General features: G+C 37.8%; 1 pseudogene; it reads left to right on the top strand.

The window, feature by feature from the left end:
• The first annotated feature begins 120,490 nt into the window (after window positions 1-120,490).
• LOC149171394 (BTB/POZ domain-containing protein At5g48800-like) lies at window positions 120,491-284,623 on the top strand (annotated as a pseudogene).
• The last annotated feature ends 3,735 nt before the right edge of the window (window positions 284,624-288,358 follow it).

Below are 288,358 nucleotides of genomic sequence, written 5' to 3'. Positions count from 1 at the left end.
ATGGATAACATGAAGTTATTTATGTGTTCTTTGGCAAGAATACCATCATCGGGATTGAATTTTGGCAACCATTTGAATGGATGAGCAGGTAATGGATGCAATGGTCCTGCCATTTGAACATCTCTTGGATTTGTCCATGGTCTTTGAGCCATTATGGATATCTATGTGGAAGAAGATGTACCCGTGGGTGAAGGTGATTGGGTAGAGGAGGATTGTGTTCATGTGCCAGTGTAAATCATGATCTAAGATGGTGAAGTGGATGATTGAGTTTGTGATGAAGATGATGAAATGAATTAGGGTGTTTGTGGTGATGATGAAAGAATCTCATTATGAGTTTCAGAGTTTGATTTCTTAGTTTTCCTTCGAGGAGGAGGAAGAGGAAATTCAAATGGAGGAATTCCAAAATTTTCACTCTGTGATCTAGTTAATCTTCGAGAAGAAGGAAAATGTGAAGAAACACTGGCTTGAGATAATTCAGATTCTTCTTGATACAAAGAAATACCTTGTAATTTATGAATTAAAGACTAAACTTCGGGAGTTTCTGTAGAATAAGGTTGATTTGATTTCCTTGGAGAAACACTAGTGGATTGTAAATATTTCTTCACAACTTCACATTTAGGAGTTGGGATTTGGAATGTGACCGAGAAGTTGGAGGTGATGGTGAGGGAGTTTTACTCTTATAATGGCTTTTTGATTTAGATTTACTTTCCATTAACAATGGAGGCCCTCCTTCTAGCACCAAAATGTTGAAGCCTCGAAATTTGCTGCAACAACATGGGGGATAACCACCTGGTCCAGACCTTAAAAGTAGCTCCTTTTCCGTTTGGTATAGTGGCTTCGACTAAGGATAATGGGACAAGTTTCCCAAAGAGGATTGATTTGATAATGTTGTTGGGGTGATATAAGATATAACAAAGAATGATTCCACTAAGAATAATCTAATCTAAATAATAAACACATGCATATATCTTAATATAACATTATCTGACTATAAATATACCCGGGAATAAACTAAGATATGCGATCTACAGAGATGTCTCAAATCAATTGGTAATAAAGATCATTCAACTAAAAAAATAAATGAGATTGTTAATGATAATTGTTTTGGATAAATAGTTAGACAAAACAATTGAGAAAATTTTATCGCATATAGTAATTGTTCACGCATTCAATGCAGAATCAGAGCTGAAACATCATACAAAAGTGCAATAATGTAGAACTATAACTCAGATTTTCATACATAAGGCAATCAAAGAAAGAGTATTGCTAATGCATAAATAAAACACGATCATATGATAAAAGTACCATATATGAAAGGTCTTGCTCATGGGCTCAGCGATATTGATCCACTTTCATCCAATCAAATGCACTCTAAGAGTACATAAGTGAAATTTCAATAGAGCATGCTCGATATTCAAGAAATTAGATTCTGTTCCAATAATTTCATCAAAGCCTTCACAAAAATACAAAAGTGTAATATCTTGTAAAGTGTTTTTGATAAAATCCTGGACCCCTCTCTAAATGCATGAGAGGGGTTTAAATACTATAATACATGCCTCAAAAATAGATTATTACAAAAAAGGATAAGGAGGTTTCAAACAACCTTCCTTAGAGTAAGAAAAAATAAAACTAAAAGTAGAATTAAACTAATGACAATCTTCTTTCAACTTGAATTATCTTAGTTGGCTACTTGATCTTTGAGATTGCAAATATCGATCATTGGTTTGACTTGGGGTGGCTGGCCGATTGTGGATTTTAACTGTCCTACAAATATGGCATTTGATAGAGCTAGCACCATTTTTTGTGCAAAGGTAGTTAAGCATCACAGAGTCGTCCACTGGATATGTGGTTTTACCAAATATTGCCAGTATGTCTCCCAGTCTAGTTTGGTCAGCGGTTTGATTGCTTCATCTTTGGTCTGAGTTGTTTGTTTCCAATGTTGTTCTAGTTGTTTGATAGTTGGGAGAGCCCTTGGTATGCATTCTTTGACAAGGTTGACACTGTGGAGGTTTTCATTAATGGCTTCAATTATACTGTTTATTGCACTTGCTGTTGTCGCTGTCTCCCATTCTGCCTGCTTTAACTGTGTATCCCAATCCGCAAATAGAATGTCTTTGTGGGATTATTCTATTTTTGGTATATCATCCTTTCTTCCCTCATCAGATTCCTGCTAGGTAATAAATTCAAAAATCTTTTTATGGATTTCTTCATATTCAAACCTCAGATCAATCACTTGGTTTGTCAATTTATCACTTGTATCATAGTAAGGATTGATTTGCAAGATTTTCTAGCAAAACATCTCTTTTTGCTATATCAATAGGGAATTTAGCTTGATCTCTTCTTTGATGAACTCATCTGTTTGAGGGTTATCTTTAAATATGTCTACCATGGCCTGCATCTGGAAAATCTGTGAATCCTTTTCTGATATGCTTTCCTGGTGTTGTAACCTCATTTACTCGAATTCCCTCTGAAGCTAAACTACCTGTTGTTATTCTTTCTAATTGGTTTTCTCTTGTTCTAATTGTTGTTCAAGTAGAAGAATTCTATGTTCTTTTTCTTTTAGCAGTAGCCAAACTTCTGTTGCTTTATCAATTCTTTTTGTGGCATAGGCACCTAGAAACTGTGACAACTTCGTAAGGTTTTCTGATGGGTCAAGAGGAGTGTCTTTCCACACAACTTCAATTGATTCATTCTCTAGAGTTGCAACAGCCGTGCTGTCTAATTTCCTCTTATTTATTTGTCTTTTAGCCACATCCTTATGTGTGGGGCTGTAAAATATGTCGAGTGGAGGTATCTTTTCAGTTTTTAAGAAAATTTTAGAAGTGGGAAAATCTGGAATAACCTCAATATATTGAGTGTTTGTAGCCCCTTGCTCTGTTGTCTCTTGATTTGCTTTGTGCTGAGTCAATTTGGGGGTCTGAAATCCAGATGTTTCCTCAAGACTGGTGCATGTTTGGAGCTTCTGATTGAATTTCTCCCATTCCTTGTCTAGGTCAATGACTGGAATCTTCCTTGTTTGAGCTGAAGTGGAGCCGACCTCTATCTTTTTCTTGGCCAAGACCCGTTAGGCTATTTCCTTAGTATTTCCTTCTGTATCTTTCTTAGAATATTTATTAGGACTCCCTTCTCCATTATGATATTATTGCTCTGACTGTTCTGACTCGTGAGTTGATTTCTCTTGCGTTTCCTCATTAAAATTTTCCTTTGAACTTCCCTCCAGGCTCACGCTAGGAGTAGGTTCTCTTATTGGTTCAATTTGTAATAGGTCCAATGGGACCTTTAACAATATTTTATTCCTATATACATGAAAAGCATTAATATCATTTGGGCTTAACTGTAATGATGTTAAATGTAGGACCTGTGCAAATGATTCAGCTCCTTGAAAGAGGTCATCAAATGGATCCTCTTCATGAGTAAACTGTTTGACTTTAACCATGGTGGTGAAGTCTTTAGCAACTTGATTTGGGTCATACTGTTGCCCTAGAACTGTGGCCAATTTTAGAGATGTAATATTCTCTACTTCTTTTACTGCGTGCCCATAGTCATGTAGTGCGAAAGTGCCACATTATAATGGGAAGGTTGGCCAAATGGCTTTCTTATGCTCCTTCAAGGCTTTGGTTAAACCATCCTCTGTTGTCTGGTAAAATATCTCTCTTTCCAATAGCTTGTTCGAAACATAATATGGGAGGACATGTGGAGCTGCAATGCTCCAAAAAACTCTGATATAAGTGAATGTTTCTTCACCAAACCATCTTGCGACTGGAAAGATGTCTATCTTGGCTTCTTCGGAAAGCCTAGGGGCCGTTTTATCAAAAATGGTTTTATAAATAGGCAACATAATACCATGGTAGTTTGTAAAAATGGGAATTGAATTGGGATTCCCACAAGATTTTATGATACACATGGATGGGGAGAGGGTTCTGTACAGTCCACTTCCAACCCATGTTTGGAAATTGAGAGAAAAAACAAATGGCGTCCATTACATAAGCACTCATATAAAAAAGGGGAAAACTTATTGAGGAAATACTTCTCTTTTGCCTATATTCCCTAATAGCCATAACTAAATTGTCTGATAAAATCTGACTCCAATTCATAATCATTGCGTTAACCGCTGCATCAATTAATGGAAGCCACTCTATAGAAAATTTGGTACTATCATCTTTACCAAATAATATACACATCATCGCAGCTGCGAAATTATGTGGGGCCGAGAGGGATGCAATTGGGTACATATCGGATTTCTCCCATTTGAATTTTCCCGAACCTGACCTTGAGGTCTGTGTAACGTCCAATGGGTCCTCGTTCTCTTTGGAAAAATGCTCAAGGAAATATTTATCATAGAGATTTTGAGGCTCTGGTAGATGGTACATATGACGCAAGTTGTCTAGTGTGAAAGACCCCATGACCTCATGTCTTGCATTCCTGAAATTTTTGTTTGAGATATTCACATTATCAATCACCCATTTTACCATATTTGTGTATGGTAATATCTTAGGTCTTGCAGCTATTCTGTGTAAAAACGAACATGCTGCCTCAAAGTAGGAAGCGTCAGATGATTCTTTGGCATCAATTATTGCCTTCGTTTCCAGTGGCCTGGGTTTCTCTTCTTCCAGTAGGTTATACATGGCTTCCCATGATGTGGTTCCTCCGTCTTTGCTATAGGTGGTATCAGAGAAGAGTGGTGTCATGTCTGATTTCTCAGATGCAGTAGCTTTTCCCTTCTTCGCCATCTTTTCAAACGTTGTTTCCTTCAAAGGTTCCCTAAAATTGAGCAATGGAGATTATTAGATAAACACACAAAGCAAAAATGACAGTGAAAATGCAATGATATAGTTAATTCCGAAAGGTGACAAGGAAGAAGCTTTTATTCGAAAATGCAGATGAAAGATATCAAATCATTTCGAGTCATTTTAAATATAAATTCCATTAAAATTTATTAAATACACACTAAGATCTTTTATTATTTCCTTTATTATTCATTTAAGCCATCACATCACAAATGTGTAAGAAAAAATTCAAGTTGATGAGTTTAAAGTGTGCATTGCCAATTATGCGATTGCAATAAAGATTATCGCAATATTGCAACATCGCACTTTCGGTTATGCGTTATTTCGAAGTTATTTAGAATTTTGCGACATGCGATGTGATAAGCATACCTTTTATCGTTTTGAGCACATTTTGCTTGAATGAATAATTATTGAATAAAGTGACTTTTTACTATGTGCCGGACCTAACGTAAGTTATAACAATTTTCGTATATTTCCATCGCGTCTAGGGCATATCGCATTTCGTAACCTTTCATGGTTCACAAGATTTGCCTTTGTATAAGCGCCGCAATGCAATGAGTGTTCGGCTTGTTATGTCACAATATTGCAAGTCGCGTATTCTAAAGGTTTTGCTTGTTTATGCTTTTGTTGATGCCGCCATGTGATTGCGATAGTTACTTTATTTTGTAAGAAATAATTTAAGCCTTAGTTTTAATGAAAGGCTTAATGATACCATAAGTCTATTATGGTGGTCCCTCTTATCGCAATTCACGGATCCTGAATTAACCTTTGTCACACATGGTCCAGCGATATGCGACAAAGCAAGAATAGCTAGTCACAAAGGGATTTTGGCTTGATACCTTATGTTTATTTAGAAATTTATTTCTAATAATTCAAAAAAGAAGTGCTTAAGTGCTAAGTTTTTTTGGAGAATATTTATAAAAGGTCCCCATTTATCAATAGAATATTAACTATTAATCAATAAATGGGGGGGTTGTTGAACAATACAACACCTGGATAGATCATTATCTCACCTATATCACAAGAATATAGCTTGCATGAGATTAATCATAATAATTTAAATCAAATATTGTTCCTTTTTCTTTTCTTTTCCAAACTTGCTTCATAGAAGAATCATATTTCACAAATATGATATTATTCTCATGATGTTTGACTCTTGCATATGGTAGTAATCAACCTTAATTATCATAAACAAGGCCATTTAAACTACAACCTATACTCACAATAAGCCAAATAGTGGTAAGTGTTCATACATAAAATCTTTTCATGGAAAAATTTATAACATTTCGAAGTGATTTCAGAATTATTATACACATACTAATTCAATCACTTTCAATCCATTTTAAAATAAATTGAAATGAAGCTATCATTACATTATTTATTTGTACCACAATCATTCCATAATGCATTCAAACATTTATTCCAACAACCGAAGGGTTAAAACCAAAAGATACATATCTCTAAATTCATGAGTAAATAGCTTCCAATTTGCTTTGCAAGATGAGGGATTCATGCCACACATTATACTAGTTAATTCCTCAAAATCATTAGAATCTATTTATTTTCATGATTGTCTCATACAACCATGCACGCATTCCATCCACCAAACATATGTACCATCATGATTCATAATATGAGTGTCATGACCAAATCATGCAGTAGTAACTCATGGATGCATCACAAAGTTTCTAACAATCTTTACACACTAAAGTCTTATTGTCTTTGTCATAACCCACTAGGTATTAACAACATAATTTCTTTCAAATATCAACATTTCCATACAATTTTCACATTAACTGGGAAAATCTAGCCCTTCAATTACATGTTCCTTACCAACAAACTCAACATTATATGATAGGATCACTTGTCTCAAGCTTAGAAATTATTGGGCCAATACTTATGGACTCGTGAACACAATTGTAGTCCCTACATTTGCTTCATACATCCCACATTTTCATGCATTCTCTCAATGCATTGCTAAAAATCAGTTATCTTGTGAGTGTATTATTCATCATTTAATCTTTGTTCAACATGGCAACTCAACGCATACACACATTATTAAGATTTTACTTAAAAAAAATTGTTGACAATTTTTTTCCTTAACCATACCCCTTCTTCAACATCCAAGTAATACATACAATAATTTAATAACAAAATATAGCAAAATTAGTTGAAAGGATTCTTACTTACTTGACATTTTTATCTTTTCTTAATACTTTCCCTACATACTTGGCTACTATCACATGCATTCTTAGCTAAGATCTCTTCGAGGAGTTCAACTAGATTCTTAGCATACTTGATGTTGTAACATTTAGTAACCCCTGAAATGATCTCTGCCTCACATATTAGGCACAACTCTATAATTTCATTTACTTACGCACAAGTTTCAATGAAAATTCATAAATGACATTTGCACTATGCATCCAATTTACACATTCAAACAATTCCTTCAATCATGCACCCAAACAACTACATACACATATTGTCATGCATGTGCCATACTTGCACATATTCCATGCTATTCATACACATTTATTTTTAAATTTAATTTTCAGCCTCTCTTGTTTTCAATCATTCACATTACAAGTCTCATAAGCATAAGCATAGACACACTACTTTCTTTCATGTGATAGTTAACAATAAGAGATCACTCTTGCACATTTGCCATGTGAAAATTCCATGTGACATAGAATTCATTAGTTAACCTTATTGTATTACCTAATATATATAAAATACCCATTTCTATTTGCTTACCATTCACACATTCATATTATTTTCATAAATTAAATATGCCAACCAAGCACAATTTTAAATTAAGGGAAACTCCCTTAAGCCAGTCTCATGGTTTTGACTTCACCGTCCATCTGGTTCATATTCAGCTAGACAAGCCCTCCTTGATTGATCCTTTATCCACATCTGCCCTCTAATGTAACCAACCCAAATCTATTCCTTGTAATAACTATGGGGTCCCTCCCCCTTACATTCCTATGCATATCAGTTGTCTTAACACACATTATATCAATACATTTTCCTTACAACATGATCATTTGTTCATGCAATATTGCAAACATATAATCATATCATGCACTTAATCAGGTTCAAACAATTCTTTAAGTGGGCATAAAATTCAAGAGTCATAATGAATATTTCTTAGAACATTTATGTTGAGAAAACCACTAATTGACATAAAACCTCTTATTTTCTCTTAGCCATAGGCTTTGCTACTCCCCTACAGTCTCTAACCAAAAGTCTCACATTCCCCCCCCATCAACCTAGTTGACTCAAGGTAGTGCACCCCCTTGTTTGATCACAACAATCCCTTGGGCTATGCCACTATCCTTCTAGGGTATCCAACTTGGGTTGGCCAAGTATGTTCGGAGTCTTGTGGCTTATAGAAGTTTCATCCTCCTTCAAGGCTCCAAGTAATATCCAAACCCCACACACAAACATTTGTCCCTACACTTCTCCCTCCAGGGCTCCAACCTTCCACAAGGAAACCCAAGGAGAATTGCACTCACAACACTATCACAACATGCATAAGTGTCACTTGTACCATTCTTGATCAACACCTTATTTTCCATAGCTTTGATTCCATAAGACTACATGCAACACCTTCATTGGCTTCCTAATCATGTTGTCACCCTATTCGTAATTACATGTTCACCATTAACCACTATTAGTCATCTTAATCATTTTATGACAATGGACTACTCCGAGTCTTTATGCATGCACATCCATTATTATATACACCTAATATATCATTATTTAATATATATTCAATGGACATCCATCTTTAAACTATTTCATCTCTTGCATTTTTATCATTCCTATGATACTATTCATCAACACATGACAACTTCTCAAAACATTAAAGAAAATTATTAAAACTAGCAAGAGATACGTTAATATATTTCCCCTCATAGTTATGGTTGCATCACTCAACCATAGAGTTTTGTAATTTTGTTGGGTTGCTCTAGGAATCTAGATAGCATCTTGCATGTTTATCTTGCCACATCAAACTCAAGTCAATCTTCAAGTAACATCATTGCATTCATCTATACAACAAAAAATATCACATAAGTACACATGCATGCATACATATTAATTTAAAACTTAAATTCTTTCCTATACTTGAGCCCATCTAGTTTCAATGTTCAACCTTAGCTCTAATACCAATTTGAAATGTAGTATCGGAGCCCCCATTTAATTTTTTCTTGAGCCTATCTAGGTCCAATATTGAACCATGCTCTAATACCACTGCGTCACATACGTAGTTCCCTCAATGAATTACATAGATTACAAGGTGCCCAAAATTTTATCTCTTTTTACTAGCTTTGGAATAAGCTCTAATACCACTTTTTCACACACCCCTACTAAATTTTTACTAACCACACTTGCAAAAACTTGATTTTCACCTCTTATACATTTTATCAAACACTTTACATGTAAACATTTCTTCAAATACTTTGTATACAACCAATTAAGTAGTATTTTTCTTGTAGACAATTTTCTAAACATTTTGTTTGAATTCAAGTAAGAAACATTGATCTGATTCCATTTATAACATACTAACTGAAATATACCACTCAATCATGCAACTTTTGATTTTTGTCTTTGAGGTATTTTATCAAACAATTTGTGTGCAAATTGTAATAAAACACCTTTAATGCATTCCTTCAAATGATTTGCATGAAAATAGGCATATATCAACTACAACAGTATTATCATACAACAATGCTTACATACAATAATAATATCCCTATTCACAAAACAACATTTTCATTGGGGAATTTCATCAAACAATTTATATGTAATGAATCATTAAACCATTTAGGCTTTTCTTCAAACACTTTGCATGCAAACTAATATAACAACTTTGTCAAAGAATATCTCCTAAATTATAACAGTTCAAGTCATGAAAACTAAACAAGATGATGAGTGGGGGTTTCCCCCACTATGTTCCAAGATTCATCATCTAGAACCTCCTAGATGAAAAGTTATAGCAGAAATACCAACATGACCTATTTGATGCGTGATTTTAGGAGCATCCAAGAAGCTCAACTTCCTTTGATCATATCTCTTGAAATATTGTGACCCAATATCTAAAAGTCATAGTATATGATCAAAGGGGTTTTCCCTCACTATGGGCCAAGTTTTAGCTTTTGGAACCTCCCAGGAGAAAAGTAATAGCAGAAATGCCAACATGTCATATTTGATGCATGATTTTAGGAGCATTCCGGAAGCTTGACTACCTCTGATCATATCTCCTAAAATATCATGATCCAAGAACTAATAGTTGGACCAGATTATCATTGGGATTTCCCCTCACTATGGTCCAAGTTTTAGCTTCTAGCACCTCCAAAAAGAAAAGTTATAGTATAAATTCCAAAAATGCTTAAATATGTATTTAGGAAGCTCAACTTCCTGTAATCATATTTCCTAAAATTTCTAGACCAAATATCTAAAAATTGGACCAAAGGATCAACAAGATTTCCTATAACTATGGTCCAAGTTTCAGCTTCTGAAACCTCCTAGAAGAAAAGTTATAGCATAAATTCCAACATGGCATGTTTAAACAAGAATTTAGGAAGCCTATCTTCCTCAACCAGTGTTGTTCCAAATTTAATGCATATAAAAGGATATAGCCAAATAGTATATCAAATACAAATAATCATGCATGTCACTAAACCATATATTCCAAAAATGTCATTAACATATAAATAAATATTTATCTATTGTATCCAGGAAAAATACTAAAAATTGAAGTAGGTTTGAGCACATTCCACCCCATTATAGGCTTAGTTGTGCTGCATTTTTTCTCATAGTTGGCCATCCCTGTTGAAGAATGTAACTAGGTTCGGTCTTCATAAATTTACTTGAGTCATTATGTAATGTACTTGTCAAAAGAATGAAATTTTTTGTTGTTGTTATTATTACAACAACTAATTAAAGCATGGGTTTCATGCTTGGGTCATATTTTATTAGTCAAAGTACCCATTGTGGACTCCTAGGATTTGTATTGAGTCATTAGAGTCATTGTAAATTTTATGAGACCCTTCTTGGGATTTTGAATCATGTAAAAAGATTCTTTATTGAGTCAAATTAGGTATTTGACATCTCCACACCAAGTCGGCCTCAAGGAGATCATGTCATCCTCAAACATGGCAATTTGACCTCACCTCAAGCCTATATATACAAGGATATCAAATTCATTTGGAGCACTCTAACACTCACTCATAAGTTCGATATCTAGAAGAAAGAGCTGGAAAAGTGTGAAGAAGGAAAGGAGGCTAAAATAAGTGTGAATTTGGAGAAAGAGGAAGGAAAAGAGAAAAACAAAGTTTTGGGATATCTCTCTCTCTCTCTCTCTCTCTCATTTGGATTCCTATGAAAGATTGAATTTTTCTCGTCTAGTTGAAGTTGTTGTTGCTACCATTTGCTGGATCGAAGTATTGTTGCTTCAAGGTCGAAATTTTGGGTCGAAGTTGCTGGAAGAGGAGGCCAACTTTCTGGTTGGAGGAGGTTTATGTATAGGTTGAAGAGTCAAGAAAATTATTGAAGGAAGATACTTTGACTGGGTTTTTCCCTAGATAGGGGTTTTTCCCTGGTAGAGTGCCTACATCTTATGTCTTGTGTTTTTTTGATATTCACACACATAATTTGGTAATTGTTTGATGAAAGATAATATAACAAGTAAAACAATCCAACATAATTCACAAGTAATTATCAAGAAAGAGAAATCTAACCCTAATTCTACTAACATGGATTTCTTAATATGGTATCAAAGCTATGGTCAAGGAATATTGAAGATCACTTTGTTTTCTTAAAGGAAATGGGTACTCCCTCTATGGTAAGTTATTTGAGAATGGGATTCAAGACTGTAGGAAGCTAGATCAAGAAGATCTTCTACTACTTATTCAACAAGGTCAAAAGTCTAGGGTTCTTGGTTGCACTTACAAGTTCTTAGTAATGATGATAATGCATGGATTATTGATAGTGGAGCATCAAGGAATATGACGTGGAAAAGTAAACAAATTCACACTCTATCAAAGGAACCATCTTCTCATGCAGTGGAATTGGGAGACAACAAAAACTATGTTGTTAGAGGCCTGGGATCAACATCATTGAAGCTGGAGAATGGAGCTAAAGTGAAGAAGGAGGAAAAAGGCAGTTTAAGGATATATTTAAAGGAATCTAAAGAACCTCAAGAAGTTGATCAAAGGATCATATAAGGAGACCTTATAAGGAAAGAAGATTACTATCTTCAAGGACAACGTATAACACAATAAAGGGGGAGAACAAATTAGAAGGATCATCCAATTATAATGCTTGGAAGAAGAGGATATATCTCATCCTTGAAAAGAAAAAACTCTTGGATCTAGTAAAAGTAAAAGTGAAGAAGTCTACAGAGAAATCAAGAATTATAAAGGGCCAAGAAAGAAGGTAGAACTATTCAAGATAGAATGCTACCAATGTCATAAAATGGGTCACTATAAACGTGAATGTCCTGACAATACAAAGAACAAGAAAAGGAACAAGGACCAAGCTAATATTGCTAAAGAAGGATCTCCAAAGAAGACTAAAGCCGAAGAATTATATAAGTATCCCTTGAGCTTGGAGGGAGCCCTCACCAACTTCCAAAGATAAGTATCTTATTCCTTGTATTACCTGTTCATTTTTGGTTTTCCTTACTTATCTAAGTTTGTTTGCATTAAATACTAATCAAATTTATGTTCGTATTTTCCTTGTTTAGGAAGGAATGTTGAATACTCAAGGATTATGGAAGAAGGCCTCTTAAGACAAAGCACTGGAATTACAAGGTTTTCTAAACAAAATGTATTCCTTAGACTTTAAGTTTTTCTCCCTTCATGATAAAGGTATGTTCATTCTTTTCAAGACTCCAAGAATGTAATCAACTGTATAAACAACACATCAAACTGTTATGCATATTCTATAAGACCTATTTTGGAAGAGGCACATGGATTCATTGCACATTTTGATAAAAATTTTTGTCACCATATCTATAGGGAACACAATTAGATTGCCGATAAGCTATCCAAGGAAGCTGCAAACCGGCCTCATGATAAATGGATGATCCAGGAGCAGAGGGACGGTGAACAATATCAAAACTACCACCGCCCATATATGGATTACACAATGTAATTAGCTTTGAGGGGCCTGATTTACATGTTTATAGTTTTGCTTAACTTATCAATACAAATGTATATTTCGATTTACTAGATGTATATATAAGATAGATAACAATACTCCCTGCGAGGAGTTTTTTGACCTCTTTAAACAAAACAATATACAAGTTTCTCCCTGAGTGGAGAATCAAAGATATTTTTTGATACATTCTATTTTTGATAGGCGAACAACCTCACCATATAGCATATGAAACTGCATCTACAATATGTAATTTTCTTATATCAATGGAAATTACGTTTTTTCCGAGGGGAAAAAAGGTATGTTCATTCTTGATAAACTATTCTACACTACTAACATTATCGTGTCTAGCTCTCTTGAATCATAAATATTCTTGATTGGGTGATTCATCATTAGATAGGTCACGGGTTTGATTCCGTCGGACCCCAACAAATTTTGACATAACCATTCTAGGCCACATGGTAGCCTTCGAGCTTGCCATGTATTGGCACCTAATTGGTCCCCAAAAGGGAATATTCTAGGGACTATTCCTTGGAATTTTTTTTTAATATCTCCAAAACCAAATTAATTTTGGTCAAATGTCCAAAATTTCAATTTACTCGACTTTTCAAACTGCAATAACTCCTTCATACGGTGTCAGTTTTTTGAACCGTTCATGGCACCGAAATTAGGAAGATAAGATATATCCATTCGCTTAGGTTCGACACCCTTTCGAACAATTTGAAATTTGAGCTATCACTAAGGTCATTGATCAATATCTAATCACTCCTCCCCATTAGGAATCTTTTGGACCCCAAAAGATTGATATACTGATCTGTTCAGTAGATGAGAGTACAACACCCTCTTCTTTTAGCCTCCATACACTTGCCTTGCATGGCTAGTGCCTTTGAACCAAAACTTGAAGGTAGTGGACACTTCCCTTCCTGGATGCGATTATCCTCCTATTAAGAACTGTCTTCCTTGAACTCATTCATAATTTCTGTTGAGAAGTTTACATAAGGTGGCTGAACATCCTTCCTTGATCATAGACCCAAGGTGACTCAAACAAACGTGAGATTACATCATAAATATATGCATAATTAACTGAAATTTGCATATGTACCAATGAAAGTATGTTTTACTGGGTCAAAAAGTCGAACCACTTCTTACCAAGCCACTTCTATGGCAACTTTTGTTGCTGAAAATATTCTTTTGACATCTTGTCAAAAACAACATAATGCAAGAAACAACTTGACGACATAAATTCAAATCATGTGAATCATCATTATGTCTCTTACATCTTGTGTACAAATGTTCGACTAAATCACAAGCCGACAAAAACATACCTTTTTCAAACAACTGACTCTCCAAGTTAAGCATGTACAAAAAGAACTTGACGATTCTTTTTCAAAGTAGAAAGAATTCCACCTCTTGTGAAACACTTCATCATTATCTCCCTTTTTAAATTTTGGAGACAAAATCAACTTTTCCAAGTCAATATGACATTGCATACATGTTTAAACAAAGCAATCGACCATCAAGTCAATTACACATACATGTTCAATTACAATGAAATCATCAACATTCCTTTGTTCATACATACCATTCTCATGCATGTATTCCACTCTTCAACTTTCTCTCTAGCACAATTATAAGTGCAAGATCCTCAATCATATGTAAATGTACTTACAAAGCTGAAATGAACATAATTTTTCTGCAATAAAGCGAGTCTCATACTCAACTTTTTCATTCACGTGCTTGGTAAAACCCCACAACTTGCATTCCATTGGCAAAGAAATGTATCAAATCAAAATACATGCAACCTTTAATTGGATAAGAACTCTAACCATTTCTTACCAATCCACATCAAAGGCACTTCCTTTAACTACACATCGACATCAACATGTGAATCGTCCTAAAACACATCCATTATGGAAACTTCCTTTCCATTCTTGCCATTTTCTTTTCCCACCTTCTTCAAATTTCGTGGAAGCATTGTTGGATTCAAAATCCAACACTTTTCAGCAATATGTCCTTGCTTATGGCAATAAGTGCAACACATGTTCATCCTCTTTACAACATAATTTGCCTTGTCCAATGAACCTTTGGCTTCTTGCCTCCTTTTCTTCAAAAGTTTCATTTATGTGGCCATTTTCTTCCAACGTCTAGAAACACTATGGTTAACCAAACCACAAAAGGAACATGTAATTTTTTTCCAATGCTTATGTGGAAATTTACCATGCTTAACATAATCAAAAGAAATGTGATTGAAATCATATTTATACCTTTCCCTTTCACCTTTTTTACCTTCATGAGAAGGTGAATCGAATGAAGAAGTGGCTCCCTTCGGAAAACCATTAATCTCTTCAATGATTTTAGAGCTTTCACAACTCCCTTGTTCGAGTGCATGCTTATGAACACCTTCTTCTTGCAAAGTATGTTTCAAACAATTGCATTCCCCATGAATACAATATTTACAAACTTGAGGTAGAGAACCTAAAATGAAACTCCTTCTAGGAACTGTTTCAATTGCCTTCATGGCTGCTGTTGTAGCTTATATTGTGTTTTAAGCTTATTTATCAGTTTTATCACAATGCGCGCTCTAAAATCACTGCAGGGGTTCAACCTCAATGAAGCTCCCTTATTTTCTTTACATTCACAAAGTCTAAAAGGAATGAAGTATTTTGTTTATTGTATATCGAAATCACAAAGGAAATAATTGTTAAAGAATCGGCCCATGCGATCAAGTCAAATCGCAATGTAAATAGTCATGCAATGAGGGCCAGACCTGATATATATATATATATATATACGTTAGCATATGATCGAATCACAATCACAAATCATATTAATACAGTTATATGGAGTATCACTTCAGCTTACGCCGATTGCAATTCGCGATGGGCCAGACCCGAAAGTTATTACATTATGTTTAAAAGTCTCAGCAAGTCCGACGTATTGCAGAGTGCCTTATGCATATACGTTGGGTTCCGCCGATTGTGATTTGCGATGACGGATCTGACACACTATATGTGGCGTTTTATAATTCCGACGGGTCCGCAGTTATATATATGTATATGGTTCCGCCAATTGCGATTTACGATAGGCCAGACCCGATATTAATTATGTCATGATTTATAACTCCGGCGGGTCCGCAAAGTGTTTTATGCATATAGGTTGGTTCCTTTGCCGATTGCGATGAGTGATGGAGTTTTCGGACCTGATGTTACATATGTATTATGTTTAATTCTTTCGGTGCATCCGTCTTAGTGTGGATTGTAAAGGTTTATACTGATATAACAATTGAAAGCACCAATTGTGATTAGCGATGGGAAGTCAACGGAGCGCTGAAAAGGCTGAACCGATGGGTTTATGTAAGATATTTAATTCTTTTTGAGTTCCACGGTAAACCAAAGGTTTGCATTAATTCGTCGTATAAAGGGAAAATCAATGTTAAAGCCGAGTCCGAAGAAAAGGTGAATGGTTTGGTTTCTTTGTGTTTCCGCCAATCAGAACACTCCCGACATATATGTGGACCCCTTCCAAAGCTTTTGGCGCAGTTTTACATATGTTCCGAGTTTCAATATTTTATATGTAATAAAGTTGAATAATTTCAAATAGGAAATAGTTTTATAACTATTATAAAGCGGTTTATTAGCTTCTTCGAGAAATTAGTTTCCAAAACTAATTTGATAGTTAATCAGAGAGGGAAGAGATAAAAGCCCGAAAAGGGAATTGTAAAGTTGTTGGAATTTTGGAGAACCTAGAGACTAAGCCATTGTATTCCTGGTATAGCTATTGATTAATGAAAGAATCAGAAGTTTCCATGAATTGTTGGGTATAATTTTGTAACTTCTCCGTCATGTGTCATATTATGTTTTCTTCTTTCAAGTATAATAATGAAGCTGCAGGCCTTTATTTGCTTATGTAGATAAAGTTAAAATCCTTAAAAGAGCACTCCTATACTTGAAGTTTTCATCTTCCTTTCTAAGTTATAGATAATAGTTTCTGTGTAAGGCAACATATTATCTTTAACTTCTCCAAGGGTCGCAGATAATAGTTTCTGTGTCAAGCAGCATATTGTTTACGATTCAGTTCTCATTTTCATAATTCTTCTAAGTGATGGATAGTAGGTTCTGTGTTAAGCAACATATTATCTTAAACTTCTCCTTCAAGCTTTCTTCATTCATCATTTATATCTAGCAACAAATGGCATTTTGAGATTTTCCGGTCACATATGTATTAAGGGTTAAAGACCAAGTTTTCCAGGTGCTTCATTTGAGAATACACCAAAAAATAAAGTGTCAAATAAGTGACAGTAATTACAAACATTAATGCCTTGAGCACAATTTCTCCACAGCCAGGAAATTGGTTTTTTAAGGTACAACATTAATTGGTTCCATTGCCGAGGAGAGAAGACAAGAACACTTTTCCTTGGGTTTTTCACTATTTTCCTTTGGTTGTTCAGTGAGGAGGAAATACTTGGATGTTTTGAATAAAAGAAATAAAAGGTGACTCCATAATAACAAAGACCACAACCTACAAAATAATTGAATAAGAACACTTTTCCATAGGTTTATTAAGTTTGGCGCTGATCCTTGAGAATAACAAGTTTCAGCAATTGGTCGTACATTCACACCTATGATTTTCACTTACAACATTAATTGGCAACTCTACTGCACTTTGAAGTTTTCTTTTCTGGTTTTTAATGTCTCTCCTTGCATTCTTAGTCCATAAATTTGATCCATTTGATTTTACTGGGATTACCGGCTATCCTCTTGATATGCCTTCATTTTATGCGTGGAATGAGTATCTTCCAAAATTTAGTAGAAAGGAATATGAAGATCCGGCTCAGCACCTCCAAGAGTTTCATGAATGCATGGAGCAGCAGAACATCATTCATGAAGATGTGAAGATGAGTTTTTTTTTGTTTTTTTTGGACCTAGAAGCTAGGCTTTGGTTCAAGTCTCTGCCTCTTTCAAGCATTTCATCTTTGAAATATTTCCATTGAGTATTCAATTCTTCTTGTAGAATTTATTATCCACACAAGTTTCTTTTTGAAGGTTGTTTTGAATATTATGATGCTAAATAAACTTTAAAAGTTCATGATAAACCTGTTGAAGAAACTAATGATCTTGTTGATAATATATCAAGCATTTAAAGAGGTTATAACCAGACTAATTATGAGCAGGTTTCTGAAAGCAAAGAACTATCATTTTATCAAAATGATGTGGAGAATTTTTCAATAATTCCCCAAGCAGAGAATTGGTTGAGCTAGTTCCAAGCAAATCAAGAGAGTATTCAGATAGAGGAAAGTTCAAACATGCATCAACAATTTCTACTTAGCAGTCAAGAAGAGGAAGAAATAATTAAGTTGCAAATAAATCCCCAAAGATCTTATTTTGATAACTTTGATGGTCCTCCTATCTATAACGAAAATGGTTTAAATGGGGAGCAGGATGAAGCTCCTCAAGTTCATCAGTTGGGTGTTGAACATACAGGAAGAAACCAACAAGTGGGATATATTGGACAACAATATATTGAGCCATTTATCATAGCAAAAGAGGATGTCTCATGTAAAAAGAAAGCTGATAAAGAGATTGTATATCATTGGATTGAGGAACACAATGATGCCCATGGATCAGAGGTAAAAAATATATTTGAAGTTGATTATATGTCATATAGTGATGTGAAAGAATTTCTTTTTCCTCCTGAGGTTATTATTACAAATTATTTTCAATCAAAGCTTAGAGATGAAAAGTGGAAACATGAAAGTGACATAGATCATTTTCTTAAAGATGTTGCTGATTGCTCTGTTGAGCATATTATCCCAACAGAAGGTCTATTTGAGCAAGAACCTTCATACATAGAGAATTTCCTTTTTGGAGCTTATCAAGACCATATTTTTTCTTATACTTTTGAAGATCCCGTGGCAGATTACATGGAGGAATTTATCAAGAGTCTACACATCCTACCTTGTGGATATATTCCTAACTTTTGTTGTGAGCTACCCTTATGCATAGTTTATTTTTTGTTTAGGATGAATTGTATTTCCAAGATTAACTGGCAGAATGGTTCTAGATCAGGCACTCATATGCTAACCTGGTACCATTGGAAGATTGACTTCACCTGATGGAGATCAGTCATGCACATAGGTGGGAACCTATACATAAATATGCTCAAGTGTTGAGCATTTGGTTTTCAGTTACAGTTCTTTATTTCAATTTCAGTGGATAAATAAGGATGACTGTCCCAATTGGAAATGGTCTCAAACTTCAAGAATGTTAGTTTTCAGTTTATTAAATTTCAGGGTTTTCACAGTTTTGGATTCCATTCCCAATGGATAAGGCATTGATTTGCGGTTCTTAGTGCTTCTGTGGCAAAAGCAATATCCCTAGTTGGAGCTAGATATTGTAGCTTATATTGTGTTTTAAGCTTATTTATTAGTTTTATCACAATGCGCGGTCTAAAATCACTGCAGGGGTTCAACCTCAATGAAGCTCCCTTATTTTCTTTACATTTGCAAAGTCTAAAAGGAATGAAGTGTTTTGTTTATTGTATATCAAAATCACAAAGGAAATAATTGTTAAAGAATCGGCCCATTTGATCAAGTCAAATCACAATGTAAATAGTCATGCAATGAGGGCTAGACCCTATATATATATATATATATATATATATATATATATATATATATATATATATATATAGATATATATATATATATATACACGTTAACATATGATCGAATCGTAATCACAAATCATATTAATACAATTATATGGAGTATCACCTCAGCTTCTGCCGATTGCAATTCGCGATGGGCCGGACCCGAAAGTTATTACATTATGTTTAAAAGTCCCGACGGGTCCGACGTATCGCAGAGCGCCTTATGCATATACGTTGGGTTCTGCCGATTGCGATTTGCGATGACGGACCCGAAACACTATGTGTGGTGTTTTATCATTCCGGTGGGTCCGCAATTATATATATGTATATTGTTCTGCCAATTGTGATTTGCAATAGGCCGAACCCGATATTAATTATGTCATGATTTATAACTCTAGTGGGTCCGCAAAGCGTTTTATGCATATAGGTTGGTTCCTTTGCCGATTGCGATGAGCGATGGAGTTTCCGGACCCAATGTTACATATGTATTATGTTTAATTCTTTCGGCGCGTCCGTCTTAGCGTGGATTGTAAAGTTTTATATTGATATAACAATTGAAAGCGCTGATTGTGATTAGCGATGGGAAGTCAATGGAGCGCTAAAAAGGAAGAACCAATGGGTTTATGCAATAGATTTAATTCTTTTTGAGTTCCACGGTAAACCAAAGGTTTGTGTTAATTTTGTTGTATAAAGGGAAAATCAGTGTTAAAGCCGAGTCCGAAGAAAAGGTGATTGGTTGGGTTTCTTTGTGTTTCCGCCAATCAGAACACTCCTGACATATATGTGGACCCCTTCCAAAGATTTTGGCGCAGTTTTACATATGTTCCAAGTTTCAATATTTTTTAATTTTTTTTTAACATGGTCGGGTACTATTATATTATAAAACAACAGTGGAGGGACAAGGTCCCAGTACATATAGAGAGGGGAAGATCTGTGAGGGAGGTGCAAAAGGGGAGCACAGTCCCATCCTCCGTATCACTGGTCTTGATTCTTAGGAATTGAAATAGAAGATAACTATATTGACGAACAAACTGTCCTAACAGTAGACAAAATTTACAAAGCATAGAAAAATTGACAATGAGATCACCAAAACTGATTGACCGAGTCCTCGGGGGGCTTATCCTTCTTGTTGTTGAGTTTGGTCAAAGTTTCCCCTTGCTCACTTTGATTCAGAGTCTTTATGTAGCTCACAGCTTCTTCAAGATGTTGACATTTATCCTTGAGCCCTTCAATCTCAGTTTTCTGCTTCTCAAACTTTTTCTTCTTGGATTTGTTCTAGTTTTCCATCTCAGCCCGGAGTTCGTTGAGGGTTTTGATGAAATGCCCGATCATAAAGCAGTTTGCCTGACAGAGCACACAACTGTCATTGTTCTCAATCTGTTCCAGAGGGTTGCTAGACATTTTGGTGAGAGAAGAGGTGCTATCCTTATTGTTGTTTTGATGCTGAAGACTTCTGAACGTGACTGAGTGGGAGGAAACTATTCTCATATTCGTGATAGAATTGTCACCCTGCTTCGAGAGCCTGATGATGCCCGAGAGATTCTTGAAGATCAGGCCGTCACAAGAGATGCGCTGAGACTGTTGCCAACGAATGGAGGAACTGATGGGGGAAGGGACGAGTTTGCAGAGAAGGGCCAACCAATGGGAGTGGTCTCTGTGTCTATCCATAGTCCCAGCGAAAGAAGAGGAGGAGGAGTGATGGGGAGGCTAAGAGAAATACAACAGAGGGCTAGTAGAGGAACTGAGCAAAAGGAAGAAACGAAGCACAACTATGAAGACTTGAGACACCCTGAAAAAAAATCTGATTGAAAACACAGTAGCAAAAGGGAGATTAGTTGAAATAATGCAGAACCTTAAGTAAAACATAACCAAATTACCTCTGCCCACGCTTAGTGAAGAAAGGGTGCTTATGTTACTCCACAAAAATTGCCTGAGACATTCACTGAGACCTGGAAACCTTCTATATTTGCGCTGAGATGAATCTTCTGGTGTGGAAGCCTTATCCCGAAATGGTTCTTATAATCTATGGTGTATAACTCCTTGTGAACCATCCCAGCAGTGAAATCATGACAATTCATGGCAAGATGAGTACCCCTGCACATGAGGAGACATATACCGACTGTTGTCTTATCTTGAAGGAGGAAGTTATTCAGCAGAAAAATACAATGCCCGCAGTTCTGATTAGAGGAGATATTCGTCACAGCTCTAGTTGGATTTTCTATGTTTGTCATGTCAGGCATATGTGGGAGAATCTCCTTCTGAATCTGCGTAGTACTGTTTTCCCCTTTTTTAATTTGGCTGTTATAATTTACCAAGCCTTGTTTGATGAGCCAGACCGCCATCGAGGGCTGATTAAGGAATTGGTTTGTCATAGACATCCTGATTTTCCCTAGCTGTCCCTACCCCTCTGTCCACCGCCTTGTTGGCGAAAGCATCTGTAGCTTGATTATGGGCTCTTAACACATGCTTGTAGACAACTTTTCCTAGCAGATTAACACTATCATCGATTATTTGCTTAATTTTATTTAAGGCTTGATTTTTGAAAATCCCTTCATGCTTCCATTGCATCTATTATAATTGCAGAATCACCTATGATGATTGGATCTTTCGCCTGAAGCTTTGTGAGGATGCTGGTGCCCATAAGCAAACCATAAGCCTCTGCCTTGTTGTTTGAAAGAGTCCCCAGCTCCCATTCATACGTGGATACTGTTTCTCCTTGTTGATCTAGGATTAGCCCACTTGCCCCTGCTCTTCGGGGGTTGTTCTTTGAGGCTCCATCAAAGAAGAGAATGTAGCTTCTTTGATTTTTGATCCACCCCTCTATTTCTCTTTCATTGCCCCGAAGCTTCCAGTTTTTATGGTTGTTTCCAATCGTCTTTGGAATATGGTTCCTAGCTAGGCCATCCATGGGGACTTTGTTGTACCAATCCTTTTCTACTTGCTGCCAACTGGTTTGATCCGTGGGTGGCACTACTTGAGTGTTGACCGTTTCCGCAATTTGGGCCCAAGTTTTGGCTAGAATAGAACTTGAGCTAGGTTTTTTGCCCTTAAAGATGCATTTGTTTCTTGCCAACCATATGTGCTAGAAAAGGGTGGAGGGGAGACACTTCCAGACACTCATAATGGCAGCCTTATTTTTCTTGTCATAAGGGTAGCTATGAGTCCAGTTCTTATTTAAAGGAGACAACTGCTCAATTGAGTCAATATTCAAATCGAGGGGGTTGATAATTTTCTTCCAGCACTGTCTAGCTATAACACAGTTCAAGAAGAGGTGTTGGGTGCCCTCTTCTTCTTCTTGGCAAAGAACGCACATTAAAGGCCCATGGATTCCTTTTTTCCTCAAATTCTCAGCTGTAAGAATCCTGCCTTTCAGCAAAGTCCAAGCAAAAAACTTGATTTTAGGAAGGTAAGCATTCTTCCAAATAGCTGGCCAAAGGCTCCAATTATCATAGTTGCTATGGTTTCGGAGGAAATTGTATCTAGATTTGACGGTGTAAGTTCCTCCACTAGGATCCAAAATATAACTGTCCATATACTTTTTATTTATCGGAGCTGAACCATAGAGCAGAGCCTTCAACTCTTCCCACTGAGCAGAAAGACGGTTTGGTAGAGGAGGCTTTTTCCAAGCAGTCCATCTATTTTGATCCCACTCCGAGATGGAGAATAAGGAGGATATACCCTTCTCCTCCAACCAGTCTTGGAGGTCTCTCAAGTTGTGATTTCTTTTTAAGGGAGTTGTCCCCATAATTCTGTCGTTCCAAATGGAAGTGTTTTCTCCATTCCCAGGATTTTTTGAGATTTGATCTTTAATGTGAGGAATAGTTTTTTTAATAAGCTTCCAAATTTGGGTGCAAGAACGATCAGGAATCAACTCGTTGAGTAGCAGGGACCTCTGACTGTTGAGATATTTCCTAGCCAAGGCTTCTCTCCACCATTGATCTTGCCCATTCAACATGTGCCAAACTAGCTTGATGCCAAGTGCCTTATTTGTTAAGTTTGGGAGATGGATGGAGATGCCTCCATATTCAAAGGGAAGAGTCACTTGATCCCACTGAACCAAACTGAACTTTTTGGAGTCCTGCCTCCCACCCCGCTAAAGGAAGCCTCTAACAATAAGCTCCATTTGCTTGCGTATGTTAGCTGGAGCCAATGTTAAAGCATACTGGTAAATTGGCAAAGCTGAGAGAAGAGCTTTGATTAAGATGGTTCTGCCAGCCAAGTTTAAGCACATCATCCCCCAACTTTGAATTTTCCCCCTCACTTTCTTGATTTGTTTGTTCCATATCTCTATCTTAATCCCTTCTTTGGCCAACGGTAACCCCAAGTATATAAAATGACTTCATTTTTGCTAAACTAGAATTTCCATGATTTGGGTGATCCTTTGCATGATATTGTTTGGCACATTCCAGGTGTATATTCTACATTTTTTATTGTTCAAAAGACCTCCAGAGGTAGCTAGGAAGTCATCTAACACCTTTTTGAACCTTCTGGCTATAATAGTAGAGGCACCCCCAATCAAGAGAGTATCATCAACGAAGAGTGAGTGGTTAATTTCTTTAACCCCTCGAGCTATTCTGATAACAATGATTTCCCTTCTGATTCTCTGTTTTTCCAGTTGTATACTAAGAATTTCTGCCATAATGATGTAAATAAAAGGGGAGAGAAGGCATCCCTGTCTCAATCCTCTATTGTTGCGAAAGTATCTGTTGGGCCTTCCATTAATCATCATTGCAATCCATGGATTGGAGATGCACGCTTCAATGATTCCAATAAACTTGGGGGAGATGCCAAAATTTTGAAGAGTTTCAACAAGAAAGTGATGGAAAACACGATCAAAGGCATTAGCCATATCCAACTTTATGACAATACATCTTTCATTTTTTTGGATGCTGCTATGTATAGCTTCTTGTATGAGGATCGCATTGTCTGTTATTTGCCTTTTTGGGACAAAGCCCCCTTGGTTTTCTGAGATGATACAAGGCAAGATTTTTTTTAATCGGTTTTCCATAATCTTAGTTATGATTTTGTATGAGGAGTTGCAGAGGGAAATTTGTTTGAATCTATCGAAGGAGATAGGATTTGGCTCTTTGGGGATGAGAGCCAAATGAGAAGTTTTGGTGTTTTCTCCCACTTTGTGTTTTTTGAAGACATTCTTAATCATACGGACCATGTCTTTTTTAATTGTCTCCAAATGGCTCTTGTAGAAAGAAATGGTGAATTTGTCAAGGTTGGATCTCTTTCCAGGTGCATGCCCCAAAGAGCCTCCCTTATTTCCTCCGCTGTTACCTCCTTCTCAAGCTCATTGTTTTGTTGTTCACTAACTTTGCTGCTAATTTGTTGAAGAAAATCAACACTGTCCACTTGCTGCTCCCCAGATGTGAGGAGATTTTTAAAATGGTTATGAGCTATCTCTTTTATTTCTTCTCTTCCCTTTATTTCCCGTCCTTCCACTTGTATTTTTTCAATTTGATTGCCCACTCGTCGAATCTTGAGTTTATTGTGAAAAAAGCAGTGTTCTTGTCCTCCGCTTGAATCCATAGACATCTAGACTTTTGCCTGAGTTCCTCCTATTCATGTCTATTTTGCTTGTAGAGGGCCAAAAACATTTCTATTTCATGGGCTTTGTCTTGTTCAGTGTCTTGTTGACTTTCTTTTTCTTTGTTCCACTTTTCGAGTTTCTCTTGCAGCTCTGTTTTTTTTTTCTTGTCCCTGAGAGCTTCTTCTCTGGCCCACATTTTTATTTTTTCTCTCACATTTTTGAGCTTGGTTTCCCATACATACTGTGGGGAGCCCAACACCTCTGAATTTTCCCCCGCACTTTCTTGATTTGTTTGTTCCATATCTCTGTCTTAATCCCTTCTTTGGCCAACGGTAACCTCAAGTATATAAAATGACTCCATTTTTGCTAAACTAGAATTTCCATGATTTGGGTGATCCTTTGCATGATATTGTTTGGCACATTCCAAGTGTATATTCTACATTTTTTATTGTTCAAAAGACCTCTAGAGGTAGCTAGGAAGTCATCTAATGCCTTTTTGAACCTTCTAGATATAATAGTAGAGGCACCCCCAATCAAGAGAGTATCATCAACGAAGAGTGAGTGGTTAATTTCTTTAACCCCTCGAGCTATTCTGATACCAGTGATTTCCCTTCTGATTCTCTGTTTTTCCAGTTGTATACTAAGCATTTCTGCCATAATGATGTAAATAAAAGGGGAGAGAAGGCATCCCTGTCTCAATCCTCTATTGTTGCGAAAGTATCTGTTGGGCCTTCCATTAATCATCATTGCAATCCATGGATTGGAGATGCACACTTCAATGATTCCAATAAACTTGGGGGAGATGCCAAAATTTTGAAGAGTTGCAACAAGAAAGCGATGGAAAACACGATCAAAGGCATTAGCCATATCCAGCTTTATGACCATACATCTTTCATTTTTTTGGATGCTGCTATGTATAGCTTCTTGTATGAGGATCACATTGTCTGTTATTTGCCTTTTTGGGACAAAGCCCCCTTGGTTTTCTGAGATGATACAAGGCAAGATTTTTTTTAATCGGTTTGCCATAATCTTAGTGATGATTTTGTATGAGGAGTTGCAGAGGGAAATTGGTCTGAATCTATCGAAGGAGATAGGATTTGGCTCTTTGAGGATGAGAGCCAAATGAGAAGTTTTGGTGTTTTCTCCCACTTTGTGTTTTTTGAAGACGTTCTTAATCATACGGACCATGTCTTTTTTAATTGTCTCCAAATGGCTCTTGTAGAAAGAAATGGTGAATTTTTCAAGGTTGGAGCTTTTTCCGGGTGCATGCTGCAAAGAGCCTCCCTTATTTCCTCCATTGTTACCTCCTTCTCAAGCTCATTGTTTTGTTGTTCACTAACTTTGCTGCTAATTTGTTGAAGAAAATCAGCACTGTCCACTTGCTGCTCCCCAGATGTGAGGAGATTTTTAAAATGGTTATGAGCTGTCCCTTTTATTTCTTCTCTTCCCTTTATTTCCCATCCTTCCACTTGTATTTTTTCAATTTGATTGCCCACTCGTCGAATCTTGAGTTTATTGTGAAAAAAAGCAGTGTTCTTGTCCCCCGCTTGAATCCATAGACATCTAGACTTTTGCCTGAGTTCCTCCTATTCATGTCTATTTTGCTTGTAGAGGGCCAAAAACATTTCTATTTCATGGGCTTTGTCTTGTTCAGTGTCTTGTTGACTTTCTTTTTCTTTGTTCCACTTTTCGAGTTTCTCTTGCAGCTCTGTTTTTTTCCATGATTTGGGTGATCCTTTGCATGATATTGTTTGGCACATTCCAGGTGTATATTCTACATTTTTTATTGTTCAAAAGACCTCCAGAGGTAGCTAGGAAGTCATCTAACACCTTTTTGAACCTTCTGGATATAATAGTAGAGGCACCCCCAATCAAGAGAGTATCATCAACAAAGAGTGAGTGGTTAATTTCTTTAACCCCTCAAGCTATTCTGATACCAGTGATTTCCCTTCTGATTCTCTGTTTTTCCAGTTGTATACTAAGCGTTTCTGCCATAATGATGTAAATAAAAGGGGAGAGAAGGCATCCCTATCTCAATCCTCTATTGTTGCGAAAGTATCTGTTGGGCCTTCAATTAATCATCATTGCAATCCATGGATTGGAGATGCACGCTTCAATGATTCCAATAAACTTGGGGGAGATGCCAAAATTTTGAAGAGTTGCAACAAGAAAGCGATGGAAAACACGATCAAAGGCATTAGCCATATCCAGCTTTATGACCATACATCTTTCATTTTTTTGGATGCTGCTATGTATAGCTTCTTGTATGAGGATCACATTATCTGTTATTTGCCTTTTTGGGACAAAGCCCCCTTGGTTTTCTGAGATGATACAAGGCAAGATTTTTTTTAATCGGTTTGCCATAATCTTAGTGATGATTTTGTATGAGGAGTTGCAGAGGGAAATTGGTCTGAATCTAACGAAGGAGATAGGATTTGGCTCTTTGGGGATGAGAGCCAAATGAGAAGTTTTGGTGTTTTCTCCCACTTTGTGTTTTTTGAAGACATTCTTAATCATACGAACCATGTCTTTTTTAATTGTCTCCAAATGGCTCTTGTAGAAAGAAATGGTGAATTTGTCAAGGTTGGAGCTTTTTCGGGGTGCATGCTCCAAAGAGCCTCCCTTATTTCCTCCGTTGTTACCTCCTTCTCAAGCTCATTGTTTTGTTGTTCACTAACTTTTCTGCTAATTTGTTGAAAAAAATTAGCACTGTCCACTTGCTGCTCCCCAGCTGTGAGGAGATTTTTAAAATGGTTATGAGCTGTCTCTTTTATTTCTTCTCTTCCCTTTATTTCCCGTCCTTCCACTTGTATTTTTTCAATTTGATTGCCCACTCGTCGAATCTTGAGTTTATTGTGAAAAAAAGCAGTGTTCTTGTCCCCCGCTTGAATCCATAGACATCTAGACTTTTACCTGAGTTCCTCCTATTCATGTCTATTTTGCTTGTAGAGGGCCAAAAACATTTCTATTTCATGGGCTTTGTCTTGTTCAGTGTCTTGTTGACTTTCTTTTTCTTTGTTCCACTTTTCGAGTTTCTCTTGCAGCTCTGTTTTTTTTTTTCTTGTCCCTGAGAGCTTCTTCTCTGGCCAACATTTTTATTTTTTCTCTCACATTTTTGAGCTTGGTTTCCCATACATACTGTGGGGAGCCCAACACCTTTATTATATTCCCAAATCTTTCCTTGCTATCCCAAATTTTTCTATATTTAAATGGAATCAGGCCCTGATTCTCCCACTTGTCCAGAATGAGCACAACCGGCTTATGGTCAGAAGCTGAAGCGTGAACGATTTTGCTCTTGATGGACGAAAAAATTGCTACTATATCCTCTTGAATCAAAATTCTGTCAAGCCTTTCCTTTATGTTATGAGCACCTGTTATTTTGTTGCTCCATGTGAATTTCCCATTGCTAGGAGGGATATCAAGCAACTTATGCTCAGCAATAATATCCTCCAAGGTTGATCTTGACGGATCACCAAAGTATTTACCTCCCAGCTTCTCCTCTATATTTCGTATCAGATTTAGATCATCTCCCATGACTATATTATCTATCTGAACGTCTTGTACCTCTTCTTTTAATGACTCCCAGCATAAAGCTGTGTCTCTGTAATGGTTTGGTGAGTAGATGTTTATAACAGTTTATTTGACGTTTGTGTTCTTCTTTGTTAAATCTATCCTGACCCAACTGCTATTGAGTTTTTGGCTAACAAGTTCCCAATTCCATTTGTTCCACAGCGTGCCAATGCCTCCTGAGGCCCCGTTGGAGTCTATGGCTATTCCCTCATAATTTTTTTGTGTTGCTATCAGGTTTTGAATCTCTTGGTTGCTGATTTTGGTCTCTTGGATCATTAAGATATCCAATTGTTCTTGCTGTATTAGGTCTCTTATTGCGTTGAGTTTTAAAGCAGAACCCAACCCCTTGTTGTTCCAATAGACGAAAATCATTATTTACTTAATTTGTGGTGGTTCCCAACCTTTTCCTTCTCCTGCATTTTCTCCCCACTTCTTTTCTGTTTGCCGAGGAAGGAGTCCATTTGCTGTTGGGTGCTAATGGCCATATCCTTTGCTACAAATTCATCTCTGAGTTCCTTGTTGGATTTCCTCCCAGCTCTTTTGGGCTGTTCCAAAGCATTGTTTATTTATTTGACTTTATTTCTAGTGAGTATTCGATCAATGGAGGGGGGGGGAGGAGAGAAACTGAGGGGGTGGGGATGAGATATTGGCTATAGCATTAGGCTTGGGGGGGGGGGGAACGGGGGGATGGAGGATCTTCATCTAGGAGTTCGAAGGGATTAGGGGATGGATCGACTGAAGGGGTTGGGTTTATGGGGGGGTTAGAGGCAGTAGCAATATTTCCATGAGATTGAGTGGGGTTCTGGGTAGCTTGTTTATTACTAGGTTTCTTCCTTTTCACTTGTTCCCAAGTGTTTTCTTGGGCTTCTGCATTCTCAACCGTCTCCACATCCTTTAGTTTGCTACACCTATTTGCAAAATGACCATACTCATGACATACCTTGCATTTGAAGGGAATTTTCTCGTAGTCCAGCTGCTGGATGTGCGTCCATTGATCCACCTTGAGTTTTATTGCCTCCGGAAGCCCTTTTCCCAAATCTACTTCCACACAGATTCTGGAGTAGGCATGCATGTTATCTTTTGGTTCTCATCTATCAATATAATTGCCTACCGCGTTCCCTATAGCTTTGACCAACTCATCACTCCAACAGTGGAGAGGGAGGTGCGACAGTCTGACCCAGACCGGCACTGTGTTTGGAATGTCCATCTCGGGGTCAAAGTCTGGAGACCATCTATTCAAATATAGGCCTCTTGAGTCCATGAAGTATGGTCCATTCCTGAATATAAGGTTCTTGTCTTCTTTTGATTCGAAAAAAAAATGTATAGTATCCTCTTCAATAGAACCTAATGGCGATTTTCCCTTGAATGTTGGCGGTCCAGTTTCTCTCCACCCATTTTTGGACTGCTCTAGGGGAGGGCCACAGTTCTATAAACTGCCCAACCAATCCCCGTTCAGCCAAAGAAATGGCTGCTTTTCGAGGGAGAGTTGGAGGTAAGGATATCTCAGGAATGTCATCTAGTTTTTTGACAAATTTTCTTGAAGATGGCCTGGATTTTGGAGCTCCATGATCTGCTATTAGAGAGGAAAAATTTTCTTCTTGATTGGAATCTTCATTCGAAGAAGGGGAGCCATCCCCAGACAGGAGAGGCATGGAGCAGGGGGAAGCTCAACAACATGAGGATGCCAAGCCCGCTGGCGGAGAGCAGAGGGCAGCCCGATAAGAACGAGCTGAAAGTAAATAGCCAGAAGGAAAGGGGGAACCCAACAGCAATAGGCTGCCAGGCAGGGCAGCTTCAGGAGGCAGTGCAAGAGGCAGGGGCTAGGTCACGGGCGCACGCGCAAAGGGGGTTTTTCAATAAATGTTCCTCTCCGAGTTTCAATATTTTATATGTAATAAAGTTGAATAATTTCAAATAGGAAATAGTTTTATAACTATTATAAAGCGGTTTATTAGCTGCTTTGAGAAATCAGTTTCCAAAACTGATTTGATAGTTAATCAGAGAGGGAAGAGATAAAAGCCCGAAAAGGGAATTGTAAAGTTGTTGGAATTTTGGAGAACCTGGAGACTAAGCCACTGTATTCCTAGTATAGTTGTTGATTAATGAAAGAATCAGAAGTTTCCATGGATTGTTGGGTATAATATTGTAACTTCTCTGTCATGTGCTTATGTAGATAAAGTTAAAATCCCTTAAAAGAGCGCTCCTATACTTGAAGTTTTCATCTTCCTTTCGAAGTTATAGATAATAGTTTCTGTGTAAGGCAGCATATTATCTTTAACTTCTCCAAGGGTCGCATATAATAGTTTCTGTGTCAAGCATCATATTGTCTATGATTCAGTTCTCATTTTCATAATTCTTCTAAGTGACGGATAGTAGGTTCTGTGTTAAGCATCATATTATCTTAAACTTCTCCTTCAAGCTTTCTTCATTCATAATTTATATCTAGAAACAAATGGCATTATGAGATTTTCCGGTCACATATGTATTAAGGGTTAAAGACCAAGTTTTCCAGGTCCTTCATTTGAGAATACAACAAAAAAAAAGGTGACAAATAAGTGACAATAATTACAAACATTATGTCTTAAGCACAATTTCTCCACAGCCAGGAAATTGGTTTCTTAAGGTACAACAACTATTTTGGAAATTTATCCATAAGATTACCCATAGCCAAGACCCAAACTTAGGCCTTTCCTCAAACATTATTGGCTCAAAAATTCCTTGTGCATGTTTTCCCAATCCTTTTCCTTCATAGACCATTTTTTACATCAACTTGGACCCTATGCCTCTTGTATGTTTTTCAAAAGAACCAACATAAACATTCTTAGAGGAAATCGAAGACAAACTAGAATTGTTTACCTCTTCTTCAAACTAATGCTTGACTAAGGCTTCTTTGGCAGCAAGGAGCTATGTCTCCAACTCAAGCATCCTTTCTAGGTTCATATTTACAATATGAAGTTGGCTCTCCATTTCTTGCAATTTGTCAAAAAGCAACTGCTTCTCTTCCTTCATGGAATTCAACTGCTCTCGAAGTTTGGTGCTCTTCCTTTCATCTTCATACATTTGTTTCACCATATCCATCATGATGAACAAGTCTCGCTTCATTTCTTTATCAAAGAATCTTTTGAAAGAGGATTATTTTGAAAACTCGCTTGTAGAAGTTGTCATTATAGAAATGAACAAAATAACTTCAACAAAATTCACAAAGCTTTCAAAGAACTATTGACAAAATTTCTGAACTAAATGGCTGTAGAGTCGAACTCTTATTCAAGCAGCCTTTTGCAAATAGATCCTCTTGTGCTTCAAGGGTTGCCTTGAGGTCCTTTGGGTAAGGAGAATGCCTTCAACCCTTCTTCCTTCATAAACTCAAGAAGCAGTCAGTTTACAAACAATCAAACAGTCAAATCCTTTGTAATGTTTAAACACCTTTCAATTCAAACAAGGAACCTACTTCTTTTTCAATCAAGCAACTTGCTCCGATACCACCTGATCTGAAATGGGGGTTTTATAACTTGACATGCTTACAAGAACCTCCCATTCAGATTAACAAATAAATGATCTAGCTTATATATGACATTTGCGGAATGAAATACTTGAAACAGGTGTATGTATTTTGTTTTTAGCTGTTTAAGTGATTTAAGTACATTTGTTTATGTTAATATTAAACACATATAACAACCATATAATGCAGCAAATAAACAACCACACATAACAACAAATTTAATCTAGGAGTTCACCCGAATATCATGGGCTACGTCTCCTTGAGATTTTGTCATCTTGACTTGGCTCTTTGAGATTATGGAAAATTTTATTTTACAAGTTCCACACTTAACTCCAAAGGTTACTGAACTGAACCAATGGACTTATAATACCATCTATATCCCTGTCATGGCTGTCATCACTCTGCAAACAGATCTAAGCTCCCTTAGACTTGATTCCTTCAATCAATGCTCTGAGCTACCCTGAGCTTCTTGATGGCACTAACTCCTTTAGAATTATTTAACTGTCACTGAAACCTCATCTATTATCTCCAACACATATCAGACACTGAAAATAGACTGATCATTTGCTCAAAATGAGCATTGCATTCCCAAACTAGGCCTTCCTCCACGGTTGGCACTAGGCTGCCTGAAACTTCCCTGTAGAATCTCGACCTTTAGAAGTATTCAAATTGCTATGCAAATCCCTGCAATGGATTCAAAATTCTCATTACAGTCAGGAAGGATTATTGGTTCATTGAGAACAAGTACTGGTAACTCCTACAATTGCCTCTAACTCCTGGTGGCCCTGAGCTCCAAAATCTCCCTGGATGAAAATATCTATGAAGATGACTTCTTCAACTTCTCTGGATTATCCCATTGGCTTCAGAAGGCTCCAATTAGCCTAGCTAGCCTCTTGTTTCACTCTCTCTAGTCAAAAACTGCTCCTGGAGTGCATTTAGTCAATATCCCCTAGGGATACTCCACTAAATTTTGTGAACTGCACTTAACTCCAGTTAAATATGGCATATCCTCCTTTTTAGTCGCTCCGCCAAGCTAAACCGTCGAAGGTGACTGTTACAATTAATTTTGGGCGTGCATATGAGGTATAATCCCAACGGTTAGGGATAATCCTTCGTAGAGCTGGCGGTCATGAAACCGCGTGTCAACCGTTTGCAACTGGTGGTTAATCACATCGAGATTCATGTGAATAGTTTTATGGGACCGCTGGCGGGTAAGACCACTGGCGGTCCTAACCCCCAATCCTCCGACCGTCACAACACAAATATGCAATGTAATCGTAAGATGTTAAGAAACAAAGTTTGGTGGAGGTGGTAGAGCGCTATCTTGTCTTACCGAAGGTCATGGGTTCGATTCCATCGGACCCCAACAAATTTTACATAACCATTCCAAGGCCACGTGGAGGCCTCTAGGCTTGCCACGTGTTGGCACCTGATTGGTCCCCAAAAGGCAATATTCCTTGGAATAGACTTTTTTTTTTAATATTTCCAAAACCAAATTAATCTTGGTCAAATGTCCAAAATTGCAGTTTACTGGACTTTTCAAATTGCGATAATTCCTTCATACGGTATCGGTTTTTCAAACCATTCACGGCTCCAGAATTAGGAAGAAGAGATATATTCAGTTGCTTAGGTTCGACACTCTTTCGAGCACTTTAAAATTTGAGCTATCACTAAGGGCATGGATCAATATCTGATCACTCCTCCCCATTAGGAATCTTTTGGACCCAAAAAGACTGATATACTGATCTGTTCAGTAGATGAGAGTACAACACCCTCTTCTTTCAGCCTCGATACACTTGCCTTGCATGGTTAGTGCCTTTGAACCAAAACTCAAAGGTAGTTGAAATTTCCCTTCCTGGATGCGCTTGTCCTCCTGTTAAGAACTGTCTTCCTTGAACTCATTCAGAATTTTGGTTGAGAAGTTTACAGAAGGTAGTTGAACATCACTTCCTTGATCATCAACCCAAGGTGGCTCAAAAAAACATGAGATTACATAATAAATATATGCATACTTAACTGAAATTTGCATATGTACAATGGAAGTATGTTTTACTGGGTCAAGAAGTCAAACCACTTCTTACCAAGTCACTTCAATGGCGACTTTTGCTGATGCAAATCTTCTTCTGACATCTTGTCAAAAACAACATAATGCAAGAAACAACTTGACGCCATAAATTCACATCATGTGAATCATCATTATGTCTCTTACATCTTGTGTACAAATGTTCGACTAAATCACAAGCCAACAAAAACATACCTTTTTCAAACAACTGACTCTCCAAGTCAAGCATGTACAAAAAGAACTTGACGATTCTTTTTCAAAGTAGAAAGAATTCCACCTCTTGTGAAACACTTCATCATTATTTCCCTTTTCAATCTTGGAGACAAAATCAACTTTTCCAAGTCGATATGACATTGCATGCATGTTTAAACAAAGCAATCGACCATCAAGTCAATTACACATACATGTTCAATTACAATGAAATCATCAACATTCCTTTGTTCATACATACCATTATTATGCATGTATTACATTCTTCAACTTTTTCTCTAGCACAGTCATAAGTGCAAGATCCTCAATCATGAGTAATGTACTTACAAAGCTAAAATGAACGTAATTTTTCTGCAATAAAGCGAGTCTCATACTCAACTTTTTCATTCACCTGATTGGTAAAACCCTGCAACTTGCATTCCATTGGCAAAGAAATGTATCAAATCAAAAGACATGCAACCTTTAATTGGATAAGAACTCTAACCATTTCTTACCAATCCACGTCAAAGGTGCTTCCTTTAACTGCACATCGACATCAACATGTGAATTACCATGAAACCCATCCATTATGGAAACTTCCTTTCCATTCTTGCCATTTTCTTTTCCCACCTTCTTCAAATTTCGTGGAAGCATTGTTGGACTCAAAATCCAACACATTTCAGCAATATGTCCTTGCTTATGGAAATAAGTGTAACACATGTTCATCCTCTTTATAGGATAATTTTCCTTGTCCAATGAACCTTTGGCTTCTTTCCTCCTTTTCTTCAAAAGTTTCCTGTATGTGGCCATTTTCTTCCAACATCTAGAAACACTATGGTTAACCAAACCACAAAAGGAACATGCAATTTTTTTCCAATGCTTATGTGGAAATTTACCATGCTTAACATAATCAAAAGAAATGTGATTGAAATCAGATTTATACCTTTCCCTTTCACCTTTGTTACCTTCATGAGAAGGTGAATCAAATGAAGAAGTGGCTCCCTTCGGAACACCATCAATCTCTTTAATGATTTTAGAGCTTTCACAACTCCCTTGTTCGAGTGCATGATTATGAATACCTTCTTCTTGCAAAGTATGTTTCAAACAATTGCATTCCCCATGAATACAATCTTTACAAACTTGAGGTAGAGAATCTAAAATTAAACTCCTTCTAGGAACCGTTTCAATTGCCTTCATGGCTGCTTTGGAACTTTCTCCATAAGATTGTCCATAGCCAAGACCCAAATACTTAGGACTTTCCTCAACCATTATTGGCTCAACAATGCCTTGTGCATGTTTTCCCAATCCTTTTTCTTCATAGCCCATTTTTGACATCAACTTGGACCCTATGCCTCTTGTATGTTTTTCAAAAGAACCAACATAAACATTCTTAGAGGAAATTGAAGACAAACTAGAATTGTTTACCTCTTCTTCAAATTGACGCTTGACTAAGGCTTCTTTGGCAACAAGGAGTTGTTTCTCCAACTCATGCATCCTTTCTAGGTTCATATTTGCAATATGAAGTTGGCTCTCCATTTCCTACAATTTGTCAAAAAGAAACTGCTTCTCTTCCTTCATGGAATTCAACTGCTCTCGAAGTTTGGTGCTCTTCCTTTCATCTTCATACGTTTGTTTCACCATATCCATCAGGATGAACAAGTCTCACTTCATGTCTTCATCAAAGAATCTTGTGAAGGAGGAGGATTTTGAAAAATCGCTTGTAGAAGTTTTCATTATAAAAATGAACAAAAGAACTTCAACAAAATTCACAAAGATTTCAAAGAACTATTGACAAAATTTCTGAACTAAATGGCTGTAGATTCGAACTCTTATTCAAGCAGCCTTTTGCAAACAAACCCTCTTGTGCTTCACGGGTTGCCTTGAGGTCCTTTGGGTAAGGAGAATGCCTTTAGCCCTTCTTCCTTCATAAACTCAAGCAACAATCATTTTACAAACAATCAAACAGTCAAATCCTTTGTATTGTTTAAACACCTTTCAAGTCAAACAAGCAACCTACTACTCTGTCAATCAAGCAAATTGCTTCGATACCACCTGATCTAAAATGGGGGCTTTATAACTTGTTACGCTTACAAGAACCTCCCACTCAGCTTAACAAATAAATGATCTAGCTTATATATGACATTTGCGGAATGAAATACTTGAAACAAGTGTATGTCTTTTGTTTTTAACTATTTAAGTGCTTTAAATCCATTTGTTTCTACTGATATTAAACACATATAACAACCATATAATGTAGAAAATAAAAAACCACACATAACAACAAATTTAATCTAGGAGTTCACCCGAATATCATGGGCTATGTCTCCTTGAGATTTTGTCATCTTGACTTAGCTCTTTGGGATTATGGCAAAGTTTCATTTACAAGTTCCACACTTAACTCCAAAGGTTAATGAACTGAACCAATGGGCTTAGAATACCATCTATATTCCCTATCATGGCTGTCATCACTATGCAAACATATCTAAGCTCCCTTAGACATGATTCCTTCAATCAGTACTCTAAGCTACCCTGAGCTTCTTGATGGCACCAACTCCTTCAGAATTATTTAACTATCACTGAAACCTCATCTAATATCTCCAATACATATCAGACACCGAAAATATACTGATCATTTGCTCAAATGAGCACTGCATTCCCAAACTAGGTCTTCTTCCATGGTGGGATTGGGCTACTTGAAAATTCCTTGTAGCATATCAGCCTTTAAAAGTCTTCAAATGGATATGAAAATCCCTACAATGGATTCAGAATTCTCATTACAGTTAGGAATGACTGTTAATTCATTGAGAACGAGTCCTGGTAGATCCTACAACTGCCTCCAACCCCTGGTGGCCCTGAGCTCCAAAATCTCCCTGGATGAAAATCTCTATGAAGATTACTTCTTCATCTTCTCTGGACTGTCCCATTGGCTTCAGAAGGCTCCAATTTAGTTAATATCCCCTAGGGATACTCCACCAAATTTGGTGAACTGCACTTAACTCCAGCTAAATATGGCATATCCTCCTTTTTAGCCGCTCCGCCAAGCTAAATCGTCAGAGGTGACTGTTACAATTAATGTTGGGCACACATATGAGGTGGTATAATATCGGAGGTTAGGGATAACCCTCCATAGAGTTGGAAGTCATGCAACCGCGTGTCAACCGTTTGCAACCGACGGTTAATCGCATCGGGATTCATGTGAATAGTTTTATGGGACCGTTGGCGGGTAAGACCACTGGCGGTCCTAACTCTCAATCCTCCGACCGTCACAACCCAAATATGCAATGTAACCGTAATATGTTAAGAAACAATGTTTGGTGGAGGTGGTAGAGCGTTGTCCTGTCTTGCTGGAGGTCACGGGTTTGATTCCGTTAGACCCCAACAAATTTTACATAACCATTCCAGGGCCACGTAGCGGCCTCCAGACTTGCCACATGTCGGCACCTGATTGCTCCCCAAAATGGAATATTCTACAAAATATTCTAGGGAATATTCCTTGGAATATAATTTTTTTTAATATTTCCAAAACCAAATTAATCTTGGTCAAATGTCCAAAATTGCAGTTTACTGGAGTTTTCAAATTGCGATAACTCCTTCATACGGTGTCGGTTTTTCGAACCGATCATGGCGCCGGAATCGGGAAGATGAGATCTATCCGGTCACTCAGGTTTGACGCTATTTCAATCACTTTAAAATTTGAGTTATCACTAAGGTCATTGATCAATATCTGATCACCTCCCTAGTTAAGAGGGAGTGTTAAATAATGTAACTAAGTTTGGTCTTCATAAATGTATTTGAGTCATTATGTAATGTAATTGTCAAAAGAATGAAAAATATTTTATTATTATTATTATTATTACAATGACTTATTAAAGCATGAGTTTCATGCTTGGGTCATCTTTTATTAGTCAAGATACCCATTTTGGACTCCTAGGATTTATATTGAGTCATTAGAGTCATTGTACATTTTATGAGACCCTTCTTAGGCATTTGAATCATGTAAAAAGATTTATTATTAAGTCAAATTAGGTATTTGACACCTCCACACCAAGTTGTCCTCAAGGATATCTAGTTGGCCTCAAACAGGGAAATTCGACCTCACCTCAAGCCTATATATACAATGAGATCGAATTCATTTGGAGCATTCACTCACTTACTCATAAGTTCAATATCTAGAAGAAAGAGTTGAAAAAGTGTGAAGAAGGAAAGGAGGCTAAAAGAAGTGCGAAGTTGGAGAAAGAGGAAGGAAAAGAGAAAATTGAGGTTTTGGGCTATCTCTCTCTCTCTCTCTCTCTCGCGTTTGGATTCCTCTGGCGGATCGAAGTTTTTCTTGTCTAGTCGAAGTTGTTATTGCTGCTACTAGCATTTGCGGGGTTGAAGTGGTGCTACTTCAAGGTCGAAATTTTGGGTAGAAGTTGCTGGAAAAGGAGTCTAACTTGGTGTTTGGAGGAGGTCTGTGTATAGGCTGAAAAGTCTCAAGAAAACTATTGAAGGAAGAGATTTTTACTAGGTTTTCCCCTCGAATAGTGCCTACATATTGTGTCTTTTGTTTTTGTGATATTCATATACACATAATCTGGTAATTTCTTATTTAAAGATAATATAACAAATAAGTAAAAGAAGGCAACATAATTTACAAGTAATTATCAAGAAATAGAAACCTAACCCTAATTCTACTAGCGTTGATTTCTCAGCAACCCCCATGTCAGATCTTGATGCCTTGAGGGGAAATTAACTCAAGATATTTCATAGACTCAAATTCATACCAAAATTAACACTAGAAGTGAAGGCCATGCTCCTTCACACACACAAAGGAAAATTTAGTGTTCGTCCTTTCCATCTTTGACTAGACTCACATTCACAAAAATACCATGCTAGTTTGCACAACACAATGCAGTCCTTATATGATATCTATAGTCCCTCAACCATCCCCTCTCCAGTGCTTTATGTTCCAAAGAAAAAGCGTTGCAACACTTTCATTTCCTGTCATACAAGTTGTCACCAATTCTCATGCCAATTCAAATTTCTGAGTGAGAGAGGGAAAAAGTGAGGTGTATGGGAAGAATAATGGAGTAATGCTCATAAATAAAGGAAAAAATAAAAGCTCCTAAATGACTTTTCTCTTTAATTTTTATAAACACACCTTGATCCTTCATCTTCCCAACCATCACATTAAGGGAATTATTAATTCAAGGTGTGCATTTTCCTCTCAAGTAAAGATTTCCCCCTCCCCAAGGCATCATAATGTATTTTTTGTCCCCTTTATTTAGCTCTAGGATTTTTAGTAATAGAAATAAACATTACATCATATGATATTTTACCTTTTGTAATATCTTTGTAGGAGATCCAAAAAAGTGCAAAAAGGTTTTGGAATGCATATGAAGGCAACAAGAATAGAGTTAGCATAAACAAATCCTATATTTCATTTAATGGAAATCTAATCGGTCTTGAAAAGATTTTGAAGGGAAGTTCACCTTGCTCTAAAATTCCATTTAATAAGGGGATGAAGTACTTGGGTTTTATTTTAAAGGAAAATGATGTCGTTGTATACAAAGGTGGATAAGAGAATTTAACTTTGGTGTAATAACTGTATTTATCGAAGAGGTATACTCTATCATAAAATCTATTTTGGAAGCATTTCTAATCCCTTTGGAACTCATTTAAATATATTCCCATTGGCATTTAAAAGAAAACAAGGAACAAATTTTTTAAATTTGGAAAGATAAGATAAGTTTATTGATGTCCAACAAATAACCAAAAGTATGTTAATAGGATTGCTCAATACATAAATTCCAATACATGGTGGGCGTGGTAAGGCCAATCCTATTAAAAAATAACTATTTTATAAGAACTAAATTCAAACATCTCAACATTGAAGAGAAATAAAATTCTGTAGAATGTGGTACAAGGGAAAAAACCTCAAGGTTCCAAGTTTTTGTCATTAAAAGGAGTATGGAGGTTGTTCTCATCTAAATGTTTCTTTATTGGATTCCTAACTCTCCAACCATCCTAGGTCGAATGAGATAATATATGGATAGATGATTGGTTGGAAGAACTAGAATTGGCATAAGGGATGCCTTTCTAAAAGGATTTCCAAGCCAAAACCCCATGGTGGTTTGGGATTCAAAAACATTCAAATGTTTGGCTAGGGATCCAGGTTGATATTAATGGCCACCCACCGCTTCCACTGACCTAACAATTCTCCATCTTCTTAACAAATTTTCTGTGATTTTCCATGTCACAAACTTCTAGGGTTGTTTTGAGGCCCTAAGCAATGTTTTTTGCCACTAGGAGTGTGAGGGGTTGCCATAACATGTCCTGACCCTAACCAAAAATTGTAATCCTTAGATAGTTCTTTCCAATGGGTTATTGTGCTCCGCAAGTAGACATTATATGCAAACATTGTGCCCTTGGGAATTTGATTTATGAACTAACCACCTTGTTGCCCACGAACCTTTTGGAACTTCATTTTGTAGGGTTAGGATTTAGGGCCTCTAGGGTTATTTCTTTATGTTAAAAGGCCATTATTTAGACCTCTTGTAATACATTTTTGTAAATGCATGTAGCCACCATATCTCTTTATTTAGAGATAGTCACAACCATTCTAGTTAGTTTATTGTTATTTTTATTTGTCAATAAAATTTGACTTTTCACTTGTGCTCTCTTCTATATTTATCTATGTGTGTTCCATTTCCTTTCCTAGTTTTTATGATGTTCCTTGTGCAACCCATATCAATGGTATAAAAGCAACTTAATCCTTGTTGTTTCTCACTGCATGTTGCCAACGAGGTCAGTGTATAGAGAGTTTGGTCTTAATATAGTTTAAGTTGGGTGTGATCACTCCCTCCAATCCAAGCGACCTCCCATAGTGAAAGAAAAGAGAGATACCAAAGTAGTAGATCCTATCAATTTGTTGCTTGAGGAAGCACTTACACAATAAAGGAATGAGATGATGGGAAATTTTTTATGAGATCCTTTAACGATTTCCAACAATGTCTAAGTAAATTTCACCAAGCGACAAATTTTTAGGTGCGACACCTTTTGAGGTAACAATTAGCTTTGATATCCCCTTATTCGAAGGCAAAATAGATGCAAATTATTTTTAGAAATGGTTAAAATTTTTAGAGGGATATTACTTTGTCCAAGATTTTTCTAACAATGAGGAGATTACCTTTGCACTCTTGAAAGTCCTTCCCCATGTCGAATATTGGTGGGAAGGTTACTAGGAGAGACATAGTGAAGACAAGTCTATGATATTCAATGTAGGACCTTCTTGGGGTGCTTTCCTTCATGCCCCAAGGAAGAATTCTACCTTGTAGGTAACTATGATGACCAATACATGAGATGGAAAAATTTACGACAAGAGAGAGACTAAACGATGTCAAAACACACTAATATTTTCCTTACCTTTCACTCAAAACTGGGTTTTAGAGACTCCAAGTGGCACCTGATTTTGAAGTACCATAGTGGCCTATGTAGGTACATCCAATTAGAGATGGATTTCGTAGATATCTCCTCGCTAGGAGTCACTTATTGAAATGTTTTCAAAATTTGAGTAGAAATAAAAGAAAAGGAATAAGTAGGAGTTTGGGTTTGTAAATACACCATATCAAAAGCCTAGAAAATGCAGCCTTAACTCACAGATCAAGGAACAAATTGATGGGATTCAACCTGAAGAAAGCCATCCAAAGTCACCAAAAAACAAGGGTAATTGGAAGTCAAATAAGGACACTAGAAACTGGTGTGAGTTCCACAAAATCCCCTATCATTACATTGATGAATGTCGCTCGAAACAATCATTGTTGGCTAAACATATAGAAAAATAAGTGGAATATAGATTAGGTTCCTATCTAGAATAGGATAAAGGAAAGTGGATCATCAATGAAAAACCCATCGCGACCACAAAGATCCAACCAGAAGAGTTAGAGGACCATAAGGAGGGGGAGAACGTCTTCCAGTCACATATGTGAGTGAAGGGGATGAGACTACATTTCCTTGTTGATAGTGGGAGCCAGGAGGTCTAATCATAGTCAAGATTGTCAAGATATTGAAGTTTCCAATAATGTTACACCCCCAATCATACACCATTATTTGGTTAAGCCATGGATGAGACATCCATGTCATTATACAATGTCGCTCGCCTTACGTGTCCAAGCCCTTAGAAAATGAGATACTATATGATGTTTCCCCACTCGAAGTTTGTGAAGTTCCTTTAAGACAATCTTATGTGTGGAAACAACATGTTTTTTAAGAGTCCCACTCACGTATTTTCATTGTTAATGTAGGGGGCCAACTCTATAGGGTAGCAAATGTAGTTTCAACTATAACAATCTCATTGATCCCAACAAAACAATGTCAAAAGGTAATCTTTCATAGTACAAAGTTTGTTCTCTTCATGGTTCAATTAGAAGATGAAAGGAATATCATTGCAACCTCGGCATAAGGGCTCTCTAAAGAACATATGCATGTTGAAAAATTATTACAAATATACATAGATATCTTTTCTTAACCTATGATGATGTCTGTGCATTTCCAGGTTAAAAAGTCAATTGAATTGATACATGGTGCTCCTTTACCTAATTGTCATGCGGAAAGAGTCGATAATGCGGACAAAACTGACCTCCCTAGAAGCTAAGGCTTTCTAGTGACAAACAAGACAAATAAACACCACCTTTCTCTAAACATGCATTTAGAATACAAGTAATCAGGTGATTATAACATACCTTTAGTCCAACGCTTTGTAGTAGTCCAGCCTCGCCGATCCGGATGAGCTCCTCCTTCTCTTCGAAACCTGCATTCACTAACAAGCCAAAAGATTAAATAGCACCTGATAAACTTATAAAATAATACATATCCATCATACAGACCAAGGAGTATATGAAACAAATCATGAATAACAATCTGTTGAGAAAAATGAGTTCATTTGTATTAAGTGGAAACAAAAGAAACCATTACAACCTGAGCCTTGGTGTTGTGCAGGTCCCTCCTAGGGTCCAGCAAGAGTTTTCCTTTACTTTGATCAGCTCACCCACTTCCAAATAAGGCTAGGAAAGGATGGGAATCTCTCCTCTCAAGCTTTACAAGGGAGTCCTAATTCCAGCAACATCTACCCTTAGGAATGTTCAGCTTTCAACCTCCCCTCCCTCTGGCCCAATGCCTGTATTTATAGTGCTTTAGAGGAATTTATTCAAGTCCACCATCAATGGGATAAGCCCCTCTTTGGATGGGATAGCTCCCCTCTTGATGGGATAAGTTCCTCTTTCATAGGGATACATGAACCATCTGGAGGCGCTCCATACACGTCAAACAATCTTCTAGAATGCTCTTGAAATGACCACAAGTAACTTTTTTGGAGTGAAACTTGCGCCTTTTGACCTTTACAGGAGTACGCACCCTCCCCTTTACAGACTGAGCGTACACGTACGCAGGTATTGTGAACTTGGGGTGCGTACACGCAGGTAAGGCTAAGAGAAACTGCGTACCCAGAGATATATAGATTTTTAAAGACTTTCTCTCTTTCTTGGAGTTTGACATGTGTTAGCGCTTGAAATTTCACCTCAGGCTGAAAAAGGTAAACCTCAAGGCAACATCAAAACATTTAGCCTCGTAGCTAGCCGTACGGGGCAGGAGAAGGCTCTCTCCAGTCTATCTCGGTAAAATCTTCAATAGATGAGATGACCAATAAGGTAACACTGATATTAGGCTAGTAAACTGATCAAAAGGGTTGATTTGGGGTTTTTTGGGTTTTTGGTGGCAAATTGAGGAGAGGGCAATTTCGGGTGCGGGGATTGGACACAGTTTCTGCAGGGGGTTCCTTGGGGCGAGGTAGGAGACAGTGTTGATGCCTTTAACTGAGGTGGATGGTCAGGAACGAAAGATGAAGATCTAAAGAGAGCAAACAATAACTTTGAATTCTCTTTAGACAGAAGAAAACATTGAAATTAAACAAATTTAAAAGCAGAGCATGGCAAGCATGAATTCTTACTTTAACACTTCATTTGTTTAATGTGCAGAAGTAAAAGAAAGGAAATGAATCACATAAAAAGCTTACAAGAACATTGAGAAACACACCATAAACACATGAGTCCAGAAGAATCCCAAAGAGGACTGCAAAACCCTAGTCTTCCTTAGCCAAAAATTGCAGAGATACAGTGAATAATACAATGATAGCTTATCCCTCAAGAGTCCAACCTTCCAACCCCTGAAAATGATTAAGAAAATACATAATATAGGCAAGGCAACCTCTTCCCTTGCCTCTAGGGGTCGAGCTCATCCTTCTAGGAGCTGTTTCAACTAATTCTAAACTAAGCACTAAAATCTAGGCAGTCAAAACAACTTGCCTCTATAAGCTAGGAAACCAATTCATTCATTTAATTTTCACCTTTTTCATGAATGAATCTTCTAGAAGTGTTACATAAGAGTAAAAGTTTCATAAAAGTACAATAATTACATCAAAGAGCCTAATAATCCACCACAAAAAGTCAAACAGGGTCAAACTGGCATTTTCTGAGCTGTACAATGCATTTTGGAAAATTCTGCCTGACGGGTCGCGCGCCCCTGCCTGACGGGTCGTGCGCCTTTGGAGCCATCTTTGGGGCACTTTCAGGTGGCAAAATTGGGCAAGAGTAGGCTTTTTGGAAAGGTCTGTGAGTCTACTTTCCAACCCAACTTGAATTTTTGAATTTGGAGTTCATTTGCCCTATCAAAAATCAAATCTCCCAAGACTGCTTTCTGCAATTCAAAAAAGTGGCAGAAAGTCATTTTTTGCTAGTTTTTTGACTTTCTGGAGGCCCAAAACTTCACCAAATCTCAAGTCCATACATGAGCATATGTAACTTTGCATGAAAAATCTGTAAATGCTGAGTTTTTTCCAAATGGAGTTGCCGGGATGAAGGGTCGCGCGGGGGGTGAGACCCGTTAATGGAGAAAACCTGTAAATTGCACAACAAATTCACAAATGACAAAATTTTCTCCAAATTTCTTGAAATTTGGGCTGGGAGTCCCCAATCAAGTACCATGCTCAGTCAAAGAGGCTTTGACCAAAATTTGGAGTCGATCGGGCCTTTTTCTCCTTTTTTGTGCCTTGGCCAACCTCCTTGGATCCGGCGATTGTAATTTTGACATTTCTCTAAAACCATGACACCTGTGAAAAAAGTGAAGGAGGTTTTTCTTATTTGGCATGTTATGGACAAAAACCTCTCTCAGTTTTCCAAAATTCATCTTTGATTGCTCTGAAACAGCTTTTGAGTGCGACTTGTCCCGATGTGTGAAACAAGGAATTTTGTCGAAATGGAGCGAAATGAAGGGGATAGGGGGCTTCTAAATTCTTGGGGAAATTTTTGGGAGTGGGGAGGGATGTTAGGAAGTAGGGGAAAGTGGAATCTTAGAGATTGAGTGAGGGGAAGGGGTCAAAAAGGGCAAAACACAGGCCAAACCTAGAAAATTGCCAGGTTGTAGCTAGAAACTAGGGTTTGTGCAAAAATGAGGATTTTGGGGGATCTAAGGGATGGGAATTGTTTGATAAGGTACTTTAAGGATAGGGGAAGTTGTATGAACATCTGGATACAAGTTTTGCCGATGATTTGACCTTCCAAGAGAAATTAGCTTTCAAAACCCTAGGAGAGGGAGATGACCTTGCCTAGGTGTGACTGAAGCATGAACAAGATGTAACATGACCCAATGGAATCTAATATGATGATGACAACCCTCTGAATGATGATACACTCAGCTGAATTATGACATGGACTAACATTTGGACAACTTTAAGCCCAAAATCACAATGGAGACTTTTACTTGCAAATGAAGACCTTTAGAAATACAATCATGATCTTCTTGAACTGTAGCAAGCAATAATTTTTCATGATGGAGGGCCTACCTTGCAAAATTTGGCAATTTGTGGCTCCTTGGTGAATTTGCAGGCGGTTTTACAAAGAGGGCGCTGACGGGTCACGCGCCTCACCCAACGGGTCGCGTGCCTCTGACGGGTCGCGCGCCTCTGACGGGTCGTGCGCCTGGTTCAACGGGTCGCGCGCCTCTGACGGGTCGCGCGCCTGGTTCAACGGGTCGCGCGCCTGTCAAGCTCACAAATTTCACTCAAACTCTCTTGCAATCAGTTGCTCTATCACTTGGATGCATAATGAGGCTTGATAGAGGGAGATTAGGGCTTTTATAGCCTTGTTTGAATTAATTTCATGTCACAACCCACATGGTTTCCTTTTATCCTGAAATTGGTTGATTTGATGCTTCTCTTTGATAATTTTTGCAGGGACAGCATCTGAGGGATCTTGACAAGGGAGCCAGGGTTATATGCTGTCCTTTGAATCATCTTGAATTTTTACAATTTTTACAAAATTTTGAGAAATGACCTTGGCTTTAAAAAACAGGGTTTTTAAATCCAAGGTGAAAATTAGCTGCACAAGATAGAATCTTTCGAAGAAACACTTTGAAAATCATCCCTCTGGCTTGCTGGGCACTTATTGACCTTCAGAGACATGACCTTGAAGACAAATTTGACCAAAAACCCTAGACCTAAAAATTTGATCTCAAGACAATAAACAAGTAACCATGACAAAGTTTAATGACTGAAACAAGCTGATCCAGCAGTGCCAAGAGGGGGACAAAGACACCAACTCCTCCATCAGGGTTATGGCATGCCTAATGGAATGCAAGACACTGATGAGACACCTACTTATGCAAATGCAAAGAGCTTTGATCGCTGATGGAGGGCTACTAGACTGACTCTAACAACATGGAGAGCAGAGGTATGAGACTTGCCAAGGAGGATAGTATGACAGTTGATGGAGCCATACTAACTGCAAATAGTCATGGTGACAAATTTTAGTGTAACAGATTGCCCCCTAAAGTGCGAAGCCTGTAGTAGATTAGGGTTTCATATCATCTAGGAAGGGTGAAGTACTTTATCATTTCAAGGATTATCTTGTGGAGAGCCCAGTTAGAACCTGCAAGTATTCAACACAAAATACATATATAAGATCATATCATCGTTGAGGTAGGCATTCCCATACTCAGATTGAAAACTTTTAACTAACAAACTAACTACTGTTCTGATACAGGAATGATTTTGCAGTACACCATAATTATAGACTTTTGTAGACACAGTATGGACGCAGCCATCTGTTTATGATTAGTCTACTGTATAATGAATACAAAACTCCTCGCAGCCTAGATGGTGGAAACTAGATCCAGGGTCTTCATTTCTACTTCCCGAACAGGTACGATTCTATCCATGCGAATAAATGAGTTGATGTCGAACATGGTAGAAACCACTTGATTACCAGTCAATGATGTAAACTGTTAACAAGCATGAGAGAGACCACCAGTGATGTCAATGGTTCTCAAAGTACCCAGTAGAATCCATGAGATGTGAATGAATGAGTTGATGTCGAACATTTCATGGAATCCTTCGATCGAAAGTCGATGATGTAAACCGTCGTCAAAGGTGAGAAACCTGCCATTGATGCATGCAGATTTCAAGGTACTGACGATTTCTAGGTCATCTTTCTAGATAATGTGCTGATGTCGATAGAAAGTGACCCGTTGCCGGCAAGCCCACAACACGAAATCATAGATCAAGTTGAAGAAATGTAGCTGTAAGGACTGACTCAGGGATGGTCAAGATGGATGACGGGTATTTTGCAGATGAATGATTTATTTGTAGAGACCTCTTGAACACATAACGACACAACAGATGGCTTGGTGACTTTTGACCCAAAGTTAATTCCCGGCTGAAGACTTTTAATGTAGTTTGATCAACTGTAAGGCAAAGGATTTCCCAACCCAGGTGAATGAAAAGTGTCGTGTTCAAGAGTGGTAATAAGGCTTCTTCTGAGACAAAGGATAACAAATAGGCTCACTTTTCTCTCTTTTCCCCCCATTTCTAGCAAGTACCTCTTTATTTTTTACAAACTTGAGGAGGATAACATATGCTTGATAATAAGCTCATCCTTCGGATGAGTCCAACTTAGTTTTGATTCGAACCCTAAGAAGGAGTGGTCCGTTCCTATTTGTAATCGAACAGGTCCTTTACTGTGAAATTTTAACGAGTCCAGTATAGGAGAAACTCGGCGTTTTTCAATTTTAGAGAGTCTGAAAAAACTTAAGAAGACTCCAAGTTGAACTTTTTCGTAAATTTGTGTCTCCCAAGCCCGAAAAAGTATAAAATAATACTTGAGAGAACCGCTTGATCTTGCGACCAAGGAGTACTTTCATGATTAGTGTCTTTGACCTGAAAAGTAAAAAGCGATCAAGGACACGTCGTTTTATTTCCAGTATCGAATTTGAAACGACAAAAATCCGGCAATCTTTTCCTGTTTTTACGGTCAGAAAAAGGGCTATAAGGGGACCGTATTTTAATTCTGTTTTAACGAGTGTAAAAGAAACGCTCGGCAATCTTTTCATATTTTAGGAGTCAGAAAAGGGCTTAAAAGGTGACTCTGATATTTTTGTCTGTGAAAAAATGACATTTTCCTTGAAAATCCTTTCATCCTGCACAAAAACCAACACATTACTCATACTTGTTTAAAGATAGATAAAAATACTTGAAAAATACCTTTTCATGGTGGAAAATAAACAAATTTGACATTCATTTACTCAAAAAACCTATAAAAAGGGCTTTTACCATTTCATTTTTACCATTTTACTGTTGAGGAGAGAAAAAGGGCTTTTGGCAAGAAACTTCCCGTGGATACTGCAGAGAATCCGACCGTCGAAATCGAACGCCGTCTCATCAGGTATTCTACAACATCCTCCCTTGCATTTCCATCTGTTTAGAATTTGTTTTTAAGCTTTAGTTTTATTTTTTGGAGACCTTGGGGGTTTCAAGGTCCGCTTTTCGGGGTACGCAGGTGCCCCATGGGTGACCTACGTACCTCGACATTTTCTCCATTGGGAAAATGCTGGGTGTACGCAGCTTGCCTTAAGAGAAGCTGCATACATACACCCTGTCTCTAAAGGGCTGGCTGCGTACACCGCGGAGTGGATTTTTAAACTCCAATTTCTCCAAAATGAACCAAAAACTTTCAATTTTATGGACTCTAACAGATGTTTTATGGTGTGTAGATTGCCCACCATGCTTGATTGGCGCGAGAGAGAGCACGAAGATGTTGATTTGGCCGTGATTAATCATCAACCTTCCATTGATGCTTTGAAGGCATGCGGTCTTTACAAATACTGGGCCATACCTGGCATGAGGGCCCAGGTGCGCTTTCTAGAGTGGCTGGTCGAAAGGTGGAACGTTCAGGATCAGTGCTTTTACATTGGAGGGCACCAGCTCGAGATAGAGCCCTCTGATATTTACTTTCTCACTGGTTTTCCCAAGAGGGGCGAACAATTGACTCTGTCCGGGACTAGGCCGGGTGGCCAGTCCATTGCTAGTCTCTGACTAGAGTGTTGTAATAACCAAAACCAGGATAAGGGGATAGAAATCAAAAAAATATCCTGACCTGAAATTATGGTAATTTCCTTTACAGTTACCAGACTTTGCGGGGCTGCCGCTTTGCACATTGCCACTGGATCCCAGATGCGGATGGCGATTGATTGCTATCAGGGCACCATTTTCAACTGGTGCGATGCTGTGTTGGCCAAATTAAAGGGCCAACTGACTAGGACCAAAAACGGACAGCTGAAGACTTTTGGTTATGGGCCTTTAGTTATGAGTTTTTCCCTAGAGAGGGTTCCGATGTTGATCCCACAGCATCTCACTATTGAGATTGGGCCTCCCCGAGAGCCTAAGTTGATGCGATGGGTTGCGGTGATGGCCCGTGATCCTGACGAGGGCACGGAGGTTGTCCGATTTAGACCGGAATATTTTCACTAGTTAGAGAACCAGGTCTTCTCGATTCAGGATTTTCCGTATGCCAGAGTTGATTTTCGCGGAGATCCGGACATGATTCTTCCACCGGGAGAACAGTGGGACGACACAGGTACTTCATTTTCCACAAGTTTTTAAATTATTTACTTTTTTTTTGTTTTTATATCGTCTCAAAACTGACAGTGACAATTTTCAAAATGCAGATGTAGGCCCACAGCGCCCGGCCAATCTCCGACCTTTCGAGAGGAGAGTACCAGTTGCACCAGCACCGGCCCCACAGGATGCGGCCGCAGAGACCTTAGCTGAGTTGGAACAGGACCTAGAGCGTCTTACGGCAGACATACCAGAGACGACTATAGACGATATTCCTATCAGACTTCAGCGCTATGTGGTCGCAGTCCCAGGACCTTTCAGGAGGTTCTTGTGTAGGGTAGTGCGTGCAGTGGTGTCGATAGAGAACACCACCAGTGACTGGCTGGTCACTTTTGTGGACACATGTGACATTTTGGTTTTTGTACTTATCATTTTTGCCGATCATAAGGTGTTTTTCAACCTATGATCTAAGACGATGTATTTTTTGACACACTCCTATCTATATATATCATTATTACCGGCTTATCTTGTTAAACATGTGTGATGAAATGTTTTTTAAATTTACATGTATGATTATCGCAAATGTTTGTCTAACATTCGAGAAGCAATTGCATCTGCTAATGTATTTAATGACCTTGGAATATGCTGATATTCAATGTAATCAAATTCACGTTCCAAGAGGCGCACTCTCAAAAATAACCTTAATAACACTGGATTTCTAATGGCATGTACTCTATTAAGCTGTAATACAACAAGTTCAGAATCTAACCTCACTATCAAACTCCGAATCCCAAACGAAATAGATTCAGACAATAATTCAATCACTGCACTGTATTCTGCAATGTTGTTTGTTGTTTGACCGAGGCTCACCCCATGCATAGAAACTAACTTGCCAGAGGGCGAATTGATAACCCAGATGCGGAAGAGATATTCCGTGTACTACGACAAGCACCATCAGCAAATCCAATGTACGTTTGGAGAGGCGTCGACATCTGCAATATCAAGAGCAAAACCAAGATAAGCCAGAATAACGATGAAAAACACACTCTCTAAGCTAAGCACACTGTCTATACTAACAAACACACCAGCTAGAAAGAAAAATCTAACCTAACTAAATCTCCATATCCATCATACAGACCAAGGAGTATATGAAACAAATCATGAATAACAATCTGTTGAGAAAAATGAGTTCATTTGTATTAAGTGGAAACAAAAAAAACCATTACAACCTGAGCCTTGGTGTTGTGCAGGTCCCTCCTAGGGTCCAGCAAGAGTTTTCCTTTACTTTGATCAGCTCACCCACTTCCAAATAAGGCTAGGAAAGGATGGTAATCTCTCCTCTCAAGCTTTACAAGGGAGTCCTAATTCCAGCAGCATCTACCCTTAGGAATGTTCAACTTTCAACCTCATTCATTCACATCTCATGGATTGTACTGGGTACTTTGAGAACCATTGACATCACTGGTGGTCTCTCTCACGCTTGTTAACAGTTTACATCATTGACTGGTAATCAAGTGGTTTCTACCATGTTCGACATCAACTCATTTATTCGCATGGATAGAATCGTACCTGTTCGGGAAGTAGAAATGAAGACCCTGGATCTAGTTTCCACCATCCAGGCTGCGAGGAGTTTTGTATTCATTATACAATAGACTAATCATAAACAGATGGCTGCGTCCATACTGTGTCTAAAAAAGTCTATAATTATGGTGTATTGCAAAATCATTCCTGTATCATAACAGTAGTTAGTTTGTTAGTTAAAAGTTTTCAATCTAAGTATGGGAATGCCTACCTTAGCGATGATATGATATTATATATGTATTTTGTGTTGAATACTTGCAGGTTCTGACTAGGCTCTCCACAAGATAATCCTTGAAATGATAAAGTACTTCACCCTTCCTAGATGATATGAAACCCTAATCTACTACAGGCTTCACACTTTAGGGGGCAATCTGTTACACTAAAATTTTTCACCATGACTATTGGCAGTTAGTATGGCTCCATCAACTGTCATACTATCCTCCTTGGCAAGTCTCATACCTCTACTCTCCATGTCAAACTCCAAGAAAGAGAGAAAGTCTTTAAAAATCTATATATCTCTGGGTACGCAGTTTCTCTTAGCCTTACCTGCGTGTACGCACCCCAAGTTCACAATACCTGCGTACGTGTACGCTCTGTCTGTAAAGGGGAGGGTGCGTACTCCTGTAAAGGTCAAAAGGCGCAAGTTTCACTCCAAAAAGTTACTTGTGGTCATTTCTAGAGCATTCTAGAAGATTGTTTGACGTGTATGGAGCGCCTCCAGATGATTCATGTATCCCTATGAAAGAGGAAATTATCCCATCAAGAGGGGAGCTATCCCATCCAAAGAGGGGCTTATCCCATTGATGGTGGACTTGAATAACTTCCTCTAGAGCACTATAAATACAGGCATTGGGCCAGAGGGAGGGGAGGTTGAAAGCTGAACATTCCTAAGGGTAGATGCTGCTGGAATTAGGACTCCCTTGTAAAGCTTGAGAGGAGAGATTCCCATCCTTTCCTAGCCTTATTTGGAAGTGGGTGAGCTGATCAAAGTAAAGGAAAACTCTTGCTGGACCCTAGGAGGGACCTGCACAACACCAAGGCTCAGGTTGTAATGGTTTCTTTTGTTTCCACTTAATACAAATGAGCTCATTTTTCTCAACAGATTCTTATTCATGATTTGTTTCATATACTCCTTGGTCTGTATGATGGATATGTATTATTTTATAAGTTTATCAGGTGCTATTTAATCTTTTGGCTTGTTAGTGAATGCAGGTTTCGAAGAGAAGGAGGAGCTCATCCGGATCGGCGAGGCTGGACTACTACAAAGCGTTGGACTAAAGGTATGTTATAATCACCTGATTACTTGTATTCTAAATGCATGTTTAGAGAAAGGTAGTGTTTATTTGTCTTGTTTGTCACTAGAAAGCCTTAGCTTCTAGGGAGGTCGGTTTTGTCCGCATTATCGACTCTTTCCGCATTACAAAATGGCGACCATACTAGGGACTTTCTATCTAATTGAGCTAAGTATAATAGACGTTTCTCTTCTTCGGAAGTAGCTAGAAGTAATTCGACAGCCATTTGAAGTGACGGGATTTCGCATTCAATGGGCAACACTGCTTCCAAACCATAAACTAGTTGGAAAGGAGTGAACCTTGTTGATGTTTTCACTGAGGTTCGGTACGCCCAAAGCACGGAAAATAAAATGTTGTGCCAATTCGACTGATGAATACCAATGATTCGTCGGATCATGATAACTAAAACTTTGTTGATGGACTCAACCAGGCCATTGGCTTGTGGATAATAAGGAGTTGAGCTATCGTGACGCAAACCAAGCTGGCCTGTAAGTTCTGTCATCATATTATTTCGAAAATGGTGCCCATGGTCAGTGATTATCGCTTGTGGGACACCAAACCTAGCAATAATGTGATTGAATATGAAAATTGCAGCTGTCTTGCCGTCTGCCTCGAATGTAGGCATCGCCTCGGCCCACTTAGTAAAATAATCAACCGCAAGGATGATATACGCATGCCCCCCGCCGAGTGAGGGTTGCATGTAATAAAATCGATACCCCATTTGGCAAAAGGATCAATGGAAATTATAGGGTGGAGAGGAGCAGGTGGTGCGCACATCTTGCGATCAAACACTTGACAGTTGTGGCATTTCCGGACCGCAATAATACAGTCTGTAAACAAGGATAGCCAGAAGTAGCGAGCGCGCAATATCTTTTGGGCTGTGGCATACCCAGACACATGACCGCCACACGCTCCATAGTGACAGTCATTCAAAACCCTTTCAACTTCTTCATGAGTTAAGCAACGACGAAAAACCAAGTCCGCCCCACGGCGATAAAGAGTATCTCCAATAATTTTGTACTGTTGGGACTGGAATCGAATTTTCCGACGTTCTGACTTTGAAACTTCGGGCCGAAAGGATTGGGTCTGGAGATAGACAATTATATCTCCATACCACGGATCTAAAGTGCTGATAAGAAGAAAAGATTCGTCCGCAATGGGTTCCTCTGCCACAGTTTCTGTGTCAGCACGCGGGAAATCACACATCAACTCTGCAAAAACTAAAGATTTCTTAGACTTAGACTTTTCAAATTCCAAGTCAAACTCCTGCAGGATAACAATCCATTTAGAGTACTTGCCCCCTAGCAATTGTTTAGTCAAAATGTAGATCATAGGGTTGCAATCAGAAATGACCGTAGTTTTACGGAGAAGAATGTAGTGACGAAAACGTTGGACAGCTTGAACGGCTGCCAAGGCCAATTTCTCCACATGTGAATATTTGAGCTCAGTGGGATTTAACGTCCGACTAAGGTAATAGATCACATGTTCTGTTCCGAATTCATCTTCCTGTACTAAGACCATTCCAATGGTGGAATGAGCGGCGGCGAGGTACAAAAAGTAATCCCGGTTGTAGTTGGGAGGATGCAGCAACGGTGCATGGGTCAACGCGTGCTTCAGCGCATCAAAAGATTTCTGAGCTATCTCATCCCAAGAGAATTGAGCGTTCTGTTTCAACAACCGGGTAAAACCCTTGGTAATCTCGGCGTAGTTAGGAATGAATCGGTGTAAAAAGTTTGCTTTCCCCTGCAAACTTTGGAGTTGGCGAAGACTCGAAGGAGGAGGCAATTTGATGATAGCTTCTACCTTCGAGGGATCGACGCGAATGCCGGATTTTGAAACTACAAATCCCAGCAATCATCCCACTTCTATGCAGAAGACACATTTGTGTGGGTTAAACCCTATACGATAATGCCTACACCTCATAAAAATTGCTCGTAAATGGACAAGGTGATCAGCTCGATGTAAGGAGTGAGCGGGCAAATCATCGAGATACGGTTGCACAATGTGCTTGATGTCATGAAATGCATAAGACATTGCCCTTTGAAAAGTGGCTCCGACATTCTTAAGCCCAAAAGGTAATTTGCAATAAGCAAATGTCCCCCATGGACAAATGAAAGCCATTTTTGGTTGATCGGCAGGTAGAATATTGATTTGGTTGTAACCGGAAAAACCGTCAATAAAGGAAAATATTTCACTACCGGCACAATCATCAATTGATCGATATAGGGTGTTGGATAGTTGTCCTTGGGACAAGCACGATTGATATCCCTATAGTCGATACATATTCTTATTGCTCCCTGTTTTTTGTTAACCGGAACAATATTCGATACCCAATCCGTTAACGGGATTGGATAAATGAAACCTGCTTTCAACAGCTTCTCAACTTCTACTTTAATCGCAACCGCTTTTCGTGGGTGAATCTGACGCAGACATTGCCAGACGGGTTTAGCGTCCGGGTAAGTCTTGATTTCATGGACAACAATGGCGGGATCAATTCCTAGCATCTCCTCGTAAGACCAGGAAAACACGTCGCTAAATTCTTGAAATAGGGCCTTGTATGTTTGAATTTCATTTTCTGAACACGAGGCACCTATATGAATGTGCTCAACAATTCCGGGCTTGACTGAAATGTCAATGGGAATAGTACGAGAAATGTTTCCCAGATTCAGCTCTAAATCAGGATGTTTCATTGGACTCTGAGCGTCTTTGACATATTCAGCTGTAAAGATTGATGAGAAATCGTTTTCAAAACGATCATCCTCAGGTAAAAACGAAGATCTATGATGGGGATCTTCCCATGGTAAATCGTCTACGCACAAGACTTCACAAAGCTGTTCGTCATATGACACAACTTCGGGAAACGTTATTAACTCTGAGGTTGATGCGAAAAGGGATTCCTCACGGACCACATTCATTTGGTCGATTTTGGTTGAACTCGGGTCGGTAAAAGAATGCACGGCTTCATAGGCTATTTCATATGGACTCAAAGGCATTGTATCACCGAATGAGTCTATCTCAGGTTCAGAAGGAACCATCCAAAGATCGTCGTAAATAATGGTGTCTGAAGTAATCATATGAATAGTTGCAAATGAAGACACGACGTTGATTGGAGGAAAAGGAAAAGTTCCCAGTAAACCGGCATCTTTAACTAATCCTACGCCAACATCCTTGTAAGGGATAGTCGTTTTACCGACATGCTGGATACTCTCTGAAGAGGCTGGGTCGGATGAAAAATAAGCCAGCTGGTCTATGGTTACGATCTTGCCATTGTGTGGAAACTTTATTACTCTGAAGACTGATGAAACGACCACTGTCATAGCGTAAGACCAACTTCGACCCAAGAGAAGGTTGTAGTCTAGAGGGGCATCAACCACCTCCACATCTAGACTAACTGTTTTTCATTCAACCCCTATAGGCAAATCCTTTAGAATGCTAAACGGATGGAACCCACGGCCATCAAAGGCCTTAAGAATTGTCGGGGATTGATTTAGTGAAGGAGAACCAAGCGATCTCCAGCACTGTATCGACATAATACACGTGGAAGCTCCCTCATCAATTACAGTCCGATGAATAGGCCTGTTTTTTACTATCACTGGGATCTGGAAAGCCATCTGATGAGGCAAAGGCGGTGTACTATTTTCTAGATCAAAGATTATTAGGTTCGGGTCCTAAACATCAATAGCTCCTATAGCCGACAAAAGTAATTTTCGCTGTGCTGGGCATGATTGCAGCACTTCTAAAGCCGACATTGCTGAGGGTGAAACATCTAAATCCTCAACAATGTTGTAATTCTGGGCTGCTCTCACATGTGGATTGAAAGCAGACCTTCGAAGTACACCCTTGGCGGGCGGTTTGATTACTAAGTCAGGGTTAGGTTTCTCGATCTGTAGTGGATCAGAACCGGGATCTGAGGTTGATGGATTTGAATGAGAAGATTCTGCTTCTTTCGATCCATCAACAGGAGTTTTACTACCATATTCTTGCGATCGAGTCGCAATCCTTACATGAGACATCATCAATATGGGTTCTTCACTAGCACCTGAGGAAGAACCTATCATCTTACTCTCCTGCTTTGGAAATGGATCTTTCAAAACAGCAGGAGTTGGGGAACCCTTGACGATTTTCATAACCTCGGCCCGATGAGGGAAATCTCTTGTAAAATGATCCTCTTCACAAATAAGACAAGGATATCGAGGTTTGCGCTTTTCGTCATTGGTTTCCGACTTTTCTGTTTTCTCCTTTGGAGTCTTATCTGCTTTACTCTTCTTCTTACCTTTCTTCTTCTCACCATTTTTTGATTTAGCCATAGATGACTCTACAACGTGAATATCAGCGGAAATTTCAGGAGAAGATTCTCCTGTCGGGGAATCTGGTAAGGTTATAATAGGCGAAGAATTCTTTGAAGACTTCTTCTTTCTTTTAGTATTTACCGTACCAATCATGCCATCAGCAGCATGAGATCCCGAAGGAGCAGCAGCGATTTGATTTGACTTTGGGAGATCTGGGATCTTTTCGTGTAACGTACCTGACTGAGTGTAAACTAAGTCAAGGTATTGCGCTTGAGAAATTACTTGCTCCTCAGTAACTACTCCGGCCTTAGCTACGTCTTCAGTAATCTTCGGTAATGATTTAACAAACCATTCAGCTAAGATTTGGTCCGGCATAAAAAATTTCACTAATCGTCGTCGACGTCTCCATTCATGTATATCATCGGAAATATAAGTGGACGTCGACTGTTTTAATGAAGTTAGTAGCTCCGTGCCATTATCATATCTGACCGGCAACTGAAAATGAGTTAGGAACGAGGTAGCTAACTAACTAAAATTGTAAAAAGAGGCCCGTGGTAACTCAATGTACCACTTGGCCGCGAGACCAATGAGCGTACGTTGGAAAAGACGTAAGTGGATCGAATCATCCGAGATGGAATTTGAAGCACACCAGAGGTGGTAAGTCATCACATGATTTGACGGATCCTCTCCAGACTTACCTTCGAACTTGGGTATATCACTGGGCAACTTATTTGGCATTGGCGGCCAGAACGGAAGATAATTTATTGGATCGCTCGTTAGGCGCGACAAGTCTGGTAAATCCAAAGTTGCGATAAACGGTAATTGCCGATTAGGATCCCTAAAACTCTGGGTCACAAGACCAGTCCCAGGAGGAGGATATCCAGGATAAATTGGAATAGGAATCGCATTCGAGATATTATATCCTCCTGGAAAACCAGGATTAACCGGACCGTACTGGGGTTGCTGAGGTTCTTGATAAGTGTACCCAGGATACGGTTGATACTGGTAAACTGGCTGTTGGATAGCAGGCCCGTATTGGTACTGTCCCTGGTACGGTTGATATGCGAATTGTGGTTGACTAGTGACAACCGTACTTAAACCAGGTTGTCCTACAGGCATCTGAACCGTAGTTTGAATCGTAGATCCAGACAATGGTAAAGATGTCTGAGGAGTAGTTGCAGAGATAGTAGAAACCAGAGCTGTCGATACTCCAGAAGCAAGTGTGGTGGAAGGAACAGATGTTGCGGTAGTTGTAGCAGTCGTTTGAGATGGAGCACTAGGTGCAATTGGCGACTGAGTAACTACCGAAGGTACAAAAGTTTGAACATTAGACTGGACTGGTTGCTGGGGTGGACTAGCAACTAAGGGTTGTCCAGCTTGAGACGACAACTGTAAGCTTGGCTGCAATACCTGTTGAACTTGCGATGGATCCCACACTATGTTCATTCCGGGGTATTGACCCATGACAGGTTGAGGATATTGAGATCCATAACCGGATTGAGGATAGGATTGATATTTTGTTAGAGAAAGTTTTCGGCGAAAATCACATGGAATGTCATTTGTCGACGCGTTTCGAACCAACCAGTGTGGTTCATCGTCAGGACAAGTTGAAGAACAGATCTAGCGCAGCATGTTATATAGACCGAGCAGAGCCTCCAACGACTAGTTTGACCAGCCGCTAATATTGACCAAGGGACCAGGATCAAAAGTAAAAATTAGTTGCAACAGACTATTTCTAAGACTAAATTAAGGGAGAATGAAACAAATTAAATAAATAAATCGATATAAAAACTCACGAAATAAAAATAAAAACAAATGAGAACAGATAAAATAGAATAAAACGCATACCAATAGTAAAAAAATATAAAACAAATAAATAAATTAATTAATTAGAAATAATAATGAAGCCCCAGAAATAATAAGAGAATGAAATAAAATAATCAAATAAAACCCAATTGAATGACCAAAGGTAAAGAATAAAAACCTAAATAAATAATAAAAATAGAAGTAACAATAATAGTAATAATAAATTAATTAATTAAAACTAAAAACTAATAATAAAATAATAAGTGAAAAATAATAACCAAAATAGTACGAAAAATAATAAAAATAAAAAGAATAATAGTATCTGCATGCCAGTTCCCAGCATTTCCCAGCTCAGAAGATGGGGGTTCGTAGTACCCTTGCTACTCGGGCCCTGAGGATCTCGGACAAGAAGAGCTTTGAGAAAGAAAAATCCCATCTGCTGGATGTCTTTGTGGAGAATGGTTACAGTAGATACCTGGGTCATAGGGCTTTCCTTAAAGCTTCCAAGAGTTCTCTGGTGAAAAGAGAACCAAAAGAGCGTGTTCCTGGTGTCCTTCTTCCTTATGTTCAAGGGACCACGGATAGAATTGGTAGGATTCTCAGGAGACATAGTATCCCGGTATCCTTCAGGCCCCTGAACACCATCCGTTCGTCTCTCAGATCGGTGAAGGACCCCATCGACCCTAAGGATATGAAAGGTGTTTATTTGATCCCTTGCTCGTGCGGGACCCCCTATATTGGGGAGACTGGTCGTTCCATTAATCAGAGGATTAGTGAGCACGCAGCGGATCTAAGGCATAGGAGATTTAAGTCTTCCGCTTTGGCTGAACATGCGGAGAAAACCAATCATCATGTTTGTATCGAAGAAGCGAGTGTTATTGCTAGGATTCCGCATTTCCATCATCGTAAATTCAGGGAAGCGCTAGAGATTGAAAAGAGACCTAGTAATCTCAATAGGGATGATGGTTGGAAAGTCAGTAGGTGTTGGGTCCCTGCCCTCTCCTCCTAGTGTTTTCCGTCCTCGTTGGTTTTTATATTGTTCTCTTTTTTATGTTATCGTCATTATTTCGCCTCTCATTATTTTTATAGACCTCGGTGTAGCTTTTTTCTTCTTATATGGCTTTTCCTTATTACTATTTAACCCGCTATTTTTATTGTATTTAACTGTATACACTACTATATATACCTATTTTTCCCTTTTATTTTCTTACTTTATTTGTTTTTATTATTATTATTAGTAATTTTTATTAATTTAGTTGTTTTAATTTATTTTTATTATTATTTTTACTTTATTTATGTATTTATTTATTCGTTTATACTATTATTTTTATTTTTTCTTTCAGCTTTATCCTCATTTGGTTATTCAATTATTTCTAGTATTATTATTTTAATTCTCCTATTATTTTATTATTAATTTGTAGTTTTAATTAATTAATTTATTATTATTTTAATATTATTATTACTAATTAATTTATTTTTATTTCTATTCTTATTATTTATTTTCATTTAGGTATTTATTATTTACCTTTGGTCATTCAGTTAGGTTTTATTCCTTTATTTATTACTTATTTTATTATTATTTTTATTTTAGTTATTTTTATTATTATTTTTATTATTTATTTATTCATTTGTTTATACTATTATTTTTATTTTTATTCAATTTTATTTTATTCTTTTTATTTTTATTATTTTTCGTACTATTTTGGTTATTATTTTTCACTTATTATTTTATTATTAGTTTTTAGTTTTAATTAATTAATTTATTATTACTATTATTACTATTATTGTTACTTCTATTTTTATTATTTATTTTCATTTAGGTTTTTATTCTTTACCTTTGGTCATTCAATTGGGTTTTATTTGATTATTTTATTCTCTTATTATTTTTGGGGCTTCATTATTATTTCTAATTAATTAATTAATTTATTTGTTTTATATATATATATATTTTTTACTATTGGTATGCGTTTTACTCTATTTTATCTGTTCTCATTTGTTTTTATTTTTATTTCGTGAGTTTTTATATCGATTTATTTATTTAATTTGTTTCATTCTCCCTTAATTTAGTCTTAGAAGTAGTCTGTTGCAACTAATTTTTACTTTTGATCCTGGTCCCTGGGTCAATATTAGCGGCTGGTCAAACTAGCCGTTGGAGGCTCTGCTCGGTCTATATAACATGCTGCGCTAGATCTGTTCTTCAACTTGTCCTGACGATGAACCACACTGGTTGGTTCGAAACGCGTCGACAAATGACATTCCATGTGATTTTCGCCGAAAACTTTCTCTAACTTGATATGGATCACAGAAGCCTAAACTCTATGATAGGATTGATAATTGAAAGGTACATTTCCCGTACCTTGAACATAAGATTGACCTTGGGGTGGTTGATAACCTTGACTCGAGTACTGACCTTGAGGTAGATACCCTTGAGGTAACTACTGATACTGGGGTTGACCTTGAGCTATGAATTGATACTGAGGTTGACCTTGGGGTACATATTGAGGCTGGGGTTGACCTTGAGGAATGTATTGTACTATGGGTACATACTGTCCTTGAGGTTGCCCCCCAGACGCAATTTGTGTACCTTGAGATTGCCCCCCAGGCATTAATTGAGGCTGCCCCCCAGGCGGTAATTGGCCACCTTGAGGTTGAGAACCGGGAACTGAACCTGACATCATGTAAATGTCTCCTACACCTAACGGTTTATTACCATTGTTTCCAGATAATGACCCATGTTCAATGGGTTGAGGAGATGCTCCCGCAAAAGTACCAGAAAGTGACTGATACCCAGAGGAAACAGAAGGACCGCCGTACAAGAAAGATTCGGGAGATTGAGTGAACACGGACGACTGAATAGACATATTTACAGGAGTATAAATACCTCCAGGTGGATAAGGAGTACGAGGTGGAGAAAAACTTAACCCTGAGTTGTCTAAATAATTAGTTAATGAAAGATACCAAGTAGTACTTCTAGGAGGACTGTAAAATATGGATTCACGCTCCCTTAGATCAATAGTAGGTTGATCTTCAAGGATAGAAACGCCAAATTCTTCCTCTGGAGCAAGTTCTTCAATAGCTATCAAACCAGCCGGAATATTTTCAGTGATAACTCTTTCTACCCTAGGTGAATCAGGAGCACTAGAAGTTGGAGTAACAGGTTCAGATATTTCAGGTTCCTTGCCTATATCACTAGTAGATGAAAAACTACCAGCAAGCTTGGAAACTGCAACAACTTCGGGATTATAACCTGTTTCTAGACTTTGGTAATCTGGATGGACTACCAACGACGACTCTCCTTCTTCAGGTGAACCTACTTTACTGCCACTAGGAGTTACAAGGACTTTCAAACCTTCGTAATGACCTGGGACTTCTTTAGGAGGTTCGCCCCGAAGTCTACGAGACTTCCTCAACAAATCGGCCACGGTAACAGTCTCAGGAGACTTGCCCCGAAGTCTACGGGACTGTCTCGGTAATTCAGCCACAGTTGAAAACTTTTAACTACTGCATACACAAACAAAGAAAAAACTCAATGCAAACCACCTAAAGTCTCTAAAGAACCAAACAAATTCGAATCACACGCCTAAAGAATCTAGGGCGTCAAACCATACACAAACAGTAGCCTTCCAGACCGAAAACACTTGTTGGAGATGAAACCCAACATCGCCGAATTCAGTACAGAAGTGGTGGGTGGAACAGTTACCCCGGAAACCTGCTTAATGAATAGACCGACACAAGTTCCTCCACTTTAACCGTCTCGAGTGAAGTGAACCCCCCGGAAAATCCAAGTGAGTCTAGCCGACGTCTGCTCCAGGTACAGTGGGATCTTCCCTCCACCGTCACCTTGGTAGAATCCTAAAGATAATGGTCACTAAGGTTACCAACAACAACAAATATACTTGGGGGAACAGTCTACGACCCGATAGCACGCAAGGGCAGAGTAACAAGCTCAATCCCCTTGCCAGCTCCTTGACAATAATCCAAGGTTTACCGACAAGTGACCCCAGGCTCCTCGACAATAATCCAAGGTTTACCGTTTGTAGTACGTGCGTATCTGGCGTCTTTCCCAATGAAGGAGGATTGATCCCCTCACTAGTTCAGACACGGTCTCATGCTTCTCCTTTAAGAGGAGCTTTCCCAGAGTACAAATGAAACAGTTGGATTTATCCTACCACAAGATGAGCTACTTGTTTGGTTTTACTGTCTTGGAGAGTTAATTACTCTCCTACTCCAAGGCACTAGCCTCATCTATATTAGTGTTTCAGAGCCCTAGTAAATAAAAAGTTACTAAGTTGATTTTACTTTAAGCGTTAATTTTATGGCTTTTCTTTAAGACAAAAGGTAGTGGAGATGAAACTAATGGCGTGTAGACTCGACTCAAATCCACTAAAAAGATGCACTTAGGATGATTTATACTAATTTTCTTTTTCAATGAATTCCCTAGCTAAGAGAGTTGGAGAATGCAAAATTGATATAAAGACAACTTTCTTGGCAATGAAAATAAGAGAAACAAACTCTTTATCTTTTCAAAACATACAACACATGACCACTAATTACTTCACGAAAATTCATTTTCCTTTCAAAGACTCAAATGCTACCAAAGCAAACTTTCCTTCAAAAGATATTTTTTGTATTTTTTCCTAATTAACAAAGCATGTAAAACTTACTTTAACAAAAATCAAAGTTAAAAAATCTATGGCAATCAAGTCAACTCAATTTCACTCAAAAGCAAATCCAAGAGAAATGCACCTAAAAACTAAATCTAACGAGGCAAAAGCCTATAAAGTATGATTCCCGAATGTTTTACTCAGTCAAAATGTAACTAAGGACTAGTTAATGCAGAATAAAAAACCAGTAAAAAACAAAAATCAAAATCTTTTGTTCTTTTTCTCAAGAATAAATTTCAAAGTTCAATCAACAAACTTTTTCGAGATTCGGCAAAGAGAGGAAACAAAGGTAGGTTTCTCACAAGGGTGGATTCTATGAAAGGCCTGACTCCTAAGAAGACTGAACAAAACCAGGGAGATCCAAGGTTTTTCAACTCCTAAAGCCAAAGTCACTACAGGACCAGTGCAAAAATCAAACCCTAGGGCAAAATCTCTATGAATTTCACTAAAACTCTCGACACTGAAGAAACAAGCTTAGGTGAAGATTGATGGTAGATAACCAGTGGATCTGGGTAGAAAAAACAAATTAAAAACAAAATCTAAAAGGCAAAAAAGGAGAAAATTGGAATTTTCTCAATTTTGACAGGGTACGCAGGCAACCTGTTTGCACAGGTGCGTGTACGCTATGTGCACAAAGCTGCAGTGCGTACAAGTACGCACTGTGCTCAACGCAGAGGCTGCGTACTTCTAACAAAACAAAGAAAAATTAAAATCTAATTTAACCCTAAGCTAGCCCACCCAAATACACAGTCAGACAGCCAAAAACCAGAAAACAAACAACTTTTCTCAGATCAAAATTTCATACAAAGGAAAAAATCATTCACATCAATGGATTCCCCAACGGAGTCGCCATTTTGTCATGCGGAAAGAGTCGATAATGCGGACAAAACCGACCTCCCTAGAAGCTAAGGCTTTCTAGTGACAAACAAGACAAATAAACACCACCTTTCTCTAAACATGCATTTAGAATACAAGTAATCAGGTGATTATAACATACCTTTAGTCCAACGCTTTGTAGTAGTCCAGCCTCACCGATCCGGATGAGCTCCTTCTTCTCTTCGAAACCTGCATTCACTAACAAGCCAAAAGATTAAATAGCACCTGATAAACTTATAAAATAATACATATCCATCATACAGACCAAGGAGTATATGAAACAAATCATGAATAACAATCTGTTGAGAAAAATGAGTTCATTTGTATTAAGTGGAAACAAAAGAAACCATTACAACCTGAGCCTTGGTGTTGTGCAAGAAGAGTTTTCCTTTACTTTGATCAGCTCACCCACTTCCAAATAAGGCTAGGAAAGGATGGGAATCTCTCCTCTCAAGCTTTACAAGGGAGTCCTAATTCCAGCATCATCTACCCTTAGGAATGTTCAGCTTTCAACCTCCCCTCCCTCTGGCCCAATGCCTGTATTTATAGTGCTTTAGAGGAAGTTATTCAAGTCCACCATCAATGGTATAAGCCCCTCTTTGGATGGGATAACTCCCCTCTTGATGGGATAAGTTCCTCTTTCATAGGGATACATGAACCATCTGGAGGCGCTCCATACACGTCAAACAATCTTCTAGAATTCTCTAGAAATGACCACAAGTAACTTTTTTGGAGTGAAACTTGCACCTTTTGACCTTTACAGGAGTACGCACCCTCCCCTTTACAGACAGAGCGTACACGTACGCAGGTATTGTGAACTTGGGGTGCGTACACGCAGGTAAGGCTAAGAGAAACTGCGTACCCAGAGATATATAGATTTTTAAAGACTTTCTCTCTTTCTTGGAGTTTGACATGGAGAGCAGAGGTATGAGACTTGCCAAGGAGGATAGTATGACAGTTGATGGAGCCATACTAACTGCAAATAGTCATGGTGATAAATTTTAGTGTAACACTAATGTACCAATATATATACACTCTTTTTTTGGGAATGAGGAAATAAAATGTTAGATTCATGAGCTCATCCAAAAGGGCAACATTCTATAAATCCTCACCTTGTGGGAGCCCATTTGTGATGGTGCAAAAGAAGGATGGGACATGGAGACTCTGTATCGATTATAAATCCCTAAACAAAATCATTATTGAGAATAGATACCCGATTTCCTATATTAATGATCTTACTGATTAGCTTAACATTGTCAATTTCTTTAGTAAGATTGATCTGAATTCAAGCAACTACCAAGTTCCAATTAAACAAACCAATGTATGGAAGACAAGGTTCAAATATAAAGAATGCCTCTTTGAGTGGTTGGCCATGCCCTTTGGCTTGAATAATGCTCTATTAATGTTCACGAGGATTATGGATGATATCCTACAATCATTCACAAACTCTTTTTTGGTTGTATATTTAGATGGCATCCGCATGTTTAGTATAACTTGGGAACACCATTTGTAGAAAATTTAGTAGACCATAAGCACCCTAGAACAAATCAAGTTGTATAAAATATGGATAAATTCTCATTTGGAATGCAACAAATTCAATATTTAGGATATGTCGTTGATGAACATCGGTTTCATGTGAACCCAGTCAAGATCAAAGTCACTTTGGATTGGTCAGACTTGATGACCCTAATATAGCTCCATAACTTATTTAACCTTTCTAACTTATATTGAATGTTTTTATTGGGGATCTGTTATATCGCTTGGCCCTTAATTCAAGTGTCCAATGGTGGATAAAAAAATTTCCTAGTTTGAATCACATTAGAAAGCTTTCAAATATATAAAACACCAATTTACTTTGTACTAGTCCTCACCTTACCAGACTTGCATTAGCCATTTGAGATTGAAATAGATGTCTCTGACTATGTTATTTTTGTAGTTCTCACTTAGTAAAGACATATAATGGCCTATCATAGTGGAACACTCTTTGATATTGTCAAGATATAACCCACCTATGACAAGGAGATATACTCCAACATGCATGCATGCCGACAATGGAAGCATTATTTTCTAGGGAAGGAGATGATCATCCACACTAATCACAAGCCATTGAAATTCGTGCAAACACAAGGAAAGTTACAAGATGAACACCATTGTAAATGGTCCACATGCTTGCAACAATTCCAGTTAAACATCAAATATAAGAAAGTTAGCACCAACCATGTTGTAGACTACATCAGTTGGCCCTTGATTGTGGTGCTAACAATAATTCTCAACTCATATGGGCATGCGACCTTTAGGTAGTCACATTTATACAATAGTGGCTCTAACTTTGCTACTACATACCCAACATTGATCATAGGTAAACAAGTTCTGGATTTCCACCTCTAGGATGTTTTGTTGTGCTACATGAGCCACCTTTGTGTTTCTTCAAGATGACATGCCAAGCTAATTTGGGAAGCACATTACAATTGGGTGGTAGGGAACTTTTGTATGGAGAAGACAGTAGCAATACTTTATCAGTATTTTCGTTGGCCATTACTTTGATAAGATGCTCACTAGTATATCAAATCATGCATTTCTTGTGCCATTGCTAAACCAACCACCAAGAAGTAGGAGTTATATGCTCCTTTACCCACCCAAAACAAGCCTTGGGAGTGAGTCTCCATGGATTAAATGTCAAGTTTATCCACCACTAGGCACGGTAATGATTATGTGTTTGTGGTTGTCAATCAATTCTCTAAGATGGCCATTTTGGAATAATGCAAGAAGAGTATCATAATTGAAGAAACTACTAAACTCTTATTTAAGCATTTTTGGGTTTATTTTACACTACCTCAAACCATTATTTCAAACATGGATAGAAGGTTCCTCGATACCTTTTGGTCTAGTCTATGGTCTCTGATGGATACCACGCTGATCAAATCAACCACATTTCATCCTCAAACAAATGGAAAAATAGAACTGGTCAACAAGATGATTATGCATATGTCGCAGAAGTACAACTTCAAGTATCCATATAGATAATGTGAAATCCTTCCACATGTTTATCATAGTTATAGCAGATCCCTCCATAACTCTATTGGCCACAATTTTTTTTAAGTGTGCTCCGGGTTCCAACCATTGGCCCTAACTGATGTAGTGATTTCTATTGCATCTTCACTAATACAGTCCTCCCATGCTCAAGCCAAGTCAGATAGAGTGGCCAAATTTATGTAACGGATCCAACACATCCAACAATAGTCATAGAAAGGAAGTGCCAAGCACAAGTAGCGACACGACCAACATTGAGTTATGCACAAGTTTTAGGTTGGTGATAAGGTGTGGTTGCATTTACAAAAAGAGTGAATCATAGGTTCCTATAGAAAGGTTAAACCAATAAAAAATATTGTCATTGAAAACACTTTTGGATTGAGTATTCCCATTTTCCTTGGCTTGCACCCAATATTTAATGTGGAGCTACTTTGACCATATTTTCCACCTTTGTTTGACACCTTGAAGGCATATGAGAAATTGGCCCACATGAAGATCAATTATAAATATAATGAACAAGTTGTAGTAGATCAATCATGGACAATAATATGAAGGATACCAACCATTAGAACATACAACTCCAACAAGTTGTCAAAGTGGGGCAACTTCTTCACCAAGGCAAGTGGCTCACCAAGATACAAATTAAGCAAAAGTTTCCCAATTTAATGAGGTAAATTGACATAATAGACACCTTACTTCCTAAGGGGGGAGGACTGATCCAAGTAGATATTTCTTTCCACCCTCCTATTCCACTAACTTTATGGTTCTATATCTTCTTGGTAGTTTTTCTATGGACTTTCAGGTCCCAAACTTCTGGGGCCATTTCGAGGCCCTAAACAATGTTTTTTTGGCCATTCAGGGAGGCAAGGGTTTCCGTCGCATGCATTGGTGCCAACTAAAAGTTGAAATAGTCATATAATTATTTCCAATGGGCTACTTTGTGCCCCAAACATACAATTATGCAAAAGTTTGTGCCCGTGGGAAGTTGATGTACCAATTAACCACCTTGGGGTCCAAAAATATTTTGGTGCTTCATCTTCTAGGATTAGGGTTTTGAACCTCTATGATTCTTTCTTTATGTTAAAAGGTCATTCCTTTGGCCTCCTATAATAGCTTTTTCCAAATGTGTGTAGCTACCATCTCTTTTTCTTTAGAGATAACTACCACCATTCTAGCCAATTTGTATTCTACAATATTCTATTATTTTATTCATCAAATGAAGTTGGGTTTTCACTATATTAATATGATTTATACTATATTTCTTTGTGTGTGCATTACATTTCATATCCTGCATTTCATTTCATTCCTTGTATAACTTAGATAAGCATTAATGGCAAAAACATTTTAGAGGCTTACATTAGGAAAAGGCCCATGGGAATAAGTAACCTAGCAAAAATATATGGGTCCATTGTCTATTAAGGAATGATTAGAAGCTCTCCTAAAAATAATCAAAACTCTTAAACATCTAGAAAGAACTAGTATTATATTTCTTGTTTAAATTTCCTAGCTAGCATGGAAGATAGGAGATGGAAGCGGATTAATATTGGGCATGGAATCATGGATTGGGTGCAATAGAAGCTATAAATTCTCCAAGGAATTAATGCTTTTACTTGATTGTAAAAAAAAATTCTTTAGGAAATATATTATTTCTCTTTAGAGAATAACTTTTTAAAAGGAAGGATGGAAGACTATTGAAGGTTTTGGCCTTAGAGGGTAGTTAAAACATGAGCAAGAGGCATATAATCATCAACTCTTCATTAGAGAAATAAAACTCTATTTACATGGGGATGATATGGTATGTTCAAAAAGAGAATAATGGATGCTTCTTACATTGTGAAGTTAGGATATTCATCATTATTTGTTGTTGATGTACAAGCAATCCCAGAGAGGTTTGATAAACATTTGGAAACTGAAGGGACAACTAAACATAAAGCTCTTCTTTTGGATGGTTTTATCAAATAAAGTTTTAACCTAGGACACTTTCTAGAGAAGATCATGTTAAGGGTTGAGCATTGTTATGTTATGTAGGGAATACTAGGAGAGCATCTATACCATTGTAATTTCACATTGTAAGAATGGTCAACAATAAAAACCCTCCTTGAAGGCTCTAGATAGTGGAGTGGTATCTCCCTTTCAATTAGTTTCAAGGCATGGATGTGTTGACACTTACATCCGCATGATTCTCTAAAATTTGAAAAGTATTACAAATCCTCTCCTTTCACTATGCAAAATAGTGCTAATTAACGTAAGTAAGTGGGGTCCTCTAGAAAGAAAACCAGTTTAATCTCGAATCATCACTAGGATTATTCTTCACAACATACTTATATGCTATCGACCGAGTTGAAATTTCATTATTTTGAGTATATTGGTGGGAAACGTAGTTACCGATCAAACGAGAAAGTGAACTGATACCCTTTTTTTGAGGTGGAAAAAAATCACCGATTTTGAAAAGTGGTGATGCCAGAATACACCTTTTTTTTAAGCATATTTTTGGCACTTTAAATTTTCTTATGTATCAAGTATGAACATTTTTTTCAATGTTAGTGATGCACATTTTTTTAAATGTTAGTGATTTTCATGCTAATTTTGAAAAGTGTTGATGCAATATCAACACATTTTTTTTAGAGGGCTTATTTTTGACACTTTAATTTTTTTTTATGTATCAAGTGTGAACATTTTTTTTATTAGTGATTTTCATCTTGATTTTGAAAAGCGTTGATGAACATCAATACTTTTTGTTTAGAGGGATTAGTTTTTACACTTTAAATTTTCTAATGAATTAAGTGTAGATAATTTTTTTAAATGTTGGTGAATTTCATGTTAGTAATAGAACATAAAATAAAAAAATAAAAAAGACAAAAAATCCAAGATATATATATATATATATATATATATATATATATATATATATATATATATAACAAAAAAAACAAAACAAAAAACCAAAAACCTATAAAAATGTAAAAAAAAAAACCAAAATTAACTGGTAAAAATAAAAAATTTGAATAAAAAATTAACGGGGAAAAAAATAATAATAAAAAATAAAAAATGATTTTTTTTCCAAGAAAAACAAATTAAACTCAAAAAAAAATCTAAAAACATTTTTTTAAAGTTAAAAAACAAATAAAAAATAAAAACCTCATTAGAAAAAAAAACTTAAAATAATTAAAATAAAAAAAATTAAGAAAAATCAATTAAAATATATTTTTTAAATAAGTAAATTAAATAATTAAAAAAATAAAAATTTAAGAATTATTTTTTGAAATTAAAATTATAAAAATAAAGAAATAACATAAAATTAAATTAAAAGAAAATAACAAAAATTAAAAAATTAAATTATAAACATTTAAAAAAAACATATATATATATATATATATTAAAAAAACAATTAAAAAAATTATTAAAAAATATTAAAAAAATATTAATTTTTTTTTTTTTTAAATTGATCCCTTCCCCCTCGCTCCGCCCAACGCCAACCCCACCCCGCTACCGCAACCCTCCCCCACCTCAGCTTCCGTCCTCCCTTCTCCTCTCCCCCTCGTCCCCTCCCTATGCTACCCGCTCTCTCCCCCCAACCCTCCCCCTACCCTCCCTCCCCCCTCTGCCACCCCCACCTCCACCCCCCTCTCCCTCACCCCACAGCCCTCCTCACCCGCCCGGGTAGGCGAGGGGGTTGCGCTCAGGGGTGTGGGAGGGGGGAGGCAGGGGGAGGGAAGGGCTGGGGGGAGGGAGAAGGTAGGGTGGAGAGGGGAGGAGGGGGAGAGGAGACGGGAGGAGGGGGGCTTGGGTGGCGGAGAGGAGGGGGAGCGGGGTGGGGTTGGGGTTGGGTGGAGCGAGGGGGTGGGGTTGGGTGGAGCGAGGCGTTAGGGGTCAATTTTTAAATTTTTTTTTTAAACAACTTTTTTAATATTGTTTTTAATTTTTTAATTTTAATATTTTTTTTTAATTAATGTTTTTTGTTTTCTAATTGATTTGAATTTTTTTATTTTTTATTTTTATATATATATATATATATATTTTTTTTGGTTAATTATTTAACTTTTTTTTAAATGATTTTTTTTTTTCCTTTTTTAGCACACACACATATATAATTTATTATTTGTTCTATTTAATTATTTTTATTAAAAAATTATTTTTTCAAGTTAATTATTATTATTATTATTATTATTATTATTATTATTATTCTTTTAAATTTTATGATATTTAATTTATTTTTTGTCATGAATCGTCTCCTAGCCAGTTGGGCCTCGGGGTGAGCAGGGGAATTTTTTTTTTTTTTGATGTTGTATTTTCTTTTTCTAATTTTTTAATTTGTATTTTTTATTTGGTTTTTATTTTATTTTACTCTCTTTTTATTTTTCTTTTTTTCTTTTTTATTACATGGTATGGTTTAATTTTTTACATTTGATAGTTTTTTTGATGATGATGGTTAACGTCCAGTGAGACCAAACTTAAAGAAACGAATTATTTAGTTTGATTTAAGATTTTATTCCTATGCTCAAAAAGCTTGCAGAGAAGCCTCTCGAGCTCACTGTAATTTTGACAACATAAAAGGCTAGGAAGGTCAGTATTGCAACAAAGATTTTGAAACTGAGATCTAATGTGGTTGTACGCGGGGCATTCTAAAAGGAAGTGATTTTCATCCTCGATGTTCGTATTCTCACAGAGATGGCAGAACATTTCCATCCATGGTGTTTTAGGAACTGCCCAACGACCCGTTTCACTATGGAGCTCATGACAGTTCGTTCTAATCTTGGCTATGTTAATTTTCTTCTTTGAGCTAGTTAAAACAGAGAGATACTTTTGATCTTCTAGGGTGGGGTTGATGACCTCTTTATAATATCTTAATTTTCTTTTAGTTGTTAAATCTTTCTCACACCACATTTTTTCTTTGAACTTAGAAGTAACAATATTTTTAATGTTATTAATGTTTCGCAATGCAACATTCTCGTCGATCTCCTAATGGTTTAACCAGGCTTTGGTGTCTTTATACCAACCTCGTTTCAGCCTTAGGTGGTTTTGGCTGGAATTTAAATATAGCTTAGGAAGTATATGGTCTCTTATGTTATTAAGTTTGTGCTTGTACAACAGAAGCCTAGTCATAGCTAGGCTCTCGATAGGGGAAAGACCCACTTTTTTATATTTAATTTTTTTGTCATGTTTTTTTTTTTTTTCAATATTTGAATTTTTGTTTTCTTATGTATCTTTTATATATATATATATATATATATAGGGTCCGTGCCGATGCTGTCTAGCAATACGATCCCATTATGTGCAATTTGATAGTTGATTTTAAATTTTTCATTATAATAAATCGAGTCTGCCCCACAATGTGTTAATTTCATGGTTGGTCTTTAAATTTTCATTACAATGGGTTGAGCTCACCTACACTGCGTGTCAATTTGATAGTTGATTAAAAAAAAATTGCAATGTCTCAAGTTGTCTTAGGCTAAGATTTTAAATTCGTTATACATTTAAAATTAAAAAAATTACTCTTGGTATAATAACTCTTTCATTCAGCGGTTCATTTTTTAAGTTTTTTAGTCATAAAATTTTTCCATAATGAGCTTAAAATATTTTGAAAACTTGAGATTTTTTTGTAGTCATAATATTTGGTTTTAATTGCATGGTTGAAAAATTGTCAAGATTTTAATGTTTTTCTAAGTCATGATATTTTATCTTTAATGGTATGGTCGAAAACAATTACAATTTCAAGGTTTTTTAGAGTCAAGATATTTTATCTTTAATAATATGGATGGAAACAGTTGGAATTATCACAATTCGAGACATGATATTTTATCTTTAACATCATGTCCGATAATTGTTGGAATCTTACAGTTTTTCAAAGTCTAGATATTTTCTCTTTAACTCCATTGCTAAAAAATGTCAAAATTGTAACCCGATTTTTTTTGTTATTCCAAAATAAACAATTCTTTTTTAATGGTGTTTTTTTCATCCATTTAAAAAAAATGGTTTTTACTTCTATTTTAAAAAATGTTGAAAATTTACCCTAAAAAAAACATCGTTTTGACATAAACAATTTTCATTTTTGAGTTATTTTTTCATGTTTTTTTGGGGTTTTTGGGCTCGAGTACCCATGTTGAAGTAATAGTTCCCATTTCATTGGTAACTATGTTGGAATGGAAATTGATAGAGAGAAAGGAGCATTATACTCACCTATTAATTTTATATTGGGTTATGTTGGCACTGCCTTATCATCTTGGTTTGAACATGTAACTATGGCATCAAAAATAGATTAATAGCATGGTATATGGAGATGATATAAAAAGTTTATTAAGGTATGGTTATGTTAAGTTATGAAAACAAAAGGACAAAATTTTGTTTTAAAAGAGATGGGCATTTATACATTGGCACCATGTATACAAGGGGTTTGAACATGTAACTATGGCATCAAAAATAGATTAATAGCATGGTATATGGAGATGATATAAAAGGTTTATTAAGGTATGGTTATGTTAAGTTATGAAAACAAAAGGACAAAATATTGTTTTAAAAGAGATGGGCATTTATACATTGGCACCATGTATACAAGTATGGTTAAGTAATAAGAGAAAAACTTTAACATATAACATGACAATGCCACGGTATACAACAAATGCATTTGTAGTTAATGATTCATAGGTTATTCGTTGGTTTAACGATGGACATTACATTAATATAACGTTTTGATGGTATTGGAACAAGCAATATGGGATTAATAATAAAAAAATATGATTTTGATTGTGCTTTACAAGCTTTGTTTGTTGGCAATCTGTAGAAAATATTGTGGTGCTCAAATTCAACTTTGTTTTACTCAAGAGAAAAGCCCCATTCTTGAATTTAATTGGTTCATAGAATGAGTTAGTGTGGGAAAATAATTGTGCGAATACAAATTTGTTTTTAAAATATAATAATCCATAAGACTTCAATATGAAGTTTATCAGGCTCGAACATTGAAGAATAGTATGACAAAAGTCTTTTCTTGAACCCTTAAAGTTTATCTTGTAGCTCACTCTTTGGATATTGGTGTGATTTGGTTTTCAACTCTAGATTAAAAATGAATAATGTTGGAATGTTTCGACGTCAGAAGATGGCTTTGTTATTTAGTCTTAAATGTTGATATAATTAGAGTTTCTGGCATTGGAAATTAATGAAAGTTTTGGGTTGTAAAGAGAAACCCTATCTTGTTTTAAAAAATCACAATTAAAGGTTAATTAAAGGGCATTGTTGCATAGCATTACTACATTCAAAATTCGTATTGAGATAGTAAAAGGTTACGAGTTAATTTGGTCAATTTTGAGAATCCAAAGTCTTATTCAAATTAGTTGTATGAAACATATGTGGACTATTTATTTAAAAGGAAGGGCCTAAAAAAGGAATTAAATACACTTGATTGAAATAAAAGAACCCTGACTATATAAGGACCAAACAAACATTTATATATACCTATGTGTTGAACATCAACCAATGTTAAAGTGGCAACATAATTGTATCCCGTAGTTTCATGTTTGAATGACAGGTTGTAAAAGGTTTAGAAGTATGTTGTATATGGTTCTTTATTACACATTCTTATTCCCACCTCTTTCATTTGTCAAATTTGAAAAATTCATTGGTGTTAATACTCGTACTTTTCTTTCATTATCACCCTATCATTTTTCATTTAATTACATCTTTCCATATCCATCCCTTTTATGATTTCACTTTTCATAATGAAGGTTTGGAAATCAAATGAAATACATAAATACTCTTGGTACTGTTAGAAATTGCATGAGATAGTGATAAAATGAATTATGTGATATAGTTAAGTGGAGAGACAAGGAAGGGTGAATGGTTTCAAGTGATGATACTTCTTTGTCATGCTTTCCTATATAACATCCCTATTTGTGCTTAAATAATTACTCATTCATCTAGGTCGTATTTAAAACATCTAACATAATTTGCAATTAGTTTATTGTTTTGTCTATGTTACTTATTGTGATTGAGGTTTTGATTTGTATTTTTTTCCAAATGAACTTTTCAGCAGGAATAATAGAGGCAACAAAGGAGGATGGGATAGAAGGCCTAATATAAATTGGGAAGAAAGTCGTAACCAAAGAATTCGATCCTAAATCCATTTTGATGAAAATTTAGAAGAATTTGACCAGATCATTTAAAGTAGTCAAATTAACCTTGGAAATCAAGTAGCTCGCGCCAACAACCCCCCACCCCCCCCCCCCCCCTCCAACTCATCCAAACAATGAATTACAACCTCATCCAATCATCCTAGTATTGTTGATATATATGCCTCTCCTAAGTAACCTACATATGACAAATGGAATCCTGAGCGTGTCCAACTTACTTATGGTGTTGTATTTTGGCTTTCTATTCCTATTCATGTCTCATCCACCCCGTTCTAAATAATTTGATCGTGTAAACTATCTTATTTTCCAGCTCTCTTAAAAAAAAATCCATCCCTACAATCCCAAAAGACAAAGAAAAGGAGCCCATGGCCAAACCCAATTCAGTCTCCACTAACTTTTTCACTAGTTCTAAACCTCATACAACTAAAGATAGTGTGGAGGGAAAAGGGGAGATGTCATCCTGAGATTTATATCCAAAGACATGGTGACTTTTATTTATTGTCATTTTTAGACATTCGATGCATAATATTTTGGACATGACGATACTTAGCCATATTTTTGGAAGCACAAGGATGATTTTATATGTGTGTTGGGCCACTGATTTGTCATAATTTCACCATTATTCACAGTCATCCTTTTAACCATTTGTGCCATTTTTTCATCCGTTGCTTACCCCATTTTCCCCAAGAACTTGTAAACACATCATAAATATTTCCAACTCTCAAAGTGGTTAATTTTCATACATTTTCTTTTCTTTTAATGAATTAATTAGGATTATGTTTGGTTTTACTAATGATAGTTTGGTCAGTTCAAGATTTTGTAGCTCAAGTCAATTTTCGTAACTATCTCCATGGTTAAGGTAGTAGCACCACTCTAGAAGTAAATACAACACGTGGACTTGGTTTCTAGAAGCTATAATATGGATTTGTGTTGGTAAAAGTCTACTAAGCTCGCACGTGTGAACCTCCAGCAATAAATCAAAGGAAAAACACAGTAGTTTTGACTATTCAACTTTAAACACATTTTATAAGCAAATGAAAATAATTTTTGAAAAATGAAAACATAGGTTTTTTTCAGCATGAGCCCAAGTAGGTTCCTTATAAGAGGTTTCCTAAAATTCGTTACCATTTGGGAGATTTTCCAGGTTCTTTGGAGCCATATTTTCCAAATTGCGTGAGCAAACAATGTGCTAATGTGTCAATTAACGACTAGTCAAGCAAACAGAGGTTGAAATGGACTGTGCTTCAGAAAATTCGTGGAAACGAGGTTTCCTTTCAGTTCTCATTCTTATCCACAAGGATCTCAATGTATTTGTAATTTAAAAACTAAAAAAATACTTCAGCTACAAGCAAATGGTAGTCAGTGTATTAAGATTAGATTGTTGCTATCATTCTTGGAGGAAGGCTTTGCTTCAGATAATACAAACACTTTGTTTCATGGCGCAATTTTGAAGTGTCGATGATTTAATCTAGTGATCTAAAAATTCCAACTTCCTCACACTCAACAAGAGGCCCCCCTGTAGAATTGTGAGAGATAGCTTGGCATTCTCTGATTTTTTCCTTCAAGGTTGATTGTTTTGATTTAATTTTATGTCCATTCTATTCAGAAGTTCTAAGTTATTTTAGTGCTAATTAGTTTGATTTCTTGCATTTTTAATGAAATTTAGTGATTACTTGAAATGATCCAATGAAGACTTTTGTTATTGCATTCTTTTGGCACTTGGTTGCCATTATACGATTCTTTGACATCTCGGAATCAAAAGTATTCCTCATCTTGACACTCATAGGAGTTTGTATGTATATTTTTTTTTTTGTCTCAGATTGGCTTTTAATTATTAATGCTTTGAGTTATCATTGTTCTATTCATTTATTTATTTGAATGCAATTTCAATTTCTTTATTCTTTTCATTATGATTTATTTCCTAGAATATCTATTTGAAAAATGAAAATCTTATAGAATAGAAAAATGATTTCTATATAAAGATCAAGGTCTCAACTTGGTTGTAAATTATCAAGGCTATAAGCACATGGCTACATTCTCGACTATCTTTTCTAGCTTAGCAATATTTGAAAGTGTTGAACAAGAAGTATTGGAACTTCTTGTCATGAATAAGATAGAGGATCTATCAATTAGAGATTACATAAGTCTCCATATTTTAGAGAGATAGGTGATAAAGAGATCCAAGATTGAAAAAATATTTTAAAATGGCACAATTTTGTTAATTTTGGCAGCTAGGAGAAATTCCCTACCTACATTTTTCTTTGAAATATTATTTCAAGAAGAAATTCTCTTTGGTCACCAAGTTGGCTTATATTGATTGAATAATAATAATAATAATAATAATTTGAAACCTGTATAGGTCGACTTTAAATAGTTTCATGTCATCTTCCTCCAAGGGTCGTGACCTTAAGCAATATCAACAATTATAGAAACCCCATTGGGTTGGTCTCTAAAGTGCAATTCAGATTTTTGATCTGAGATTTTTCATTGGGTCTAAGGCTTTGATGGTTTCTCAATGATTCGAGTTGTGATCCATATGGTGTGGCTATATCTCTCTTAGGTGAGATCTATGGTGGGAGGATTACACATATCTATAGCTACAGGACTCTCATCTCACTCTAGTCTCACTGCAATTGCATGTGGATTCTAGCATGGTTAAAGTCTCTAGTATGGTTACGGAGCTCTCGCTCTAGACTCTCACATTACTATATTGCTTAAAGATTCTGAGATTGTATTTCCGCATTATGTATGATCTCACCATTGGATCTCTATGATTTGCATGGCATCTTGATACAAAGTTATATGACATCTTTGTGTTTGGCCATGATACACAACCAGATGTAGGGCTCCTCTGTGGCATCGACATATAGATCCTCTGCATTATGAACTCACAAGTCTTGATTGCTTCATGGTGTGGGCATTAGTGTATACGGATCTTTTGTGTCTCATAAATGGCATATTTGTATTACATATTAGCACCCTCTCCACTATAGTATAGTGTTATTTATGGTCTTGCTACAATGCATTGTTATGTATGGTCTTCGAAATATTATTTCAAGAAGAATTCTCTATGGTCACCAAGTTGGCTTCAATTGATTGAAAAAATAATAATAATAATTTGAAAATTGTATAGGTCGGCTTCAAATAGGTTTATGTCAGCTTCCTCTAATGGTCGTGACCCTTTGTCAATATCAACAACTATATAAATCCCATTGGTTTGATCTCTAAAGTGAAATTTAGATGGGATTTTTCATTTGAGATTTGAGGTGGGTCTAAGATTTTGATTGTTTCTCTATGATTCGAGTTGTGATCTATATGGTGCAGCTATATCTCTCTGAGGTGATATTTATGGTGGGAAGATTACGCATATCAATAGCTAAAGGACTCTCATCTCACTCTAGTCTCATTGCAATTTCATATGGATCCTAGCATGGTTAAAGTCTCTAATATGGTTACGAAGCTCTCGCTTTGGACTCTCGCATCACTATATTGCTTTAAGATTCTGATCTTGTATCTATGCATTATGTATGATATCACTATTGAATCTTCGTGATTTGTATGGCATATTGATACACAGTTCTATGACATCTTTGTGTTTGGTCATGATACACAATCAAATGTAGGGGTTCTCTATGGCATCGACATACAAATCCTCTGCATTATGAACTCACGGGTCTCGATTTCTTCATGGTATGGGCATCAATCTATACAACTCTTTTGTGTCTCATAAATCATATATTTGTACTACATAATAGCACCCTATGCGCTACAGTACAATGTTATCTATAGTATCGCTACAATGTATTGTTATGTATGGTCTCACTTCTGTACAATATGTGCATGGTCTCATAACAATATGATATATGCATGGCCTGGTTGGAACAACCCACATGGCCTAGTTGGGATGGTTGGATGGCCTTGTTGGCATGTCTCGCATGGCCTAGTTGGATGTACCGCATGGCTCGATAGCCTTCTTGGCATGTCCCGCATGGCCCGGTTGGATGGACCGCATGGCCTGGTTGGATAGACTGCATGGCGTGGTTGGCATGGCCCAGATGGCATGACTCGCATGACAAGTATGGGATGGCTCACATGGCCTGGTTGGGATGGCTTGCATGGCCCAATGACACAATTAGCATGGCCCAGTCATATCGCTCGCATGGCCCAGTGACACAGTTAGCATGGACCAGTGACACGGTTAGCATGGCTCGATGGTATGGCCTGCATGTCTCAATGATAGGGTTAACATGGCCCATTGACACGGTTAGCATGGCTCGATGGTATGGCTATCCTATATTCAAATTTTCATTATTCAAGGTTGAGTAACTTGGTTTCTAGAACCTATAATATGAATTTGTGTTGGTCAAATTCTACCCAGCTCACACGGGTGAACCTCCAGCACGGAATCAAAGGAAAAATGCAACATTTTTTACCAATCAAATTCAAATGCATTTTATGATAAAATGAAAACGAATTTTGAAAAATGAAAACATGGGTTTTTTTTTTTTTAGAACAAGCCGAATTAGATTCCTTTCAACCATTTTCCTCTAATTCGTTATAATTTGGGATATTCTCCAGGTTCTTTGGAGCCCTCTTTTCCATATTGTGTGAGTAAACCGTGTGTCAATTAATGCCCAGTCAAGAAAACAAAGGTTGGAATGGATTGTGCTTCAGTAAATTCATGGAAATGAGGTGTCCTTTCAGTTCTGATTCTTAGCCATAAGGATCTCAATGTAGTTGTAATTTAAAAACTATAAAAATGCTTCAGCTACAAGCAAATGACAGTCAATGTATTAAGTTCAAATTGTTGTTATCATTCTTGGAGGAAGGCTTTGTTTCAAATAATACAAACACTTTGTTTCATGGTGCAATTTTGAAGTGTTGATGATTTAATCCAGTGATCTAAAAATTACAACTTCCACACACTCAACAGGGAGCCCCCCTACAAAATTGTGAGATAGTGTATTTATTCTTTTGATTTCATTCTTTTCACTATGAATTCATTTTTATTTAGTTTCTGAAATAGAAAAATGTTATTTTGCTTAGTTTCAAGCACAATTTACTCATCAATATTTTGTTTGTAATAGAATGAGCGCTCAATATTAAATAAAAAAAAACCACAAAAACATTTATTTTGAATTAGTATTTTTTAGATTTGCTTTCACTTTCATACTTTAGTTTCCATGCTGAATTCATATGATCAGTTTTTAATTAAGAAATTCACACAACTAATTATATTAATTGTCATACTTTAGAATATTTTTCAATTTCCAAGTTTCATAACTTTAGATAAGTTTCAATTTCACAATTAGGATTCCTTTCAAGTTGGAATAGATTAAGTTTCCTTCTAGTTTCTTTTTAATTTTATAAAATAGTTTTGTCTTTCAATTTCATAGAATAAAATTGTCAATCAAAGTTCACTAGAATAAGAGATTTCCATTGTTAGAATAGACTTTGAAGTTATTTCATCCATAATAGTTTGCTTTGAAACCACTTGAGTAAAGAAAATAATATGTGCATATGCTTAATTATATCTAGTCTAGATTTCATTTCCAATTGCAATAGTTCAATCTTCTTTTCCATGATCTTGTCATAATTAAGGTTCATTTTCATCTTGCAATTAGAATAATTTCCTTTAATTGAAAGTAAATTTCCTAGCACATACAATGCATGTATACTTCACATGTTTACGAAACCCCAGGTTTGATAATTAATTGAAAGTAATTTAACTAACAATTAAATTACCCAACAATGTGATATATGATATGCTACAGTCTTATATTTGTTGATTTATTGTTTTAAAAAAATGGGAGTTACAAGGTGAAATGTGAATGTTTAATAAATGGAAAAAGAGTCTAATGGGACCCTACCTGCTTATATTTGATGCAGGAGCATTCAGCTCAAAAATATCATTGTATTTTAGTAGACATAGGGGATCTTGTGTTTTAAGGGAGTTGGTTTCCGGAGTATTAAATTAATGTAATAATTAAGGGTTTTCAAGTAAGTTTGTGAGAGATATTTAGAATAGGAATTAATTAGATATTGTGAGGATATTTGTAAATGTTCTCGAATGTAGGAGAACATGAGTGATGATGAGTGATTAGTGAGGATTGAGAGATTTTGAAATATTGTAAATCTTATATTAGGAATTGGTTTCATGATTTTGGGGATTAAAGAGAATCCTCGGGATTTAGTTGAGTTGTTGAGATCCCCAAGGGATCATTGAGATATTTTAGGATTTGATGAGAAGATGAAGGATCTGAACCAAAAATGGGTTACAGAACCTTTTGTATAAATGTAAGCCTAAAAGGCATAGAGAGAGTTAGTTAGTTAGAGTGAGAATTACATTTCAGAGATTAAATATTATTGATTGTAAGCCTACGGGCAGGAAAGGAAAAGGCCACTGATTAGAAAATCAAGCCAAAGAGAGATTCATTATGTAAAGAATTATTTATAAAGACAAAGAATTCAATTTCTGAGTTGTGTGGTGTGTATTGATTAATGGAATTATAAATTGTGTGTGGATTAGAGTAATTCTGCATAACATAGGTTTGCAGGTGTGCAGAATCAGAGAAGAAGTGCATAGAAGAGTGTACGGGTTTACACACAGACAGTACTAGAGAAAACTTTCAATGTTATAGCAAACATATAAATGCAAGGTTTCCTAAAACCTAAGGATTTATGAAGGAAGTGTAAAGGCACAATAAAGTGGAGATCGAGATCATAACAAGTGAAGACCGTAAGGCGAGAAAAACTACACAGGTAGAAAGTCAAATGGGTTATTACACAGTCAGAAACAAAAGAAGTAGCAACAAAGTACATTCGTTGGATTAGTCAGATCAACGGACGAGATTGTGTGAGATAGACGGCCAGGATTAAGTCGCGCAAAGTGAAGTCAAGAAGTGGATGGATCGGATTAAAACCACATGTTAACTGAATAGTGGCACGGTCTTCGTAGGCGATAAGTAGTATCTCACACGGTCTCAAGGTGGTAAGTGGTATTCCTAAAATTCACGCAATTACCCTTAGCAGGCGACATGTAGCATGAGAAAACTACTTTTCTTGTGCGCTCTCGACCTGATATCGGCCGTGCAAGTATCTGCACGAGATTGCGTGATAGTCGTTCGATTGGATGGGTCACATCGACAGTGGAGATTGTCCAGACTAGTAGGCGAGCGGACAACACAATAGCTGTTGGATTGGGCGAGATAAATCAACGGTGGAGATTTGAAGAGCAGGTAGAGCATCGATATACATGCAAAGGTTTGTGGAATGGTGGAAAGGTAAGTGTGGGTTATGAAATATTTCTATTATATGGAAATTATAATATAAATAAGCGAGATTAATGTATTATGGTTTAAGTTTGGGTTTTCACGAAATTCTAAAGACCAGGATATGGTTGATAATTGCTGGAGGTGAAAATAACCTATAGTCGAAACCTGTGGGATAGTTAAATGAAATGTTTCCGCATAGAATTTATTGAAGGAGCCTTAACCTTGACTTGTGAAGGTTTTACCAAGTAAGGAATTTTAAATTTCCTGGGACATAGTAGATCATTGATATGAAATGAGGGTTTAACATCTTGTTATACTTACAAGAACCTCCCACTCCAAAGATTAACAAATATATGATCTAGCTTATGTTGACAATTGTGGAATTAAGTACTTGAAACAGGTGTATGTCTTTGTTTTAATTGTTTAAGTGCTTATTTGTTCATGCTAATATTAAACACATATAACAGTAAATGCAGCAAATAAACATCCACAAATAACAACAAATTTAATCCAGGATTTCACCCTAATATCATGGGCTACGTCTCCTTGAGCTCTTGTCAACTTGACTTGTCTCTTTGGGATTATGGTAAAACTTCTTTTACAAGTTCCACACTTAACTCCAAAGGTTACTGAACTGAACCAATGGGCTTAGAATACCATCTATATCCCTAGTTGTCCTCACTCTGCAAATAGATCTAGGCTTCCTTGGACTCGATTCCTTCAGTCAGTGCTCTAAGCTATCTTGAGCTTCTTGATGGCACTAACTCCTTCAGAATTCTTCAACTGTCTCTGGAACTTCTTCTTTTGTCTCCAGCACATATTAGACACCTACAACAGACTGATCATTTGTTGTCTGAAACTTCCCTGTAGCTTCTTGTCCCTTAGAAGTCCCCAAATGCTTTTGCTAATCCCTGTAATGGATTCAAAAGGTCCTTTACAGTTAGAATTGACTATTGGATCACTGAGAATGAGTAATGGTAGCTCTTACAACTGCCTCCAACCTCTGGTGGCTTCTAAGCTCCAAATCAATCTTCCTGGATGAAATTCTCCATGAAGATGACTTCATCAGCTTCTCTGGATTATTCCATTGGCTTCAAAAGGCTCTAATTAGCCTAGAGAGCCTCTTGTTCCACTCTTTCTGAGCTTCTTTGTTTCTCGGGCTCTGCCTCTGTTTTCTCTGGACTCTGCCTTCTCTGCATTAAAATTTCTCTTTGAGTGCTTTTATGCGATATCTCCACCAATATTGGAAACTAAACCTAAATCCAACTAAACTTAGCATATCCACTAAACTTTAGCCACTCTGCCAGGCTGACCGTCTGAGGTAGCCGTTAGCGTAACTGTTGGGCGCACATATGTGCGGTATAATCCCGGCGGTTAGGGATAATCCTCCATAGAGATTTCGATTGGGTTAACTCTTAACCGCCGATCTATCCAGTCCATCCAACGGATATCGCGGCGTCCGCTGGCCAACTTGCCCGTACGATCTCCACCGCTGACGTGACCCCGCTCAATCCAACAAACATCGCACAATCTCGCGTATATTTCTACACGACCGATATCAAATCGAGGGCGTGCGAGAAAAGCAGTTTTTCCCTGCTACTTGTCGCCTGCTGAGTGGAATCGCGTGCTTTTGGTAGAATACCGCTTCCAGCCTTTTTCCCATGCAAGAAAACATTTATTGTCTTTCCAAGACCACCCACGTGCTTAATTCGTATTTTAAGAAAAAGGTGCTTAATAAAGGTTTAGTGCTTTAAATCTAATACTAACATTTTTAATGCTAATTTACGTAGAGGAAGCTTAATAAAGGTTTTATCGCTTAAAGCCAATGTTAACCTTTTATGTGGTGGTCATGTGAATTGCAACCGTTTACCTTGTTTGCAACATTGTCTGCAACCTTTATCCTTAACTGCGATTGAGGTCCTTGATCAATATTTGATCACTCCTCCCCATTGAGAATCTTTTGGACCCAAAAAGACTGATATACTGATCTGTACAATAGATGAGAGTACCACACCCTCTTCTTTCAGCCTCCATACACTTGCCTTGTATGAATAGTGCCTATGAACCAAAAATCGAAGGTAGTCAACACTTTCCTTTCTGAATGCGCTTGTCCTCCTGTTAAGAATGGTTTTCCTTCAAAATTTATGTTAAAAAGTTTACAGAAGGTAGTTGAACATCGCTTCCTTGATCATTGATCCAAGGTGGCTCAAACGAACGTTCTTCTGACATCTTGCCAAAAAAAACATAATACAAGAAAACAACTTGATGGTATAAACCCTTGCTTCATCAAAAGAAACAAATTTCACATCATGTGAACCATCATCATGTCTTTACATCTTGTATACAAATGATCGACTGAATAAAAAGCCAACAAAAAACATGTCTTTTCAAACTACTGACTCTTCAAGTCAAGCATGTACAAAAAGAACTTAATTATTCTTTTTCAAAGTGGAAAGAATTCCACCTCTTGTGAAACACTTCATAATTATCTCCTTTTTCAATCTTGGAGACCGAATCAACTTTTTCCAAGTCAATATGACATTACATGCATGTTTTAACAATGCAATCAACCATTAAGTCAATTACACATACATGTTCAAATACAAGGAAATCATCAACATCCCTGTTTTAATACACACTATTCTCATGTATGTATTCCATTCTTCAACTTTCTCTTAAGCACTATCAATAGTACAAGATCCTCAATCATATGTACATGTACTTATAAAGCTGAAATGAATATAATTTTATTGCAATAAAGCGAGTCTCATACTCAAATTTTTCCATTCACCTTTTTGGTAAAACCCTGCAACTTGCATTCCATTAGCAAAGAAATGCATCAAATCAAAAGACATGCAACCGTAATTGGATAATAACTCTAACCATTTCTTAACAATCCACATCAAAGGTGCTTCCTTTGTCTACACATTGACATCAACATGTGAATCATCCTGCAACACATCAATTATGGAAACTTCCTTTCCATTCTTGCCATTTTCTCTTCCCACCTTCTTCAAATTTCATGGAAGCATTGTTGGATTCAGAGTCCAACACTTTGTAGCAATATGTCCTTGCTTATGGCAGTAAGTGCAACACATGTGCATCTTCTTGTCAGCATGATTTGCCTTGTCCAATGGACCTTTGGCTTCTTGCCTCCTTTTCTTCAAAAGTTTCCTATATGTGGCCATTCTCTTCCAACATCTAGAAACACTATGGTTATCCAAGCCACAAAAGGAACATGCTATTTTTTTCCAATGCTTATGTGGAAATTTATCATGCTTTACATAATCAAAATAAATATGATTGAAACCATATTTTTACCTTTCTCTTTCACCTTTGTTACCTTTATGAGGAAGTGAAACGAATGAAGAAGTGGCTCCCTTTGGAACACCATCAATCTCTTCAATGCTTTCAGAGCTTTCACAACTCTCTTGTTCAAATGCATGCTTATGAACACCTTCTTGCAAAGTATGTTTCAACCTATTGCATTCCCCAAGAATACAATATTTACAAACTTGAGGTTGAAGACCTTAAATGAAACTCCTTCTAGGAACTGTTTCAATTGCCTTCATGGCTGCTTTGGAACTTTCTCCATAAGATTGTCCATAGCCAAGACCTAAATACTTAGGCCTTTCCTCAACCATTATTGGCTCAACAATGCCCTGTGCATGTTTGCCCAATCCTTTTCCTTCAGAGCCCATTTTTGACATCAACTTGGACCCTATGCCTCTTGTATGTTTTTCAAAAGAACCAACATAAACATTCTTATAGGGAATTGAAGACAAACTAGGATTGTTTACCTCTTCTTCAAGCTGATACTTGACTAAGGCTTCTTTGGCAACAAGGAGCTATTTCTCCATCTCATGCATCCTTTCTAGGTTCATATTTGGAATATGAAGTCATCTCTCCATTTCCTGCAATTTTTCAGAAAGCAACTGCTTCTCTTCCTTCATGGAATTCAATTTCTCTCGAAGTTTGGTGCTCTTCCTTTCATCCTCATACATTTCTTTTACCATATCCATCATGATGAACAAGTCTTGCTTCAGGTCTTCATCGAAGAATCTTGTGAAGGAGGAGAAATCACTTGTAGAAGTTGTCATTATAGAAATGAACAAAAGAACTTCAAAAAAATTCACAAAGAGCTTATTCAAGCAGCCTTTTGCAAACAAACCTTCTTGTGTTTCAAGGATTGCCTTGAGGTCCTTGGGGTAAGGAGAATGCCTTCAACCCTTCTTCCTTCTTGTCCTCTCCTGGACTTAGCTATCAATAGCTTTCCCTTTTGCAAACTCAAACAATAGTCAGTTTACAAACAGTCAAATCCTTTGTACTGTTTAAATACCTGTCAAGTCAAACAAGCAATCTATTGCTCTATCTATCAAGCAGCTATGCTCTGTCAATCAAGCATCCTATTTCTTTGTCATTCAAGCAACTATCCTCTGTCAATCAAGCAATCATGCTCTGTCAATCAAGCAGCTAGATCTTGTACCACCTAATCTGAAATGAGGGTTTAACATCTTGTTATACTTACAAGAACCTCCCACTCCAAAGCTTAACAAATATATGATCTAGCTTATGTTGACAATTACGGAATTAAGTACTTGAAACAAGTGTATGTCTTTGTTTTAACTATTTAAGTGCTTATTTGTTCATGATGATATTAAACACATATAACAGTAAATGCAACAAATAAACAACCACACATAACAACAACTTTAATCTAGGAGTTCACCCTAATATCATGGGCTACGTCTCCTTAAGCTCTTGTCAACTTGACTTGGGTCTTTGGGATTATGGTAAAGCTTCTTTTACAAGTTCCACACTTAACTCCAAAGGTCATTGAATTGAACCAGTGGGCTTAGAATACCATCTATATCCCTGACTGTCCTCACTCTGAAAATAGGTCTAAGCTTCCTTTTACTTGATTCCTTCAATCAATGCTCTAGGCTGTCTTGAGCTTCTTGATGGCACTATGTCCCTCAGAATTCTTCAATTGTCTCTGGAACTTCTTCTTCCGTCTCTAGCACATATTAGACACCTACAATAGACTGATCATTTGATAATTTTTTGTCTGAAACTTCCCTGTAGCTTCTTGGCCCATAGAATTCCCAAAATTCTTATGCAAATCCCTGCAATGGATTCAAAAGGTCCTTTACAGTTAGAATTGACTATTGGATCACTGGGAATGAGTACTGGTAGCTCTTACAACTGCCTCCAACCTCTGGTGGCTTTTGAGCTCCAAATCAATATTCCTGGATGAAATTCTCCATGAAGATTACTTCTTCAGCTTCTCTGGATTATTCCATTGGCTTTAGAAGGCTCTAATTAGCCTAGCGAGCCTCTTGTTCCACTCTCTCTGAGTTTCTCTGTCTCTCGAGCTCTACCTCTTTTTTATCTGGACTCTGCCTTCTCTGCATTAAAACTGCTCTTTGAGTGATTTTATGCGATATCTATGTTAGAGCCTAGATTTACCTCAGGCTGAAAAGGTAGGATCCATGGCCAACATCAAACCACGCTCAGCCTCGTAGCTAGCCCTACAAGGACAGTAGAGGGCTCTCTCCGGGTCAATCTCAGCAAAAGATAATCAATGAGCTTGAGATGACTGAAATAAAACTAATTTTAGGCTAGATATGAAATACAAGGATTTGATTTGAGTTTTTGGGGGTTTTGTTGGAATCAAGGGAAAGGCAGATTTTGGGGTGCGGGGATTGAGGCTCAGTTCTGCAGAGATCTCGATGGGGCAAGGTAGGAAATCAATTTGGCACTTAAATTTTATTGAGATGGAGTGAAAAGACAGGTGAGGTGTTGAAGATGGCAAGGGCAATCATGAATCCTCCTCAGACAGCTAAAAACATCAAACAACTAAAGCAAACCTCAAGTAGAGCATTGCACTTTCAATGAATTCTACTTACACTCTTGTTCGCTTAGTTCAGAAGAAATAAGATATATGATGGCATACATAACAAAATTCACAATTACAAAGAGAAGCACTGTACCAATACAAATTTCCACATGAATCCCAAAGAGTGCTACAAATCCTAGTCTCAATTCCTTAGCCAAAATACTAAAATTGAATGTACAATGAAGCTCAAGGCTTTCTCAAGAGTCCAACCATGCTAATGACTTAAAAACAACATAATATAGACAAACATAGCTCCTCCTTGCCTCTAGGGGTCGAGCTCACATGTTTAGGAGCTGATCCAACTGATTCTAAACTGAGAACTAGAAAATAGGCAACATAACAGCATGCCTCTAGAAACAAGGGAACTGATTCATTCAGTTTCAAACAACCTTTAAATTGATGAATCTATCTCTACAAGTGAAAATCCAACATATTTACATCATGATCCATCAATATACATCAAATTACATCACAAATTTTCCATTATGAAAGTCAAAAAGTCAAACTGGGCAAAGCTGGGCGAAAAACAGAGCAAAACTTGGTCAAACTGGCAATTTTTCCTCTATGCGCCGCACCTGATTCTCTATGCGTAGCGCCTATTTGGACCCACTTTTGGAAGCCTTCCCGATGTACAAATGAGCTCCATGTGTGCTTTCTGGAAAGGTCTACCTGTCTACTTTCCAACCCAAGTGGAATTTTTCAATTTTGCCTCCATTTGCCCCTCCAAAAGTCCATTTTCCCAACACTGCTTCCTGTGTGTCAAAATAGGGGCAGTGAGGTCATTTTTTGAGTGTTTTTGACCTTTTTGAGGGCTCAAAACCTGCCCAAATTTATTGGCCATAGGTAGACAAGTGTAATTTTGCATGCCAAATCCAAAAATGTTGATTTTTTGAGATTTTGAGGCCTCTAGCAAAAACAAGCGCCACATGGCGCGACGCATGTTGAGTCTTGAAAATGTCATTCATTTCCATTACACTTTCACTATTATGTCCATTATATCACCTCCATTTCACCTCCATTTCACTACTATGTCACCACATTCATCCCACTTTCATTATCATTGGGCTACCTTTACGTTTTTCCAATATTTATTATTTCTAAGCCTTTTAAGTGAATTTGTGGTTAAACATTAGAAAATAATGTGCATATGCTTATACCTAACAAATGGGTTGAGTTTGTTGACATGTGTAGGTTGAAAGGAGGCTTCTAGAAGACCCTTATGTGGAACTCTAAGGCCAAATTCGAATTTGGTTGAAAATAATCATGGGATCATGAGGATATGTGTCACATCTCCTAATTGTATTGTAACTCTAAAAGACATGTGTCTTATTAGTTCCTATTTTGATTAGGACTCTAGAGGTAGAGGGAGATATTCATGGATTATCATTAATGAGATGGCTCTCATCTTTTTGTATAAATAGGAGATCTCTCTCCTTCATTAGTTAGTCTCTTTTTAGTCTCTCTTTAGTCTTTCCTTTAGTCTTTTCTTAGTCCTTTTAGCTTGTTAGTCTCATGGCTTTTGAAAGCTTTTGTACTTTGCACTTTTGAAGAAATTGAATAAAGCTTTGATGTTCTCAACATGGAAGGAGATGTGAAGTAGATGTCATGGAGCATATTAGGATGTAAGTAGATTAGATTTCATTTTGTAAATATTGCTTTGTAGAATGTAAGGTAGATTAGATTTTCATTCATGCAATTTTAAGTATGCTTTGATTTCATAGGTAGAAGGGGGCCCCTGCCTTGTACAGTTTGAATTATTGCATTTTATTTTCTCCAGGGATTTGTTTTTATGTTTATGTATTTGCTTTACAAACTAATGGTATTTGAAGTTGACAGGTTCAAGCTGCTGCCTTTGTTTTTATAGCTGATTTTTAGTCTTATTTCTCAAAGTTCTGCTAACACATGAATGATCTTTTATCATGAACTGTTATCTTTTAAGGATCAGAATACCACTAACTTGCAGTTGGCTTTGAGTGCTTTTTAGACTAATCTTTCACTACTTTCTAATCATACTTTGCATAGTACATATGGCTGAAGTAGAGAGTTAGAAAGAGCAAAACGTTATCACTAGTCTTTAAAGTAGATTTTTCTCATTTTTAATCACTTTTCTAATTCAACTTGAGCTACTTCCTAATCATACTTTGCATAGTACATATGGCAGAAGTAGAGAATTAGGGAGAGATAATCATTATCTTTGGTTTTAAAAGTGACTTTATTTTCTTTTATTTGCAGCAGCATGAATGGTGTCTAGTGCCATTGGAAGTGGTCATTTACTTTCAAGTCATTTCAAGTTCTTTGCTTTCAGTTTCATTTCAAGTTATTTCTTTCAAGCTCTTTCTTTGCAAGTTTAAAGTTTGATTACTTTCGAGACTTATTTCTAACTACTTCCTTATCGTGCTTTACACAGCACATGTGTTTGAAGCAGAGTTTTAGGAAGAGTTGAACATTATAACTGGTATTTAAAGTGGTTTTTCTTACTTGTCACCTTAGAGCTTGACTACTTTTTGGACTTATTTCTGACTACTTCTTAATCGTGCTTTACACAACACATGTGTTTGAAGCAGAGTTTTAGGAAGAGTTGAACATAAACTATAAAACAACGAAGTAAGAGAAAGGTTAACTAAGCACATATAGTGCACCACACTTCATCAGTTTACGATACCCGGATTGATAATTTATGTAGAGCAATTTAAAGACGTTAAATTGACTAAACATTTTGGCGCCGTTGCCGGGGAAGTGTAATTAGGAGACCTTATTTCTTACATCTGGAAAAAAATTAATAATCCTTGAGTATGCTCTCCTCTTGCACTTTGTGTGATCTGGAGGATCAGAAAAAGGATTGTTAAGTAAAAAAAACAAAACAATAATTCTTGAGTATGCTCTCCTCCTGCACTCTGTGTGATCTGGAGGATCAGAAAAAGAATTGTTAAAAAAAAAAAAATAGGAGACAAAATAAACTTCATCACTTCAATTGATTCAATAAAAAAAAAAAAAATGAAAAAAAAAAAAAGATAAAACTCAAGTGCTTTGATAGATTCAAATTGTCCAAAATTGTCTGGTTATGCTTTGTAGTGGTCTTCAAAACACTGTATCTTATTCAAATAAGGTTTTGCAACTTAGTTGCAGAAACTGCCCTGATCCCGCAGCTATCTGACAATCCCGCAGTTGTTTCAAGGGTTAACAAGTTACAGGAATCTAATAAAAAAACCGACCACATGGGCATCTCCAGAATTGTCCCAACATGGATCCTATCCTAGTCACCCAGCTCAGATCGATGAAAAACCAGCCTAGGACCTTAGTCAAAGTCTTGTTTTTAACATGTTTTTCTTGAAGTATTTGCTGCCTGAAATTGAAAATCATTAATCCTTTTTATAAAAATTTTACAATTTCAGAGAAGAGAAAAAAAAAAGAGAGAGAAAAACAATCTAGGGCTATCTCCATTCTTAGTTTTCACTGTGGCTTCAATAATAAAAAAAAAAATATGCCTCCCTGTTCAAGCTTTGACCTGTTGATTCCTGTAGGAGGCATTCATCATTTAGTGGCATATTTCTGAGTTGATTTCACCTTTGGATAGCTACCTTATCAATTAGAAGCAGAGAATTGAACTTACTAATGATGGAAGCACCATTTGCATAAAGGAAGTGAAGGACCTTACTGTTGCCAGGGAAAATCCAGATGTTTCCAGCAATGACTTGTTGAATAAGATTCAGAAAATTGGAAGGTCTCTTGCTCAGAAATACATGGCTGATCCCCCTAAGTGTTTAGAGCACCCATCTAGTGAGGATTCAGAGGATTTAAACTCTTCTCTAGATGGCACTGGCAAGGGTCCTGTTTGTCCACGCACGCCCTCTGAACAAAAAAAAAATTGCTGGAAAGAGGAAAGGTCTACCCTCCAATCAAGAGGTGGAACACTGTACAGAAAATAGCTCTGATCCAGTTCGGAAATTGGGTGAAGTGGTCAAAGAGATGGTTTCTGATGCACCAACAGAAATGGTTTGTGTTTCAGGAAAGAGCACAGAAGATGGACTAAATGCATCCAAGATGAGTAAAGATGATGATGAGGAACAAGTTCAAACACATGTGAAAACCTGTACTTTTGAAGATGGTAAGTTGGCTGGTGATATTGGAATGGACAGAGATATTAAAGATAATAGTGCAGATGATCAATTGATAGTTGTGGAGAATTGTGCAGGTGCTAAGACCCCTGATAAAACATTGGAGGTTGCATCCACAATGTGGAAAGAAGTTGAGCAAGAAGTGGTTGGAGATGGAAAATCAGTTCTCAGCACGACTTCATTTAATGATGCTCTCCATAAAAGTGCAGCATATAACCTCAGAAACGACCAAGAAAGAGATAGTGACCTGCCATATGACAAACACCTGCAAAACAATAGATCAGATAAGAAAAACGAATGCAAAAAGTGCAGAACAGAAAAAATTAACTCAGAGAAAAAACGCAAATAGCAGAAAAACGTCAAACTTTACATGCTCAATTTGCCCAAATGGTAGCGAATTTCAAAAAAATAAAACATGGGTTTTGTTACCAGGTGGGTTAATTAGATAACCCAGAAACCGTTTGGGAAAATTCGTGGTGGTCTGGGAGAAATGTTCGGTTCTTTGGAGTCCCTTTTTGGCTGCCGCGCGTAAAAAAATCAGTGTTTTTTTTAACAATTGTGACTACATTTCGTTTTCCCTGAGAAATCTGCTCAGATCCAGTTTTCTTGGCAGCCAAGTCATACACGGTGCGCTTTGATTGTTTGAAATAGTACGTCTTCTTCCCTTTCAAATCATTAATACATGTGTTGAACAGTCCGAATCGAAGACGGCTCTGTTTGATTTGGTTGGATACGGCTCTTTCACCTTCACCACATTTCCGTTCTCCACCACGTCACTTGTACCATGTCACCTGTACCATGTCTCTTGCCCTCCAATTCAACTCATAGTATCATTTTGTCAAAGTGCGTACTTATGGCTGAAGGAAGATATAGAGAATGTAGTAGTTGTTCTTCCAACCCAAATTCACTATGTAAAATATTTTGAACGAGTTCTCACATATTCCAATGATGAAGTTCAACCTGGTAGGAGATGTATACTTCGGGGATTCCGTCTTCATAAATGCCTTACTGGGTTTGACCATCTATTACAGTATCTGATCATAATGGAGTTCTCTTTTCAACAAAGAAGCATCCGAGGATAAAGGATATGATAGTTGCTTGCTTCCCCTTTGATGACCATAATGTTTTAAACCCCGCAGCTCTGTTTCAAACTCCACAGTTCCATTTTTCAGCCAAAGTTTGAGATGGAGAAATTGCTTAGTTTGTTCGCACACAGCCACTCCATTTCACAGTATTTTTTACACTCTGCAATCCCGCAGCCATTAAGCGATCCCGCAGCCATTTAGTGATCCCGCAGCTGTTTTGTTAAACTCTAGGTTGTAGGTGTCATCAAGCAAAACAGGTCACATGGGTAGCTAGGGAAATGTCAGTACATGGATGGTGTCCTATTCATTCGGTCAAATTTGCTGAAAAAGACCCCAGTCAAAGGGAAGTCAAATTGGGTGTTATAACAAAGTCGCCACACTAAGTCGCTGCATGTCAAAAAAAAAAAAAAAAAAAATTGAATCAATGAAATGAACAAGTTATTTTCTCACTTTTCTGAAGGTATTGATTAATTTTGGACTGATAATGAAATTGAATGGCTAACTTTTTATTCAAGATTTTTAGCTACAGAGTTGTTCCTCAATTCCGCAGCCAGAAAAACCTCATTGTTCAAATCAGCCTATCTTTCTCATACAAAATCAGATTTTGATGATTTAAGTACCATTGGAAAGATCTCAACAAGATCTATACAATGAGAAATATATCATTAGAGTTTGAAATGGCAAATAATGAAATAAATTGCTGAAAAGAAGCAACATCAACTTGAGGCACTAATTCCAAAGTAGGTATAAATTCTTTTGATTTTTCCTTTGAGAACTTGTTTCATTAATACAAATTCTTAGTTTTGTGTTTAAATATCATAACTAGAGAGATTGGCCACCTCTCTCCTTTGATAATCTTACATTCCATTGCAGAAGAAGTATTAGTTTTTTTGCAGGTTCCAGGAGGAAGGACAAATGACTACAAGGGAATGATGTCTCTCTAAGAGACCAATTTGTTTCATAAGAGGATGATCAGCAACAAAGAGGAAATATGTTGATGCAAAAATCAGATCCAAACACTTGAAAAACTTTCAGATACTATTGTCTCCATCACATCCATACTTCATAATAAACCATTCATCTCACTTTCTTCCATATCTTCTATTTTCATTCACATACACTTTCCATCTCTTTTTGTCCATTCATAACCCACAAATAAAAGCAAGAGGCTCATTCACATGCTTATTGCCATTGTCATTTCTGTTCTCCATTGCCATTTTCCATTTTCATTTTCCATTCCTTGTCATTTTCATTCCGCAAATAAGCCCTGCTTCAATGCAAATTATTGAGTCCATAGTCCTTTGAGTCTAATTTCTTTGTAAAAACACCTTGAGGCTTGCATACCTTAATGGCAAGTCCTCATGCTGACAAACAATGGGAATACATTAATGTCCCTTGTTCGTTAGATCTTCTAGGTGACTCGACATCAGCAAATTCATTCGTACCTAGCAAGATGTGTTTGGGCATCTTGACTCTCATTGACATCAATGGTGAGAGTGCTTGTGTTGACTAGTGGCATCCATTAATGACCACTAAGCCAACAATTTCCTACTATGTTCGACATCAGAACATCTTTTCACATAGTAGGAATTGTGCCAATGAGTTTTGAAGACATGAAGACTATTATTTTCAGCATTTTGGAGCAGATTCAGCAAGTTTTAGTAGAAGCAATAAAAAGTCATCTTATCTCTCTATCCATGACTCCTCTTGATCAGCCACTTGAAGAAGAAAATGATCAGAAGTTTTCAGCCACTACACATACAACTCATCCATTCCAAAGGGTAAGTGAAGGTACGACATTTTCTAACTTTTAACCATAGAATTCCATAAAAAGCTAGAATGATAATTGTTGGAAAAACATTTCTCTTCCTCATTTCATAAAATTGCCAATACCATCAGTTGGGGGGGGAATACATTCATATTCATATCTTTCCATGTCCATAACATATTCAAGAGCTCACATACTTCCAACATATATTAATTATTACATTGCTATTATGAGCATACAATGGATTTTGAAAAAGTGCTTAAAGGATAAATTGGATACAAACAAAATCATGGTTGTCACACAAGAACCAACCATCATGCAATCTAATAAAGATATACTTTGCAACAATAATCAAAATATCATTATGCAAAGTTCAAAGATCAAAATAGAAGGCAACAAAAAAAAAAGAATGGTTGTAACACAAGAACCAACCATGTTGCAATTCAAGTAAAACACTTTGCAGAAATATGAAGTTATCAAATGATATCATGCAAAGTTAAGCCAAAGCTCAAGGATCAAAAGAGTCAATGTAATATATGTTGCATGAGGACATGCAATAGCTTCAGTTGGGGGGTATGTTGAGTCTTGAAAATGTCATTCATTTCCATTACACTTTCACTATTATGTCCATTATATCACCTCCATTTCACCTCCATTTCACTACTATGTCACCACATTCATCCCACTTTCATTATCATTGGGCTACCTTTATGTTTTTCCAATATTTATTATTTCTAAGCCTTTTAAGTGAATTTGTGGTTAAACATTAGAAAATAATGTGCATATGCTTATACCTAACAAATGGGTTGAGTTTGTTGACATGTGTAGGTTGAAATGAGGCTTCTAGAAGACCCTTATGTGGCACTCTAAGGCCAAATTCGAATTTGGTTGAAAAGAATCATGGGATCATGAGGATATGTGTCACATCTCCTAATTGTATTGTAACTCTAAAAGACATGTGTCTTATCAGTTCCTATTTTGATTAGGACTCTAGAGGTAGAGGGAGATATTCATGGATTATCATTAATGAGATGGCTCTCATCTTTTTGTATAAATAGGAGATCTCTCTCCTTCATTAGTTAGTCTCTTTTTAGTCTCTCTTTAGTCTTTCCTTTAGTCTTTTCTTAGTCCTTTTAGCTTGTTAGTCTCATGGCTTTTGAAAGCTTTTGTACTTTGCACTTTTGAAGAAATTGAATAAAGCTTTGATGTTCTCAACATGGAAGGAGATGTGAAGTAGATGTCATGGAGCATATTAGGATGTAAGTAGATTAGATTTCATTTTGTAAATATTGCTTTGTAGAATGTAAGGTAGATTAGATTTTCATTCATGCAATTTTAAGTATGCTTTGATTTCATAGGTAGAAGGGGGCCCCTGCCTTGTACAGTTTGAATTATTGCATTTTATTTTCTCCAGGGATTTGTTTTTATGTTTATGTATTTGCTTTACAAACTAATGGTATTTGAAGTTGACAGGTTCAAGCTGCTGCCTTTGTTTTTATAGCTGATTTTTAGTCTTATTTCTCAAAGTTCTGCTAACACATGAATGATCTTTTATCATGAACTGTTATCTTTTAAGGATCAGAATACCACTAACTTGCAGTTGGCTTTGAGTGCTTTTTAGACTAATCTTTCACTACTTTCTAATCATACTTTGCATAGTACATATGGCTGAAGTAGAGAGTTAGAAAGAGCAAAACGTTATCACTAGTCTTTAAAGTAGATTTTTCTCATTTTTAATCACTTTTCTAATTCAACTTGAGCTACTTCCTAATCATACTTTGCATAGTACATATGGCAGAAGTAGAGAATTAGGGAGAGATAATCATTATCTTTGGTTTTAAAAGTGACTTTCTTTTCTTTTATTTGCAGCAGCATGAATGGTGTCTAGTGCCATTGGAAGTGGTCATTTACTTTCAAGTCATTTCAAGTTCTTTGCTTTCAGTTTCATTTCAAGTTATTTCTTTCAAGCTCTTTCTTTGCAAGTTTAAAGTTTGATTACTTTCTAGACTTATTTCTAACTACTTCCTAATCGTGCTTTACACAACACATGTGTTTGAAGCAGAGTTTTAGGAAGAGTTGAACATTATAACTGGTCTTTAAAGTGGTTTTTCTTACTTGTCACCTTAGAGCTTGACTACTTTTTGGACTTATTTCTGACTACTTCTTAATCGTGCTTTACACAACACATGTGTTTGAAGCAGAGTTTTAGGAAGAGTTGAACATAAACTATAAAACAACGAAGTAAGAGAAAGGTTAACTAAGCACATATAGTGCACCACACTTCATCAGTTTACGATACCCGAATTGATAATTTATGTAGAGCAATTTAAAGACGTTAAATTGACTAAACAACGCATAGGGCAGAAAAACCTGTTTTTTGTGCCAAAAATTTGCAAAATGCAAAAATTGCTCCAAATTTCTTGAAATTTCGGTTGAGTCTTCTCTATCAAGTGCTGTGATGGTCCAAGGAAGCCTCAGCCAAGATTCGAATTCCTTCATCCTCTTTTTGCCTCTTTGATGCTCTCTTTAGCTTTGCTTTCAAATTCCTGATTCTCGCTTGGCACACCAAGTTTCGGGATAAGTAATGATATGGCAAGTTTCTAAGCATGTTCTTCTCATTTATTGCCTTCTCAAACTTCCTTTCCAAGTGGATATTGACTCTTTCGAGCCATGACACTCTGTCAGCATTGATCTCTTGCTCCAAGGAAGTGAACTCTATCCTCCTCCTTTGGGCACTTTGGCAGTTTTGCCAAATGTTCTGTAACTCCATCACCACCTGCTGATCCTCAAGTTGCTTGTTCCTCTGCTCTAAATACTATATAGTCCACTGGGCTCTATCCAATTTGGTGGACAAGGCATCAATGTCCGCCTGTTGCTCCTTGATGATCTGTCTAATGTTTTCACTTTGTGGGCCCATGTCAGTATCATCACCCTCAATGAGAATGAAATCAGTCTCTCGCTCACGTGATGGTCCTTCCTCCTGTAGAGGCCTCTTGCCTCAGTCCTAAACCTGCTGTGCTGATGGAGGAAGAGAGGCCCCTTCCACCCCGGGTGGAGATAACACTCACTTCGCTACTGCAAACAACCATCTAGTGCTTCTCTGATAAGAGATGAACACCGACATACTAGCGGTCTCATGGCCCTGCTGATAAGAAGGTCCACCTGTCTCATGCCCAACCTCTGAAGGTCCCTGTGAAGCTCTGAAAAACTCACGAGAGATGAAGTCATCCCATGTGATGCCTTGTAAACCAAGCTGATGAACGACCACAATTTTGATGAGAGAAAAATGATAAAGACTGTTAAACTGCTGCTAAGGGTCTTGTGCTGCACAAGAGTGGCCATCCTCTCTATGTTTCGGCATATGAAATAAGGAATGTTCATCATCCATACCCGAGTGAAATGCATCAGCAGCCTAATGTGATAAGCATACAAGCGGGAGAACCGGCCCTCACAGGTGAAATACTTCATGATTAGTTTCATTAAAGGAGCATACTCATCCTTGAGAAACTGAAAAGGAAACACTCTCTTGAGCTGCCTTAGAAAACCAGGTTTGATATATGGTTCATAGTATTGTTGGTCAATCTTCTGCCTCTTATTCCATGGTTCTCCAATGTTTGGTATGTCGGTTGCCAATGAAATGGTTTCTGGTGTTAATGTGAAAGAAACACCAGCAAGAGTGACTTGATCACCATGCAAATGCAACACAAATAAGCGGGCCAACTCACGATGAAACTGAATATGAGCAACCTTCTCGCAAAATTCATAGCATGACTGATGCTGGAAACAAAAGATGGCAAGAGGGAAAGCCTGCAACTCGGTAAGAGTGGTAGGTTCTTCTCTGATATTTCTGCCACCTCTATGAGGCCTCCTGGGTGCATGTCCCTCCATGGGTGAATCACTTTGGATCTCTTCTTTATAATCATATGAAGAATCTGATGCCATACTGCTGGTAGACAAATTTCCTTGAAGAAATAAGAGTTGATGTGTCAAACTATGTTGGACTGCCTTTGATGATTGTTTAACCTCTGCTACCAAGGGAAAACAGTGAAACAAGGGACTGTTAGGAGAGGGAAAAATAATGGGAATTTAGGGACTGTTGGGACAGAGTTAGCTAGGGAAAAATGGGACATTATGGGAATTTTGTATAGGGTTAGGGTTTGGGATTTTACAATTAGGATTTTGGGAAAGGGAACTTGGGATAGGGGATTAGTGAATTTAGGGGGGTTGGGGAACTTAGGGAACAATGAAATTCAGGGATAAATGGGATAGGGAAGCGATGGAGGGATGATGAAATTGGTAGCAAAATAGGTTTTCAAACCCTAGGTAGCAAGTTTTTTTTTTTTAAATAGTAGGGTTTGATTGCTTCTCACAAGCACCATAAAAAACACATCATCAAACCATCGTCAAACTTAGATGAAATACAGCTTTGAAGGGTGTACCTACTTGTATCAAGACCGTTCCAAGCAATTTCGGGCAATTAGAGCGAGTTTGGAAGTTTTTCGGGCTCTTTGGCTATGTGCGCCATGCAGCACGCCCAATGCGCCGCGCCCCACCAGTGCGCCGCACCTGTGCAAAAATACACTGTGTTCTGAGGCCCAGTGCGTCGCGCCAGTCACCAGGAGCAATTTTCACCCAATTTTTTCCTCTTGCTCAACGAAATCACTTTGTCTTACTTGTCTTTTGCAAATGAACTTTACAAATGAAGGCATTTCTTATAAACCAAGAGCTTTTGAAATTTTGGCTCATGAAACCCACTTTTATAATGTTTTGGATTTGACTTTATCTTTAAACTCTGTTTTTGAACTTTTTCACTGCTTTTTTCACTTTGTGATGAATTTAATGACCTGATCTTGCTTGTTTTTGCAGGTGTTGGGGCTTTTGGGCTAAGGAAAGAAACCAGGATGTAGATGAATGGATTTACAATGAGGAAAACAAAAACTTTCATGATTTTGTACAATAAATGCTAAATACTCTGTTTTTTCCTCAAAACAGAGTTTTGAGGAAAAACACATTTTCAAATGCTTGATGATAAAATTTATTGATGTTGCAACCTCCTCATGGCCTGCTGGCAATTATTGGACATTTTAACACATTTTTTGACGAAACCCTAATGAAACCCTAGACCTATTTGACAATGAAACCCTAAAGACAACCTTTGCAATTTTCAAGATAAAAAGAAGACTGTATATGTTCCTAAATGAACAAACATGAGCCAACAGGTAAATAACATGATGAAAATTGGAGGAATGCCACTGTCGTCAGATGATATATGTGCCTAATGGAATGCAAGTGACTGGGTGGGACACCTAACATGAAATGCAACAAGAGGATTTGATCTCTGACGGAGGGATGACAATACCGACTCTAACAATATCCACCAATATTGGAAACTGCAGCTAACTCTAACTAAACACAGCATATCCGCTAAACTTTAGCCACATTGCCAGGTTGACCATTGGAGGTAGTCGTTAGCGTAACTTTTGGGCGCACATATGTGTGGTATAATCCTGGCGATTAGGGTTAATCCTCCATAGAGCTTTCGATCGAGTTAACTATCAACCGTCGATCTATCTCGTCCATCCAATGGTTGTCGCGTCGTCTACTAGCCAACTTGCCTAGACGATCTCCACCGTTGACGTGACCCTGCTCGATCCAACGAACATCGCGCCATCTTGCGCAGATTTCTGCACAACCAATATCAAATTGAGGGCGCGTGAGAAAAGCAGTTTTTCCCTGCTGAGTGGAATCACGTGCTTTCAGTAGCATACTACTTCCAGCCTTTCACCCACGCGAGAAACCATTTACTGTATTTCCAAGACCACCCATGTGATTAGTTTGTATTTTAAGAAAAAGGAGCTTAACAAAGGTTTTATCGCTTTAAAGCGAATATTAACATTTTTTACACTAATTCATGTAGAGGAAGCTTAATAAAGGTTTTATCACTTAAAGCCAATGTTAACCTTTTAACCTTTTATCTAGCGGTCATATGAACTGCAACCGTTTACCTTGTTTGCAGCATTGTCTGCAACCTTTATCCTTAACTGCGATTAATGTCCTTGATCAATATCTGATCAATCATGCAATTTTATTTTCATACTGTGGGTATATGTGGCTTAGGCTGCATCAATTGGTATCAGAGTTGAATAAGGAAATTCTACGTGTAAGAATTCTTTGAGAAAACTTAGAACAGAGCTATGTTTTGAAGGTATGTATAGAGGCAACAGGAGATTAGATTTTAAATCTGACAAACAGTAGGCACACAGAGATAAAGTGTAGCAGAATTTGCAGATACAAAGAAACAGAGAACAATCCATTCAAAGTGCAGGTGAATGGTAGAACAAGATCATGCAGAGGTCTTGAAGGTGGCATGATATGTTTTTTTTTTTTTTTTTTTTTTTTTTTTTTTATTTGTTTTGAAAATTGTAGAGTTTGTGGTCTTTAAATTGTTGCACAGGTAGCGACATAAGAAGATGAGAAGATTGCACCAACATAGAGCAAGGAGTGCTCTATTGGTTCCAGAGAAAAGAACTAGAAAGATACCGAAAGACTAAGCTCAGAGGAGAGGATCTTAGTGAGGTATCGTGTCGCAAGGAGGACTTGTTACTGAAAAGGTTTTGTTGCAGCTCATGGAAAGATCATAAAGGCAATTCCACAAAGGATGTAGGTAGAATTGCTAAGGGATGAAGGAAGCTAGTAACAATTTCTGAGTGAAAGATGAGATGAACAAAACCTAGTATTTCATTTGTGATTGAAATACAAGAGGACAGTTGTGTTCTTAAAAGGTGCAAATGAGTTGAAGCCTAGAAGGAGCAGAGAGAAGTTCTCAAAGAGGTTCGAGAGAATAGTGAACCAATTTCTTGCCAAAAGACCAAGTATAGAGGAAAGTTTGGTGAGGTAAATGGCATCAAGGGAGTTGCTGTTGCAGAGGCTTTAATATAGTTCATAGTAAGTGAGTGAGGAACTCATGAAGACAGAGAAGGAGATGACTATTGACAGTCATAACAAAAATAACAGAGGTTCTGAGGAAGACCACAGTAGAAGAAGGGTGAAGAAAGAGGATGCCAAGGCAAATGACATACAAAGACAATTAAGCGAAGAAGAATATGAGAGGGAGAAGGCTGAGATTGCAGTTCATCTTGAGTTATTGATGAAGATGTTGCAGAGAAATAAAGAAGACCAGAGGCATGGTTGTGTCATGAGGAAGAAATTAAAGTGGCAGAGGCTACAAGAGAAGAGAAATTAGCAGGTGAATATGCAGCTAGAAAAAGAGCTGATGAAGCTTGAACAGGTAATGAATGTTCAATTGAAGTCTGAAGAACTCAAAGAAGCTGAGTTGAGAATGGAAGTTTCCATTTGTGAAGCAGAATTAGGTGAAGTTCTAGGTGAAGATGAAAACTGGAGATCTATGAAATATCTTATGAACCATTGGGCGAATTCAAGACAGTAAGAATTTTACTTTGTTGAAGAAGGAATTATTGATGATTTTCTGAACTCTTGGACAAATTCAGATCAGCAAGAGGATGTGAAATCTTGTTTATTTGAATCTAATAATTTTGATGTGATTACAGGTTTTGCAGAGGATGAGCAATCTTTTGAGACTGTCAAAAGTATGGAAGAGTATCTTTTAGAAGATAAATACTCTGAAGTAAAGAATGATGGAGAATGTCTCTTGAATGAGAAAAGCAGTGAATTATTGCAATAGAAAGAATTTAGTAATACATTGATGTTTGAAGCTGTTATAACATAGGAACAATTTCTTGTGAAAGAAGGAGATGAGATTCAATCTGAAGAACTGATATGTGAAGCAACAGTTGAGACTGTTGAACCTTGTAATTATCAAACTGATAAAATGTGTATAAATGCGGGAATTATAAGTGATGATTAAATACTTATGAAGTGTCACAGAGAACTTGAATTACTGGAGTATTTGCTGGAAAACTCAAAGTATGACAATGTGATTGCAGACGAAGGAGTTCACTACAATGGAAAAGAATAGAAAGACATCATTGAAGCAGATAGTGTGAAATAGAGATTTGCTAACAGTCTCGAGAATCATTTAGAGAATTCTTTAGAGAGGTTGAATCAGCATATTGATGTGCTAATAGAGGAGGAAAAACTAGAGCAGCATACTGAGATGATGCCAGAGAAGGAAAAGGTAATGAGGCCTTATATTTTTAATTATGATAATTGTTTTATGATTACGGGATTTGATGAAAATGAGACAGACATGTTCCAAGTTGAAGAGTCAATTTTAGAACTGAAGAAGACTGGATGTTGCCAAGTCAGACATGTTGATGGGGAAAAAGAAAAGCATGAAGATACTGTGCTTGGAGAAGTTAAATTGACTATCAGAATCAGTCAAGGAAATGAAGGAAAATTACTGAGGGTTGTCAAAGAAGAGGAAGGAAAGTATGCTGGAATTGATGAACAACATAGTAATGTATTTGAGAGGAATCAAGTACAAGGGGAATTGGAGGACAATTTACTTTTTGAAAGTAAATTTATAGATATTGAACAGAGGTTGTTTGGAAAATCACAAGAGGGTAAGGATGAAAGGGCGGTAGTAAGAATCTGACAACTTCAAAGAGAAGATAATGAAAAACAAGTTGAAGATGAGTGGACAGAGTACAACAACAAATGGCAGAGTATGTACCAACTCAAGGATGTGTTGGAGATAGAGATTGAAGAATTATGGCAATTAATGATGAAGCAGTCCAGATGGAGGAGATTGACAACAACAAGAAGAGTGATCAGTCAGAATTTGAAACTTATTGATAAGGAGAGGAATATGAAATAGAAGACAACAAACATACAATAGCAACAAAGGAACATGGAATTCAGACAAATACAAACTAAAGTTTGGGACCCTGGAGGTTTTCTATCAACATATGTGAACACATGATGAGGAGATTATGAATGTTTTCAACCTTGAGAGTCTGATGCAAGAGCATTCGGCTCAGAAATATCATTGTATTTTAGTTGACATAGGGGGTCTTATGTTTTAAGGGAGTTGGTTTCTTGAGTATTAAATTAATGTAATAATTAAGGGTTTTCAAGTAAGTTTGTGAGAGATATTTAGAATAGGAATTAATTAGATATTGTGAGGATATTTGTAAATGTTCTCGAATGTAGGAGAACATGAGTGATGATGAGTGCGTAGTGAGGATTGAGAGATTTTGAAATATTGTAAATCTTAGATTAGGATTTGGTTTCATGATTTTGGGGATTAAAGAGAATCCTTAGGATTGAGTTGAGTTGTTGAGATCCCCAAGGGATCATTGAGAGATTTTAGGACTTGATGAGCAGATTAAGGATCTGAACCAGAAATGGGTTACATAACCTTTTGTATAAATGTAATCGTAAAAAGCATAGAGAGAGTTAGTTAGTTAGAGTCAGAATTAGAGTTCATAGATTAGATAGGCTTGACTATAAGCCTATGGGCAGGAAATGAAAAGGCCACTAATTAGAAAATCAGGCCAGAGAGAGAGATTCATTATGTAAATAATTATTTGTAAAGACTAAGAATTTGATTTCTGAGTTGTGTGGTGTGTATTAATTAATGGAATTATAAACTATGTGTGGATTAGAGTAATTCTACGTCACATAGGTTTGCAAGTGTGCAGAATCGTTGATGAAGTGCATAAAAGAGTGTACGGGTTTACACATAGACAGTACTGGAGAAAACTTTCAATGTTACAGAAAAGGTATAAATGCAAGGTGTCCTAAAACCTAAGGATTTATGAAGGAAGTGTAAAGGCGCAATAAAGTGGAGATAAAGATTAGAACAAGTGAAGACCGTAAGGCGAGAACAAATACACAGGCAAAAAGATGAATGGGCTATTACACAGTTAGAAACAAAAGAACATAGCAGCAAAGTACATTCGTTGGATCAGTTAGATCAACATACGAGATTGTGTGATATAGGCAGCTAGGATTAAGTCACGCAAAGTGAAGTCAAGGATTGGATGGATTGATTAAAACCACGTGTTAACTGAATAGTGGCACAATCTTCATAGGCGGTAAGTAGTATCTTGCGTGGTCTCAAGGTGGTAAGTGGTATTCCTAAAATTCACACGATTACCCTTAGCGGGTGACACGTAGCACGAGAAAACTACTTTTCTCGCGCGCTCTCGACCTGATATCGGTCATGCAAGTATCTGCGTGAGATTGCACGATAGTCGTTCGATTGGATGGGTCACATCAACAATGGAAATTGTCTGGACTAGTTTATGAGCGGACGACATGTTAGCTATTGGATCGGGCGAGACAGATCAACGGTGGAGATTTGAAGCACAGGTTGAGCGTCGATATATGTGCAAAGGTTTGTGGAATGGCGGAAAGGTAAGGTTTTAAGTGTGGGTTATGAAATATTTCTATTATATGGAAATTATAATAGAAATATGCAGGATTAATGTATTATGGTTTAAGTTTGAGTTTTAACCAAATTCTAAAGACTAGGGTATGGTTGATAAGTGCCGGAGGTGAAAATAACCTATAGTCGAACCCTGTGGGATAGTTAAATGAAATGTTTCCGCATAGAGTTTATTGAAGGAGCCTTAAACCTTGACTTGTGAAGGTTTTACCAAGTAAGGAATTTTAAATTTCCTAGGAAATAATAGATCATGCAATTTTATTTGCATACTGTGGGTATATGCGGCTTAGGCTACATCAATTGGTATCGAAGTTGAATAAGGAAATTCTACGTGTAAGAATTCTTTGAGAAAACTTAGAACAAAGTTATGTTTTAAAGTTATGTATACAGGAAAGAGGAGATCAGATTTTAAATCTGACAAACAGTAGGAACACAGAGATAAAGTGTAGCAGCATTTGCAGATGCAAAGAAACAGAGAATAATACATTCAAAGTGTAGGTGAATAGTAGAACAAGATCATGTAGAGGTCTTGAAGGTGAGATGATATGTTTTTTTTTTAATTTGGTTTGAAAATTGGAGATTTTGTGGTCTTTATAGTGTCGCACAGGTAGCAGCAGAAGAAGGTGAGAAGATTGCAGCAACCTAGAGCAAGGAGTGCTCTATTGGTTCCAGAGAAAAGAACCAGAAAGATACCAAAAGACTAAGCTCAGAGGAGAGAAGCTTAGTGAGGTATCGTGTAGAAAGGAGGACTTGTTACTGCAGAGGTTTTGTTGCAGCTCACGGAAAGATCATAAAGGCAATTCCATAGAGGATGTGGGTAGAATTGCTAAGGGATGAAGGAAGCTGGTAAGAATTTTTGAGTGAAAGAAGAGGTGACCAGAACTTAGTATTTCGTTTGTGATTGAAATACAAGAGGATAGTTGTGTTCTTAAAAGGTGCAGATGAGTTGAAGCCTAGAAGGAGCAGAGAGAAGTTTTCAAAGAGGTTCGAGAGAATAGCGAACCAAGTGCTTGCAAAAAGACCAAGTACAAAGGAAAGCTTGTTGAGGTAAATGGCAGCAGGGGGAGTTGTTGTTGTAGAGGCTTTAATATAGTTCATAGTAAGTGAGTGAGGAACTCATGAAGACAAAGAAGGAGATGACTACTCATAGTCATAACAGAGGTTCTGAGAAAGACAACAGTCGAAGAAGGGTGAAGAAAGAGGATGCCAAGGAAAATGGCATAGAGAGACAATTAAGTGAAGAAGAATATGAGAGGGAGAAGGCTGAGATTGTAGTTCATCTTGATTTATTGATGAAGATGTTGCAGATAAATAAATAAGACCAGAGGCATGGTTGTGTCATGAGGAAGAAAGTAAAGTGGCAGAGGCTACAAGAGAAGAGAAATCAGCAGGTGAATATGCAGTTAGCAGAAGAGCTGATGAAGCTTGAACAGGTAATGAATGTTCAATTGAATTCTAAAGAACTCAAAGAGGCTAAGTTGAAAATGGAAGTTTCCATTTGTGAAGAAGAACAAGGTGAAGTTCTGGGTGAACATGAAGACTGGAGATCTGTTGAATATCTTATGAACCATTGTGCGAATTCAAGACAGTAAGAAGTTTACTTTGTTGAATAAGGAATTATTGATGACTTTCTGAACTGTTGAACAAATTCAGATCAGCAAGAGGATGTGAAACCTTGTATATTTGAATCTAATAATTTTGATGTGATTACAGGTTTTGCAGAGGATGAGCAATCTTTTGAGACTGTCAAAAGTATGGAAGAGTATCTTTCAGAAGATAAATACTCTAAAGTAAAGAATGATGGAGAATGTCTCTTGAATGAGAAAAGTAGTGAATTATTGCAGCAGAAAGAATTTAGTAATACATTGATGTTTGAAGCTGTTACAACCCAAGAACAATTTCTTGTGAAAGAAGGAGATGAGATTCAGTCTGAAGAACTGATATGTGAAGCAACAATTGAGACTGTTGAACCTTGTAATTCTCAAACTGATAAATTGTGTATAAATGTAGGAATTATAAGTGATGATGAAATACTTATGAAGTGTCACAGAGAACTTGAATTACTGGAGTATTTGCTGGAAAACTCAGAGTATGACAGTGTGATTGCAGACGAAGGAGTTCACTACAGTGGACAAGAGCAGAAAGACATCATTGAAGCAGATGGTGTGGAAGAGAGATTTGCTAACAGTCTCGAGAGTCCTTTAGAGAATTATTTAGAGAGGTTGAATCAACATACTGATGTGCTGATAGAGGAGGAAAAATTAGAGCAGCATACTGAGATGATGCCAGAGAAGGAAAAGGTAATGAGGCCTTATATTTTTAATTCTGATAATTGTTTTATGATTACAGGATTTGATGAAAATGAGACAGACATGTTCCAAGTTGAAGAGTCAATTTTAGAACTGAAGAAGACTGGATGTTGCCAAGTCAGACATGTTGATGGGGAAAAAGAAAAGCATGAATATACTGTGCTTGGAGAAGTTAAATTGACTGTCAGAATCAATCAAGGAAATGAAGGACAATTACTGAGGGTTGTCAAAGAACAGGAAGGAAAGTATGTTGGAATTGATGAACAAAATAGTCATGTATTTGAGAGGAATCAAGTACAAGGGAAATTGGAGGACAATTTACTTTTTGAAAGTAAATTTATAGATATTGAACAGAGGTTGTTTGGAAAATCACAAGAGGGTAAGGATGAAAGGGCGGTAGTAAGAATCTGACAACTTCAAAGAGAAGATAATGAAAAACAAGTTGAAGATGAGTGGACAGAGTACAACAACAAATGGCATAGTATGTTCCAACTCAAGGATGTGTTGAAGATAGAGATTGGAGAATTATTGCAATTAATGATGAAGAAATCCAAATGGAGGATATTAACAACAACAGGAAGAGTGGTCAGTCAGAATTTGAAACTGATTGACAAGGAGAGGAATATGAAATAGAAGACAACAAACATACAACAACAACAAAGGAACAGAGCATTCAGAAAATAACAAACTAAAGTTTGGGACCCCAGAGGTTTTCTATCAACATATGAGAACACATGATGAAGAGATCATGAATGTTTTCAACCTTGAGAGTCTAATGTAGGAGCATTTGGCTCGGAAATCTCATTGCATTTTAGTAGACATAGGGGGTCTTGTGTTTTAAGGGAGTTGGTTTCCTAAGTATTAAATTAATGTAATAATTAAGGGTTTTCAAGTAAGTTTGTGAGAGATATTTAGAATAGGAATTAATTAGATATTGTGAGGATATTTGTAAATGTTCTCGAATGTAGGAGAACATGAGTGATGATGAGTGATTAGTGAGGATTGAGAGATTTTGAAATATTGTAAATCTTAGATTAGGAATTGGTTTCATGATTTTGGGGATTAAAGAGAATCCTTAGGATTTAGTTGAGTTGTTGAGATCCCCAAGGGATCATTGAGAGATTTTAGGACTTGATGAGCAGATTAAGGATCTGAACTAGAAATGGGTTACAGAACCTTTTGTATAAATGTAAGCCTAAAAGGCATAGAGAGAGTTAGTTAGTTAGAGTGATAATTAGAGTTCAAAGATTAGATAAGTTTGAATGTAAGCCTACGGGTAGGAATGGAAAAGGCCACTGATTAGAAAATCAGGCCAGAGAGAAAGATTCATTAGCAAAGAATTATTTATAAAGACAGAGAATTCGATTTCTGAGTTGTGTGGTGTGTATTGATTAATGGAATTATAAACTGTGTGTGGATTAGAGTAATTTTACGTAACATAGGTTAGCAAGTGTGCAAAATCAATGAAGAAGTGCAGAGAAGAGTTTACGGGTTTACACACAGACAATACTGGATAAAACTTTCAAAGTTATAGTGAAGTTATAAATGCAAGGTTTCCTAAAACCTAAGGATTTATGAAGGAAGTGTAAAGGCGCAATAAAGTGGAGATTGAGATCAGAACAAGTGAAGACAGTAAGGCGAGAAAAAATACACAGGCAGAAAGCTGAATGGGATATTACACAGTGATAAACAAAAGAACATAGCAGCAAAGTACATTCGTTGGATCAGTCAGATCAACTGACGACATTGTGTGAGATAGACGGCTAGGATTAAGTCGCGCAAAGTGAAGTCAAGAAGTGGATACATCAGATTAAAACCACGTGTTAACTGAATAGTGGCACGGTCTTCGTAGGCAGTAAGTAGTGTCTCGCGCGGTCTCAGGGTGGTAAGTGGTATTCCTAAAATTCACGCGATTACCCTTAGCAGGCGACACCTAGCACGAGAAAACTACTTTTCTCGCGTGCTCTCGACCTGATATCGGTCGTGCAAGTATCTGCGCGAGATTGTGCGATAGTCGTTCGATTGGATGGGTCACATCGATGGTGGAGATTGTCTAGACTAGTTGATGAGCGGACGACGCGATATCTGTTGGATCGGGCGAGACAGATCAACGGTGGAGATTTGAAGCACAGGTTGAGCGTCGATATACGTGCAAAGGTTTGTGGAATGGCGGAAAGGTAAGGTTTTAAGTGTGGGTTATGAAATATTTCTATTATATGGAAATTATAATAGAAATAAGCGGGATTAATGTATTATGGTTTAAGTTTGAGTTTTAACCAAAGTCCAAACACCAGGGTATGGTTGATAAGTGCCGGAGGTGAAAATAACCTATAGTCGAAACCTGTGGGATAGTTAAATGAAATGTTTCCGTATAGAGTTTTTTGAAGGAGCCTTAAACCTTGACTTGTGAAGGTTTTACCAAGTAAAGAATTTTAAATTTCCTAGGACATAATAGATCATGCAATTTTATTTGCATACTGCAGGTATATGCGGCTTAGGCTACATCAATTGGTATCGGAGCTGAATAAGGAAATTCTGCGTGTAAAAATCCTTTGAGAAAACTTAGAACAAAGTTATGTTTTGAAGGGATGTATATAGGAAAGTGGAGATCATATTTTAAATCTAACAAACAGTAGGCACACAGAGATATAGTCTAGTAGAATTTGCAGATGCAAAGAAACAAAGAACAAGTGCAAGTGAATTGTAGAACAAGATCATGCAGAGGTCTTGAAGGTGAGATGATATGTTTTTGTTTTAATTTGGTTTGAAAATTGGAGAGTTTGTGGTCTTTATATTGTCGCACAGGTAGTGGCAGAAGAAGGTAAGAAGATTGCAGCAACCTAGAGCAAGGAGTGCTCTATTGGTTCCAAAGAAAAGAACTAGAAAGATACCGGAAGACTAAGCTCAGAGGAGAGAAGCTTAGTGAGGTATCATGTAGCAAGGAGGACTTGTTACTACAAAGGTTTTGTTGCAGCTCATGGAAATATCATAAGGCAATTCCACAAAGGATGTAGGTAGAATTGCTAAGGGATGAAGGAAGCTAGTAAGAGTTTCTTAGTGAAAGAAGAGGTGACCAGAACCTAGTATTTCATTTGTGATTGAAATACAAGAGGACAATTGTGTTCTTAAAAGGTGCAGATGAGTTGAAGCCTAGAAGGAGTAGAGAGAAGTGCTCAAAGAGGTTCGAGAGAATAGCGAACCAAGTGCTTGCGAAAAGACCCAGTACAAAGGAAATCTTGGTGAGGTAAATGGCAGCAGGGGGGACTTTCTATTGCAGAGGCTTTAATATAGTTCATAGTAAGTGAGTGAGGAACTCATGAAGATAGAGAAGGAGATGACTACTGATAGTCATAACAGAGATAACAAAGGTTCTGAGAAAGACCATAGTAGAAAAAGGGTGAAGAAAGAGGATGCCAAGGCAAATGGCATACAAAGACAATTAAGTGAAGAAGAATATGAGAGGGAGAAGGCTGAGATTGCAGTTCATCTTGAGTTATTGATGAATATGTTGCAGAGAAATAAAGAAGACTAGAGGCATGGTTGTGTCATGAGGAAGAAGTAAAGTGGCAAAGGCTACAAGAGAAGAGAAATCAATAGGTGAATATGCAGTTAGCAGAAGAGCTTATGAAGCTTGAACAGGTAATGAATGTTCAATTGAAGTCTGAAGAACTCAAAGAAGCTGAGTTGAGAATGGAAGTTTCCATTTGTGAAGCAGAACAAGGTGAAGTTCTGGGTGAAGATGAAGACTAGAGATCTGTGAAAGATCTTATGAACCATTGTGCAAATTCAAGACAACAAGAAGTTTACTTTGCTGAAGAAGGAATTATTGATGATTTTTTGAACTGTTGGACAAATTCAGATCAACAGGAGGATGTGAAACCTTGTATATTTGAATCTAATAATTTTGATGTGATTACAGGTTTTGCAGAGGATGAGCAATCTTTTGAGACTGTCAAAAGTATGGAAGAGTATCTTTCAGAAGATAAATAATCTAAAGTAAAGAATGATGGAGAACGTCTCTTGAATGAAAAAAGAAGTGAAATATTGCAGCAGAAAGAATTTAATAATACATTGATGTTTGAAGTTGTTACAACACAGGAACAATTTCTTGTGAAAGAAGGAGATGAGATTCAGTCTGAAGAACTGATATGTGAAGCAACAGTTGAGACTGTTGAACCTTGTAATTTTCAAACTGATAAATTGTGTATAAATGCAGGAATTATAAGTGATGATGAAATACTTATGAAGTGTCACAGAGAACTTGAATTACTGGAGTATTTGCTGGAAACTTGAATTACTGGAGTATTTTCTGGAAAACTCGGAGTATGACAATGTGATTGCAGACGAAGGAGTTCACTACAGTGGACAAGAGCAAAAAGGCATCTTTGAAGCAGATGGTGTGAAAGAGAGATTTGCTAACAGTCTCCAGAGTCCTTTAGAGAATTCTTTAGAGAAGTTGAATCAACATATTGATGTGCTGATAGAGGAGGAAAAATAAGAGGAACATACTGAGATGATGCCAGAGAAGGAAAAGGTAGTGACACCTTATATTTTTAGTTCTGATAATTTTTTTATGATTACAGGATTTGATGAAAATGAGTCAGACATGTTCCAAGTTGAAGAGTCAGTTTTAGAACTGAAGAAGACTGGATGTTGCCAGGTCGGACATGCTGATGAGGAAAAAGAAAATCACGAAGATATCGTGCTTGGAGAAGTTAAATTGACTGTCATAATTAGTCAAGGAAATGAAGGACAATTACTGAGGGTTGTCAAAGAAGAGGAAGGAAAGTATACTAGAATTGATGAACAACATAGTAATGTATTTGAGAGGAATCAAGTACAAGGGGAATTGGAGGACAATTTACTTTTTGAAACTAAATTTACAGATATTGAACAGAGGTTGTTTGGAAAATCACAAGAGGGTAAGGATGAAAGGGTGGTAGTAAGAATCCGACAACTTCAAAGAGAAGATAATGAATAGCGGGTTGAAGATGAGTAGACAGAGGACAATAACAAATGGCAGAGTATGTACCAACTCAAGGATGTGTTGGAGATAGAGATTGAAGAATTATGGCAATTAATAATGAAGCAGTCCAGATGGAGGAGATTGACAGCAACAGGAAGAGTGATCAGTCAGAATTTTAAACTGATTAACAAGGAGAGGAATATGAAACAGAAGACAGCAAACATACAACAGCAACAAAGGAACAGAGCATTCAGACAACTACAAACTAAAGTTTGGGACCCTGGAGGTTTTCTATCAACATATGAGAACACATGATGAAGAGATCATGACTGTTTTCAACCTTGAGAGTCTGATGCAGGAGCATTCGGCTTAGAAATATCATTGTATTTTAGTAGACATAGGGAGTCTTGTGTTTTAAGGGAGTTGGTTTCCTAAGTATTAAATTAATGTAATAGTTAAGGGTTTTCAGGTAAGCTTGTGAGAGATATTTAGAATAGGAAATAATTAGATATTGTGGGGATATTTGTAAATGTTGTCGAATGTAGGAGAACATGAGTGATGATGAGTGATTAGTGAGGATTGAGAGATTTTGAAATATTATAAATCTTAGATTAGGAATTGGTTTCATGATTTTGGGGATTAAAGAGAATCATTAGGATTTAGTTGAGTTGTTGAGATCGCCAAGGGATCATTGAGATATTTTAGGACTTGATGAGCAGATTAAGGATCTGAACCAGAAATGGGTTACAGAACCTTTTGTATAAATGTAGGCCTAAAAGGCATAGAGAGAATTAGCTAGTTAGAGTGAGAATTAGAGTTCAGAGATTAGATAGGTTTGACTGTAAGCCTATGGGCAGGAAAGGAAAAGGCCACTGATTAGAAAATCAGGCCAGAGATAGAGATTCATTATGTAAATAATTATTTATAAAGACAGAGAATTCGATTTCTGAGTTGTGTGGTGTGTATTGATTAATGGAATTATAAATTGTGTGTGGATTAGAGTAATTTTGCGTCACATAGGTTTGCAGGTGTGCAGAATCAACGAAGAAGTGCAGAGAAGAGTGTACGAGTTCACACATAGACAGTACTAGATAAAACTTTCAATGTTACAGCGAAGGTATAAATGCAAGGTTTCCTAAAACCTAAGGATTTATGAAGGAAGTGTAAAAACACAATAAAGTGGAGATCGAGATCAGAACAAGTGAAGACCGTAAGGCGAGAAAAAATACACATGCAGAAAGCCGAATGGACTATTACACAGTCAGAAACAAAAGAACGTAGCAGCCAAGTACATTCGTTGGATCAGTCAGATCAACGGACGAAATTGTGTGAGATATACGGCCAGGATTAAGTCACACAAAGTGAAGTTAAGAAGTGGATGGATCAGATTAAAACCACGTGTTAACTTAATAGTGGCATGGTCTTCGTAGGCGGTAAGTAGTATCTCGCGCGGTCTCAAGGTGGTAAGTGGTATTCCTAAAATTCATGCGATTACCCTTAGCGGGCGACACGTAGCATGAGAAAAATAATTTTCTCACACGCTCTCGACCTGATGTCGGTCGTGCAAGTATCTGCGCAAGATTGCGCGATAGTCATTCAATTGGATGGGTCACATCGACGATGGAGATTGTCCAGACTAGTTGACGGGCAGACGACGCGATAATTGTTGGATCGGGCGATACAGATCAATGGTGGAGATTTGAAGCGCAGGTTGAGCGTCGATATACGTGCAAAGGTTTATGGAATGGCGGAAAGGTAAGGTTTTAACTGTGGGTTATGAAATATGGAAATTATAATAGAAATAAGCGGGATTAATGTATTATGGTTTAAGTTCGAGTTTTAACCAAAGTCTAAAGACTAGGGTATGGTTGATAAGTGCCGACATGAAAATAACCTATAGTCGAAACCTGTGGGATAGTTAAATGAAATGTTTCCACATAGAGTTTATTGAAGGAGCCTTAAACCTTGACTTGTGAAGGTTTTACCAAGTAAGGAATTTTAAATTTCTTGGGACATAGTAGATCATGTAATTTTATTTGCATACTGTGAGTATATGCAGCTTAGGCTGCATCAATATTTATATTTAATTAAAGTATATTTATCACTTTCCCTAAAATAGTTTCTTATTTTCATAAAATTGATAAATAAAATCAATTCAAAGAAGCTCAATGAATGAACTAATTTCTTTCGGAATAAAGGCAAACATAATTATGAATGAAAGAGAAATAATTCTTTCTAGGGGTATGCTATAACTTGAAAAATCATTATTATTCTTTTATTTCTCTATTTTTTGTTTTCCAAGACTAAGTTCGTCTTGTTGATGGCAAGGGGCCCCTTGAAAGGTAGCAAAGAAAGTTAGCTTGGCATTCTTACATTTTGTCCTTCAAGGTTGATTGTTTTGATTTAATTTTATGTTCATTCTTTTCAAAAGTTCTAAGTTATTTTAGTGCTAATTAGTCTAATTTCTTGCATATTTAACGAAATTTAGTGATTACTTGAAGTGATCCAATGAAGACTTTTGTTATTGCATTCTTTGGGCACTTGGTATCCATTATATGATTCTTTGACATCTGGCATCAAAAGTATTCCTCATCTTGACCCTCATAGGAGTTTGTGAAGATTTTTTTTGTTGTCTCAGATTGGCTTTTAATTATTAATGTTGTGAGTTATCATTGTTCTATTCATTTATTTATTTGAATTCAATTTCAATTTCTTTATTATTTTCATCATGATTTATTTGCTCGAATATCTATTTGAAAACTAAAAAAATATGGAATAGGAAAACGATTTCTATATAAAGATCAAGGTCTCAACTTGGTTATAAATTATCAAGGCTATAGGCACAGGGCTACATTCTCGACTATCTTATCTAGCATAGCAAGATTTGAAAGTGTTGCACAAGAGGTATTGGAACTTGTCGTGAATAAGATAGAGGATCTATCAATTAGAGATTACATAAGTCTCCCTATTTTAGAGAGCTAGGTGATAAAGAAATCCAAGATTGAAATAATATTTTAAAATGCCACACTGATGTTAATTTTGGTAGCTAGGGTAAATTCCCTACCTACATTTGTCTTTGAAATATTATTTCAAAAAGAATTTCTCTATGGCCACCAAGTTGGCTTCAATTGATTGAAATAATAATAATAATAATTTGAAAATTGTATAGGTCGGCTTCAAATAGGTTCATGGAAAATTCCTCTAATGGTCATGACCCTTCGTCAATATCAACATCTATATAAACCCCATTGGGTTGATCTCTAAAGTGCAATGCAGATGGGATTTTTCATCTGAGATTTGAGGTGGGTTAGAGATCTTGATGGTTTCTCTATGATTCGAGTTGTGATCTATATGGTGCAGCTATATCTCTTTGAGGTGAGATATACGGTAGGAATATTACGCATATCTATAGCTACAAGAATCTCCTCTCACTCTAGTCTCATTGCAATTGCATATGGATTCTAGAATGGTTAAAGTCCCTAATATGGTTACGGAGCTCTCGCTTTGGACTCTCGCATCACTATATTGCTTCATGATTTTGATCTTGTATCTCTACATTATGTATGATATCACTATTGGTTCTTTGTGATTCTTATGGCAGCTTGATACACAATCAAACGTAGGTGTCCTCTGTGGCATCAACATACAAATCCTCTGCATTATGAACTCACGGGTCTCGATTGCTTCATGGTATGGGCATCAATCTATACAACTCTTTTGCGTCTCATAAATAGTATATTTGTATTACATATTAGCACCCTATGCGCTACAGTACAATGTTATATATAGTCTCGTTACAATGTATTGTTATGTATGGTCTCGCTTCAATACAATATGTGCATGGTCTCATAGCAGTATGATATATGCATGGCCTGGTTGGCACGACCCGCATGGCCTTGTTGGATGGCCCACATGGCCCAGTTGGCATGGCTCAGATGGCCTGATTGGCATGTCTTGCATGGCCCAGTTGGATGGCTTGGTTGGCATGTCCCGGTTGGCATGACTCGCATGGCCCGTTTGGGATTTCTTGCATGGCCTAATGGTATGGATCGCACGACCCAGTGGCATGGTTAGCATGGCTCAGTGACACAATTAGCATGGCCCGATGGTATGGCCTGCATGTCTCAATGACACAGTTAGCATGACCCAATGACATGGTTAGCATGACCTGGTGGTATGGCTCTCCTACATTCAGATTTGCATTCTTCAAATTAAGGTTGAGTGACTTGGTTTCTAGAAGCTACAATATGGATTTTTGTTGATCAAAGTCTACCTAGATCACACGTGTGAACCTCCAACAATAAATCAAAGGAACAATACAACAATTTTGACCAGTCAACCTCAAATTCATTTTTTGGTCAAATGAAAACAAACTTTGACAAACGAAAACAGGTGTTTTTTCAGCACGAGCCCAATTAGGTTCCCTTTAAGAGATTTCCTCTAATTCGTTATCATTTGGGATATTTTCTAGGTTCTTTGGTTCCCTATTTTCTAGATTGTGTGAGCAAACAATGCGCCAATGTGTCAATTAACGCACAATCAAGCAAACAGGGGTTGGAATGGATTGTGCTTCAGTAAATTCATAGAAATGAGGTGTTCTTTAAATTTTGAATCTTATCCATAAGGATGTTAATGTAGTTGTAATTTAAAAACTATAAAAATGCTTTAGCTACAAGCAAATGACAGTCAATGTATTAATATCAGATTGTTGTTATCATTCTTGGAGGAAGAATCTATTTCAGATAATACAAACATTTTGTTTCATGGCACAATTTTGAAGTGTTGATGATTTAATCCAGTGATCTAAAAATTTCAAATTCCTCACACTCAACAGCTGGCCCCCCTACAGAGTTGTGAGACAGTGTATTTTTTCTTTTGATTTCATTCTTTTCATTATGTATTCATTTTTATTTAGTTTCTGAAATATACAAATGTTATGATACTCTATTTCAAGCACAATTTTCTCATCAATATTTTGATTATAATAGAATGAGCACTCAATATTAAATTAAAAAACCACAAAAAAAATTTACTTTGAATTGTTTTTTTTAGATTTGCTTTCGCTTTCATACTTCAGTTTCCATGCTAAATTCATATGATTAGTTTTGAATTAATAAATGCACACTAGTAATTTTGTTAACTGTCATTCTTTAGAATCATTTTCAATTTCCAAGCTTCATAGCTTTAGATTAGTTTCAATTTCACAATTAGGATTCCTTTCAAGTTGGAATATATCAAGTTTCCTCTTTTTTTTCTTTTTTAATCATAGAATAAAATTGTCATTTTTTCTTCACTAGAATAAGAGATTCCCATTGTTATAATCGACATTGAAGTTCTTACATTCATAATAGTTTGCTTTGAAACAACTTCTTCGTTTTGAGAAGAGAAAAGAATATATGTATATGCTTAATTAGATCTAGTCTACATTTCATTTCCATTTGCAATAGTTCAATCTTCTTTTCCATGATCTTGTCATAAATAAGGTTCATATTCATCTTGCAATTAGAATAATTTTCTTTAATTGAAAGTAAATTGCCTAGCATATATAGTGCATTTATACTTCACAAGTTAACGGAACCCCGGGTTTGACAATTAATGACAAGTAATTTAACTAATTAGGCTGATAGGCCTTCCTATGCATCAACAATCGTCAACACTTTTATTTTGCACCGTTCAATCATGGGAGACAATTTCAACTGTTGATTTGAAATGTGACTACTTTTTTCCAAATATCAGTTGAGTTTCCTTCTTTTCACCCTCGTTGGCATGGCAAGATATTTTCAGTTCTTTTTCCTATTTACTGCTTTTTCCCATTCTTTGTCACCCTTGGCCTTAGAGTTAATCGTTTGTTTATTATTCCCATTGTTATTGCTATGCAGGTTGGCACCTCCGTCTGGCCTGCTCCGTAATCTTCGTCAAATTCGTGGAACGCTGCCTCCTCACCCCAACCTCTAACACCAATCCCGTATACACCCAAATCTTCCAATTCAAGAACAAACGCGGAATCGAACTCGGGACTCGCTGCGGCGTCGCTGGAATGGGCCTGGCCCTGCTCGGCCTTGACATGGTCTTGACCGACATCGCCCCCATTCTACCTGCCCTCAAACGCAACGTGAAGAAAAACACGGCGGCGACCTCCCTCGCCTCGGTCGGAAAACCGGGATCCGGCGTTGGAAGAGTGAAGATTTCTCAGCTCTATTGGAACAACAAGAAGCAGATTCAGGTACTGAAGCCTCCATTTGATTTCATTGTTGTCACGGATGTTGTTTATTTGGAGAATACTGTGGAGCCTTTGATTTCCACCATGAATGCCCTTTCTGAAGCGAATACTGTAATTCTATTAGGTTATCAATTCTATTAGGTTATCAGATACGATCTACAGAATCCCATCAGCCTTTTTGGCAGATTTGTCCTAATTATTTCACTGTGGAGAAAGTACCCATGAGGCTTTGCATCCAGAGTATGCGTATGAAGAAACTGATGTGTATATTCTCAGGAAAAAAATGTCATAATTGTGGGTAAAACAAGGTTTTAATATTTAATTTCACTGTTATTTTTCCCATTTTTCCAATTTGCTGATGACCGAGCCTTTCTTTGCCATGCCAACACTGATTTAAAAACAAATAGCCTTCAAGTTCAAAATAGGATAACCATCAGTATCTTGGATGTCATGGATCAGATGGTTGTTTCTTAGAACAGTATATTTTGGATATGGCCATGCACATCATATTCTATCTTGCATCCAGATTGAAAGATCTGCAAAAGATGTGTATGGTTTGTAAATTTCACTATTTAATGATACAAAGACGTGCTTTTCTTTCTGAGATGCGATGAATGCCGTGAAACTGAAAATGAGACATAATCTGGTATCCACAGGTACAAAGCTACTGGTTTTCCAACCAGTGTTACAATTCACATCTTAGGTTGCAGTTTTGAGCTTCATAAGGTATACAAACCAGTCCTGGTCTCCTTAAATTCTGAAGGATTTTTCTAATCTCAGTACCAATGCATGCAAATACTTGTGTTTTTTTGTGCTGGCAGTTCCCTCTGGTGTCCAGAAGCGGGTATTTCAAAAGGGAGCTCATGGATGCCAAAGAGATTTATTTGAACCCTCCTGGCGGGGCTAGGATTTTTGAGCTAATAGCAGCTTATTGCTACGGCTCTACCATCCTCATGGGACAGTCCACCGTTGCTGCCATACGATGTGCTTCAGAGTTCTTTGAAATGACGGAGGAGCAATACAGAGGGAATCTCTACAGAAGAAGTCAACTGTATTTCCAGGACGTTATACTAAAAAACTGGGACGATACCATTGAAGCTCTCCGGAGCTGCGAGGAGCTTCATCCCATAGTCCGGGAGCTAGAAATCGTTAGCGCCTGTGTTGAGGCGCTGGCGTTGTTGGCCTGCTCTGAAATCATGAACGAGAAGCAGGGGTCCACATCGATTCCTTTGACACCCATGGAGCTTGGGTTTGATGGGGGTCATCACATGGAGAATTATGAGAAAGACTGGTTGATCGAAGACCTGTTAACGCTCCCAATCGATTACTTTCGCCAAATAATGGAGTCCATCAGGAGGCAGGGGAATTATGAGGGATTCATCAGCCGAGCTCTGGTTCTGTACGTTGATAGCTGGGTTTATGACGTGATTAAACCCCACGGTCACATGAAGGGCAAGGACTCTAAAATGAAAAATGTACTAGAATCTATCATTAGGCTGCTTCCCGTGGAGAAAGAAGACACAGTGCCAGTTAGCTTTCTGTTTGGGCTACTTCGTTGTGCCTTTGCATGGAATGTGGGAAAAGGGTGCAGGTTCAGGCTCGAAATCAGAATTGCAGGCTAGCTCGATCAGGTTAGGCTCGCAGATTTTTTACTACCATTGATGAATAAAAATGACAATGGTGATGATAAGGAGACAGTTTATGATGGTTATAGAAGCAATTCTGAGACCCCATGTGAAGAAGAAATTTATGTTGTGGATAGTTCGCCCGAGGTGGACAGCATGCAACATATAGTTTCTCTGTTTATGTCTCTGCAAACGGATGTCGGGGATGATTCTGATTACAGTACCCTTTACAGTGAAGGGAATGCCAGTTCTCGCAGTTCCTTGAGCAGCAACCCCACTGTATGCAATGTTTCCAAAATTTGGGACGAATATCTTACAGAAATTACAGCCTGTCCATAGATTTCCCCAACTAAATTCTTGGATTTCATGGAAACTCTGCCATCCTTCAGTAGGCCTGCTCATGATCAGCTCTACAAAGCAATTCACACATACCTCAAGGTTGGCCTAATTAAACCTTTAGCTATTGCTCTTCTTTTAGTAAATATACATACCACATAGTTGATATTTTCATATTATGTTAAACAGTAGTAATGCAACTTGACATCACTGACTGTAGTAGTGCAGTAGAAGTGTGTGTTTTTGTGCCCTCTCCCTCGAATCATGCCTCCATTAAAGGAAGCATTTGCAGGTCCATCATTGTTCTGTCTCTATACAAGCCTGCACCTTCTTGCAGGCTGCCAGTCTGCTTCATGGCTATTCCAATGAGCCAACTAGAGGTATTAAAAACCCCTGCAGAGCAATTAAGCTGGGATTATGCCACTAAGAGGGTTTTAAGATCTACACAGATGAAGAACTTGATGATAGAGTATGCTATGCATGGCCATATCCAAAATCTATTGGTCTAAGCAACTATTCCACAGCATATTCAGAAGAAGGCCAGAAAAAGGGTCACTATCATCTCCTTAACTCGTCATCGTCTTTATTTTCTTGATTTTTCAGATGGCAATGATTGGTTTGCGCAGTCAAGACTGTGGAACATTGGCGCTTATATTTGCTACTTCTTTGCTTTTGAATGGGGATAATGCTCTGGCATTGCAGGGTTTTGTTTTTTGTGGTTCTGTTATAGCTCATGAATGGATGTGTTTATGGATTGAAATTTAAGGAAAATATGGGTTTACTGTAGCATATGAATGGGATGCATCCAAGCATTGAAATTTCAGAAGTTGGGTTTATTGTGCATATGAAATGGCATGTGTTCATGCTTTTGAAATTTTACTCAGAGAAAATAAAAGATGGATTTGGTATTGCATATGAATGAGATGTATTCTTCGTACATGCTTGGCCATCTATAGAGGTTTCTTGATTTTGGGTAATTAACTTAACCTCTTGATTTTGGGTAATTAACTTACTCTAAAATTAAATAAGACATGCAATGTGTTTCTGAAAAGTAATTGCACAATGATCCAGTGCTAGAAAACAAGGTTTTCCACAAACCAATTAACTCTTCTAGAAAAATTCAACAATTCCAATTTAATAATCCTATCGGCCTCTCTTTGTACCTTTTGGGACAATTGATAGTAATTAAATTACCCAACAATATGATATATGATATATTACAATCTTATATTTACTTGTTGATTTATTGTTTAAAAAAAAATGGAAGTTACAAAGTTAAATGTGAACATTTAATAAATGGAAAAGGAGTCTAACAAGACCCTACCTCCTTATATTTATATTTAATTAAAGTATATGTATCACTTTCCCTAAAATACTTTCTTATTTCCATAAAATTAATAAATAAAATTAATTCAAAGAAGTTCATTAAATAAACTAATTTCTTTTGGAATAAAGGCAAACATAATTATGAATGAAAGAGAAATAATTCTTTGCAGGGGTATGATATAACTTGAAAGATCATTATCATTCTTTTATTTCTCTATTCTGAGTTTTCCAAGACTAACTTTGTCTTGTTGATGGCAAAGGACACCTTGAAAGGTAGCAAAGAAAGATATTTTGGAATTCTTTGATTTTGTCCTTCAAGGTTGATTGTTTTGATTTAATTTTATGTTCATTCTATTGAGAAGTTCTAAGTTATTTTAGTGCTAATTAGTCTAATTTCTTGCATATTTAATGAAATTTAGCGATTACTTGAAGTGATCCAATGAAGACTTTTGTTATTGGATTCTTTGGGCAACTGGTTGCCATTATATGATTCTTTGACATATTGGCATCAAAAGTATTCCTCATCCTAACCCTCATAGGCATTTGTAAATATATTTTTTTGTTGTCTCAGATTGGCTTTTAATTATTAATGTTTTGAGTTATCAATGTTCTATTCATTTATTTATTTGAATGTAATTTCAATTTATTTATTCTTTTCATCATGATTTATTTGCACGAATATCTATTTGAAAACTAAAAAAATTATAGAATAGAAAAACGATTTCTATATAAAGATCAAGGTCTCAACTTTGTTGTAAATAATCAAGGCTATAAGCACAGGGCTACATTCTTGACTATATTGTCTAACCTAGCAATATTTGAAAGTGTTGCACAAGAAGTATTGGAACTTCTTGTCATGAATAAAATAGAGGATCTATCGATTAGAAATTACATAAGTCTCCCTATTTTAGAGGGCTAGGTGATAAAGAGATCCAAGATTGAAATAATATTTTAAAATGCCACACTTCTATTAATTTTGGCAGCTAGTAGAAATTCCCTACCTACATTTGTCTTCGAAATATTATTTCAAGAAGAATTTCTCTATGGTCACCAAGTTGGCTACAATTGGCTAAAAAAATAATAATAATAATTTGAAAGCTATATAGGTCGGCTTCAAATAGGTTCATGTCAGCGTCCTCCAAGGGTCGTGACCCTTTGTTAATATCAACAACTATATATACCCCATTGGGTTGATCTCTAAAGTGAAATTCAAATGGGATTTTTTATCTGATATTTTTTGGTGGGTTTGAGGTTTTGATGGTTTCTCTTTGATTTGAGTTGTGATCTGTATGGAGCGGCTATATATATTTGAGGTGAGATCTATGGTGGGAGGATTACGCATATATATATCTACATGACTCTCTTCTCATTCTAGTTTCACTGCAATTTCATATGGATTCTAGCATGGTTAAAGTTTCTAGTATGGTTATGGAGCTCTCTCTCTGGACTCTCACATCACTATATTGCTTCAAGATTTTGATCTTGTATCTATGCATTATGTATGATCTCACCATTGGCTCTCTGTGATTTGTATGGCATATTGATACACAATTATATGACATCTCTATGTTTGGTTGTGATACACAATAAAACGTAGGGCTCCTATGTGGCATCGATATACAGATCCTCTACATTATGAACTCACGGGTCTCGATTGTTTCATGGTATGGGAATCAATCTATACAGATCTTTTGCATCTCATATATGGTATCGTTGTATTACATATTGGCACCCTTTGCGCTACATTACAATATTATCTATGGTCTCACTATAATGCATTATTATGTATGGTCTCACTTCAATACAGTATGTGCATGGTTTCATAGTAGTATGATGTATGCATGGCCCGGTTGGCACGAACTACATGGCGCAGTTGGATGGTCCTCATGGCCCAGTTGGCATGTCCCGCATGGCCTGGTTGGATGCCCGCATTGCCCGGTTGGCATGGCTCGCATGACCTGTATGGGATGGCTCACATGGCTTGGTTGGGATGGACCGCATGGCCCAGTGACACAGTTAGCATGGTCGAGTGGTATGGCTTGCATGTCCTAATGACACGGTTAGCATGGCCCAACGATATAGTTTACATCGCCTGGTGGTATGGCCCACATGTCTCAGTAACACGACTAGCATGGCCCGGTGGTATGGCTCTCCTACATTCAGATTTTCATTCTTCAAGGTAAGGTTGAGTGACTTGGTTTCTAGAATCTACAATATGGATTTTTGTTGGTCAAAGTCTACCCAGCTCGCACGTGTGAACCTCCAGCTAGAAATCAAGGGGGAAAAGTAGCACTTTTGACCAGCGAAGTTCAAACACGTTTTCTCATCAAATGAAAACGAATTTTGAAGAACGAAAACATGGGTTATTTTCAACAGTTTCCTCAAATTCATTACCCTTTGAGATATTTTCCAGGTTTTATGGAGCACTATTTTCCAGATTGCATGATCAAACAGTATGCAAATGTGTCAATTAATGCCCAATCAAGCAAATAAAGGTTAGAATAGATTGTGGTTCAGTAAATTCATGGCAATGAGGTGTCCTTTTAGTTCTGATTCTTAGCCATAAGGATCTCAATGTAGTTGTAATTTAAAAACTATAAAAATGCTCTAGCTACAAGCAAATGACATTCAATGTATTAAGATAAAATTGTTGTTATCATTCTTGGAGGAAGACTCTATTTCAGAGAATACAAACACTTTGTTTCATGGCGCAATTTTGAAGTGTTGATGATTTAATCCAATGATCTAAAAAATCCAACTTCCTCACACTCAACAAGAGGACCCCCTACAAAGTTGTGAGACAGTGTATTTGTTCTTTTTTATTTCATTCTTTTCATTATGCATTCATTTTTATGTAGTTTCAAAATAGAAAAATGTTTTGATGCTCAGTTTCAAGCACAATTTAGTCATCAATATTTTTTTTGTAATAGAATTAGCGCTCAATATTTAATAAAATAAAAAACGCAAAAACATTTCCTTTGACTATTTTTTTTAGATTTGTTTTCGCTTTCATACTCTAGTTTTCATTTTGAATTCATATGATCAGTTGTGAATTAAGAAATGCACACTAGTAATTCTGTTAATTGTCATACTTTAGAATAGTTTTCAATTTCCAAGCTTCATAGCTTTAGATAAATTTCAAGTTCACAATTAGGATTCATTTCAAGTTTGAATAGATTAAGTTTCCTTCTAGTTTATTTTAATTTTATAGAGTAATTTTGTCTTTCAATTTCATAGAATAAAATTTTCATTCAAATTTCACTACAATAAGGGATTTCCATCGTTAGAAAATACTTTGAATTTCTTTCATTCTGAATAGTTTGCTTTGAAACCACTTCTTAGTTATGAATAGAGAAAATGATATTTGTATATGTTTAATTAGATCTAGTCTAGATTTCATTTCCATTTGCAATAGTTTAATATTCTTTTCCATGATCTTGTCATAAATAAGATTCATCTTCATCCTGCAATTAGAATAATTTCCTTTAATTGAAAGTAAATTTCCTAGCACATAAAATGCATGTATAGTTCACAAGTTCACGAAACCCCGGGTTTGACAATTAATGACAAGTAATTTAACTAACAATCAAATTACCCAACATTTTGCCGTTGTTGTTGGGGAAGTATACATAGGCATTAGCTTTCAATCAAATCTCATTATTACTTGCATCCACTTAATCTCATTTTAGTACATCCTAGAGGTAGATTCAAAAAAAAAAGACTTCAATCACCTACCACCCCCACTATATCACATGGTACAGTAAGAGCCACATCACCTTCCACATCATGAATTCATATTTTTGCAAGTAGAAGAAGAGGTGAAAGAGGAGGTAGAATAAATGGATGGAAATGATGAAGATGCTTTTGGATTTCCCATTCAATAAATTGATATCAAAGTTCATAAGAAGAAAATCCCTCCATCAACTTCAAAGGTTGAGATTTGAAGACCTGGAAAACTTTCTTTTCGAATTTAAAATACTTTGTAGACCTTATGGCTACTCATTACGCACTCAAAAATCGAATTTGTTTCCAATAACATTGAAGGATAAAGCTCTTATATGGTTAAAAAATTAGGAACAAATTCTATAAGGACATGGGATAATATGAAAATAATATTTCTAAGAAAATATAAATATTGTCGCATACACTATGACCTTAGAAATTAATTATTTAAGGTGAACCAAAAAGAGGATGAAAGCCTAGAATATTTATTGGCAAGATTTACTTATAATGCCAAAAGATATAAATTGCATGATTCAGGATTATACACATTAAAAACTCTACTACTAAAAGCTATAAGGAATGAATAGATTGATCTTCTTAACTTGATGGGAAAAGGAGATGTCTCTCAATTGTCATTTCAAGAGATTTGTGAATTGTGAAAGAACATATCAAGAGGAAAAGTAAAGTATGGAAGATCCCCTCAAGATCCAGTTATGGCAAGAGAAAGTCAGTTGGTATGAGGATTGGTAAGTCAAACTGAACTTAACAATTTGCTAGACATTCTTGGTAATTTAAATGAACAAATTGATATGATAAGAATGAAAAACAAGAAAAAAGTTGAGAATGTTTCTTCATTTATATTTTTCCCTAAATGTAGAAAGAAACATGTTTTGCATGAATGCCCACTTGATAACTTTAAAATTTGTGAAATATGTGCATGATCACATACTACTAAAGATTTCCCATCATTACCAGGGTTAAAGGCACTTTACCAAGGAGAAAACCAAACACCGAAACAATAACGTTATGTAGCTCCAAGAAGACCATGGCAGCCTCATCAACCTCGTATGATGCAAGATCTTAATTCACAATTTCAAGGCTATCCACAATAATCTCAAAGTAATTGGTAAACACCCTTGCCTTGGAAACCTTGTCCATCTCAATCCAAACCTCAAAACCTATCTTGGAAACAAGGTTGGTAAGGGCCTTACAGAGGAAATCCACCATATCGTCAACCTTTTCCTCACTATCCTCAATACCAATAGCAATGTTATCCATACCATTCACCTCCAAAAAAAAATCAGTTTCACCCTCAGTTGACCTCAATTCAACCTTTCCCATTACCAACCACCCAAAAGATCCATTCCCACTTAACTACCTACACAACCATTTCATATCCCCAATAATAAAACACCTCAATTCACTTACAATGTTGAGGTATTACAAAATGATTCTCCAACTGTCATTGAATAACAACAACTAGAAGAAGAAGATCCAGATAAGGTCCAAGAATCATGGATGTTTGTTGAAGAAGAGAAATTGTTGGAACCTGAGATTGAAAAGTTACTTGCATGCGTATCACCAGATTTTACCAATGGGGATCACATCTTTGAATACTTTCATGGCATGATAGCAGGAAGCCAAGGAAGACAATATTGCATTGAATCTTGGTTCAAGCTAGTCATCGGATTTCAGTACTCAACTATTCAGTATTTTCTAACATCATCTCAATCAAAGCAGTTGGTCTCTCATATACTGGTACATATCAAAGCTTATATTTCAAACCAGCATATGAGTTTATCTATCATCTTATTACACACATGGTTCCATTGGAAGTATTCTTATACTTGAATGAGATTTTATTTTTCAAGTAGAATAGGATTTTTTTTTTTAAAAAGGAAAAAAGAGTAAAGAGAAAAATAAGTCCTATTGTGAAAACCAATTTACTAGCACAGTTGGGCATGAGCTTTTCTTGAAAACCAAGCAACTCGCGAGGAAATTTCAGAATAGGTTATGTAATTTCATGATGGTTTCCACATTTTATTATGGTTCTTCAAATAATTTTTTATTCTATGCTCTAGCTGGCTGATGTGGGATTCCTAAAGGCCCACCTTCCAACGGATCTTGTCCCATCAACTTCAACACCTTATCTAGGACCAAGATCAGAGATTATTTGGAGTGCCTTGGAACTTGCATATATCAATGGAAATCCTCCTTGTTAATAACAATGGTAATATAATAATGTCTCTTAATTGTCAGATCTTGCAGGTGACTCGAATTCAACACATTCATTCGTCCCTGACAAGATGCACTTAGGTACCTTAGCACTCATTTACATTATCGATGAGTTGTCTCGCATTGATTAAAGATTTTCATCAGTGATAGGTAATCCAATGATTTCTTTCCATGCTCGACTTCAGCACATTCATTCGCATGGTAAGAATTGTACAATGAATTTTGGTTTTGATGAAGATTATATAGTTATATGGTTATATGGAATCAACAACAACTTGCAGCAATGTATTTTATTAGTTTCTTATAGCAACATGTTCATCTTTTTGTCATTCAATAGTAGCACGATGGCACCACTACAACTCTTCTTCATTTATTTCAAGCATATCAATAAAATTGGGTCTATTTAAGTCAACACGCATCATATTTCATGGTCTCTACTTTTGCTTACAACACATAATCCAAGTTAACAGTTCAAACTCAGAGAAAACAACTTTTAAAAGAAAAATAGAGATAGATGTAGAAATTTTCTACAACAACTACGGAAAGTTGCATTTTTTGCAGCTATTGTTGGAGCAACATGTTTTTTTGGCTGTATTAGTGCGTTCCAAGGCAATTTTGGCACAAATATTGCAAGAGATTGGAACTTTATATATATATCTATATCTATATATATATATATATATATATATATATATATATATATATATATATATATATATACATATATATATATTCTAACAATTGGGTTTTCTCAGAGTATGATAAATTGAGTAAGACGTGGGTAGAATTCCAAAAAAGAACAATTTTCCAAGACATTTCAGTGGGGTTCTTAAGGCATATTTTCATTTTTCACCATTGTGCACACATCAAGACAAAATTTAGTATTTTGTACAGTAGCACATTTTCTTCATCAAAATGAGATCATGAAGGTATGTGGCGGTAAAAAGGGAAAAAATAAATTGTTTCCCTTTTGAAGCACTCAAATTGGCCTTAAAATGAGTCTGTGACATATGTTTTTGTTGCAACATTTGGTAGTGTGAAGGGTGAAATAGGGCATAAATTGATTTGACCATATCTTGCAAACAGCCCATCCATGCATCTGTTGATCCTGAAATTTTTAGGGTAAATGTGTCATGGTAGGGTAAATAAATACATAAAATTTCAAGAAATTCCAATGTGTATTTTTCAAGAAATTGGTCGTCATAATCTACGGCCATTTCTCGTTTTTCTCGAGATATGTGCACCCATTGGATGAGATGTTTTGTGGGAAGATGTATAATATTAATAGTAACAACCTCAAAAAATTTCAGGGGAATCTGATTTACCATTAAAGATAAATTTGAAAAACAAGTTTGCTACAAGAAGGGGACAAATTTTGTGGAACAAGATCAAAGTGATGGTCAACACATCATGCAACAACAGAGTACTTGAGCCAAATTAATACCAAAACAACCATCATATCATGTTCTCTTCTCCACCAATTCCAAAAGGTAAAATTGAGGTAAAATCGCTCACCAAACTTTTTAATTTATTAAAAATTTAGAAAATTATGATAAGAAACCACTATAATTATAACATCCTTTCATTTTTCCACCATATATTTCATTTTGCAGACCACCTCATACTATCAACCATATTTTCCATCATTGACCTAGCTCTCATGCCAAATATATGTTTTGGACAATCTTTGAGATGTAGCTTGGAATTTTTTTTTCATGGGACATTGGTCCTTTCGAAACAAAAGATAAACCTTATCCTTGAGTACTAGACCTCATGAAGATGTCTTTTACCTTAAACATACAAGCTTATTTTGATTGAAATTAAGATGTCAAAAATGCCACTTGGGAAGCTTGGTCTCTAATATTTTTGCAGTTGTGAAATTAAAATCCTTTCATTTTATCCCTTTTTGCTATCTTGGTCTTTTCTTGGGAAAATTTGTTTCGTGACACCTCCATTCAAGTTGAAAAAGTTTTATGAATAAGAAATTTCAACTTGATAGATCATACTACTCATCATTAATAAGGACATCTTCATAGCTATGTTCCCAAGGTCATTGTTGAGGAAACTTTAAGGTGGAAATGAACATGTTTGTGTTCAAGATATATTTCAAAATTGTTGCCTATGTTACAGAGAATATGGCTATGAGATAATAGTAAAAATATAATACAAGCATGCAATTGTCAAAGTACAACAGTCCCTTGATTCGTTTGAATAAAAGAAAAGATTTAGAAAGGTAAGATGTCTATCGTTTGCGTAGAATTTGAGGGGACATGACAAAAAGGCAAAATAGGTAATTAAACATGAAGAGCATGTGGATGAAAAGCACGTTGAAGAAGCCCTTCAAGAAGAAAGTAATCAAGCAATAACTCTTGAGGACAAAGTCTTGATCAGCCCAGTATTTTGAAGAATTAAAATATGGAATGATGGATTTCTTTGTCATATTGTAAGTCATTTCATGGGATATTGCATCATTTGATGGAGTTGTGAATTATTTTCATATTTTTCATGAGAAGGTTAGAATGATGATTCTTACATTGAGGTTTGAAGATGAGGCATTGGAATGGTTTAAGGATCTTGGAAAACTTCATTAGTGGGATGCTCACTAAAAATATGTACCTTGATTCCAAGAATATATTTCATGACACATTCTCTTGTTGATTTTTCAAGGAAGAACTGAAGCATGTCTACTTCAGTAGCTAAGACTAATCTCATTACTTCAAATCAACCAATAATCAAGACATTATTCCTCTGGGAACAAACAATTGTTCAAAGAAATCTAGCTCATTTCCTAACAAAGAAGGATACATCTGGAGTAAATATGTTGATCATTTATGTTGGTTCCCTTCATTTCCATGAGGACATTCAAATATCTTAGTGTGGGGGACATGTTGGGCCACTGATTTGTCATCATTTCACCATTATTCATGGTCATCATTTTAACCATTTGTGCCCTTTTTTTCATCCGTTTCTTACCTCGTTTTCCCCAAGATCTCGTAAACACATCATAAATATTTACAATGCTCAAATTGGTTAATTTTCATACATTTTATTTTCTTTTAATGAATTAACTAAGATTATATTTGGTTTACTAATGATAGTTTGACCAGTTCAAGATTCTGTAGCTATATCCATGTTTAAGGTACTAGCACCACTCTAGAAGGAAGTAACACACTTGTACTTGGTTTCTAGAAGCTACAATATGTATTTGTGTTGGTCAAAATCTACCTAGCTCACATGTGTGAACCTCGAGCAAGAAATCAAAGGAAAAACACTGCAGTTTTGACCAGTCAACTTCAAACGCGTTTTCTGAGAAAATGAAACTGAATTTTGAAAAACTAAAATATGGGTTTTTTTAGCACGAGCCCAATTAGGTTCCCTATGATTTTTTTCCTCAAATTCGTTACCGTTTGGGAATTTTTTCAAGTTCTTTGGAGCCTTATTTTCTAGATTGCATGAGAAAACTATGCGCCAATTAATGTCCATTCAAGCAAACAGAGGTTGGAATGGATCGTGCTTAAGTAAATTCATGGCAATAAGGTTTCCTTTCAGTTCTAATTCTTAGACATGAGGATCTCAATGTAGTTGTAATTTAAAAACTATAAAAAAGCTTTAGCTACAAGCAAATGACAGTCAATGTATTAATATCATATTGTTTCTATCATTCTTGGAGGAAGGCTCTATTTTAAATAATACAAACACTTTGTTTCATGGCACAATTTTGAAGTGTTGATGATTTAATCTAGTGATCTAAAAATTCCTACTTCCTCACACTCAACAGGAGGGCCCCCTGCAGAGTTGTGAGACATTGTATTTGTTCTTTTGATTTTATTCTTTTCATTATGCATTCATTTTTATTTAGTTTCTAAAATAGACAGATGTTTTAATGCTCTGTTTCAAGCACAATTTACTCATCAATATTTTGTTTGTAATAGAATGAGTGCTCAATATTAAATTAGAAAAACCACAAAAACATTTATTTTGAATTATTTTTTTTTAGATTTGCTTTCGCTTTCATACTTCAGTTTCCATGTTGAATTCATATGATCAGTTTTGAATTAAGAAATGCACACTAGTAATTCTATTAATTGTCATACTTTAGAATAGTTTTCAATTTCCAAGCTTCATAGCTTTAGATCAGTTTCAATTTCACAATTAAGATTCCTTTCAAGTTGGAATAGATTAAGTTTCCTTCTAGTTTCTTTTTAATTTTATCAGGTGGCTTTGTCTTTCAATTTTATTGAATAAAATTGTCATTCAAAGTTCACTAGAATAAGAGATTTCCATTGTTAGAATAGAATTTGAAGTTCTTTCATTCATAATAGTTTGCTTTGAAACCACTTCTTAGTTTTGAGTAGAGAAAATAATATGTGTATATGCTTAATTAGATCTAGTCTAGATTTCATTTCCATTTGCATTAGTTCAATCTTCTTTTCCATGATCTTGTCATAAATAAGATTCATCTTCATCTTGCAATTAGAATAATTTCCTTTAATTGAAAGTGAATTTCCTAGCAGGAGAGATCTATTAGGGTTTCAAGGGTCTCAAGGTGAGGGTTTCTGCAGATTTTTTTTCACTTATATTTCCTTCTTGCATCCAGAAACTACAAGTTGGTGGTTAATCTAGTGACTCTGGGGATTGGACACATGTCTAGGGGCCCTTGAGGGGGGGTTGCCCCCTCCTTCAAAAATGTGGTAATAGGATCCTTCCATCCGAAGCCTAGAGAAGCGGGTAGTAGCTCGTATCAATGAGGCAAACAACATGATTCACTGGTTTTGGGTGCCCAGTGACAGTCCCACAAGAAGGGTCATTGTCTACCAAAAACAACAACGAATCCCCGAGTAGTAATCCCCAACAACTGCTTGGATAAATATAGGCAATTTATGCAATATCATGCAATCATTTGCAAGTTTATGGGTATTTGACCCAAGGAATAGGATCTCATTCATTGGATCCAGCAAAAATGGCAGCGGAAAGCTCAAATTAAACTACAACTGAGAGCAAAAATATTTTTCACACTTATATTTACGGATCTAGAGGAAAGAAATAGGGTTTTTGATAATGGGCCCTATTTTATGAATAAAGCAGGTTTTTTTATGAGACATTGGGAACCCTACTATAATTTAGACAAGGAGCAATTTCTAGAAGCTCCCATATGGGTCAGATTGTACTCGATTCCAGAGGATTTCTGGGATGCAAATATTCTGGAATCAATAGGTAACTATATTGGGGATTTTGTTCAAATCTTAAAAATTATGAAACGTAAATGACATTCTCTATATGCTTGAATCTACGTGTACATGAACATCTCAAAACCATTTCTAGAATCAATGGAAATTGAGTACCACGATGAAGTATGGACTCATCCATTAGACTATGAGCATGTTCCCTTTAAATGTCGTTTATGTCATGAATATGGGCACCTATTCCAGGGTTTCCCGCAAAAACCCAAGGAAGATCCTCCTCCATTGTTGAATACCGCCATGGCTGGTTTTTAGCAGGTATAGAACAGGCAGAACCGAGGAAAAAAGGGTCCATCCGGACGCACGTCGTCGGCCCCACCAACGACATCGCAAACCTTGAGTGAGAACTACTTTGCGGATTTGGAAAGACAGCGAACCAGGAAATAGAACGACCGAGAAATTGTGGTCCAAACGCGACCAATAATGGATAAGGAAATCACATCAAAAAAACCTAAGGAAAAGTGAGCCAGTAAGCATAAATCACCCAAATTTGAGTCATCGGAGAAGGAACTCCAAAGAATTTTATCTCAAGTGCAACAAGCCCTAGGACAGGAAGATCGGTGGGAACACCTGAATTCAAATGAGAGAGTTATGGTAGCTTTCTTAAGCAGTTGGGCGAAAGACGGTGCAAAAGATGTTCCCCAGGAGAAACTGGAACAATTCCACAGGACATACAAGGAATGGGAACAATGTCATCAACCCAAGGATTTCTCCCCCCAAATAGGTCTAGCCATTAAAGATGATGTATTAGCCCTCATTCACACAGAGAATAGCTCGGGATCAGACAAACTGAAAAAGGGGTGAAAATCAACTCGTGATGTGACCAGGGAAGCAAGGGTAGTCCTCATAAACTTCGGCCAAGCTAATGTGCTCACAGAGTATTTTCATTGCTCCCCCCCCAATCACCCATGAAAATAGTCTCTTGGAATATATTGGGCCTCAACTCTAAAGGTAAAGTGAGGTACCTAAAGGAGAGAATTAAACAAGAGAAACCAAATATTTTGGTATTACAAGAGACTAAAGTATCCCAAGACAAATTGAAGCAAATCACAGATAGATGTTGGCCACAGGTAGAATTCATGGCGCTAGACGTGAAAGGAAGTGTAGGGGGGATAGAAATCATCTAGGATCCAAGAACTCTATTGTTTAGTTCTTGGGTTGCTCACCCCAATATTTAGACAATAAAATTTGAATGCATAGGTTCTTCAGCAGCTATATGGCTCTTTGTTCTTCTTTACTCAAGTTGAAGGATGTAAAAAAGACAATTAAACTCCCAAAAGCAACTTGAGTAAAGAAGAACAAAGAGCCTTCAAATTCGTGTGGAACAATGATAAAATTGTGGTTCTTAAGGCAGATAAGGGAGGAGCAGTGGTGATCATGGATAAAGAAGAATATATATGCAAAATGAATGAACACCTAAAATGTGGCAGTTATAAGAAGCTATATGGCTATCAGGGGTTTATGGTCCATCCACACTGGGTGAAAAATAGGGCTTCCTAAGGGATCATTCTCGAAGGAAGGACGAAAAATTTAGTGGATTAGGAAGGGAAAATTCTTACAGATTTGGAGAAAAGACGCAAATAAGAGGAAATCTTATGGAAACAGAAACCGAGAATCTAATGGCTATGTGAAGGGGAAAGAAATACCAATTTCTTTCATAGAAATATGATGAAGCACTGAAAAGACAATCACATTTTCTCATTAAATGTTTTGCAAGGCAAATGATTTTTCTCCATGAAGAAATCACAAAGGAACTAATATCTCATTTCCATAATCTCCTGTTGCAGCTGGTGGGAGACACAAGTGTTGTCATTCAAAAGGTAAAACACTTCATCCCAAAATTGATCACTGAGGAACAAAATGAAGCGTCAATGAGGAATATCTCCTTTTTAGAGTTCGAATAAGTAGTTAAAGCTTTTCCCTTAAACAAATATGTGGGCCCAGATGGATTCACTGCGGAATTCTTCAAGGTTGGGTGGCAGTTCCTTGGTTGGTCAAGAAATCCATGCATTAGTAGAGGAATCCAGAAGAATTCAGACGATTTGGTCTGGTCTTAATGCTACCCTCCTCACCCTTATCCCCAAAAAGGGTGTTGCAGTGGAGCCAAGTGATTTCAGGCCAATTGCTCTATGTAATGTGATATACAAGATTATATCAAGAGTAATGGTCCTCATAATGATGCCTCTCATGAATTATATTATTGGATCAGAACAATCTAGCTTTGTAGAAGGAAGGCAAATAATGGATGGGATCATAACAACTCATGAGGTAGTACACTCTTTAAAGACATCCAAACTGCCAGGTATGCTCATCAAACTTGATTTGTCCAAAGCTTGTGATCGTCTTAGTTGGGAATATCTCATAAGTATTTTGGATGCTTTTGGATTCTTGCAATCCTGGATAAAGTGGATTAATTCCCTTATTAAAACGCCCTTGTATTCAATATTGGTCAATGGATCTCCATCTCAAACATTTAAATAATCTAGGGGCCTTAGGCAAGGGGTCCTAATTCTCCCTTTCTCATTATTATTGCATCAGAAGGGTTTAGCATATACTTAAGGACAACCATGGAATGAGGTCTCCTACAAGGGTTACAGTTAGCTTCACAAGCTACACCAATTACCAATCAACAATTTGTAGATGACAATATGTTGCTTGGCAAGCCCACTCTTCAAGAAGCCAAGCAGTTGGGTCTTAATTTAGAGGATTTTCAGAAGGCATCAGGAACTCTAGTTAATGGGGATAAATCTGATATCTTCTTCTTTAAACACAACCCCAGGGTCCAAAGGCATCTAGCCTAGACGTTTGGTTTTCACATAGGTACTCTTCCAAGTACTCACTTGGGGGTTCCGCTTGTTACCAACTCTCTTAGGGTGTCCTGTTGGAAGGATCTGTTGGCATTAGAGGAATTTTGAGGTCTAAAATGGGCCTCCTAAGGAAATTATAAAATAATAAAATAAGATTAGATTACATCATCAAATTTGAGAGGGAAAAAAAGAAAAACTATTTTTTCAACTCGTATTTTTAACTTATCTCCCTATGGGTTTACTCAAATTTCGAGCACAAACACTCGTTGGATGCAAAATTTGATTCCTCGTCCAAGGAGTACCAATGTTTCATACTTTTGATGCACCCTACTACACAAAAATTGATAAATACATGAAAAACGTGATTGCAATCACGTTTTTTCTATATTTCTCATTTTTTGTGTAGCAGAGACTATTAAAAGTATGCAACATGGGTGCTCCTTAGATGAGGAATTAATTTTGCATCCAACGAGTATTCTCACTCGAAATTTGAGTAAAACCTTAGGGACATAAGTTGAAAAAGTAGTTTTATTATTTTATTATTGTTTAATATTTTTACTTTTTCACTCCAAAAATGGTGAATCATCCCCCATGGTCGACATCATCATCTTGAATCCTATTGGTTCCTATAAAGTTTATTTTTTTTGTACATTTTTCTTAGGAGACCCATTTTAGACCTCAAAATTCCCCTAATGATCATCTGGATAGGAAATTGTCCAACTAGACTTTCAGAATTCTAAACTGGGATGGCAAATTAACTGTACTCAAATCTGTATTGCAAGCCCTGCCAATTTATCAGCGGCCGACTTTACAACCCCGAAAGGTGTGTATAAAGAGATTGTCTCCAGATAAAAAAAAAATATGGCTAGGAGTGCACATTGAGAAGAATTGGTCCTTGGTGGTGTGGGAAAAAATATGCAAGCCCAAACTCAGTGGGGTACTAGGCCTATGTGATCCCAAGCTGCTAAATAAGGTCTTGGGGGATAAATTATGGTGGATATGGTTGCAAGGTGGTCCAGAAATTAGGAATAATATATGGACCCACAAATATAGCAACAACGAAGGCTTGGACTTGTTATTAAAATGACAACAATTTCCTTCGGGCTCATTTATATGGAATATGGAAAAGGGTAACAAGGAACTCATTCAAGACCATAGATTTTGGGATATTAGGAACAGGAAAACAATACATTTCTGTGAGAATTCTTGGCTACAATATCCAAGGCTAAGTAATCAGAAGGACCTCAAAGACATCTAAACTTTCACAACACAAGTGGGGGCAAAGAAAGATGCAGACTTCTGGAAAGGGGCTAACCAATAGAATAAATGGTGGATCTAGAAAGCTCAAGATGACTAGTCGTAGCATAACAATTCCTTGCCTTGGAATAGACTATCAAACATTCTTCAGGAACACAATATTCTAAAGTGTCAAGACCCAGATAAACTCGAATGGGGCCATATTCCACGCGACTCATTCTCAGTCAAGGAGGTTTTCTCCATTGCGGTGACCTCAACGAAGGACCCCCAAGATCCCTTGTGGAAGAGAGTGTGGTAATCCAGATTATGGCCAAAAGTCTCATTCTTTTTATGGCTCATTAGACATGGGAGGTTATTAAATTGGGACAATATATGGAAAAAAGGCTTTCTAAGTCCATCTAGATGCCCTACGACAACCATAAGGAATCCTTGAAACACCTTTTAAATAAATGTGAGGTTATATAAAATCTTTGGCATAAGGTGGACCTACTATTTGGCCACATTGATAGATCCCCTAATAGTATCGGAGAATCTTTTGAGCTGTGGAGAAGGCGTTTGTTTAAATATCCTATTGTAAACAGGGCTTGAATTCTTTCTCAAGGATTTGTAATATGGAATGTCCGAAAAGCTAGAAACTGTGTGGTGTTCCAAGATATAGTAGTGAAAGGGGCCCAGATCTGGGAGGTAGTGAAGTGTAACATAAAGGAAACTATTTTAGTTGAACGTTGGTCTGAGGAGGACTGGAAGGCGGAGGGTCATGACATGCAAATCCTGGTGGTGTTAGGTATTTGTGTGGACCTGGATTTCCCTGCTCCTCCTCACCCCCCCACCTCCTCGGAAGGTCCTCATCTACTAGCTTTAGCCTTCCCCCATCTGGCTTTTTTTAAGTGAATTTTGTTGGAGCATCTAAAGGAAACCCAGTCTGGGCAGGATTTGGAGGTCTCATCCATAATGACCAGAGTAGGGTAGTCAAAGTTTTTTCTTATTCATGCGGAGTTACTACAAACAATGTTGTGGAGTTCCTAGCCTTTGAAAAGGGCCTTGAAGTGGCAGTTGAATTGGGATTGGCCAAGATTTACATCACAGGGGACTCACAAATTGTAGTCTCCCTGGTACAGAAACTCATCAATGGGACACCCCATGAAAAAATCTCCTCAAGTTGGAGGCTAAATCTCCTGGTGGAAAGAATTCATGCTAAACTCCCATCCTTTGATTACATCATAACGGAACATACGAGATGAGAGGGTAATCAAGAAATTGACAATCTAGCCAACTAGGGATGTGTCCACCAAAATCAGGACTTACCCTAGGATTGGCCATTGGATTTGCAACTTTACCAACAGAATCACTTTTCCCACAGCATAGATCATGATTTGAGAACCCTAATGGGGATGTGTGCCCAAGAGGACAATTGGATAGTCGATCTCTCCCGCTTGGAGACATGACTCGAGGCTTAATTCAAGGTGGTGGGAGGGCAGGTGAGTTCTCCCCCTCCCCCCCCATATTGTTTCATTTACTTTGCAAGTGTGTGATAATAAAACCCCTATGGGATGTTGGCAATACAACGAGATGGGTTTAAAGACTTGGGAAGATTCCTAGCCATAGCATTTAGTGATTAAGTCATTCTGGAGAACAAGCATTGTGACTCTTATTGTATACCAATGGGGGTCTCGAAACAAAGTTGGTGCATGATGGCTACAATGCAGACAGGAAAATGGGAGACTCCAGTGGTTTGGGCGAACCTGGACTCCAAGATAGTAGGGTTCTTTTGGTCAGTCTACTCATCTTGGATTTTTTTGTTCATGGTGCGTTCAGCCATTTGGATTCCCTATAAATTGTTCTTTGAACAAGATCTGGGTGATGTGGGCGTCGAATCAAATTTCTCAAGGTACAACGTTGTTATGGTGGACTTGTTGAAAATGCAACAAGATGATGGAGCTTAGTGAAAAGAAGTCACCTTCACTAAGTGGGCCCGTAGGCTATTTTTGGCGCAAAGTATATTTTTAGACTATGTCTATTTTTAGACATATGGATCATGGTCTATGAGTTGCAGGATGATATTTATGGATGATTGGTCATGTTGGTAAAAATAATTGGACCTCTATTTTTAGACATATGGGCGGAGTCTATTTTCAGACTGCCAGTCAAAAAATAGAACAGTCGAATATTATTAGCTCTTAATAATATTTGTACTGTAAACATTATATTATCCTCTTGCAGCACTTCAGTTCGAGCTACGGATGTGGCACATGCAACTGCCAGAAGGAAATACACTTTTCCTATGGGTTATTTGAGCTATTGCATGATGGACTTCAGTTAGAACTCAAGTGATTGAGTTTGGTGGAGTTGATTGAGGAGTTGATGGAGTTGTGTTCAGTTTGACTTAGTTGAACTAGTTGTATTTAGTCTAACTGCCAAATACACTAGTGATGAGTGATGCGAATTAATTATTAATTAATTCACTAATTATTAACTCATAAATAAACTAAAGAATACATCAGTTAACTCAGTGCATGGACAGTTCAGTGGAGACAAGTGTTAGAGGTGTGTGAAAGGGTGAGACTACTATCAGTTGTGACTATAGTTGTGCATGAGATTTGCACAATCATTGATTGAGATTTCCAATGAGGATTGCACAGTACAAGCCAAGGGAATTTGAACTTGGATCTGATCTATTCTTAACTTGGATTGCGTAGTAGAGGCAGGAAAACAGTGGAGGAGATTTGAACCCGTGACTTGTTCAGATCTGAGCTAGTTTGTGTGTAGCATGTGGAGATAGTACTGAGTACTTGTGAGGAGTATTGTACTATGTATTGTTACATGTTCTCTATCATTATAATATACAGATAGTTTGGGGTTTTCAGCTGTATGCTTTCCCCATTACATACTGTGTTGATATGTGTGATTGATGTTTCAATGTGCGCATGCGATTGTTTTTTTAATTCCGCAAATTGATGATCAATGGTAGACAAGGTTATGTATTATGCATGCATTCTGCAAATAATGTATAATCAGGATAATCTCTATGAATAAGTATTATATTATTCAAATTTCTACAGGACTGTGCATGGGGTTCTTTGGGGTTATTATTAGTTTTTAGGTTCAATATTCTCCTTTTTTTCCTGGGATTTTCCATGTTCAGTGTTCTAGAGAATTGTTTCTCCTTCGCTTAAATTTTTGGTTCAAGAGGAAACTGTGTTACTTTTTTGGGTGCCTTACGAACTCGGGAATGTTGTGGGGCTATTCTTCTTGGTCACAGTAAAGGAAAGGCCCCCTCAGGCACGTCAGCGCTCCAAGTTGGCTTGGGGACTTTGGCAATGGGGGAACTACTGGTTGTGGTGGAAGTTGTTGAGGATGTGTGTTTGGTGTGCAGCTACATAGTGGACAGAAAGGAGCTTGTGGAATGAAGTTTGTTTAGGGCTGGTAAATCTTGGGTTTGGGAGAGTGGTAGTTCTAGAAAGGGAACCTCCTTGTTATTTCTTATAGTGTGGATATAGGTCACCTAGTCGAAGGGTCGATGGACTCCTTAAGAGGTTCGAAGTGGTTCGGGGCGGCCGGAAAATAATTGATTGTGTTCATGTAAGGTGATTCTCTTGTGGTTTTGGTGAGGCTAGAGCTAATATGAAGTCAGATCCATGATCTTATTGTTTGTTCAAATCCTCCCCTACTCTACCTGGCTGCGAGGGGAGAATTTGGCATGGGGTCGTGAAGGTTGGTTATGGTCATGGAGGAGGTAGGCATACTCGCGGGGGACATGGTCGTGGAGGAGGTAAACATACTCACGAGGGACATGGTCGTGGCGGTGGAGCGATCTGATGTAGCAACAGGGATGGAAGTAGGAGCCTTGTTTGGCATGGACATGGTCGTGGGGGTCCTCCTCGCTATGCAGCCAATTCTAGGATATCAATGAAATCTGTTCAGGCAACGTTGGGGGTTGAGGATAAGACTCGTCAGGAAGAACATGAGATTGTTATGGCAACACTCCAGCAATTGCAATACTTCGAATGCCACCTTCATGAGGGTGTGGTTGTGGTTTGCCATGGCCAAAGTCTGCTATTGGAGAAGATGGACAAATTGGAAGCATGGTTGACTCATCTGGAGCAGCATGTAGACTGCTCGTATTATCCTCCTTCCACCAGGGACAGGGCCTGACAATCTGGCGTCCATCACTTTCGATGACTAGCCATGGTGACTGGGGTGCTATGTATTTTGCAGGTTTTTTGGTGTCTTTGGCCTTATCAGATTTGGGCGGCAGTCCTTAGTTTATTTTGGAAGTTTCGTGATGGTCAGTTATCGATGGTCAACAAACCCGATCAGGGTGAAACCACTAGTTTTTTGATACTATATGTAAAATATTTTGGAAATTCATAGAAAGTCTGATTCACAAAAAAAAAAAATCAAAAAAAAAAATAAATAAATAAAAAAAAATAAAAAAAATCCTATCACAAATAGTGTATGTATACTTCACAAGAACCCCGAGTTTGACAACTAATGACAAGTAATTTAACTAAAAAATAAATTACCCAACAATGTGATATATAATATGCTACAGTCTTATATTTTCTTGTTGATTTATTGTTTATAAAAAATGGGAGCTATAAGGTGGAATGGGAACATTTAATAAATGGAAAAAGTGTCTTGCGGGACGCTACCTGCTTATATTTATATTTAATGAAAGTATATTTATCACTTTCCCTAAAATACTTTCTTAAATTTTCCATAAAATTAATAAATAAAATCAATTTAAAGAAGTTGAATTAATAAACTAATTTATTTTGGAATAAAGGTCAACATAATTATGAATGAAAGAGAAATAATTCTTTGCACCGGTACACTATGACTTGAAAGATCATTATTATTATTTTATTTCTCCATTTTGAGCTTTCCAACACTGAGTATGTCTTGTTGATTGCAAGGGACACCTTGAAAGGTAGCAAAGAAAGATAGCTTAGCATTGTTTGATTTTGTCCTTCAAGGTTGATTGTTTTGATTTAATTCTATGTTCATTCTATTCAGAAGTTATAAGTTATTTTAGTGCTAATTAGTCTGATTTAATGCATATTTAATGAAATTTAGTGATTACTTGAAGTGATCCAATGAAGACTTTTGTTATTGCATTCTTTGGGCACTCGGTTGCCATTATATGATTCTTTGACATATTGGCATCAAAAGTAGTCCTCATCATGGCCCTTGTAGGAGTTTGTAAAGATTTATGTTGTTATCCCACGTTGGCTTTTAATTATTAATGCTTTGAGTTATCAGTGTTCTATTCATTTATTTATTTGAATGCAATTTCAATTTCTTTATTTTTCATCATGATTTATTTGCTCGAATATCTATTTGAAAACTAAAAAAATTATAGAATATAAAAATGGTTTCTATATAAATATCAATGTCTCAACTTGGTTGTAAAGTATCAAGGCTATAAGCACAACACTACATTCTCGACTATCTTGTCTAGCCTAGCAAGAATTGAAAGTGTTGCACAAGAAATATTGGAACTTCTTGTCGTGAATAAGATAGAGGATCTATCGATTAGAGATTACATAAGTCTCCCTATTTTAGAAAGCTAGGTGATAAAAAGATCTATGATTGAAATAATATTTTAAATTGCCACACTTTTGTTAATTTTGGCAGCTAGTTTAAATTCCCTACCTACATTTGTCTTTGTAATGTTATTTCAAGAAGAATTTCTCTATAGTCACCAAGTTGGCTTCATTGATTAAAAAAATAATGATAATAATTTGAAAACTATATAGGTCAACTTCAAATAGGTTCATGTCATCTTCCTCCAAGGGTCATGACCCTTCGTCAATATCAACAACTATATAAATCCCATTGGGTTGATCTCATAAGTGCAATTCGAATGGGATTTTTTATCTGAAATTTTTTGGTGGGTTTGAGGTTTTGATGGTTTCTCTATGATTTGAGTTGTGATATATATGGTGCAGATATATCTCTATGAGGTGAGATCTATGGTCGGAGGATTATGCATCTCTATAGCTACAGGACTCTTATCTCACTCTAGTCCCACTGTAATTTCATATGGTTTCTAGCGTGGTTAAAGTCTCTAGTATGGTTACGGAGATCTCACTCTCGACTCTCGCATCACTATATTGCTTCAGGATTTTGATCTTGTATTTTTGCATTATGTATGATCTCATCATTGGCTCTTTGTGATTCGTATGGCATCTTGATACACATTTCCATGACATCTCTGTGTTTGGTTGTGATACACAATCAGATGTAGGGCTCCTCTATGGCAACGACATACAAATCCTTTTCATTATGAACTCATGTGTCTCAATTGCTTTATGGTATGGGAATCAATCTATATGGCTCTTTTGCGTCTCATAACTGGTATCTTTGTATTACATATTAACACCCTCTACACTACAGTTCAATTTTATCTATGGTCTTTCTATAGTCATTGTTATGTATGGTCTTGCTTCAATACAATATGTGCATGGTCTCATAGAAGTATGATATATGCATGACCCAATTGGAACGACCTGCATGGACCAGTTGGATGGCCTACATGACCTGGTTGGCATGTCCCACATGGCCCGCTTGGATGGCCCGCTTGGCATGGCTCACATGGCCTATATGGGATAGTTTGGATGGCCCATATGGCCGAGTGACACAGTTGGCATGGCCCAGTGGTATGGATCACATGGATTAGTGACACAGTTAGCATGGCCCAGACAAAATTAGCATGGACCAATGGTATGCCCTGCATTTCTCAGTGACACGGTTAGCATGGCCTAGTGACACGGTTAGCATGGCCTAGTGACACGATTAGCATGGCCCTGTGGTATGGCTCTCCAACATTCTTATTTGAATTCTTCAAGTTAAGGTTGAGTGACGGTATTTGAATAAGGTTATATAATAGCTTATGAAATAGTGATATGGTAGAAAGCTACATGCACTCATTTGGTTATTGAATGTCAGTTCACAAACATAGTTATGAATTGACTTGGATTGGCCCTAGGAGGCCAAATATGTCTTATGTTTGATGTGTCTCATTATGGATGTACTTGGTATCTTACATGAACAATTGATGAATATCTAATATAAGAAGAATAATTGAATCTTGGGTTTTCCCCCTTGTGGGGTTTTTCCCTGGTCTCTGACCAATCCTTGTGTCTATTGTGTATGTTTTTATTCTATTTTTCTTTATGTTCTGTTGCATTTTTTATGACATTATTATTTCTACATAATTGCTAATGGTGTGATGATTTTATGGGGTGAATGCATGTGTACTTGATGAAATTCAATTATCAAAAGCAAAGAACAATGTAGCCCTATGAAAAAATAATATGGACTTAGAGTTGGGCTGGAGGAAAAGTCATTGAGGTCACCCCTTGAAGACACCAATGGATCAAGTAGAGTAAAAGACGATAGAGACCTAAAAGAATGTTAGGGTCTTATGGAAACCCTAGGAAACTTGGTTATTAGGGTTTGGTGGATAACATGAGGATAAGGTTTGTAAGAAACCCTGGAGTGTGAAGGGTCTGGATAAGATAAATTCTTGAGTTATATTGTCTTGAAATCCTAACATGATTAGTGAGAATTTATTCTAGCACCTGAGACAAATTCAGTATAACCCTAGATGGGCTAGTTTCACTATAGGAGATAATATTGACAATTGGGCCTGGATGTTGATGAAGTCGATTGAAATTATTGAAGACAACATTGACATATGGATGATAGACAATAATGACTCTTGAAGGTTGGTTCAAGAGGGAGCTTATCACCTCTCATCAAAGATAAGTACCTTCTAAAAATTATGTTATTTCTTTATGACATTGCTCTTGTTTAGATTTATGGTTTGATTATCGTTTATCCTTCCTACATGAATATTTGAGCATTTGAATACTTCCTAATGAAGATGTGATATGCATATCCTTCTTGAGGATCATCTAGATGCTAAAAGGTGTAGGAAAAGAGAGCTAGCATAAGAAGAGAAAAGTTGGAACAGGAGCAAGAAGCTAGAATAGGAAAAGGAACTTGATGCAAATTCATTCTAGGAGCAAGTGAAAAGTATTATGGGAATATGTCAGATGACAAAGTGTATTTGCTACAAGTTACTAAGGTATCCAAATATTACAAGGTATGTATAGTATAATTGTTATAATGTCATGTTTTGATTTAGCTACAATGTCGGGTTAGCAAGTTAAGCCCTGAGGTATCACAAGAATATCACCTTCAGAGATGTCTTGATTCATACAGTGTTCTTGAGTGATCATATGTTAATGAACTTGATTCCTAGTACATGTGATATACTGATTCACTTTATAGTTTAAATCTTATTGATATTTGGATATCTTGATTTTGTTTAAAGATAGAAACATTGACTTTGTTATACAGTAACTTGATATTGTTGCCAATGCTTGTAATAAGTATGGTAACCTTGATGGAAATAGTGTGATTGTAAGATTGATACTCAGAATATACTAACTATATTCTTGTTGATCTTGATAAGTCTTTGATAAGTTGTAACTGTTATGATGACTCATGTGACAAAAATGGAGGCCTTGATTGGATGATGTTAGGACTCTGATGAAAATGTTTGTATAATGTGATAAAGAAGTGATGTTGTGACCATTAACCCTTGATGAATGATTGATGACATATACTTGTTTGACAGTGAAGCCAAATTGAATAGTTGATGATGAATTATCATGACACACACACACACACATATATATATATGAGAACTTGATATAGTTTGACTTCGTGATCTGATATATGACATTTTTTGTATAAACTAATATTGATATGCCTTGATGAAACAATAATCTCAATGAATTGTTGATGATTGAAGAAGCTTCCCATTTATAGGGAGATACCCTTGATGAGATCCCAACACCTATTATTATTTGTGTAATTCTTGTAAACTTGGGGATACCTCAAAAGTTTTGAAATATGAGACCCATGATTGCATATTGAAACAAGTCTCCTGGACCTAGATTGATGAACATTTGATGTTGTTGAAGGTATGTCTTTATTAATTAATTTTATGAACCTAACAATTCATTTTTTGGCAGGACTAGTTTACCTCAAGCAGTTTCAGGACACATTGTTTGTGTAGAAGTGTATTAGAGGACTTCCTTGCTAGAGTAATTGTATTGCATTGATGGATTATTATATAGATAGATCTCATAATGAGAAATTAGCTAGACGGATCCTTATGTTGCAAGCATGCATCCCACACTAGATAAACTACGAACATATATAGCTGAGACAAAGACATTTTCAAGGATTGAGATAATGTTGCTATATGAGACAAGATTAGGCTTGTGGATTGTTGCCTCCCTCTATGAGAGGGAGAAAGGATGAATATGGTTTTATTTTCTTTATGTTATTTATTTTCTCTAACATAACCTTTGATTTAATTTCATGCATGAACAAAAAATAGAGGATTGTTTCTCTAAAGTACTGCATAAGGTAGTGGGATTGAACTCTTCAGTGAGTTGTTTAAGTCGATGTCAGATATGAGCAATTTGATATATTGTAGAGAGAAGATTTGATGCTCATTGTATTTCTTGATCTTCAAATAGTAGCATGGATTGATAGATGTGACCCTCCTAGGTAAGGGTCCTCGCTGATCAAGAATACTAAGCATAGCTCTTCCCCCTTGTTTGAGCTCACATGGAGAAGAATTGAGCCTGAGAGCTATTGGGGTTGAGAGATCTCTAGACAATAGGATGGTTGTGGTCCTTACCCTCTATGGTAAGTGGTATCTTGTCTATTGTCACCATATAGTGTGTGTGATCCTTATCGTTTATGACAAGTTGGGTATCTCCCCCTACCATGATTGACGGATTATACCCCAGTATGCATCCTACACACAAGCGAGGCTTGTTGGGATTGCCTTCCCATTTGGCCAATGGGTTGAGATTACTAGAGATGGTTTGATCATTGCATAGCAAGTGGTATATCGCTCAAGTATTGAGGATGCAAGTGTTACCACTTGACTCTTGAGGGTCAACGTGGGAAGATCAACAGACATTGGGATGGTTGTGATCACTACCCTATATGGAAAGTTTTGTCTCTCCTATTGAGTAAAAAACAGGATGGATGTGATCCTTGATGGCATATGGATCTCATCCATTTTCACTAGATGATAGGATGGATGTGATCATTACCTTCTATGGTAAGTTTGGTCTTACCTGTTGATCTAACAATAGGATGGATGTGATCCATACCTAGTATATGGATTTTGCCTATTATCATTGGATATAGGGTACTAGCTTAACCTCCCTTATGATGTCAAATTATTCTTCCTCTTTAGATTTGAGATTGTTTAATAGATGGACATGGGCAAAGATGAGTCAAGACGAGATATAACTTGATGGCAATGATGATTATACTGCAGATGACCAAATTGGTTATTGGATATAGGGTGGAAGTCAAATGCTCCCCTATGATAGGGTGGTAGTTGTATCTCTCCTATGATTATTCTTATTCTTCTTATATTGGATCAATATTGTTCAGTTGATTATCGAAGGAATCAAGTTGATTCGAGATATGATGAAATGGATGTCTTATTGATATAGTTGTGGGATATGTCTTCTAGACCAGAAGGGTTTGAGGATTGATCTTCCCTACATTTGATTGTGCATTATTCTTCTTCTATATCTGAAATAAAACTCATGAGACTTGATCTAATGATAGGTAGGGTTTAGAGAGTTGATATCCCCTACCATTTGTTATGGATTTCTCTTCTTTCATGAGACGATATGAGATGGGTCTTATTTATGATACAACTTCCTATCTTCCTTATGATTGAGATATTTTCATTCGAGATATGCCATAATGTTGTTGTAATGAGAAATCATGGATGAGGCTTACGATGTTGATGGAAATTCCTCCCTAGCTGAGAGGAAATGTTAATTTTGGCAGCTAGGGAGAAATTCCTAGCGTACATTTGTCTTCGAAATATTATTTCAAGAAGAATTTCTCTATGGTCACCAAGTCAGCTTCAATTGATTGAAAAATAATAATAATAATTTGAAAATTGTATAGGTCGGCTTCAAATAGGTTCATGGCAGCTTCCTCCAAGGGTCGTGACCCTTCGTCCATATCAAAGACTATATAAACCCCATTGGGTTGATCTCAAAAATGAAATTTAGATGCAATTTTTGATCTAAGATTTTTTGGTGGTGTTGACACTGCAATCAACATTATCCAAAAAAAATCTTACACTTTAATTTTGGAGCCTACTAAGGATCTAATGATTTGTCATTCTGTAGTCTCTTCATGGTTGGTTGATGAAGTGAAAAGTGTTTGTCTTATTCTCAGGTTCCAAGTGTCCAAGGCTCTTTCTCTCACATGCTTGGTCCTTAATAATTGCATGAGTGAATCTTTCTTATGTGGGCCTAGACCATCGAAATTTAGTGCGCACTCTCCATTGACAGTCCCTCTCACTTTGGTTGCACTTGAACTTCTATTTCAGTGAGTTTTCCCAACAGTCACTTTTGCACACCTTTGTTTTCTCAAGTGTCACTTTCACTTTTCTAACTATCATTTTTGCTTGCTTCCACTTTAACAAGTGGCATTTTCATGTTAACTTTTCTCTAGCATGTGTCACCTTCAATTTATTTAGCTTTTACAAGTGTTGTTTTCACATTTTCTTGTTGTCGTAGGTGTCACTTTTAACTTTTTTCACTCCTATATGTGTCACACCTTTGTACATCACTATAGGTTGCTCTAGTGTACTCTTCTACATCATATGGTCGTACACACCATAAGAATATGCAATAGACACATTCCTACATCTTAGCACACTTTCTAGTCACGGTCAACACTTTTGTCACAACTTGTATTCTAAGTGTCGCATGTATCGTATCAACTGTCACACTTAGAAAAAGTGTTGCTTTGATATTGTTTCAGGGTGTGATTGTTTTCCATGAGTCCTATGCATGCTCCTAGATTGTATTAATAGAATTCATGTGTGTGATCCATGTTTTAATATTTTTCATATGCTTTTCCCTTTCTTACTCTACTAGTCCCACACTTTTCCATTTTAGAGTTCTTCTTGGTCCTCCTACCGAGTTCAAGTTGTAGATATATTAACTCTATTATCAAGTGATGAGCATAGCCTATCCATGAGCCTAATTGATGAAATATTTCCCTTCCAAACTTGTGCATTGAGTCCTCATTAAGGTCATATCCTATGATTTCATATTGAAAACCTTCAAAGCATAGTAACCTAAACCTTCTTGCTTGTACCAACTCACTACACTGAGTTTTGAGAATTCTCCCTCTATAGCACATGGATTATTTCTAGTAGCCCCTTGCAGAAGAAAATTGGTCCATGCATGGTCTCTTCCCTCTCACAATGCATTAAGCCTCCTCTTGGTCAAAGTGACTTGCCTTCTGTTGTATGCCTTAGCCAACTGCACAATTTCCTTTTCCAATAAGTCTTCCTGAGTGCAAGGCGCATTTCTAGTGGACAGACAACCACGAAAAAAGAAAACTACACTACCATAGAGTACAGGGCGCATTTCTAGTGGATAGTTAGCCACTACAGAAGTAAACTACACTAGCCTGGAAGCCTCCCTCTCTAGTACAGGGCATGGCGCAATTGCAATTCCTAGTCCTGCCTTCACTGTTGACCGCAACCCCTCACTGCACCCAAGACTTTCTCTGCCCACATCCCTTAGTGGAAGACACAATTCTAGTGGATAGTCAGTCACTGCTGAGGAAAATTGCACCCTCCCTTAAGCCTGCCTCTCAATTATAGCGCATGGTGTAATTTTATTCAGCAAGCCATCAACACTTTTCCACTAGAATCCCTCATTATGCCAAGTCTAAGTCCTGCCTTTCCTCCTGTGCGCATGTCACTTTTCTATTCCACAATCAGGGGCTCCCTTAGTCACTGTGAAGCTCAATTGTGCTATCACTATCTCCTACTCCCTTGAGCCTAGTGCATGGTGTGGTTTGAATCAACAAGCTCATCACACTATCTTGCACTTGCCCACTATGTTGGACCATGAAGAGCCCCTCCTCATAGCGCATGGCACAGTTCAAGTGAGAAGTGGTGCTCTCCTTATCCACTGTTGAGGTCAACTATGTCATCCTCATCAATCCCTTCCTTCTCATTCCTTTCACAGACCTATCACAAGAAACTTCTTCCATGAGCAAGGTAGAGATAGAATAAATTATTTCAATACTGATTTTTCCTTGTGATGAGTGAACTTCATTGGCGAGTGTACCTCCTCAACAAGGCAAGGTGATGCTCAATGAAGATGTCAAGGAGGAGGAGCAAAGAAGCACAAAGAAGAATCATCATGAAGACACGGAGAGATATTGATCTAAGAACAATTGAAGACATTTCATGATGACTCAGAAGGTCTTGATGTTGGTCCATGACCCTTTGGAGGGTGGTGATGAAGAACAAATCAGATCTTTTTGAAGATTGAAGACAAAGCAGTAAGGGGAGCATCTTGGTATTACCATATCATCATGAAGTTCCATGTTATCATTTCCAAGTTATGGCTTGTACAAGTGTCATCATAATGGCATATGTGTCAATGTGTATTGCCACATCACTTGTGGATGTAATTATTGTATTCTCAAAAAATGACAAAATGTAAAAGAGGTGGAATTCCAATATTCATATGTGAAATATGTAAATTCACATGTGGACAAAAAAGTCTTATAGAATTTCAAATGTCATTTAGGAGTCCAAGGGTCATGAGGTAGCTCAAGAGTCATAGGGGACATGAAAGATCAAGTATGAACATTTTTTTTTGATGTTAGTGATTTTCATGCTGATTTTGAAAAGTGTTGATGCAACATCAACACATTTTTTTAAATGTTAGTGATTCTCATGCTAATTTTGAAAAGTGTTGATGCAGCATCAACACCTTTTTTTAGAGGACTTATTTTTGACGCTTTAAATTTTTTTATGTATCAATTGTGAACATTTTTTTTTGTTAGTGATTCTCATCTTGATTTTGAAAAGTGTTGATGAGCATCAACCCTTTTTGTTTAGAGGGCTTCGTTTTTACACTTTAAATTTTCTAATAAATTAAGTGTGCATGATTTTTTTTAAATGTTGATGATTTTCATGTTAGTAATGAAACATAATAATAATAATAAAAACATGAGAAAAAAAATACAAATATATATATATATATATATATATATATAAACAAAAAAAAACAAACAAACAAAACAAAAACCTTATAAAAATGTAAAAATAAAACATAAAACATAAAGCATGACAAAAATAAAAATAATAAAAACATGTTACTAATAAAACATAAAAATATGAAAAAAAAAAAAAAAAAAAAAACATAACAAAAATGAAAAACATAAAAATAAAAATAAAACATCACAAAAAAAATTATTAAAAAAAAAAAAAAAAAAAAAACATAAAACATGTTAGAAATAAAACATAAAAATAAAAACAAACAAACAAATAAAAACAAAAACCTATAAAAATGTTAAAAAAAAAAACAAAAAACAAAAAACCAAAATTAACTCGTAAAAATGAAAAATAAAAAAATTGAATAAAAAATTAATGAAAAAAATAAAAAATTAAAATGATGTTTTTTCAAAAAAAATATATAATTGAAAAAAAAAATTGACCCACACAAAAAAAAATCTAAAAACATTTTTTTAATTAAAATAAATAAATAAATAAATATTTACCAAAATATATATATATATATATATATATATATTAAATAATTTAAGTAAACCAAATTAAAAATATAAAATAAAAATCTAAGAATTATATATATATAGACCTAATTTTTAAAAAAAAAACAAAACAAAATATTCAAAACAATTGAAAAATAAAAACAATTAAAGAAAACATTTAAATAAACAATTTTAAAAAAAAGCAATTAAAAAAACACAATATAAAAAATAAAAATAAAAACAATTAAAAAAACACAATATAAAAAATAAAAACAAATTAAAAAAAAAAAAAAACAACAACAACAACAATTAAAAATGAACCATTAAATAAAAAACAATTTAAACAAAACAATTAATTTTTTTTAAACAATAAAAAATAAAAACACATGCAAAAAAAAATTTGCACCCTGCGCACCCTCACCGCCTCCACGATCCCTCCCTCACCCCTGTCTCCTCCGCCCCCTTCTCTCACCCCCCTTTCCTCCCCACTCTCGACCCTTCCCTCTCCCCTCCCTCACCCACCCTCGGTCCTCCCCCCTCCCTCCCCTCCCCTCCCCCACGCAGCCTGGGTCGGCTGCTGGCTGGGGGCTCGCGCGAGTGGGGGAGGGCTGCCTGAGCGAGCAGTGGAAGGGGGTAAGGGAGGGGGGTGGGGTGAAGGCCGGGTGGGGGAGGGAAGAGGGAAGGCAAGGGATGGCGAGGGCTGAGGGGGTGAGGGAGGGGGGTGTAGTAAGGGCCAGGTGAGGGAGGGGAGTGAGGGGGAGGGTCGAGGGGGTGTTGGGGAGGAGAGGGGGGTGAGGGAGCGGGTCGAATGGGTTCCAGGTGGGGGAAGGGCAAGGGGAGGGAGAGCAGAGGGTGGAGAGGGGACGGGAGAGAGAAGGGGGGCGGGGTTGTGGAATTTTGTAATTGTTTTTTTATTTATTTTTTTAATTTTTATATTTTTTTTATATTTTTTTTAATTGTTTTTTTTTGTATTGTTTTTTTTAATTGTTTTTTTCAAATTGTTTCATTTATTATTATTTTTAATTTTTTTTTTTAATTTAATTTTTTTATTTTTTTTAATATTGTTTTTTGATTTTTTTTTTTTTTTTTTTTTTTAATTTAAATATTTTTTGTTTTAAGTTTTAAATTTTAAATTTTTTTTATAATTTAAATTTTAAAATAGAATTAAAAAAATAATAATAATAATAATTTAAATATACATATATTTTTTAATTTTAAATTTAAATTTATTTTTTTAATTGTTTTGAAATTTTTTGTTTTTTTTTTTTCGATTTTAATTTTATTTTTTATTTTGTTTTATTTTTTGGTAATTATTTAACATTTTTTTAAATGATGTTTTTATTTTTTATTTTTTAACTTAAAAAATGGTATTTTTTTAATTTTGATTTATATTTTCTTATATTATATATATATATCTCTTTTTTTTGTTTATTTTTTATATTTTTTTATTTATTTTTTTATTTATTTAAATTTTTCATTTTTACAAGTTAATTTTGATTTTATTTGTTTTACATTTTTTATTTTTAATATGAAATTTAATTTATTTTTTTCATGAATCATCCCCATGCCATTCCCTGTCCAATTGGGCCTTGGGGTTGCTGGGGATTTTTTTTTTAAGTTTTTAATTTTACCCTTCTTCTTTTTTAATTTTACATGGTATGGTTAATTTTTTTTACATTTTATAGTTTTTTTTTTTAATGTCATTACTATATATTTTTTATATTTGATTTTTTTTTACATGTTTTTTTTTATGTTTTATTACTTGTTATTATTTTTTATTTTTATTTTTTTTTAATATTTGAATTTTTGTTTTCTTTTGATTTTTTGTGTTTTTTCTTATTGTTTTTTTTTCAATATTTGAATTTTTGCATTTCTATATATTTTTTATATTTTATTTTTTTGTCATGTTTTTTATGTTTTATTACTTTTATTTTTTAATATTTTTTTTCAATATTTGATTTTTTGTTTTCTTGTTGTATCTTTCATATATATATATATATATATATATATATATATATATATATATATTGTAGGGTATGTGTCGATGCTTGTCTAGCAACCCGATCCCATTATGTGCAATTTGATAGTTGATTTTAAATTTTTCGTTATAATGAATCGAGTCTGCCCCACAATGTGTTAATTTCATGGTTGGTCTTTAAGTTTTCATTACAATGGGTTGAGCTCACCTACACTGCGTGTCAATTTGATAGTTGATTTTTTTTTTTAATCACAATGTATAAAGTTGTCTTAAGCTAAGATTTCAAAATTTCTATACATTTAGCATTTAAAAAAAATTACTCTTGGTATAATAACTCTTTCATTCAGGTGTTCATTTTAAAAGTTTTTTAGTCATAAATTTTTTCCATAATGTCATACTTAAAAAAATTTGAAAATTTAAGATTGTTTTGTAGTCATAATTTTTTGCTTTAATTCCATGGTTGAAAAATTGTCAAGATTTTAATGTTTTTCTAAGTCGTGATATTTTATCTTTAATGTTATGGCTGAACACAATTATAAATATTTTTTCTTAGCACCATGCTTGAAAATTGTTGGAATTTTAAGGTTTTTCAAAAAAAATGATATTTTAAATTTAATGTCATGCTTAAAAATCTTTGGAATTTTAAGGTTTTTCAAAGACGTGATATTTTATTGTTAATGTCATGCTCGAAAATCATTGGAAATTTAAAGTTTTTCAGAGTCACGATATTTTGTTTTTAACGTCATTACTAAAAAATGTCGAAAATGTACCAAAAAAAAAAACAAACAAACTTTATTCTGGCATCAACACTTTTCGATTTCAAAGTGTTTTTTCCCCAAACAAAATGACTTTTATTGTTTTTTACTGTTATTTTTAAAAAAAATTGAAAATTTACTGAAGAAAAAAAATAAATAAATAAAAATAAAAATAAATATATATATATATATATATATATTCCGGCATCAACACTTTTCTATTTCAAGGTGTTTTTTCATGTTTTTTGGGGATTTTTGGGCTCGAGTACCCGTTTTGAGGTAATAGTTCCCATTTGATCGATAACTATGTTAGGAGAGAATATCATTCTTTTGGAGAAGTAAGAAGTGACTTAATGCTCCCCTACTGGAGCTAGTGTCTCATCATTGTAACTGTGTACTTGGATATTTCACTTAATAATCAGAAGCTCATCAAGCCACCACACTTTCATGCATGTATCGTGAATTTTATAAGACTATTCTTTAGATGTGTGTGGTATATGTTATGTTCAAATGTACTAAGGAAATTGAACTACTTCATTGGGTTCGGTGCTTATCTTGTTGAATGTGTGTTGTATTTTCTTTAATGATCGTTGTGTCTATGTGAACTATTTGTTGAGAAATGGAAACAAGAAATTCCAGTTTAATTTGTCTTTGAATTAAACTGTGATTTAAAATTGAATTCTATTCTCATAGAAACTTGTAAATAGTTAATTAAGTTTAATTAACTTAATTAGCTTAGGAATTTCGAGTTAGAAGTATTTTTGTAGTCATGTATATGTTGTCCCTAAAGTTTGAGGGGCCAAGTATGAGTTTAAATTGAGTTGTAAAATGAGATAACTCAATTTATTGAGTTATGGTCAGTTAAATTAGTTCTAACTATTTGTGGAAATAATAGAGAAGTAACAGTCAGTTGGTGCACTAATGCATCCACAAGTGTTACTCCAATTAATTGAAGATTCCCTCATGAGAAAATCATGCATGTCAATTCAAAGAAAGACCCAGCTGAGACTAGAGTGCAGGGACAGTGTACTATCAGTTGTATGATTTACTGAGTTGTAAATATCATGCATGCAATCAGGAAAAGGACCTAATTTAGGATTGCGCTATTTTGGAAGCATGAATTCCCTTTAAATACGGGCTATTCATCCTAGGAATTGTGCAAAGAAATAGGGGCTTGTGAGGTAGAGAGTTGAGCATACTTGTGTGGAATTGTTCTAGTGAGAACAAGATTTGTATCTTCACTCATATTTCTGATTAATGAAATACAGATAAGTGGGGTTTTGAGTTGTGGCTTTCCCCAAGAAAATTTATTATGTTATGTTCCATTGATTTGTCTTCTTCTTGTTCATATTGTTTTCATCGATCTATTGGCTTTCACTTATTAGAAGTAGAAGTAGATTCTTGTCCTATTCTTTAGTAAATTGCATAAGCTTGTGAATCTATAGGAAATTCTACATGGTATCAGAGCTGAATTTAATATACTAGAGGAGATTTCAAAGTTTTGAGGTTTGGGTTACAGGTGAAATTCGAATTTGCTTTTGGATCGATAGATGGCGTTCTCCAGTTTGCGGATCGAGTATGCCTTGGAAGGAAACTTGAATTATATAGCCTGGAGGGACAGAATGGAGGTTGTGTTGGAGGATAATGGCTTGAAGGAATTCATTGATCAGGACATTCCTAAGCCAGCAACATTGGATGCATAGAATTTGGTCAAATGCAAGAAGTGTGTGGCGAAGGCAAGGCGGATAATCCTTGAGGGAGTTCGAGACCACATTGTCTCGAGTCTCCATGGCAAGGAAACTCTGTATGCTATGTGGAAAGCATTGATGGACTTGTATCAAAACAACAATGACCAAAGGAAATTGGCACTGAAGGACAAAATTTGAAAAATCAAAATGGAGAAAGGTGAGACAATTCCAAAATACTTGACCAAGTTCACTCAATGTCGTGATGAACTTGGAAGTGTTGGAATTACTATTGCCGAGGATGATATGGTAAGTCTTGCTCTTGTGGGACTCCCAAAGAGTTGGAATAGTTATCAGGACTTTATCAATGGTCGGGAGAATCTGCCAGATTGGGAACGACTATGGTCAGATTTGATGCAGGAAAAGATCAGGAGGAACATCGGGGATGGATCTTCATCAAAGACTGATGATGAAGAGAATTGTGCCTTAGTGATTAAGGCAAAGAATGGGAAAGGGAAATCTTCCCATTCCAAATCATATTAGTGTCATGGAGGTAAGAAGAAAGACATGACGAACGTGAAATTCTTTCATTGTCATGAGCTGGGCCATTTTTGCTACAAATTGTCCACTCAAGAAGTCCTCGGGAGGAGCAGAAGGTGAGGCTTTGACTTCTCAATTCGTATTGAAATTTTCCCTCATTGCATGCATGGTGTCATCAATGATGGGAAGTGTATGGTACTTAGACAATGGAGCTTCATTCCACATGACTGGTGACAAGGATTTATTCAGTGACCTCGAGGAGAAATATCTCTAGATGGATATTGATATGGGTGAAAACGGGAGGTATCGTGCTAGGGATTGGGCACTATTACTTTTTAGAGGGAGCATGGGGCTCCAATCAGCTTGAAGAATGTTATGTATATGCTCGGGCTAAAGAAGAACTTGGTATATGATTCCATGCTTGAGGATAGAGGCTATGATGTGAACTTCTCGGAAGGAAATGCGTTCCTTCAACACATAGCCACGGGTCAGGTAAAGAAGATAGGGATTCGAGTGAAGAATCTCCATAAGCTGGAGCTAGAGGATTGTGCTTCTTTGAGCATGAAAGTAGAGATGGTGTAGAGCTGAGACGTTGGCAAGTTGTGGCAAAGGCGATTAGGCCACTTGCATCATGGGGATTTGAAGATCATGGAGAAGATCTCCACCGGTTTTCCCAAAGGTACACTAGAGCAAGTTGATACATGCAAGGGGTGTACTTTGGGAAAATACACCAAGGCTTCCATTCACGATAGAGACAGTCGAGCAAAGTCTATTCTAGAGCAATTCCATTTAAATGTGTGTGGACAATTCTCGAAAACATCCATGGCCAAACACAGGTATTATGTTATATTTGTTGATGAATTTTCTCGAAAATGTTGGATATTTTTCATGCAGAAAAAGGGAAAGTTAAAGCTCTACGAAGTGATAACGGTGGTGAGTATGTCTCAAATGAGTTTAAGAACTTCTGTGTAGCGAAAGGGATTAAACAGGAGTTGATGACACCCCAAAACCCTTAGCGGAATGGGGTGGCCGAGAGGAAGAACAGAAGCATAGTAGGGGTAGCGAGGGCGATGTTTCATGATCAGGGTCTCCCACTACACTTGTAGGCTAAGGCATGCAACACAGTAGTTTATTTTTAGAACCGTAGCCCGCAACGGATACTTGGGATGAAGACACCAGAGGAGGCTTATTATGGAAAGAGGCTAGATGTTGGTCACTTCAGGATTTTTGGGTCATTAGTATATTTCCATGTGACCAAAAATGCACGGAAGAAGCTTGAGCCGACAACATAGTTGGGGATATTTGTGGGGTACACTAATACACCTCATAATTATTGTGTATACTTTCCGACCAACAGGATGACAGTGGTTCGCAAGGATGTCAGATTCAATGAGGAGAAGGCCATGCAATTTTCCCTTGAGAGGGAGATTCAACTACATGTGGTTGAGGAGTTGTTAGCTCCTAAGGTGTAGGATCCTCATATTGATGTGGAGCAACCTCATGCAGAGGATCTGGGAGTGGAGACATCCACTCAAGCAAAGTCTTCCAGAGATGGGAGAAAGCGCACCACAGAGGTAGATAGATTGTTGTCAGATGCTAAAGATAATTTGGGAGCACCCACATCAGAGCGCAGACAAAGGATGTCACTTGACAGGTACACTAGATACATGGCTCTTATGAGTGGATGTGTTGAGATAGGGCCATCTTCCTTTGAGGAAGCAGTGTAGCAGTCGATTTGGGTTGATGCCATGGTGGAGGAGTATGACTCTATAGTTCGTAACAGTGTTTGGGATGTGGTCCCGAGACTAGAGGATAAGTCTGTGGTGAGCTCCTGATGGCTTTACAAGGTAAATAAAGCTACAGATGGTAGTGTGGAGAAGCATAAGGCTAGATTTGTGGCCTGTGGCTTTTCACAGGTACGGGGGATTGACTATGATGAGAACTTTTCTCCTGTTGCAAGGTACTCGTCGATCATATCTATATTGGCACTATCAGCACAGATGGGGTGGAAGATACATCAGATGGATGTAAAGACATCCTTCCTTAATGGCATGATTGAGGAATAGGTGTACGTAGAGTAGCCTGAAGCTTTTGAAAATTTCAACCTGAAGCTTTTGAAAATTTCAACCGTTATTCGCATGTGTGCTGGCTCAAGAAAGCATTATATGGGCTGAAGCAAGAACCTTGTGCTTGGTACACCAAGATAGACAACTACTTCACCGGGTTGGGCTTCTAGAAGAGTGAATCAGATGCAAAATTGTACCACATAGTGGTGGAAGGTAAATTGTTGATCATTGTACTTTATGTTGATGATCTCATACTGACAGGTGATGGTCAGTTGATCAAATCTTGCAAGGACGAGCTTGTAAGAGAGTTTTAGATGAAGGAATTGGGGATCATGCATTACTTTATGGGCATGGAAGTATGGAAAGGTGATGGGGAGTTGTTTGTGTCTCAAAGAAAGTATGCCAATGAGATACTCAGGAGGTTCCACATGGAGAGTTGCAAGCCTGTGCAGACTCCTCTAGCAGGTAACTAGGGGAAGGAGGATGCTACTTCAGGGGAAGTAGTGGAAATTATTGTTTACAGGTAGCTTGTTGGTTCACTCATGTACTTGGTGAACACACGACTGGATTTATGCTATGTAGTTAACCAACTTAGTCAAGAGATGGTTAGGCCTACCAAGTTGTATTGGAAGGAGGAAAAGCATGTATTGAGATACCTCAAGGGCACTTCTCAGTATGGATTATGGTATAGGCAGACAGAGGGAGTGAAGCTTCAAGGCTTCATAGATGCAGATTGGGTGGGGAGTCCATCCAACCAGAAAATCACATCAAGAGGGATTTTTAGTATTAGGTCAGCGGCAGTTTCTTGGTACAACAGGAAATAGAGATCAGTTGCACTCAGTTCAGTAGAGGTAGAGTACATGGCTGCAAGTCGGAAAGCATGTGAGGCCATCTGGATGAGGAAGATCCTAGTTGGTCTGTTTAGTCGACAGATGGATCCGAAAGTGATTTATTGCGATAATCAGAGTTGTATCAAACTCTCTAAAAATCCAGTTTTTCATGATAGGACCAAGCACATTGATATCCAATATCATCATCTCAGAGATTGTGTATTGAGGCAGATCATGTTGTTAGAGTACATTCCCATGAAGGAGCAATATGCTAACATTTTGACAAAGGCATTGTCAAGATGCAAATTTGAGTTTCACAGATACAAGATTGAGGTAGCAAATAATCCCTTTCTTGTTGAGAGGGAGTGTTGAGAAATGGCAACAAGAAATTCCATTTTAATTTGTCCTTGAATTAAAGTGTGAATTAAAATCGAATTCTATTCTCATAGCAACTCGTAAATAGTTAAATAAGTTTAATTAACTTAATTAGATTACGAATTTAGAATTGGAAGTCTTTCTGTAGTCATGTATATGTTCTCCCTAAAGTTTGAGGGGTCCAGCATGAGTTTAAATTGAGTTGTAAATTAGATAACTCAGTTTACTGAGTTATGGTTAGTTAAATTAGTTCTAACTGTTTGTGGAACTAATAGAGGACTAACAATCAGTTGGTGCACCAGTGCATCCACAAGTGTTACTCCAGTTAACTGAAGATTCCCTCATGAGATACTCATGCATGTCAGTTCAGAGAAAGACCCAGTTGAGACTAGAGTGCAGGGATAGTGTACTATCATTTGTATGATTTATTGAGTTGTAAATATCATGCATGCAATCAAGAAAAGGACCTAATTTAGGATTACGCTATTTTGGAAGCATGAATTCTCTTTAAATACGGGTTATTCATTCTAGGAATTGTGCAAGGAAATAGGGGCTTGTGAGGTTGAGAGTTGAGCATACGTGTGCGGAATTGTTCTAGTGAGAACAAGCTTTGTATCTTCACTCATATTTATGATTAATGCAATACACATAGGTGGGGTTTTGAGTTGTGGCTTTCCCCAAGAACACTTATTGTGTTATGTGCCATTAATTTGTCTTCTTCTTGTTCATATTATTTTCATCGATATATTGGCTTCCACTGGTTGAAAATGGAAGTAGATTCTTGTCTTGTGCTTTAGTAAATTGCATGAGCTTGTGAATCTACGGGAAATTTTACACTATTTCGCTAGATAACTAACAAATATTTCCTTGCTCTCGCGTGCCTCTTTTAGGATAATACTGCTAGTTTTCTTCTAAAGACTCACTCTTGTCTTCCATCTCATGAAAGTATCGTTTTACACATTACAATTGGTGTTTCACAGTGTCAACTTACTTGTTGATTTCAAAGGTTATGCGTTAATCTCTTATGTTACCCATTGCATCCAAGGCAAACCTTTAAGTTATGGTGGTTGGGTCTATTCTCTAGATGGGGCTCATACTCCAAATGGTGTGAGTTCTAATTGGGAATTCACATTGAGGAGACACCTTGTATGTTGGTGGTATCCAACACCGTCAACATTCTAGCACTAGAAGGAGGGCCAGATGACAAGTTGTGCCCGTTGATTTTGTGATGAACCTCTTATCTTAAATGGATCATCCCCAAATCATACTTTTAGGTGTTTTCCAATAGAATCAATGGTAAATATTTAATCCCCGATGAACCCCTTTATAACTTGTCTCAATTAAAGTTTGATTGTGAGGGTGGAATATCCATAGCCGAGCATATATCTAATTTTCTCTATTTTTGTGAATTTTATGAAATCGATTGTGAAGATGTTGCTTGTGTGATTTTATTCCTCACCCTTGAAGGTCAAGCTAAACAATGTTTTCATACCTTATCATATGCTTCCATTCATTCATTTGATCAATTCCTCAAGGAGATTCATCAATCCTTTGATAGGTATGATTACTAAGATGTCTTTAAACGGATTAATCAACTTAGGATGAAGCCTGGTGAATCAGTAGAGGATTTTGCTACTATATTTCTTCACTTGTGTTATGAGTTTCTTAAAGGAGATATGGATTGGGTTTTCTTTAAAGAAAAGTTTCAACATTTGGTTTAGATCTCTTTGTATCAGTGAAAATCTAAATCCTAAGATGTTCTTGTTCTCCCAACTCTTGCGAATCATGACACATCTCTAGTTTCAAAGGAGGAATCTACCACTCTTTTTATTTGTTATTCTCCTCCTTTTGATGTTGGAATTGGTAAATATGTAAATCTGATTGCTAATCCATTTATCTGAGATCTCATCGAAGAAAACTTTGAATCTAGAGTGGAGATTGATCCCTTGACTTTTCAAGATAATATCAACACTCATAAATTCAACCTCGAATCTTATTTGATTGAAAGTGTGACTTCTTCAAGGGATGATTCTCATCCTATATCATCCCATTCTCATAACCCCTTGTCACTTGATCTTCTTGATCAGTCTCTTTCAAACTCTTCTGATTTTCAGTTTGTCAATCCAAGCAGTGATTAGGCACAAAGTAGTTACATTTCACAGGTAGAAGAGCAGAAAGGTGAAGATTCTTTCAATATTTGTTCTCTTTTTCAAATTACTCTTTGTCAAAATAGTGTTCCTTCATCCTTGGCTAATTTTGGATCTACTAATCTAAGTAGTTAATCAAATGAATTCAATTTTCTTAATCAATCTAAAGTCTTGGGAAACCATCATTATGGTGATGTCGACTCCATTTATGTATGTGATGATGTATTCCCAAGTGCATTAACTAATATTTCAGTTTCTCAAGAACATTTTGATCTGAAAGATTTAGGCCTTAATTCTAATTCAGTCAAAGAAGATTGTCTTATGGAAACTTTCTCTTCAACTCACTATCCCTTATGCTTTATTGTTTGCAATGCATTAACTTTTGATGAAGAAACTCCATGCTCTTCAATTTCATCATCTATTGAGTTAAATTTTCAATTGACACAGGGTAGTGAGTCCATCCATGATGAGGGAGAAAGTAATCAAATCATCCATCATCCATTCCATTCCTTATTATTTCCAATTTTGCATGAGGACAATACTACAAATCAGGTTGCTCATAAGATTTATGCATCTCTAGATTTTCAATTAGGAGAGTCTTTGGACTTGAGTAATTGTTTTGTTGAAGTTCGCAAATCTGATCAAACCAATGATGTAGATGATTTCCATCCAGACAGTAGTGATCTTGTTAAATTTAATCGTAATAGTTTTCCACACACCATGCTTAATTTGATCCAATCTTCAACATGTAATTCTATAATCTTTTAAAGTTCTGGAACTTGTTAAGAAGTCGAGGAACTTCAACTTCCATTGATGGTTATATCAGGTTCCCGCAATCCTGATAAGATCCCCGAACCGAGTCAGATCTAGATATTCTCACAAAATCCTTTTCTTTGCATGGTTTCACTAGATGCAAACTCCTTGAAAAAGTTTTGGTATTTCAAATATAGTTTTTTTCTAACTTTCAAGATTTCGTTTTTTATCAAATTTAGGAGATTGTTTCAATTAATTTATCTTCATGCAGATCTCTTGTATCAAACTTGGGTTTGGATTGTAGGTATTTCATGGATACACGTAGCTATGAAGCTGGTCATTTTAGAGATTATCGGTGGTCGAAGGATTCATACCTATCATATACATCTAAAAATAATCAACTCCTAATCCTTCTTGTGAATGTCATAATGCTAATCATTTTTATTATGGCACAAGGTACCCTCTTGAGTGTTAGTGAATGCTTGAGTTATTTGGTGAATCAAATTCCTCTTTTTCAACCATTGTATCCTAACTAGTTTCATGTATTTGTGATACTAGTTATCGTTTTTTATTATATCGATGATTTTGATGCTAGTTCAATTTATAACCAGGTAGAAGGAAATGGTTGGTCATATTTAACATGCAAGGAATATGATTCTATTGTTCAAAGAATTTGTAAAGTTGTTTAAACGGATCTATCTCTATTATCCACTAACTTAGAGTCTAATGCCTTAATTGATCCATCTGATCATAATTATGGTCCTAATAATTGTCATTCAATTGACCATTTTCCCACTAGTGTTTCTGATGATAGTTATTTTGCATCGATTGATCTTTAAGGTTTATCATCTCATTATTCGAATACTTGTCAAGCAATTCAGGCATTTCAACCTTCGTTGATGATTATATAAGGTCCTCACTATCTTGACAAGGCTTCTCAACACAATCAGATCAAATTTCCTTCACAAGATTCTCATCATGATTCCATGCCATTAATTGGAAATTTATCTTCTCACGAGTTTCAGGGTTTTCAAGAGGATGGTTCTAAATTTTATGATCCAATCTATGATTGGTAGGAAGCATTTTACTTCGCAAGTCATTTTGAAAATAATAAATTTCAATCTTTCATGATGTTTGCTAAGGAGGACAACACAGATGGAGGTGCATTTCCAAGAAGCCTACGAGGTTCATTTCAGTATTGTGCTAATCGAAAAAGTAAGGTGGTAGGTTGGTTAAAGGTATGTGTTATGGCACATCTTTGTGCCTTTAGGAAAAACCTTCAAGCTTTTGTGCAAGTTATGCAATTTTTTATCTTCTCATTTTCACATTATTATATGTCAATTTTAATTGCTTGTATCTTTGTGATTGCAGTTCGGGAGTAGTTACGTTGGTTACATTGGAAATTTCATTACACTTAACCCTGACCTTCTAGCTAGTTAGGTTAGGAGTTGCATGCTAGTTTCCCTTTCGCAACCATCCTACACTCGCTCTCCTTTAGTATTTACTTTGTTTTCTTACTTGTGTTATGCATGTTAGCTTTTAGTTTAGTTCTATGTTTGCTTTGATCGTGATCTCTTGTTTTGTGGTGTATTTTCTTTCGTTTGTGTTTAATAAGAGCATGCATGAAATATGATCTTTTGGCTCAAAAGGCAATGTGGCGAAACTTGAAAAGGGCAATTGTGACGACGAACAATGCTTGGATAATCTATTACCCTCTTATTTATTTGGGTTTATATATCTTTAAATTCAATGATGTCTAAATGAAAAATACGATTCATTCAAATGGATATCCATAAGTAGAACCATGACACCCGTATATATTCTAGGATCTTCATTCCTTAACTCAGTATTGTACTTAAATGGTGTTTTCTTGTCGATCCAATCAAGTGGATATGGGAAAGGGGAAAATCACTAGAGGGAAAATCAATATAAGAGGTATATATAACTATATTTGAAGGAACAACCTCTCCTTCTCTCAATAAGTTTGGATTTCTTTTCCACCTCGATAAATAAATAAGTGTTTGAGCACATTAAATTAAATAAACAACTGAAGGGTGAAATAAGAGAAAGGATTAATGTGCAAGGAGGTGAAGCAAGTAACTTCACTAGGGTACTGACCAGGCTCGCTAACAGCAAAGTAATGCTTGTGTTCCTGTAGTGACTTCGTCGGGGTACTGAACAGGCTCGCTAGCAATGGAGAAACAACAAAGATGAAAACTCAAAGGCTCTGGTCATCTTAAACTTGCAACTACATATTACCCTTCTCATAGATTGAAAAAATTGTGATATGGAAAGCTTTGTGAATGTGTTTAACCGAGGAAAGAAATGGAGGAGACTATATCTATAACTAGGTTGAATGGGGAATCCAAGGTAATCCTAACATTGAATCAATACTTCCTTAAAGGATGAAACCTTGCACTTAAGGATAAAACATGGATAGAGAAGTTGGAGTTCTATCAATGTGTCGTCAAGTCTTGACACTACAATCAATAGCCTCCAAAAATTTTCCTACACTTTAATTTTGGAGCCTACTTAGGATCTAACATTTTGTTATTTTGTAGTCTCTTCATGGTCGGTTGATGTTGTGCAAACTGTATAATTATTCTTCTAGGGTTATAAGTGTCAAAGTATCTCGCTCTCACATGCTTGGTCCTTGATAAATGCATGAGTGTGTCTTTCTTATGCAATCCTAGACTGTCGATAGTCAAAGTGCACTCTCTATTGATAGTCCCTCTCACTTTGGTTGCAATTGAACTTCTATTTCAGGGAGTTTTCCCAACTATCACTTTTGTGCACCTTTGTTTTCTCAAGTGTCGCTTTCACTTTCGTGACTATTGTTTTTGCTTTCTTTCACTTTAACAAGTGGCATTTTCATGTTATCTTCACTCTACCATGTGTTGCCTTCAATTTATTTATGTTTTGCAAGTGTTGTTTTCACATTTTCTTACTATCGTAAGTGTCATTTTTAACTTCTTTCACTCATGTATGTGTCACAAATTTGTGCATCACTAGAGGAAACTTTAGCACACTTATAAGAAAATCTGCTAGACACATTCCTATAGCTTAGCACACTTTTTGGTCACGGTCGACACTTATGTCGCAACTTGTATTCTAAGTGTCGCAATGTGTCATCTTAATTGTCGCTTTTAGAAATAAGTGTCATGTTGCTACCATTTCAAGGTGTGATTGATATTCACGAGTCTTGTGCATCCTCCTATCTTGTATTGATGGAATTTGTATGTGTGATCATGTTCAGATGCTTTTCCCTTTCTTACTCTACTGGTCCCACACTTAGCCATTTTGGAGCTCTTCTTGGTCCTCCTGATCAGTGCAAGTTGTGGATACATGAACTCTCTTATTAAGTGATGAGAACAACCTGTCCATAAGCCTCATTGATGAGATATTTCCCTTCCAAATGTGTACAGTGAGTCATATTTAAGCTCATCTCCTATGATTTTACTTTGAAAACCTTCGAAGCATAGTCACCTAATGCTTGTATTGAATCACTACACTGAGTTTTGCGCATACTGCCTTGTATAGTGCATGGAGTATTTATATTAGCCCATTGCAGAAGAACAATACACCATATAAGGTATCTTCCCTCTCACAATGAATTAAGCCTCTTCCTAGGCAAAGTGACTTTCCTTTTGTTGCATGCCTTAGCCAACTGCACAATTTCCCCTTCTAGCAAGCCTTCCTAAGCGCAAGGCACGTTTCTAGTGTACAGACAGCTGCTACAAAAGAAAATCATGCTAGAATAGGGTGCAGGGTGCATTTCTAGCGGATAGAAAGCCATTACAGAAGGAAACTTCACTACCTTGGAAGCCTCTGCTTCGAGTATAGTGAATGGTGCAATTACAATGCCTAGTCCTGCCTTCACTGTTGGTTGCAACACTTCACTGTGCCCAAGACTTGCTCTGCCTACTTCCCTTGGCACAGGGCATAGTTCTTGTGGATAGTGAGTCACTTTTGAAGAAAATTGTGCCCTCCCTTAAGCCTGCCTCTTTGTCATAGTGCATGGCACAGTTTTAGTTAGCAAGACATCAACCCTTGTCCACTAGACTCCCTCACTACACCAAGACTAGGTCCTGCCCTGCATCATGAGTGCATGTTGCATTTCTATTCCACAATCAGGGCCTCCCTTAGTCACTTTTAAGCTCAATTGTGCTATCATTGTCTCCTACTCCCTTGATCCTAGTGCATGGAACAGTTCCAGTTAGCAAACTCATCACATTATGTCTTACACTTGCCCACTCTGCTAGACCTTGAAGAGTTCATCCTCATAGTGCATGGTGTAGTTCTAGTGAGCAGTGGTGCTCTCCTCAACCACTGTTAAGCTCAACTCTTCCATCCTCATCAAGCCGTTCCTTCTCAGTCCTTTCCCAGACTTATCACAAGTAGCTTCTTCCATGAGCAAGGTTGAGACAGATAGTTGATTTCAATATTGATTTTGCCTTGAGAACTTCATCGACAGTTGTACCTCCTCAAAAAGGAAAGGTGACACTCAAGGAAAATTTCAAGGAGGAGGAACAAAGAAGCACTTGTAGATAAGAAGCACAAAGAAAAATCATTATGAATACATGGAGATGTCCTAAACCAAGATCAATTGAAGACATTTCATGATGGATTAGAAGGTATTGATGTTGATCCATGACCCTTTGGAGGATGAAGATGAAGAACAAATCAGATATTTCATGAAGCTTGAAGAAAAAAGAAATAAGAAGAGTAGCTTGGCATTACCACATCATCATGAATCTCCATGTTATCATTTCCAAGTTATGGCATGTACAAGTGTCATCATAATGTCATGTGTCAATGTATATTTCCACGTTATTTGTGGATGTAATAATTGTATTCTCAAATAACGACAAAATGTAAAAGAGGTGAAATTCCAAGAGTCATGTGTGGAATATGTAGGGTTACATGTGGAAAAAGAGTCTTATAGAAGTTCAAAGGTAATTTAGGAGTCCAAGAGTCATGTGGGTAGCTCAAGAGTCAAAGGGGATATGAAAGGTCATTCCCTTTGTTATAAAAGAAACCTCATAACTCAAGCAAAGGGATTTTTGGAGTGACAGACTTTGTAGAGCTGAAATTGGCTTCTTCCGCTTGGCATAAGAGAGAAGATCATTCTTTTGGAGAAGCAAGAAGTGACTCAATGCTCCACTATTAGTGCTAGTGTCTCATCATTGTAATTGTGTACATGGATCTTTCACTTAATAATAAGCAAATCATAGATCCAACATGATTTCATGCATGTATCGTGAATGTTTAAGACTATTCTTTAGATGTTTGTGGTATATGTTATGTTCAAATGTACTAAATAAATTGAACTACTTCATTGTCTTTGGTGTTTGTTTTGTTGAATGTGTGTTGTATTTGCTTTAATGATCATTGTGTCTATGTGAACTATTTCGCTAGATAACTAACAAATATTTCATTGCTCTCATGTGCCTCTTTTAGGATAGTACTACTAGTTTCCTTCTAGAGACTCACTCTTTTCTTCACTATCATGAAAGTATCCTTTTCACATTGAAATTGGTGTTTCACAATGTCAACTTACTTGTTGATTTCAAAGGTTATGAGTTAATCTCGATTGTTACCCATTACAACAAAGCCAAACCTTTAAGTTATGGTAATCAGGTTGATGCTCCATATGGGGCTCCTACTCCAAATGGTGTGAGGTTTAATTGGGACTTCACATAGGGGAGACCCCCTGTATGTTGGTGGTATCCAGTGCCATCAACAGGTGAGTCTAAGGTTTTGATGGTTTCTCTGTGATCCAAGTTGTGATCTTTATGGTGTGGCTATATCTCTCTGAGGTGAGATCTATCATGGGAGGATTACACATATCTATAGCTACATGAATCTCATCTCACTGCAATTCCATATTGATTCTCACATGGTTAAAGTCTCTAGCATGGTTATAGAGCTCTCACTATGGAAACTTGCATAACTATATTGCTTCAGGATTCTGATCTTGTATCTTTGCATTATGTATGATCTCACCATTGGCTGTTTGTGATTCGTATGGTATCTTGATACACAATTTGTATGGAATCTTGATATACAGCTCTATGACATCTCTATGTTTGGTTTTGATACATAATCAGGTGTAGGGATCCTCTATGGTATCAACATACAAATCCTATGCATTATGAACTCCAAGGTCTCAATTTCTTGATGGTATGGGAATTAATCTATACGTCTCTTTTGTGTCTCATAAATGGTATCTTTATATTATATATTGGCACCCTTTGCACTATAGTACAGGGTTAACCATGGTCTCACTATAATGCAATTTTATGTATGGTCTCGCTTTAGTACAATATATGCATGATCTCACAATAGTATGATATATGCATGGCCCGTTTGGAATGGTCCAAATAGCCCATTTGGCATGGTCCACATGGCCTGGTTCAATTTCCCACATGGCCTAGTTGGCATGTCCTACATGGCCCAGTTGGATGGCTTGCATGGCCTGGTTAGATGACACGCATGGCCCAGTTGGCATGGCCCATATGACCTGATTGTCATGGCCCGATTGGATGTACCGCATGGCTTGGTTGGCATGCCCCAATTGGCATGGCTGGCATGGGCCGGTTGTGATGGCCCGCATGGCCCAGTGACATGGTTAGCATGGCCCAGGGGTATGGCCTACATGTCTTAGTGACATAGTTAACATGTCCTAGTGACACGACTAGCATGGCCTGGTGTTATGGATCTCCTACATTTAGGTTTTCATTCTTAAAGTTAAGGTTGAGTGATGGTATGTGAATAAGGTTAGATGACAGTTTATGCAATAGTGATATGGTAGGAAGCGACATGGACTCATTTGGTTATCTGAAGTCAGTTCACAAACGTAGTTGTGAACTAACTTAGATTGGCCCTAGGAGGCCAAATATGTATGATGTCTCCCATTATGAATGTACTTTGTATCTCAGTTGAAAAATTGATGAATATCTAATAAAAGAAGAAGAATTGAATTCCAAGATTTCCCCCTTGTGGGGTTTTTCCCTGGTCTCTAACCAATCCTAGTATCTATTGTGTATGCTTTTCTTTTGTTGTTATTTTATGTTCCACTGCATTGTTGATGATATTGTTATTTCTACATAATTTATAATGATGTGATGATGTTATGGAGTGAATTCATATGTACGTGATGAAATTCGATTACCAAAAGCAGAGAACAAGGTAGCCCTATGAAAAAATAACAACTTCATCTACATAGGTTTTCTACATAATTTAATATTATTTTGAGAGTATAAAGGACCAAACAATACAAAATCCACTTGGTAGATTCGCCCCTTAGAGATTGAACAAGCATCTTATGGAGGATTTTTTATGGGACCTCTCAATGTAACCCATGTAGTTGTGGAGTAGGGATGTTGAAGCTACTGGAGATAAAATGTGGTGTTCAAATTCAATACCCTCCTTAACCCTTTTTTGTGATAATTTTTTTGAAATGCATGAGGCATACTCTATATTATGATCATGTATTTTTATATTGCAAATGATGAACATGTAATTAGCATATAGGGTTTTCAGTCAAGGTTTGAGGCCACAAAAAATCATAATTTTTTTTGATCTCTTGATTCTTCTTAGGTGCTTCCAACACATATATGCATAATGGAATATCTTGATTTCAATCCCCTATATAAAATATTAATTTTTTTCCTTGAAATTTTTTGAGGACATGCATTATGGGAATGAGGAGACTTTATAATTTAAACTATTATAATACATCACAACAAAGATATATCCCACTAAATGTTTACTCGTATACATAAAATGATCAAATTTATATACACATGTTGTTTTTCCTTCTAACAAATTGACAAATAATCACATGCATGTACCATTATTGTTTTCTCCAATGTTATGACAAGAATTAGAGAAGGCAATAATATGTTTGGTTGTTGTGATAGTGCCATTAGCTAAAAACTTTGGTGCATGGTCTTTGAAATTGGGTAATGGTGTGTTTGCAAGCATTATATTTAGTGGAGATGGAACATGCCAAGAAGTGGCATTCTCATCCTCTTCAAACTGAAATAATCCATACTTTCTAATGAATTTGGCAGGGTTTGTAGTGGATTACACAAGGTTAAAACGTGAATAGAGACTGCCAATTTGGGAAGATGAGGAAGTAATCGATGAGGAATGGGTCGAAGAGGAAGAATATTGAGTTATGAATTGTGTTCCCAACATGATTATATGAGAAGGGGAAGTTGTTCTCGACAAGCAAATAAATTCTTGGTAAATTTTCATTTGAGGGTGAGTAAAAAGTATGATTTTGCGTCTTCCAACTTCCTCTAATGTTAATTTTAGATAATAAAAAAATTTGTATGTTCTATGCTTAAGACAATTTACTTCAATGTTCCTTTAGTAGCCCAATGACAAATTCCAATTATATCTAATACTAATCACATTAACTTATAAACATTGACAGTAAATGTAGATAGAACATAAAATTATATGCAGAAAAAAAAGCCAAGAGAAGAGGACACAAGATGTGGCAGATGCCAGGGACAAACCCCAATGTGGGGAAACCCTTTGATCAAATATTCTTATTATACTTTAATAGTTCAACACAGAGAGAGAGAGAGAGAGAGAGTACAAATATCATAAATACAAGTCCAAAACATATCTCTCAAATCACCAGACAAATCTGCCCTAACCAGAAAGTAAATGGTGGTCAACGCTGCCCCAAAACATCCTCCAAATAGCAGTCTAATTCGGCCTTCGAGGAGAGTCAAAGTCAACCCAAATTATTCTGTCAAACCTAGTCAAAGGAGAGAGAAAATACTGTTGTAATTTTAGGCGATCAAACCTGAAGTCAACATTGGTCCAAATATCCCAAAATTCTCAATTTATGTGCCAATAAATGCGGCCTCCAAAAATAAAAAATTTGGCCCAAAAATCAAGGTCAACGATGTTTAATGCTTCTAAAATTCAACCTGTTTGACCTAGAATAACTCAGCCTTCTTCCACACATGCGAAGGAGAGACAGAGATATCAGCCAAACATGCGAAGAAAGAGAGATATGCCTCCAAGTTGTACGAACCAAGAGAGAGAAGTTGATGTGATGAGATGATGTAAAAATGAGGAAGAGGTCACCTCTATTTATACAATTCGTTGAAGCTGAGGAGACCCATCTATTGGGATTCATGAGCCTACATTTGACGATGGTCGATCTTGACAATTTGTCCATAAGAGAAATAAATTCATAATTCCATTTCTACTTGTCAGAATGAGATAATATTTATATCAAAATTGTACCTCTCCGAAAGAGGAATCCAAAGCAATAATCATCTCCATCATATGATTTTTCCTAAGGTGGAAGTTGGCCCTAGTTTTCAATTTTAACACTCCCTCTTAATTAGGGATAATTCCACCTGCCAATCCATCATCATGCCAACCTGTCATCCCTCAACATCCCTACCATCATTGCCCTACTCTGCTTTTCTCTGTTGAACCATGAAGAAATAATGAAGAAGAAGTGATCAAGAGTGTATCATACCACTCTCCACTGAATAAAGTCAGTCCTTGATCCCAGATCAAATTGTTGAACACCATGCATCCTAGTCATAGGGAGTGTGGAAGTACATGGTGCATCCATCAATAGTTTTACTGTCCCTAACTAGATTTTCCCAACTCATTGGCTAGATGAGAGGTACTTCCCATGAGTCCCCAACTCTATGGGTAGGATGTGTGTCAGGGAAACAATAGGAGAAGGTGAACCACTCATCCTGCTAATATGCCATAGGAGAAGGTGAAACACTCATCCTATTCATATGTCAATCATAGGGGAAGGTGAACCACTCACCCTACATACATGTTTCTGGGTAGGGGAAGGTGAACCACTCACCCTACATACATGTGTTCAGGTAGGGGAAGGTGAACCACTCACCCTACACACATGTCAACCATAATGGGGTGTCATAGAGGAAGGTGAACCACTCACCTTATATCCAGTGCACCACTAGGGGAAGGTGAACCACTCACCCTACACACATGTCAACCATAATGGGGTATCATAGAGGAAGGTGAACCACTCACTTTATATCCAGTGCACCACTAGGGGAAGGTGAACCACTCACCCTATGGTTTCTCATAGCTAGCTCCAAGAAGTACCCCATGCCCCGAGGAGCTCTCAGAGCTCTGTGTCCAACTCATACGGGACCCTCATAAGAGGGTCGTTCCATGACTCCAAGTCTCTATCGGAAGTTTAAGAATTTCACCTTCCCAAGAGGCTTCGTGAGAATGTCTTCAACCTTCTCATTTGTCCTGATGTGTTGGAGCCTAACTTCCCCCCATTGTACCATATTCCGGATAAAGTGGTACCTGATATTAATGTGCTTGGAGCGGTCGTGGAACACAGGATTCTCTGATAGACTAATCCCACTTTGGTTGTCGCAGAAGATCACAGTGGTATCTAGCACATGCTCAAATAGCTCACTGAATATCTTCCTCAACCAAACTGCTTCACAGCAATCCATACTTGCAGCAACGTATTTAGCCTCGGCGATGCTTAGTGCAACTGATTTCTGCTTCCTTCTCATCCAAGATATGGAAGCAGGCCCCAAAGAGAAACAACACCCAAACCTGCTCTTATGATCAACCACATTTCTAGCCCAATCAACATCAGTATATCCATGCAGCATCAAATCCCTAATGGTGTATATCAGTCCATAGTGGCTTGTGCCCCAGAGATATCTCAAAAGATTCTTAGCAGAAATCCAATGAATGTGACGAGGCTTGACCATATATTGACTCAATGTGTTCACGCCAAAGCATATGTCAGGACGATAGTTGACCAAGAACATCAGTGCCCCCACAAGTTGATGATACTTGTTAGGGTTTGCAAACTCGGGCCCAACAGTACTTCCACATAGCTTCTTAAAGTTGAGTTCCATCAGAGTAATCACAGACTTGCAGTCCACCATCCCACATCTCTCAAGTATATTCACAATATATTTTCCTAGAGAAAGGAAAATATCACCTGCCTTTTTCCAGACCTCCAACCCTAGGAAATAATGCATCAGTCCTAGGTGCTTCATCTCGAACTCAGAAGCCAACTCCCTCTTGAATTAATGAATGAGAGGGTCATCACCTATCATAAAGAGATCATCCACATAAAGGACCAAAATGAGAGGTATGTCCTTTTTAACCTTGAAGTATAGGTTCGGGCTAGCATCGCTTCCTGTAAATCCCAACTTCATAAGATAGTTATTGATCCTCTCATACCAAGCCCTAGGGGTTTGCTTCAACTTATAGAGGACTTTCTTCAACCTGCATACATGTGTCTCACGATATTGAACCTCAAACCCCTATGGTTGTTCCACATATACTTCCTCCTTAAGTGAACCATGCAAGAAAGCAAAATTGACATCCATTTGATGAAGGTGGTAGAGGGAATTACTCCCCTAGGGCTTTTTGGGTGAAACCCTAGCAGACTGAAAGTTGTCTATTCAAAGAAAACATGCATTCATACAGCCATTATGCTATTATAAGCAAATTATATGATAAGGGTACGTACCTTCGGTCCTACGTTTGAGAAGGCCTTTAGGGTCCAAACCCTTCTTGGAGTTCCCTTCTTCTCTTTTGTCCTGCAAAACAAACAATTCAAAGAACACAGCAGTACATGGACAAAAACTTATAAAGAAACCATCTTCATGTTATAAAGAAAGGTAGTTAGTTATGAAATCTAAACAACCATTTACACATGAATTCAAAACATGAATATCATTAACATAAAGAAGATTCATTTCGGGAACCAAGACATGTGTTTCTTTTATTATAGACAAATAAAGTGCATAAAAAGGAATATGTTCACCTGAGTCACCTTCAGCAGGCTCCAAGCAAAGCTTCCTTCCGGATCCGTTCCAGCCTCAAGCCTCTAACAAAACTCCTTCCATGACTCTCTCCATGATGTCGTAAATGGTGGATGAACATCAACACACAAGGAAACAAAGGTTTCCTGTACAAAATGGGGGAAGTGCAGAAGGCACAAGGGACTTCAGACCTGGTCAAGGGAAAAATCTCAGCATAATAACCTTTCTCTCTCTTCTCTCCCTTAGGCCTTCCCTTTGAGGTCTTTTTATACCATCTCCAAAGTAGTTTTTTAGTTAGGAGTTGGTTGGGAACAGTTGGGCCACGGGCACTAACAGGTGATCAGCAGGTAAAACCCGCGATCTCTGCCTGAAAAGAAGGAATTTTATATATTTTTTAAGTGTTTTAATACATACACGCGGGTTGGATATACACAGACCCGCGTATACATGCGTTTAACTCAGGGCAATGTCGCGTATAAGGGATAAAACATTGTTTTTTAAATTTTAGGACCAGGTCTGGAAGGAGGGGTTGCCCTAGGCCATGAGTACAGCATCACAAACCATAAGAGTGAGATTTGGAGCTATAACAGATGCCCCCTAATATATGAGGTCAGAAGGGGTACATGATGGCCGAAATATATTATGCGAGTACATGGAAAGGAAGTCTGTCAAAAACCGAGGAGGACTTCACCAGAATTCAGCCTGCCAAGCCACCAAAGGAGATCAGAAAGAAACACTGTCTGAGGCGGGCATACCCATGCTCAGAAAAAGTAAAGCATGTCCGCATATCAAGTACAAGCGGATCCACCAAGTATACAAGTATAAATGACTGAAAGATACATAATGGATCATCTGATCATAATGAACAAGTACATGTTTGAATATCACATATAAGACTGTCAATGATGCTGAAAGATGCAACGGATCACTGATATCAAAAACCGATCCCAAAAGGTACCAACTGAACATGATGGAATAGGATGGTACTACACTGCAAACTCAGGTGCCAGCATATAGAATGTCACCATGACTGACTGCAACATATAAAGTGGAGTGGTATCAACTAGCAGCAATAGGAGCAACTGTCAAGTGAACCAATGAATGCTGATACAACCTGAGGTCTTCACCAACCGTCGTGGTACATTTCTACACCATGGGAATAAATGATCTGAAGTCGACCATGTGAGAAATCGTTTGATTACCGGTCATTGATGTATACCGTTAACAAACGCGAGACTACTCACCGATAATGATAATGAGCGTCAAGGTACCCAGTACAATCTAACAAGTGTGAATAGATGAGCTAGAGTCGAACACCTGTAAGAATCTATCGATCAGGAGACAATGATGGTTTCCCACTGTCGATAGCGAAGGATCTGCCACTAATGACTGCAAACCCCAAGGTACTGCCAAATGGACTCTAGATCCTTGCCCCAGAGCAATGAGTCGAAATCGATAGGGAAAGATCCGCTAGAAGGAAGGCATTAAGGCATCCTCCATCAATCTAGCGCGAGTGTAACCCGTAGGCCAATAATGTGGAAGGAATCGGACGAAAAAGATGTAGTAACCCAACCGAAGTACGTTCTTGGCGTAACAAGATGTGGCTAGCGCACGGCAGAAACCCTCTGAACCAACCAATAATGAAAGCTGACACAGAGGCGAGGTATCCACCAATAGGGTCAAATGGAAACCAAGGTACTGCACAAATCCCAATGCGTGATAATGTAAGCTGATGTCGAACACAAGGGAAACCACTCAGTCAAAGACCCATGATACTGATCGATGTTGAGCACAAGGTGACCTATCAATAATGAAAATAGGGCCAGGGTGCGGCTCTAGGCCTGTCCTCAAAGCAAGGTGTCGTCGTCGATAAGGACAAGACCCGCCAGCAAGAAGTCAATGGGGACCTTCTCAAACCGGCACAAGTAAAGGACCAATATAACTGATGTGATGATAGACATGACACTGACAACCAGGGATGGCCGACTGAAAAATGAGTCAAGCGACACCGCAGAGAGGCCGACTCAGGCTGACTTCCCTTGAACAAAAGCATGACTCAATGTGACTCTGTGGCAGCATATGATGACTCTGTATAAGTTCGCCATGCAGGAGGCACGAATGAACCCTCCATATGATTGGAAGAGATAACCAATCGGGGGAGAACTGACTCAATAACAAGGTTATGGCGTACCTAATTCAAACTAAATCCCACCCATGCGGAGGAGACTTTGTTTTGAGTGCTTTGTTCAAGGGCGACACGACTGACTCTAGCTGCCAACAATAAATGGAAATAATGTCCCGTTCCCGCTCTTTTTGGAATATTTATTTTTTTTGTCTTTTTCTGTTAAGCCGGAAAAAGAATAAAAGAATGATATGGTACAGTGGAAAGAACAAGTGTCGGTGAAACAAATGATCTAGTTCCCGGGAAAGGAACGTTCCTATGCTCAATGCAGGGAGGTGAAAACTGGTCAGTGACACTCAAAGGTATGTTCCTTCCACGGGTCGAGGTGTGTCAAGCTGCAGAAGTCAAAGGTATACAAGGTTGATTTTGCAGACGTCATGGTCAAAAGTTGGCTTAAACACGAGTCCAAGTGAAGCCGGCTCCAGGCCAAAAGGTGCAAGTGGTCAACATGCAATGCAGTAGTACAACTCAACACAAAGGAACCTCTAGGGTAAAAGGCCAGAACAAAGCGGAGAAGCTAAGAGGAATGAGTCTTCAACGCTTAAGTCATGGTGGGACTATAGAGGACTCCCGAGCCTACTCAAATCAGAGCAGCATGGGCAACAAATGTTAGTGAGGTGCTAACTAGGATGCCCATGTAAAGGATGGCTCTACCATCATGTCATGATTTAAAGAATCGACGAGTAAAGATGGCTTGCGAACCATAACACGATGGGATCGACCCTATGGCAGATGTATTGGTCAAATGGAGGCTAGTATGCATAATGCAACAGAAAAATGGTGTCCCTAACCTATATGCCAGTGAGAACACGATACCTGCCATGACGGGTCAGCAGTCATGGAACCGTCTCGAACTCTCGAAAAACGTCCAAAATGTCCTGAAAAACAAACTAATCTCGACATTCCAAGCTACCAAGTTAAAAGTCACATGAGGCCAAACAAAATAAAATTTTGAAAAAATTTTACATTTTCAAAACTTATAAAAAGCATTTTGGACTCACCATTTTTACCATTTGAGTTTGAGAGCAAAAGATTTGGAGCAAAAGGAGCAAACTTCCCACAACCAAATTCAAACGTTCAAATTCGTCGAATACCTCCAGGTAACCCTTATACTTAGCTTGCAATTGATTGTGATAGGTTTTAAGATTTATGATTGATGTTTCACCGTTAAACTTTTGTCAAAAATTCGCTCGCGGCGTATACGCGGGTTGGTAATATTGAACCCGCGTATACGCGAGCCCTACAAGCAACTGCGTGCACAGGTACTCGCGTATACGCCGCGAATCATTTTTAAACAGAAACTAACAGTTTAAAAATCGATTTTTTCTCAGGATACCTGTCACGTGGCGCGAAAGAGAGCACGCAGCAGTAGAGAATGAAGTTATGAACAGTCCAGAAGCATTAGATGCACTCCGGGGATGCGGTTTGCTTAAATTTTTAAAATTGCCAAATATGAAGGCGAACACGCGATTGCTTGAGATGCTCATTGATTATTGGGATGTCGATGAGGAAGCTTTTATGATCGATCAGATGCCGCTCAGGGTAGAAGTGGAGGACATCTATTTTATCACGGGCCTTTCCCGAAGGGGAGAGGTAGTACAGTCCCGGGGCAGGTCACGGAGTGCCCTCTCGATAGAGGACTATGTACAGATATACTGCCTTGGACATCCCAAGAAGGTGGGGAGCCAGATTTCCATCACACATGTGGCGAGTTTGTCACTTATTATAATCATGTTCACCATGGCTCGGGTGAACGGATCATCCTCTCTACATCAGGCATCACGGCAAAACATGAGCGTGGCAGTTGACTGTCTCACTACTGTGTTCGACTGGTGTACTCCTCTTCTAGCCAACATGAAGAGCCAGCTCACTTCTATCAGGAGGGATCAGACTAAAAACTTTGGATATGGAAGCATCTTGTGTACTTTCTTTTTCGAGAAGGTTCCCACACTCCGCCCCAGGGTAGCAGTTTCCATCAGCACCCCACGCGATTCACGCATGGGCCGTGGGCTGATCTGATGAAACATCTGGGGGGTGGGGAGGTCCCAAGGACTGCATTCGATGATGACTTCTTCACCTGGTGGGATCAGCAGATCATCACCATGGATGACTACCCCTATGCTGGACTGGATTTCCGAGGAGATCCTAATTTAGTGTTACCACCGAATGCAGCATGGGGCGAGATTGGTAAGATTTTTTGATTTTATGATTTTTTGGATTTTTCAAATATAATGATGAATTTTGAAAATTATTTTTTGATGAGATTCAAATGACTGATATGATGATCATGTTCCAGACATTGGGCTTGTACGACCAGATGGATTCCCGTGGCATGGACGGCGTGGCCGAGGAGCCGAAGAGGCGGTTGCTGATACAGAATGGACTCTAAACAACGTCCAGCGACACTTGGCGAGACTGAGCTGCCGAGTACCGATGGCCGTCATAGAGGACCTTCCTGAGGATATGCAGCGTCATGTGGTTGGCATGCCACGTGACTGGGTTCGCATCTTTCGGCGCGTGGCCAATGCTATAGTGACATACTTAGACGCTCATCCTAAGCCGAGGCATTAGATATGCCGGACATGATTATGGGCATTTGAGTCCCAATTTTGTATATTTTTTGGACACGCATATGTACACCCGAGACGTTTTATGATATATATATATATATATATATATATATATACAGTTTAACTTTTTGATGCTTGATTTTATTGTGATAAATGATTAATATGCCAGTCTAATGCTTGATTAGCGATAGAATCAGCTAACCAATTATGAGATCTTGGAATATGCAAATAATTAATATAAGTAAATGATCTTTGCAACAACCTCACTCTTAAATACTGGTGATATAAAGATGGATCCCGTACCCGATGAATGTTATTTAATTAAGACACTATCAATTGAGAATCAAGATAAACTACCAATGAGTCGATCCCATGAGAGATTGCCTCGGATAATAAATTAATAACAGCAGTATACTCGGCCATATTGTTTGAAGCAGGACCGATGCACATGCCTCTTGATGCCATCAATTGACCAGTTGGATAATAGAGTACCCAAGCTGCAGAAGCAAGATTCCGAGTGTGTCGACTAGCACCATCGGCGAACCCAAAATAAACCAAATCATCCATCAACACCTGCCAAAGCAGACCAAAAAGTGCTGATATCAAAAAACTCTCGATGATATATGTCCAAATATACATAAAATACAAAGAAGCCATTGCCTGGCCAAAACTAAGCAAAGTAATTCTTTAGGTAGAGCCCATTTCGGGGCTCCGCCATCTTGTTTCCCTCGAAATCAATTAACTCATACGATCCTTTTTCTAAAACTCATTTAATAATGAAAGGACCATACCACATAGGCCTAAATTTGCCTGCCCCCAAGGCGTCCTTATCTTGGTCATAGACCAGGACAAGGTCACCTTCAGAAAAGACTCGAGGACGGACAGACTTATCATACTGTGTTTTAACCCTTTTCTTATGGGCCTCATTCATCGTGGCGGCATCTCGACGCTGCTCATCGAGATGTTCCAAGTGAACTAGGTGCTCCTCGAGACTCGAAGTCTCAGGAAGAAGCTCAACAGCCAACTTCAGAGATGGAATTTCACATTCAACCGGAAAGATAGATTCCATCCCATAAACCAACTGAAAAGGAGTAAAACCAGTAGCTGTTTTGACGGAGGTTCGGTATGCCCAAAGAGCCGAATACAACATAATGTGCCAATTGGACCGATTTTTATCGATTGTCCGTTGGAGTATCGTCTTAAGAGTTTTATTGACGGCCTCGACATGTCCATTGGCATGAGGATAATAAGGGGACGAATGCTCCTGACAGAAACCTAATTTAAGAGCCAATTCGGACATTAGTTGATTCTGGAAATGACTGCCATGGTCAGTGACAATCTCTCGTGGGATACCGAATCTTGAGATAACCTGATTGAAAAGAAACAAAGCTGTCGTGTCACTATCGTTCTTATAAGTAGGCATGGCTTCAGCCCACTTCGTAAAGTAGTCTACAACCACGATAATGTACTTGTGATTCGCCGATGAAGGCGGATTACAAGTTGTAAAATCAATACCCCACTTAGTAAAGGGACCGACGGTGACAACGGGAAAAAGGGGAGTTGGATGCGCGCGCATCTTGCGAGTAAAAATTTGACACGGGTGACAGCGTTTTACCGCTTCCACACAGTCCTTAAAGAGTGAAGGCCAAAAATAGCCGGCATGTAAGATGCGCTGGGCTGTAGCAAGCCCTGATAGATGACCACCACAAGCTCCACTATGGCAGTCATTGAGCACAGACTCTGCTTCCTCTAAGGTTAAACAGCGCCGAAGGATTGAATCAATCCCTCGAAGGTATAATGTGTCACCAATGATAACATAGTTTTTAGCCAGGTGACGTAATTTGCGACGTTCATCCTTGGACAAAGTAGAGGGAAACTTCGAAGTCTGGAGATAAACAATGATATCTCCATACCAAGGGTCGAGTGAAGAGATGAGGAATAAATGTTCGTCGGGAAAACTTTCCTCATAAACAGTATCCTCTCCACAAGGAAGCTCAGAAATTAGCTCCGTGAAAACCATAGATTTCTTAGACTTGGTAGACAAGAACTCGAGATCGAATTCTTGTAAAATGACTATCCATCTATTATATTTGCCCCCAATCACTCGCCTACTGAGGACAAATTGAAATGGATTGACCGTCACTAAGACAAAAGTTTTGCGTAGCAAGATATAATGACGGAGCCTCTGGACAGCGTGGATAGCTGCCAAGGCCAACTTCTCAACCGGAGAATAGCGGAGTTCAGGACCTATTAAGCCTCGGCTCAAATAATAAATCACGTGCTCGGCAAGAGCATCGTCCTCTTGAACTAGAACCATACCAATGGTTGATTCTGCTGCAGCGAGATATAAAAGGAAGTCTCTACTATAATCCGGTGGACTCAAAAGCGGGGCAGAGACTAATGCCTTTTTCAAAGCATCAAATGACCGCTGCGCAAAGTCATCCCACACAAATGGAACTCCTTTTCGTAGCAAACGCATGAACCCTTTAGTGACCTCGGCATAGTTTGCTATAAATCGTCCTAAGATATTAGCCTTCCCTTGAAGACTTTGAAGTTGATGAATTGAGGACGGGGGAGGCAACTGAACTATTGCCTCAACCTGGAAGGGATCAACCCAAATCCCTTCATTGGACACTATGAACCCTAACAACCGACCGGATGTAACCGCGAAAACGCACTTGTTGGGATTCAACCGGATTTTATAAAAATGACAACGTTCAAAAACCAATCGAAGATGATTAGGATGATCAGTTCTCTTTCGAGAACGAGCAGTGAGATCATCCAAGTATGCCTCGATGACATGTTTGATGTCGTGGAAAGCGTATGACATGGCCCGCTGAAAAGTGGCTCCAGCATTTTTAAGACCAAAAGGCATCTTTCTATATGCAAGGGTACCCCAGGGACATATAAAAGTTGTCTTATGTTGATCTTCAGGACGGATAGAGATTTGATTATAACCCGAAAAACCATCCATGAAGGAAAAAATTTCATTACCCACACACTCGTCGATAATCTGATCAATGAATGGCGTGGGGTAATTGTCTTTTGGACAAGCCTTGTTTAGCTCCCTAAAATCGATGCATACTCGGATTGTTCCTTGCTTTTTCTCCACAAGGACTGGATTAGAAACCCAATCAGTAAGAGGAACAGGGTATATAAAACCCGCCCTTAGCAGCTTCTCAACCTCAGCTTTGATAGCCGCTACTTTCCTAGGGTTAACCGGCTGAAGCCTTTGACGAACCAGTTTTGCATTTCCGTACGTCTTGATCTCATGTTGAACTATCGAAGGATCAATGCCAGGCATTTCCTCATAAGACCAAGCAAATACATCGCGATATTCCTTGAATAGGTCGGTGTAAATTTGAATTTCTTCAGGGGAACACTCAATTCCGATGAAGATATTCTCAATGACGTTAGGGTCCCTAGAGATGTTTATAGGTATCGTTTTTTAAATTACCGACATATTACCTTCGGCACGAACGTGTGTTGGAGCCAAAGCGTTCGACACCATACAAACATCACTAGTGAAGAGCTCGGAGAATCTAGATTCTACTTCCTGCAATGGAGGAAGAAAGTATGAACGATGGTGTAAGTCTTCCCAAGGTCGATCTATACCCATCATTACTTCGAGGATTGCTTCTTCAGAAGGCAGAACCGAATCTAAGTAGTCCAAGGCAGAGGTAGAATCAAGGCTCCAAGCCGGGGCCACATGACCATCTAACTCCTCTTCGGAAAAAGGAGTAAAATGGTTGTCTGCAGAGTCTACGATAGACTGATATCTAAGCTCAGCTGCAGATATAGGGAATGCCATTCCATTTACTTGTCCTTCAACTAATGTGGTCGTAGGTGAAGGCAAGGTCCAAGGGTCTGAAAAATAATGAGTTCGAAAGAACTCTTCTCGAGGAGACTCCTTAGATGATGAAATAGCATTAATTTTAGCCAAAGGAGAGGGAAGATCAAACGTACCCATCAATGAGGAATACATCCCTACTCCTAAATTCTCAGTCGGCGGGCGAGGGTTATCCACTAAAGGGACAGTAGAGTCAGAGCTTGCTTGAGGATCAACTGGACAATAGTCCAATTGATCAACCTTAACGATTTTCCCCTCATGAGAAAAGAAAATAACACGAAACAGAGTTGAAACAACGGCATCCATCTCGTATACCCAGTTCCTTCCTAATAGGAGATTATAGTCTAGGTTAGCGTCTATGACCTCTACTTCAATATTGACGACCTTTCCCCCAACACATATAGGAAAGGCCAGGATAATCCCATGCGGCTTGTGAGAATGACCGTCAAATGCAGTCAAGACGGTGGGTGAAGGAACAGCCGAAGGTGATATAATAGCCTTCCAGCATGACATCGACATAACGCATGTGGAAGCTCCTTCATCTACTACGGTGCGAAAAATATTGATTTTCCGGTATGTAGACTTTATTTGAAAATCCATATGATGAGGGAGTCGCTTTTTGACATTTAACATGTCAAAAGTGAGCACTAAAGAGTTAGCTGGATCGACTGCTCCAATCGCGGAGAGTAAAGCGCTTCTCTGAGCTGGACACGACTGGAGAACCTCTAAAGCGGACATGGCGCACGGACTCTAAGCCAGATCCTCCATAATGGAGTAATTCTGGGCGGCCCTAGCATTAGGATTAATCGTCGCGCATTTAGGGGAACCTTTCGGTATCCGTGGTATAGTCTCGACAGGGGGTCGCTCAATATGAAGGTCAGTACTTCCGGGAACAGTCTTGTCCTTGGAAGTTTCGGCTTCACCATAATCACGTGACCGAGTAGCCACATGGACGTTAGAACCCATCATGAAAACATTTGATGATTTTTCCCCTTCCTGGTTGCCCCCAGCGGAGGTTCCAGGGTTCGAACTCGCGCCAGCAAGAAGTTGCTACCCTTGGGGAAACGGATTGGTTAACACAGCTTGAGAACTAGAAGTCCCTTGCTGTCCTAACAAGCGCTGAGCGTCTTCAATCTTAGGCAGAGATGAGTTAGATGGTCTCCACTGCACAACTTGCATGGAAACTTGACTTTCTTTCTCGACTCATTTTTACCACCACCAGCGTTGTTGTTGAATTTATTTGCATCAGGCTTCCCATCCTGGTTCTTTTTCCTACCTCATCCTTTCTTTTTCCCATTGGAATTTTGATTTCCTTTGGGATTATCAGATTGGATGGCATTTATTGAAGAAGTTTGGGAAGCGGGGGGATTAGATGATGTGACTTGGTTGTTAGAAGCAGTTTGCAAGGACAACTGCTGCAATTGATTCAACAAGTTCACGATACTTGTGTCTACTGACCCGACGATACCATCCGCGTGCGGACCTGGCTTCGACTTAGCTACATCAACCTTAGATCCAGGAGCATCTGGCAAGTACTTTTGTAGGATCCCAGACTGAGAGTAGATCAATTCTAATTGTTGGGCCCTAAAAATGGCTTGCTTCTCAGAATAGACCCCAGACATGGAGACATCCTTGGAGATCTCGGGTTGTAAAGACTTCAAAAACCACTCGAGACGGTACTCCGGAGGGATTTCGGCTTTAATGAACCTCTTTCTCCGTCTCCAATCCTGAATATGGTCAGAAATGTGAGTTGCCTTATCCTGACGAAAGGTGGCCAGAATTTCAGTTCCGGCATCATAGCGGACAGGAAACTGGAAGTGATTTAAGAAAATATTGGCTAAGTAAGCGAACGATGTAAAGCTGCCCCCTGGCAACTCTATATACCATTTGGTCGCATTACCAGTCAAGGTGCGCTGAAAGAGTCTCAACCTAATCGAGTCATCGATAAGGGAGTTAGATGAGCACCACAAATGGAATGTGGTTACATGGTTGCCTGGGTCTTCACCACTCTTCCCTTTGAATTTTGGGATGTCCGAAGGGAGTTTGGTTGGGACCAGAGGCCAAGCCGGATTGTACTTGATTGGGTCATTTGTTAACTTAGTGAGATCTGGCAAGTTTAACGTTGCCAGAAACGGAAGCCTAGGAAGACCTTGGGGAGTCCACCCAGACTGGGCAGAACTCCCAAAGCTCTGAAAAGATTGTCCTGGAATTTGGGAGGCACCAGGCTGCCTGAAGTAACCAGTAGAACCGGTTGAACCAAAAGGCAAGCCTTGTGGTCCAGCAAAATTCGAAGTTTGACCAACTCCGGCTGTATAACCTCCATAACCAGCAAAGTTTCCTCCTAAAGGATTGTAGGGAGTTGATAACCCCTGATACGGATTCCAAGCCGAAGCAAGGGGAGGGATACTTTGAAACATGCTAACCATGGAATACGGCCTATTCCCTTGTTGGCCGATAAACGGATTCCCAGTTCCCGCGCTACTAACCCCAGGGTTATTCCAACCTTGGAAAGGATTGCTGCTTTGTCCTACAGAAGAAAAAGGCATGGATCCTACCGTCGGGTTGGAATGTGGTATATGACCACTTTCGAAAGGAAAACCCTGTAATGAAGCCGATCCGCCCATAATGGACGTAGCAGCACTCAACGGAACCGATGGAATACCCTGTGATTGGGTGCCAAAAGGAAGAATCCAGTACCAAAAGCATTGGTTTGGGAATTTCCACTCGTGGACAGAATGGAGGTAGACCCAACTAAAGATGTGCTAGCAAACGATCCAAACAAGGAAGCGGAGGGGATGGAAATGGTTCCTCCCCCTTGCACAGATGTTGGGGTTTGCATAGTCGTAGCACTCGTAGAAGCCATGCTTCCAGTAGTGATCATCGATGGTAAGCGCGTAGCGTAACCTGGACTTGACGGTTTATGCGTCGGAGTCCCAACGTATTGCAATACGTCTGGATGACTAGATGGTAGTGGAGAATTTGGAGCCACTAATGACTCTGAAAGTTCTTCTACCTCTATGTTATTCTCCGCTTGAAAGAGAACTCGAGAAAGGACTGGAGTGTCCCTCTCTTGCTCAGAAGTGCCAGGCCTTGCTTGGCCGCTAATGCCCCCGAGAGGAGGATCAATCCCGGATGCGTCAACCGGCGTGGGACGGAACCCACCGGTAGTATTGCCTCTGCGCCTTCTAGGAGAAGGCTTTAAACTTGGTGGTGAGAGACCACGAAGTCTTCGAGACCGTCTTGGAGATCGGTCAGCCACTTTGAATTTTTTTGTTATGATCTAACTAAAGACTCAAAAAATTGAAAGCTAGGCCAACTAGGAGCACAGAGCACACACTATAAAGTCCCTAAAGATACAGCCAGTCAAACAACTTCCAAGTATTTCTGCTCCGGGTGATTAAGACCGGACACCAAAATACGAGAAAGTGAAATAAGGGGCCTTCCGAAGATAGTCTGGGATGATGGGCCCAGTCCTATCAGCGAAGGTATCAAAGGAAGTTATGCCGACCTCCTAACAACAGCCTGCGCCGGTGCAAGCCCCCAAGCTTCGCAAGGGTGGCCTCCAGTAGTACTGTCGAGAGTGATGCAACGTCAACCTCAGGTGCCACAGGATTCCCCTCCGCAGCCACCTGTGTAGTTCCCTAGGAGAAGCAACTATGGATACCAACTCGTCGCAGAAGCCAGGCGGAACAGTCGTGAGGTAAGTTCGAACAAGTAGGAGAGGGGGTATCTCTCTTCCTTGTCTTTACAGACCCTCGTGCTTAACTCCCAGATCCGGAGCTTTCCTGGTCTTCCTAACGCTATTGGATTTTCTCTCGTTATTCAGACTCCTACGTTTGACGTTTATATGGCCTTGGAGAGTTAACTCTCCACTCGCCTAATCCAAGGCCCTAAAATCCTAATCTTGTTGGTGTAACTGACTAAAACAAGAAGTTCTAGTGAATTTTAGTTAGCGCTTGATTTTATTAGGCTGTTCTTTAATCACAAGGTAACGGAAGTGAAACTAGTGGTGTTTTTTGACGCAAAAGAAATTAATAAAAACTTAACTACATGCACATGCACTTTTTCGTTTTTCGATGAAGAGCAATTTCTATAGGGTTCAGAGGTACTTCTAAAAAAACAAATTTTTCTTTTCTTTTCATTAATGCACACTTCTCACTCACAAAAGCTAACAAAGCTATGTATGCCTAAAAGGGGATGCAAATCTATCCTAATGCAACAACTATATGTGGATGCAAGATTCAAAACTACTCTAAAAACAAAAATGAAAGTTGCTTGCTTATCAAACTTTATCTTGCCACTTAAGATGCCTAGATGGAATATGAGATGTTTCCATTCATTTCGTCTAAACACTAAAAACAAGTTCTAAGACAAACATAAAGCACTTTCACTTCTCTAAAAGGAAACCAAATGAAAAGCAAGTTCAAGAAAGCAAAACTAAGATTTTCAAAAGATTTTCTTCAAAGCAACAAACAAAAAAGTCTTTTCAAAAAATGCTCTCAACAACACTGAAACTTGTGATTGAAGAATAGGCAATTAAACACTTTTGCGAATCAACACCACTTAATGGATGAAAACCCAACAAAAATAAGTGTGTTTGAAATTGCTCTTAACAATCAAAAGCAGCAATGAAAGCCTTGGCAATGAAAGCCAAAAAGATCAAAAAGACAAATTCCAAGAAAGTGTCAAACAACAACTTTCATGAAACAAAGAAGTAGATGGTCACAAAAAGCGATTTTGTCAAGCAAACAAAAAGTCACCAAAAGCAAGATTAACACAAAGATTGAATTCAATCTTCCTAGCCTGATGAAACAGAGCAGCCAAGATTCCTAGCAAGAAATCTTGCGTGCTTTAGCCAAAAACGATGACGCTTGCAATCAACAAAAAACAAGACCAGCACTCCTTATAATCAGAGAGAATTCAGAACGAGATGCTTGCTGTAAAACAAATAACTGATACTAGAAAATGATTGTTTCAAACTGACTCAAGCCACCAGGCAAACCTTCAGAGGCCAAAAAGATTTACAAATCTTGAAAATTGGAATATATACGCGACTGTACTGTAGTACAGATTGCATGTATACGCGACTTTGTTTGAGGAAACCTGCGTAGACGCGGGTTCACTCAAAGAAACAAGCGTATATACGCCTCTGTATCTAAGAAAAACAGCGTATATGAAAAGCTTCAAGAAAAATAAAAAAGACAAACTGAAGAAACTGGCAAAGCTTAAAGTTCAAGAACATACCAGACAGTAACAGCAAGCAGACAAGGCAGCTGAGCCCTGATTGGCTTGAAAAACACCCAAACTAGGAACAACAAGAGTGTTGTCCCTAGTGGAGTCGCCAATTTTGGTAGAGGGAATTACTCCCCTAGGGCTTTTTGGGTGAAACCCTAGCAGACTGAAAGTTGTCTATTCAAAGAAAACATGCATTCATCAGCCATTATGCTATTATAAGCAAATTCTATGATAAGGGTACATACCTTCGGTCCTATGTTTGAGAAGACCTTTAGGGTCCAAACCCTTCTTGGAGTTCCCTTCTTCTCTTTTGTCCTGCAAAACAAACAATTCAAAGAACACAGCAGTACATGGACAAAAACTTATAAAGAAACCATCTTCATGTTATAAAGAAAGGTAGTTAGTTATGAAATCCAAACAACCATTTACACATGAATTCAAAACATGAATATCATTAACATAAAGAAGATTCATTTCGGGAACCAAGACATGTGTTTCTTTTATTATAGACAAATAAAGTACATAAAAAGGAATATGTTCACCTGAGTCACCTTCAGCAGGCTCCAAGCAAAACTTCCTTCTGGATCCGTTCCAGCCTCAAGCCTCTAACAAAACTCCTTCCATGACTCTCTCCATGATGTCATAAATGGTGGATGAACATCAACACACAAGGAAACAAAGGTTTCCTGTACAAAATGGGGGAAGTGCAGAAGGCACAAGGGACTTCAGACCTGGTCAAGGGAAAAATCTCAGCATAATAACCTTTCTCTCTCTTCTCTCCCTTAGGCCTTCCCTTTGAGGTCTTTTTATACCATCTCCAAAGTAGTTTTTTAGTTAGGAGTTGGTTGGAAACAGTTGGGCCACGGGCACTAACAGGTGATCAGCAGGTAAAACTCGCGATCTCCGCCCGAAAAGAAGGAATTTTATATTTTTTTAAGTGTTTTAATACATACACGCGGGTTGGATATACACAGACCCACGTATACACGCGTTTAACTCAGGGCAATGTCGCGTATAAGGGATAAAACATTGTTTTTTAAATTTTAGGACCAGGTCTGGAAGGAGGGGTTGCCCTAGGCCATGAGTACAGCATCACAAACCATAAGAGTGAGATTTGGAGCTATAACAGAAGGATCCACCCTTGTGACGCAGTAAGGGCTATGATCGAACGGATGGTGGTATATCGGGAAACTGAGGCAAATATCTCATCATAGTCTACTCCTTCCTTTTGAGAGAAGCCTAGAGCTACAAATTTGGCCTTGAATTTCTTAGCACTCCCATTAGCTCCATGTTTGATCTTGTAGAGCCATTTTGAAGTGACCAAAGACTTATCCTTGGGTCTAGGAACCACATCCTAGACATCATTCTTCATGATTGATTCATACTCTTCTTCCAAACTTGATTCTTCACAGCTTCTTCAAATGTACAAGGTTTAGAATGTACAATGGTACTGATAGCAGCTAAGTACCCTTGGTACCTATCCGGCTTTAACTAAGTACCCTCGGTGCAATGTGTTTCTCGGCATCTTCAAGGGTATCTTTAAGCCACAAATGCCTCTTTCTTGTAGTATAGGGCTCACTAGGAGGTGGATCAATGGGATCCAACGTACCTTCAAAATCGGGCATTGGTTCATCGGACAGAGATTCATCTTATTTTTCTACATTAGCATCATCATTGGCCTTCCTAGGAATAGGAAGATCTCTAATCTTTCTAAGTGAAGAATCTTCATCGAAAGAGACATCATGACTTAATTCCACTTCCCTTTGACTAGGCACATAGATTCTATATGCCTTCAAAATTTCACTGTAACTCACGAATGTTCCTTTCTTCCCAGATATATCTAGTTTATTTATTTTCTCTTTCGACACATGAAAATATACGGGACAACCAAAAATTATAAAATGAGAAACAATAGGTTTCTTACCGACGAATACTTCTTCAGGTGTCTTGAAGTCCAAAGCTTGATGTGGGCATCAGTTTTGGACATACACAGCGGCGTTGGAAGCTTCTTCCCATAATAACTTCAGAAGACCTTGATCGTGAAGCATAGCCCGAGTGGCTTCTATGATAGTAAGATTATTCCTTTCAAAAACACAATTTTGTTCAGGAGTATATGTGGTGGTAGTCTCCCTCTTAATGCCAGCTTCTCTACAATAGTCTTTGAATTCATTAGACCCATATCCAATCCCATTATTGGTCCTCAATATTTTGATCTTCTTCCCTGTTTGATTCTTGACCAAGGCTTTGAAGGAAAGGAACCATTTGAATACTTTGTTCTTCTTCTTTAAGAAATATATCCATGTCTTGCGAGAGAAGTCATCTACAAAATATCATAGTACAAATATCCACCCAAAGATGTCATGGGAAGCATACCTGATAGATGAGAATGGACCAATTGAAGAATATCGGTGGTTTGAGTTTCATTTGAGGGGAATGGTCCCCTTGTATGTTTTCCAACTTCACATCCCTAACAAACCCCTTCATGATACAAGTTGAATTCGGGCATCTATGTGACCATCTTCCTTACATCGGGTAAAGCTTTGAAATGCAGGTGAGAAATCTTCAGTGCCATAATTCATTGTAGAGAGGTGTCACAAATCCTTGCTTCGAAAGGACTTCCTCCAACCTCGTAGAGACTTTCAACCCTGAATCCTAGAGTGAATGGATCTCTTGGATTCCTTTTCCAAAGATGAACCTTCCCATCAACGAATGACACCTTAAAACCTTTTTCTTCCATTGCAGAAATAGAAACCAAGTTCCTTTTCAAGTTAGGTACATATAGCACTTCTTGTAGATGAAGGATTTGACCTTGATTTAAGTGAAGAGTGACAATCCCAATTCCTTTCACGAGATAGGTAGCATTATCCCCAAGTATAATCTCCATATTTGTCTTCTTTTCAACCAAGTTTGAGAGAGCTTCTTTATACCCAGTGAAGTGCCTTGAGGCACCACTATCAATCAACCAATGCTCCAATATATCCAGAGGAGAGGCAATGGAGAGGGAAGAAATAAGATAAAATTCATTTTGATTTACAACATTATCTTCATCATACCTGGAGTTTCTTGACTTCTTGGGAGGATGGCCATCTCCATTTCGAGCAGCAGGAGCATTCATCTTTCCTTTATTGAACTTCTTGTTCCTTCGATTACCATTTCCCTTGAAGTTGTTGTTATTTTTGTTGTCGTCATCTCTTGGATTATCCTTCTTGTGCGGACACTCTCTAGCGAAGTGGCCAAACTTGTTACAATTGAAGCACCTTCCTTTTCTTCCTTATTTGAATCTCGTCTTGAACCCTTGTCCTTGATTCCTTAAACCAACATTGTTCCTTCTTTTAAAATGAGCGGAGAAGGAAATAGGATTGTTTCCATTTGAGGGCTTGTCTCTTTCTATCATCCTTATTTCTCCTTGAGTGCATCTGCCCAATAGTTCCTCAAACCCCGGAATCTTGTCATTGTTGAGGATGGTAGTGTTGAACACATCCCATTCTCTTGTAAGGCATCCAAGTGAAATAAGAGTGAACTCCCTATCACCAATTACTTCTCCAGTAGATAGGAGATTATTCTTGAGCTCGGTGATGCTCATGAAGTAGGATTGGATAGATTCTCCTATATCCATCTTGATGTCTTTCAACTTGTCCTTCAGAAAGAGAATTTGATTTGCATTGTTCACTTTGAACATCCCAACCAGCCTTTCATACATCTCCTTAGATGTTTCCAAATCATATATATATATATGCAACCAAAGGCTTATGAATGGAATCAACAATAATATTCTTAGCTTTTACCTCATATTTCTTGCACTTGGTTTGAGCAGCAAAAGATGCATTTGAAGGAGGCTCTGTTATTCTTCCTTTGACATAGTTCATGGCATCATTCTCTTACAATGTCAAAACCAGAGTCATCTTCCATGCATGATATTCATACTTGTCCTTAAGCTTGTCCTCAGATTTGAAGAAAGATGTACTCGTCATTGGGACTATTTCCAAGTCCTTGTCCAACAGCTTCCCTTAGTGATTGCTTTGCTTCACCCTTTCTTGGGCTTTGTCTTCACCTCAGCTCTGATACCATGTTAATTTTAGATAAAAATGGTATGTTCTATGCTTACGACAATTTACTTCAATGTTCCTTTAGCATCCTAATGAAAAATTCCAATTATATCTAGTAGCAATCACATAAACTTATAAACATTGACAATAAATGTAGATTGAAAAAAAAATAAAAAAAAAATTGCATAGCACAAGGCAAGACAAGAGGACGCAAGATGTGGAAGATGTCAGGGACAAACCCCAATGTGGGGAAACCCTTTGATAAAATGTTCTTATTATTATTCAATAGTTCAACAGAGAGAGAGAGTACAAATATCATAAATACAAGCCTAAAATAGATTTGTCAAATCAGCCCTCACCAAAAAGTAAATGGTGGTCAAAGTTGCCCCAAAACATCCTCCAAATAGCAACCCAATTCAGCCTTCTAGGAGAGTCAAATTCAACCCAAATTCTTCGATCAAACCCAGTCAAAGGAGAGAGAAAGTGCTACTGCAATTTTTTGCGGTCAAACTTGAAGTCAATGCTGGTCAAATTGTCCCAAAATTTTCGATTTCTGTGCCAATAAATGCAGCATCCAAAAATCAAATTTTTGGCCCAAAAATTGAGGTCAACCCATTTGAAATTCGACCTATTTGACCTAGAAGAACTCATCCTTTTTCCACATGTACGAAGGAGAGAGAGAGATCAGCCACACGTGCGAAGAAAGAAAGAGATGCCTCCAAGCTATACAAACCAAGAGAGAGAAGATGATGTGATGAGATGATGTCCAAATGAGGAAGAGTTCGCCTCTATGTAATACAATTCATTGAGGGTGAGGAGACCCATCTATTGGGCTTCATGAGCCTACATTTGACTATGGCCAACCTTGACAATTTGTCCATCATATGAGTTGTCCTAAGGTGAAAATTGGCCCTAGTTGCCAATTTTAACATCTAATAACTTGTATTTAGTGATTATTCCATAGATCCTTCAATAGGAACGAGACTCGGCAGACATAAGTTGGTTATCCTTAGGCAAGGAAATATAAAAGTCACCTTTCGAGGGCTTCCCTTCATTCTTGTAAATTTATGTCTTGAAATATAAGGCCCCAAGATTGTTCTAATTCAACGAAAGTGTTAGCTTTATCGATAATGAAATTAAATAGGGAATGAGTAATATTCATTTTGTTCATCCATTCAGTTTCCAAGGACAGGATGATTAGCTGAGGGTATTGTCGTCTAAAGACAAGATTGAAGAACTAGAGACAAAACAATTAATCCCCAGTATGGTCGCCGAAAAATTGTTGACAATCCAAAGTTTTTATGTTCCATTAGTAACGCTTTCAAATCTCATAGGGCTAACTGAGATAATGGGATGTAGCACGATTTATTTAATGCACAAGTTTTCTGCCAAACTATATACAAAAATGTGAATAAAAATGAAAGAAAAAGACTGAACAAGTACAACAAAAGAAGACTAACTCGAAGTGAAATATTGTAAAATATATACACTTTACAACTTAATAAAATTGCAAGAAAGATGTTGTAAAAGAAACTGAATTAAGAAATTTATTGGAAAATTTAATGGTTGTACACTATTGGCCAAAAGAAAACATATGTAAAGAAATAAATGGCACAAAACAACTAATTATTAAGAAGAATGTGCCAAAAAACTGCTCACTAGCTTCAAAAAATTAAGTACAAAAAGATAAAAGATGTATGCAAAAAATGAGACAGTAAAAATGTTCATTTTTTTTTAGGATGGGAATTGGGTAACTCTATGAATGTGAACTTGATTAAGAGAAATCAATAATGTATACAAGGAGATGGAGGTTATTTGGATTAATCTTCAAATGTCTCTTCATCTCCCAATGCTTCCTTTTTTTTCCCGAGGAGAAAAAGCGTAATTTTCATTGATTTCAAAAAATTACATGTTGTAGATGAAAAAGCATATGTAGAATAGTGGGCAGAGCCACTTACAGTTCAATACTCCAAAAGGAGTATTCATGAAAAATCCCGAAGTACAGTCTTTAGGGAAAAAGACAAAAAAACGGGGATGAAAACCCCAACAATCCTGCAGAAACAGGTGCCCAGAAACCCCAAAGGGGCAAAACACTGAGCCCCGAAGCAGTCCTATAGAAGGTAACAGAGAAAGCCCATACCCACTACAAAACACATCAAATAAATAGCAATGGTGCAGCCCCAAGAGAGAGACAGCAAAACCAACTGGACCACGAACAACTCAGACTCGGCACCGAACCACCACAGGGGAAGACACTCCAGAGAAAAGAATCTGTGACAAGTAAGCTCAAACCCTGGCAGCCCAGACAATAAAGAGAGGCACGAAATGGGGAAAAAGTTGCTTGGGTAGCCACTCCTCCCTCGCCCCCTCAAACTCTCCTCTTGTATCAGACGAACTAGAAAATAAACAAGCTGCCATCTATCTTCCACAACAGCCTTCAGAAGCCCCAGCCAAGGTGCAGTGGTGCGAAACAAGAACAGTGTCGGCCAGGTCCTTCACGCCCATGTCCCCTCAACGCTCCAAATCTCAGCAAAAAAGAGGCTAACGCACTACCAACTTGCACCGTATGCAGCAACGAAAACCATCGAATCCCAGCCAAGATGTAGAGGTGAAACCGGGGGCAGAGGTGGCTAGGGTTCAGCCTCCTTGCCCTCGCACTGTGGGAGATCCTTGTTACCAGAAGCGAAAAAAAAAATTCCTGAGTAAGAATAGAGTTGCATGAAAAGTGAATGGATTTGGCATGAACGAAGGTGTAAGATCGAATCTCCCCCCCCCCAACCACCACAATACTTCCTTATTGTCTTATTTACAATATTTACATGAATTTCCTAATACCAAAGATTAGTGTTAACTACCCCTCCCACATTTACCCACTTTCGTCGGCATGTCAGGGGTAAACATGAGTTGAGGGCTACTAATACATGACTCAACCTCCTAAGTACAGTTAAGGAAGTGGAATCGACAAAGCAAAACTTTATTGACCTTCCTCAAGACCTAGAGGACCCCCAAGAGCCAAACGACCACTCCATGTGCCATAACCCTGAGTTAACTTGACTTTTTAGTGATATGGGCTCCTAGACACTTGTATAAAAGGGCAAGCCAGTGGCTAAAACCCTTTAGTCGCATGGATAACCCTACATCTTAGCAACTGTAGTCTAGATTTCCCAATTCTAAGCATGTGACCCCAAAATCTGAGCCACTTTTTCAGGGCTAGTCTCCAGACCTCTGCCCGTAACTTGATAAAACTTTCCATAACAATGAATGGCACCAGGTAAAGCCATTATTACAAAACTTAATCAATTACTTGACTGAACCAGGCCTAACCATGACATTCATTACGTCAAACACATAGTGAACATGAAATCTATAGGCCACGAATGCATATCTGAACATAGGGATCTCATACTTATATGAGAATCATCAAGAAGGTCTAGTACCCTCTCACAACAATTGCAATAACATCTATTAGGTCTTGCATTCAATAACCATTCATTTACCAATCAAAACATGATAAGATACATGATTGGAATCTACCATAAAACCATGCTTATAACCAACATATAACCAAAATAATAATAATTATAGAACAATCATCAAATCCACATCATAATAAGTACATTTACTCATAAAATACAAGACAAAAATATCTCTTATTAACATATGCAAAATCTAACAAAGTCAGGGACTTACACGTACCACTCGACCATAGATTGGGGTGAACCAAATCTTTCTTTCAGCCAATCACCCTTGTGTCATATTCCAAGCATAAATATGGGATCTCATGGGATAAACCAATGCATAAAAAACCAAGGGAATCCAAAGGTTAAACTACCTCCACCCTCACACTACCATGATCTCACCTAGACTGGTCCTGAGATCACAAAACCAAACCAAGCTTGGACGCCTGAAATTCCTTCACCATCCCTTGATGAATTTTCCTGTCTCCACCCACTCATTGAGGGCTTCTCGGAGAAAAACATCTCCACCCCCAACCCTTGGGATTTTCCTGAAACCACCTCACCCGGATCCAAAACCTTCCAACAATCCAAAGCTCAACCAAGAATGAATCCCATCACACCATTGTTATCCGAAAATGGCAGGTCAAGGCTGAAAACCACTGTCAAACTAGGAAAAACCCATACTAATGATAGAAAATGAACCAAATGCACATATGCATGTACCATGTATGCCAAAACTAGCAAGGAAATCATACATGCAACTTGATACTTACAAGTAAACTCGTTGTATCTGCTTGATCCAACTCTTCCTTGCTTTCCTTTGATTTCCTTTGCTTTCTTTTGCTTTCTTGTCCTTCCCTTCCTTCCTTTCTTGCTTACTCCTCTTGGTTCTCTTCTCCTCTCTGAAACCAATTCCAAAACTAAATTAAAAAAGGAACTGGACTGATGTTCTGATGCATTTTTATTACTAATGCCTCTAATTTCTTCATTTTTATTTTATTTTCCTTTTCACATGCAACATGTGACCTTTCATCTCCCTTTTATCCTATTTTCTTTTATTTTCACAAATAAATGCCAATAATTACCACTTTGCCTTTCCAAAGCCTTTGCCAATTTACTTAGCCATAATAAATAACAAGTGATTCCCACTAGGATATTTTGCTCAACATTCATCTTGGAATACGTGTCACATGACCATGATCTTATTTTTCCTTTATTAAATTTATTACATGAACTTTTAACCCAGGGTTGTCACAGACCCCTCCCTGTTAGGGGAACATTGCCATTGGTGTTCTATGACACCTATAACCAACAAGACCACTGAAACCAAAACATACTGCCCATGGATATTTATAACTTAGCTCGATGAAGTATTTATAATGAACAACCTGCTCAAAAGAAAAACCATCATGACAAACATGGAAACATGATAACCATACCACTTACTAGAGATTTATAACACAACTCATTATGATATTTACAATAACAATCACATATATTTATGCACATTTGCTTCAACCAGCAAATAATCATATTGTCTATGGATCTTTATAACAACAGCGTGATATAGTATTTATAATAACATACACATATACATATGCACATTTGCTTTAACCAACAAATAAAACGATACAATGCCTGCATCAGTCAACAAGGGAATTTAGAGGCTCACACCTCCACCCTCAAAAGTAATACCAGGATTCGCTTCCTTCTCAGGAAGTCCAAAGTCCATTGCCAAATTCAAACCTGCCTCCCATGTCCACCGCTACAATCCTTGCGCTGCTTGTTCCCTTAGTGAAGAATTACCAGCTCATTATTCTGGGGCACGCTCCCAATGTGAATTTGATTCCATCTAGCAATGTCAATGACCAAAACAAATCCATCCCTCGGCCTTCCCTTCTCTGTTACACAGTCCCTTGGGAAATTTGGTCACCCCCTTCCATGCAGTCACTCACCTTTCAAGTTCCCTAGAATCCCCTACTCGGGAAATCCATCCCTTGGCAAGTCTTCCTCGCATCGGAAGGTCCAAAAACCAAGGCATATCCTTACCTCAAAGCCATCATACCAGTCATAGCATGCTCATGGAAATCAATAGATGCTATTGGGTACCAGTGTCCCACAATAGCCCTGCTCTTGAAGTTCTTTACAAGCATACTAATTCATGTTCCAATTTCCTTTTGTCATTACTAATTCTTGCATTCAATGTCAACCACTCCAAATAGGGAATTTTCCATGATTTCCTGTATGAAGCACATAATTCCCATTAGAGTCAAAATAAATTGAAATAATTCAAAGCATACCCCATTGATGGTTTGTCAATAAGATACACTTGCAATTTTGTTTACTTCCTCTCACAACAAGTCAAACTAACTCTTTGATCAAATCATCATGTATAAACATATCATATACGGTTAGCTCAAAATGCAGCCATCATAAGTAAAAATCATAAATCACATGTAACCATCATAAATTAAAGTCATATATCACATGCATAATTAAAAATAAAATAAAATATTGATACTTGTCTTTCAAATGGTTCTTTATTTCTGCCTTTGTTCTTTTTCCTTTCCATACATTCACTGAATCGGTTGCCAAACCTAGCAAGCACCCAGTGCCTTCTCTTCTCTTTATCCATGTATACACACTGGTTTGGTTTGCCAAACCCAAAAATCACCTAGTGCCTTCTCTTCTCTTCAAGCAACAAGGGAATCTGGAGGCTAAACCGCCTCAACATCAACAAGGGTACCCCAAGACTAAATTGTCTATGCCCTCAATAGAAACAAGGGTATCCCGAGACTAAATTACCTTAACCATCAACATCAACAACAAGGGTATCCTGAGACTTAACCACTTTAACGATGAACATCAACAACAAGGGTGTCCCAAGACTAAATTGTCTCTACCCTTAATAGAAACAAGGGTATTCCGAGACTAAACCGTCTCAACCTTCAACATCAACAACAAGGGTATATCGAGACTAAACCATCTCTACCCTCAATAGCAACAGCAAGGGCCCAGACAGTCCCATGCATATCTATCCCATCACATTGTACAAGACATATACATACACATACACTATGTACCACAACACATACACCTACACTTGGTGTGCAACACAATACATACACCTATACTCTATGTACGACACATCACATACACCTATACCCAATGTACAACACAACACATACACTTGCACCCGATGTACAACTCAACGCATATACCTACACCTAGTGTGCAACACAATACATACACTTGCACCCGATGTACAACAAAACACATACACCTACACTCGGTGTACAACACAACACATACACCTCCACCTGGTGTACAAAAAAATACATATTGGTACACAAAGTACAACACAACGAATACGCAGGTCATGATACAACGTCTACACAATACACATTACACAATACCAAATGTACAACATGTACACAACACCATATGTACATAGCACCACATATACAACATATACATAGCACCATATTACACATCCAGAGACCACAATGTCTTTACTATGCAACCTTGCTTCTAGTGTCTTTCCACTATCCATGCTTATCCCAGGATGCCGTAGATCACACTACTTTCATTCCATTGATGTACCCCTCAACATTACCTCATAGTTCTGTTAGGGCTACTCTTCCCACTTAATTCCTCGTAAACCAGGAACATCTTCATGCCATTCACCTGCCTAAGAAATCATTCCTCCATAAGAACGATCCCTGATGACCCTATAAGATAATGGAATATATATATATGATAATTAGCATTAGCATAAAATAATCATGATCCCTGACGACCATTTCAGACAACGACATATGTACATGCATATATACATATATAGACATCATCATAATCATAATTACAACATAATTACCAGATACCATAAGGTCAAGTTTAAGAGAACTCCCTTTATCTGTGCACAACATGCACAACATTGAGAACAAAAATTCCCAACATAACCAAGGCATTTGATGCCTCATATCCATTTACTTCACCTTTCATGTTACCTTTGTCATGACTACCCTTCCACCATCCATTTATCCCAATGGACCCAACTGATTGTCATATTCTTGCCTTCATCTGCCCTTTACTCATGCACCAAGCTTCATCTGGGTATCATATTACCTATTGGGTTCATTCAATTCTCTCGAGCTCCGTTAACTTTCCTATTTTCCCAACCAATTCCCAAGACCCTTAAAACATAAAAGGTAAGACAAGAAACAAACAAGAAGAACACCATGGAAAACCAATAGTAATACAACACCACAAACAAAGTGGCATGGCCATGCACAAGAGACAAACAAAACTACAAATGAAGCGAAAGAAAATCACAAAACACTGAAATCACAAGACTAGCGACAAACACCATGACTCAATCCCCACGAGTTCCCAATTCTTCCAATGGAAAGCTCAAACCAAGCCTTCTTAAATATTTCATGGCAGCCTCTTTGCCATGCAATCCCTTGCATCATAATGACATAAACACACAATTGTTAGTGTATAATTAAACATAACAATATACCAGTTACCTTACCTTGTTGTACCCAACACGTTGACCTGTAACTGAACCTATACATATATCATCTCTCAAGGGACTTCAATTCCTTGATGAATCCAGCCATAACTGGAAACTAGTTGTTATACCTGGAAAATACATGTTCAAGAATATAGCACATATCCACATAGTGTGAAACAAAATCAAGGTTAAGAAAACTTCATGTAAGAATGTGAAGCACTCCTTCATTTGGAATTGCAGTTTCCAAACATAGCCGAAGGAATTCCCACCCAACTCCTTTCTTTTAACCTTTACCTTGCTACAATTAAGTCTTATTATGTGCTATCACATCACCCAATTGTTAGTTATATAAACAAATAAATTGTTGCCTTGTCACGCTAATACCAAGCATGTTGACCTGCAACTGCTCACACATGTTAGTCACATGTTCCAAAGATCAAGACATCATGTCTATTAATTGAAATCAACCTTTACCAAGACTAACAACCATGTCATAATCAACTCACAGTCATTAATCATAATACTACAACTATCATCCACTTGCACTCAAGTACATATTAGTTGTCTCAGCACATATTGTGTTAGTACAACCATCTTAAAACAAGATCATTCCTTCATGCAATCTTATAAACACATACTCATATCATGCAATTAATCAAACATTCAAACAACTTGTAAACATACCATGTTAGATAAACCAAATAAACGACATAATCAAACTCATACCTCAATGTATCTTAGGGGAGGCTATCAGATCTGCATAAGTGGGTCCAGATTAGTACGCCACAATATCACAAATATATCGACTCATACATGAATATCATAACCATAACCATCTGCACAGGCAAATCCAAATTAGCACGCTACATATAACATCAAGATATTAATGCAATGACCATAATCATCATGTGTATGTCCGCAATGCATACAACAACAAATTACTACCATTCATGATTATCTTATGCATGTGCATATGACCACATTGATTAACTAGCATTTATCATGCATGTAACCATAATAGAAATAGAATGACATGCATGTGCATAATCATAATGCTTATAAAAATCATTGACCAACATACCTGCATGTCAGACATACAAACTTGTATAATAATCTGCTCTTGCCAAAGGTCCAGTGCTACAACCTCGCTCTGATGATCTACATTTGCTCTATCTCAACTAACATATTAGCATCATGATGACATAAACTAAATACCTCATGCACACAACCATAACCATGACAATGCATGCATAGCAACATGCATCTGGCCCATCCAGTCCAAGTGTTTGAACCATGCTCAGATACCAATCTATAACCACCCCTCCCACATTTACCTACTTTCACCGACCTACCAGGGTAAAAATGAGCTAAGGGCTACTATGACATGACTCAACCTCGTAAGTATAGTTAAGGAAGTGGAATCAACAAACTGAAACTTTATTGACCTTCACCGGGATAGTGATATGGACTCCCAATTGCTTGCATAAAAAGGCAAGCTATCAGTTGTAACCCTCCAGTCACATGGATAACCCTGCCTCATAGAGACTGTAGTCTATATTTCCTAGTTCTGAGCATGCGACCCTAGAATCTGAGCCACTTTTGGAGGGCTAGTCTCCATACCTATGCCCATAACTTGATAAGACTTTCCATAACAATGAATGACATCAGGACAAAGCCATTAATACAAAACTTAGACAAGAACTTGACCTAACCAAACCTAACCATGAAATTCATTCCGTCAAGCACATAGTGAACATGAAATATACAGGTCATGAATGCATATCTGAACATAGGGGCCTAATACTTGTCTGAGAATCATAAATATGGTCTAATACCCTCTCACAATAGCTGCAATAAAATCTATTAGGCCATGCGTTCAATAACCATTAATTTAACAATTAAAACATGATAAGAGCCATAACTGGAATATGTCATAAAACCATGCTTATAACCAGAATAATAATAATGATAGAACAACCATCAAAGCCACATCATAACAAGTACATTTACTCATAAAATACAAGAGGGAAATAACTCTAATTAACATATGAAAAATCCAACCAAGTCAGGGACTTCCATGTACCACCCGACCATAGATTGGTCTTAACTAAATCTTTCTTTCAGCCAATCACCCCCATGCCCTATTCAAAGCATGAATGTGGGATCTCATGGGATAAACCAATGCATAAACAACCAAGGGAATCCAAAGGTTAAACCACCTCCACTCTCATTGGACCCTACACCGGTCCTGAGATCACAAAACCAAACCAAGCTCGAATGCCTTAGAATTCCTTCATCGTACCTTGAATTGTCCTATCTCCACCTACCTATTGAGGGATTCCCAAAGAAAACCATCTCCACCCCCAACCCTTGGGATTTTCCTGAGACCACTTCACCTGGATCCAAAATCTTCCAGCAATCCAAAGCTCAACCAAGAATGAATCCCATCACACCATGGCTATCTAGAAATGACAAGGCAAGGCTGAAAATGACTATCAAACCAAGAAAAAACCATGCCAATGACAAAAAATGAACCAAACACACACATGAATGTACCATGCATGTCAAAACTAACAAGGAAATCATACATGCACCTGGATAACTGCAAGTAAACCCATTTTTGCTTGATCCAACTCTTCTTTGCTCGATCCTTATTTTCCTTTGTTTTCTTTTGCTTTCTTGTCCTTCCTTCCCTTCCTTGTTTGCTTGCTCCTCTCTGAAACCAATTCCAAAAATAAACTGACAAAAGGCTCCATCGCTTCTTTCCATTCATCATGAGAAGCGACTTCTTTGAAGGAAATTGGTTTGAAATCCATAGACAAATTTAGTTCACAATCATAAGAAACATCCATATCAATAGGTGAATCAGAATCATCTACATCACCTCCATTCTTTCTAACAAAGCTTCTTATCCTTGTCTTTCCAACCTCATCAAGACAAACACTTTCAAGTGTCTTTTTGAGCCATTTCAATGTTGGGTTGTGTTATATTCTTTCCACGACTAGCCCACGTAGTTAACCAGGGGGTTAGAGGGGGGGAGGAGCCCCCCCTTCATTGCGCCGATTGTGTAGCGGGGGGTGGCAGCCCCCCTGTCCGAGGGGCTTAAGGGGGGCGCGTAGCCCCCCCTCTACGAGGTCTGGGGCAGCGCCTCGGGGAATTATTTTTTGGACCCTATAATAGGTTGGGTGGACCTACCTATGGTTTTGTGCATGGTTTTCGCACATGGCTTTGGATGCGATGGTTTTCTATCCATGGTTTTGGACGCAATGGTTTTCGATCCATGGTTTTGGACGCGATAGTTTTTCATTCCATGGTATTGGATGCTTCGGCATGTATAAATATGTATTGTAACATTGAAAGGAACATAATGAAAAATCAAGCTAGTAGTCCCGATTTTGGGATCCAGGGGAAAATCTTTGTGTATATGTGTTTTATGTGTTATGCTCTCACATTGTTTATTTTTTGTTCTTAGAATTCGTATGCAGATAATTTTTGTACGGGGTTAAAACCTACATTTGGTATTAGAGTTGTTTTGGCTTCATGGGGACGTCTTTGTTGCTAAGGGGTTTCGCTCGGGCCTGTGGTAGACCCTGTTCAGTGGGAGATCTACGAGATCAATTTTAGTGGTGAAAGAAGATGGCAAGCAATGGAAAGATAGAGATCGAGAAATTTAATGGTTAGAGTTTTGAGTTGTGGAAACTCAAGATGGAGGATCTGTTGGTGGATAAACATCAGTGGATAGCGGTAGATTCGGGTACTAAACCAACGGGATTGTCTGATGAAGAATGGAAGAAGTTGGATTGGAAGGCAAAGAGCACAATATGATTGTGTGTCTCAGATTCAGTATTGTTGAATGTATCAGGGGAAGCTACGGCGAAGGCTTTGAGGGACAAGTTAGGGACTTTGTACTAATCTAAGTCTCTGGTGAATAAATTGTTCCTGCGAAAAAAGTTGTATAACCTTAGGATGAAAGATGGAGACTCAGTGACAAAGCATATGAATGCATTTAATATTGTGGTAAGTCAGTTATTGTCTATTGATATTAAAATTTCAGATGAAGATAAGTGCATCAGTTTGTTGTGTTCTCTACCAGATTCATGGGATAGTCTGGTTATTACAATAGGTAGAAATGCAACTACCTTGCAGTTTGATGAAATAGTCTCATCCTTGCTAACGGAGGATATGAGACGGAAAAATATGGAGAGCCAGAATGGTGATGCCTTATCTGTACGAGGACGGACCTAGAATAGAAACAAAAATAAGTCATCGAGTGGGAGATCTAAATCTCCAGGAAAACATGTAAAGGTGGTTTGTTGGAAATGCGGAAAGGAAGGGCACTACAAAAGGGACTATAAATCTAAAGCTCCTAACAAAGGAAAGGGATCTGATGATGCTCCTTCTACAGAGGCAAAAACCACCTCAGATGAAGGTGGGGATGTGTACTTGGCTTCTTCAAGTCCACATGTAGATCACGAGGCATTGATTGAATCAGGTGCATCCTTTCACTTCAATCCCCATAGAGAGTGGTTCTGCGAGTATGAGAAATATGATGGTGGTGATGTCTTCTTAGGGGATGATAGGAAGGCTAGAATCATTGGTCGCGGAAAAGTAAAGTTGAAGTTGCAAGGTGGAATGGTTAGAACACTTCCGGGTGTTTTACATATTCCTGCATTAGCCAGAAATTTGATTTCTATAAGCAAGTTGGATGATGCAGGTGTAAAAGTTGTGTTCGAGAAGGATACCTACAAGATGGTTCGAGGAGCACTGGTATTGATGTGGGGAGTTCGAATTGGAACTCTATACAAGCTGCAAGGTAGCACTATTTTTTATGGGTGCAACAATTCTGTTGTTCTTGAAAGTGGAGCAGAAAATCTAGTGGTCTCTGGAGAGAAGACCATGTTGTGGCTTCAAAGGCTTGGACATATTGGAGAGAAGGGCCTTCAAATACTTCATGGTAAAGGTATGGTAGAAGGTATGATTAATAGCTCTCTAGATTTTGATTTCTGTGAAAATTGTGCATATGGGAAGCAGAATCAAGTGAGTTTCCCATCTGGTAGTAAGAGGGCGAAACAAATATTAGAACTTGTGCACAGTGATGTGTTTGGACCTGTGAAGATTCCATCACTGGGTAAGTCTATGTACTATGTATCATTTATAGATGACTTCTCAAGGAATACATGGATATATTTCCTTAAGAAAAAATCTGAAGTCTTTGATAGGTTTAAGAATTTAAGGCTCTGGTGGAAAACCAGACAAAGAAGAAGATAAAGGTGTTGAGGACAGATAAAGGTGGAGAGTTTTGCAGTAAGGAATTTGAAGAATTATGTAAGAAGTGTGGTATAGAATGACAGAATACTACTCCATACACACCTAAGCAAAATGGAGTTGTAGAAAGAATGAACAAGACGTTGATGGAAAGGGCAAGAAGCATGCTCAGTGGTGTCAGGTTAGGATAGGAATTCTGGGTAGAGGAGGTGGAGACAGCATGTTACTTGGTCAACAGATCACCTTCATCAACTTTGGAGGATAAGACTCCACAAGAGGTATGGACTGGTAAGAAACCCTATCTTTCACATCTGAGGGTATTTGGATGTGATGCATATGTACATGTCCCAAAGGAGAAAAGAACCAAGTTTGATAGTAAATCTGAAAAGTGCATCTTTATTGGGTATAAGGATGGTTTAAAGGGTTATAAGCTTTGGAACCCAGTGACAAGGAAGGTTGTGTACAGCCGAGATGTGGTGTTCAGAGAGGTGAAAGATGTTATTAAACATGAAGTCCAACCAAAGGAACCTGAGAAGATAGAGTTTGAGCTTAAGGAGGAAGAATCAGAATCTACAGCAAAGGGGGAATCAGAAGATGAAGAGCCACAAACTGCGGGTGTGAGAAGATCAATTCGACAAAGAAGGCAGCCGGAAAGGTATAGTCCATCTACTTTCTATTCAAATTTTGCTTTCTTTTACTAATGATGATCCCAGAAGTGTGAAGGAAGCAATATATTCAGAGGATGGCAAACTCTGGAAAGAGGCAATGGTTGATGAAATGGCAACTTTGTACGAAAATGAGGCTTGGGATCTGGTGGAGTTACCAGCTGGAAGGAAACCCATTGGCAGAAAATGGGTGTTCAAGAAGAAGACAAATGCAGAAGGAAAGGTGGAGAAATACAAAGCTCGATTGGTACCAAAAGGTTATTCCGAGGTGTCGGGAATTGATTTTGGTGATATTTTTTCTCATGTTACCAAGGTAGCTTCTATTAGATTACTTTTATTTGTTGTTGCTGCTTTTGGTTTTGAGGTAGAACAGATGGATGTGAAGACAACATTTCTTCACAAGGATCTAGAATAGAAGATCTACATTAAGCAACCTAAAGGTTTTGCGGTGAAGGGTAAGAAAGAACTAGTATGAAAATTAAAGAAGTCTCTGTATGGGTTAAAACAGTCACCAAGGATGTGGTATCAGAAATTTGATACATTTATACGGGGACTTGGCTTCACCGGAATCAAAGTAGATCACTATGTGTATTTTAAATTAATTGGTGACCGTGTTATTTATCTGGTCTTGTATGTGGATGATATGTTGCTAGTTGGAAATGACAAAGAAATTATTCGAGATTTGAAGACCCAATTTTCCTCCAAATTCGACATGAAAGATCTTGGTGCTGCAAACTATATTTTGGGCATGGAAATTAAAAGAGATTAGACAAAGAGGAAGCTATGGTTAAACCAGAGGAAGTATGTCGAGACAATATTGAAGAGGTTTAATATGCAGGATAGTAAACCGGTGAAGGTTCCTATTCTTATAGGTGTAAAGTTATCTTCTGAAAAGTGTCCTAAGACACAAGAAGAGGAAGAGGACATGTCTCGTGTTCCATATGCAAGTGCAGTCGGTAGTCTGATGTATGCAATGGTATGTACTAGACCTCACATTGTACATGCAGTGGGAGCATTGAGCAGTTTTATATCAAAACCAGGGAAGGAGCATTGGACAGCAGTGAAGTGGGTTTTCAGGTATTTGCGTGGCACTAGTGATTCTGGTTTGTGCTACCAAGGAAGACCAGGATTGGACAGAGTTTTGGATATTTGTGGCTTTGTTGATGCAGACTGGGTTGGAGATCTGGATCAGAGAAGATTTACAAGTGGGTATGTGTTTAACCTATTTGGAGGTGCAGTCAGTTGGGTGAGTAAGAAACAATTTGTAGTGGCATTATCAACTACAGAGGTAGAATACATGGCAACCACTCATGCAAGAAAGGAAGTAGTTTGGTTGTAGAGATTGTGTTCAAGTATGGGGTTAGTGCAGGGAGCTATAAGGATAGACTGTGACAGCCAAAGGCAATCTTCTTGGAAAAGAACCCTGCTTACCATTCAAAGACAAAACACATTAATGTTCAGTATCACTTTGTGAGGGATATGATAGAAGACAAAAAGGTGTTGTTGGTAAAGGTGGACATTTTGAAGAATACTGCAGATGTATTGACAAAATTTGTGAGGTGTGAGAAGTTCTCTTGGTGTAGAGAAACAATGGGCGTTGTAGGGCTGGATAAATGACTAAGCTCTCCTGTGGCTCCCTATGGAAAGAAGACAACAAGTGGGATAATGTTGGGTTGTGTTATATTCTTTCCACGACTAGCCCATGTAGTTAACCAAGGGGTTAGTGGGGGGGCAGAGCCCCTCATTCATTGTGTCGATTGCGCAAGGGGGGGTCACAGGGGGTTTGATGGGGGCGGGTAGCCCCCCTCTACAAGGTCCGGGGCAGCACCCTAGGGAAAAAAAAAATTGGACCCTATATTAGGTTGGGTGGACCTACCTATGGTTTTGTGCATGGTTTTGGACGCGATGGTTTTCGGTCCATAGTTTTGGATGCGATGATTTTTCGGTCCATGGTATTTTGGATGCTTCGGCATGTATAAATATGTATTGTAACATTGAAAGGAACATAATGAAAAATCAAGCTGGTAGTCCCAATTTTGGGATCTAGGGGAAATCTCTGTGTATTTGTGTTTTATGTGTTATGCTCTCGCATTGTTTATTTTCTGTTCTTAGAATTCATGTAGGAATTTACAGGGTAAGTTCCTCAGAAAGAACACCAAAAGGACACCGCTCACAACCAGATCACAGATCAATACACCAGTATTTTTGACGTGGTTAAAACCCTCAAAGAGGGAAACAGTCCACGGCCTGCGCCAACGTGGCTACTACAGGCAATTTATTAATCAAAGAATGAAAATTTACATAAGCTTCTCTCATGCACGGATTACCCGAACAATGACCCTCCATGCGCTTTAAATAGAACTAATGGACCAATCGGGTGTCAAGCCACGGATCAAGTGTCGGTAACACCGAGGAGAGAATGAACCGTCGGATCACTACATATCGTGACCGTCGGATTGTAAGTTACAATATGTACAATGGTAAAGAAACACACTTTACCTAACTCTATACCTAACTCTAAACTAGACCAAGTTGTACTTAACTATTTCCTATGTGTCGGAATATCCTAACATCCCCCCTTAAGAACAACTTGGGATAGGATTGAAGGATTTACAAATATGACACAATAGGAGAAGGAAGGAGGCACTAGATCCTATCCCCCCTTAGTGACAACTTCCTGAAATCCAAGCATATATCGAAGTTTAGTGAACTTCGCCTCTGTGAGAGCCTTTGTGAAGATGTCTGCAACCTGATCATCTGTTGAACAATATTGCACTTCAAGAACATGGTCATGAATGAGCTTTCTGATGAAGTGCATGTGTAGTTCAATGTGTTTGCTGCGCTGATGCTAGATTGGATCTTTGCATAGCTGAATGGCACTTTGATTATCGCACCAAAGTGTGGTTGGATGCTGCTGCTCAAAGCCAAACTCTGATAGGATCTGACGAAGCCACAAGGCTTCCTTACTAGCTTCCACGGCACCACGATACTCTGCTTCTGCTGACGAAAGAGAAATGGCAGCCTGTTTCTTACAAGCCCATGTAATAGGTCCTGAACCAAGAGTGAAGACATAACCGGCAATAGACTTTCGATCATCAGGGTCACCAGCCCAATCAGAATCAGTGAAACCGACTAATAGAGGAGTTGCTTTGGCACTGTAATGAATCCCAAACTGTAATGTACCTCGAACATAACGAAGTATTCTTTTAGCTGCTTTCCAATGACTTTCACGAGGGTTTTGCATAAAACGAGCAACAAGGCCAACAACAAAGGAAAGGTCAGGACGAGTATGGGTTAAATACAAGAGTTTTCCTACAAGTTGACGGTATAAGGTAGCATCAACTTCAGGAGAAGTACAAGAGACTGGAAGTTTGACTCCAGACTGAAAGGGAGAAGGGGCTGGCTTACAGTCTTCCATGTGAAAATGACGAAGAATATCACAAACATACTTGGACTGGGAAAGGAAAATACCCTCCTTGGATTGCAAGACTTGAAGACCGAGAAAATAGTGTAAGTGTCCTAAGTCTGTCATTTCAAATTTATTTTTAAGGCTGGACTTCACATGGTTTATAAGGTTGGGATCACTACCAGTAAGAATAAAATCATCAACATAAAGAACAAGGATGATAAGAGAGTTGCCCACTTTCTTGGTGTAGACAGTATTGTCAGAATAACACCTAGAAAATCCAGATTCTAAAAGAAAGCTATCCATTTTGGCATACCAAGCCCGAGGAGCTTTCTTGAGACCATAAAGGGATTTCTTAAGTCGACAAACAAGGCTAGAGTCTGTTTGTATGAAGCCAATGGGTTGTTCCATATAGATTTCTTCCTGCAAGTCCCCATGCAAGAAGGCAGATTTAACATCCATCTGATGGACTTCCCATTTTAAAGAGGCAGCAAGGGAAAGAACAAGGCGGATAGAGTTCATTTTGGCAACAGGGGAGAAGGTTTCAGTGTAGTCAATGCCTTCAACCTGTGAAAAGCCCTTAGCAACAAGACGAGCTTTATGTTTATCGACTGTCCCATCTGGTCCATACTTGGTTCTGTAAACCCAATTACATCTAACAAGTTTGCGTCCCTTTGGTAGAGGAACAAGATCCCATGTATCATTTGCCAACAATGAATGATATTCTTCATTCATAGCTGCTTCCCAATGTGGATGGCCTGAAGCTTCTGCAAAAGTGTCAGGATCATGATTTACTGGAGCTTGAGCCAGTAAAGAAGAGGCTCTTTCAAACTGAGAACGTGTACGTCGCTGATCTGTAGGATCACCGGCAAGATCACCTGCTGCATCCCGAGTAGCACGGACCCATCTTGGAAGTTGAGGATCCTGAGAAGGTGGGGGAGGATTATCATCCTCACTTTCATCATCTGAAGAAGAAATGTTTTCAAAAGTAGAAGAGATAGGAAGAGGTGGCACATCCGCCGGACTAGGCTCGCAGGCCGATTTATTTTCATCAAATTTTACATCTCTTCTAATGATAACATTTTTGGACTTAAATGGAATAAGTCTATAACCTTTTACATCTTCATAATATCCAAAAAAAGTACATTTCTCACTCTTAGGTTCTAAGGATTTATGCTTTTCATCTGGAATATGGGCCCATGCTTCACTTCCAAAAACACGAAAGTGACTTACATCTGGTTTAATGGAACTCCAAGCTTCTTTTGGAGTGATATTCTCTAGAACCTTAGTAGGAGTGCGATTGATTATATAATTTGCACAATTAATTGCTTCGGCCCAAAAACTAAGACTGAGTCCTTTAGATTGCAGCATACAATTAGTCATTTCCTTTAAGGTGCGATTTTTTCTTTCAGCTACACCATTTTGTTGTGGAGTGTATGGAACAGTATGTTGCATTTGAATTCCATTTTCGGTGCAAAAGTTGATGAATGTGTTTTTAACATATTCTCCACCATTATCAGTTCTTAGCTTAAGAATTTGATGTCCAGATTGTTTTTCAACAAAGGCTTTGAAGGCCAAAAATGTGTTAAATACTTCGCTCTTGAGTTTTAAGAAGTATACCCAAGTGTGTCTGGAGAAATCATCAATGAAAGTTAAGAAATACTTGCAGCCAGAGAATGAAGCAACAGGAAGAGGAACACATAAATCACTGTGCACACGCTGTAAAGGGGCTGAGGCGTGCCAAGAGGCACGTTTGTCAAAACTGTCCCGATGATGTTTTCCGAGTACACATCCGGAACAAACACCATCTCTGCAAGATACCATAGGAAGACCTGTCACCATATTTTCTTTACATAAAAGCTGAAGGGAGCGATAGTTTAAGTGACCAAATCGCTCATGCCAAAGTTTGCTCACTTCATCATTATGAGCAACAAATACTGAGGAAAGATTTGATGACCCAAAGTTGTGAAACTTATACAACCTTGTGGAATCATCAGCAATACCAGTAGCTAGAATCTATTTAGGATCTCTTAGATCCTTGATTACAACATCATGAGGTGAAAATTCAACAATTTTACCTTCACCTGAATGAGTTATCTGATATACAGATAGAAGGTTGCAGGATAAGGTTGGAACACATAAGACATCATTAAACTGACCATTGTCTAGATGAACAGTTCCAGTCCCGACAACATTAAGAGATCTATCATCACCAACATATATATTTTTGGTGTTACAATCATTTAAAGAAGAAAACATGGCTTGGTTTTTGGCCATGTGATAAGAGGCTCCAGAATCAATGAGCCACTCATTCCCTCTTGGACTGTTTCCCTCTTTGAGAGTTTTAACCACGTCAAAAATACTGGTGTATTGATCTGTGATCTGGTTGTGAGTGGTGTCCTTTTGGTGTTCTTTCTGAGGAACTTACCCTGTAAATTCCTACAAGTTATGCAGGTAATTTCTATATGGGGTTAAAACCCACATTCGAAGGACCTTTATGAGATGGATCAGCCTGCTTAGTTGACTAAGATGGGGCTAAATCAAGTTTTAGCCTCCCAATTCTCTCAATCACATCACTCAAAGTGTCCTTTTTATCAGTGGTTGGAGCTTCATGAGGGTGATAGAGTGCTTCATAAGGAGATTATATAGATTGATCCAATATAGGAATACCCCCTTTAAGATGTGGAATCTCATTATCAGACCCTTGAATTTTTGCATGCCTGAATCTGTCCAAGCGACCAAGTTGTCATTCAAAAAACATTGTGAGTCTTGGAAGATTCAAGAAATATCACATCTCTAGATATTATGAACTTCTTATTTACTTAATCATAGAGGCGGTATTCTTTGGAGGTATCTGAGTACCCCAAGAAGATACATTTTCAAATCCTTGCACCAAGTTGGCTTCTTTGTTCCTTAGCTATCAAGGCATAACAGATGGATCCAAAAACCCTGAGATGCCTCACCAAAGGAATGTGGCCATACCACATTTCATAGGGAGTCTTATTTTTCAAAGCATGAGATAAACACCTATTCTTTATATACACATCACATAGAACAACATCATCCCAAAACATCAGCTTGGCATACTTGAAAAACAACATTGAACGTACCATATTTAAGATTGTCCTATTCATTCTTTCAGCTACTATGTTCTGTTGGGGATTATAAGGCACGTCTGATGTTTGATCCCATGATGGCGAAGATAGTTTTCAAATTCATTCAAAGTATATCCTTTTCCATTATTAGTACAAATAATGCTAATATGATATTGTGTATCATTTTTAATCCATGCATGAAAATTCTTGAATGTTTCAAAAGCTTCAGTTTTGTTCTCCAATAGATATACCCAACACATTCTGGTGTAGTCATCAATAAATTTCATCATGTATTTATTACCATTTGCAGAAGGAACATGCATTGGGCCACACAAGTCAGAATGTATGAGTTCAAGCTTTCTATGTGTTATGGAATGGGAATCATGAAATGATTTTTTGATGTGCTTTCCAAAGATATAAGCATCGCAAGGATTTCTTCAAGGTCTAAGGTAGTGGGCAACAAGAGATAGTGTTATGAGCTTGTTGACTAAAATTACGCCATGTTCTAGGCTCAAAGGAGAAGGAGATAGTGAGATCACAGTTGCATCAGAGAGTGAGCAAGGGATGACCCCATTGTTTACTAAAATTGCTCCATGCGATCAGGGAGAGAGAGAGACTGGTTAGGCGCAAGGCGCAGACATAAGAGACAAGGAGGAAACATTGTTGTTTGGCAGTCCACTATGCACCAAAAATTCTCAATGAGAGCATAGGGCACAGAGGCAGTGGACAAGGATGCCTCATTGTTACTTAAGAGTGTGCTATGCACTTTTGAAGGGATAGTGAGGGCTTGTTTTCCCAAAGGGCGCTCTTAAAGGCATTGTTTTCCCAAAGTGAACTCTTAAAGTCCTTGTTTTCTCGAAGTGAACTCAAAGGGTCCTTCTTTTCCTTAAATGCACTTTTAAGGGCACAAAGGGTCCTTGTTTTCCCAAAGTGCACTCAAAGGGTCCTTGTTCTTCCAAAGTGCGCCTTGTTTTCTCAAAGTGCACTTTTGAAGGGAGAGAAGGTCCTTGTTCTCTCAGAGTGTATTTTTCACTATGTGTTTGAAGTGTGCTCATTGTGGGTTTGGAGCATGCTCAGGCTTTGGAGGCTAAAATTTTCTCCAACAGTGACTGACTGTTCATTTGAAATGCACTTTTCACAGAGCGAGGCAACAAAAAGCTAAGTCACTTAGCCTAAAAAGTGCTTCACTACATTGAGGAAGGAGGAGTGCCTTTTCATTGCATGGTTTTATTTTACAAGGGGATGGAAGAGGCCCTTGCTACTATCTAGGAATTCTCTATGTGTCATGCAAGTCATAAGTGGTAAAAACTTAGTGTAGTGAGTCAGTATAAGTCACAAGGGTCAGGTGACTACCCTTGGAAGGTTCTTAATGTGGAATAATTTGAGATGACCTTAAGTAAGAATTAATGAAAAATACTTTGTTAGAAAGGTTGCATCATTGAGGCTCATGAATAGGTTAAGCTTATCACCTGGTAAGATGGATAATGCCTTCACAACTTGTACTGAGCAAGAGGACCAAGAAGGACTCCAAAATGGTTGTGTGTGAGACCAATAGAGTGAGAGATGGGAAAGCATCCAAACAAAACCCAAACATGGATCACATACATGAAATTCATAAATACAAGCTGAGGAATGCACAAGAATCGTGAACAATAATCACGCCTTTAAACAACAAAAAAATGACACTTATTTCTAAGTGCGATAGTTAAGTAGACACATTGCGACACTTAGAACACAAGTTGTGATAGAAGTATCAAATATGGTAAAAAAGTGCACTAAGTTGTAGGAATGTGTCTAGCACATATTCTAATGATGTACATGATCATCTAATTCATAAGAGTGTGCTAGACTACCTCTTGGGATGTGTAAAGGTGTGACACGTACATGAGCGAAAATAGTAAGAAGCGACACTTGTGACAGTAGGAAAATGTGAAAGTGACACTTGAAAAAACTAAGGAAATTGAAGGAAACACATTCCAGAGAAAAGATAACATGAACATGACTCTTGTTAAAGTGAAATCAAGCAAAAGAAACAATCACAAAAGTGAAAGAGATACTTGTGAAAGCGAGAGTGCGCAGAAGCGACAGTTGGGAAAACTCTTTCAAATAGAAGTACGAATGCAACCAAGTGAGGGAGACTGTCAATGAAATAGTGCACTAATTGTCAACATGGGTTGAACATGGCGCAAGCACTGCCTTGATGGATTGTTTTACGCTTGTTCAAGCTTGCATAAAAGAATCACACTTATAAACTCATTACAGACTGAGCATGTGTGAGCATGTGACTTTGGCACTTAAAACATGGAAGAGAACTTATACACTTAATACAACATCAATCGAAAATGGAGTGACCATAGATTATAGGTCGTCAGATCCTCAGTATGCTCCAAAATTCAAATGTAGGCAGAATTTCGGAGGGTGTTGATCGCAACGTCAACAGTTTCCTAGGAATCTTAGGCGAACCAGTAACACTATTTTTCTTCAACAAACCAAGGTTGTCATAGTTCAAATGTCCAAATCTAGCTTGACATAAAAGACTTGATGTAAGTGTATCTTCAGCATAGTGAGAACTATATGAAATGTTTTTTGCATGAACAAAGGTTCCTTGCAACTTCAGAGGTCTTTCTTCTTCTATCCCAGTCACGACAAATGAGTTGTCTGATGCTTTTCTGACCTCAACCTTGCCATCAAATATGTGAATGGAGTGTTGTTGGGAAAAGTGTCTACTCAGAACGCCCCCATCCCACTAAGGTGTGACAGTGCCTTAACAACAAACAAGGAAAACTGCTTTCGTATTCTTCTTTATGAAATGTAAACGAAGAGAAATAGGATGAACTAACCTGTGTCTTGCGCTAGTCCTTTGATCCAATCGCTCTCCTCTTTGACAACTTCCAGCTACCTGCTCCCTTACTTGCCCAGCTTCACCAAGTTCCTGCAAGATCACAAAAGAGGAAAACTACACAAAGACATAGATTTACATTCATAAATAGCTTAGGATCAGATTTAAGCTAAACATGAAAATATAACAAAACATCATTGATACACAAGCATGTAGGAGAAACTCAAATAGTTTTATTGATACAACAAGAAGATCCAGGAGGAGATACAACCAAGTGAGTCTCGATCGAGCATCAACCTCCTAGCAAAAGAATCCCTTCTTCACCTCCAACAAAGCATAAATCACCCAATGCACTAATCTTAATCTCAAAACCAACAACAATTCTCTGAAAAGTACAAAATTCCAGCCTCTGGATCTCTGGGATGAGGGATCCATATATAGATGTAAGTAGAGAGGATGAATCAGCTTATGATTTGACTTGTGGCTTCTCTCTGTCAGTTCTTTCTTCCACTTAGAGGCTGAGAGCCTCTTACTCATCCTTGGTCGAACTCAATGAGGCAAGTGTCATGGGGGAAGATTCAGGAAGCTTCCATTGTCTATCCACCTCGCGGAATGCCACTGCCATTTGTCATTTCCCGCCCAGCGCACCCTGGTAGTGCATTTAGGTGCGTTGCAACGCACCTAGCTAGTGTACTGGGGTGCTATGCAACGCAGGTAGCTAGTGGAGCAGCTGAAATGATCCTGATTTCACTGTTTCTGAGCAGTTTCTGGTGGAGAACTTCTGGGAGAAGCTGTAATTGGTTGACCTTGTTCCTTTAGGGGCAGGAACAACACTTTTAGGGACTTTGGATCCCTTGGATTATGGACATTTCATGCTTAGAGCTGTAAGGCACAAAAATGTCTATAACAGTTGCCCCCTAAAGTATGAGGCCGTTTATCGGGTGAAATGCTTTATTAGGAGGATCCGAAGTTCTTTCAATGCTGGGAGGAGACCTGTAATAAGATACAATACAATACATTATTTTCATATTGTTTTCATGATCTAGTTGAGGCGGGCATTCCCATGCTCAGCTTTATAAATTCATTTTTATGTACATAGGACAGACAATCGTCTGATGGTAGACTGATGATTTTGATGAAGTCATCATCCTTTTGGTAGGATGATTATCTGTGCTGTAATGTTGTACATGTCAATGTCTTTACTTTTCCTGAATATATATCGCAGCCCGGATGGATGAAACTAGATCTGGGGTCTTCAATCTCGTCCGATCTTCACTCGAAATACAAGTCGATCTATGTGAAAAATGTTTTGAAGTCGAACATGGAAAGACATCGCTTGATTACCAGTCAATGATGTAAACTGTTAACAAGCGCGAGAGGAATCACCGATAAGGATGATGACCCTCAAGGTACTGCAGTACAATTCACGTGGTGTGAATAAAGGACTTGGCGTCGAACACCACGCAAAATCTTTCGGTCGAAGGTCATTGATGTATACTTGTCGCCGGAAGTGAAAAACTTTCCATTGAGGCATGCAAGCTTCAAAGTACTGAATGGGGTGTTCCTAGATCAACTTCTTGGATAATGAGCTGATGTCGACAAGAAGCGATCCGTCAAAGGAGGGCCTTGATGAATCCCACATCAATGACACGGAACGGAGCAAATGATTTTGATGGAGGTGAAAATGGTCAGATGATATATGGTTCAGGATGGCGGTCATGAAAGAATGAAGTATAATGTATGGTAGTGGATGAGACACGGGTGACTTCTCTGGATGACTTCTCTTGAACATGTCAGCGACACTTATGCGATGGATTGGTAGCATTTACCCCAAATGTGGATGGTATGGCGTGACCATGGTGATGTGACCGGTGAATGAAACAACCCAACCCAACTGAGGCACAGAGTGGAAGTGTCATGTTCAAGAGCAACTTGCTACCAATAAAGATTCTTTGAGTTTCTTCCCAATTTTTCCCCAGTCATTGCTACCAGTACCTCTTTATTTTTGTCAAGCTTTAGGAGGATAACATATGCTTTTTCTATAATTTGCCCTTCGGGCAATCCCATCGCTATGTTTTAACGAGCCTAGCGATAGTGAAACTTGTTCTCGTCTAAAGACAAGTTTGTCGCTATTAATCTTTTTAACGAGTTTAACGACAAAGATAACTCGGTCCTTTTCATTTTTAGAGAGTTTGAAAAGGTACGTAAAGGTAACTCCAAAATTCCTTTTTCGTCATCTAATCCCTTAAGTCCGAAAGAAGTATAAAACAATACAGAAGGGATGAATTTTCGATAGTTTTAACGAGCCGAACAAAACAAGCGCTCGATCTTTTTGTGCAATAATCCCTCAGGTCCAAAAAGATTAAAATCTAAAGGAGGGATAGCACTTCCGGTCGCTTTAACGAGCTGGAAGGCCAAAACTTGGCAATCTTTTCATATTTTACGAGTCAGTTGAAAAGAGCTTAAAGAAGACTCGTCTTTTGAGGAACGAGTGATAAAATGGGTAGCAGCTGATTCCAGGTAAGGGTTTGAATTTTCCAATCACGGCAGTGTCACAAGGATGGCTAGTGATATCACTCTTCGCAACGGTTCCTCAAAATGGGTAAACAATCAAATGGAGGTGAATGATCGGCCAATGGAAAAGTGGAGGTGACGGTGCAAACACGACCAAGGCTTTAATGGCTGAAATGTTACATTCACGGTGGTTATTTACCAGGGGATAGTTCATTTTTTAACGAGCTTAAACGCGGGTGGAAACATTTGCTCGGTGCGGGTTTATTTTTTAACGAGCTTGAACCTTGCGGTAACACTGCTCGATGATAAGTTTGTATGCCCCCAGCATAATAACGCAAAACGAGGTGCATGCCCCCCAAGCTTCATTGCATTCAACTCGGTGGTTGGAATGAAGGTTTACCTTTGAGATTTGAAAAGGGGATTTGTTTCATTTTTTAATGAGGTTGACACAGTAAAAGAACTATCCTCATGACTCCTTGTTTCATTTTTTAACGAGGTTGACACGAGATAAGAACCGTCCTCGGAGTCCAAATCCATTAGATATAGAAGGTTTCATATTCCACTGTGGCCACTTCCGCCAGATTACTCGGAGGCGGTAGGGCAAAAGTACCCATTAAGGTAGGGTCTTTTAGGAGACCTACTCCGATATTTTGGAGCGAATGATTGCTTCCATGGATCATTGGAATGCTTCCAGTAACTTGAGAACCATTAGGGAGGAAGTTTTGTTGATCGACGATTGTAATCCCTCCTTGAAAGGGAAATGCAATCTTTCTGAAATAGGTCGACACAACAGCTGCCATGGCATATATCCATGGTCTTCCTAGTAGGATGTTGTAATCAAGATTCCCATCTATGACTTCAACATCTATTTCTACTGTTTTCCCTCCTAGTTGACCTTTCAAGTTATTTAGGATACCATATGGGGTATATGTCCTTCCGTCTAATGCTTTTAACGTCGTCGCAGACCGCGACAAGGTTGGAGATCCTAAAGTTTTCCAGCAACTCATCGACATAATACATGTAGATGCCCCCTCATCAATAATTGTTCGATGAACAGTTTTGTTGAGGGCTTTCACTTGAATAAGGAAAGCTAGTTGAGTTGGTAACTGAGGGTCATATCCTTTATGATTAAAGGCCACAAGATTGGAATCCATTGGGTCAATCCTACCTATTGCTGATAATAAAGCTTGCTCTTGGGAGAGGCAATTTTGCGGTACCTCAAGTGTCGACATAGCAGACGGCGATTGGGCCAGGTCCTCTATTATATTATAATTTTGTGCTATTTTTGCACGAGGATTAAATGTCGATTTGTGCACTACTCCCTTTGGCGAATTTACCATTTGTTCAGGAATGATGGGTGGCACAACTTTGGTCAAAGTTGTTGTCGAACTACTAGGTTGTTCATTAGCCTTGTTATTCGACACCTGTGGATTCCCGTAATCTTTATTCCTTGCCAAAGCATCATTTTGCTGCTTTGAGATAGACAACATAAGCACTTGGGATCGGGAAGCATTTTGATTAGCAACCAGTTTGGTTCCCGGGCTTGGAAATGGATCAGTCAATATTGCTGAGGTTTTTGAACTCTTAAAGAGTTTCTTAACTTCAGCTTTATGTGGACAATCTCTCGTCCGATGATCCTCGTCGCATATATGACACCCCGCAGGGGGTTTCCTTTGCCCAGAAGGGTTTGTAGAAGGCTTTTCAGGAGATGACTCATCCTGCTTCCTTTTTCTCCCTTTCTTTTTCTTCTTGCCCCCTGGTTGCTTCAGTTGTTTGCCCTTGTCAGTCGACACGGCATTTACTTCCGAGGCAAGAAGTTCCTCATTTGCATTTTGACTAGAAATCTTACAGGCCTTTTTAGATGTAGCCTTTGTCGATTTCGTGTCTGTCGCGCCAATCACGCCATCAATGGCATGAGAGTCATTGTTTGATTTAGGAGGTGGAGGAACTGAGAATTCTGGTCTAGGGGCGTTAGGTATTTTATCGTAGAGCGTGCCGGACTGAGTGTAAATCAAGTCCAAATATTGCGCACAAGCGATAGCTTGCTCTTCTGTGACGACTCCCCCTTTTGCCACATCTTTCGTGATGGAAGGCAGTAATGACTTAATAAACCATTCAGCTAAAAGCTGATCGGGAACATAAGTTTTCACCATTCTACGACGACGTCGCCATTCATGTATATGATCGGATATGTGAGTGGCCATCGTTTGTTTGAAGTTGGTAAGAAGTTCGGTTCCCGTTTCGTACCTTATCGGTAACTAAAAATGGGTTAAAAGGGTTGTGGCTAGGGTACTGAAGTTGTCGAATGAAGCTCTAGGCAATTCGATGTACCATTTTGTTGCCGGACCAGTTAACGTCCTCTGAAAAAGGTGAAGCTTAATCGAATCATCGTTTAGGGTGTTTGATGAACACCACAGATGAAATGTCATCACATGATTCGATGGATCTTCACCTGGATTTCCATTAAATTTAGGAATATCAGACGGAAGTTTATGCGGAATCGCTGGCCACCAAGGGGCATAAGCAATTGGATCATTCGTCAGCCGGTTTAGATCTGGTAATTCTAGAGTTGCTACAAAGGGCAACTGTTGATTCAGGTTAGGCAAAGCATACCCAGGATAAGATGGAATCGCCTGAGCAATGGGTCTTTGCATACCAGCATAATGTATTTGATGTTGGCAACTTTGACAAGGTTGATGGGCATAACCACTATAATATGGTTGTTGATAACCGCTTTGGAAATGTGGTTGCCCATTACTTACAAAGACTTCTTGCTTAGGTCCTTGATATGATTGTTGGAATGGCGGTTGTTGAGATTGAACTACCCCTGGTTGTTGGACCATTTGTTGTTGTCCAATACTGGATGATTGACCAAGATGAGGAGTCATAGTACTTGTTTGAGCCTGAGTCGCTCCAGCTAAGGAGGCACTAACCTGAGGTTGTGATTGAGTCGTTGAGACAAGAGGCTGTTGTATTGCAACCTGAGAAACTTGGGGTTGACATACAACAGGTAACGCTTGTACTTGCGATGCAGTCACCATAGCAGGTATAGTGGGAATATTTGACACAGGGTGGACCGGTTGCATTAAATATACAGCCCTTGGTTGCTGAGGCAGTATTGGTACCCAACCGCTGGATATAATTCCAGTTTGACCTGAACTTTGTTGTAAACTCCCATATGGTTGTTCTCCGGGAGGGAACAATGAAAAGGCATACTGCCCTCCATATGGTGGAAATCCAATACTTAAAGGGTAGATTGGCCTTTGAAGACACATTGGATCAACTTGTTGAGTTTCAACATAAGAAATACCAGATGATAATCTGGATGAAGAAATAGGAACTGACCATGTCATCGAAACAGTCCCCGATTGGACTCCGGCTTGTTGTTGATAACTTGTCGGGACATTTGGTATACCATCGAACATCGTTGGAGTAGCAGCAGGAGGCTCTGCCACTGCTGCATCGGATGACACAGTCCTGGATTTTGATGGTTGTTCAGACATATCTAATCTATCCAAAAGATTTCCTAGCGATTCTACAAGAACTTGTGAAGAACGGAGACTAAATTCGAAGATCAACGAGGGAAAGGTGATGATTATTCCGTTTAAAATAAATTTTTAGACGCTTTGACACAACTTGTTTTTTCAATTCTTAAGAGTCGAGAAAAAACAAAAGATGACTCTAGTCTCCTTCGATTTTTAATGAGCTTGAAGTGACAAGTGCTCAGATGGACCTTTTCCGTTGAGTCTGAAAAGGAACGAAAGGGACTGCTCTGGAGGTCTAGGTAGAGGGAGTACCAAACCAATCGCAAAACTACAGAATACTTTTTACGGTACGGCAGTCAATCTTCCCGAATGCTGTGTTCGGTGCATTGCGATCAGTAGGGTGGCCGACACGGCTTCCTATGGATAAAAGGTTTTAAGCCTATAGGGGTCTCCCAATATATACTCGACGGTACGTGGGAGCACAAGTCCGTACTGGCACTTATTTTCTCAAAGTGGAGGAATCACCCAACCATCAGTGAGGACAACAGTTACCAGGTTTTACGACGTCGGAATACGTCTCTAGCCTAGACCTCTAAATGTTGTGCGTTAAGTTCCAAAGCGTTGTTAGATTCATTCAATTTATTATAAGTTGATCTTTCTTAGAAGTTTTCCTTTTGGGATCACCACGAGATGTAGATGTAATTCCTCAAATGAAATCTAAAGATGATAAGCAAACTTTTATCTCTTTTCAGCAATGAAAATCCTAGCTACAAGGGGAAAAGAAAGACACAATCTTTTCTCAAAGAGCAAAGAGCACACTGTAAATGCACTTTTCCTAAATCAAGCCAAACATACTATCAATATGCAAATGCACATATGCATGTATTTGTTTTCACTTTCTTAATATTGATGCCTAAAAAGAAATTTGATGTACAAATTTGAATTTGCTTTCAAGTGAAAAACACAAACAAGCTTCTTTTCGAAATCAAAAGGTAGAGAAGATTACGACACTTTATGATTTTGAAATAAACACTCGTTTCGACACTAGAAAGTGACAAATTCAAACCAAAGACAAAAGTACAAGCATAATCTACTGTCAACAGCAAATAAACTTTCTCCTAAGATCAAAATCGACACTTACGACAGATCTAAATCCAAGGACGACAGTATGACTATTCTACTTTTTCAATGGAAAACTGTAAATGATGTAACAAACACACAAAGAACATCTACAGTGTTTTTGTACAAGGGAGGCGGAATTAAGGCAAAGAAAAGGGGTTTTTAAACAGATACACACTGATCACAGGCTGCAAAATCATAGACAAAACTGGAAAAAATGAAGCAAAGAACCTCAGCTGCACAGGGCTAGGCTGATCAGCGCACCTGTTACACAGAGATACTGAATTGCAGCGCAGGTAGCCCTCTCGGGAACTGCGTTGAAATGCAGAATGTCTTCACAGAGCCTGCGCTGGGGCAGAAACGAGACTTCTATCCAGGTTCTGGGTCACGGTTTGCAGTTTAATCTATGGATTTTGGCCGAGTAAAAGCAATCAGTAATGCACAATCAGAGGGTGGATTTAAAGGAGGTCTAAGAGCTATCACAAAGGGTAATCAGATCATTTGTGAATCAGCTGTTCAAATCATAAACAAATCCAGTGAATGGATTGAAGTAGCAGGTGTCTACTTTGCATTTGATAATGGCAAATGCAGTTCGATTGCTACTTCTGTGTTTATGAAACAAACAACAAGAGAAACACAAACAAACTAACTAGACACGATCCCCAGCGGAGTCGCCATTTTGTTGTTGGGAAAAGTGTCTACTCAGAACGCCCCTATCCCACTAAGGTGTGACAGTGCCTTAGCAACAAACAAGGAAAACTACTTTCGTATTCTTCTTTATGAAATGTAAACGAAGAGGAATAGGATGAACTAACCTGTGTCTTGCGCTAGTCCTTTGATCCAATCGCTCTCCTCTTTGACAGCTTCCAGCTACCTGCTCCCTTACTTGCCCAGCTTCACCAAGTTCCTAGAAGATCACAGAAGAGGAACACTACACAAAGACATAGATTTACATTCATAAATAGCTTAGGATCAGATTTAAGCTAAACATGCAAATATAACAAAACATCATTGATACACAAGCATGTAGGAGAAACTAAAATAGTTTTATTGATACAACAAGAAGATCCAGGAGGAGATACAACCAAGTGAGTCCCGATCCAGCATCAACCTCTCAGCAAAGGAATCCCTTCTTCACCTCCAACAAAGCATAAATCACCCAATGCACTAATCTCAATCTCAAAACCAACAGCAATTCTCTGAAAAGTACAAAATTCCAGCCTATGGATCTCTGGGATGAGGGATCCATATATAGATGTAAGCAGAGAGGATGAGTCAGCTTATGATTTGACTTGTGGCTTCTCTCTGTCATTTCTTGCTTCCACTTGGAGGCTGAGAGCCTCTTACTCATCCTTGGTCGAACTCAGTGAGGCAAGTGTCATGGGGGAAGATTCAGGAAGCTTCCATTGTCTGTCCACCTCGCAGAATGACACTGCCATTTGTCATTTCTTGCCCAGCGCACCCTGGTAGTGCATTTAGGTGCGTTGCAACGCACCTAGCTAGTGTACTGGGGTGCTATGCAACGCAGGTAGCTAGTGGAGCAGCTGAAATGATCCTGATTTGACTGTTTCTGAGCAGTTTCTGGTGGAGAACTTCTGGGAGAAGCTGTAATTGGTTGACCTTGTTCATTTAGGGGCAGGAACAACACTTTTAGGGACTTTGGATCCCTTGGATTATGGACATTTCATGCTTAGAGCTGTAAGGCACAAAAATGTCTATAACATGGAGTGTCCTTGTCGGCGAATGTGGACCAAAGACAACAAGTTTCTTCTCAACTCCAGGAGGTATAGAACATCATGTAGAAGAAATTTTGGAAGACCAGGCAGTTTGAGCCTAATGGTGCCAAGCCCTGATGGCTTGAGTTTTGACTTGTCTACAAAGTAGACTGCTCCGTCAACATTATCAATGAATTCTTCAAATAAATCTCTTCTAAAATTTATGTGGCAAGTTTCTCCCAATTCAAGCAAACCAAGCATCTTTGCATGAAGCAAGTGAAGCATTAAATAAGTATTCAACTACTCCAATGTTGCAACGTACCACAACATAATGAGTGGATTCAGGTGATTTTCCTTTACCTTTATCTGATGATTTTCCTTTCTCTTCATCACTTTTTGTCTAATCCCATCCCATGAGAGCTTACATGTAGAAGCATAATGTCCATTTCTATTACATTTTATGCAATGAAGATCGGGCCTTTCTCCTTGGAAATGTTCCCCCTTCGCCTCTAAAATTCTTCCTTCCTCATCCTCTTAGACCACCTCTTCCTCTAGAAGAATATTTTCCCTGATTCTTCTCTTTTTGTGCAAGGAATACAAATTCTTGGGAGAATGAGTAGTTGTCTTCTTCTTCCCAAAATATTTCTCTCTTTCAACAAACTTGTCCACAAGAGAGTTAAAATAAATCTCTTAAAGTTTGCCACTAGCTTGTAATGACTCAAGATAATGGGAATAAATGGGATAGAATTCCTTGAAAAAAATTGTGAGAGGAACGTCCATTTTAACACGAGTGGCTTCTATGTTATGCATAATGGATTTTATTTTAGAGGCTAAGGTAAGGGGATCATCGTCTTTTAATTCGAGATTAAAAAGTTTGATCATAAGTTGGAGTACTTCAACCTCAGAGTTTGAGTCATAAATATTTCAGCTTCTTTAAGGCTTCAAAAGAATTTGTAAATGGAGTAATATAATGACTCATCTATTCATTGAATGATGTTGCAATCAAGGCATGGGTCTCTTTGTTCTTGTTCTCCCAGATGGACATATCCTTGTCAGAAGTGGGCTTCTGAGGAGGATTTCCTCCTCCTTCACAAACTTTTTTCCAAAACTCATTGAAAATCAAGGTGTGCGTTATCTTCTTGGACCACTCATGGTAGTTCTCTTTGAAAGTGAGAATTACTCCCACTATGGAGATGAGTGAATTCATCATATAATTCTTAATTAGGCCCAAAATAAAGTTTGTAAAAAAAATGATGTGTTTTTACAATTAGCTAATTATCATACAATTATTCGCTTGGGGTAGCTCAAGTGGCGATGGTCATGGAATGAAGTCTCACTAAATGGAGATCTTGGGTTCGAATTGTGTGCTATCCTCCCCCCATAGCGGGGTGAATAATGGACATGTAAACTCGAAAATCATAAAATCCTACCAAGCTTACAAAAAAAATTAACTATCATACAACTTTGTCTTCAAAGAGATATCAAATAAAGATGTTGACTCTCAATATATACCTTCCACCATATGTCATACCATAATCATTCACAACCTCAACTCACATATGGAATATGGTATCATATGGTCATAAAACCTGACTCACAAAACAAATGTATGCATTGTGTTTAAATTAAGACACCAAATAATACATTACATGTATGCTTGAGTGGTTTCATTCTACTTGAGAGTACACATAAACTCATACGCCTTAAAAACATTAACATATGCCAACAATTCAAAGGGTACACACATAAAATACTTTGACGCACAATGGAGCACACATCGGCCTTCAAAATTCGACACAACATATCGACCTTCATACAGTCTTCAAAAAAACTATTCATCGCAGCAAGGAATACTTGCAACGCACCAACCATCAAATAGGATATGACTATCAAAAAAATTCAACACACAAGGTATTCACGGTACACAAAGTCTCAAGCCCATCGTATATATAACGCAACATCAACACGGATAAAAGGAGCCAACACACATATAAAGAGCCTTCATATATATAATGCAACATCAACAAATATATAATATACAAATTCCTCAAACAATGCACCGAACAACACAACGAACAACACATACATACCAAGTGTTTTTCAGAAGGGAGTTATAGCATATGACCTTCAAATACTAGTGTTTAAAAACATTCAATGCACATAATTGGTGCATTTACATCTGTCAACCAATGGATCTCAACGTATTTTAACAAAGCCACAACCTTCCAATTCAGCGCAGAGGAGTAAAATGGCCATTTTTCACAGGTCTTCTTTCACGGATAATGGCATAAAAATAGGAGTTACAGTGTAGAGGGAAAATGGGGTTAGCTCAGGAAATAGGTAACTCCACGAGTTTGTGTTTTATTAAGAGAAATAAATAATATATACAAGGAGAGGGAGACTATTGGGATTCATATTCTATATCTCGTCATCTTCCAATGCTCCCTTATTTTCCTATTTACAATATTTGCATGAATTTTCTAATCCCAAAGATTAGGTGTCAACATTTTTTTTAAATAAATCAGTGCAACCAATTTTTTTTGCATATTTCTGCAAAAATCCAAACCATAGACTACTTTAGAAGCCTAAGATTTTATAAACTCATAGAGAGACAATGAGTGCATAGAAAAATCAAGATAAATGGTTGCCTACATCTTGTACCTCTCTGATAAGATTATTACAACAATGATATCTGAAAAGATCATATCAAAAATGATGTATCCACTTTCTTTTTGTCACTCCTAAAAAGATTTCTATTGTCAACAAAATATTTAAGCTCTTTTGACTTAGGAGAATAAATATATCAATAAAATGACAACTTTATAAGTTCAACATACCTCTACTCATTTTCTCTCTATCCCCCCTTCAATGCCCTCTCATTGATTTTGTAGTATTCCTTGGACAATTGGTAGGTAAATGTTTTCTTAATTAATCTTCTTTCATTAATGTTTTCTTATTTTTCGAAGAGGGTCATTTAAAGGATTGTTAAATTATTTCATTCATATTTAATAGGAGGGGTCCCTAAAAGTCTCAATTCAATCGACTAATAATAAATATAACCTTGTAACTCATGGATGAATAAAATATAAATATGACATCATAAAAGTGCTATTATCCACCCATTCATCAAACATCTCAATCATTATGCATGCAAAATATCATCTCATAAACAACAATAAAAATCAACCCTTGTGTCTCCCATATATTATCATGCCATCAACAAAATTGTATAACCAAAGAAAAATTGTTTTCCAAAATAAAAACATATGTTGAAAACTCAAAATATGTCCAATCGAAAGTCAATTGTAACATGAAGTCAAACTGAAGTAAATAAATCATGACGGATCAGGATACATGCTTGAGCCAACTATGTGCTTTTTCTCAACACTCTCTCTTTGTACCTCCATATTCATAATATAAATGAGATATCTCTCTTCCATTCTTCACTTCCCCTTGAAGTTTGGTGTGTGAAAGTGTAGAGGTTTATGGGACTTAATGTCAATGTAAAGGAGACAGATGCAATTTCCCTCTCACAATGTAAGTGGTGGAGACTAGTGGCTAGAATGCATGAAAGGCATGGTGTGTGACAATGTTGAGGGGATTTGAGGTGCAATTATCAATGGTAGGGTTGAGGGATGTGATGCAGAAGGGCAGTGAGCAATGTCAGAGGTTGTTCTTGCTAGGTTGGGCTCCCAACGATCGTGATGTAAGTGTGCTGAAGAGGTGGGTGTTACTTGGGAATTTCCATTATGTTAGGATGAGGAGGTGGATTTTTATGAGAAGCATGGGGAGTGGGTCGGGGACCGATAAGATACAAGTTCCCTATTTGTGTGAGTTAGTTAAATTCTTTTGAGTCAACCTTGAAGTGAATGGAGAATCTAATTCTCTTATTCATGTTTTCCCTCCAAGAGACATTAGTCCTTTTTCCTTGACCTGTTTTATTACCTTGGTATCCTCTACTAAAAAAACTCATCTTATGTTGCAATAAGATGAAACGTGTTATGATACATCATATCTCAAAACACAAGATAACCAACAAGTGAAGTAATGATTTGCATGACACCAAATTCAATATAATTGATTCGGTACTTGAAAACATACATGGGGGGTAAAATGAATTAAATGAGGGACAAGGGACTTGTACATGCAAAGAAGAGTCAATTGTTGTCAATGAAATATGTCAAAGAGTTAACAAGATCAATCTTTATGTATACATTTGTGACAGAGTAGCACTAACAACATATGAATGTACATTGTGTGCATAGGATAGCTATAGGTGGAGGGAGTTTGTTAGCAAGACATTGTAAAGATATGGCATAACTAATTCCAAGGACCATTTAAAATATAGACATGCCATAAAACAACAACAATGGCCTAGAGGGGAATGCTTCCTTTTTATATCTTTCTTGACCAAAAACCAATACTATTTCGAGACAAGTTTTCTTTACATTCTTTCCCTCAAACAAATTTGCATGCAGTGATAAAATCAATAACGAATAGGAGAAGATAAGCTAAGTATATATCACAATAGGGATTGTGTGATGACATGGGCACTTTCGTTTTCCTTATGTGCCTCTTGAATTAAAACAAAAATAGATTTGACAATATGCACTGATTTATCTTCAATGTTACTTATTTTACTTGCACAAAAAGGACGAAACATAGGGAGAAAAGGAAATGGGGAAACTATGTTGCATGGGGATTAACCCGTAATAGCAAGCAGAATGAGTCACACATACACATTGCTTAACTAGTAAGCATACAAGTTAGAATTTTCCAAAACTGGGCCAGTTTCCCATATTCATGCCAAGGAGCAAATTTATGTTGCTAATTAGAGTCTCAAGACGGTTACCAACAATTGACTCTAGTTGCTCTTGAAGCAAAGCTCGTTTGAATTAGGTTTTAAACCAAGTTTGAAAGTTCAATAGACAAATTTAATCTCCAAACCAGCAAAATGAGAAATGGTAAATTCATTGCCAACCTTCATAACCTGCCAATTACCACAACGTGGGCTAGAATCCCATGGCATGCCTTGGGATACGCCACATCAAACACACATCTTTCCAAATCCGAATGGAATTACGACATCATCATATGCATCAGATCTTTAAGCGCTTTCGACGCAATGACAAAATATCCATGTTAGAAAATGTAGCAAGAAAGGCTAAATTTGACTTATGCCTTAGTCAAATTTAGTAATTCGATTTTCCACACTAGCAGGATGAATTGGATGGCAGTTAACTTGTGTGACATGGATTTGTCTACTTGTTTACTCAATAAATTCGAGTTATAGGCTAGAAGTAAAGTTATTCATGTAGTGATTGCTAAAATTTAGCAATCTAGTTCAATTCTTTTCAAATTGACTTAGTTAACTGAGCTCAAGCAACTATTTAAGTCAATTGAAGGTCAGTTGAGTAGTATAATTGTTGTTAAGACATTGATCTCTCAGTTGAACTAGTCAATCAACTAAAAATAGCCCAGACATGCATGGAATTTGATTTGCCTAGCTGGAGTGGAGGAAAAGGCACATAGTAATCATTAATTATATACTAGTTGAGTGTACAGGCTTTGTAGTTAAGCAGATGAATCATTCCTTAGGAATTGTGCAAGAAAATAGGAGAAAATCCTATATTTTAGGAGTTAATTTCCTCCAGGTTTGTGCAAGGAAATAGGAGCAAGTTAGGGCCTTGAATTGGCTAAGTGTTGGCTAGAGCAGGACAATCAACAGGAGAACATGTTTACAATGCAGGGTGTGCTTCAAATTCGAAGCAAGACATTGTAACAGTTTCTCATTCTTATCTGATTAATGAAAAGCAGCAGAGGGGTTTTTCCCAGATGGGTTCCCCTTTAAATAATCGTGTTCTTGTGGTGTTTTAATCGTTGCATGTCAGTGCATGTTTTCATAAATTGTGATTTCCATTCCGTATAATATTAGAGGAAAATTGTAATCTCTTGTTTCCAATTTGAATACATCAATAGCAGCAAAATTCTCTTAATTTCTACATGGTATCATAGTAGAAATCACACTAGAACCCCATTTATTGAGACTCTCCTTTAGATATTTCGATTTTCATATTCAGTGAAGCAGTTTTCTTCCATGCGGGAAAATGTATTTCAACAGATTGAGATTGGAGTATTCCCATGAGGGAACCTCGAATTTCATAGCTTGGAAGGATGGGATGGAAACATTACTTGATGATAATGGTGTGTTGGAGTACACCAAAATTGACATTCCAAATCTAGTTGTATCAGATGCACAACAGTTAGCCCAATGGAAGAAGGATACTGCAAAAGCCAAGAGGATCATCCTGGAGGATGTGAGAGACCACATAGTATCAAATTTACATAGCAAGGAGACTCCCTTTGCTATGTGGAAGACCCTCACTGAGCTATTCAAAAATAGCAGTGATGTCGGGAAATTGGAATTGAGGGACAAGCTCAGAAACATCCGATTGCAGAAAGGAGAAACCATTCCACATTACCTCTCCAGTTTCACTCAATGTCAAGGTGAGCTTGGAGGAGTTGGAGAAAACATTCCCTCTTAATAACTTGTGATATTAACTCTTCTAGGCCTTCTAAAATCCTGGCACAACTACCAAGACTCTGTAAATGGAAGGGACAAATTGCCAATTTGGAAGAGATTGTGGTCTGATCTAGAAATTCAGTGGAACACTAGAGGTGGAGTAACATCCAAATATCAGGAGGAAGAGAATTTTTCTTTGTTTTGAAAGGGAAAGAAGGCCCAAAGAAAGCCAAAGTCCAACCAAAACAATGGGAAGAAGAAGAACCTAAGTAAGATAAAAAAATTTCACTGCCACGAATTTGCGCACTATGCAACAAAGTGTTCGCACAAGAAGCATTCAGGAAGAGAAGGAGGTGAAGCATTTGCCTCACAATTTGAATTAGACTTCACCTTGATTACATGCATATCCAACACTGCGATGGGGAGTGTGTGGTATCTAGATTCAGGTGCCTTGTTCCATATAACAGGATCCAAAGAATTCTTCAGTAGCCTAGAGGAGAAGGATCTCCATATGCACATTAAACTTGGGGATGATGTGCGGTATAGTACCAAAGGAATTGGTATTGTAATCTTTAAGAGGGAGTCAGGCTTCCATCTTCATCTAAAAGATGTCATGTATGTACATGGGTTGAAGAATAACTTGATCTCTATAGATGTATTGGAGGATCGTGGCTATGATGTTGTTTTTAGTAAGGGGAAAGCCTTTCTAAGACATGTAGCTACTGGGCAAGTGAAACAGATTGGATTTCGAGTGAAGAATCTCTACAAACTTGAGGTGGAAGCTTGTGTTGCACTGAGTAGCAAGGTAGGAGAAGTGCAGAGTCAGAATGTTGGAGAAATTTGGCACAAGTGCATGGGACACACATACCATGGGTCCTTGAAGATCATGCAGCAGATTACCATGGGTCTGCCGGAATGCACCCTTAACCAGCATGATGTCTACAAGGGATGCACATTGGGAAAATATGTCAAATCCACCTTCCAGGGCTGAGATAGAAAATCTGGAGCAATCTTGGAGCGAGTACACTCTAATGTATGTTGACCATTTTTTATAGCCTCTACAACAAAACACAGGTATTATGTAATTTTTTTATGACTTTTCAAAAAAATGTTGGATCTTCTTCACGCGGAAGAAGGGTGAAGTTTTCTCAAAATTCGTTGAATTCAAAGCATTGGTTGAAAACGAAACTGATAAGAAATTCAAAGCCCTAAGAAGTGACAACGGAGGAGAATTTGTTTCTAGCATCTTCAAGGACTTTTGTGACAAAGAGGGTATTAGAAGAGAATTGATAGCACCCGATAACCCACAGTAAAATGGAGTGGCTGAAATGAAAAACAAAAGCATAGTGGGAGCAGCAAGAGCCATGTTGTATAATCAAGGGTTGCTATTACATCTATGGGAAGAAGCATGCAACACCACAATTTATTTTTAGAACATGATCCCTCAGAGGATACTTGGTATGATCACACCCAAAGAAGATTTCTCTGGGAGGAAACCAGATGTATCTCATTTCAAATAATTTAGAGCTATTGTGTATTGTCATGTCTCCAAGGATAGTAGGAAGAAACTTGAGCCTATATTTGATATGGGAGTATTTGTAGAATACACAGAGACACCACATAACTATAGGGTGTATTTTCCCTCACTCAAGGTGACAGTAGTGAGGAGAGATGTCAAATTTGATGAGGAGAAGGCTATGAGATGCTCTCTAAAGTGAGAGCTAAGTATCCCACAGGAGGAGGAGCTTCTAGTTCCTAGGGAGGAGCCTCATGTATAGCTTCAGGATGTTGTGGAGTAGCCACATGTAGAGGAGCATACAAGAGGCTGAGTGGAGGCACCCACTCAACCAGAATATTCCCGAGAGGAGAGAAAGATAACTAGAGAAGCTGACATATTGGTACAGGATGCATGGGAGAATATGGGAGCTCCTACATCCCAGTGCAGGCAGAGGAGGTCACTAGACAAGTACGTTGGATACATAGTTCTCATGACAGATCTCATTGAGTCAAAGCTTTCTTTATTTGAGGAAGCAGTTTCTCAACCAATGTGGGTTGATGCCATGGTGGAGGAATATGACTCCATCAAGAATAAAAATGTATGGAAGGTGGTTTCGAGACCACAAAACAAGTTAATGGTTGGTTCCAGATGGATCTATAAAGTGAGGCATGCAGCTGATAGAAGCATCTAGAAGTACAAGCACAAATTTGTGGGCAAGGGCTTCTCTCAGGTAGAGTGAGTGGACTATGAGGAAACATTTGCGCCAGTGGCAAGATATTCCTCAATCATATCCATTCTATCATTAGCTGCGTAGATGGGGTGGAAGATACTTCATATGGATGTGAAGATGACCTTTCTTAATGGTGTTGTTGAGGAGGAAATTTACATAGAGCAACTAGAGGGATTTGAGACATATGACAGGGAGACATGTGTGTAGACTCAGAAGTTCCCTGTATGGTCTCAAATAGGTGCCCTGAGCATGGTACACTCGGATTGAAACATATCTCAGTGGATCGAGCTTCACCAAAAGTGAAGTAGATGCCAACCTCTATCACATTGTGGTAGATGGGGAGTTGCTTATATTGGTTTTGTATGTTGGTGACTTGATACTTACAGGGGATGAGCAATTGATCCACTCTTGCAAGGAGGACCTTGTGAGATAATTTGAGATGAAATACATGGGATTGATACACTACTTTCTTGGGCTGCAAGTATGACACGGTGATGGTGAGTTGTTTGTGATTCAAGGGAAGTATGCCTATGAAATACTTTAGAGATTCCACATGGATAATTGCAAGCCTATGGACACACCTCTAGCTACAAACTGGAGGAAGGAGAATGTTTCTTCAGGAGAGGAAGTAGATGCTACCATCTACAGATAGCTTATGGGATCCTTGATGTATCTGGTGAACATAAAGCCCGACATATGCTATTCAGTTAATCAGTTGAGTCAAGCCATGGTGAATCCTACTAAGTTGTATTGGAAGGCATCAAAGCATGTGCTAAGGTACCTTAGAGGCACAACCGAGTATGGGTTATGGTACAGGATGATGGAAGGAGTGAAGCTCCAAGGCTTCACCGATACAGATTGGGAATGGAGTCCATCAAACACGAAAATTACTTCAGGTTCTATATTCAGTGTTGGGTCTACAACTATTTCCTAGTATAGCAGGAAACATAGATTTGTGGAACTTAGCTCAGCAGAGGTTGAATACATGGTTGCAATCCAAGCAGCATGTGAGGTCATATGGATGAGGAAAATACTTGTGTGTCTTTTTAGTCAATATATGGATCCAACATTGATTTATTATGATAATCATAGTTGTATCAAACTCTCTGAGAATCTAGTATTTCATGACAGGTCCAAGTACATTGATATCAACTACCATCATTTGCGAGATTGTGTGCAAAGGAGAATTATGATGCTATAGTACATTATAACTAAGGAGCATGATGCAGATATCTTGACAAAGGCATTGTCAAGAGGCAAATTTGAATTCCACAGGTGCGGGATAAGGGTGGTGCAAAATCCCTTTCTTGCTAAGAGGGAGTGTTAGAAAATGTAGCAAGAAAGGCTAAATTTGACTTGTGCCTTGGTCAAACTTAGTAATGCGATTTTCCACATCAGCAGGATGACTTGGATGGCAGTTAACTTGTGTGGCATGGATTTGTCTACTTGTTTACTTAGCAAATTTGAATTATAGGCTAGAAGTAGAGTTATTCATGTAGTGATTGCTAAAATTTAGCAATCTAGTTCAATTATTTTCAGTTTGACTCAGTTAACTGAGCCCAAGCAACTAGTTGAGTCAGTTGAAGGTCAGTTGAGTAGTATAATTGTTATTAACTCAATGATCTCTCAGTTACACTAGTCAATCAGCGAAAAATAGCCCAAACATGCATGAAAATCGATTTTCCTAGTTGGAGTGGAGGAAAAGGCACATAGTAATCATCCATTGTATACTAGTTGAGTGTACGAGCTTGGAAGTTAAACAGGTGAATCATTCTTTAGGAATTGCACCAACAAATAGGATAAAATTCCTATATTTTACGAGCTAATTTCCTCCAAGATTGCACAAGGAAATAGGAGAAATATGGAGCCTTGAATTGGCTAAGTGTTGGCCAAAGCAGGACAGTCAATAGGAGAACAATTTTACACTGCAAGGTGTGCTTCAGATTCGAAGCAAGACATTATAATAGTTTCTCATTCTCATATGATTAATGAAAAGTAGAGGGGGGCCTTTCCCAGTTGGGTTCCCCTATAAATAATTGTGTTATTGTGGTGTTTTAATGGTTGCATGTCATTGCATGTGTTTTTAAATTGTGATTTTCATTCCACATAATAGTAGAGGAAATTTGTAATCTCTTGTTTTCAATTCAAATACATCAGTAGTATAAAATCTCTATTAATTTCTACAATCCATAATATGTGCTAATACCATATTTGGTGGCTACCTCATGAGGCACAACTCATATGTATAACCAAAACATTTTACATCAATCAAATGAAACACCAAACATGTAATCAACCATAGGTCACATAACATGTGATGTATTAAACCGTATAATAATACCTTTAACAATCATGCAACATTGTTGTGGTCACCAACAACCCCCCTCTTCGTTTGATATTAGTAATAACATCAAGCAAAGGGGGACCCTTAGCCAAAAATCCAAAAAATATTTTTGTTTGAAAATTCTTTTGTATCAGCTCCCTAAAAGCTATATCACGTCGCAACGGAAAAAGGAGCGCTTGCCCAAAGCGCATAAATACACTAAAAAGGAGCGACGCAAGAACCCATCGCATCGCGCGCATTAAGTGCGTTTGAAAAAGGAGAACCTAAAGAAACGCCGACGGCCGATATGCGACGTCGCACGTCGCAATGCCACACGAGCAGCATAAAATGACAAAGTGAAAACTTTGCGATGTTGCGATCTGCGATCTGCGATATTAGAGATCTGCGATATTAGAGATCTGCGATATTAGCGATCTGCGATCTGCGATATTAGCAATCTGCGATTTGCGATATCTACGATCTACGATAACACTTAATAACATCGCAGCCATCGATACTGTGATACCAATCGCAGAAAAAAATCATCGCAATAATTCTCCGACATACACGGTAGATCCAAAAATGAAAGCGCGCCTTAAGGGAAATTAATGACCACATGCTCGAATATCCAAAACTGATTGCATCGCATTTATCGAAGAGTCAAGTTATGATTAATGTCATTAGTTTCGCATTCATTAGAATTTGATGCTTTCATGTCAATCTTTTCGTCATTTCCCTCCTTCTTTGCGTAAACTGCAAGACATGCAACTTATATAAATCTATATGCAGGAAACATCTAAGGAGAAGGGAAGAGCGCCAATAAGACAACAGAGAGAAGATGCCTCCGCAATTGGATGCCACATGCAGCAGAACCACGGATTCCAGAGTATCGCCCAACAGGCACTGATGAAAATAGACTGTCCAAGACTCAGAGTCAAATGCGCACAAAAGCAGCGTGTTTACAAAAGATCCTGAAGCTCAGAATTGGTAAAGCAGAGAAAGAAACGCAAGAGAAGAAAGACGCTCCAGAAAAGCCTGGAACAAAGAACGGAAACAGTTCTCGAAACAGTTCTCGAAACAGGGGATTGTCCATACAGCGCAGCTTCTAACTCATTGAGTCATTCGCACGACCGGAAACCGAAATAGCAACAGCAAAATCAGTTCGAAAAGAAACTGGATTGTACTAAGTGTGCACACAGCGAATACACCCAGCTAGAGAAAGGTTTTCGAAAATATCTTCTAATCTAACAGAAAGAGGTGCCAGCGCTTGTTGTTTCTAATTTTCAAGCTCGAACAAAAGGAAAGGACAACCAGCCGACTCTTTCAGGGCGAACAGCGCATTGCTTACAGCACTAAGGAGCAGATACAGAAACGGTTAGAAATTAGATTCAGTTTTTAGAAATAAATTTGTTTTTAGTAAAAGGGCGGTCATTTGAAGTCGTTCCCTGAATTTGTGTAAAGTAAAATTAGTCGGTTACTAGTATTTAACCCTTCTCGTTGCATTGGAGAAGGGTCCGAAATTTTGTCAAAAAACTTGTCCTCAGAACATGCACTTTTGCACCCTCAGAGGGGGTTTTTGATGAATGGACGGATCAAGATTTATTTATGTTTGCATTTTAATACCTGCTACTGATGTTGCACTTCTGTACTCTTAGTAGGCATTAGAAGCAAGTAGAAATAGATCATTATTGCTTAAGGTCTGTAAGTTTAAAATCAGTCATAAATGGTACTTTTATCTCTTGACTAGTTTCTGCTTGCATTCTTAGAGTAATATACAGCTGATGTTATTTATATGTTAACGTATGAATGAGTGGACTACCATTTGGCACTTTTGTACGGTGGAGTCATTGATTTGTGCTTAATACATGAATAGCTGATTACGCAATATGCTATTCACAACCGTTTTGCTTAACTTCTTACGCAAGATGGTTCATCTTAATTGATTTATATTCTCATAATAGCTGAATAATCTTCATTACCAGTTATTCTGTGAAATCTTTCTAGATTGCATAATGGAAAAATTATGTTCCGGGTTAGTGTAGATTAGATGTATTGTTTTTGTTAGATTAAAGTAGTATAAAGTCATTTCAGAATTTAGAATTAGATTAGTTAAGGAATAATTACTTATTTTCTACTATCATTTCCTACACACACACACATCACCATTTTCTACACATACACACACCCCCTAGAACGGGAAGCTGGTCCCGTCATCCCCAGTCGGACCCGCTACACCAAACGGGCACGGAGCCGCCAACCAGGTTCCCGACCGGGTGGGTATCCCCCTTGTTGTTGACCCGATTTCGGGGCCCTCAACAAACATCCAACCCATATTACATTGCACACAAGAGATATAACTTTACCATAGTATCTTCCAAGCACATATTGTATAATACAAATGAACATTTCTTGGGCGCTAAATAAAACATGAATATAAACCTTTCTAAATCACCATCTCAAGGGCTTGAATCTATCTATATTAAATTTTTATGCTTTGAAGGTGATTTCCACTCAAAATTTTATTGTAAGGTGGTTTCATTTAAAACATGTTAATATTTTGTTTTATAATTCTCCTAATTATAAATAATTCATAAGATATGATGTTTGTACTTAAGGAGTACACGAGCCATATAAAACTTTTGCACACAGATCAAACTAGTCATTTTAATGCCACAATCAACATATAAGTAATATGTTTAGTATGTGATGAGCTTATCAAAATCTATAATGTCGAGGCATAACAATGGTAGAAGATGAAATGTCACGCATATTAAGTGTACATATCATAATACCATATCTGGCATTCACATTCAGTCCAATGTATCTAAGCACACCAGTAAATTGGTATACTGCATTTTATATCACCAAGAACATTATGCATCACCTTGTGTAAAATCATCCATAACCATGAAGGATAAATTGAGTGAGAACAAATTCTTATTCCTCCTAGGGACCCCACCTACTAAGTGTTTTTATTTTTGTAGAAATTTGCAACTGCTCAAGGTTTCGAACTGAAAACAATAGACACAAATTCTACTCTACTAATCTGTGGAATGGACATCACAATTTAGAACATCATGCATAGACATGCAATAAGCAAAGCCACAAGTACACAATGATTTCTAGTGGAATCCAGTTGGGAAAAACCCCTCAAGCATTTTTTCATTAATTAGTTGAATAGAGAAACTATTACAATTGATTTCTCCAGCTCTAAGCACAACCTGCAAGAATAAAATTGTTCTCACTGTTGAATGAAATCCTCTAGCCAACACTTAGCCAAATTCTGCCTCCTCCATCCTCCTATTCCCTTGCGCAATCTTGAGCAAATTTGAGCTCCTAAATAATAGGGAAGTCCCTATTTCCTTGCACAATCATGAGAAAAAATGAGCTCCTAAAAAATAGGGAAGTCCCTATTTCCTTGCACAATTCCCAAGGATTAATCAAATTGAACCTTTCTTGCTACACTTTCTAACACTCCCTCTTAGCAGTAAAGGGATTTTACACCACCCCTATTCAACACTTGTGTAATGTACTGTAGAACTATCTCTCACTGTTGATGTTGCTACTGCAACAACTGCAACTAAGAAGCATCCAAAAACACTAAATCAATTTTGTCTCTACAACTGTCTACTTAGAAGACTGCACTGATTTTGATTTTTCATTGTGCCTCTTGCAATGTTATCAACACTCCTTTTTGCTCCTCAGCATTTGACCGCACCAACTGACATTGATCCTTCTACTAATTAACATTATGGGCTCCTGTAGCAAGGTAATGATCCATGAAGAGGGCATCTTAGTGGACCCTGCCCAAATATTTTCAACTCTAGGACTAAGGCTCTACATCACTCCACCTCACTCCTGGAGGTATAGATGCAATTGATTCCTCTCCCAATTAGCTCATACTCTCCTTCTATTGGAGGTCTCTAACTGGTCCTCATCATCATCATCCTACTGGTTAGCCCAACTTCCAACTAGATGAGGCTCCATCTTGAGAGCTTTATCATACTCCCTCTCAACCACCACATCTCTAATATTTGCCTTGCTCCTCAAGGTTGCACATGCATCTTCCTCTAATGTGTAGAGGCTCTCAATCCTAACACCAATATGCTTGATCTGACCTGAAGAAAAATGCTTGAGGTATGCCTTCCCATTATTGAAGACTACCTCATACCCTTTGTCTTTAATCCTCAATTTGTTCATCAGACCAAGTTTTATGGCATCAATGTTATTTTCAAATAGATTAGTAAGGGTCTTCCACATAACAAAAGGAGTCTCCTCACCATGTAATTTCGAGACTATGTGGTCTCTCACACCTTCCAGGATGATCCTCCTGGCTCCAATAACATCCTTCTTCCACTGGGTTAATCGTTGTGCATCCAACTCCAGAGGTTTCACAATTTCAATTTTAACATATTCTAACACACCATTATCATCAAGCATTGATTCCATTCGGTCCTTCTAGGCTATGAAATTCGAGCTACCCTTCAAGGCATACTCCAATCTCAGTCTATTGAAAAATATTCTCTCGAATCTAAAGAAAAAATGTTGCACTGAAGCTGCAAATTCGAAATATTGGTTCTAATGTGATTTTAGGGGCTCTCATACCATGTAGAAATTTGTTAGAAATTGCAACTGCTCAAGATTTTGAATTGAAAACAAGAGACACAAATTCTACTCTACTAATTTGCAAAATGGAAATCACATTTTAGAATAACATGCATAGACATGCAACAAGAAAAACCACAAGTACATAATTATTTCTAGGGGAAGCCAATTAGGAAAAACCCCTCAAGCCTTTTTGCATTAATAAGCTGGATAGAGAAAATATTACAATTGCTTGCTCCAACTCTGAGCACAACCTACAAGAGTAAAATTGTTCTCACTATTGAATGAGAGCCTCTATCGAACACTTAACCAAATTCTACCTCCTCCAACCTCTTATTTCCTTGTGCAATCCCAAGCAAATTCGAGCTCTTAAACAACAAGGAAGTCCATATTTCCTTGCACAAATCCCAAGGATTGATCAATTGCATGCATGAAAACTTATGTACACTACACTAGTATACAAATAATTTTACATTAGCCTTAATTTCTCCACACCAGATGAGGAATTCGAATTCAAAGCATGCAAAAGCTATTTTGGGTTGATTGATCAGTTAACTGATAGATCTCTAAGTTAGACTCTTGTCTCACTACACAACTAACCTTAAACGAACTTTATTAATTGTTAGAGGTTAGTTAACTGAGTACAACTTAAAATAACTTAACTATATTCCTAAAATTTAGCAATCAACACATGCATGACTAAACTCCAAGCCCACTAACTCGAATTTACTGAGTTGACTGAGTGAAAAGATCCATGTCACACTAGTTAACTACCTCCAAGTTGTCTTGTTGATATGAAAATTCAATTTGAATAAGACTAAAGTCAAATTGATCCTTTCTTGCTACACTTTCTAAAAAAAACAAAAAAAAAAATTGTATATTTTTTATTCTTTAGGGAGAGTAATCAAGTCCAATAGTTTGCTCATTTTTTTATAGTGGTGGCTCATGAATCAAACATGAGTCAACACCTGGTTTTGAAGTACCACAGTGTCATACATAGGTACATCCAAATAGAGATGGATTTCCAAGAAATATTCTCTCTAGGAACCATTTATTGAAGTTTTGTCAAAATAAAGCAAAATTTGGAGAAAATGAATAAGCGAGAGTTTGGGTTTGTAGGTTTGTTGTAACAGAAGCCTAGAAAAGGAAACCCTAACTCACGGAACCATGAAAAATCAAGGAGATTCAACCTGAAGAAAACCATCTCAATTTTCAAGCAAACAAGGGAAATGGGAATTCGAAGAAGGACACTATAAAATGATGTGAGTTCCACAAAATCCCCTAGGACAACATTGTTGAATGTTTGTCGAAACTATCATTGTTTACAAAGATTAAAGAAAAAAGAGTGGACTCTATCTTAGATTCTTATTTTGAATTGGATAAAGGAAGGTGGATCATCGATGCAGAAGCCATCGCGACCTTGAAGATCCAACCAGGAGAGTTAGAGGAGCTTAAAGAGGGATATCACCTCTTCCATTCACATATATGAGTGAAGGGGACCCCACTACATTTTGTTATTGACATTGGGATCTAGAAGGCCCTGATCTCAGCCGAGGTTGTCAATATATCAAAGTTGAAAATAATGCCACACCCTGAACCATACATCATTGATTGGTTGAACCATGGACAAGACATCCATGTCAGCCAACATTGTCATATGTCCTCCACCATTACGCCCTTCAAAGATGAGGTATTTTGTGATGTTTCCCCACTCAAATTTTGTCATGTTCTTTTAGGACAACCTTATATATGGAAACATCTTTTTTTTCATGAGTCCCATCCACATATTTTCATTGTTACTCTAGGAGGTCAGCTCTACAAGGTACCAAAGGTTGTTTCAACTATGACAATCTCTTTTGTCCTAGAAAAATAGTGTCGAAAGCTAATCTTTTAGATTGCAAATTTTGTCCTCTTCATGGTTCAATTAGAGAGTGCAAGGAAGGTCATTGTAACCATTGCATCTTCAGCATAGGGGCTCTATACAAAATACAATCATGTCGACAACATTGTAGAAATGTACGAAGATATCTTTGCTTCATCTATGAGGATGCTTAAAATTTCCAAGTCAAACACACATTTGAATTGATGCCCAGTTCTCCTTTACCTAATGTTCCAATATACAAAAACATTCTCTTGTAGAATGAGGAAATAAAATGTCAAATTCATGAGCTCATCCAAAAGAGCCACATTCCATCAAGCTCCTTATCTTACGGGAGCCCAATTGCATTGGTGAAAAAGAAGCATGGGACATGGATACTCAGTATTGATTATAAAGCCCTGAACAAAATCACTAACAAGAATAGATACCCAATCTCCTAGATTAATGATCTTCTTGATCAACTTAATGATGCCAAGTTCTTTAGTAATATTGATCTGAAGTCAAGCTACCACTAGGTTCGAATTGAACAAACAAATGTACGAAAGGCAACCTTCAAATCTAAAAAAGTCATTTTTAAGTGGTTTGTCATGCCATTTTCTTGTATAATTCTCCAGTAATGTTCATGAGGATTATGGATGATATCCTGAGGTCATTAAATCTTTTCTGGTTGTATATTTGGATGGCATCCTCGTTTTTAGTAGAACTTGGGAATAACATATGCAACACATTTAGAAAGTCTCGAGCACCTTGCGAAAACACAAGCTGTATGCCAATATGGGGAAATGTTCATTTGCATGTAACGAATTCAATATTCAGGATAAATCATGGATGAACATGGGGTGCATGTGAAACCCGGCCAATATCAAAGCCATTTAAAATTTCCTAGTCTCAATGAGCCTAATAGAGTTCCATAGCTTCTTTTACCTTGCTAACTTTTATCTAAGGATTTTGTTGGGGTTCTCTCATATCACTTGACACTTAAGTCAAGTGACCAAGGGTGGAGCTAAAGCATAGTTGTCCTGGTCTAAATCACATCAGAAAGCACTCAAAGATATGAAACGCCACTTTTTCTTTGCACTAGTCCTCACCTTCCCAAACTTGCAACAACCATTCAAGATTGAAACATATGCATCTAACTATGCTATTGGTGTATTACTAACTCAACAAAGACATGTAGTGGCCTATCCTAGTGAAACACTCTCTGAGACTATCCACCCCACCTATGACATGGAGGTGTACTCCAGCATGCACGCATATTGATAGTGGAAGCATTATATCATGGGTAAGGAGATGATCATCCACACTAATCACAGACCTTTTAAATTCATGAAAACACAAGGAAAGTTACAAAATTACTATCATTAGAAATTGTCCACTTGCTTGCAACAATTCCACTTAAACATGAAGTATAAGAAGGGTAGCACCAACCATGTTGTAGAATGCGTCAATTGGCTCTCAGTTGTGGTGCTAACTATAGTTCTTAAGTCATGTCCTACATGAGTTGGAGTATGGAGGAGATATCTGAATAGTTTCCTAAGTCTTCTAAGGGAAGGCATGTCTTGTGAAGTTGTTCCTAATATTTGAGACATATCTGCAAAGCAGATGCAAGGTTGTCAATGCTATTTTCTTCGAGCCTATGGCGGTACGAGGGAGGAAATGTACTGTAATAATGCATTATAGATGCTTGATTATGCGACCTAATAATCTTATGGATTTGATTATATATCTTTTTGAAACAAAGATTGAATGATTTGATGGTTTATCCCTTTATAAAAATTACATTATTATAATTGCGGAGGAGGTAAACAAGACTCCGAGGTTGGCCATAGGTAAAGTTAAACTAGTAGTAGATCTCAACCCAGGCAGAAAAGGCTTTAGGAGGAAGCTTAAAGAAATCATTTGTTGTTTTTCCTTATAACAAATTAATAAATAATCGCATGTATGTACCATTATCACTTGCTCCAATGTTATGACAAGCACTAGAGAAGGCTATAAGATGTTTGTTTGTTGTAATAGTACCATTAGCTGAAAAATTTGGTAGATGATCTTTGAACTTGGGTAATTGTGTGTTTGTAGGCATTAGATTTAGTGTGGATTTAGTATAGACAGAACATGCCAAGGAGTTATATTCACATCCTCTTCAAATTGAAATAATTTGTACCTTATAATGACTTTGGCAGGGTTTGTAGTGGATTTCATAGGGTTAAATCATGAATGGAGATTGCCAATTTGGGAAGATGAGGAAGAAATTGATGAGGATTGGGTCGAATAGGAAGAAGATTGAGTTCTGCATTATGTTCCCAACATGATTCTACGAGAATGGTAAGTCATTCTCGACGAGTAAGTAAAGTCTTGGTAAAATTTGATTCAAGCTTGAGTAGGAAGTATGATTTGCATCTTCTGACTTGGTTTCATAGCTTGTATTTAGGGCTTAGACCATAGATCCTTCTGAAGGAATGAGACTCACTAGACATAATTTGATTATCATAGTGCAGGGTGGTGTCGAAGTTGTCTTTGGAGGGCTTCCCTTCATCCTTTTAATTCAATGCCTTCAACTATAAGGGCCCAAGAATATTCTAATTCAACGAAAGTGTTGGCATTGTCAATAATGAAATTGAACATGGAATAAGTAATATCCCATTATGTTTCGAAGGCCAGACTGATTGGCTACGAGTATGGTTGTCTGAAGACAAGATTGAAGAACTAGAGACGAAACAATTGGTCCCTAGTATGGTCTCCAAAAAATTATTGACGCTTCATAGTTTTTATGCACTACTAGCAACACTTTTGAATCTCACAGGGCTAAGTGAGATAAGGGGATGTTGATCAATTGCTTTAAGCCCTAGGTGTTATCTCTAACTATGTACAAAAACCTGATTAAAAATGAAAGAAAAATATTGGATATGTACAACAAAAGAAGACTAACTATAAGTGAAATATTCTAAAATATATACACGTTGCATCTTAACAAAATTGTAAGAAAGATGATGTAAAATAAATTGAATTAAGAAATTTATAAGCATGTTTTATGATTGTACATTGTTGGCCAAAAGACCACATATGTATAGAACAAATTGGCACAAAACAACTAACTATTAAGCAGAATGTGCCAAAAACTTACTCACCAACTTCAAAAAACTGAGTACAAAAAGATAAGAGATGTATCACAGAAACAAGACCGCGAAAATGATGATTTTTTTATTAAAAATAAATCAGTACAACCATTTGTTTTTTCGTATTTTTGTGAAAATCCAAACCATAAACAACTTTAGAATCCTAATATGTTACAAACTCACATAGAAGTAAATGAATGAAATAGAAAGGGAAAGATAAAGTGTTGCCTATGGCTTGGACTTCTCTGATAAGATTATTACAACAATGATATTTCAAAAGGATCAGACCAAAAATGATGTATCCACTTTCTCCTTGTCACTTCTCGTGAGATTTTTGTTGTCAACAAAAATGTTAAGCTCTTTGAACTCAAGAGAATGAATACATCAAGAAAATGACAATTTTATAAGTTCAACATACCTCTCCCTCTCCTCACTTTCTTTTTATCCCCCCTTCGATGCCCTCTTGTTGATTTTGTAGTCTTCCTTGGAGAGTTGGTGGGCAACTATTTTCTTAATTAATCTTCTTTCATTAGATTTAACTTTTTTTCTTATTTTCGGGAGAGATTTAAAGGATTGCTAAATTATTTTATTCTTATTTAGTAGGTGGGATCCCCAAAAATATCATTTCAATCAAATGACAATAATATAACCTTTTAAATACTAGATGAATAAAATATAAATATGACATCATAAAAGTGTTATTATCCACCCATACATCTAGCATCTCAATCATTATGCACATGAAATATCATCTTGTAAACAAAAATAAAAACCAATTATTGTGTCTCCCATGTATTATCATGCCATCAACAAAATTGCATAACCGTATAAAATATGTTGTCCAAAATAAAAACATATGCTGAAAACTGAAAATATGTCCAAACTAAAGTCAAACTGAAAAAAAATAAAAATAATAATAATAATAATAATTAAAAATATATATATAATTAAAAATTAAAAATTAAAAAATAAAAATATTAAAAAATTAAAAAATAAAATAATAAATAAATCATGATAGCTTGGGATACATGCTCGAGCCAATAATGTGCTTTTTCTCAACATTCCTACTCTCTCTTTGTATCTCCACATGCATATCATCATATGAGATCTCTCTCTTCCTCTCTTCATTTGAACTTGAAGTACTAGTGTGTGAAAGTGTAGAGGAGGCTTATGGGGGTGAATGTACAAGTAGAGGTGACATATGCAATTTCTTGGTCACAATATAAGGGGAGGACACTAATGGTTGGAATGCATGATAAGGCATGGTGTGTGACAATGTTGAGGAAATCTGAGGTGTAACTATCAACGACGAGATTGAGTGGTGTGATGCAAAAGGGTCGTGAGCAATTCCAAAGGTTGGTCAAGCTAGGTTAAGCTCCCAACCATCGTGATGTAGGGATTGTTGTAAAGGTGGGTGTTGCTCAGAAATTTCCATTATGTTGGGATGGGGAGGTGGATTGTTATGGGATGCATGGGAAGTGGATAGGGGACCTCCAAGATACAAGTGCCATATTTGTGTGAGATGGTTAAATTCTTCTGAGTCAACATCGAAGTAAATCAAGAATATGGTTCTATTTTAATATTTTCCCTCCAAGAGACATTAGTCATTTTTTCTTGACCCCTTTTATTACCTTGGGATCGTCTAGTGAAAAACTCATCTTATGTTGTAATAAGAGGAAACATGTTATGGTACATCATATCTCGAAACATAAGATAACCAACAAGTGAAGTAATGATCTATGTGACACCAAATCCAATACAGTTTCTTGGGTACTTGAAAACATACATGGGGGATAAAATGAATTTAATTAGGGATAGGGGGCTTCTACATGCAAAGAAGGGTCAATTATTTTCAATGACATATGTTAGAGAGATGAGAGGGTCGATCTTTATGTATACATTTGTGACAGTGTAGGACTAACAACAAGAAATTATGTATTTATATGGCCATGAGAATGTTTGGGATTGCATCAATAACCATATGAACCATGCAACAGACGATAAATGTGGGAGAGACCATAGTATTATAATGTATTTTTGTGTAAAGGGTCACTCCTTTTTTATAACTATTGTATTCAATGACCATAAAATGTGACGGGGTATGCAACCAAAGTGTATAAAATAATTGAACAAAACATCTTGAGTAATTCTTCATCTGGAGGTTCTTTGCAATGAAAAATATTGCCATGTAAATAATCAAACATGATTACGTAATGGATATTCATGAAAATGAATAAAATGAAGAGCATATGAATGCACAACGCATTAAGGAATGTACATTATGTCCATATGATAGCTATAGGTGGAGGGAGTTTCTTGCCAAGACATTGTAGAGATATGGGACAACTGAGTCCAAGAACCATTTGATATTTGTGTATTTAAAAACATCTCAAAATCTGAAAACATTTATTTCACATGCGGTATTGAGCATCTTCATTTCCCAATATCTTTGGATTGTGCAAGGGAGTATGTTGTGGTAGCATGGGGAAAATGAAGTGAAAAGATGACTGCAAGGTGGAAATGAAACTAGATTAAATTGTTTCAATGAAGTTTGAGTGCCACAATGAATTCAAGCCTTGAGGAGGAGAGGCCCACATTGAAAATATTTTTAATGAAACAACTACAGGTGGTCAGTGAGGAGCTCGTGAGTCCTTTTATGGAGGCAGTGTAACTTTTATAAAATACCATGTCATATATTATAACATAAGCTTTTACATGATGCTTTGGCAAAAACCATGTTCAAACTAAAATATAACCCAACCATGGGAAAGACTTAAAAAAAAATTACACTGGAAATCAATAAACTTTTACAATGCCACAATGAGTGGGAATACGGTGGTAAAAGCTAAGTGGTGTAACATGAATGAAATTGATGAAGCTATGATATGTATGTTGTCAGGCTCCTTCAAACCAAATTGGGGTGATCCAATATATTACAAAACTGTTAAAATTAACCAACATGCTATGATGTGTCTGTGTAAAGGAGGAACAGGGCTTACACGAGATTTTTTACAATCCAAATCCTGAGTTTGTGATAATGTTGAGACACTTTTGCTAGGCATGCAATGTAAAATAATGACAGAACATCGAAGGAAGATGTGTAAGTATGTGTGTGTGTGTGTGTTCCCCCCCCCCCCCCCAGACACACACATATATAACAAAGGCATGCCATAAAACAACAGGGATGGCCTATAGGGGAATGATTCCTTTTTATACGTTTCTTAAATAAAAACTAATACTAATTTGAGTTGGGTTTTCTTCACATTGTTTCCCTCGAACAAAATTGCATGCAATGATAAAATTGATAATGAATGGCGAAAGATAAGACGAGTATATATCACAGTAGGGACTGTGTGATGCCATGGGGACTTGTATTTTCCTTATGTGCCTATTGAATAACAACAGTAACATATTCAACAATGTGCACTAAGTTATCTTAAATGTTACTTCTTTTTCATGTACAACAAGGATGAGACATAGGGAGAAAACTAAGTGGGGAAACTATGTTGGTTGGAGATTAACCTGTAATAGCAACCAGACTGAGTCACCAAACACATTGCATAACTAATAAGATATACAAGTGATAATTTTCCAAAGTTGGGCCAATTTCTCATACTTGTGCCAAGGAGAAAATTTATGTTTCTAATTAGAGTCTCAAGACGGTTACCAATAGTTTCCTCTAGCTACTCATAGCGAAAAGCTCATCTGAATTAGGGTTTAATCTAGGTTTGAAAGCTCAACAGACAAACTCAATCTCCAGAGCAACAAAATGAGAAATGGTAAGTTGGCGGCCAACCTTCATGGCCTACCAACTAACATGACGTTGGCTTGCATCCCAAGGCATGCCTTGGGATGCACCACATTAAACACACATATTTCAAAATCTGAACATACTTACCACATCATTGTAACCCGCCACCTCCCACATTTACCCACTATCACCGGTTTGTCCAGGTAAACATGAGTTTAGGGTCACTATGATAAGACTCAACCTCCTATATAACCTTAGGGAAATGGATTCGACAACCTAAGACCTACTGACTTCCTTCAGGTGCTACAGGACCTCCAATAGCAACCCAACCCCTCCAGGTGTCCAACCCTTTAGATGACTCTCTTTTTCATTGACCCAAAACCCCAGTCGCTCCCTCTCTAAGGCATACAAGTGACTATAGCCCTCCATTCACACTAATAAGCCTGCCTCCATGCGACTATGAACTTTTATAGTTAGTTCTATTCCAATGACCTCGAATTCTAAGCCAATTTTTCAGGGTCGGGACTCATGCCTCTCCTCAAACCTGAGTGAAACTTCTATAGATGACAAATGGCATAGAAACAAAGCTTATAAACCAAAACTTGAACTAAGACTTGACCTAACCTCTCCCAACCGAGACTGACATTCCATCAAACACATGGTGAACATGCAACCTACAAGTCATGAATGAAAATATCAACATAATGATCTAAAAACTTGTTGTAGATTTTTCTATCACCTATCACACAAGTGCTTCAGGAGATATAGAAGCCTCCTATAGACATCCTCTGGGTTGTTTGGAGACCAATTCCTAGGGCATCTTATAGAGAGAAGTGCTTTTAAATATTATAGGTAGGGCTTTCTGATGCACTCTGATTATCACATAGTTTAAAAGGAAATAATTCAAGGGGGCTTGGTTCAATACTCCTTCATCAGGGTAAACTCAAGCAAATACATGGATCTAAATACACAGGGGGTAAATCGGGCTAATCTCAAAGATAAATGTCTAGTTCTGGTGGTCGACACACAACAATAGACAACTTCAATATTGGTGTTGTATCAAAATGAAGAGGATGAAAGAAAGGAAGGAATTCGATGCGTAAGGTTGGATACAATATTGAATCCTAAGAAACAATGTTCTGGTAGAAGTATGGAAGATTGAAGAGGTGGAATGGCATAAACAGTGGAGTGCTAATTAAGGTCCCAATATCTATACATCATGAATACATTTGTCACTAATTAGCATAAGTAAATATGTGCTCATACAGGTACTGTGGGATATCAAATAACACAAGTAAAACTGTAATTACCACAGGTACTCTTACTACTAAGTAGAAAATATACAAACATGAACCAGAGTGAAACCGACATCTTTATTTCACTATTTCAGAGGGAGAAAAACATACATGAAGTGATGAAAAAAGGGGAAACATATTGCACATTGCTCTGATTGGAATCACCAAAAAGTTTCATTAATCCTTCAAAATGAGTCCAAATCACCAGTCCATTACATTTAGCTTTTGTATCACTCAAGGACCTCATGAACAAGCAAATAGAACCAAAAGTGGAATCACAGAATTTGGACCTCTCATGTGCAGAATTCTGGAACCTATTTTAATTCTTTGTTTCCCCTATTTATAAGGAGAGGGGAAGCTTTGAATCAATAGTTTACAAAATATATCATCCAAGGGCTAGCTATCTGATTAACTAGTTGTCTTAGCGTGCGATGGTTTGTTGCTCAAAATGATTACATTCGAATTTGATTCCATTCTTGAAAATACAGAAATTATAGAACAATAGGAAAAGGAAAATAAAGTGATGGCTTAGGAAAATAGCTTCTTATCGTTTCTTGTGATGGCCTTTGGTCAGTCCACGTCTCTGCCACAACGCTCTTCTTCAATTACTCACTTGATTCGCATGTCGCTTTCCACTTTAACCACTTGAATTCCCACTTTATAGAGTCGGAAGCAATCAACAGTGGTGGCCTTGGTGGTGTCGTGGAATCATAGTTGTCGATTCATCCATCACATAACTCCCTACCTTCCACTATCGGAGTGGTACATTCCCAGTAATATAGCCACACTGTTATATCAGAGTTTTTGCTTCATTGGGACTTTTACTCTAAAAGACATTACAAAACAATGATTAACGGTGGTCCTAGGCACCTTTTGTTTAGCCCCTTTTTGCTTTCTTCTTCATATGACTGGGGGCTATGACCAACTACTTAGCCTTAAGGTGATAGGGCCTTTTTTCCTGTCAGCGATCTATCCTTCCTTTTTAAAATGCTTTGCACCCTTCCTTTAAGTTCCTCTAGTGGCCATGCACTTAGCCAAATATCAGAACCTATCTAATCGACGGTTTCCAATTGGGGATTTAACTATTGAGTTGCGACAATGCTCATTGTCCGATTGATGATAGCTCATTGTGCTTTTCCTCAACCCCGCACCCTTGGTTCTTTGACTCTTTATCCGACTGTGTACCAACCCTTATATCGGATCCCCCTTATCATCATTTTCCAAGTGTGTATTGCTTTAAATTTGACATCCATCAACCTACGATTTGTGATCTCTGATGTGACGTCATCCTTGTTGTGTGGAACTTCCTAAGTGGTGACATGTGTCACCTAGATATGCCCCCATAGGTCCCTCAAAATGCCAAAATAGACTACCACATGTCCTTCTGTACCGCCTAGTCATGCTGACATCATCTGCCATGTGTCCTTATCAGAACCAATCTTATGCTGCCACACGTCATTATCGGAGCCAATCTTATACCACCACGTGTAGCTTATTGGGACCAACCAGATGTTGCCACGCATCCTACTGGAGGAGAGAGAAAAGGGCTCGTCCTCCCTTGGTTTTGCAGGGAAATCCTTTGTAAACTTATTTTTGGGTCCCTCAGCAATTTTACACTATATGAGAACTTTCCACGATATCGCAACTTTACAGGGTTGTCATCTATTCAGAAGTTTCGATCGTCGATTGCGATGTGCCGATCTCTTGATGCTCTGATGCCTTGGATCCCTTATGTGCGATCACCGATATGTGATCATCGATTTGCTTGGTGTTGCTGATGTGGGATCGCCAATACTGCTAAACCTATGATACCAAGACCTCTAAGTATGTGAACTTCGATATGCTACGTCGCTAGACCTCCGATATGTGATCTTTGAAATCAGATCTTCAATATTCCCTCTTTCCTTGAGGCTATAATCCTTGAACTTAAAAAGGTTATAACTTTTGATCGAGGAGTCCAATATTGGACTTCTACATATGGTTGGAAATATTGTTCAGACCACTTTCCAATGGAGAGGGTCTCATTTAGAAATTTAGTCTTTTTATGACTTGGAAGATGATTGGAAACTTCTCTTCTCTTTTTCATTGCAAACTTCTCTTCTCTTTTTCACTTTGGACAGCTGAAAACACATTTTGCAATAAGTGACAACAAAATTTATCTGAGGATAAACAAGAAGTAATAATGCCTTCTCACAATAGTTTTCATACACCAATTAGGTATTGCATTCATTATCCAGAAATTTATTAATATAAATGTGTTAAGAGCCATACTTATATCTATCAACTAGCCATGCTTATAACCATCATATAACCAGATAAATAACAATGAGAGAACAATCATTAAAGCCACATAATAACAAGTACATTTACTCATCAAAAGCTAGGGGAACTTAGCTCTTATTAACAATATGAAAATTCCAACCAAGTTAGGGACTTCCAAGTACCACCCGACCATAGATTGGGTTGAACCAAATATTTCTTTCACCCAATCACACATGTGCCATATTCCAAGCATGAATGTGGGATCTCATAGGATAAAACTGTCCATAAAAAACCAAGGGAATCCAGAGGTTAAACCACCTCCACCCTCACCATACCGTGATCTCACCTGACTAGTCTCAAGATCACAAAACCAAACCAAGATTGGATGCCTCTAAATTCCTTCACCATCCCTTGAGGAATTTTCGTGTCTCCACTCACCTATTGAGAACTTCCCAGAGAAAACCATCTCCACTCCCAAATCTTGGGATTTTATTGAGACCACCTCACCTAGATCCAAAACCTTCTAGAAATCCATAGATGACCCGAGAAAGAATCCCATCACACTATGGCTATCCCGAAATGGCAAGGCAAGGCTGAAATCAATGTAAAAAAACCCAACAAAATCCATGCCATCAACAACAAAGAAACCAAAAAACACCCCTGCATATGCCATGCATGCCAAAACAAGCTAGGAAACCATACATACAATCTGTTACCTACAGGTATTCTTGTTGAAGTTGCTTGATCCAACCTTTCCTTGCTTGGTCCTTGCTTTCCTTTACTTTCCTTGTCCTTCCTTAGCTTGCTTGATCTCCTTCTCTTCTTGATGCTCTTCTCCTCTTTGAGACTAACTCTAAAACTGAATTGACCAAAGGCTATAAACTAATGCTCTAATGTATTTTTATTATTGATGCCTCTAATTTATTCATTTTCCTTCAATTTCCTCCTCACATGCAACCTGTGACCTTTCACAACCCTTTTCCCCTAATTTCCTTTATTTTCATTAAAAAATATGCCAATTAATGCCTCTTTTCCTTTTCAAAGCCTTTGCCAATTTCCCTTAGCCATAAACACAACAAGTGATGCCCACTAGGATAATTTTCCCAACATTCAGCTTGGAATCAGTGTCCCTTGACCTTGGTCTTATTTTGCCTTTATTAACTTTTAGTACATGAACTTTTAACCTGGGGTTGTTACAATCATCATATGCATCAGACCTTTCATTAAGTGCTTTCAATGCAATGCCAAAATATCCATAATATGTGCTAATACCATAGCTAGTGGTTGTCTCATGAGACACAAACCATATGTATAGCCAAAACCTTTTTACATCTATCATATGAAATTCCAAACATATAATCAACCATAGGTTGAATAACATGTCATGTATTAAACCATACAATCAAACCTTTCACAGTCATATAACATCCAGCCCATATTGCATTGCACGAGAGAGGTATAACTTTAACATAGTATCGTAAAAGCGCATAGTGTATAGTACATATAAACATTGTTCAGGTGCTAAACAAAACATGAATATAAACATTTGTAAATAACCAACCCAAGGGCTTAACCCTATCTATATTAAATCTTTATGCTTTTAAGGTGATTTCCACTCAAACTTTTGTTGTATGGTGGTTTCATTCAAAACACATTAATATGTTAATATTTTGTTTGATAATTTTTCGAATCAAACATAAACCACAAGATATAATGTTTGTAGTTAAGGAGTACACAAGGAACATAGAACTTATGCAAATAGATCAAAGTAGCCATTTCATTGTTACAATCAATTGATAAGCAATCTATTTAGTATGTGATGAGTTGATCAAAATATATAATGTCAATGCATAATGGTGGTAGAAGATGAAATGTCATGCATATTAAGTGTACATATTATAATACCATATCCTTAGGCATTCACATTCAATCCAATGTTTCTAAGCACACCAGTGAACCGTTATACTGCATCTTGTGTCACCAAAAACATTATGAAACATTGTGTGTAAAAGCATCCGTAACCATGAATAATAAATTGAGAGATAAAAAATCCTTATTCCTCTTAGGGACCCCAGGTATTAAGTGTTTATATTTTTTTAATTATTTTATCTTTATTATTCTTTAGGGAGAGTAATTGGGTGCAACAATTTGTGCAATTTTTTATAGGGGCGGCTCATGAATGATACATGAGTCAACATCTAGTTTTGAAGTACCATAGTGGCCTACATAGGTACACTTAAATAGAGATGGATTTCCTAGATATCTCCTCACTAGGAGTTGCTTATAAAGGTGAAAGGAAGGTCACTGCAACCAGCACAATCTCAACATAGGGGCTCTCTATAGAATAGAAATATGTCAACAAGATTGTAGAAACATACAAAGATATCTTTGCTTCACCTGTGAGGATGTCTGTGCATTTCTAGGTTAAACACACAATTGACATGATGCCTGGTACTCCTTTACCTAATGTTACAATATATAAAAAATCTCTTATAGAATGAGGAAATGAAACGTTGGATTCATGAGCTCATCCAAAGGGCCACATTCTATGAAGCTCCTCTGCTTATGGGATCCAAATTGTGTTTGTGTAAAAGAAGGGTGGGACAATGAGACTCTGTATTGATTATAAATCCCTAAAAAAATCACTGTCAAGAATAGATACCCAATCTCTTAGAATGATGATCTTCTTGATCAGCTTAGGGATGCCAAGTTCTTTAGTAAGATTTATATGAATTCAAGCTACTACTAGGTTCCAATTGAACAAACCAATGTATGGAAGATAGCCTTCAAATATAGAGAAGGCATTTTTGAGTGGTTTGTCATACCCTTTGGCTTGATTAATGCTCTAGTAATGTTCAAGAGGATGATGGATGATGGATGATGTCCTAAGGTCATTCATAAACTCTTTTATGGTTTTATGTTTGGATGGAATATTCATGTTTAATAGAACTTCATAACACCATTTGTAGCACATTTAACAGGTGTTGAGCACCCTACAACATAATTTGTATGACAATATGGAGAAATGCTCATTTGGCATGCAACAAATGCAATATTTAGGATAAATCATGGATGAACATGGGGTGCATGTGAACCAAACCAAGATCCAATTCATTCAGGATTGGCTAGTCTTGATGACCCTAATAGACCTCCATAACTTCTTTGACCTAGCTAACTTCTATCGAAGGTTTGTGGCGGGGTTATCTCATATTGCTTGAAGCTTAAGTCAAGAGACCAAGGGTGGAGCTAAAGCATAATTTTCCTACTATAAATCACATCAGAAAGCATTCAAAGATCTGTAACACCACTCTTTCTCTGCACTAGTACTCACCTTGCCAGACCTGCAACAACCATTAAAAATGGAAACATATGCCTTTAACTATGTTATTGTTGTAGTTCTCACTCAACAAAGACATCCACTGTCTTATCATAGGGAAGCACTCTTTGACTCTGTCCAAATGTGCCCCACCTATGACATGGAGATGTACTCCAACATGCAAGCATGTCGATAATGGAAGCATTGTATTATGGGGAAGGAGATGATCATCCACACTAATCACAGGACTTTGAAATTCATACAATGACAAGGAAAGTTACGGGATGACCACCATTAGAAATGGTCCACATGCTTGAAACAATTCCACTTAAACATCAAGTATAAGAAGGGTAGCACCAACCATGTTGTATAGTGCATTAGTTCGCCCTTGGTTGTGGTGCTAACCACAATTCTTAACTCTCATGGCCATGAGACCTCTTGGGGTCACAATCATAAAATAATGACTCTAACATTGTTGCTACATACCAGATACTGATCATAAGCAAACCATTTTTATATTTCCACCTCTAGGATGTGCATTTATGCTAGCTGATCCACCTTTGTGTTCTTTCAAGCTAACATTCCAAGCTATTTTGGAAGATGCATTACAGTCAGGTAGCGCGGAAATTTGGTATGGAAAAGACAGTGGTGATACTTTATAAATATTTCCACTAGCAAAAGCTTTGATAAGATGTCCACTAGTATATCAGATCATGCATTTCCTATGCCATTACTATACCAACCACTAAGAAGCAAAGGTTGTACTCTCCTATACCTATCCAAAACAAGCCTTGGGAGTCCATCTGCATGGATTACATTTCAAGTTCACCTTGTCCTATACATTTATGTGTTTATGGTTGTTAATCAATTCTCTAAGATGGCCATTTTGGCACCATGCAAGCTGAGTATTACAGTCAAAGCCATTGATAAACTCTTCTTTAAACATGTTTGGGTCCATTTTGGGCTACCTTAAACCATTATTTCAAACATGGATAGCAGGTTCCTCAGTACCTTTTGGTCTAGCCTCTAGTATTTAATGGATACCAAGCTGACCAAATCGACCACCTTTCATTCTCAAACAAATGGGAAAATAAAATTGTTCAACAAGATGATTGTACAAATATTGCACAAGTACAACCCCAAATATCAACATATGTAGGACAAAATACTTCTATATGTTCAACATAGTTATAACGAAACCCTCCACAACTTTATTTGCCACAATCTTTTCAAGTGTGCTTGGGGTTCCAACCATTGGCCCTAATTGATGTAGTTCTTCCCATTGCATCTTCAATGGGAGAGTCCTCCCATGCTCAATCCAAGGTAGATAGTGTGGCCAAATTTATGTAACATATCCAATGCCTCCAACAACAAATTCATGAAATGCTACAAAAATCTAGTGCCAAGTACAAGTAGCGACATGACCAACATTGAGTTATGCACAAGTTTCAGGTTGATGATAAGGTGTGATGCATTTTTAGAAAGAGTGCCTCGTAGGTTCGCATAGGAATCTTAAACCACTTCGATACGGGCCTTACACAATCACAAAGGTTGTCGGTGAAAATTCTTTTGAATTGATTATCCCCCTTTCCTTGGCTTGCACCTAATATTTAATGTGGAGCTACTTTAACCATATTTTCCACTTTTGTTGGACACCTCAATGGTAAACGAGCAATTGGCCCACATGAAGCTCAATCCTAACTACAATGAACATGTTGTATTGGATCGAATGATGGAAAACATACAACTCTATCAAGTTGTTAAGGTGAGGCAACTTCTTCTACAAGGCAAGTGGCTCACTAGAATCCAAATTCAACAAAATTTTCCCCATCTAATGACAGAACTTGATGTAATGGATACTATTGCTTCCTAAGGGGGGAGGATTGATCCAGGCGGATTTTGGTTTCCACCCACTTCTTCCACTAACTTGATGGTTCTCTATCTTCTTGGCAATTTTTCTATGGACTTCTGGGTCCTAAAAATTTTGGGGCATTTTGAGGCATTAAACAATGTTTTTGGCGATTTAGGGGGCCAAGGATTTCCATGACACACATGGGCCCAACTAAAAGTTGTAATCCTCAATTTTTTTTTCCATCGCCCCAAATAGACATTGTATGCAAATTTTGTTCTCGTGGGAAGTTGATGTACCAACTAACCACCTTGGGGTCCACAAACCTTTTGGTGCTTCATATTCTAGGAGTATGCTTTTAGACCTCTAGGATTCTTTCTTGTGTTAAATGGTCATTTCTTAGACCTCCTGTAATAGATTTTTCTAAATGTGTGTAGTTTCCATCTCTCTTTCTTTAGAGATAACTATCACCATTCTAACCAATTTGTGTTCTACAATATTCTATTATTTTATTTATCAAAATAAGTTGGGTTTTCACTATATTAACGTGCTCTATACTATATTTCTTTGTGTGTGTGTTCCATTTCCTTGTACATCATATCAACACTGATGGCTAAAATATTTTAGAGGCTTATCTTAGGAAAAGGTACATGGCAATAGGTAACCTAGAAAAGTATATGGATCCATTGTCTATTAAGGGATGGATTAGAAGCTCTCCTAAATATAATCAAAACTCTTAAACATATAGAAAGCACTAGTATTATCTTCTCGCATTTTAGTTTCGTAGTTAGCATGGAAGGTAAGAGATGAAAGCAAATTGATATTGGGCATGGAATCATGGATTTATTGCAATAGAGGTTATAAATTCTCCAAGGAATTAATGCATTTACTTCATAATAAAAAAAAATTGTTTAGGAGAGACATTATTACTCTTGAGAAAAGATTTTTTAGAAGGAAGAATGGAACACTATTGAATATTTTGGCCTTAGAGAGTAGTTATAACATGAACAAGAGGCATATAATTATCAACTATTCATTGGATAAATAAAGCTCTATTTAGATGGGAATGATATGGTATGTTAAAAAAATGTAATGGATGCTTCTTGCATTGTTATGTTAGGCAAATAAATCCCTCTTGTGGACAAGAGAGATCTCCCTAGATCCTAAAAGGAAACTAGAAACAAACAAACAATCAAGCTAATTCCTTCCCTAAATCTATCTTTTCTTGAATCATAAGCTAACAAGGTGAGAAATGGAAATTCATACCTTATTACAACATGCTTGATGAAGATCCCCCTTTGTGCTTCAGTGCAGCTTCTCCATGCTTGAATCTAGACCTGCACACATGGAAACAATAAATGATCAAAGGCATATGCAGCATAAATGATTCAATAATTAAAATTGGTCATCAAGGATACTAGTAACAAACATCATTCCAATGGAAAAATATAAATAACATAAACCATCCATGAAATTGATCAATTGATCATTTAAACAATGAAGTGAGAAGAAATGCTTGTTTGTATTAATTTTAGAAACATAAAGGAGCTACAAAACTTGTGCGTTGATGTTATGAAGCTCCTCCCATTGATCTCAATCCTCTCCAATAATGATAAGCTCTCCAATCTGTTTCCCCCAGCATAAACTTACTCTCAACCACCTCCCTCAATTCCCCCACCTATGGCTTGATTAATAGGCCAAAAGGAAGTAGTTTGAGATCCTTAGTCCAAGGATGAGATCCACTAAAACAGGGATGAGGGCTCCTTGAAGAATGGGAATTAGTTCCATCAAAAATGAGGTTAGGCTCGAATAAACATGAGTTTGAGGCTTTCTGTTGGGAATGATTCGCCCAACAATGCTTCTAGATCTCAATTTTTATTTTTACTTTTTATTGATTTACCTGCGCAGTTTATAGTGGAAGATAGAGCGCATATCTGCGCAGTTTATAGTGGAAGAAACTGCACATGTGCGGTTTTTGTTCAGAAAAACTACGCAGATGCTCAAAAACAGGGTTTTGTACCATGAGATCCATAAATTCCACTTTATTCAAGGTATATAATTTGTTGACTTGCAAGGGAGTGCTTCATGACACATATAACATCACAACACCATGGTATACAACAAATGCACTTGTAGTTGATAATTCATGGGTTATTCATTCGTTTAATAAGATGGGGATTACTTTAATAAAATGTTTTGAATGGTATTGCAACAAGCAATATGGAATATTTTGTTGGTTTGTGGTAGCATCGGATGTGCTCTAGCCATGAAAATTGGTGGAGAGGCTAAAGCACATGAGATCTCCAAGACCCATAAATGATTTGGGGAAATTCCACCCGGTCAGAGAGATATTAAAATAGTTAATATTTTTAATGGACCTCCTAAGTCTAAACTTAGGAAAATTAAAATATTAATGGGAATTAATATAAAACTGGGTGAGAATGTTCTAAATGACATGGATCAAGCCAAATCTAATATTAGCCGTTGATTAGAGACTTAATCTCGGTTGTTGAAGACAACAGAAAAAAGTATAAGAGGAGGCTTGAGGGTCAGTTGGAGATACACCAAGATTGATCAATCAGTTCAATTTTCTGGAGTGGGGCTTGCTGAGAAAATTTGAACAAGTGATTTGTTGCAGCGAGGGGTAGTGAGTGCATAGTATAGAGGCAGAGAGAGTGCCATAGGGTCAGCGTAGTGGCTAAAGAGGCTACGCAGAGGTAGCAGCAGCCACATAGTGGCAGCGAGAGATTGTGCAGAGGTTGAGGGGCCTGTGTGGGTGACGCAAAAGACTAGAGAGCTGACGCAGAGGGTTCTAGAGCTACACTGAGGCTAGCAGGGCTGACGCAAAGCCTTGGAGAAGCATTGAAAGCATTTTCATTGGGAAAATTTGCTGAATATCTGTCTCCGAGTAGAGGTATTACTGTCATGTAACAATCTCTGTTGGGTGAACCAGTTCCGGCACCCTAGTTGTACTCAAGAAATCTGCATAATAATAAAACCCTCAGAACTATTGCACCGGTTTTCCCGCATTGAGTTTTTCCGGGGACAATCGTCCAAAAATAGCAGTGTCCCTTGTGTGTTTGCTTCAGTATTTCAATTGATGATTTGTATATGAGTTAAGGCTGCATCTATGTTTATTTTTAGTATTTATATTTATAAATAACTTGTTAAGGTAAGAAACAAGTAGGAGAATTTAAACCAGAGGATGTAGTAGGGATTTCTAACGGGTTAGAGTTAGGAATTTCAATATTTTGTTGTCACCTTGCATGCATTCTCACCACCTAACACACAATATGACTTACATGGTATTATGTGATGGAAAGATGTTTGATCAATAATTAATATTTTGTCTTAGGCCTAACATGGCCACTATAACGCCCATGCGTTAATGTGAAAAGAAAGTGTCAATTTTGAAGCTCGATGGCCTTGGAAAGTTACTCCCTACTTCGTCTTTGGTCGTTTGGTAAATTTAGTTGTAGTGTTTGGCTCTATTCTGGATGTTGGTGAAGTTGTTTTAGCTCTAGGAATCAACAATTATTTAGAAAATATTTAAAAGGCCAAGTTATGTCATTAGATAAGGTTGGTATTCATCTCAATATATTGTGATTGTCTTTTGAGTGGTTAAAGCTAAATTGACCCCATTGGTTGTGTGTTTTCAATATTTTATATCCCTCTTCTCTGGTCTTCATTGATTGAAAAGAAGGCTTAAAGACTATGGTTGTTGGGTTTTCATTATCATTTCCTTCATGCTCGTATGTTTCTTAAAGTTTCTTTTGCTCACAATTTTTCAATCGTCGATAAAGAAAAAGGTTGTGAAATTTCTATCATAATTGTTTTGTACCTAAGTTATCCTACTCTAAAAGTTTTGTGAGAAAAATAAGAGTTATACTACAAGCTAGGTTGGTTCAAGAATATTTAAACTTGGTTGTTATAGTGTGTTATAGAAGATTGTTTATAGGCTCTATGAAGAGCCTTGTCCCCAAACATAAGTGGGTTTGATCCTGATTTATGAAGGAACAAAATTTAATACATATTAAACAGAACACAAAGACACAACAAAAGAACAAAAGTTCAATTAATTAATAACAAGTATTGAAAATTGTTTACATGCAGAATGGAACAAATTAGCTTCGGCGATGGTAGTTTATCTCTAAGAAGAGATGTGGTGGTTACATGCCTTTTGAATTGTGTTACAATGAGGCTCAAAGTCCTTTTTATCATAAAGAAGAAGTGTGAAACAATAACCCTAGGAGATGAAGCGCCAATGGTTTTGGGCCCCGTTGGGGTAAGTTGGACTGCCAACTTCCCGGGGTCATAACTTTGGGATATGATCTTCTTTTGGATATCATAATACCTCATTTAAAATATCTTCACAAGAATGTGAAAAAACAATTTGTGAGACAAATTTTGGCACTTTATTAGTCTATCTATTTTCCCAAAAAATGTCTTTTAGTGCCTCAAAATGGCTCTGGAAGTTTAGGACTCGAAAAACTGCCAAAAATAGAAAGTTGTGCTAGAATTAATAAAACTGAAACGAAACAATGTTGGGGATCCAAGTGGAATAGGTGGGTGTCCACTAATATCCACCTCAATCATTTCTCCTCCCTTAGGAAGCACTGGTCTCCATTGCATTGAGTGCCTCCATGAGATGGAGAAGCTTTTGTTGAACTTGGTCCCTAGTGATTCACTTGCCTTGGTGCAGGAGTTGGATAAATTTGACAACCTGATATAGTTGGATCCTCTGTTGGAGAGTGTTCTTAATATGTGTGCTAATGATACAGTCAGCCATGTCCTGTTCAATGCAATCTGGATTGAGATCTGTTGGTGTTAACTACTCAACAATGTCTTACGTGTCCAACAATGGTAGAAAGTATGGCCGAAGACAGTCCACATTGAATACTAGGTGTAGGCCAAGGAATGGGGAATGTTGAGCTCAAAATAATTGTCACCCACAACCTTGGTGATGGTGTAAGGCCCATATTGAAGTGGTCGAAGCTTTTGATGGGCTCCAATAAGGGATTCCTTCAACAAATGTAACCAAAATTTGGCGCCCACTTGAAACTTATGTGGAACCGGATGTTGATCGTGATGTTGTTTGTACTTGGAATTGGATCTATCTGGGATATCATGGACCTACTGCCAGATGTGCTAGATGTGTTCAATATTTGAAGGCTTTATCAACTTCAGATTGAACATGTGCATATTCTACCTGTGTAGTTGCAAGAGGCATTGTGACATCAATGGGACACAATGGTTGAAATCCCATGCCCCCTTGAAAGGGGTTGTGTCTAATCGAGTTATGGAGAGCTATGTTATACCTATGGTGCACATAGGGAAGACTCTCATCCCATGATCATGGATTCTTGGATTTGTACATGCATAGTATGTGCACTATCATCTTGTTGACAACCTTTGTCTTTCCATTAGTTTGCAGATAGAATTTAGTCGAATTAGTGAGCTTAGTGTCCAATAGTGACCAGAGGCTTGACCAGAATGTGCTCAAGAACTTGTTATCCTGATTTGATATAATGGTCTGTGGGATCCCAAAATGAACCCACACTTGTTCGAAGAAGAGTTTGGCTCCTTTTGTGATGCTCTTCTTACAGGCCATCAATATAGCCATCTTAGAAAATCTATCGACAAACACAAATACACAGTCATTACCATGCTTAGTAGAAGGGAGGATAGACATATAGTCCATGGAGATGGATTTCCAAGGTCGGCTAGGAGTAGGCAGAGGAATGTACATGCCTTGCTTCTTAATGGTTGGCTTGGCGATGGCAAAGGAAGTGCAAGATCTAATATCTTTCCCGACATCCTATCAGATTTTTTGGCCAATAAAAATATTTTTGCAGTACTGCCACTGCCTTCTCAACACCAAAGTGTACTACGACCCTACTATAATGTGCCTCCCAAATCCACTTGGAACGCTCGCTTAAAGGAACTCAAAGATGTCCCAGATAACACAATTGTCCATCATAAAGGTGGAAGTATGAATTTGACTTTCCATCCATCAACATCTTGTAGGATTTGACTTTCATAAGGTGTGGTCATCCATAGGTCTCATGCCCATAAGAGTTGAGAACTATACTCAACACCACAATTAGGGGTCGACTGAGGTAGTCTGCAACGTGATTGGTCCTTCCCTTCTTGTACTTTATGTTTAGATGGCAATGTTGCAAGTTTGTGGACCATTTCTGATGCCGATCATTCTGCAACTTCCCTTGTCTATGCATAAATTAAAGAGGTCGGTGATCTGTGTGGATGATCATCTCCTTCCCCAGAATATAATGCTTCCATTGTCGGCATGCCTGCACGATAGAGTACATCTCCTTATCATAGGTGGGGTACCTACGAACAGTATCAGAGAGTGTCTCATTGTGATAAGCCACCAAGTTCCCTTGTTAAGTGAGGACTGCACCAATAACATAATCTGAGGCATCTGTCTCAATATCAAATGGTTGTTGTATGTTTGTAAAGGTGAGGACTAGTGTAGAGAAAAGGTAGTGTTTTAGTTAAACAAATGCCTTCTATTGTGCCTCAGACCAAAAAAACTTCACTTTTGCTCTGCCCTTGGTAACTTGACTCAAGGGCCAAGTAATATGAGAGAACCCCAACATGAATCTCTGGTAGAAATTAGCAAGGCCCAAGAAGTTGCGAAGCTCTGTCATAGTCGTCGAGGATGGCCAATTGATCTGATATTGATCTAAGACAAACAATTAAGGTATTACAGACTCATGTGCATGGATGTGCCTATGTTATTTTATGCAACGGATCGATAAGATTGCGAAATACACATGCACTGAAGTAGTTAGAGAAAACATAACAGGAAAACATGTAAGCACAACAAGTTTAATAAGGAGTTCACCCAATACTCCTGGGCTACATCTCCCGGTCCAGCCTTCAATGGTGGCCTCTCTATTATGTTTTCAAAAGCATATTTTTATAAAAGTGAGCTCAATTTGAGTCTCACACAGCAGATAAAAATTACTAGAACTGTACTTGGATCCCCCAAGTCTCTGGAGTACACAGACTCTCCCTACTGAAACACGACCTCTATTGGTCACAATAGTATGAGCCCAATCTGAGACTCACACATGACAGGCATATACAGAGGAGTTCGCTTGAACCTCTCAAGCCTTCTATGGAGTATATAGACACTCTGACTCTCTCTGGCTCTGTCTGGCTCAATGTTGCCTTTGCTTCTACAGGTCATCTCAGCTTCTTCTCTCTGCTCTCAGCTTTCTGCTTCTGACTTACTTGCCTCTCTTTCTGTTAGTTCGTGGCTTTTAAAGCCAATCTACTTTCTGACTATTCGTTTCTGCTTCCTGACTTTCTAGTTCCCCTGCCTCTGTCCGTTTGAATCCCTTTGTTCTGTGTAATCATCACTGTATAATGCCTCACAGGGAGGTGGCCACCTATTTCATAATGAACTGAGTGTCAGTTCTCTTGGATGTTTTCAAAACGACCGTTTATTCCATTAACTCCAAGAATGCCTGCGAACACAACCTTTTGCCAACGCATCGTCCACCTCGGACTTCAAATCTTGTACAACTCTGCCTGTTAACCTCGTCAAATCCGGCCATCCATCAGAACGCATCTCCGTCGTTGATCTAGAGCCTCCAGATCCTACAGTCATCGTTCATATCGAGCGGGTAAGTAACATGACGTTTACCCGTCTGATGTGAGTGGTTTTCTCTCTCTTCCATCGAACACGTGGCACCCATTGTGTGGCATCGAGCGAGACTTGGTTGAAACTGCTTACCACTCAAATCCCTTCTGATATTCTACCGGTTTTTTGTCAAACCCCGCCTCTGATGGAATCGGCGTGATATTTGTTACATTTTATAACCTTTCAGATCTAGTTGCTTGGGGCTTTTACTTCTTTGAGGGGTTTGCCCGACGATATGCGATTAACAACTTGTCGCTAATCACATATCAGAAACCACCCCTGTTTCTCGAAAAGGCCTCTCGTTTTGCTAATTCGTGACAACACGCGTTACCATGGGCTGATGGTCTGCGCGCTTGACCGAGGGTCCTCGTTGCTCCGCGCTGATCACAAATTGCAACTGTTATGAGGATATCTCTGATAAGCTTGATCTTTATAAGACTTTGAAACTTTGGCATAATTTTAAGAGTTCATGAAAACTTAGAGAGTGTTCTAGGATCCAATTCGGATCACGACCTTCCCACTGAAAAAGCTTTTGGACCACCAAAAGTTGGTTTTTAAGCATCAATCAAGTGAGGGTATAAATTCCTCGCTTGCCCAATTTCTATCCATCTTGCACTGCTTGGTTTTGAACCTTTGAGCCCAATCCTGAGGTACTCAACATCCCCTCTGCGCGTTGTTCTTACCTTCCTATCCAGAACTGTATCTTCCTGCAATTCATTGAGATATTCAGGCAACAGATCATCAATAGAAGGCAATTGACTCTGCTCTTCGGGATCTTCAATCAATGAAGGTTCAAATAGTCTCAAGCTTTCTGCATTAACAACTGAATAGATGTGCATGTAAGCTGGCAAATCAAGGCGAAAAGCATTCTCACCAATTTTCTCAAGTATTTTGAAAGGTCCATACCTTATTGGCTTCAGCTTCTTACCTTCACCTTGCATTCTGTCTTTGTTGATATACAACCAGACTTGATCACCAACTTGGAAACTATGCTCAATCCGATGCTTATCATGCCTTGCCTTGTACTTGGCTTGGCTCTTTTCCAGTTGTTCCTGTACTACCTAGTGAATCTCTTGGATTTGTTCAATGAACTTAGTTGCCTTGTCCACATCATTGTGTCCATCAACTGCGATGTCTTTACCATATACAAAATCCAAGGGAGACCTTGGTGTGAAACCAAAATAGGTATCGAAAGGAGATCTATGTGTAGAAGAATGTTTAGCTCGGTTGTAAGCATGTTGCACATAACACAAATGCTCATCCCAAAGCTTGGGATGCTTGCTGCAATAGCCTATGAGCAACTAGATCACTGTCTTGTTGACCACTTTTGTTTGTCCGTCTGTTTGTGGATGAAAAGATGTGCTCTTCTTCAGTCTGGTGTCCATCAATTCCCACAGACTTGACAAAAATTTCCCAACAAATCGGGAGTCTCAATCATATACAATGGAAGTGGGTAATCCAAAATGAACCCATACATGCTGAAAGAACAACTTTGTAGTTTGTTCATCTGTAATATGTTTGTTACAAGGTATTAAAATACACATTTTGTTGAACCTATCCATAATAACATATAAATAGTCATGACCTTTTCTAGATTTAGGCAGTCCCCTAAGGAAGTCCATGGAAACACTTTCCCAAGGATGAGAAGGAACTGGTAGTGGAGTGTAAAACCTAGTTTTCTATTGCTAGGCTTGCTTTTAGCACACATGGTACACCCTCTTACATATCTAGAAACTATTTCATTCATTTTTTGCCAATAACAAAATCTTTGCAACTATGCAGCTGTTTTACTTACACCAAAGTGCCTTGATATTAGAGAAGTGTGTGCTTCTTGAATTATCTTTACTCTTTCAGTTTGTGGAATGCATAACTTTCCAAAATGATACAAGAGTTGGTCCTTAACATGATAATCTAATTCTTCTACTTGTTTTCCATGACTTAATGTTGCATATACATCTTTAAAATCTGTATCTTGAGCATGTTGTTCAATGCAGCTTTCATGCAATACTGAATTATGCTTAAGTATAGTAGATGCATTTATGATTGGTCTGGACAACATATCTACAACTTTATTGTGTATGCCCTTTTTATATTAATGACAAGATGAAACTATTGTAGAAAACCCATTCACCTATAGTGTCTTGATTGCTGCAACTTAGTTTGTGAGCGCAGATATTGAAGTGGTTTATGATCAATATGTATAACTGTCTCTTTGCCCATTAGGTAATGTTTCCACTTTTTCACACTCTGTACTAATGCATACAATTCTTTATGATATGTGGGATAATTAACTACTGCAGAATTAAATGCCTTAGAATGATAACATATGGGTTTACCGTGCTGCATCAACACTGCTCCCATGGCATAGTCACTAGCATCTGTTCAATCTCAAATGGTCTTTGAAGATTGGGCAGTGCTAGTACTGGTGTTGTGCTAATCTTTTATTTCAAGGTGTCAAAGGCTTTCTGCTATTTGCCTCCCCACTGAAACACCTTTTTCAATCCTGTTAAAGCATGTAAGGGAGCTTCAATCAAGGAAAAGTTAGAAATAAACTTTCTCCAATATTGTGCTGCTCCTAGGAAGCTTCTAACTTCTGTAGCAGATTTGGGTTTAGGCCAGTTTACAATGACTGCAACCTTAGAGGGATCTATCTTCAATTCACCACCCCCTACAATATGACCCAAATAATTCAAAGATGTTTTGCCAAATTCACATTTTGAGAGCTTAACATAAAGATTTTCTCTTTTCAAAACATCTAGAGTCTGCTTTACATGCTTCAAATGTTCTTCCCATGTTTTACTAAATATAAGAATGTCATCTAAATATACAATGACAAAATCATCAATAAAAGGTCTGAGTACATCATTCATTACTCTCATGAAAGTAGCAAGAGCATTAGTTAAGCCAAAAGGCATAACCAACCACTCATACAATCCCTGCTTTGTTTTGAAAGCAGTCTTCCATGCATCTTGCTCTGCAACTCTGACCTGATGGTAGCCACTATGCAAGTCCAACTTGGAAAAATAAATAGCTTCTTTCAATTGATCTAGTAGATCATCTATGCGAGGAAGGGGATAACATTTTTTTATCATTATCTTATTCAGTGCTCGGTAATCAATGCGCATTCTCCATGAGCCATCTTTCTTTCTCACGAAGACAATTGGAGACCCACATGGAAATGTGCTAGATCTTATGAACCCTTTCTCGAGTAGCTTCTGTACCTGCTTCTTGATTTCTGCATTCCCTAAAGTGGACAACCTGTGCATTCCGATGTTAGGCAATGGAGCATCTTGTTGCAAATTAATATCATGTACTATTTCCTTTTTGGGTGGTAGACCTTTAGGTTCTTGAAATAGTATATCATATTCTGAAACAATTTTTTTTAAAGCAGCTCGTTGTTTAGCATTACAGCCCTCAAATACATTGGTTTTATCAGGTTTCTTTTCCTTTACAACCATCAGTGAAACTTGTTTGCATGAATTTACAATTATTTTCATCTGCCTTGAGTTTATGAGAGTATAATTATCCTTGAGTTTATGAGCTTTTACAATATATTCAATTCCATCTTTAATGAGTTGATACTTGTTTTATGCCTTATAGAAAATAGCTTTTCTATCATACAGGTAAGGACTTCCTAAAACAATTCCATATATATCCAAGGGAATGATATCTAACTCAACCTCATCTACAAATGCTGACCCAAAAGAAAACCTAAGTTTACATTGTCTAGTCACTCGTAGCTTTCGTTATCACATAACCAACCTAATGGATATGGCTTCTTGTGAGATGTGGACAGTAATCCCAACTTCTTTACAATTGCTTCAGAAATTAAATTTACTTGTGAGCCACTATCAAATAAAGTATCAATCTTTTGATGCTTGGAAATAACTCTAATATGAAAAAGCTCATGTCTTTTCCTCTCATTTTCTTCATTTTCAGTAGATTGTGTAGAATTACTAGTAGATGCTTCAGAATTTTTACCTTTTATACCTGTGGCTATGATTGTTGTTTCATCCCCTGAGTCTGACCCCAAATCTTTCTGAATAGTTGCAACAATCTTCTTCTTTTTTCCATCGTACTTCTTTGGTTTCAGCGTTGGATGCAGAATCCAGTAGTGTTCATCATCATGCCCATCCTTCTTGCAGTGAGAACATGAATATTTGGTCTTTTGTATAGTATTTGTCTTCCTCTCTTTCCATTTCTGTTTTCTCTTTTCCTTATTCTTGCTTGCAGTGGGTTTTGATGATCCCCCAACTTCTGGGTTCACATTCTTGCCTCTAGCCTCTAGATGTGTAGCCTGAATAGATACCTCATCTATGCTAGTGGGATTAAACATGAGAATGGTGTGCTTTAAATAGCTGTGTAGACCACCTATATACTTCAGCAGAGTTTCAAGTGAGTCTAAAGAAATTCCTAGAATCAAAACTCTTTTCCTAAATTCTTAGGTGTAGGCTTGTACACTTTGCCCCTTTAATTGCCGAAGAGTTTGCCAACTCATCATGGGTTGCTGCATATAAGCTAGTGGATAGAACTGTTTTTTAATTGCAGAAACAAATTCACTCCAGACAAAAAAAATTTATCATGCTTCTTCATGTCAGCTTGTGTCCTACCTTCCCACCATACCAAGGCAGTGCCTCCAAGGCGTAGGCTGGTCAGTTGAATCTTACTCTTGTCTGAATCAATGCTCTGCACCCTGCAATATACACCAATCTGACTAATCCAATTATCCAACTTCTCTACATTCAACTCTCCATCATATATCAGCAAATCAAATTTAGCATCTAATTTAATCAAAGATGTTTCCTTTTTATTTTCAGGGCTATTAGGAGGTGTGAGAAGCTTTTCTTCTTTCCCTTTGCCTTTAGAATGGTCATGGAGGAGAGATTCTTCTGCTCCTTTATCTTGTTTGGGGTTTAATGAATCTTCATCTCTACCTTTCTTAAATTCTCTATACATTTCCTCTACCATGGCTCTCATGGTCATGAAACTATCCATGAATTGGGAGTCTGATTCCAAGGGACTTTCTTCTGGCATTTTCCTCTTAGGGTAGACTCTTCTAATTTCTGGCTTAGCTTCAACCAACTCTCCTTCTCCTAATTTAAGCTTTGATCTAGTTATCATTCAACAAAAATCCAGCACAAGCTTGTCTAACCTTAGTAACCTAAAGCTTTGATACCACTTGATCTGATATTGATCTAAGACAAACAATTAAGGTATTACAGACTCATGTGCATGGGTATGCCTATGTTATTTTATGCAACGGATCGATAATATTGCGAAATACACAGGCACTAAAGCAGTTATAGAAAACATAACAGGCAAACATGTAAACACAACAAGTTTAATAAGGAGTTCACCCAATACTCCTGGGCTACGTCTCCCGGTCCAGCCTTCAGTGGTAGCCTCTCTATTATGTTTTCAAAAGCAGAGTTTTTACAACAGTGAGCTCAATTTGAGTCTCACACGGCAAATACAAATCAGTAGAACTGTACTTGGATTCCCCAAGTCTCTAGAGTACACAGACTCTCCCTACTGAAACACGAACTCTATTGGTCACAATAGTATGAACCCAATCTGAGACTCATACATGATAGGCATATACAGAGGAGTTCGCTTGAACTCTCAAGCCTTCTCTGGAGTACACAAAATCTCTGACTCTCTTTGGCTTTGTCTGGCTCGATGTTGCCTTTGCTTCTGTAGGTCAGCTCAACTTCTTCTCTTTGCTCTCAGCTTTTCGCTTCTGACTTACTTGCGTCTCTTTCTGTCATTTCGTGGCTTTTAAATCCAATCTGCTTTCTGATTGTTCGTTTCCTCTTCCTGGCTTTCTGGTTCCCCTGCCTCTGTCTATTCGAATCCCTTTATTCTGTGTAATCATCACTGTATAACGCCTCACAGGGAGGTGGCCACCTATTTCATAACGAACTAAGTGTCAGTTCTCTTGGACATTTTCAAAATGACCGTTTATTCCGTTAACTCCAAGAATGCCCGTGAACACGACCTTCTACCAACGCATCATCCACCTTGGACTCCAAATCTTATACAACTTTGCCTGTTAACCTCGTCAAATCTGGTCATCCATCGGAACACGTCTCCATCGTTGATCTGGAGCCTCTAGATCCCACGGTCATCGTTCATGTCAGGCGGGTAAGTAACATGACATTTACTCATCTGATGTGAGCGGTTTTCTCTCTCTTCCGCAGGACGAGTGGCACCCATTGTGTGGCATCGGGCGGGACTCGGTTGAAACTTCTTACCGCTCGAATCCCTTCTGATATTCTGCCGGTTTTTGTGGCACCCCGTCTCTGATGGAATTAGCGCGATATCCATTACATTTTATAACCTTTCGGGTCCGGTTGCTCGGGGTTTTTCCTTCTTTGAGGGGTTTGCCTGGCGATATCAAAAACCACCCCCGTTTCTCGAAAAGGCCTCTTGTTTTGCTAATTCGCGACAGCATACATTGCCACGGCGACAGTCTGCGCGCTTGACCGAGGATCCTCGTTGCTCCATGATGTTCACAAATTGCAACTGTTACAAAGATATCTCTGATAATCTTAATCTTTATAATACTTTGAAACTTTGGCATAATTTTAAGAGTTCATGAAAACTTAGGGAGTGTTCTAGGATCCAATTCGGATCACCAATCTCGAATGATTTGGATCTTAGCCAGATCCACATGCATCCATTTCTCGTCGATTATATAGCACAAATATTGGACCTGGTCCATGTCAAAGGAGCACTTCTCTAGGTTGGCACATAGCTTGTGTTGTCGCAAGGTTTGGAGGACCTGTTGAATATGTTGCAAGTTCACTGCCCAACTCTTTCTGAAGATGATGATGTCATCCAAATATACAATAAAAAATGAGTTGGTGAAAGGTTGCAATATGTCATCCATTAGCCTCAGAATAGTTGCAGGCAGCTCGGAGGGCATGACCAACCACTTAAAAAAGCCCTCCTTGCATTTGAAGGTAGTTTTCCATATATCTGTGGGATTTATTGGAACTTGGTGATATACTGACTTAAAATCAATCTTGTTGAAGTACTTTCCCCCCTTGAGTTGGTCAATAAGGTCATCAATCCATGGGATCAGGTACTTGTTCCTGATAGAGATTTTATTCAGTGCCCGATAATCAATGCACAATCTCTAGGTCCCATCCTTATTTCGTACAATTACAATTTGGCTCCCACAAGGTGAGGAGTTTGTTGTATGTACCCTTTTTGTAGCAGCTCTTGGATCTTCTGCTTGATTTCCACATTTTCCAGAAGAGAACGACGTATATTGGTCCATTAGGTAGAGGAGCTCTGGGAGTCAGATCAGTCGAGTGCTTGACCAAACAGTGCAAGGGTACTCTTGTGGGTGAGGAGAATATGTCCTTGTATTCTTCATGTTGAAGAAAGTGTAACTAGGTTCGTTCTTCATAAATGTACTTTTGATATTTGTATTTATTCAAGAAAAGAAATATTATTTTTATATTACTTTTCAATGAGTTTCTTTCTCATTGAAGTAGGTCAAGCACATGGTTAAGTGCTTCTAGGAAGTCAAAATGTTTTTGTATTTATATAATACCCTTAGAGGTCATGTTACACTATGTATAAGGTCAAAGGAATACCTCCAAGACAAGTGAAATTCCTCTCCATGCAGCAACGCCCTCCAAAAGAAGCAGAATGATGAAAATAATGAAGATATGGTCAAGTCGGCATAAAGACAAAATGTCGGCCTAATGTCAGCCTAGAGGAGGTACAATCCTCTATATATAGAGGTTATCCACTCCCTCATAAATTCAATAACGCAAGCTTTGAAATCAGTGAAGAGAAAAGCCGAGAAAAGGAAGGAGAAGAAAGTCTAAAGGGTCCCCAAAAGTGCAATGAAGGAAGGAGGAAGCTCAGCAAAGGTAGAGGACTACTTCTAGGGCTAGAAACAGTCACACGTGCGAAGAAAAGGAGGACATATTGTGGATATAACACTAGTAGCAGTTCAATGCAACATTCGTTAGTGTTTGGGCTAGATATTAGGCCTACAAGGCCTCCCAAGTCAAGCAAAGAAGTCTCTCTCTCTAGCGAAGGTGAAAGGACCCTAATTCACTAAGGGTACCCTCCACACATGGAAAAAATAGGGCATCAAAACAACATTACGTTCATACACACATACCTCAAGGAGGATATCGTTTGGTCAACAAAAGAAGACATCTACTTGAGCAAGGGATAGAAGAGGGACATCTCGTCTAGAAGGGTAACTCAAGGAAGGTCTATCTCTAGGCAAGCAACAAGAGAAGGAGGATGAAGTGTTGGGGAGAAAATAGTTGGAAGGAGGAAGTCTATGTGTCGGGAAACAAAGTTCAGAAATAGGAAGGACTTGACTTGTGCTTGGAGGACATCCTAGCCAAGGGTCTAGGATTTGGCAATGATCAATAAGAAGTTTCAATAAGAGAAACTTACCGAAGGGGTTTCCTCTCTAAGAGAGAGAGGTTTTGGCCCTGGCAGAGAGTCAACATCTATGTTCTTGTATTTATGTTTTTGGTAGCAGTTTGATCAAACACACACACTAATAATAATAAGAATATCAAGCTAAGATAATTGTAAATGTGCTTCACAAATTGTTACCAATTCAAGAAGAATCAAACTACACCTAATTGCCCTTTATTCTTCAACATGGTATCAGAGCTAATGTGACACATGAAGGAAAGGGCATCTCAATAACACTCATAAGGTGACTCATCAAGGAAGGACATCTACAAAATTGAAACATCAAGCCAAGAAGTATCAATCACTTCACTGACAAGAAGGTCTACCATCTATCATTCATCAAGGAAGACTGCATAGCAAGAAGAAGAGCCTTACACAAAGGCACCTACAAAGAAGAGCGGACCAAAGAGGGACCTACCTCATCTACAAGTTACCAAGCAAATCTCATCATCAAAAAAGGCCACTTGGATAAGGCAACTTAAAGAACATTAAGATCCTAGGAAGGCAAGCCATAAAGTCTTCGAGGACAAAACCAATCCACTACATCTAAAAATCTATCAAGTAAGTATATGTCCCCTTCTGAATATACATCAATGTCTTTTTGCAAGGAAAACAACAAATTGGTAGGTACCAATAACTTTCTTGCATGGAAGAAGAGGATTGATTTACTTCTCAAGGAGAATGAACTTCTAGAACATGTCAAAGGGAATATTGCTATCCTTGCTAAGGAATAGACCCAAGCCTTAGCCAAGTACAATAAGGATGAGACAAGAGCTCAAAAGATTCTAATAGAATATACCAAGGACTCTCTCATTCCTTATGTCTCCAAATTTGAAACATCAAAAGAAATCTATGATAAACTAGTAGAGTTATTCTCAGTAACCTAGAGAAGTGATATCTCTAAGAAATGAATTCTACAAGATGAAGATATTAAAGGAAGGAATATCTCCCTACTTCATGAAGATCTATGAGATGAGAGATCAACTTCAAGAGCTAGGGGAAGTCATGTCCAACAAAGAAATCACAATTGTAGTACCCAATGCTCTACCTAAGGATTGGGGCAACTTCACATCAAGCATATATGCCAAGAAGGAAACTACCACACTAATTGAAATGTGGTCTCTATGCAAAACAGAGGAAACGAAACTCAAATCCAAGGAAAATGTGGGATCAAAGGAGTAAGCATTTGCTACCATGGCCCAGAGAAAGGGAAAATTTGGGAAATTTCGTCAACGAAGAACAAACAACAAAGATATGTCCAAAATCAATGCTATGGATGCCAAGAATATGGACACTACAAAAGGAATTGTCCTAAGCTTAAGAAGGACAACAACAACAAAATAAAGAGGGAAGAAGCTCACATGACTCAAGAGGTGAAATAAGAAACAAAAGAAGGAAGATCCTCCGGATCTCTACTATGACTAAGTCAAACTCTTTACTTAAAGTATTCTTTCAAAGTTTTGAGTAGGATAGGAGAATGTGGGAAAAAAATAAAAATTTCATGGCTAGAAACATCTTCTAGAATCTAGAAGCATGAAGTACATAGAGTTCTAGATACTCATGTAGAAAGAGCATTTATAAATGAGAACAAAAATGCATGGTTAGAAATATATTCTAAGAATATAGGAGCATGGTAGATATAGCTCGAGATATTCATGTACAAGAAACATACCTAGAATAGGACCTCATCCACTATGTAAGAAAAACGGTCATGATTAAGAATCTTAAAAGACCTCCATCATCAAAAGGAAAGAAACATTTTCAGGGTAAGGGTCTTCAAGATCCTATGATGGAATATTCAAAAGAAGATTCATAAACAAAAGCAGATGTCTCATTGGGAATCCCATTCATAGAATTCAAGGAAAGGATGATATGCAGGCAAGCTAAGATGAAGCAAGAAGGGCCACACCAAGGACAACCAAATGAAGCTAAGATGATCAAAGGATAATCAAGATGAGGCATGTATGCATCAAAGTTTAGTAATGTTATCATTTATATATTATTGAGCCATGGCAATAGTTCTATGACATGATCAAGTAGGAAAGAATCTATTTAGCCAATGACATGCTCGAAGGCATGTACTACAATGCAATAAAGGTCAACAAAAGAAATACTCACTTAAGGAGTATAATATTGTTGACAAAGAAGCAAGTGAAAAAGGAATGTTGACAAGATCCATTGAGGATATCTCCCGAAAGAAGGCAAGATAACTTTGACTAAGAAAGGAAAAGATCAAAGGACCCTTGACACCTATGAAGGCCTTGGAGATATGAAAGGTTCAAATAACTGATTCTACTCTATGAAGATGTCATGATGAAGAACCATCCAAGCAAAAACACCATTTAATGTTGAAGAAATATCATGATGAAGTCATGAAAGGCTACTAGATCAATGCATGGGAACAAGCAAGTACAAAGAAGCGCCCATGAGAAGAGTAGTCCGAAGCATTGACAAGATGACAAGGAATAATCATATGACAAGAAAGCTACTTTCCACAAAGGAAGCAATGACATGACTAGGAAGGAAGGAAAGTGATCGATGGATGGTGCCCTACCAAGAAGAAGCTTGAACAAAGACTCCATGACACATCAAAGGAAGAAAGGAGATCAAGCAGCTAGAGAACCCACAAAGAAGAAGTTGTTGATGAATGGACAAGTCCCTAGCTAAGAGGGGCTTATAACAAGTTCCCAATTACAAAGGAACTTGGACAAGTACCTTGTTAGAGGATACTTGGGCATGTCTTCCTCAATTAAGAGGAAGTGATAGACACAACATTCTTGTATTCAATCAGGAAGAAAGAATGGGAGGATCGGGTAATCATCTACAATCTGATACTCTTTGAGGATGTGTAGGGAATCCAAGACAAGAGTAGGCAAGAGGACCAATATTCTTTGAGGGCTCAGAACCCAAGATAAGAATAGTCCTAGAAGGTCATACTCAGTGAACACCCGAGTGGGTATGTACCTTGAGAGACAATGACTAAGGTGTCTATAAGTCATTGGTCTCACCAACATTGTGCTCTGATCTATTGAGAGATAAAGCTGTTAGTCAAGGCATTGTTGTGGAAATAATGTTGGTTATTATGATGCTATAACAGATGGATTGCAATTTCGATTTCTAATGACTTTGGCAGGGTTTGTAGTGGATTTCATAAGGTTAAATCATGAATGGAGATTGCCAATTTGGGAAGATGAGAAGCAATTGATGAGGATTGGGTCGAATAGGAAGAAGATTGAGTTATGGATTATGTTCGCAACATGATTATATGAGAATGGCAAGTCGTTCTCGATGAGTAAGTAAAGTCTTGGTAAAATTTGATTCAAGCTTGAGTAGGAAGTATGATTTGCATCTTCTGACTTGGTTTCATAGCTTTGATTTAGGGTTTAGACCATAGATCCTTCTAAAGGAGTGGAACTCACTAGACATAAGTTGATTATCATCGCGCATGGGTATGTCGAAGTTGTCTTTCGAGGGCTTCCCTTCATCCTTTTAATTTTGTCCTCAACTATAAGGGCCCAAGATTGTTCTAATTCAATGAAAGTGTTACCATTGTCAATAATGAAATTTAACATGGAATAAGTAATATCCCAATATGTTTCCAAGGCTAGGTTAATTAGCTAAGGGTATGGTTGTCTGAAGGCAGGATTGAATAACTAGAGATGAAACAATCGGTCCCCAGTATGGTCTCCAAAAAATTATTGACGCTTCATAGTTTTTATGCACTGCTAACAACACTTTTGACTCCCACCATAGACAATGAACTGCAATGGAGAACCCTTCACCCACATCTTTAAGTGGAAGATATGCTCCCCCTCCTCTGGATCTTCAGGCTAAGTCTTCTGGACCTTGGTGGCGGCAACGATGGCACTCGATTCTGCATTAATAATATGTTTCCCCTTGTTGTTTCCCTTGCCAAGTTCTGGATCAAAATTAGAACATGCATCGAACTCTGAAGATTTTAGCTCGAGCACCAATGACTGTTTGGCACGACACTCATTTGTGTTGTGGGTGGGGCTCTTGTGGAACTCACACCACTTTCCTGTGTCCTTCTTCATATTTGTGGTGCCATTATTTGCTTGTGGCTTCGATGGATTATCCTGGGTCATTCCACCTTGGCTCTGTCCATTTTTTTTGTGGTTTGGGGGCGCTCTTTCCCTACTTCAGATTCGTAGATCCAAAGTCTCGCTTCTTTTGTTTAAATTTTTGTTCAATTTTGGCAAAAGAGGATATGTTGCACCAAAAGAGGATATGTCCAGGAACTCCATTTCTTCTTGAATGTATTTGTACAGACAACCGCAATACTTAAGCACCAGATGTCGCTTAGAGTCTTTGATACCCATCTTTGTGTGTAGAGTATGAAAAATATTTGTCATCTCATGCACATCTTGGTCCCTTTGTTGATGTAATGAGGTCCATTTTATGTACTCGTCTTCATAACTCCCAACATGGTAATATTGTTCCTTGAAAATATCTTAGAAAGGGTACAAAGAGGGTGCGACTATAAACATAGAGGGTTCCTCATCCCTTTTCTCATAGTAATTTTCCCGCCAATCCTTGACATGGGGGGCAACCTTAAGCAGTTTCAAAGTAATATTTTCCCTATCGAAGAAACTATGGACCGAAAAATAGCCTTCCAGCAGACTTAACCATTTATCTACAACATCTACTTCTATTTGAGCTTCGAATATAGGAATATCAAAGTTAACTTGTACCTTGAAGGGGGTAACACCTCCTAAGTGACTGCTCGATGAAGTGTCACTTGTTGGCATCTGTCAAAGGATCTGGGTAAAGTTGTCCATCATCTCATTCCTTTTCTGCTCGAGGGCTTCTTCAAGCAATAATTTGATAGGATCTCTTGCTCCCTCATCTTAATTTTCTTCCACCGTTGGAGGTTGTCAGTGTTGGAGGGGATGGTCATGCAAGGGCTCAACGAATTCAAGTCCCAACTCCTTCTACCCTGTTATGCGAGATCTACAACTACCTATAGAAGTATCTTCCCTAGGCCTGGTGGACTGACCTAGAACAACAGAAATACAAAGGTACTAATGTTTTCCTTAAAGTAAAGAGATAAAGGGATGAATCCTACCTGGAATTTGTCGTTTGCTTCACTTGTTCTTTGGCTTGAATGCTCCAATCCTAGCTCTGATCACTATAATTAGAACCTACATAGTAAGATAACACAAGCCAAGGATCCACAAAATCTATGCAGCATCATCTAATCACTTTATTCAATAGATCAAGATGATATTGAAATATATGAAACCACAACATAATATCTAGGAAAATAAAGAACTTTGTGCATTAATAGAAATGGAGTGAGTTACAACCAAAAATAGGTTTTAAAAGATCTCCTCCAAGTTGACTTGTCCTTTCCTTGTCACATAGTGAACCTCTAATCACCCTGATGCATGGGAAGATATCTCTCACATTAGCAACATAAGGGTAGAATCACTCTCCAAAATCCAACCCCTTGCCTATGGATGGTAGTAAATATATAGGTGAAGGAGGTAGTTCATGAATTCTTATCCTTTTACCAACTAGGGCTTGATATCCACTCTTGATGGGAGGATGAGGTTAATGGATAAGGGATTAAAAATCCAAGGTAGGATAGGATAGGATTCGAGACTTTTATCTAAGGTAAATGGCTACAATATATCCTGGAAGAAGAGGCTTAGGGATTCTCTCCCTTTTTCCCGAATTTCTAGAACCAATGCAGGTGCATAATAGAGCAACCTGTAGGTGATCAACACTGGCCACAGTCGAGCAACCTGGTAGTCAACGTTGTCTAGTAGGAAATCAGGGAGCGTTGGTCCTTAAAATCACTTAAACAAGGTGTTTTCAGGCATAAATTTTGGGATTAGAATGATTCATGCTTAGGGCTTTGTGAAAGGATGATGAAAAGGAGGTCAAAGGACGTTGATTGATCCAGTTGAAGGCATATTGACCAAATGTGACAAAATGGCCTATAACGGATTGCTCCCTAAAGCGAAAAGTTAGGAATGATAACTGATGACTAAAGTGCATTACCTTATGACAAGTCAGGATCAAGAAAAACAGGCAAGATCATCATCTGTTACAATACATTTACATCAAGATATATTTGGTTAGGGAGGCATACCCATACTCATCACATAAACTAACATTACATGTGCAATGATCAAAATACATTTCCACAGATGACTGATGGTGGACCCATGACTGGATAAATGCTTGTATGATCATAGTCATCATACATTGTGATCTTGTATTACTCCTGAAATCGCAGTCCTGTTCAATGAAACTAGATATGGGGTCTTCTATCTCATTCACACAACCAACCAACATATGATTCTAACCATGTGAATCAATGAGTTGGATTTGAACATGGTAAGCACCATTTGAATACCGTCCAATGACGTAAGCCATTAACAGACGTGAGAGAAACCACCGATAATGTTAATCGCTGTCAAGGTACTCTAATACAATCTGTATGGTGTGCATAAGTTAATGTCGAACATCACACAGAATCTTTCGGTCAAAGGCCAATGATGTAAACATGTCATTGAGAGCAAGGGAACTTGCCATTAACGTATGCACCAAGGTACCAAGGGATGTTTCTAAGACAACTTCTTGGATAATGAGCTGATGTTGACAGGAAGCGACATGCTGCAGGAGGGCCTTGATGTATCCCCCATCAATGACACAAAATGGGTAATGATGATTTGAAACAGAATGATGTTGATATGAAACTGGATCAGGAAAGGCAGACATGGAATGAAGGCTTAAGAGTATTGTAGCAAATATTAACTGAATTAATTCTCTTGAACACAACGACGACATTGAATGGAGTTGGTAACATTGACCCAAAACCAAAAGTGGAGGCTTTGAAATGGTATGATAAACCAAAAGACAAGCAAATTTCCCAACCCAACAACCACAGAGATGAAGTGGAAGAGTGTCGTGTTCAAGAGAAACTCGTTTCCATTAGCAAAATGGAGTACGTTGTTTTCCAAATTTCCCCAACCATATTGGTGAGTACCTCTTTATTTTTTAACAAGCTTGGGGAGGATAACATATGATTGATCTATAAATCCATCCTTCGGATGAATCCCTCTGAGAATATTTAATGAACCTAGAGAAGGAGTGGTTTTGTCCTATCATGAACGACGAGTCCATCACTATTTGATGTTTTAACGAGTCCAACGAAGGTAAAACTCGACAACTTTTCATGTTTAAAGAATTTGAAAAAGAGGCAGAAAAGATAACTCCGGATGTTCCTTTTCATAAATAGTCCCTTAGCTCTAAAAAGGTAGAAAATAATACCTAGGAGAACCTCTTAGCCATGTTCGACTAAGGTATTCCTTTTTCGTAGCTAGTCTATCTTAGTATGGAAAATGGTTAAACTTATATTGAGTAGATGTCTTTTCATTTACTTTTACGAGTTTGAAAAGACAAGTGCTTGACAATATTTTCATATTTGGGAGTCTGAAAAGAGTTGGAAGAGGACTCTAGGGGGTTCCTTTTTCGTAAGTTTACGTAGTCCGAAAAAGTGATAAAATTATACTCCTTGGTTAAAATAATATGTTCAAAACATGGCAAAATCCGTCAAATAGCTGTCAACCTGCTCAAAACATCACAAAAGGATTAAACATACCTATTTCATGGTAAAAATAGGTTGTTACTAAGTCAAAAAATTAAATGCAAATAAAATAATGGAAGAAACAACCATAAATATCCAAAATGACTATTCATATTTACCATTTCACATTTACCTTCAACAATGAGAGTTTTGAACAATTTTTGCCCTCGATCTTCTACAATTGATTGCGCTCAATCTGGTGGATCATTTCAGGTGTCGTCACTTCCAGGTAGGAGCTAAGACCTTTCTCTTTCAATTCATGGTCCCATTTTATGATTTCATGCAATTTTTAGGTATTTTTTAGGGCCCTGGGGTTCTAAAAATTCTCCCTATGACCAACACAGGCCCAGAGAGTTGAAAACTACATTGCACCTAAGTCAAGATACACTGCAAGTAAGGGTGCAATGCTCTGTCTCCTTCCTTGGGGGTGCATTGGGTGAAATCCCAAATTTGTTTGCCAGTTTCCCTTCAAATTTTTTGAGTTTTGTTGCATGGAAAGGATCCTAATGAGTCTCCCTTTGATGTTTCAGGTCTTCATTAGCATAAAATGGCTTTCATTTGGAGAGAAAGAGAACATGAAGAACATGATTTAAATGTAGCTAATGATCCTACTACCATCCAGGCACTAAAGTATTGTGGATTGTTGAAATTATTTTGGCTTCCTGGTATGAGGTAACATATGGAGCTATTAGAGTATCTTGTTCATGCATGGGATGTGCAAGAATAGACATTTCGGCTTGGCGAACATCTTCTTGAGATCACAATAGATGACATGTATTTTCTTATTGGTTTATCCAGGAGAGGTGCCCCCATCTCTCTCCTAGGTGGGAGAAGGGGTGGAGAAACAATGAAAGACAACATCATTACTTATTGTAGACCTCGATCCAAACAAATTAGAGATGGAAATATTAGTAGAAAATATGTAACCATTTTCCCCTTTAGAACGATCTTGTTTATTTTTGCTAGATTGGCAAGGAGCTCAAAACTACATGTGGCTAGTAGATCATCCATGCAGTATGGTGTGGAGTGCTTAGAGCCAACCGTCTTCCACTGGAGTGAGGGGGTATTGATCAATATGAAAGAACAACTTACTAAAGCAAGAGAGGGAAACTTGAGAAATGTTGGATACAATTCTATCTTAGTCTCTTTTGCCCTAGAATGGATTCCACCACTTCAACCTCAACAAATTACGCTTGAGCTCATTGATCTGAGGGTACCACAGATGAGGAGGTGGATCGATCATATGTCCTGACATGCAGGTTCGTCGGTGATCAACTTCTCACCACCCTTCTTTGGGTGTTGCGTGGACAATTCATTATGGTCAATGATTATCTGTACGCAAGGATGGATTTTTGCGATGACCCAGAACTCGTGCTTCTTGAGGGTGAACGATGGGATGTTTATAGGTAAGATATTGCAACCATTTGATTTTTTAAGTTTTAGATTTTTATTTATTTTTTGATGTTTCTGAGACTTAAACTATTGATTTTTCATGCAGATATTGAGCCTGTTCGACCAATAGGTGCTTCATATCTCCATCGTGCAGGAGAATAGCCACAAGCAGCAATAGAACCATCACAGGTTGTTGTGGGAGGACGATATGTGCTACGAGATCTAAAAGTAGCTCAGATCCTAATTGAGGTGGAATGTCACATGGAGGGGTTGACTCACGAGATAGCTGACACCACATTCGACCAAGTTTCGTTGTGACTTTAACAACACACCATCAGAGTGCATAACTGTATTGGTCGGATACTACACAAGATAGCTCGTGCAGTGGCTTGTTATCATGAGCACTTTGGTTAGTCTACTTAGATATTTGCACGTAGTTTTGTATATGGGTCGTGTGGCCATATGTGTCTCGACCACAAATTTTGTAAAACCAAACTTTATATATATATCTTCAATGTTTTCATGCTCCTATTGTAGTTTCAATGATGTGATGTGTATTCAAATTTATTTACATTCATTGCAAATGTCTATCTAAAACATGATTAGCAAGCACATCTGTCAATGTATTCATATTTCTAGAAATGTGTTCATATTGTATGAAATCAAAATGTCTTTCTAGAAGGTGAACCCTTAAAAACATATGCAATATGGTAGGACTTCTAACTAAATAAATATTATCAATTTTTAGTACCACGAGTTGTGAGTCAAGTCTGACGACTAAATGACAAATACCATGTGAAATAGCATCAGACAGTAGCTCGACCATTGCGTTATACTCAGCGATATTATTGGTAGAGTGACCAATACAAATCCCTTGTAGACTCACTAACTCGCCACTTGAAGCAAAGATAGCCCATGCTGCGGAGGATAGGTTATGAGTACTATGACTAGCACCATCAACATAATACGGTTCAAGGGATGTTGACATCTGCAAACAAAACGTAAAAGGAATCAACATAAAACTTTGGAAGCTCTAAAGAGGCACACTGCAAACACACTTAACGCACCTATAAACAATATGTACACAGTGTTATTACGCATGAGATCAAACATAGAATTTTTTAAGGTACAGTCCATTCCTAGGCTCCGCTAGTGGAATCCCATCAAAATCAACTAACTCATAGGCCCCTTTTGCAAGGACACGCTTGACAATGTATGGACCTTACCGCATAGGTTGGAACTTTCCTGAGTCTAAGTTATCAAATTCATGGTCATATAAAAGAATAAGGTCTCCTTCTGAGAAGACACGAGGCTTGACACTTTTGTCATATTGCACCTTGATACACCTTTTATGAACTTCATTAGCTATAGAGGCATCACTCCATGTCTCATCTAATCGAGTCATTCCTCTTCTACAGAAGTGGCAGGAAGAAGTTTGACAACTAGTTTCAACGATGAAATCTCACATTTTATTGGAAGGATTGTTTCTAGACCATAAACCAATTGAAAGGGTGTAAATCTGGTAGAAGTCCTTACCGAGGTTCGGTATGCCCACAAGGAAACATGAGAAAATTCCAATTTGATTTATGGACCCTTACCATACATTGAAGCATATTTTTAATAACTCTATTGATAGCCTCAACTTGTCCATTGGTCTGAGGATAGTAGGGAGTATAACTTTCATGAGAAAGTCCCATCTTAGCAGTTATTTCGGCCATCCTATGATTCCGAAAATGTTTTCCATGATCTGTAACCATGGCTTGCAGAACACCAAACCGTGTGATAACGTGACTGAAAAAGAAGTATGTAGTCATTTCGCCAATGTTGTTAAATGTAAGCATCGCCTCGACCTACTTGGTAAAATAATATACTACAACAATGATATAACCATGACCCCCAGACGAGTGAAGGTTACATGTCATAAAGTCGATACCTCATTTCGTAAACAGATCGATGACAATAATGGGATGCAATGGAAAGAGCGAAGCATGAGTCTTACGGTCATAAATTTGGCACACATGACACTTCTGGACAACGAGAATATAGTCTCGAAAAATGGTAGGCCAAAACTAACCAATGCGTAAGATCTTCTGCACAGTAGCATATCCAGATAAATGACCATCACATGCCCCTCAGTGGCATTCATTGAAGACTTTCTTGGCCTCCTCATGTATGAGGCACCTTCATAAAATTGTATCAATATCGCGTCTATAAAGAGTGTTTCCAATGATGACGTAATTATTGGCTTGGTATCAAATACGTCACTACTCAGAGCGAGAGTTATCAGAACAGAAAGTTTGGGTCTGGAGATAGATCAAAATGTCTCCATACCATGGGTCAGATGACAAAATTAAAAACAACAACTCGTCAAGGATAGAATCGTCATATCTCGATTCAGAATCAGGGGAAGGAAGGTCACACATAAGCTCAGTGAAAACTAACAATTTCTTCGACTTAGATTTGATGAATTCTAGGTCGAACTCTTGCAGGATGATGATCCATTTAGAGTATTTTCTGCCCAACAATTGACATGAAAAAATGTATGTCATAGGGTTGCAATTTGAATCTACCATAGTTTTCCAAAGTAAAATGTAATGGCGGAACCTTTGAAAGGATTTAACGGTCACCAAAGCCAACTTTTCTATGTGGGTATACCTGATCTCGATATCATTGACATTCTGACTCAGATAATAAATGGGGTGTTTTTTCCCTATATTGTCTTCTTGAACTAATACCATCGCTATAGTAGAAATGGCAGCAACAAGATACAAGAAATAGTCACGCTGGTAATCAGGGGTATATAGTAGAGATGCCTAAATTAGAACATCTTTAAGGTCATCAAATGCTTTTTGAGATGTGTTATCCCACTGGAAGGGAACCCCTTTCTTAAGCAGGAAAGTGAATCCTTTGGTCAACTCAGTGTAATTCGTGACGAAATGTCGCAAGAAGTTAGCTTTCCCTTGAAGTCGTTGTAACTGAACAAGTGAAGAAGGTGCAAGAAGGTCGATGATTGTTTGTACTTTCAGAGAATCGATACGAATTCCATGTGTCGAAATAACAAAACCAAGAAGCTAATCGTAACTAATGCAGAAAACACATTGTGTGGATTAAGTAGAATATTATATTGTCTACACCATAGGAAAATACCCCTAAGATGCATCGAGTGATCAGTCTGATACTTGGAATGAGTAGGGAGATCGTCCAAATAAGGCTACACGATATGTTTAATATCATGAAAAGCGTAATCCATTGCCTATTGAAATGTGGTCCCAACATTTTTTAGACCATATGGGAGTTTCCGGTAGGCAAATGTACCCTATGGACAAATAAATGCAGTCTTAGGTTGATCTACTCGGAGAATGTTGATTTGATTATATCTAGAGAAACCAACCATGAATGAATAGATTTCACAACCCTCACAGTCATCAACAATCTAGTCAATGAACGAGGTTGGGTAATTGTGCTTTGGAAAGTGTGATTCCCATCCCAATAATCGACGCATACATGGATTATCCCTTGTTTCTTCATGATAGGGATAATATTCAATAACCAATCGCTGAGAGGAACAGGGTAGATGAAACCAACATGAAGGAGTTTTTCAACTTCACTCTTTATCCCGATAACCTTCTTTGGATAGACCAGATGGAGGCCTTGCCGGATTGGTTTAGCTTCATGATATATTTTAATCTCATGCACTACGATATTTGGGTCTTCATAAGTCCAGGCAAAGACATCACAAAACTCCTGAAATAGGGCTTTATAAGTCTCGATCTTGGATGGAGAGAAATATGCACCAATGTGTAGATTTTCGACAATACCCGGTTTAACAGAGATATCAAGAGGTATCGTCTCTTCGATATTCGAGAGATTCTTCTCAGAATTGACTTCGTGGATAGA

Source organism: Pinus tabuliformis, chromosome 4_2, assembly GCF_031772625.1.
Source record: "Pinus tabuliformis cultivar Carrire ecotype Pingquan chromosome 4_2, CPIR1, whole genome shotgun sequence".
Lineage (NCBI taxonomy): Eukaryota > Viridiplantae > Streptophyta > Pinopsida > Pinales > Pinaceae > Pinus > Pinus tabuliformis.
Note: the sequence above shows the minus strand (reverse complement) of the source record. Positions and strands in the feature narration are given on the sequence as shown.